Source organism: Mobula birostris, chromosome 6 (genome assembly GCF_030028105.1).
Source record: "Mobula birostris isolate sMobBir1 chromosome 6, sMobBir1.hap1, whole genome shotgun sequence".
Lineage (NCBI taxonomy): Eukaryota > Metazoa > Chordata > Chondrichthyes > Myliobatiformes > Myliobatidae > Mobula > Mobula birostris.
In genome coordinates this window covers 115,044,595-115,309,729 of record NC_092375.1, presented here as the reverse complement: position 1 = coordinate 115,309,729, position 265,135 = coordinate 115,044,595, and the positions used below count along the sequence as shown (strand labels likewise).

At 47.6% G+C, this 265,135-nt stretch overlaps 4 protein-coding genes across 5 annotated transcripts; 1 reads left to right on the top strand and 3 right to left on the bottom strand.

Annotated features, from left to right (window-relative positions):
• Nucleotides 1-31,628: 31,628 nt before the first annotated feature.
• LOC140199871 (G-protein coupled bile acid receptor 1-like) lies at nt 31,629-33,965 on the bottom strand. The gene has a single exon (XM_072262382.1). The coding sequence runs from the start codon at nt 33,576-33,578 to the stop codon at nt 32,457-32,459; it is 1,122 nt and encodes a 373-aa protein (XP_072118483.1). The 5' UTR covers nt 33,579-33,965; the 3' UTR covers nt 31,629-32,456.
• Nucleotides 33,966-64,221: 30,256 nt separating this feature from the next.
• On the bottom strand, nt 64,222-118,705 carry aamp (angio-associated, migratory cell protein). Its single transcript, XM_072261084.1, has 11 exons — nt 118,496-118,705; nt 116,770-116,892; nt 113,933-114,052; nt 111,095-111,234; nt 108,080-108,224; nt 107,231-107,314; nt 104,469-104,584; nt 96,500-96,612; nt 93,947-94,037; nt 92,020-92,174; nt 64,222-64,637 (listed from the first exon to the last, which is right to left on the bottom strand). Exons 1-11 carry the CDS (start codon nt 118,587-118,589, stop codon nt 64,562-64,564), a joined length of 1,257 nt encoding a protein of 418 aa, XP_072117185.1. The 5' UTR covers nt 118,590-118,705; the 3' UTR covers nt 64,222-64,561.
• A 206-nt stretch (nt 118,706-118,911) lies between these two features.
• Nucleotides 118,912-129,256, top strand: LOC140199287 (uncharacterized). The gene is made up of 3 exons (XM_072261085.1): nt 118,912-119,132; nt 123,175-123,412; nt 128,767-129,256. The coding sequence occupies exons 1-3, from the start codon at nt 119,096-119,098 to the stop codon at nt 128,951-128,953; spliced, it is 462 nt and encodes a 153-aa protein (XP_072117186.1). The 5' UTR covers nt 118,912-119,095; the 3' UTR covers nt 128,954-129,256.
• A 13,387-nt stretch (nt 129,257-142,643) lies between these two features.
• On the bottom strand, nt 142,644-240,212 carry LOC140199285 (protein lifeguard 3-like). 2 transcript variants are annotated; one of them, XM_072261082.1, is made up of 12 exons: nt 240,149-240,212; nt 197,348-197,657; nt 176,052-176,152; nt 175,082-175,146; nt 173,022-173,075; nt 168,074-168,124; nt 166,473-166,512; nt 165,097-165,134; nt 161,953-162,040; nt 158,062-158,157; nt 149,652-149,705; nt 142,644-147,553 (listed from the first exon to the last, which is right to left on the bottom strand). In XM_072261082.1, exons 2-12 carry the CDS (start codon nt 197,604-197,606, stop codon nt 147,410-147,412), a joined length of 990 nt encoding a protein of 329 aa, XP_072117183.1. In that variant the 5' UTR covers nt 197,607-197,657; nt 240,149-240,212; the 3' UTR covers nt 142,644-147,409. The 2 variants fall into 2 exon arrangements, with proteins under 2 accessions (XP_072117183.1, XP_072117184.1); XM_072261083.1 differs by having other exon boundaries at nt 197,357-197,657.
• Between the last annotated feature and the right edge of the window lie 24,923 nt (nt 240,213-265,135).

Below are 265,135 nucleotides of genomic sequence, written 5' to 3'. Positions count from 1 at the left end.
TGACATGTGACAGGAAATTTATTTTGCGGCAGCAGTACAACGCAAAGACATAAAATTACTATAAATTACAATAAAAATATAAATAAATATATAAAAAACAGTGCAAAAATAGAGAAAAATAGTGAGGTAGTGTTAACAGTTCAGAAATCTGATGGTGGAAGGGAAGAAGCTGTTCCTGAAACGTTGAGTGTGTGTCTTCAGGTTCCTGTACCTCCTCCCTGATCATAGCAATGAGAAGCGAGCATGAGCTGATTCTTTATGTCACTGAAGACTCTAGCAAAATTTTACAGGTGTACCACAGAGCGTATTCTGACTGGCTGCAGGAATTGTTCATTGGTTTACAAACTGTTCAGAAATCTGATGATGGAAGGGAAGAACATTCAGGGCTTTAAAGAAGGGAATCAAAATTTGATGCAAGATCAGTCAAGGCTGTTGGTCACACTGGCTTCGATAACTGAAAGTCTGTGACAAACCTCCACCCACATCCCTAGATACTACAGGGTCCTTTCTGTCTATTTACACATGAACAGCATAGATGTAACTATTAGAGAATCAGAATCAGGTTTAATGTCACTGGACTATGTCGTGAGATTTCTTGCTTTGCAGCAGCAGTACATTGTAATACATAATAATAAAAAAATTACAATAAGAAATTTATTGTAATTTAATTTAATTTAAACATTTTATATACTGTATATATAAAATGTTTAAATTAAATAAGTAGTGCAAAAGGAGAGCAAAAAAGAAAAAAATAGTGAGGTAATGTCCATTCAGAAATCTAATGGTGGTGGGGAAGAAGCTGTTCTTAAAATGCTGAGTTTGTGTCTTCAGACTCCTGTACCTCCTTCTTGATGGTAGCAATGAAAACAGGTCATGTCCCGGGTGATGAGTATCCTTAATGATGGATGCCACCTTTTTGAAGCACCACCTTTTGAAGATGTCCTCGACACTGGAGAGGTTAGTGCCCATGATGGAGCAAAGCAATAATTAGAGAGCTTTGATGCCCTCATCCAGCTCTGGAAGCCTTGTCAAATGAGATGAAGACTACAGTTGTCTATCAATGCACCAATGTGGGAAGGCCTCCACATTGTCTTGTGGTAGTGAAAAAGATTGCCAAGGAAGTCAATGGCAGGAGGGAGGCCAAGGACAGGGATGTTGTGTTGCAAAAGATTAATGGCCTAGCATGTATGGGTAAGCAAAAAATTCTCGAGGAACTCAGCAGCATCTATGGAGGGGAATAATTAATCGACGTTTCAGGTCAAAATCCTTCATTAGGACTGGAAAGGAACCGGGAAGAAGCCAGAATAACAATGCGAAGGGAGGGAGAGGGCAGGTGATAGGTGAGACTAGATGAGGAAGAAGGCGGGAGGGTTAATCGCCCCTAATACACCCATCCATCTTCCCCACCTCACCTGGATCCTCTCCTGACTTGCTGAGATCCTCATACATTTAGCAGGTGATGTAATTTGCAAGCATAGATAAACACTACAGAGCATAACTTTAAGGTGCAAAAGGGAAAGTTTAAAGGAGATATGTGGATGTCTGGAATGGTCTAACAAGCTGTTCCAACTCCTGTACTTGATACCTTGGTTTATGAAGGCCAATGTGCCAAAAGCTTTCTTTACAACCCTATCAACCTGTGATGCCACTTGCAATAAATCACAGGCCTGTATTCCCAGATCGCTTTGTTCTACCTCACTCCTCAGTGCCCTACCATTCACTGTGTAAGACCTACCCTGGTCGGTCCTCCTAAAGTGCAAAACCTCGCACTTGTCTGCATTAAATTCCATCTGCCATTTTCATCCCATTTTTCCAGCTGATCCAGTTCCCTCTTCAAACTATGCTAGCCTTCTTCACTGTTCACTGCGCTTCCCGCCTTGGTGTCATCCATAAGCTAGCTGATCCAGTTTACCAATATCATCACCCAGGTTGTTTATATAGAGAACAGACAACAAAAGAACCAGCACCAATCACTACTAGTCACGGGCCTCCAGTCAGAGAGGAAACCATCTACTACCACTCTCTAGCTGATAATCCAATTACTACCTCATCCTGAATGCCAAGTGATTGAACCTTCTTGCCCAGCTTCCCATATGGGGTCTTGTCAAAGGCCTTGCAAAAACCCATGTAGTTGTAGACAATGACCACTGCCTTGCCTTCATCAACTTTCCTGGTAACTTCCTTGAAAAACTTTGTAAGATTGGTTAGACATGACCTACTCTTCACAAAGCCATGTTGACTATCCCTAATCAGTCCCTGCCTATCTGACTACTTATATATCTGGTCCCTGAGAATTCATTCATTCATCACGTATCATATCAGGTGGGCAATCATGGTCTTGACCATGATTGTTCTTGACAAAATTTTCTACAGTAGTTTGCCATTGCCTTCTTCTGGACAGTGCCTTTACAAGATGGGTGACCCCAGCCATTATAAATACTTTTCAGACATCCTCTGTCTGGCATCAGTGGTCGACCAGAACTTGTGATATGCACCAGCTGCTCATACGACCATCCACCACACGCTCCCATGGCTTCATGTGACCCTGATCAGGGGGCAAAGCAGGTGCTACACCTTGCCCAAGGGTGACCTGTAGACTGGCAGAGGGAAGGAGCATCTTTCTCCTTCTAACACCACCCCCCACCGACCCTTAGAATACCTTCCAATAGTTTAACAATGTCAGACTCATCGGCTTATAATTTTGTGGTTTAAAGCCTTTCTTGAACAGTGGAGCAACATTAGCTGTCCTCCAGTCCTCCAGCACCTCACTCACGGCTAAGGACATTTTAAATACTTCTGCAATGACCAGTATACAAGAAGCAACAACAACAATTCTTTTTCCATCCCTACCCACCAACCACACACAGACGAGCCTCCGCTCCCAGAGAGGCCTCCTGAAACCATCTCTGCAAGACGTTTCTGCTTTTGGGGAGTTTCATAAATATTTAATTTCAACATTCCGAGTCTAATCTGATAACCACCCCTTGCTCCATAAAAGGTTTGAGTTCTGCTGTGTTGATCGATGATAGAGCGATTATGACCTATTTCCTGGAGGAACGCATCCCATACGCTTGATCCAAGATATGTTGATATCTAATAGCAATCCAGAGCAGTGGGATTTGTTTTTTCTACTTTCTAATGTTCCTCTTTTCTTACTGTCTAAGATAAACCACCACGGTGGCTAACAGCCTGCTGGCCATAGAACTCATAGAACAGTTCCGCAGATTACAGGCCCTTCCAGCCCAACGAGCCCAAAGTGCCCAATTACCCCTCATGTGATCAATCAACCTACTTGTTCTTTGGCATGTGGGAGGAAACCAGAGCACCTGGAGGAAACATGTTCGGTCACAGGGACATTGTACAAACTCGTGAGTGGCAGCAGTGGGAATTGAACCAGAGTCGCTGGCACTGCAGCAGCATCACGCCAACTGCCATGAAAAGGTACTCACAGATAATTGGAGGAGGGGGTAGGGCGGACGTGAGAGAAACACAATTGTGTACATGTTCTTGTAACCACAAAGTCCGCTCAGTGCTAATACTGCAAGTACCATGCCAAAGAGCAGAGAACATGAAACATTATAGCACAGTGGAGATCCTTCAGCCCAAAATGTTGTGCTGAAATTATAAGCTACTCCAAGAACAATCCAACCCTTCCCTCCCACACAGCGCTCCATTTTCCTATCATCCATGTGCCCATCTCAGAGTCTCTTAGATGTCCCGAATGTATCTGCCTCTGCCGCAACTCCTAGCAAAGTGTTCCATGCACCCACCACTCCATGTAAAAAAAACTACCTCTGATATCCTTCTATACTTTCCTCCAATCACATTAAAATTATGTCCTTTTGTATTAGCCATTTCTGCCCTGGGAAAAAGTCTCTAACTATCCACTCAATCTATATCTCTTATCATCTTATCAAAACACCTCTCACCCTCCTTCTCTCCGGAGAGAAAAGCCCTAGCTCACTCAAATTTTCCTCATAAAACATGCTCTCTAATCCAGACAGCATCCTGGCAAATTTCCAAAGGGGATTGCGGGGAGGGGGATGGTCCTAACCAGTACTAGAAAGGTATACCTAATAAACTGATCATTGAGTGTAGATCCATAGTTCCTTGAAGGTGGCATCACTGGTAGATACGGTCATAAAGAGAGCTTTTGGCACATTTGCCTTCATAAATCAAAGCACTGAGTACAGGTGTTGGAATGTTATGTTGAAATTGTATTAAACATTGATGTGGCCTAATTTGGAGTACTGTGTGCAGTTCTGGTCACCTATCTACAGAAAAGATGTCAATAAGATTGAAAGAGTGCAGAGAAAATTTACAAAGATGTTACCAGGACTTGTTACAGGGAAAGGTTGAATTATTCCCTAGAGCGTAGGAGAATGAGGGGAGGTTTGATAGAGGTATACGAAACTATGAGGGGTGTAGGTAGAGTAAATGCAAGCAGACTTTTTCCACTGAGCTTCGGTGAGTCTAGAACTAGATGATATACGTTAAGGGTGAAAGGTAAAATGTTTAAGGGAAACATGAGGGGGATTTTCTTCACTCTGAGGTTGGTGTGAGCGTGGAATGAACTGCCAGCAGAAGTCGTGGATGTCAGTTCAATTGTACCATTTAGGAGAAATTTATCAAAACTTAGTTATTTGTGAATACGCCGGATGCAGCAGTCAGACCAGAAGGATTTACAATTTTCAGAATGGACCGAGCTACTGACTCTGATAAGGCAAAAGGAGGTGGGTGTTTTACGGTCAATACTCCCATGTGGCGGTTATGTCAAATTTGAAACACATAACGATTAAGTATAGACCATTCTATTTGCCTTGGGAGTTCTCATCTGTGATCCTGACCACAGTTTATATACCACCGGCAGCAAACTAAAAGCAAGCACTTGCTATACTGCAGGATGTCTCTGCAGACAAGAAACAGATCATCATGACATATTTCAAATTATAGTCGGAGACTTCAACCAGGCCTGTGTGAAGAAAACCCTGCCCAGTTATCACCAGCATACAACCCATTGCACCAGAGGTCCCAACACACTAGACCACTGACAACACGCTGGAGGAACTCAGCAGGTCGGGCAGCATCCTTGGAAAAGATCAGCCGACGTTTTGGGCCGGAACCCTTCGTCAGGACTGTAGGGGGAAGGGGCAGAGGCTGCTGCCCGACCTTCTGAGTTCCTCCAGCGTGTTGTGAGTGTTGCTTTGATCCCAGCATCTGCAGATTATTTTGTGTTTACACTAGACCACTGCTACACCACGATAAGAATGCCCACCGTTCCTCACCCAGACTACATTTTAGTAAATTGGATCACTTGGCTGTTCTCCTCCTGCCTGCATTTAGCTTTTCACTCAATGTCAGCAACACCAAGGAACTGATCATCGACCAGGAGAGGAAATATAGAGGTCCATGAGCTAGTCTTAATCCGAGGATCCAGGTGGAGAGGGTCAGCAACTTTAAATTCCTGGGTGTTACTATTTCAGGGGACCTGTCCTGGACCCAGCACGTGAATGCAATCACAAAGAAAGCCCAGCAGTGCCTCCACTTCCTCAGGAGTCTGCGGAGATTCATCATGACATCAAAAACCTTGACAAACTTCTATAGATGTGTAGTGAGAGTGTACTGACTGGCTACATCATGGCTTGGTATGGAAAATCCTACAAAAGCTAGTGGATTCGGCCCAGTACATCACAGGTAAAACCCTCCCAACCATTGAGCACATCTACATGAAACGCTGTTGCAGGAAAGCAGCATCCATCATCAGAGATGCTCACCACCCAGGCCATGCTCTGTTCTCATTGCAGAAGTTACAAGAGCCTCAGGACTCTCACCACCAAGTTCAAGAACAATTATTACCCTCAACCATCAGGCTCTTGAACAAAAGGGGATAACTACACCCACTTGCCCATCCACTGAGATGTTCCCGCAACCAATGATCTCACTTTAAGGACTCTTAATCTTGCTATTTCATGTTCTCGTTATTTATTGCTATTTATTTATATTTGCACATGCATAGTTTGTTGTCTTCTGCACTCTAGTTGATCTTTCCTTGATTCTGTTATAGTTACTATTCATGGACTGTAGGCTTAATATCACTGAAATATGGTGTGAAATTTCACGGCAACAATAGAGAGCAAGATATAAAAATCTATAAGATCATAAAAGGTACAGTGAGCTGGTGCTCTTGGGTTCATAGACCATTCAGAAACCTGATGATGGAGGGTAAGAAGCTGTTCCTAAAACACCGAGTGTGTTTTTTCATGATCCTGTACCTCCTGACAGCATGTTCCGGATGGTATGGACACTGCCCTCTTGACCATCACCTCGATGGTGCGGAGAATGACCCATAACGGAGCTGGTTGAGTTTACAATTCTCAGCAGCTCTACCCTCTCTTCACTCATGACAGTGTGGCTAGGCACGGCTCAAATATCATCTATAAATTTGCCAATGACACAACTGCTGTTGGCAGAATCTCAGATGGTGACAAGGAGGTGATCAGGAGTGAGATAGATCAGCTGGCTGTGTGGTGTCACAACAACGTTGCACTCAACATCAGTAAGACCAGGGAATTGGTTGTGGACTTCTGGAAGGGGAGGTGGAGGGAACACGCAGCAAGGCATCAGCCGTGGAAATGGTGTGTGATTTCAAATTCTTCAGTGTCAACATCTCTGAAGATCTACCCTGGGCCAACATATTACTGCAATCACAACAGCTGCTATTTTTCATTAGGAGCTTGAGGATATTTGGTATGTCACCAAAAGTTCTAGTACATTTCTACAGATGTACATGGAGAGCATTCCAACTGGTTGCAACACCGTCTGGTATGAGGGGCCCACTGGACAGGATCAGAAAAAAGCTGCAGAGGGTTGCAGATTCAGCTGGCTCCCTCACGGGCACCAGCCTCCTCAGCATCAAGGACACCTTCAAAAGGTGATGCTTCAAAAACGTGACACCCATCATTAACAGCCCCCATCAACCAGGCATGCACTCTTCATAATACTGTACTAGCATCAGGGAGGAGGTACTGGAGCCTGAAGACTCACACACTCGTCTTAGGAACAGCTTCTTCCCCTCTGCCTTCAGATTTCCGAATGGACATGAACCCATGAACACCACCTCACTATTTTTGGCTTTCTTTTTACACAATTTACTTAATTTATTCTTATAACCATATAAACATATAACAATTACAGCATGGAAACAGGCCATCCCGGCCCTTCTAGTCCGTGCCGAATTCTTACTCTCACCTAGTCCCACCGACCTGCACTCAGCCCATAACCCTCCATTCCTTTCCTGTCCATATATCTATCCAATTTAACTTTAAATGACAACATCGAACCTGCCTCAACCACTTCTGCTGGAAGCTCGTTCCACACAGTCACCACTCTGAGCAAAGAAGTTCCCCCTCATGTTACCCCTAAACTTTTGCCCCCTAACTCTCAACTCATGTCCTCTTGTTTATATATTTACTGTATGTTTTTTTGTAAGTTAGAGTTCCTCTTTTGTATTGCACTGTACTGCTGCCACAAAACAACAAATTTCATAACATACGTCAGTGGTAATAAACCTGATTCTAACTCTTTTGCCCGTCTTGTGCATTGGGCTCTGACTGGTGAAGCAGCCGGTCAGAATGCTCTCCACAGTACATCTGTAGAAGTTTGCTAGAATCTTCAATGATGCCCCTCAATAATAAGCAAATGCTTTCAGAGGCTGGTCAAGAGACTTTGGCCTTGACCCTGCCTTGTGCAGCTGGATCCTGGACTTCCTGTCAGATCGTCAGCAGGTTGTAAGAGTGGGCTCCCTCACCTCCAACCCTCTGACTCTCAACACAGGAGCCCCTCAGGGCTGTGTACTGAGTCCCCTCCTTTACTCCGTTTACCCATGACTGTATCGCCACCCACAGCTCCAATTTGCTAATTAAATTTGCCGATGACACATTGATTGGCCTTATGTCAGACAATAACGAGGTGGCCTACAGGGAAGAAGTCATCACCCTGACACAGTGGTGTCAAGAAAACAACCTCTCCCTCAATGTCACAAAAACAAAGGAGCTGGTTGTGGATTACAGGAGGAATAGAGATAGGCTAACCCCTGTTGACATTAATGGATCTGGGGTTGAGAGAGGAAACAGCTTCAAGTTCCTCAGCATCCTCATCACCGAGGACCTCACATCGTAAGTATATACCAGCTGTGTGGTGAAAATGGCACAACAGCACCTCTTTCACCTCAGACGGTTGAGGAAGTTTGGTATGGGCCGCCAAATCCTAAGAACTTTCTACAGGGGCACAATTGAGAGCATCCTGACTGGCTGCATCACTGTCTGGTATAGGAACTGTACCTCCCTCAATCGCAGGACTCTGCAGAGAGTGGTGCGGACAGCCCAGCGCATCTGTAGTTGTGAACTTCCCACTATTCAGGACATTCGCAAGGACAGGTGTGTAAAAAGGGCCTGTAGTATCATTGGGGACCTGAGTCACCCCAACCACAAACTATTCCAGCTGCTACCATCCAGGAAGCAGTACTACAGCATAAAAGCCAGGACCAACAGACTCCAGGACAGCTTCTTCCACCAGGTCATCAGACTGATGAACTCATGCTGACTTGAGTGTACTCTCTATTACATTGACTGTTCTAATTATTATAAACTATTGTAAATTACTATGATTGCACATTGCACATTGAGATGGAGACGTAACGAAAAGATTTTATTCCATATGTATGTGAAGGATTTAAGAAATAAAATAAATTCAATTCAAATCTCCTCAAACTCCGAATGAAGTTGAGCTGCGGGTGTGTAATCTTTGTGATTCCATCATTCTGTTGGGCAAAGGATAGATAGTCTGAGATTTTCCAGTTTTAGGTAACCCATTTCCTTTAGTCCCGCCGTCTCCCCATCCTTCCCGCCATCCGCCCGGGCCGTCTCCCCATTCGTCCCGCCATCTGCCCGGGCCGTTTCCCCCTCCGTCCCACCGTCCGCCCGGGTCCTCACCCCTTCATCCCGCCGACCACCCGGGGAGTCTCCCCCTTCATCACACCGTCTCCCCCTCCTTCCCGCCGACCACCCAGGCATTCTCCCGCTCCGTCCTGCCGACCACCCGGGGTATCTGTCCCGCCATCCGCCCGGGCCATCTCCCCCTCCGTCCCACCGTCTGCCCGGGTCCTCACCCCTTCATCCCACCGAACACCCGGGGAGTCTCCCCCTTCATCCCGCCGTCTCCCCCTCCATCCAGCTGACCACCCGGGCTGTTTCCCCCTCCGTCCCGCCATCCACCAGGGCCGTCTCCCCCTTCGTCCAACCGTCCACCCGGGGTGTCTCCCCCTTCGTCCCGCCATCTCGCTGTCCACCCGGGCCGTCTCCGCCTCCATCCCTCTGTCTCCCCTTCCGTCCCGCCAAACACCCGGGCCGTCTCCCCCTCCGTCCTGCCGACCACCCGGGCCGTCTCCCCCTCCGTCCGGCCATCCACCCGGGCCGTCTCCCCCTGCATCCCGCCGTCTCCCCCTCCATCCCGCCATCCACCCGGGCCGTCCCCCGCTCCGTCCCGCCATCTCACCGTCCACCCGGGCCGTCTCCCACTTCGTCCCGCCGTCCACCCGGACCGTCTCCCCCTTTGTCCCACCATCCACCCGGGAAGTCTCCCCCTTCGTCCCACCATCCTGCTGTCCACCCAGGCCATCTCCCCCTCCGTCCCGCCATCCACCCGGGCCATTTCCCGCTCCGTCCCGCCGTCCAACCGGGCCGTCTCCCCCTCCGACCCACCATCCACCCGGGTCGTCTCCCCCTACGTCCCGCCGTCCACCCGGGCTGTCTCCCCCTTCGTCCCGCTGTCCACCCAGGGTATCTCCCCCGCTGTCCACCCGGGCCGTCTCCCCCTCCGTCCTGCCGTCCACCCGGGCCGTCTCCCCCTCCGTCCCGCCGTCCACCTGGGCCGTATCCCCTTCCGACCTGCCGTCCACGCGGGCAGTCTCCCCCTTCGTCCCGCCGTCCATGCGGGGTGTCTCCCCCTTCGTCGCGCCATCCCGCTGTCCACCCGGGTCGTCTCCCACTTCGTCCCGCCGTCCACCCGGGGGGTCTCCCCCTCCATCCCGCCTTACACCCAGGCCGTCTCCCCCTCCGTCCCACCGTCCACCCGGGCCGTCTCCCCCTCCATCCCGCCGTCCACCCGGGCCGTCTCCCCATCCGTCCGCTGTCCACCCGGGCCGTCTCCTCCTCCATCCCGCTGTCTCCCCCTCTGTCCCGCCGACCACCCGGGCCATCTCCCCCTCCGTCCTGCCGACCACCCAGGCCGTGTCCCCCTACGTCCCGCCATCCACCCGGGCCGTCTCCCCCTACGTCCCGCCATCCACCCGGGCCATCTCCCCCTCCGTCCCGCCATCTCGCCATCCACCCGGGCCGTCTCCCCCTCCATCCTACCGTCTCCACCCCATACCGCCGAACACCTGGGCCGTCTCCCCCTCCGTCCCGCCATCTCGCAGTCCAACCGGGCCGTCTCCCCCTTCATCCCGCCGTCCACCCGGGGTGTCTCCCCCTTCGTCCCACCGTCCCGACGTCCACTCGGGCTCTCTCCTGCTCCATCCCGCCGTCTCCCCCTCCATCCCGCCGTCCTCCCGTGCCGTCTCCCCCTCCGTCCCACCGTCCACCGGGGCCGTCTCCCCCTCCGTCCCACCGTCCACCGGGGTCATCTCCCCCTGCGTCCCGCCATCCACCCGGGGAGTCTCCCCCTCCATCCCACCGACCACCCGGGCATTCTCCCCTTTCGTCTGGCCATCCACCCAGGCCGTCTCCCCCTCCGTCCCGCCATCTCGCAGTCCACCCGGGCCGTCTCCCCCTTCGTCCCGCCGTCCGCCTGGGCCGTCTCCCCCTTGGTCCCACCGTCCACCCGGGTTGTCTCCCCCGTCGTCCCGCCATCCCGCGGTCCAGCCGGGTCGTCTCCCCCTTGATCCCGCCATCCACCCGGGGTGTCTCCCCCTCCGTCCCGCCGTCCACCCGGGCCGTCTCCCACTTCGTCCCGCTGTCCACCCGGGCCGTCTCCCCCTTTGTCCCACCGTCCACCCGGGGAGTCTCCCCCTTCGTCCCACCATCCCGCTGTCCACTCGGGCCATCTCTCCCTCCATCCCGCCGTCCACCCGGGTCTTCTCCCCCTCCATCCCGCCGTCCACCCGGGTCTTCTCCCCCTCCGACCCACCGTCCACCCGGGTCGTCTCCCCCTACGTCCCGCCGTCCACCCGGGCCATCTCCCCCTTCGCCCCGCCGTCCACCCGGGCCATCTCCCCCTTTGCCCCGCCGTCCACCCAGGGTATCTCCCCCGCCGTCCACCTGGGCCGTCTCCCCCTCTGTCCTGCTGTCCACCCGGGCAGTCTCCCCCTTCGTCTCGCCATCCACGCGGGCCGTCTCCCACTCCGTCCCGTCATCCACCCAGGCCATCTCACCCTTCGTCCCGCCGTCCACTCGGGCTGTCACCCCCCTCGTCCCGCCATCCCGCCGTCCAGCCGGGTCGTCTCTCCCTTGGTCCCGCCATCTCGCCGTCCACCTGGGCCGTCTCCGCCTCCATCCCTCTGTCTCCCCCTCCATCCCGCCAAACACCTGGGCCATCTCCCCCTCCGTCCCACCGTCCACCGGGGCCGTCTCCCCCTCCGTCCCACCATCCACCGGGGCCATCTCCCCCTGCGTCCCGCCGTCCACCCGGGGAGTCTCCCCCTCCATCCCACCGACCACCCGGGCATTCTCCCCCTTCGTCTGGCCATCCACCCAGGCCGTCTCCCCCTCCATCCCGCCATCCACCTGGGGAGTCTCCCTCTCCGTCCCGCCGTCCACCCGGGGAGTCTCCGTCTCCGTCCCGCCGTCCACCCGGGGAGTCTCCCCCTCCGTCCCAACGTCCACCCGGGGAGTCTCCCCCTCCATCCAGCCATTTCCCCCTCCATCCCACCGACCACCCGGGCATTCTCCCCCTTCGTCTGGCCATCCACCCAGGCCGTCTCCCCCTCCGTCCCGCCATCTCGCAGTCCACCCGGGCCGCCTCCCCCTTCGTCCCGCCGTCCACCTGAGCCGTCTCCCCCTTGGTCCCACCGTCCACCCGGGTTGTCTCCCCCCTCATCCTGCCATCCCGCCGTCCAGCCGGGTCGTCTCCCCCTTGATCCCGCCGTCCACCCGGGCCGTCTCCCCCTCCGTCCCACCGTCCACCCGGGTCTTCTCCCCCTCCGTCCCACCGTCCACCCGGGCCGTCTCCCCCTCTATCCCGCCATCCACCCGGGGTGTCTCCCCCTTCGTCCCACCGTCCCGCTGTCCACTCAGGCTGTCTCCCCCTTCGTCCCACCGTCCCGCCGTCCACCCGGGCCGTCTCCCCCTTCGTCCCACCGTCCACCCCGGGTGTCTCCCCCCTCGTCCCGCCATCTCGCCGTCCAGCCGGGCCTTCTCCGCCTCCATCCCTCTGTCTCCTCCTCCATCCCGCCAAACACCCGGGCCGTCTCCCCCTCCGTCCTGCCATCCACCCGGGCTGTCCCCCGCTCCGTCCCGTCATCTCACCGTCCACCCGGGCCGTCTCCCCCATCATCCCGCCGTCCACCCGGGCCGTCTCCCCCTTCGTCCCGCTGTCCAACCGGGCCGTCTCCCCCTTCGTCCCACCGTCCACCCGGGGTGTCTCCCGCTTCGTCCAAACGTCCCACCATCCACCACAGCCTTCTTCCCCTTCATCCCGCCGTCCACCCGGGCCGTCTCTCACTCCATCCCGTCGTCCACCCGGGGTGTCTCCCCCTCCGTCCCACCGTCCACCGGAGCCGTCTCCCCCTCCATCCCGCCATCCACCCGGGGAGTCTCCCTCTCCGTCCCGCCGTCCACCCGGGGAGTCTCCGTCTCCGTCCCGCCGTCCACCCGGGGAGTCTCCCCCTCCGTCCCAACGTCCACCCGGGGAGTCTCCCCCTCCATCCAGCCATTTCCCCCTCCATCCCACCGACCACCCGGGCATTCTCCCCCTTCGTCTCGCCATCCACCCGGGCCGTCTCCCACTCCGTCCCGCCATCTCGCAGTCCACCCGGGCCGTCTCCCCCTTCGTCCCGCCGTCCACCCGGGCTGTCTCCCCCTTGGTCCCACCGTCCACTCGGGTTGCCTCCCCCCTCGTCCCACCATCCCGCCGTCCAGCTGGGTCGTCTCCCCCTTGATCCCGCCGTCCACCCGGGGTGTCTCCCCCTCCGTCCCGCGGTCCACCTGGGCCATCTCCCCCTCCGTCTCGCCGTCCACCCGGGGTGTCTCCCCCTTCGTCTCACCATCCACCCGGGGTGTCTCCCCCTTCGTCCCACCGTCCCGCCGTCCACTCGGGCTGTCTCCCCCTCCGTCCCGCCATCTCGCCGTCCACCCGGGCCATCTCCCCCTCCATCTGGCCATCACCCCTCCGTCCCGCCAAACACCCGGGCCATCTCCCCCACCGTCCTGCCGACCACCCGGGCCGTCTCCCCCTCCATCCGCCATCTACCCGGGCCGTCTCCCACTCCGTCCTGCCATCTCACCGTCCACCCGGGCCGTCTCCCTCTTCTTCCCGCCATCCACCCAGGCCGTCTCCCCCTTCTTCCCGCCATCCACCCGGGCCGTCTCCCCCTACTTCTCACCATCCACTTGGGGTGTCTCCCCCTTCGTCCCTACTTCTCACCGTCCACCTGCGCCATCTCCCCCTCCGTCCCGCCATCCCGGTGTACACCCAGGGTGTCTCCCCCTCCATCCCGCCATCCACCCGGGGAGTCTCCCCCTCAGTCCCGCCGTCCACCCGGGCCGACTCCCCCTTCGTCCCGCCGTCCACCCGGGCCGTCTCCCCGTTCGTCCCGCCGTCCACCCGGGGTGTCTCCCCCTTCGTCCCACCGTCCCACCGTCCACTCGGGCTGTCTCCCCCTCCGTCCCGCCATCTCCCCCTCTGTCCCGCCATCCACCCGGGCTGTCTCCCCCTTCGTCCCGCCGTCCACCCTGGCCGTCTCTCCCTTCGTCCCACCGTCCACCCGGGGTGTCTCCCCCTTCATCCCACCGTCCACCCGGGCCGTACCCCCTTCGTCCCGCCGTCCACCCAGGCTGTCTCCCCCTTCGTCCCGCCGTCCACCCGGACCATCACCCCTTCGTCCCGCCGTCTACCCGGGGTGTCTCCCGCTTCATCCCACCGTCCCGCCATCCACTCGGGCTGTCTCCCTCTCCGTCCCACCATCTCCCCCGTCGTCCCGCCGAACACCCAGGCCGTCTCCCCCTCCGTCCTGCCGACCACCCGGGCTGTCACCCCCTCCGTCCCGCCATCCACCCGGGCTGTCTCCCCCTTCGTCCCACCATCCCGCCATCCACTCGGGCTGTCTCCCCCTCCGTCCTGCCATCTCCCCCTCCATCCCGACGAACACCCAGGCCGTCTCCCCCTCCGTCCTGCCGACCACCCGGGCCGTCACCCCCTCCGTCCCGCCATCCACCCGGGCTGTCTCCCCCTTCGTCCCGCCATCCACCCTGGCCGTCTCCCCCATCGTCCCACTGTCCACCCGGGGTGTCTCCCCCTTCATCCCACCGTCCCGCCGTCCACTCAGGCTGTCTCCCCCTCCGTCCCACCGTCCACCCAGGCCGTCTCTCCCTCCGTCCCGCCGTCCACCCGGGTCTTCTCCCCCTACGTCCCGCTGTCCACCCAGGGTGTCTCCCCATCCATCCCGCCGTCCACCCGGGGTGTCTCCCCCTCCGTCCCTCCGTCCACCCGGGCCGTCTCCCCCCCCCGACCCGCCGTCCACCAGGGCCGTCTCCCCCTCCGTCCCACCGTCCACTCGGGGTATCTCTCCCTCCGTCCCACCGTCCACCCGGGCTGTCTCCCCCTCCGTCCCACCGTCCACCTGGGCCGTCTCCCACTACGTCCCGCTGTCCACACGGGGTGTCTCCCCCTCCATCCCACCGTCCACACGGGGTGTCTCCCCCTCCGTCCCGCCGTCCACCCGGGCCGTCTCCCCTTCCGTCCCGCCGTCCACCCGGGCCGTCTCACACTCCGACCCGCCGTCCACCCGGGTTGACTCCCCCTCTGTCCCGCCCTCCACACGGGGTGTCTCCCCTTCCGTCCCACCGTCTACCCCTCCATTCCGCCGTCCACACGGGGTGTCTCCCCCTCCGTCCCGCCATCCACCCGGGGTGACTCCCTCTCCATCCCGCTGACAACCCGGGGTGTCTCCCCCTCCGTCCCACCCTCCACCCGGGCTGTCTCCCCCCTGACCCCCACCCAGGCCGTCTCTCCCTCCATCCCGCCGTCGACCCGGGCCGTCTCCCCCTCCGACTCGCCGTCCACCCGGGCCGTCTCCCCCTCCATCCCGCGGTCCACCCGGGCTGTCTCCCCCCCGACCTGCCGTCCACCCGGGCCGTCTCCCCCTCCATCCCGCAGTCCACACGGGGTGTCTCCCCCTCCCTCCACCCGGGACTTATCCCCCTCTGTCCCGCCGTCCACCCGGGCCGTCTCCCCTCCATCCCACCGTCCACCGGGGCCGTCTCACCCTCCGTCCCGCCATCCACCACAGCCGTCTCCCCCTCCGTCCCGCCATCCACCCGGGCAGTCTCCCCCTCCGTCCCGCCATCCATCCGGGCTGTCTCCTCCTCCGTCCCGCCATCCACCCAGGCCGTCTCTCCCTCCATCCCGCCGTCCATCCGGGTCTTCTCCCCCTCCGTCCCGCCGTCCCGCCGTCCACCCGGGGTGACTCCCTCTCCATCCCGCCGACAACCCGGGGTGTCTCCCCCTCCGTCCCGCCCTCCACCCGGGCCGTCTCCCCCCCGACCCCCACCCAGGCCGTCTCTCCCTCCATCCCGCCATCCACCCGGGTCTTCTCCCCCTCCGTCCCGCCGACCACCCAGGGTGTCTGCCCCTCCGTCCCGCCGTCCACCCGGGCCGTCTACCCCTCCATCCCGCGGTCCACCCGGGCCGTCTCCGCCCCGTCCTGCCGTCCACCCGGGCCATCTCCCCCTCCGTCCCGCAGTCCACACGGGGTGTTTCCCCCTCTGTCCACCCGGGACTTATCCCCCTCTGTCCCGCCGTCCACCCGGGCCGTCTCCCCTCCATCCCACCGTCCACCGGGGCCGTCTCACCCTCCGTCCCGCCATCCATCCGGGCTGTCTCCTCTTCCGTCCCGCCATCCATCCAGGCCGTCTCTCCCTCCATCCCGCCGTCCATCCGGGTTTTCTCCCCCTCCGTCCCGCTGTCCACCCGGGGTGACTCCCTCTCCATCCCGCCGACAACCCGGGGTGTCTCCCCCTCCGTCCCGCCCTCCACCCGGGCCGTATCCCCCCCGACCCCCACCCAGGCCGTCTCTCCCTCCGTCCCGCCATCCACCCGGGTCTTCTCCCCCTCCGTCCCGCCGACCACCCGGGGTGTCTACCCCTCCGTCCCGCCGTCCACCCGGGGTGACTCCCTCTCCATCCCGCCGACAACCCGGGGTGTCTCCCCCTCCGTCCCGCCCTCCACCCGGGCCGTATCTCCCCCGACCCCCACCCAGGCCGTCTCTCCCTCCGTCCCGCCATCCACCCGGGTCTTCTCCCCCTCCGACCCGCCGACCACCCGGGGTGTCTGCCCCTCCGTCCCGCCGTCCACCCGGGGTGTCTCGCCCTCCGTCCCGCCGTTGACCCGGGCCGTCTCCCCCTCCAACCTGCCATCCACCCAGGCCGTCTCCCCCTCCGTCCCACCGTCCCGCCATCCACCCGGGCCGTCTCCCCCTTCGTCCCGCTGTCCAACCGGGCCGTCTCCCCCTTCGTCCCACCGTCCACCCAGGGTGTCTCCCGCTTCGTCCAAACGTCCCGCCATCCACCACAGCCTTCTTCCCCTTCATCCCGCCGTCCACCCGGGCCGTCTCCCCCTTCCTCCCACCGTCCACCCGGGGTGTCTCCCCCTTCGTCCCACCGTCCCGCCGTCCACTCAGGCTGTCTCCTGCTCCGTCCCGCCATCCACCCGGGGTGTCTCCCCCTCCATCCCACCGACCACCCGGGCATTCTCCCCCTTCGTCCCGCCATCTCGCCGTCCACCCGGGCCGGCTCTCCTTCCATCCGCCATCTCCCCCTCAGTCCCGCCAAACACCCGGGCCGTCTCCCACTCCGTCCCACCGTCCACCGGGGTCATCTCCCCCTCCGTCCCGCCGTCCACCCGGGGTGTCTCCCCCTCCGTCCCGCCGTCCACCCGGGCCATCTCCCCCTCCGTCCCGCCGTCCACCCGGGGTGTCTCCCCCTTCATCCCGCCGTCCACCCGGGCCATCTCCCCCTCCGTCCCGCCGTCCACCCGGGGTGTCTCCCCCTTCATCCCACCGTCCCGCCGTCCACTCGGGCTGTCTCCCCCTCCATCCCGCCATCTCCCCCTCCTTCCCGCCAAACACCCGGGCCGTCTCCCCCTCCGTCTTGCCGACCACCCGGGCCGTCTCCCGCTCCGTCCTGCCATCTCACCGTCCACCCGGGCCGTCTCCCCCTTCTTCCCGCCATCCTCCTGGGCCGTCTCCCTCTACTTCTCACCGTCCACCCGGGGTGTCTCCCCCTTCGTCCCACCATCTCGCCGTCCACCCGGGCCATCTCACCCTCCATCCCGCCATCCACCCGCGCCGTCCCCCCCTCCGTCCCGCCATCCCGCCGTACACCCAGGTTGTCTCCCCCTCCATCCCGCCATCCTCCCGGGGAGTGTCCCCCTCCATCCCACCGTCCACCCGGGCCGTCTCCCCCTTCTTCCCGCCATCAACTAGGACCGCCTCCCCCTACTTCTCACCGTCCACCCGGGGTGTCTCCTCCTTCGCCCCACCATCTCGCCGTCCACCCGGGCCATCTCACCCTCCGTCCTGCCGTCCACCCGTGCCGTCTCCCCCTCCGTCCCGTCGTCCAACCCAGCCGTCTCCTCCTCCGTCCCGCCATCCACCCGCGCCGTCTCCCCCTCCGTCCCGCCATCCCGCCGTACACCCAGGGTGTCTCTCCCTCCATCCCGCCATCCTCCCAGGGAGTCACCCCCTCCGTCCCGCCGTCCACCCGGGCCATCTCCCCCTCCATCCTGCCGTCCACCCAAGCAGTCTCCCCCTCCGTCCCACAGTCCACCCGGGGAGTCTCCCCCTCCGTCCCGCCGTCGACCCGGGGTGTCTCCCCCTACGTCCCGCTGTCCACTCAGGGAGTCTCCCCCTCCATCCCGCCATCTCGCAGTCCACCCGGGCCGTCTCCCCCTTCGTCCCGCCGTCCGCCCGGGGTGTCTCCCCCTTCGTCCCACCCTCCTGCGTCCACTCGGGCTGTCTCCCCCTCCGTCCCGCCGTCTCCCACTCCGTCCCGCCATCTCGCCGTCCACCCGGGCCATCTCCCCCTCCATCCCGCCATCTCTCCCTCCGTCCCGCCGAACACCCAGGCCATCTCCCACTCCGTCCTGCCCACCACCCGGGCCGTCACCCCCTCCGTCCCGCCATCCACCCGGGCTGTCACCCCCTTCGTCCCGCCGCCCACCCATGCCATCTCCCTCTTCGACCCACCGTCCACCCGGGGTGTCTCCCCCTTCATCCCACCGTCCCGCCATCCACTCCGGCTGTCTCCCCCTCCGTCCCACCGTCCACCCAGGCCGTCTCTCCCTCCGTCCTGCCGTTCACCCGGGCCGTCTCCCCCTCCGTCCCGCCGTCCACCCGGGGTGTCTCACCCTCTGTCCCGCTGTCCACCCGGGGTGTCTCCCCCTCCGTCCCTCCGTCCACCCGGGCCGTCTCCCCCTCCGTCCCGCCGTCCACCCGGGGTGTCTCACCCTCTGTCCCGCCGTCCACCCGGGGTGTCTCACCCTCCGTCCCGCCGTCCACCCGGGGTGTCTCCCCCTCCGTCCCGCCGTCCACCCGGGGTGTCTCCCCCTCCGTCCCGCCGTCCACCCTGGCAGTCTACCCCTCCGTCCCGCCGTCCACCCGGGGTGTCTCCCCCTCCGTCCCGCCGTCCACCCTGGCAGTCTACCCCTCCGTCCCGCCGTCCACCCGGGGTGTCTCCCCCTCCATCCCGCCGTCCACCCGAGGTGTCTCCCCCTCAGTCCCGCCGTCAACTCGGGCTGTCTCCCCCTCCGTCCCGCCATCTCGCCACCCACCTGGGTCGTCTCCCCCTCCATCCGCCATCTCTCCCTCTGTCCCGCCAAACACCCGGGCCGTCTCCCCCTCCGTCCTGCCGACCACCCGGGCCGTCTCCCACTTCTTCCCACCATCCACCCGGGCCGTCTCCCCCTACTTCTCACCGTCCACCCGGGGTGTCTCCCCCTTCGTCCCACCATCTCGCCGTCCACCAGGGCCATCTCACCCTCCGTCCTGCTATCCACCCATGCCGTCTCCCCCTCCGGCCCGCCGACCTCCCCGGCCGTCTCCCCCTCCGTCCCGCCAACCACCCGGGGAGTCTCCCCCTCCGTCCCACCGTCCACCCGGGCCGTCTCCCCCTCCATCCCGCCGTCCACCCAAGCAGTCTCCCCCTCCGTCCCACGGTCCACCCGGGGTGTCTCCCCCGTCGTCCCGCCGTCCACCCGAGGTGTCTCCCCCAATATCCCGCCGTCCACTTGGACCGTATCCCCCTCCGTCCCGCCGTCCACCCGGGTCTTCTCCCCCTCCGTCCCGCCGTCCACCCGGGTCTTCTCCTGCTCCATCCCGCCGTCTCCCCCTCCATCCTGTTGTCCACCCGGGCCGTCTCCCCCTCCGTCCCACCGTCCACCGGGGCCGTCTCCCCCTCCATCCCGTCGTCCACCCGGGGAGCCTCCCCCTCCATCCCGCCGTCCACCCGGGGAGTCTCCCGCTCCGTCCCCACCGTCCACCCGGGGAGTCTCCCTCTCCATCCCGCCATCTCCCCCTCCATCCCACCAACCACCCGGGCATTCTCCCCCTTTGTCTCGCCATCCACCCGGGCCGTCTCCCACTCCGTCCCGCCGTCCACCCGGGGAGTCTCCCCCTCCATCCCACCGACCACCCGGGCATTCTCCCCCTTCGTCCCGCCATCTCGCCGTCCACCCGGGCCGTCTCTCCCTCCATCCGCCATCTGCCCCTTGGTCCGGCCAAACACCCGGGCCGTCTCCCACTCCGTCCTGCCATCCCACCGTACACCCAGGGTGTCTCCCCCTTCGTCCCGCCATACACTCGGGAACTCTCCTCCTCCGTCCCGCCGTCCACCCGGGCCGTCTCCCCCTCCATCCCGACATCCACCCGGGCATTCTCCCCCTTGGTCCCGCCATCTCGCCGTCCACCCGGGCCGTCTCTCCCTCCATCCGCCATCTCCCCCTTGGTCCGGCCAAACACCCGGGCCGTCTCCCACTCCATCCTGCCATCCCACCGTACACCCAGGGTGTCTCCCCCTTCGTCCCGCCATACACTCGGGAACTCTCCTCCTCCGTCCCGCCGTCCACCCGGGCCGTCTCCCCCTCCATCCCGACGTCCACCCGGGGAGCCTCCCCCTCCATCCCGCTGTCCACCCGGGGAGTCTCCCGCTCCATCCCCCCCGTCCACCCGGGGAGTCTCCCTCTCCATCCCGCCATCTCCCCCTCCATCCCACCAACCACCCGGGCATTCTCCCCCTTTGTCTCACCATCCACCCGGGCTGTCTCCCACTCCGTCCCGCCATCTCGCAGTCCACCCGGGCCGTCTCCCCCTTCATCCCGCCGTCCACCCGGGTGTCTCCCCCTCCGTCCCGCCGTCCACCCGGGCCGCCTCACCCCTGACCTGCCGTCCACCCGGGCCGTCTCCCCTCCATCCCACCGTCCACCCGGGCCGTCTCCCCTCCATCCCACCGTCTACCGGGGCCGTCTCCCCCTCCGTCCCGCCATCCACCCGGGCTGTCTCCCCCTCCGTCCCGCCGTCCACCCGGGGTGTCTCCTCCTCCATCCCGCCGTCCACCCGGGTGTCTCCCCCTCCGTCCCGCCGTCCACCCGGGCCGCCTCACCCCTGACCTGCCGTCCACCCGGGCCGTCTCCCCCTCCGTCCCGCAGTCCACCGGGGGTGTCTCCTGCCTCGTCCCGCCATCCCGCCGTCCACCCGGGCCATCTCCCCCTCCGTCCTGCCGTCCACCCGGGCCATCTCCCACTCCGTCCCGCCGTCCACCTGGGCCGAATCCCCTTCCGACCCGCCGTCCACCCGAACAGTCTCCCCCGTCGTCCCGCCGTCCACCCGAGGTGTATCCCCCTCCGTCCCGCCGTCCACTCGGGCCGTCTCCCCCTCCGTCCCGCCGTCCACCCGGGGTGTCTCCCCCTTCGTCCCACTGTCCTGCCGTCCACTCGGGCTGTCTCCCCCTCCGTCCCGCCATCTCGCCACCCACCCGGGCCGTCTCCCCCTCCATCCGCCATCTCCCCCTCCGTCCCGCCAAACACCCGGGTCGTCTCCCCCTCCGTCCTGCCGACCACCCGGGCCGTCTCCCCCTTCTTCCCACCGTCCACCCGGGCCGTCTCCCCATTCATCCCACCATCTCACCGTCCACCAGGGCCATCTCACCCTCCGTCCCGCCATCCCGCCGTACACCCAGGGTGTCTCCCCCTCCGTCCCACCATCCACCCGGGGAGTCTCCCCCTCCGTCCCACCATCCACCCGGGGAGTCTCCCCCTCCGTCCCGCCGTCCACCCCGGCCGTCTCCCCCTCTCTCCCGCCATCCACCCGCGCCATCTCCCCCTCCGTCCCGCCATCCCGCCGTACACCCAGGGTGTCTCCCCCTCCGTCCCACCATCCACCCGGGGAGTCTCCCCCTCCGTCCCACCATCCACCCGGGGAGTCTCCCCCTCCGTCCTGCCGTCCACCCGGGCCGTCTCCCTCTCCATCCCGCCGTCCACCCAAGCAGTCTCCCCCTCCGTCCCACGGTGCACCCGGGGTGTCTCCCCCTCTGTCCCGCCGTCGACCCAGGGTGTCTCCCCCGTCGTCCTGCCATCCACCCGAGGTGTCTCTCCCTCCGTCCCGCCGTCCACCTGGGCTGTCTCCCCCTCCGTCCCGCTGTCCACCCGGGTCTTCTCCCCCTACATCCCGCCGTCTCCCCCTCCATCCCGTCATCCACCCGGGTCGTCTCTCCCTCCGTCCCACCGTCCACCGGGGCCGTCTACCCCTCCATCCCGCCGTCCACCCAGGGAGTCTCCCCCTCCGTCCCGCCGTCCACCCGGGGAGTCTCCCCCTCTGTCCCGCCGTCCACCCGGGTCTTCTCCCCCTCCATCCCGCCGTCACCCCCTCCATCCCGTCGTCCACCCGGGTCGTCTCCCCCTCCATCCCACCGTCCACCGGGGCCGTCTACCCCTCCATCCCACCGTCCACCCGGGGAGTCTCCCCCTCTGTCCCGCCGTCCACCCGGGGAGTCTTCCCCTCCATCCTGCCATCTACTCCTCCATCCCACCGACCACCCGGGCATTCTCCCCCTTCGTCTCGCCATCCACCCGGGCCGTCTCCCACTCCGTCCCGCCATCTCGCAGTCCACCCGGGCCGTCTCCCCCTTCGTCCCGCCGTCCATGCGGGCCGTCTCCCCCTTCATCCCACCGTCCACCCGGGGTGTCTCCCCCTTCGTCCCACCGTCCCGCCGTCCACTCAGGCTGTCTCCTGCTCCGTCCCACCGTCCACCCAGGGTGTCTCCCCCTTTGTCCCAGCGTCCCGCCATCCACCCAGGACTTCTCCCCCTCCATCCCGCCGTCCTCCCAGGCCGTCTCCCCCTCCGTCCTACCGTCCACCAAGGCCATCTCCCCCTCCGTCCCGCCGTCCACCCGGGGAGTCTCCTCCTCCGTCCCACAGTCCACCCGGGGCATCTCCCCCTCCGTCCCGCCGTCGACCCGGGGTGTCCCCCCGTCGTCCCGCCATCCACCCGAGGTGTCTCCCCCTCCGTCCCGTCGTCCACCTGGACCGTATCTCCCTCCGTCCCACCGTCCACCCGGGTCTTCTCCTCCTCCATCCCACCAACTCCCACTCCATCCCGTCGTCCACCCGGGCCGTCTCCCCATCCGTCCCGCCATCTCCCCCTCCGTCCCGCCGAACACCCAGGCCGTCTCCCCCTCCGTCCTGCCGACCACCCGGGCTGTCACCACCTCCGTCCCGCCATCCACCCGGGCTGTCTCCCCCTTCATCCCGCCGTCCACCCTGGCCGTCTCCCCCTTCGTCCCACCGTCCACCCGGGATGTCTCCCCCTTCATCCCACCGACCCGCTGTCCACCCGGGCTGTCTCCCCCTCCGTCCTGACATCTCGCCATCCACCCGTGCCATCTCGCCCTCCGTTCCCCCGTCCACCCCGGCCGTTTCCCCCTCCATCCCGACATCCACCCGGGGAGTCTCCCCCTCCGTCCCGCCGTCCACCCGGGCCATCTCCCCCTCCATCCCGCCATCCACCCAAGCAGTCTCCCCCTCCGTCCCACGGTCCACCCAGGGTATCTCCCCCTCTGTCCCGCCATCGACCCGGGGTGTCTCCCCCGTCGTCCCGCCGTCCACCCCGGCCGTCTCCCCCTCTCTCCCACCATCCACCCGCGCCATCTCCCCCTCCGTCCCGCCATCCCGCCGTACACCCAGGGTGTCTCCCCCTCCGTCCCACCATCCACCCGGGGAGTCTCCCCCTCCGTCCTGCCGTCCACCCGGGCCGTCTCCCTCTCCATCCCGCCGTCCACCCAAGCAGTCTCCCCCTCCGTCCCACGGTGCACCCGGGGTGTCTCCCCCTCTGTCCCGCCGTCGACCCAGGGTGTCTCCCCCGTCGTCCTGCCATCCACCCGAGGTGTCTCTCCCTCCGTCCCGCCGTCCACCTGGGCTGTCTCCCCCTCCGTCCCGCTGTCCACCCGGGTCTTCTCCCCCTCCATCCCGCCGTCTCCCCCTCCATCCCGTCATCCACCCGGGTCGTCTCTCCCTCCGTCCCACCGTCCACCGGGGCCGTCTACCCCTCCATCCCGCCGTCCACCCAGGGAGTCTCCCCCTCTGTCCCGCCGTCCACCCGGGGAGTCTCCCCCTCTGTCCCGCCGTCCACCCGGGTCTTCTCCCCCTCCATCCCGCCGTCACCCCCTCCATCCCGTCGTCCACCCGGGTCGTCTCCCCCTCCATCCCACCGTCCACCGGGGCCGTCTACCCCTCCATCCCACCGTCCACCCGGGGAGTCTCCCCCTCTGTCCCGCCGTCCACCCGGGGAGTCTCCCCCTCCGTCCTGCCGTCCACCCGGGCCGTCTCCCTCTCCATCCCGCCGTCCACCCAAGCAGTCTCCCCCTCCGTCCCACGGTGCACCCGGGGTGTCTCCCCCTCTGTCCTGCCGTCGACCCAGGGTGTCTCCCCCGTCGTCCTGCCATCCACCCGAGGTGTCTCTCCCTCCGTCCCGCCGTCCACCTGGGCTGTCTCCCCCTCCGTCCCGCTGTCCACCCGGGTCTTCTCCCCCTCCATCCCGCCGTCTCCCCCTCCATCCCGTCATCCACCCGGGTCGTCTCTCCCTCCGTCCCACCGTCCACCGGGGCCGTCTACCCCTCCATCCCGCCGTCCACCCAGGGAGTCTCCCCCTCTGTCCCGCCGTCCACCCGGGGAGTCTCCCCCTCTGTCCCGCCGTCCACCCGGGTCTTCTCCCCCTCCATCCCGCCGTCACCACCTCCATCCCGTCGTCCACCCGGGTCGTCTCCCCCTCCATCCCGCCGTCCTCCCAGGCCGTCTCCCCCTCCGTCCTACCGTCCACCCGGGGAGTCTCCCACTCTGTCCCGCCGTCCACCCGGGGAGTCTCCCCCTCCATCCCACCGACCACCCGGGCATTCTCCCCCTTCGTCCCGCCATCTCGCCGTCCACCCGGGCCGTCTCTCCCTCCATCCGCCATCACCCCCTTGGTCCGGCCAAACACCCGGGCCATCTCCCACTCCGTCCTGCCATCCCACCGTACACCCAGGGTGCCTCCCCCTCCGTCCCGCCATACACCCGGGAAGTCTTCTCCTCCGTCCCGCCGTCCACCCGGGCCGTCTCCCCCTCCATCCCGACATCCACCCAAGCAGTCTCCCCCTCCGTCCCACAGTCCACCCGGGGCATCTCCCCCTCCGTCCCGCCGTCGACCCGGGGTGTCCCCCCGTCGTCCCGCCATCCACCCGAGGTGTCTCCCCCTCCGTCCCGTCGTCCACCTGGACCGTATCTCCCTCCGTCCCACCGTCCACCCGGGTCTTCTCCCCCTCCATCCCACCATCTCCCACTCCATCCCGTCGTCCACCCGGGCCGTCTCCCCATCCGTCCCGCCATCTCCCCCTCCGTCCCGCCGAACACCCAGGCCGTCTCCCCCTCCGTCCTGCCGACCACCCGGGCTGTCACCACCTCCGTCCCGCCATCCACCCGGGCTGTCTCCCCCTTCATCCCGCCGTCCACCCTGGCCGTCTCCCCCTTCGTCCCACCGTCCACCCGGGATGTCTCCCCCTTCATCCCACCGACCCGCTGTCCACCCGGGCTGTCTCCCCCTCCGTCCTGACATCTCGCCATCCACCCGTGCCATCTCGCCCTCCGTTCCCCCGTCCACCCCGGCCGTTTCCCCCTCCATCCCGACATCCACCCGGGGAGTCTCCCCCTCCGTCCCGCCGTCCACCCGGGCCATCTCCCCCTCCATCCCGCCATCCACCCAAGCAGTCTCCCCCTCCGTCCCACGGTCCACCCAGGGTATCTCCCCCTCCGTCCCACCATCGACCCGGGGTGTCTCCCCCGTCGTCCCGCCGTCCACCCCGGCCGTCTCCCCCTCTCTCCCACCATCCACCCGCGCCATCTCCCCCTCCGTCCCGCCATCCCGCCGTACACCCAGGGTGTCTCCCCCTCCGTCCCACCATCCACCCGGGGAGTCTCCCCCTCCGTCCTGCCGTCCACCCGGGCCGTCTCCCTCTCCATCCCGCCGTCCACCCAAGCAGTCTCCCCCTCCGTCCCACGGTGCACCCGGGGTGTCTCTCCCTCTGTCCCGCCGTCGACCCAGGGTGTCTCCCCCGTCGTCCTGCCATCCACCCGAGGTGTCTCTCCCTCCGTCCCGCCGTCCACCTGGGCTGTCTCCCCCTCCGTCCCGCTGTCCACCCGGGTCTTCTCCCCCTCCATCCCGCCGTCTCCCCCTCCATCCCGTCATCCACCCGGGTCGTCTCTCCCTCCGTCCCACCGTCCACCGGGGCCGTCTACCCCTCCATCCCGCCGTCCACCCAGGGAGTCTCCCCCTCTGTCCCGCCGTCCACCCGGGGAGTCTCCCCCTCTGTCCCGCCGTCCACCCGGGGAGTCTCCCCCTCTGTCCCGCCGTCCACCCGGGTCTTCTCCCCCTCCATCTCGCCGTCACCCCCTCCATCCCGTCGTCCACCCGGGTCGTCTCCCCCTCCATCCCACCGTCCACCGGGGCCGTCTACCCCTCCATCCCACCGTCCACCCGGGGAGTCTCCCCCTCTGTCCCGCCGTCCACCCGGGGAGTCTTCCCCTCCATCCTGCCATCTACTCCTCCATCCCACCGACCACCCGGGCATTCTCCCCCTTCGTCTCGCCATCCACCCGGGCCGTCTCCCCCTTCGTCCCGCCGTCCATGCGGGCCGTCTCCCCCTTCATCCCACCGTCCACCCGGGGTGTCTCCCCCTTCATCCCACCGTCCCGCCGTCCACTCAGGCTGTCTCCTGCTCCGTCCCACCGTCCACCCAGGGTGTCTCCCCCTTTGTCCCAGCGTCCCGCCATCCACCCAGGACTTCTCCCCCTCCATCCCGCCGTCTCCCCCTCCATCCCGCCGTCCTCCCGGGCCGTCTCCCCCTCCGTCCTATCGTCCACCAAGGCCATCTCCCCCTCCGTCCCGCCGTCCACCCGGGGAGTCTCCCCTCTGTCCCGCCGTCCACCTGGGGAGTCTCCCACTCTGTCCCGCCGTCCACCCGGGGAGTCTCCCCCTCCATCCCACCGACCACCCGGGCATTCTCCCCCTTCGTCCCGCCATCTCGCCGTCAACCCGGGCCGTCTCTCCCTCCATCCGCCATCTCCCCCTTGGTCCGGCCAAACACCCGGGCCGTCTCCCACTCCGTCCTGCCATCCCACCGTACACCCAGGGTGCCTTCCCCTCCGTCCCGCCATACACCCGGGAAGTCTCCTCCTCCGTCCCGCCGTCCACCCGGGCCATCTCCCCCTCCATCCCGCCATCCACCCAAGCAGTCTCCCCCTCCGTCCCACGGTCCACCCAGGGTATCTCCCCCTCCGTCCCGCCATCGACCCGGGGTGTCTCCCCCGTCGTCCCGCCGTCCACCCGAGGTGTCTCCCCCTCCGTCCCGCCGTCCACCGGGGGTGTCTCCTGACTCGTCCCGCCATCCCGCCGTCCACCCGGGCCATCTCACCCTCCGTCCTGCCGTCCACCCGTGCCGCTCTCCCTCCGTCCCGCCGTCCACCCCGGCCGTCTCCCCCTCTCTCCCGCCATCCACCCGTGTCATCTCCCCCTCCGTCCCGCCATCCACCCGGGCTGTCTCCCCCTTCGTCCCGTCGTCGACCCTGGCCGTCTCCCCCTTCGTCCCACTGTCCAGCCGGGGTGCCTCCCCCTTCGTCCCACCATCCCGCCGTCCACTCGGGCTGTCTCCCCCTCCGTCCCGCCATCTCGCCATCCACCCGGGCCGTCTCCCCCTCCATCCCGCCATCTCCCCCTCCGTCCCGCCATCTACCGGGGCTGTCTCCCGCTCTGTCCTGCCATCTCACCGTCCACCCAGGCCATCTCCCCCTTCTTCCCGCCGTCCACCCGGGCCGTCTCCCCCTACTTCTCACCGTCCACCCGGGGTGTCTCCCCCTTCGTCCCACCATCTCGCCGTCCACCTGGGCCATCTCACCCTCCGTCCTGCCGTCCACCCGTCCCGCCACCCCTCCGTCCCGACGTCCACCCCAGCCGTCTCTCCCTCCGTCCCGCTATCCCGCCGTACACCCAGGGTGTCTCCCCCTCCATCCCGCCATCCACCCGGGGAGTCTCCCCCTCCATCCCACCGTCCACCCAGGCCGTCTCCCCCTCCATCCCGCCATCTCCCACTCCATCCCGTCGTCTACCCGGGCCGTCTCCCCCTCCGTCCCGCCATCTCCCCCTCCGTCCCACCGAACACCCAGGCCGTCTCCCCCTCCGTCCTGCCGACCACCCGGGCTGTCACCACCTCCGTCCCGCCATCCACCCGGGCTGTCTCCCCCTTCATCCCGCCGTCCACCCTGGCCGTCTCCCCCTTCGTCCCACCGTCCACCCGGGCTGTCTCCCCCTCCATCCCGACATCTCGCCGTCCACCCGGGCCGTCTCCCCCTCCGTCCTGCCGACCACCCGGGCCGTCTCCCCCTTCTTCCCACCGTCCACCCGGGCCTTCTCCCTCTAATTCTCACCGTCCACCCGGGGCGTCTCCCCATTCATCCCACCATCTCACCGTCCACCAGGGCCATCTCACCCTCCGTCCCGCCATCCACCCGTGCCACTCCCCCTCCGTCCCGCCGTCCACCCCGGCCGTCTCCCCCTCTCTCCCGCCATCCACCCGCGCCATCTCCCCCTCCGTCCCGCCATCCCGCCGTACACCCAGGGTGTCTCCCCCTCCGTCCCACCATCCCGCCATCCACCCGGGCCGTCTCCCGCTCCGTCCCGCCATCTCACCGTCCACCCGGGCCGTCTCCCCCTCCGACCCGCCGTCCACCCAGGGAGTCTCCCCCTCCATCCCGCCGACCACCCGGACATTCTCCCCCTCCGTCCAGCCATCCACCCGGGCCATCTCCCCCTCTGTCCCGCCATCTCGCTGTCCACCCGGGCCGTCTCCCCCTCCATCCCACCGTTCACCCAGGCCGTCTCCCCCTCCGTCCTGCCGTCCACCTGGGCTGTCTCCCCCTCCGTCCCGCCGTCCACCTGGGCCGTCTCCCCTTCCGACCCACCGTCCACCCGGGCAGTCTCTGTCACGCCATCCACCCGGGCCGTCTTCCCCTCCGTCCCGCCGTCCACCCGGGCTGTTTCCCCCTCCGTCCCGCCGTCCACCCGCGCCGTCTCCCCCTCCGTCCCGCCGTCCACCTGGGCCATCTCCCCCTCTGTCCCGCCGTCCACCTGGGCTGTCCCCCCTTCCGACCCGCCGTCCACCCGGGCCATCTCCGTCACGCCGTCCACCCAGGCAGTGTCCCCCTTCGTCCCGCCGTCCACCCGCACCTTCTCCCCCTCCGTCCCGCCGTCCACCCGGGCCGCCTCCCCCTCCGTCCCGCCGTCCATCCGCACCATCTCCCCCTCCGTCCCGCCGTCCACCTGGGCCATCTCCCCCTCCGTCCCGCCGTCCACCTGGGCTGTCTCCCCTTCCGACCCACCGTCCACCCGGGCCATCTCCATCACGCCGTCCACCCAGGCAGTGTCCCCCTTCGTCCCGCCGTCCACCTGGGCCGTCTCCCCCTCCGTCCCACCGTCCACCCGGGCCATCTCCCCCTCCGTCCCACCGTCCACCCGGGGTATCTCCCCCTCCGTCCCGCCATCCACCCGGGCCATCTCCCCCTCCGTCCTGCCGTCCACCCGGGGTATCTCCCCTTCTGTCCCGCCGTCCACCCGGGCCGTCTCCCCCTCCGTCCCGCCGTCCACCCGGGGTATCTCCCCCTCCGTCCCGCCGTCCACCCCGGCCATCTCCCCCTCCGTCCTGCCGTCCACCCGGGGTATCTCCCCTTCTGTCCCACCGTCCACCCGGGCCATCTCCCCCTCCGTCTTGCCGTCCACCCTGGGTATCTCCCCCTCCGTCCTGCCGTCCACCCGGGCTATCTGCCCCTCCGTCCCGCCGTCCTCCCGGGCTATCTCTCCTGCCGTCCACCTGAGTCATCTCCCCCTCCGTCCCATCGTCCACCTGGGCCATCCCCCCCTCCATCCCGCCGTCCACCCGGCGTATCTCTCTCGCCGTCCACCCGGGGTATCTCTCCCGCCGTCCACTTTTCCCATCCCCTTCCCCCATAACCCAGACATATCACCCTCCATCCCCTGGTTCTTTCAGGGTAGAACACACATACCAATCCACCCGGGTTATTTCCCTCTTGCTTCACCTTTACTCCAACCCCCTCCCGACCCTCCCCACACCTGGCTCCATCTGCTCATCCCTCCAGCCATCACTTCTCTGTCCCCTGTCTCAACTCCACTCCCTCACTTCTTACACCATAAGACATAGGAGCAAAATTAGGCCATTTGACCCACTAAGTCCACTCTGCCATTCCATTATAGCGGATTCATTATCCCTGTCTATTCCATTCTCCTACCTTCTGCCTGTAACCTTTGGTACCCTTACTAATCAAGAACCTACCAACCTACACCACATATAACCAGTGACTTGGCCTCCACAGCTGCCTGCGGCAACAAATCCCACAAATTCTCCAACCTCTGTCTAAAGAAATTCCTCCTTATCTTTGTATTCTGAGGTTGCACCCTCTACACTCTCCCACTATTGGAAACATCCTCTCCACACCCACTCTGTCCAGGCCTTTCAATATTCGAGAGGTTTCTATGAGATCCCTCCTCGTTCTTCTAAACTCCAACATGTACAGGCCCAAAGCCATCAAATGCTCCTCATATGTTAACTCTTTCATCCCCAGGATAATTCTTGTGAACCTCCTCTGGACCTTCCCCTGTCACAATGTGCGCTGGCAATGTCAGAATCCTAGTGCGGAGGAAAGACAGACTTTGATGTAGAGACGGTGACCAAAGTTTATTCATAAAAATTCCAACGGAACATTGGCTGTCTACACCGTTAAGATGTATCGTTCTCGAAAATAGGACCCTGCAATTAGTGCTAATCGGGCTTCACTTAAATAATACAAGTAATATGGAATCCAAGAGTCTATCAAAATAAATTTAACAAGTTTAAACAGTAAGTACCAGGAGACTGCATTACAAAGAGCGAGTCCCTCAAGAAAAAAAAACAAGGAACTCTGAAGCAACAATTAACCAATTCATGTTCGCTCAATAATCTCAGAATCCAATGCTCTCCTTCTCCCCACACAAGACTGAAGAGCCGATTGTAACAATGCCAGCACATCCTTTTTGATAAGAGGCTGAAAACTGCTCAAAACGCCCCAACTGTGGCTTCTAAACCTTCACTCACACACCAGGGACAATTTACAGTGGCCAATTAACCCAACGACCAGCATATTGCTGGGATGTGTGAGGAAACCAGAGCACCCAGAGGAATATCACGCGGTCACAGTGCAAATTCCACACAGACAGCGCCCGAGGAAGGGATCGAACCCAAGTTATCAAAACTGTGGGGAAGAACTCTACTCATTGTGCTATCCTGGTTCTTCTTTGTCACAAGATATTTCAATAAGATCAAACAAGTAAGAAGTATAAATAGTTTTATTAAGTTATCAAAAAATGTATTCACCCCAGACACAGACTCAGTTGATTCCCAAACTCCTGGTTTTGACACCGGCACCCAGACCCTTGATTCCAATGCACTGTCCACAGGGGCAAGTTGAGAGAGTGACCTCCTGTCAAACTAGGAACAAAAACTAACCAGCTAGTCTGCCCCTGTACAATTCAGAACAGATTAAATCTCAATAAATAACATTTTCAAAAGAGAAATGAACAAATACATGTCCAGTAGCAGATACAGGAAATCTGAAACAGTAACAGACAAATTCAGCTGGTCAGTCAGCATCTGTGGAGAAGGAAACAGAGGCAACAGGGACCTGAAGGACAACGTCTTAGAATGATAAGTGTGGGAGCAGGCCTTTCACCCCCCCCCCCCCACTTGTCTATTCTGACTCTGTTGTGCAGTGAGCTGATACCGTCTCCATGCGTTTGGGCCGTAGACCTCTAAACTTCGTCTGAATATCGGGAATGAGTTGAGGCAGGTACATTAACAACTACTGGGACAGGTACTTGGTGCCTAGATTAGACAGTATGTCCCATGAGGATAGGTTGGATGAGCTAGGTTTTCCTCTCTGGTGTAGAGGTGGTGGGAAGGGACTTGACAGAGATGTACAAGATGATAAGAGGCATAGATGGAGTGGACAGCCAGAGACTCTTTTCCCCAGGATGGAAATTGCTGATATGAGGGGCTTAATTTTAAGGTGAAGGGAGGAAAGTATAGGTTGGACAGCTGAGGTAAATTTGTGTTTTTTTTACACAGAGTGTGTTGGTTGTGTGGAACACCCTGTTGCTGGTTGTGTGATGGCAGAAACATCAGGGACATTTAAAAGACCCCGTTGTACAACAGCAAAATGCTCCATAGAAGTATCTAGAGAACGTACACGCACATAATGCAGGAGGAACAAAGGAGGTCAGGCAGCATCTATGGGGGTAATAAAAAGTCGGCATTTCGGAGTGAGAACCTTCATCAGGGCTGGAAGGAAAGGGGGCCAGATGCCAAGCACAGCTAACCCCTGTGCTGTTGACCTGAAACGGGAACTCCCGTTCCCTTCGGGAGTTGAAACGATTGCACCAAAATTGTACAGTACACTGCAAGACCCCGCCAACGTGACTGACGGTGCCCCCGTCCTCTTGTGGCGGACGCCGGACAGAGAATCCCCCTGATCTTCTCGGCACCGTGGGATCCCAGGCGGGGCGGGTCGGGAACGGAGCGAGAGTGGGGGAGAGCGAAGTGAGGTTTTACCTGAGCTGCGGCCCTCACCCGACCCCTGTATGTGGGGCAGCGCTGCCCCCCGTCGGCCCGGCCGGGACTGGTGGGGGGCGTGAACCCCCGATTTGCTGTATGGGAAACGCCGCCAGGCCCTCGCCCAGCCGCCGTCGAGCCCGGGCGCAGACTTGGGTCCACACCCGGAGGTACTCCTTGTTACTGAGGGCCAGCGCGAAAGGGACGAGGGCGGCACTACTGATGCCCAGGCAGGACAGGATGATGTGAGTGCGGAGTCCCCCGTCCGGCAGCAGGAAGCGGGCGTGCAGATGGAAGATGTAGGGGAGCCAGCAGAGGAGGAAGATGAGGAGGAAGCCCGTGACGCTGCGGGCATACCTGAGATTGAGCCGGTGCTCCAACACCGACGCCGGGTCCCCTCCTCGCTCCTGGACGCACTCCATTCGGCTCGCACCTCCCTCCGTGCTCCCTGCTCCCCCCTTCTCGCTCCTGTCGCCTCGCACCGCCCTGCATTGCCTCTGAATGACCCGCATCTGCCTTCGGGCCAGGCGGAGGAGGCAAGCGCTCATGGTGCATGTGATTAGGATGGACGGCATCAGCAGACCGTAGACTTCCAGATAGATGTAGTCCTGCGTGAAGACGTAGCTGAAGTGGCAACAGCTGGGATCCTCCCGCTCCGGCCAGCAGTTCCAGCCCAGCAGCGGTAACGAGGCGAAGAGCAGGGGCAGCAGCCAGACGGCCAGAATGGCCGCGGGGGCGCGTCGCCGCAACCAGTCGCCATGCCGCAGCGGGCGCGCGATGTAGAGGTATCGGTCACCGTGCACGAGCACCAGGTTGGCGAGGAGGGAGAGCACGGTGAAATTGGGGAAAAGGTGGGCGAAGAAGCAGAGGAGAGGGGAGGCGAGCGGCCGCTCGGGGATCATAGTGGGCAGGGAGGGCAGAGCGATGCCGGTGCCCAGGTCGGAGAACGCCAGACTCAGGAAGAACCAGTTGGTGGTGGTGTGCAGCCCCCTGTTGGCGAGGATACCCACGATGATGAGGACGTTCCCGGCCACGATGAGGCCAGAAAGTGGCAGCGTCAGCCAGTGGATGAACCCCAGGTGCGAATTCGGGCAGTTTCCGGTGTGATTGGGGCAACCGTACCAGCTCTTGTTCATGGTTTCGCCCGGCAACCGGACCGGCGCTCTCCGAACGGCGGCGACACCGGCTCTCCACAACTGACCGAGTTCTGCGTCTCACGCCGCTCTTCCTCCCGTTCGCGGGCAGCTCGGGTGCAGCCCGAGTGTCTGAAGATCTTCCCCTCCGAGAGGTCGCAGTTCCTCTGCGTTCACCCTTCGCCCGGCGTAACACCAGCGTCCGTAAATCAGAAACCGGTGCTTGCCCGTCTCCCCGATCTGGGATTAGTCAGGGTCTAGTGAAAGGCTGCGTTCCCAAACTTCTGCCGCCGGTGGCCCAATGCGAAGTCATCACGACACGAAAAATAAAAGCACGCAAGAGATTCCAAATAAAGATTTCTCAGCTACTTCAGGTGTCGGTCCCGTTGAACATTCTTGGAACCCGTCCAGATGCAATAGCAGGAGGATGTGATGCTGAGGCTTTATAAGGCAAAGGCCCGACCGGACTTGCGAGCGGCTCGTGGGTCCCTTATGCTGGCATTGGAGAGGGTCCGGGGGGAGTTTACAACAATTATCCTGGGGATGGAGGGGTTAACGCTTGTCGGCTCTGAGCCCGTACTCGCTGGAGTTTAGAAGGAGGGATCTGATTGGTTGGGTGCGTGAAACGCGCTACCGGAGTGATGGTAAAGGCAGATTAGTAGGGACATTTAAAATGCTCTTAGATAGGCACATGGATGATAGAAAATGCAGGGCTCCGTGGGAGGGAAGGGTTAGATTGATCTTGGAGTGGGTTAACAGGTTGGCACAACATCATGGCTGAGGGACTTGTCCTGTGCTCTCTGTTCTTTGCTCTATGTTCTATGGTCTGATGGACTGGGGTGGGGTGGGCTGGGGGTGTATAATGGGATTAGTGTGACCTGGAGATGGTGGTCAATTTGGCCTCCATGCTGCACCATACTCTAACGCTCTCTGTAGCAGACCCGGGAACCAGTTGTTGCAAATTCTCTTCCTCCCCACAATTTGCCCTGCTCATGACCCATGGACATGGGAATGGGAGATGGCAGAGTTCAGTGACCAGTGCAAGAAGCCTCTCCTCCACTGACTGTGTGAAAGAAACAGATAATCAACGAGGGAGGAAAATGAGGAAATGAGAAACAACGGATAAATATAGAAAGACCACAAAAAACTGTATCAAAGTTCACAGACAACACACACAAAATGCTGGAGGAACTCAGCAGGCCAGGCAGCATCTATGGAAAAGAGTCGACTGTTTTTTTCCATTGATGCTGTCTGGACTGCTGAGATCCTCCAGCATTTTGTGTGTGTTGCTCAAGTTTCCAGCATCTGCAGATTTTCTCTTGTTTGTCAAAGTTCACAGAAGCCAGCCTCCCCTCCATGGGCTCTGTCTACACTTTTCACTGCCTTGGCAAAGCAGCAGGCATAATCAAAGACCTCACCCACCTCAGACATTCTCTTTAATCCCCCCCCCCATGGGGCAGAAGACATAAAAGCCTGAAACCACAAGGGCAGGCTCAAGGACAGCTTCTACCCCACTGTTATCAAACTATCGAATAGTTCTCTCCTGCGGTAAGATGGACACAACCTCACAATCTACCTCTTTATGAGCACGCACCTCACTGGCTGTCTGAGCTGTACTTCCTCTGCTGCTTGTCTGTTTAGAGAAACAGCACAGAACAGGCTCTTCCAGCCCAAAAAGCTGTACTGCCTAGCAACCCTAGCCTAATCACAACCTACTAAATCATACGCCTCTGGACTGTGGGAGGAAACCGGGATAAACCCACATGCTCACAGGCAGGACGTACAAACTTTCTTACAGACAGCGTCAGAATTTTCATTTGACACCGTGTTCGGCGCAGACCCTGTGGGCCAAAGGCCCTGTCCCTGTAATGTTCTACGCTCTCTGACTGCTAGATGTACAGAAATGGTGTCCAGTCATACAACAGGCCTTTCTGCCCACCTTAATGATGCTAGCCATCAGATACCCTGGTGGTTTATGAAATTTGTATGTCCATTGTTCATTAAACTAGCAGTGGAAATTAATAATATAATTATTATTAATACAACAGAATTATTCTTGCTAAGAAAATGGCTAATATGAGGTGGTATAATTTTAAATAGATTAGAGGAAAGCATGGGGGAATGTCAGAAGTTGTGAGGTGTGTGGAATGCCCTGCCAAGGTAGAGGCAGATACATTAGGGACATTTAAGAAACTCATAGATAGGCAGATGGATGATAGACAAATAGAACGTTATGTGGGAGGGAAGGTTGATACAATGCCATGGGCCAAAATGGCCTATAATGTGCTCTAGTGTTTTCCGCTCTTTTCTATAAACAGTCCATCTGACCCAGAGAAAAAAACAGATTTAGATCTTTCGTCTCTTGCCTGCACGTAGGAATTGTTCACATAAAGAGTCTGCAGATGCTGGATTCTGCAGCAACACACAATCTGCTGAAGGAACTGTGGGAGGGGGAGGAATTGTCAACGTTTTGGGTCAAGACCCTGCGTCAGGTCTCAGAGTGGGGAGGGGATAAAGAGGAGAGGGTGAGGGAAATGGTGATGCAGGATCCCGAGGTGATCAGTGGACTGAGGAGAGATGAAGAAGGTGGCCAATGGCGATGGAAAGGTCAAGAGAGGGTAGGGTAAGTGTAAACGGATCACCTTTCACCCCTCCTCAATCAACCAATCATCTTGGGCTCCTGTTTCACCCGTGTGCTCGTCTCTTTGTGCTGGAATTGGAATATTATTGTCACATGTGCTGAGGTACAAAGAAAACATTAGCTTTGTCATATGTACAGTGAAATGCATCATTTGTGTCAAATCAAACCAGCAAGTAGACCACATGCTTGAGCACCAACACAGCACGCCCACAACTTACAACTCTGATTGTACGTCTTTCAGATGAGGGAGGAAACCAGAGCACCTGGAGGAAATCCACGTGGTCACGGAGAAAACATACGGTCTCCTTACAGACCGAGGTGGGAGTCAACCCCTAATCCTACAGCTGGCTCTGTAACGCGGTTGCTTATCTTGCACACCGTTTGCACAGATCATTTCGTCACACAATACATTGAGCAGAACTAGGTAAAACAATAACAGGGTTCTGAATGAAGTGTTACAATTACAGAGAAAGTACAGTGCAGGTAGACAATCAGGTGCAAGGCCACGACTAGGTAGATTGTGAGGTCAAGAGATTTTATTTTCCCCACGAAAGAAATGTCTGTTAGGAGGGGCATAATTAAAGGAGATTGGAGGAAAGTGTAGGGGAAGCTCCTACTGACCCACTGAGAAAATGATGCCTCATACAACTTCATCAACTTCAGCTTGCTGTTTAACATGATCATCCCTCAGAGTCTGGACGGTAAACTCTCCTCGTTGGGACTCAACACCCCTCTCTGTAACTGGATCTTGGACTTCTTGACGGAAAGGCCCCAGTCGATCCAAATTGGCAGTGACATCTCGAGCTCCACCGCACTGAGCACTGGAAAACCTGCAGGGCTGTGTGCTGTTGACTCGTGAATGCACTGCCAGATCCGGCTCAAACTGCGCCATCACGTTCACTGACGATGCAACGCTGGTTGGCCTCATCGGCAACAATGATAAGTCAGCATACAGAGAGGAAGCAGAGATGCTTGTGAAATGGTGTGAGAGCAACAACCCGAGTCTCAACATGGACAAGACAAAAGAGATCATTGTGGACTTCTGGAAGGTGCAGGTTGACCACTCCCCATTGCACATCAACGGCTCTGTTGTGGAGAGAGTGAAAGCACGAGGTTCCTTGGTGTGCACATGATAGACTATCTAACCTGGACCTACTAGTCAAGAAGGCACAGCAGCATCTACTTTTTCCAGAGGAGGCTGAGGTGTGCAAGGCTCCCTGCCCCCATTCTAACAACTTCCTGCAGGAACACCATCGAGAGTGTCCTGTCTGTCTACGTCATTGTGTGGTACAGAAGCTACAAGGCTTCGGTCTATAAGACCTTCCAGAGGACAGTAAAATTGCTGAGAGGGTCACCAGGGTCTCTCGACCCCTATTTGTGACATTTACCGGACTGTTGCATCAAGTCACCTCTCATTCTCCTTTGTTACAGAGAGAATGCTCAACCCCTCAAAATTGTTATACATCTCTATTTTGTCAATTCTCAGTCTCCTTCACTCCAGGAAATACAGATCCATCCGATCTGATAGATTTATAGAGTCACAGAGCTTTACAGCCCAGAAACAAGCCCTTCGGCCCAACTAGTCCATGCTGAACTGCTATTCCTTTCGACTCCTCCCATCGTTGTACTTATTCAAACTTCTCTTAAACGTTGAAATCGAACCCACACCCACCATTTCCACTGGCGTCTCATTCTACACTCTCAACTTCCTCCATCTCTGGTGATGTTCAGGGCTTCCTACATTGTGACAGTAGCTCAGGTTTCACTACTGTCAGTAATGCAATTCAGAACATAGAACAGTACAGCACAGGAACAGGCCATTTGGCCCACAGTGTTGTACTGAACCAGCTAAAAAGACAATCAAAAGCACCCAAACACGAATCCCTCCTACTTACACAATGTCCATCTCCCTCCATTTTCCTTACATCCATGCGACTATCCAAACATCAATTAAAAGCTTCTAATGTATTTGCCTCTACCACGACACCAGGCAGCACATTCCAGGCATCTACCGCTCTCTGAGTTAAAAACTTAATCTCCACCCTCCACCTGCCTCCACACACCTTCAGTGCATGCCCTCTGGTATTAGACATTTCAACCCTGGTAAACAGATACCCTCTGTCCACTTTATTTATGCCTCACGTAATCTTGTAAACCTCCATCAGATCTCCCCTCAGCTTCCAGCGGTCCAGAGAGAAGAACCCATTTATTGAACCTCTCATGATAGTAAATCAGGCAGCATCCTGGTAAAGCTCTTCTGCACCCTCTCCAAAGAATCAACATCCTTCCTATAGTGCAGCCACTTTCAAGGAGCTATGAACTGTACACAATACTCCAGATGTGGCCTAACCGGAGTTTTATAAACTTACAACATAACCTCTTTTGAACTCAGTGCCTCAACACATGAAACCAAGCATTCCATAAGCCTTCTTAACCACCTGATCAACCTGTGTAGCCATTTTCATGGAGCTATGAACTTGGATCCCATGATCTCGCTGCTTAGCAACACTGTTGAGGATCTTGCCCTTAACCATCTACTGTCTCCTTGCATTTGTCCTACTGAGGTGCAACACCTCACATTTATCTGGGTTAAACTCCATCTGCCATCTCTCTGCCCATATCTGTAACTGATCTATATCGCGCTGTATTCTTTCCAGTCTTCTACACTATCCACAACTCCAGTAATCTTGGTATCATCTGCAAATTGACATTTTCATCCAGGTCATTTATGTACATCACAAAGAGCAGAGCCCCAGCACAGACTCTTGTGGAACACCACTAATTACAGACCTCCAGCTCGAATAAGTCCCTTCAACCACCACCCTCCGTCTTCTATATGCAAGCCAGTTCTGAATCCAAACAGCCAATTCACTGCAGACTCCATCCATTTTAATCTTCAGGATTAGCCTCCCACAAGGGGCTTTGTCAAACGTCTTACTGAAATCCATGTAGACAACATCCACTGCCCTACCTTCATCAATCTCTCTCATCACCTTGTCAAAAAACACAGTCAAGGTGGTAAGGCATGACCTGCCATGTACAAAGCCACACTGACTCTCCCTAATTCGGCCATGGGTTTCTAAATGCTCACATATCCTATCCCTAAGAATTTTCACTAGCAATTTTTGTACAACTGAAGTGAGACGCACTGGTCTACAGTTCCCAGGATTTTCCTTTGTTCCCTTCTTAAATAGAGGAACAACATTAACCACTCGCCAGTCCTCAGGGACCTCGCCTGTGACTAGAGAGAACACCCACGAAGATACTGATCAAGGGACCACCAATCTCATCTCTTGCCTCTTTCAGTAATCTGGGTAAATCCCATCAGGCCCTGGGGACTTATCCACCTTAATACTCATTAGGAGCCCAAAACTTCCTCCTCCTTGATCTCTAAAAGCCCTAACATAACTATACACTCAACACTGATCTCCTGGTCCAACATATCCTTTTCCTTGTTAAATACTGAAGCAAAGTACTCATTAAGTACCTCACTCACATTCTCCACATCCAAACAAATGTTCCCCCCTTCTTCCTTGAGTGGTCCCACCCTCTTGCTCTTGATGTATGTATAGCAGCGGTCCCCAACCACTGGGCCGCGAGGAAATGATATAATTTGGCGATAGGAGTCAGCTGCACCTTTCCTCATTCCCCGTCACGCCCACTGTTGAGCCATTACGCAAGCGAGGTCATTACCTGCACATCATCCATGTCAGCGCGGGAAGAATATCAACTCCTCGAGCTTGCAAATGACGGCGGGCTGGAAAGTTTGTTTGACATAACATCTCTGCCGGCATTCTGGATCAAAGTCAAGGCTAAATATCCTGAGATAGCCACGAAAGCACTGAAAACGTTGCTTCCATTTCCAACATATCTCTGCAATGAATGCAACGAAAACTAAACTGCAGAATAGACTGGACATAAGGAACCCCCGTCGAGTATCGCTGTCTCCCATCACCCCCCGATGGCACCGTCTTGTTGCAGGGAAACAAGCCCAGGGCTCCCACTGATTCAGCGATATTGGTGTGTTGCAATGATTTTATATGTTCATATGGGGAAAATATGTGCTGTGTGTTTAATATCCAAACGTTACTTAAAATGTTATGATGCTGTTGACTTGCTTATATAACCATATAACAATTACAGCTCGGAAACAGGCCATCTCTGCTCTTCTAGTCCATGCCGAAAGCTACTCTCACCTAGTCCCACCGACCTGCACTCAGCCCATAACCCTCCATTTCTTTCCTGTCCATATACCTATCCAATTTTTCTTTAAATGATAATATCGAACCCACCTCTGGCACTTCTACTGGAAGTCCGTTCAACACTTACTTCAAGCTCCCCTGTCCTCCCCTGATAATTGCCTTATCTCTATATTCATGCGAGGAAAATATGTGCTGTGTGTTTAATATTAAATTCGTTAGGTAAACCCTTTTAGAAACGAAATTGAGTGTATTAGCCACTTATCGCCTATATTCCGGTCGTGATTAACACCCCCCCCCCCCGCAACAGAATCGCCAAAAATGATATGTTGAAAAAATCGGAGCGTACACGCATGCGCACTAGTGCCCGGGCAAAGCTTCATGGTCATTGTAGTCTCTCAGTGTAAACAACGTATTTGGCTCTACCCTTGTCCGTTGGCAACCCCCCCCCCCCCCCACCGGGTCGGCCGGTCCGCAAGAATATTGTCAATATGAAACCGGTCCGCAGTGCAAAAAAGGTTGGGGATCCCTGATGTATAGAATGCCTCGGGTTTCACCTTAATCCTACCTGCCAAGGACTTTTCATGGACCCTCCTGACTTTCCTAAATCCCTTCTTTAGTTCTTTTCTGACTTCTTTATACTCTCATGTACTCTGTTTGATCCTGACTTTGAAAGCTTTACAATCTTTTCCCTTCTCTTCGTGACTAAATTCATCACCTCTCTGGACATCCAAGGTTCTCATATCTTTCCTTCCTTTTAAAGAGAACAGACCTTTTCTGTACTCAGTGCTATTGATCTTTAAACACCCTCCTCATGTCTGATGTGGACTTGTCAGATAAAAAGGTGCTCCCGACAAACCCTCTTTAGTTCCTGCCTAATGACCTCGTAATTTGCTGTACTCCAATTTGAGGCTCTCCCGCAAGGTCCATACATGTTGTTTTCTAGAATCTAGAAAGTTAAGGAGTGGAGGTTACTGTTCCCCAGGTCAGTAACTTGGCCAGGCTCTCTTCCCAACACCAGATCCAGTATGACCACTCCTCTTGTTAGATAGTCCGCATATCGATTTAAGAAACTTTCCTGGATACACTTAATAAATTCTGCCCCATCTAGACCCCTTACACTAAGAAAGTCCCAGTTTATATAGAGAAGTTGAAATCTTCCATGATAACCACTCTATTTTCACATATTTCCTTAATCTGATGTCCCGGTGGCTTTTGGGGGGTCTGCAGTACAATCCCATCATTGTGATTGCACCCTACCTACTCCAACCCAAATGGACTCAGTGTCTGACCCCTCCATAGTGCCTCCCGAGCGCAGCTATGATATAGTCCCTGATGAGATATGCAACTCTCCCCCAACCCCCACTTTTACCTCTTCTATCTTTTCTAAAACTTCACAAACCTGGTATGTTAATCACCCATTCCTGCCCCTCTCTCAGCCACATTTTAGTAATGGCCACAACATTGTATTTCCATGTACCGATCCATGCTCTGATCATTACCCTTACTCATAATACTCCTAGCATTAAAATACACACATTTCAAACTATCCAACCCATCGTACCTGTTATTTCAATTTTGCCCTTCAATACTTTCCCTTCCAGTCTAGTCCTTCACTTACTGACCTGGTGCTCTGGTTCCCAGCCCCTGCGAAACTAGTTTAAACTCTTCCTGAGCAGCATTTGCAAACCTCCCAGCCAGGATATTGATTCCCCTCCAGTTCAGATGCAACCTGTCCCTCATCCCCAGAAAAGGTTCCAATGATCCAAGAACTTGAAAGCGTGCCTCTGCTCCATCTCCTCAGCCACTCCTACCTGCATTAGCCGTTGGCACTGGGAGTAATCCCAAAATTACTATCTTGGAGGTCCTTCTCTTCAGGCTCTTTCCTAACTCTGGGACCTCTTTCCCTTTTCTGCCAATGTCACTGGTGCCAATATTCACCACAACCTCTGGCTGGTCACCCTCCTCCTTGAGAATATCTTGCAGCCGCTCTGATACTTCCTGGACCCTAGCACCCAGGAGGCAACGCACCATACTGGTGTATCTTTTGTGGCCACAGAATCTCCTTTCTGTCTCCTATCAAGCTCCCTATAACTACCACACTGTCTGACTTTACTCTTCCCTGCCGAGCCTCAGAGCTGGCCACAGTGCCACCAGCCTGGCTGCTGCTGCCACAATCTGATGGGTCAATCCACCCCACCCCACCCTCCCCAGTGGTATCCAAAGAGGTTTTCTTGATGCTGAGGGGAATGGCCACAGGGGAAACCCTGCTCCGACTTCCTAATCCCCTTTCCTCTCCTGATGGTCACCATCTACTGTCTGAAGCCTGTACCCTGGTTGGGACCACCTTTCAGAAGTCTCGCCTATAATGTCTTCAGCCTCCCAAATGATCCTGAGTACATTCAACACCAGCTCCAACTGCTTGGCACTGTCAGTCAGCTGCCGACGTTGGGTGCGTTTCCCGCAGATGCATTCATCAGTGAAACCCTCAGCTATCCTAAATTCCCACCCCTGACAAGAGGAGCATTCCATCCTGACTACTCTGTACTAAAAAAAAAAGCTTACTTCTTCTTAACTTCTTCTTAACTTTGCCAAAGCCCTACACTCCGACAATGGCCGCTCTGCTTGAGCCTACCCTCCTTTTATTTGCAACTGGGTTTAGGCCTCTGGTGCCAGCACTTTCTGCACCTGCGCAGCCCAAACAGATTGTCCTTGCCCACATCTTCCCCCTTTATCCTCTCTCTCCCGACTTCCACAGGGTTCTGACACCGATACTCACACTCCCAGTCCCTGAGCTACCGATTTACCTGAGTCTGTTCTTTTTATATTCATACAACAAACCTTTGGTAGGACACTGACACAGACCTTCCACACCTGTGCAGCCAAAAAGGCCTGCCTTGCCTGAATCTGCTCCATTGACACTCTCTCTTCCAATTTCTGCAAGGCCTGGCTGCATTCACTCATACTCCCCGCACCTGAGACTCAGGAATACTGTTACACACAGATGTAGCGGATTCTTCAATGCTTTTTCCATTACAGTTTTGTTTTACTAGTCAAGGTTGTTAGCCCTGAGCTGAACCCTTTAAACTGGAGAACCAGTGGACCACTCTTAGACTGGTCTCTACCCTTTGACTCATTTGTCATGGGTGACCCTACAAAGAGCCAAAGCATAAAGCCCTGACTCCAGTCAACACAGCTCTCCGGGTCATTGAGGCACACAAGCCTCCAAACCCTGCAACAAGATTGTGGTCCTCTTGGAGGATAATTTTCTATACCTCTATCAAATCTCCCTCATTCTCTTTCACTCCAGGTGAAAAAACAGTCCTCACCTGTTCAACCTTTCATTATAACTCAGGTCCTCAAGTCTTGGCAACATCCTTGTACATTTTCTCTGTACTCTTTCAATCTTATTGATATATTTCCTGTGGGTAGGTGGTCAGAACTGCACACAGTACTCCAGATTCGGCCTCACCAGCTTCAACGTATCATAGAACCATAGAACACTACAGCACAGAAAGCAGGCCATTCAGCCCTTCTAGTCTGTGCTGAAACTTTATTCCGTTTGTCCCATTGACCTGCACCCAGTCCATAAACCTCCAGACCTCTCCTATCCACGTATCTATCCAATTTATTCTTAAAACTTAAGAGTGAGCCCGCATTTACCATGTCAGATGGCAGCTCATTCCATACTCCCACCACTCTCCGAGTGAAGAAGTTCCCCCTAAAAGGGTTCTAAGACTAAACCTAGTAACTATCGGCCTGTGAGTTTGACGTCAGTGGTGAGTAAATTGATGTAAAGTATTCTTAGAGATGGTATATATAATTATCTGGATAGACGGGGTCTGATGAGGAACAGTCAACATGGATTTGTGCGTGGAAAGTCATGTTTGACAAATCTTATTGCATTTTTTGAAAAGGTTACTAGGAAAGTTGACAAGAGTAAAGTGGTGGATGTTGTCTATATGGACTTCAGTGAGGCCTTTGACAAGGTTCCACATGGAAGGTTGGTTAAGAAGGTTCAATCGTTAGGTATTAATATTGAAGTAGTAAAATGGATTCAGCAGTAGCTGGATGGGAGACGCCAGAGAGTAGTGGTGGATAACTGTTTGTCAGATTGGAGGCCGGTAACTAGTGGTGTGCCTCAGGGATCCGTCTGGATGATGGGGTGGTAAATTGGATTAGTAAGTATGCAGATGATACTAAGATAGGTGGAGTTGTGGATAATGAAGTAGGTTTTCAAAGCTTGCAGAGAGATTTAGGCCAGTTAGAAGAGCGGGCTGAAAGATGGCAGATGGAGTTTAATGCTGATAAATGTGAGGTGCTACATTTTGGTAGGACTAATCAAAATAGGACATACATGGTAAATGGTAGAGCATTGAAGAATGCAGTAGAACAGAGGGATCTAGGAATAATGGTGCATAGTTCCCTGAAGGTGGAATCTCATGTGGATAGGGCGGTGAAGAAAGCTTTTGGTATGCTGGCCTTTATAAATCAAAGCATTGAGTATAGGAGTTGGGATGTAATGTTGAAATTGTACAAGGCATTGGTGAGGCCAAATTTGGAGTATTGTGTACAGTTTTGGTCACCGAATTATAGGAAAGATGTCAACAAAATAGAGAGAGTACAGAGAAGATTTACTAGAATGTTACCTGGGTTTCATCGCCTAAGTTACAGAGAAAGGTTGAACAAGTTGGGTGTTTATTCTTTGAAGCGTAGAAGGTTGAGGGGGGACTTGATAGAGGTATTTAAAATTATGAGGGGGATAGATGGAGTTAACATGGATAGGCTTTTTCCATTGAGAGTAGGGGAGATTCAAACAAGAGGACATGAGTTGAGAGTTAAAGGGCAAAAGTTTAGGGGTAACATGAAGGGAACTTGTTTACTCAGAGAGTGGTAGCTATGTGGAACGAGTTTCCAGCAGAAGTGGTTGAGGCAGGTTCGATGTCATTTAAAGTTAAATTGGACAGCTATATGGACAGGAAAGGAATGGAGGGTTATGGACTGAGTGCAGGTCGGTGGGACTAGGTGAGAGTAAGAGTTCGACATGGACTAGAAGGGCCGAGATGGCCTGTTTCCATGCTGTAATTGTTATATGGTTATATAAACCTTTCCCCTTTCACCCTAAAGCCATGTCCTCTCGTATTTATCTCTCCTAATCTAAGTGGAAAGAGCCTACTCACATTTACTCTGTCTACACCCCTCATTATTTTGTAAATCTCTATCAAATCCCCCCTCATTCTTCTACGCTCCAAGGAATAAAGTCCTAACCTGTTCAATCTCTCCCCGTAACTCAACTCCTGAAGACCCGGCAACATCCTAGTAAATCTTCTCTGCACTCTTTCAATCTTACTGATATCCTTCCTATAGTTAGGTGACCAGAACTGCACACAATACTCCAATTTGGCCTCACCAATGTCTTATACAACCTCATCATAACATCCCAACTCCTATACTCAATACTTTGATTTATGAATGCCAGGATGCCAAAAGCCTTCTTTACAACTCTGTCTACCCGTGACGCCACTTTCAGGGAATTATGTATCTGAACTCACAGATCTCTTTGTTCTTCTGCATTTCTCAGTGCCCTACCATTTACTGTGTATGTCCTACCTTGATTTGTCCTTCCAAAATGCAACACCTCACACTTGTCTGCATTAAATTCCATCTGCCATTTTCTGGCCCATTTTTCCAGTTGGTCCAGATCCCTCTGTAACCTTTGAAAGCCTTCCTTACTGTCCACAACGCCTCCAATCTTAGTGTCACCAGCAAACTTGCTGATCCAATTTATCACATTATTATCTAGATCATTGATATAGACAACAAACAACAATGGTCCTAGCACAGATCCCGGATGAACACCACTAGTCACAGGCCTCCAGTCTGATAAGCAGTCATCCACTACCACTCTCTGTCTTCTCCCACACAGCCAATTTCGAATCCAGTTTACAACCTCTCCATGGATACCTAGTGTCTGAACCTTCTGAGCTAACCTCCCATGTGGGACCTTGTCAAAGGCCTTACTAAAGTCCATGTAGACAACATTCACAGTCTTTCCTTCATCTACTTTCTTGGTAACCTCCTCGAAAAACTCTATAAGATTCGTTAAACACGATCTACCACGCACAAAGCCATGCTGACTTTCCTTAATCAGCCCTTGGCTGTCCAAATACTTGTATATCGAATCTCTCAGAACATCTTCCAATAATTTACCTACTACTGATGTCAGGCTCACCAGCTTGTAATTACCTGGTTTACTTTTGGAGCCTTTTTTAAACAACGGAACAACATGAGCTACCCTCCAATCCCCCGGCACCGCACCAGTGGCTAAGGACATTCTACCAGGGCCCCTGCAATTTCTACACTAGTCTCTCTCAAGGTCCGAGGAAATATCATGTCAGGCCCGGGGGATTTATCTACCTTTATTCACTGTAAGGCAGCAAGCACCTCCTCCTCTTTAATCTCTATATGTTCCATGACACTACTGCTTGTTTGCCTCCCTTCCATATATGCTATGCCAGTTTCCTGAGTAAATACTAATGCAAAAAAACTGTTTAAGATCTCTCCCATCTCGTGAGGCTCCACACATAGACGACCACTCTGATCTTCTAGGGGACCAATTTTGTCCCTTACTACCCTTTTACTCTTAATAAACATGTAGAAACCCTTCAGGTTTACCTTCACGTTACCTGCCAAAGCAACCTCATGTCTTCTTTTTGCCTTCCTGATTTCCTTCTTTAGTATTTTCTTACATTTTCTATACTCTTCAAGTACCTCATTTGTTCTTTGTTGCCTATACCTGCTATACACCTTAATCTTTTTCTTAACCAGTTCGCCAATATCCCTTGAAGATCAAGGTTCCCTATGCCTGTTAGCTTTGCCTTTAATCCTGGCAGGAACATGCAAACTCCAGTATTCAATATCTTTATTTATGAAGGCCAATGTTTCAAAAGCTTTCTTTGCAACGCTGTCTACCTGAGACACCACTTTCAAGGAATTATGGATCTATATTCCCAGATCCCTTTGTTTTATCACACTCTTTAATGTTCCACCATTCACTGTACAAACTATTCTAGCTTGTCCTCCCAAAGTGCAACACCCAACACTTGTCTGCATTAAATTCCATCGGGCATTTTACCAGCTGGTCCCGATCCCATTTCAAGCTTTCATTCTTCCTTATTATTCACTACACCGCACATCTTGGTATCATCCGCACATTACCATCCTTACAAGAGACAGGTGGAGTCAGTGGGTTTTGTAAATTGGTAAATTGGTTTATTATTGTCACCGAGATACAGTGAAGAACTTGACTTGCATGCTGTTCATACATAATATTTCATTACACAGTTCATTGAGGTAGTACAGGTAAAGCAACAACAGAATGCAGGATGAAGTGCAACAGTTACAGACATTTTCAACCTCTATTTGATATGGTCAGAAGTTCCCATTTGCTTCAAAAGGGCAACAGTGCACAAGAAGAGCCATGTGAGCTGACTTAATGACTGTCGTCCAGCAGCACTCACGTCTACAGAGATGAAATGCTTTGAGAGGTTGGTCATGACTAGAATCAACACCTGTCTCAGCAAGGACTTGGACCCGCTGTAATTTGTCTATCCCTACAATAGGTCTATGGCAGACATGATCTTATTGGCTCTTCACATGGCCTTGGGCCACCTGGACCATACAAATACCTATGTCAGGATGCTGTTTATTGACTACAGCTCAGTGTTTTACACCCTTATTCCTACATTTCTGTTAGAAAAGCTACAGAACCTGGGCCTCTGTACCTCCCTCTGCAACCGGATCCTCGACTTCCTAAATGGAAGACTGCAATCTGTGCTGATTGGAAATAACATCTCCACCTCACTGACAATCAACACTGGGACACCTCAGCGGTGTGTGCTTAGCCCACTGCTCTACTTCCCGTGCACCCATGACTGTGTGGCTGGGTATAGCTCAGATGTCGTCTATAAACTTGCTGATGACACAACCATTGCTGGCAGAATTTCAGATGGTGATGAGAAGACATACAGGAGGGAGATATGCCAGTTAGTTGAGTGGCGTGGCAGCAACAACCTTGCACTCAATGTTAGTAATACAAAAGAGCAGATTGTGGACTTCAGGAAGGGTAAGATGAGGAAACACACACCAGTCCTCATAGAGGGATCAGAAGTGGAGAGAGTGAGCAGTTTCAAGTTCCCAGTGTTAATATCTCTGAGGACCTAACTGGTCCTAACATATCGATGTAGTTATAAAGAAGGCAAGACAGTGGCTATATTTCATTAAAAGTTTGAGGAGATTTGGTATGTCATCTAAAACATTCGCAAATTTCTACAGCTGTACCATGGAGAGCATTCTAACTGGCTGCGTCGCTATCTGGTATGGGGGTGGGGAGGGGGGCCACTGTGCAGGATCGAAATAAGTGGCAGAAAGTTTTAAAATTAGTCAGTTCCATCATGGGCACCAGCCTCCGTAGTATCCAAGACGTCTTCAAGGAGCGATGCCTCAAAAAGGTAGTGTCCGTCATTAAGGACCCCCACCACACAGGACATGTTACCATCAGGAAGGAGGCAGGGAAGTCACACGCAAATGTTCCCACAACCTCTATACAGAAGGAAGCATACGCTCAGCGATTCAGGAACAACTTCTTCCCCTCTGCCGTCCAATTTCTGAATAGACTTTGAACCGATGAATATCACCTTACTACCTTTTTAAAATTTCTGTTCTTGCACTACCTACTTAACTATTTTATATATTATATATAAAAACATACACTTACTGTAAATCACAGCTTTTTCCTCTATTATCATGTATTTCATTGTACTGCTGCCGCAAAGTTAACAAATTTCACAACATATGCTGGTGGTTTTGAACCAGATTCTAATTCTGAGAAAGTGCAATGCAGGGAGACAATAATGTGCCAGATCATAAAAAGGTAGACTGTGAGGTCAAGAGTCCATCTTATCATAGTAGGGAACCACTCAATAGTCTTACAACAGCGGGGTAGAGCCTGGCCATACCTGCCTTCAGACTTTTGTATCTTTTACCTGATGGGAGAGGGGAGAACAGGGAATGTTCAGGGTGGGTGGGGCCTTTGATTATGTTGGCTGTTTTACTGAGGTAGCAAGAAGTGTAGACAGAGGCTATGGAGGGAAGTCTGCTTCCTGTGGTCTGCTGAGATATATCTGCAGCTCTCTGCTGTTTCTTGTGGTCACCGGCAGTTGCCATACCAAGCCATGGATTTTAGCACATCACTTATAAAGGACGAGGCTGTTACTTGTCTCACCAATGGTTTAGTGAGTCTGCTACTGGAACTGTAGATTGAATTCTGTTACTATGACGATGACTGTTGTGTCTGTGCACAGCTTCATATGTATCAAATAAAAGCACTCACACAGGAGATAAAGCTTGCACAGTTCTGCAATGTATTCAGAAAGGTTTTCATCTTTTGACTGTTTCCTTTAGTAAAACCAAAAAAAATCCTCAGCCATTACCAGTGGTTTAGTGCTCAAGTGAGTTTGTAAAATGGTAACAATTTCGTCATTGGTTTTGCCGAGGTCACTAAGTTGCGTAAGAGATTGTACGTTCTTGGGCCCATTCAGCTAAGTAGTGTAGGCCTTCATTTGCTTCTCCACGTTGTTCACATTACAATACAGTTCCACCCTCTCCATATCAGACTACCAGCCAATAGTACAGGACAGAGGGTCTAGTGAGATGGAGGAACTGAGGGACATAGGGAAGTGGTGTTAGGTAAATTGAAGGGATTAAAGGCAGATAAATCCCCAGGGCCAGATGGTCTGCATCCCAGAGTGCTTAAGGAAGTAGCCCAAGAAATAGTGGATGCATTAGTGATAATTTTTCAAAACTCTTTAGATTGTGGACTAGTTCCTGAGGATTGGAGGGTGGCTAATGTAACCCCACTTTTTAAAAAAGGAGGGAGAGAGAAACCGGGGAACTATAGACCGGTTAGCCTGACGTTGGTGGTGGGGAAAATGCTAGAGTCAGTTATCAAAGATGTGATAACAGCACACTGGGAAAGTGGTGAAATCATCAGACAAAGTCAGCATGGATTTGTGAAAGGAAAATCATGTCTGACGAATCTCATAGAATTTTTTGAAGATGTAACTAGTAGCGTGGATAGGGGAGAACCAGTGGATGTGGTATATTTGGATTTTCAAAAGGCTTTTGACAAGGTCCCACACAGGAGATTAGTGTGCAAACTTAAAGCACATGGTATTGGGGGTAAGGTATTGATGTGCATAGAGAATTGGTTGGCAGACAGGAAGCAAAGTCTGGGAATAAACGGGACCTTTTCAGAATGGCAGGCGGTGACTAGTGGGGTACCGCAAGGCTCAGTGCTGGGACCCCAGTTGTTTACAATATATATTAATGACTTAGATGAGGGAATTAAATGCAGCATCTCCAAGTTTGCGGATGACATGAAGCTGGCGGCAGTGTTAGCTGTGAGGAGGATGCTAAGAGGATGCAGGGTGACTTGGATAGGTTAGGTGAGTGGGTAAATTCATGGCAGATGCAATTTAATGCGGATAAATGTGAGATTATCCACTTTGGTGGCAAAAACAGGAAAACAGATTATTATCTGAATGGTGGCTGATTAGGAAAAGGGGAGGTGCAACGAGACCTGGGTGTCATTATACACCAGTCATTGAAAGTGGCCATACAGGTACAGCAGGCAGTGAAAAAGGTGAATGGTATGCTGGCATTCATAGCAAGAGGATTCGAGTACAGGAGCAGGGAGGTACTACTGCAGTTGTACAAGGCCTTGGTGAGACCACACCTGGAGTATTGTGTGCAGTTTTGGTCCCCTAATCTGAGGAAAGACATACTTGCCATAGAGGGATTGCAAAGAAGGTTCACCAGATAGATTCCTGGGATGGCAGGACTTTCATATGACGAAAGATTCGATCAACTAGGCTTATACTATTGGAATTTAGAAGATTGAGGAGGGATCTTATTGAAATGTATAAAATCCTAAAGGGATTGGACAGGCTAGATGCAGGAAGATTGTTCCCGATGTTGGGGAAGTCCAGAACAAGGGGTCACAGTTTGAGGATAAAGGGGAAGCCTTTTAGGACCGAGATTAGGAAAAACTTCTTCACACAGAGAGTGGTGAATCTGTGGAATTCTCTGCCACAGGAAACAGTTGAGGCCAGTTCATTGGCTATACTTAAGAGGGAGTTAGGTATGGCCCTTGTGGTTAAAGGGATCAGGGGGTATGGAGGGAAGGCAGGTACAGGGTTCTGAGTTGGATGATCAGCCAAGATCATACTGAATGGCGGTGCAGGCTCAAAGGGCCGAATGGCCTACTCCTGCACCTATTTTCTATGTTTCTATGTTTCATTAGCATTATCAAATTCGTCAACTTTCCCGACTGAAGCCATTGCCACGTTATTTTCACTTTAAGTTCAGCACGTCTTTCACTGTTACGCACATGTCTTTCAGCTTTCTCATGCTGTTTAACCCTTACTGTTTCATTTCGTAACTCGGTGCAGTTAGTGATATTTTCTGACATTCGGGTTTGTACTTGTCACCAATTTGTGTCTGAGCACAAGCATATATATATTAAATAAAAGCACGATGGCTCTAACTGGTGTATTCCATTGCAGCGAGAGAGAGAAAGCAATGCACTTGCGTAGATAACAGCCCATGCACAGACAATTAATCAATACGTACTGCTGGGGGCGGGGGGGGGGGGTCATTGCTCTCTAAAAGAAATAGATCCATACATTGCAATGACGTTGTCCAGAGGCAGGAAAGGATGTGAACCGTCATCTGGGCCTTAAAAAGAAATGGTCTGGAGGCTTCAGGTGTCCTGGATGTAATGGACCCAATGTCCTTCTGCAAAAATCGACAAAGGACGTGTAATAGAATATAGGGAAGGGTGGGGGTGACATACGGCCAGGGGTTTGATGCATCGGGGTGGCAGGTGGAGAAACCAGCGATGGGGCATTGCTGCAGGGGGCTGTGATTCAGTCAGCTCCATCACTAGCACAAGCCTTCCCACCATAGAGAACATCCTCTAAAGGCGATGGCTCAAGAAGGCAGCCTCACCATATAGAACATGCCCTTTTCTCATTACTACCATCAGGGAGGAGATACAGGAGCCTGAAAACACAATTCAGGAAAAGCTTCTTCCCCTCCGTCGTCAGATTTCTGAATGGACAATGAACCCATGAACACTACCTCACTATTTTACTCTTTTTTCACCATTTATTTAAATATTCTTACTGTAATGTATAGTAAGTTCTATGTACTGCAGCGTACTGCTTCTGCAAAATGACAAATTTGGTGATAATAAATCCGATTTTGATTCTGTTCTGACTTGATAAACCCAGGATAGGAGCGAACTGTCAGGGTAGGGCAGCTCAGGAGTGGAGCTCCTGTGGGAGACGGGGAGGTAGGCGCTGGTCTGGTCACAATCCCACGGCCTCCAGTCACTTACAGAGCCGGCAATGGCATCTGGTTTAACTCACTGTCACAAATCTCTGGCGAGATATCCGGTGAGGACTGACGTGAGTAGGAGCAACAGCATTATCAGCCGCCCATCCCCAAGCACGTCACAACCCATGATTCAGAGTCGAATTCACGAAAGGTTATGGGGAGAAGACAGCAGAATGGGGTTGAGAGGGTTAACAGATCAGCCATGAAGGAATGGTGGCACACACTCGATGGGCCAAATGGCCTAATTCTGCTCTTATAGGTCACATGAGTGTAACTGGGCAGCATGGTTTCATTGGTCCAGATGGGCCTGTACCGTGCTGTATCTCTAAGTTAAATTAAATAGAATTAAGTTATTCAGCCCTCTGGGTCTGCTCAAGCTTTCTATCATGACTGATTTATTAACCCCCTCAATCCCATTCTCCTGCCTTCTCCCCGTAACCTTTGACACCTTTACTAATTAAGAACCTATCAACCTTCTCTTTAAATATACCCAATGACTTGGCCTCCACAGCTGTCTGTGGCAATGAATTTCAGTCAGTTTGGAATGGCAATATCTCCTCCTGCGTCTCCATCAGCACAGGTCATCACAAGGCTGTGTGATTAGCCCCCTGCTCTACTCACTTTACACATGTGACTGTGAGGCTAAACACAGCCCCAATGCCATATTCAAGTTTGCTGATGAGGCCACTATCATATAGGCTGAATCAAAGGTGGAGATGAATCAGCCTATGGCAGGGAGATTGAAAATCTGGCCGAGTGGTGGTGCCAAGGCGACAACCTCTTTCTCAATGTCAGCAGGACCAAGGAATTGATTATGACTTCAGGGGATGGAAACCAGAGGTCCATGAGCTAGACCTCATTGGGGGATCAGAGGTGGAGAGGGTCAGCAACTTTAAATTGTTCGGTGTTATTATTTTGGAGGACTTGTCCCAGGCCCAGCATGCGTGCAATTAGGAAGAAAGCACTGCAGCACATTTACTTCCATAAGAATTTGTGAAGGTTTAGCATGACACCTAAAATTTTGACGAACCTTTATAGATGTGTGGTGGAGAGTATAGTGACTGTCTGCATCACAGCCTGGTATGGAAACACTAATGCCCTTGAATGGAAAATCCTACAAGAAGTAGTGGATACAGCCCAGTCAATCAGTATTGAACATGTTGTCACAGGAAACTAGCATCCATCATCAGGGACTCTCACCACACTGGACATGCTCTCTTCTCACTGCTGCCATCAGGAAGAAAGTACAGGAGCCTCAGGACTCACACCAGCAGGTTCAGGAATAGTTATTACCCCTCAACTATCAGGCTCTTGAACCAAACGGGACAACTTCACTAACCCAATCATTGAAATGTTCCCACAACCTATGGACTTAATTTCAAAAACTTTATCTTTCTCTTTGTATTTGCGTTTCTGTCTTTTGCACACTGGTTGATATGGTATGGTCGTTCACTGATTCTTTTATGGTTAATACTCTAATATTGAGTATGCCTGAAAGAAAATGAATCTCAGGGTTGTATATGGTGACACAGATGTTCTTTGATAACAAATTTACTTTGACTTTGACTTTTGAATTCCACGGATTCACTATCCTCTGGCTAAAGAGATTTCTTTTCACCTCTGTTCTAATGGGACAGATCTTTATTCTGAGGCTGTGTATCTCCGCTCTGGAAACCTGGGTTTAATCTCAACCTCCAGAGCTGTTCCATGTTCTCTCTGTCACCATGTGGGCTCCCCCCAGGTCAAACACAGAAACATTGAACATCTCAGCACAGGAACAGGCCCCTCACCCCAGCCAAAGTAAACTACCTCAATTGTAAGAACAAACTAAAAAAAAACACACAGCTTTTGAAATAACAGGCAGGGAAGAAGAGGAGAATGGTGTTGAGAGGGAAAGTAAATTGGCTATGATTGAGAGACAAAGCAGACCCAATGGGCTGAATGGCCTAATTTCTCTCCTGTGTCTTATGGTAATTGTTATACTTGACTCTGAGCCGGTCAGAGTGAGGACTTATTTATTATTTATCTGGAGATACAACACAGAACAGGTCCTTTCAGCCCAACAAGCCATACCACCCAGTAACCCCTCTGTTTAATCTAATCACAGAACTATTTACAATGACCAGTTAACCTACTAACCTGATGTGTTAAACATTGAGATAAGTTTTATTTCTCAAGTGCACATTGGAACATCTAAACACACAGTGAAATGCAGCCCTTGTGACAACTCAGATCAGCGAGGGTTCTGCTGCAAGCAAGCATCACCACATTTCCAGTGCCAACATAGCATGGGCATTACTAACCCTAACCTGTACGTCTTTGGAATAAGGGAGGAAACCCTTACACTCATGGGAAAGACCTACAAGCTTCTTACAGAGGATGCCAGAACTGAAATCTGAACTCTGATGCCCCGAGCTGTAATACTGTTGCACTAACTGCTACACTATCGTCTCTAATAATACTCTTCAGAAGCTCCAAGCAGAGCACACATAGCCACCACTGCAGGTCAAACAGACAGGGCACCAAGACAACCTGTTCATCATTCTCAGGGATTCCTCACCATAGACACCAGACACGTCCTTGTGCTTACCTCCAAGAAAATATATGTAGATTATTTTGACTTACTCTCATTGTATACATTATATATTGATAAATTGTTGTAATTTATCACAAGAACATATATCATTACAGGTTCTTTGGTCCATGATGATGTGATGATCTTTTAACCTACTCAAGGTCAATCTAACACTTCCCTCCTACATACCCCTCCGTTTTTCTATCACCTATGTGCCCATCTAAGAGTTTCTTAAATGTCCCTAATATATCTATCAAAATGCTCCTAATGTAGCTATCTCTACTACCAACCCTGGCAGCACATTCCATGCACCCAACACTCTGTGAAAAAAGACATCTTGATATTCCTCCTATTCTTTCCTTCCAACACCTTAACACTATGCCCCCTTATGTTAGCAATTTCTATGCTGGGAAAAAGTCTCTAGCTGTCCACTCGATATAAGCTTCTCATCAACTTGTACACCTCTATTAAGTCACCTCTCATCCTCCTTCACTCAAAAGAGAAAAGCCCCAGCTCACTCAACCTGTCCTCATAAAACATGCTTTCCAATCCAGGCAGTATCCTGGTAAATCTCCTCCACACTCTCTCTAAAGCGTCCACATCCTTTCTATAATGAGGTGACCCGAAATGAACACAATATTCCAAGTCTGGTCTAATCAGAGTTTTATATAGCTAAAACTTTACCTCACATAAAGTTACGGATATCTAAGTGGCCGATTTCCCAAAGACTCAGAAAGTTCTTCAAGTTGTTTCTTCATGTGTCAACTTTTGGGACAGTTTGACCCCCACGGGAGACCAGAAACAAATAACAATGTGCAATGTCAGATGGCCATTTCAGCAGCCACTAACAGAAGAACATAAGGAATAGAGTATGCAGTCGCTCAGACAGAAGGTATAAACACCTGAAAGAATGTTCCACCAGGCTCAAGGGCACCTTTCACCCTGCTGAATAATGAATGATCCCCCAATCTCACAATCTACCTCTTTCTGGCCGTGGACATTATAGTCTAACTACACTGCACTTTCTCTGCAATACTTTATTCTGCATTGTTAGTGTTTTACCTTATTCTACCTCAATGCACTGTGTAGTGGTCTGATCTGTATGAGCAGTATGCAAGACAAACTTTTCATTGTATCATGGTACATTCTCTCTTCTCTCTTTCTCCATCAGACAGAAGGTACAAAACCCTGAAAGTACATCCCACCAAGCTCAAGAACAGCTTCTACCCCACTGATATCAGACTATTCAACAGTTTCCTAGTACAGAAAGACCTCACAATCTACTTTGTTCTGGCCTTGCCCCTTATTGTCTCCCTGCACTACACGTTTCCTGTAACAATTTATTTTGCAGTTTATTATTGTTTTCTTCTGGGCAGATGGGGCTCATCGGCCATAGTCAGCAGCTTATCTATCAGAAGGTAAGCTCTGATCTCAAACCACCAATACCTTGTGGATCTATCCACTTCAGGAGTAAATCCCGAGGAAAAATCTGGAGCTGGATTCCCTAAGGCAGCCCTATGATTACTATATTCCAGAGGATTAGAAAATTACAAATGTCACTCCACTCTTTAAGAAGGGAGGGAGGCAGAACAAAGGAAATTATAGGCCAGTTAGCCTGACCTCAGTGGTTGGGAAGATGTTGGGAGTCCATTGTTAAGGATGAGGTTTCAGGGTATTTGGAGGCACATAATAAAGTAGGCCAACATCAGCATGGTTTCCTTAAAGGGAAATCTTGCCTGACAAACCTGTTAGAATTCTTTGAGGAAACAACAGGCAGGATAGACAAAATAAGAGTCAGTGGATGTTGTTTACTTGGATTTTCAGAAGGTCTTTAACAAGGTGCCGCACAAGAAGCTGCTTAACAAGATAAGAACCGATGGCATTACAGGAAAGATATTAGCATGGATAAAGCAGTGGCTGACTGGCAGGAGGCAGAGTGGGAATAAAGTGGCCTATTGTGGTTGGTTACCAGTGACTAGTGGTACTCTGCAGGGACTGGTGTTGGGACCGCTTCTTTTCACATTATATGTCAACAATTTGGATAACAGAATTGATAGCCTTGTGGCCAAGTTTGCAGACAATACAAAGATAGGTGGAGGGGCAGGTAATGTTGAGGAAGAAGAGAGTAAACAGAAGGATTTAGACAAATTTGGAGAATGGTCAAAGAAGTGGCAGATGGAACATAGTGTAGGGAAGTGTATTGTCATGCCCTTCAGTAGAAGGAATAAAGGTATGGACTATTTTCCAAACGGAGAAAATTCAGTGCAAAGTGACTTGGGGGACATTGTGCTGTCTTTAAAGAGATTGAACCCTCGCAAGGCAGAAGGTCCCAATGGAGTACCTGGTAAGGCTCCGAAAACCTGTGCCAACCAACTAGCGGGAGTATTCAAGGACATTTTCAACCTCTCACTGCTACGGGCAGAAGTTCCCACTTGCTTCAAAAAGTCATCAATTATACCAGTGCCAAAGAAGAATAATGTGGGCTGCCATAATGATTATCGCCCGGTAGCACTCACATCAACAATGATGAAATGCTTTGAGAGGCTGGTTATGACTAGACTGAACTCCTGCATCAGCAAGGACCTGGACCCACTGCAATTTGCCTATCGCCACAATAGGTCAACAGCAGACGCAATCTCCATGGCTCTTCATACAACTTTAGACCACCTGGACAACACAAACACCTACGTCAGGATGCTGCTCATCGACTATAGCTCAGCATTTAATACCATCATTCCCACAATCCTGATTCAGAAGTTGGCAGAACCTGGCCTCTGTGCCTCCCTCTGTAATTGGATCCTCGACTTTCTAACCTGAAGACCAGTCTGTGCGGATTGGTGATAACATATCCTCCTCGCTGACGATTAACACTGGCACACCTCAGGGGTGTGTGCTTTGCCCACTGCTCTACTCTCTGTATACACATCACTGTGTGGCTAGGCATAGCTCAAATACCATCTACAAATTTGCTGATGATACAACCATTGTTGGTAGATTCTCAGGTGGTGACGAGAGGGCGTACAGGAGTGAGATATGCCAACTAGTGGAATGGTGCCGCAGCAACAACCTGGCACTCAACGTCAGTAAGCCGAAAGAGCTGATTGTGGACTTCAGGAAGGGCAAGACGAAGGAACACATACCAATCCTCATAGAGGGATCAGAAGTGGAGAGAATGAGCAGTTTCAAGTTCCTGGGTGTCAAGATCTCTGAGGATCTTACCTGGTCCCAACACAATGATATAGTCATAAAAAAGGAAAGACAGCAGCTATACTTTATTAGGAGTTTGAAGCGATTTGGCATGTCAACAAATACACTCAAAAACTTCTGTAGTTGTACTGTGGAGAGCGTTCTGACAGGCTGCATCACTGTCTGGTATGGGGGGGCTACTGCACAGGACCGAAAGAAGCTGCAAAAGGTTATAAATCTAATCAGCTCCATCTCGGTACTAGCCTACAAAGTACCCAGGACATCTTTAGGGAGTGATGTCTCAGAAAGGCAGCATCTGTTATTAAAGACCTCCATGGCCTTTCCTTACTGTTACCATCAGGTAGGAGATACAGAAGCCTGAAGGCACACACTCAGCGATTCAGGAACAGCTTCTTCCCCCCCTGCCATCCGATTCCTGAATGGACTTTGAAGCTTTGGACACTACCTCACTTTTTTAATATACAAATTTGTTTTTGCACATTTTTAATAATCTATTCAATATACATAAATTACTTATTTATTATGTTTTATTTTATTTATTATTATTTTTCTCTCTCTCTGCTAGATTATGTATTGCATTGAACTGCTGCTGCTAAGTTGACAAATTTCACATCACATGCCGGTGATAATAAACCTGATTGATTCCCTAAAGGTTATCTTGCAGGTTGAATTAGTGGTGAGGAAGGCAAATGCAATGTTAGCATTTATTTTGAGAGGACTAGGATCTAAGAGCAAGGATTTGATTCAGAGGCTTTATAAGGCTTTGTCATATTACGGAGTACTGTGAGCAGTTTTGGGCTTCTTAGCTAAAAAGAATTGCTGGCATTGGAGAGGTTCCAGAGTAGATTCATGAGAATGATTCTGGGAATGAAAGGGATTACGCACGAGGAGTGTTTGATGGCTCTGGCTAGTACTTACGGGTTTAGAAGAATGAGGGGCAACCTTATTGAAACTTATCAAATGTTGAAAGACTTAGATGTTTCCTATAGTGGGGGATTCTGGGACCAGAGGGCACATTCTCACAATAGAGGGATGTCCATTCAGAACAGAGATGAGGAAATATTCCTTCAGCTAGAGGGTGGTGAATCTGTGGAATTCATTGCCACAGACACCTGTGGAGGCCAACTCACTGGGTATATTTAAAGCAGAAGTTGATAGGTTCTTAATTAGTCAGGGTGACACAGGTTATGGGGAGAGGGCAGGAGAACGAGGCTGAGAGGGATAATAAATCAGCCATGATGGAATGGCAGAACAGACTTGACAGCCCATGTGGCCTAATTCTGCTCATTTGTCTTATGATCTTATGGTAACTCATGTGATGCTGCTGGTACTAAACTGTATCCGTCTCTGTTGTTGCTTTGGATTCATCAGCTGTGTGGAGAGGGGGAGCCTGCTACATGGGCAACAGCTTGCTCTCCATATCCTACTGCCCCAGCTTGTATATCAACTTTGACCGCTAGGACCCAACATCCATGGTTGACCCCAAGCAATGGACTGCCTGAGTGCATATTGTTTTCCTTTGTACTACCTCAATGCACCGTGTAATGAATTGATCTGTACAGACAGTTTGCAAGACAAGTTTTTCACTATACCTTGGTACATGCTCTCTAAATCAGCGTGTTGTCTGGATTAGAGGGCGTGACTTATGAGCATTAGGTTGAGCGAGCTAGGGCTTTTCACTTTGGAAGGGAGGATGACAGGTGACTTGCTAAGAGGTGTACAAGATAGAAACATAGAAAAAACTACAGCACAATACAGGCCCTTCAGCCCACAATGCTGTGCCAAACACGTACTTACTTTAGAAATTACCAAGGGTTACCCATAGCCCTCTATTTTACCAAGCTCCATGTACCTATCCAGGAGTCTCTTAAAAGACCCTATCGTATCCGCCTCCACCACCATCACCAGCGGCCTATTCCATGCACTCACTGCTCTATGCGTAAAAAACTTACCCCGACATCTCCTCTGTACCTGCTTCCAAGCACCTTAAAACTGTGCCCTCTTGTGTTAGCCAAGATGGTGAGGTGATTGAAGGAAAGTATGGGGGGCTGTCAGAGATGAATTCCACCCCCCCACCCCCGCCCCACACCGAGTGGTGGATACATGAGAAATGTACTGCCAGGGGCAGTGGTAGAGACAGATACATTAGGTGCATTAAAGAAACTCTTAGATAGACATGTGGACGATAGCAAAATAGAGGGCTATTTAAGAGGGAGAGTTAATAGAGCTCAGAGTAGGTTAAAAAGTCAGTACATTGTAGTACTGTGCTGTGATGTTCTATTCTTTATGTGACAATGAAAAACCAATTCCGTTTCTGAGCCTTCTCTGGCATGACTGATCTGAATCAGAACACGTCTCCTGTGCCCATTCCCCACAGCCCTCAAAGGCCTGATCACTCACAGATTTAGACACTTTATCTCTAAATACTCAAATGATCCAGCCCTTACAACCCTAGGGTGAAGAATTCCATACATCCACATGTACTTCTGGGGTTCTGGGGCAGCTCACTCACCTTTGGGTTCCACTGGACACTCAGCTCTCACCTGTGGCTCCAAGTAGCTGTTTGCCAGTGACAGCGGCCACAACCCAGTATACTGCTTCGACAGGCAGGTTCAACCAGGTGAGGGTAGCCGGTCGCCCTCACATCCCAGTGAGACAGGGTCATGCCTGTCTTAGCATGTGAAGTCAGCTCTGATGGACTGGGCAGGTGAGATCCAACAGCCAGGAAGGTGATGCTGCAAAGCTTCATGGAAAGCAAAGGACATGACATGGCACAGGAGACATGGTCATCCACTGCAACCAAGCAAGACACCAGCTGGGATGACTACTCGTCCCACTGGACCTGGACTTCCAAGGTTAGAGAGTGAAACTGCACCAGTGAAACGGCCTTTCCACTTTAAAAACTCTTGCACACAGGTTTCAAATCTGTCGTCATCGAATTCAACAGACAGCCACCATTTCAAACTTAGAACAAGACTCTCAAAATGCTGGAGAAGCTCAGCAGATCAGTCAACATTTACGAGGGAAATAAATGTTTGAAATTTCTGGTGGACACCCTTCATCCACATACATCCACATGGATGGAAAGCATGGCATGGAAAGCATGCAGGAAGAAGCCATAATAAAATGGGGGAGCAGTACAGGCTGGCAGGTGAGGGGGGAGTTTGATTGGTTGGGGAGGGGGTATGAAATAAGAAGCTGGGAAATGATAGGTGGAAGAATCTGATAGAAGAGGACAGGCAGCCACGGGGGAAAGGGAACCAGAGGGAAGTGATGAGCAGTGAGGAGGAGTGAGAGGATAGCTCGGGGGAGGGGCGGCTTTGGGGATAAGCTCCCACTACCTATTAAATGCTCCCAGTGGCATGCATCTCAAATAGCCTCTGACAACCAAGTCCAGCTCCTGGCCTTTGCGTCTGGCTCAGCTACTAAGCCTGGCAAAACCATTTCTACTGACAGGAGATGGGGCAAAGGTAGGTTACTGGCATCTTAAAACCAGTCACTTCAGGCAGATGGGGCTCGTCAGCCATGTTTGGCAGCTCATCTGGAAGAAAAACTCTAAAGCCTCTGCTGCCTTGAGGTAATACACCACTTCCACTGACAGCTCGTTCCACACTCTCACCACCCTCTGAGTGAAGGGAAACCCCCCCACCCCCATCCCAGCTTTGCACTCAAGCCTTTGATTTATGAAGGACAATGTCATTCCAAATAGCACTAGAAACATAGAAAACATACAGCACAATACAGGCCTTTCAGCCCACAAAGCTGTGCCAAACATGTCCCTACTTTAGAACTACCTAGGCTTTACCCACAGCCCTCTATTTTTCTAAGCTCCATGTAGCCATCCAGGAGTCTCTTAAAAGACCCTATCGTTTCCACCTCCACCACCATTGCCGGCAGCCCATTCCACGCATTCACCACTCTCTGCATAAAAAACTTACCCGACATCTCCTCTGTACCTCCTTCCAAGCATTCCGATACTGGTTTACTTCACTTTGTTTTTAAGATGTTGCACAGGACAATAACCAATTTTCCAATGAACACAGTAAGTTGCAAGAAGTCTAGGCCAGGGATTGGAGCCTGGCAGCCCAAAGGCAGGCTGTCCTGCGACTGGAGGCCTGTCTGTCTGTGTGAGGGGGCGGGTGGAAGGGAGGGAGGTAAAGGGTTTGTGTTGGTGTTGTTCTGCTCAGGCATGCTGTGTTGGTGCCAGAATGTGTGGCAACATTTGCGGGCTGCCCCCAGTACATCCCTGGGTGTGTTGGTTGTCAATGCAAACACGTTTCACTGTACAGTATGTCTAAATGTATATGTGACAAAAGATGAATCTCTGTACAAGAGGCACAGATCAAGTGGACAGCCAGAGACATTTTCCCCCAGGACAGAAATAGCCAATAACAAGGGGGCATAATTTTAAGGTGAATGGAGGAAAAGTACGGAGGGGATATCAGAAGTAAGTGTTTTTCTTGCACAAAGTTGTGAGCACGTGGAACGTTCTGCCAGGGGTTATGGTATAGGCAGATACATTAGAAACGTTTAAGAGATTCTTAGATAGACTTATGGATGATAGAAAAACGGAGAGCTACACGCAGGGAAGAATTAGATTAATCTTAGAGTAAGTTAAAAACTCAGCCCAACAGTGTGGGGTCGAAGAGATTCTACTTTGCTGTGAAGTCCTATGAAGCTGAATTACAACCAGGCAAGTTTAAAAGGAGGACTGGTCGAGAGGCTGGTGAGTGGATAGAGGGGGTAGCAAGCATCACCTGACAAGTCAGCCACTGAATCTTTGGGATTTCAACATGGTTGAATCACAGATCACTGGATCTTTACTGACCAAAGCAAATATAAAATCTTCTTGACAATATTACAGACAAATGCATCTCGTTATAACTTGGCTAAATCACTCATAAAATACTGATTTTTTTAGAGACACAGCAAGGTAACAGGCCTTGTGGCCCAACGAGCCCATGCCAACAGCACAGGTAAGATATAGAGCCAAGCTCACTGCACGCTGCCTTATCAAACATTCCTCAGTGGAAGTCCCTTTATGAGATTCTCCTTCCCATGTACATCAGGGACCTGGGGTGAAAGGCTGCTGCAAAGAGTGATGTCCTGTAACAAATGTATTAGTTTGTACACGGATCTCCCAGCTGCAGGTCACTTCTGTGGAAGAGACCATGTACCACATGTACATGGAGTATTTGGGTTGCAGCCCCTATTCACATACCCGGGGGGGGGGGGGGTGCACTACTCAGCTTCTGGTTGGATTTCACCTGCGGTCATCTAGTATGGAGGGGGGCCTAGATGTCAAAGTAAGGTTACCTATTGGTGGGTCCTGGAAGTGTGTAGCAGAGGGTTCTGCCCGGGAGGACTGCTGGCAATGGCACAAGCATATGTCTGTGCCCAGGTAACCATGGAGAGGGATCACACAGTGACCACAGTAGCACTGATGCATTCCGGGACTGACGGGTGCTGCAGGGGATAAATGCTTGATGGGGAAGGGGAATATTTTCATTAAGTTTGTATTAATGATTGTGTTAGTCACTCTAAATATCTCTGTGTTTGGCATAGTATTGTAGAATATAATTTGTAATAAACATAGATTTGTAACATGGTCAGCTACAATGCAAGTTAAGCGGCAGTAATTGTCCCTTCAAACTCTCATTTACATCAAGCAGTGTTGGGAACCCCAGCCTCAACGGTACAAAATGAACTTGCACACCAGTACCCCTCAGCTGCTCGCCAAACCTGGTTTCTGTCATGCCATCTTCCTTTTGGAAATAAAAAGCAAAGGTTTTATTTTTCCTTTTATAAAAGTCAGTCAGAAAAGATAGTGCCCTTTGTCACATTTCAGGCTGTTAGGTGTGTAACAGCCGACTCTGAGATGGAGCTTAAAGACGAGGAAGCCCGTCTACCGATCCGGCCACTGGAGGTAAAACACTTTCGCTGTCCGGTCCCCTGAAGCGCTGACAACCACTGATGCCTCCCTGTCGGAGTTAAAACAAAAATGAAAGTTAGAGGAGGAGGGTGGGGCATTTGGTATACAACTTGACGAAGCGGGTAGTGAGACTATGAGGAAGGACAAGTAATGATAGGGCAAATTTGCAGTCAGTGAGATGAGAGTGTGACAAGAGCCAAAATTTAAAAAGAGCGATGAACACAGAACTGAAGATGTCGTATTTGAATGCACGTAGTATACAGAATAAGGTAGATGAGCATGTAACTCAGTTAGAGATTGGCAGGTATGATGCTGTGGGCTTCTGTGAGTCATGGTTGAAAGAAGATTATAGCTGGGAGCTTAACATCCAAGGATACACATTGTATCGAAAGGACAAGCATGTAGGCAGAGAGGGTCTGGTGGCTCTGTTAGCAAAAAAATCAAATCAAATCCTTAGAGAGGTGACACAGGAATGAAGGATGCAGAATCCTAGTAGGTAAAGTTAAGGAACTGTAATGTTATAAAGACCCTGATGGGAGTCATATGCAGGCCTTCCAACAGTGGACAGAATGTGGGCTACAAATTACGACAGGAGATAGAAAAGGCGTTAAATAAAGGGAATGTTGCGATAATCACAGAGGATTTCAATATGCAGATAGATTGGGAAAATAAGGTTGGTGTTGGATCCCAAGAGAGGGAATTTGTAGAATGCCCACAAGATGGCTTTCCGAGCAGTTCACGGTTGAACCCAAGGGAACGGTAATTCTGGATTGGATGTTGTGTAATGAACCAAATTTGATTCGGGAGCTCAAGGTAAAGGAACCCTAAGGAAGTAGTAATAATAATATGATAGAATTCAGTCTGCAGTCTGAGAAGCCGAAGCTAAAACTGGATGTATCAGTATTATAGTGAGGTAGTTGGAGGCACGACATAATAGGCCAAAGTTAGCATGGTTTCCTTCAGGAGAAATCTTGCCTGACAAATCTATTAGAATTCCTTGAGGAAATAAAAGGCAGGATAGATAAAGGTGAATCAATGGATATTGTTCACTTGGATTTTCAGAAGGTCTTCGATAAGGTGCTGCTTAACAAGTTAAGAGCCTATTGTATTACAGGAAGTGTACTAGCATGGTTAGAAGATTGCCTGACTGGCAGAAGGCAGAGAATGGGAATAGAAGGGTCCTTTACTGGTTGGCTGCCACCTGCGGTGTGCCACAGGTTCGGTGTGGGGATTGCTTCTTTTCATGTTATATGTCAATGATTTGGCTGAAGGAGTTGATAGCTTTGTGGCCAGGTTTGCAAGCGATATGAGGATAGGTGGAGGGGCAGGTAGTATTGCAGGAGTTAGGCAGAGGAGATGAATGAACAAGTAAGTGGCAGATGGAAAAAAAAGTGTAGGGAAGAGCATGGTGGTGCACTTTGCCAGAACGAATAAAGGTGTGGACCATTTTCTAAATGGGGATTTAATTCAAAAATCAGAGGTGCAAAGGGACTTGAGAGTCCTTGTGCAGGATTCCCTATATGTTTATTTGCAGACTGAGTCGATGGTAAGGAAGACAAGTGCAATGTTAACATTCATTTCGAAAGGATTAATATACAAAAGGAAAGATATAATGCTGAAGCTCTCTAAGCCAGTGGTGAGGCCTCACTTGGGAGTATTGGGAGCAGTTCAAGGATTCAAGGATTCATCTTTGATTCTGGATGAGTATGCTGCAGTTGTTACTGACTTCATTAAAACCTGTGTGGATGAGTGTGTGCCTACAAAGACTTACTGTACATTCCCAAACCAAAAGCTGTGGATGAACCTGGAGGTATGTCATCTGCTGAAAGCTAGATCTGTGGCATTCAAGTCTGGCAACCCAGGCCTGTACCAGAAAATCAGGTATGATTTGTGGAGGGCTATTTCAAGAGCGAAGGGACAATTTCAAACGAGGTTGGAGGCGACATCAGATGCACGGCAACTCTGGCAGAGACTGCAAGACATTACTTCCGACAAAGTGAAACCCAATAGTATGAATGGCAGCGATGCTTCACTACAAGATGAACTCAACGCCTTCTATGCACGCTTTGAAAGGGAGAACACTATGACAGCTGTGAAGATCCCTGCTGCACCTGATAACCCTGTGATCTCTGTCTCAGAGGCCGATGTTAGGCTGTCTTTAAAGAGGGCAAACCCTCGCAACGCAGAAGGTCCCGATGGAGTACCTGGCAAGGCTCTGAAAACCTGTGCCAACCAACTAGCAGGAGTATTCAAGGACATTTTCAACCTTTCACTGATACGGGCGGAAGCTCCCACTTGCTTTAAAAAGGCAACAGTTATACCAGTGCCAAAGAAGAATAATATGGGCTGCCTTAACGACTATCACTCAGTAGCACTCACATCGACAGCGATGAAATGCTTTGAGTGGTTGGTTATGACTAGACTGAACTCCTGCCTCAGCAAGAACCGGGACCCACTGCAATTTGCCTGTTGTCACAATAGGTCAACGGCAGACGCAATCTCCATGGCTCTTCACACAGCTTTAGGCCACCTGGACAACACAAACACCTATGTCAGGATGCTGTTCATCGACTACAGCTCAGTATTTAATACCATCATTCCCACAATCCTGATTCAGAAGTTGCAGAACCTGGGCCTCTGTACCTCCCTCTGTAATTGGACCTTCAACTTCCTAACCGGAAGACCACTATCTGTGCGGATTGGTGATAACATATCCTCCTCGCTGACGATCAACACTGGCACACCTCAGGGGTGTGTGCTTAGCCCACTGCTCTACTCTCCATATAAACATGACTGTGTGGCTAGGCATAGCTCAAATACCATCTATAAATTTGCTGACGACACAGCCATTGTTGGTAGAATCTCAGGTGGTGACGAGAGGCCGTACAGGAGTGAGATATGCCAACTAGTGGAATGGTGCCGCAGCAACAACCTGGCACTCAACGTCAGTAAGATGAAGGAACGCATACCAATCCTCATAGAGGGATCAGAAGTGGACAGAGTGAGCTGCTTCAAGTTCCTGAGTGTCAAAATCTCTGTGGATCTAACCTGGACTCAGCATATTGATGTAGTCATAAAGAAGGCAAGACAGCGGCTATACTTTATTAGGAGTTTGAAGCGATTTGGCATGTCAACAAATACACTCAAAACCTCTATAGTTGCACTGTGGAGACCATTCTGACAGGCTGCATCACTGTCAGGTATGGAGGGGCTACTGCACAGGACCGAAAAAAGCAGCAGAAGGTTTAAATCTAGTCAGCTCCAACTTGATACTACCCGACAAAGTACCCACGACATCTTTAAGAAGCGGTGTCTCAGAAAGGCAGCGTCCATTATTAAAGACCTCCAACACCCAGGGCATGCACTTTTCTCACTGTTTCCATCAGGTAGGAGATACAGAAGCCTGAAGGCACACACTCAGTGATTCAGGAACAGCTTCTTCCCCCCTGCCATCCGATTCCTAAATGGACTTTGAAGCTTTGGACACAACCTCACTTTTTTAATATACAGTATTTCTGTTTTTATCTCCTGGGTATGAGGATAAACTACGTGCAGCTGTGGAGCATTTGCTTTGGGTAATGAGGTTACCATTAACCACAGCTACCTCCAGGTCACCCTTAGGCAAGGTGTAGCACCTGTTAGCCTCCCTACTTGGGTTACAGTGAAGCCACGGAATGCAGGTGCTGGATAAAGCAGAAGGCAAGTTGTGAGTAACACAATCAATGGTTCCTGCTCCTCTTTTCTTTTTAAATCTTTTTAATTTTTCAAAATTATAAAGTCAATAACAAAGTTGGTACAAAGAGATTGAGTTCCTGCTTCTCAGACGCTGAACAGTAGATCCTTTTAATAGGACAATGGTCAGGGTCACCTGTCTTGTAAAGACACTGCATTGGAAGCAAGCAAGGGGAAGCTACTTCTTGTATTTTATCCCTAGTACAACCATGGTTAATACACACACAAATGTAAAAGACAACAGCGTAAATGGCAGCCCACTTCTAAATAGTGTAGACACCTCACTCGGTACGGGATATCATGTAAACAGACAGGTGAACCTGGATCGTCATACCACTACTGTCTGCAAGAACAACAGACAGCGAATTACCACTTGGAATGTTCAAACCCTGCACCAAGCTGGGAAGATAGAAAACGTAAAATTAGAAACGAAGAGGCTAGAAGTCAGCATCCTCGGCCTAAGTGAAATAAGATGGAAAGGCACTGGAGTATTCCAATCAGACGACTACAGGATGATATACTCTGGTGGAGATAAACATGAAAAGGGTGTTGTGATCATCTCAGACAAAGAAACATCCAAGAGCCTGCTGTATACTGGCATATCTCAGACAGAATGATGCTAATCAAACCAAAAAGACAACAAAACAACATCTCTATCATCCAAGTATATGCACCCACAATGGCAAGCTCAGAGGAAGAAATTGATGCCTTCTACCACTCCCTAGACAAAGCACTAGAAGAATGCAAATCACAAGAAGCCAACATAGTCATGAGCGACTTCAATGCAAAAGTTGGAGAGGGAAGAGAAGACCATATTGTTGGAAACCAGGGATTGGGAGAAAGAAATGAAAGAGGAATAAAGCTTTTATCATGGTGTAAAACAAACAATCAGATAATCACCAAGAAGGAAATGGACATGGAGAAGCCCAGATGGGAACAACAAAAATCAAATTGACTACATAACAATCAAATAACAGATTCAAAAACTCGATAACTCAATCTAAAAGCTACCCTGGAGCAGACTGCAAAATGAAAATAAAGATGAGAAAATTGAAGAAACCAAAAAGATCAGAACCACTGGATTATCAACAACTACAAAACAACCCTCATCTGAAAACAGAATACACAATCAAGGTGAAAAACTGTTTTCAATTGCTGCAGGGTGAAGGAGGCAAATCTTCCTGGGACATACTGAAGGAATCCATGGTTGTAGCTGCAAAAGAAACCATCCCACGAAAAGAACGGAAAACTAAGAAGAAATGGATAACTGAAGGTATAATACAATTGATACAACAGAAACAGACCATCAAACCAAGAGACAGCGAAGAATACAAAAAACTTGATAAGACAATAAAAAGAAAATGCAGAGAAGCTAAAGACAGGTGGCTAAATGAGAAATGCTCAGAGATAGAAATGCTACAAACCCACAACCCTGGAACAAAGTTGATGCACAATAAGATTAAAGAACTAACGGGGAAATTACTTTGCTCAACAAGTGGATACATCAAGGCAGAAGATGGCAGCTTAATTATGAACAAAGAAGAAATCCTAAACAGATGGACAGAATATATAAAAGAACTTTTTGAAGACCAAAGAGGAGAAAAACCGAACATAAAGAAGAATCTTGAAGGACCTAGCATTCTAAAATCAGAAATTTGAGTGGCCATAAATAAAACAAAACATATCAGAGCAACTGGTCCAGACAACATCGCTGTTGAAATGATACTGGCCTTAGAAGATTTTGGAATAGAGAAAATAACAGAAATAGCAAATGAAATCTATGATCATGGGGAGATACCTGATGATTTAAGTAAATCAGTGTTCATCACACTTCCAAAGAAAGAGGGAGCAACAGAATGTGAGTTACATCGTACAGTAAGCCTGATGAGCCACGTGGCAAAAATTATTCTCAGAGTAATCATGATGAGAGCAAAACGCGTATAAAACCAGAAATCAGTAAGGAACAATGCGGCTTTGTGGAAAACACTGGAACCAGAAATGCAATTTTCATGCTACGTATGATCTGTGAACGAGCCATCCAGGTACAAAAAGACATCTACCTATGTTCCATCGACTATACAAAAGCTTTTGACACTGTCAGACAGCAAGATCTTCTGGAAATGCTTCAAGATCTTGACATAGATGGGAAAGATATACGTTTCTTAAGAAACTTATACTGGGACCAAACAGCATCCATCAGAATAGAAAGAGGTGAGTGAGTATGTGAATATCATGAGAGGAGTCAGACAAAGTTGGGTCTTTTTGCCAGACTTATTCAACCTGTGTAGTGAAAATATCTTGAGAAGTATCAAAGACATCAAAAGATTCGCAATTGGAGGCCATAATATAAATAATATCAGATATGCTGATGACATCGTACTATTAGCTGACTCAGAAACAAAACTTCAAGAGCTACTCACTATAGTGGCAGCAGAAAGTAATCGCAGAGGCCTCTCAATCAACACCAAAAAGACAGAAAGCCTGGCCATCTCCGGAAAGACAAACATCCCACAATGCGTGATCAAGATCAGAAATACAAACATCAAACAAGTCAACAAATTCAAATATCTTGGCAGCCTAATAACAAGTAATGGCAGATGCAACACAGATATCAAATACAGAATAGTAATGGTGAAAGAAGCTTTCCAAAAAATGAAGACCATATTAACAGACAGAAAGATGAGTATGTACACTAAAAACAGAATACTGCAGTGCTACATTGATTCTATCCTGACTTATGGAAGTGAATGCTGGACCATTTCTCCAGCAATGGAAAAGAGACTAGAAGCAGCTGAATTATGGTTCTGCAGGAGAATGTAAAAATATCATGGACCACACACACATCAAATGAAGAAGTTCTCAGAAGAGCCCAAACAGTTCGATCACTCATACCAACAATAAGAGAAAGACAACTCAGATTCCTGGGGCATATCATACGGAAAGATGAACTAGAAAAACTCATACTCTCTGGAAAGACTGAGGGGAGCAAACCTAGAGGAGGACCTTGGCTTATGTACATCAAAAGCCTAGCCAGGTGGCTACACATCGAGGAAATGGAAATCATCCAAAGAACGAGGGATAGATCTGTATGGAAAACCATGGTCACCAAAATCTGCATCGGATATGGTACCTAGACAGACAGACAGACATTTGCACATTTTTAAAAATAATCTATTCAATATACATAAATTACTTATTTATTATGTTTTATTTAATTTATTATTTTTTTCTCTGCTAGATTATGTATTTCATTGAACTGCTGCTGCTAAGTTAACAAATTTCACCTCACATGCCAGTGATAATAAACCTGATTCTAATTCTTTGTTTTGGGCCCCATATCGAAGAAAAGATGTGCTGGCATTGAAGAGGGTCATGAGGAAGTTCACAAGAATGATCTCAGGAGTGAAAAGGCTAACCTATGAGAAGTATTTGATGGCTCTGGGCCTGTACTCGCTGGAGGGAGGTGTGGATCTCATTGAAACCTATCGAATATTGAGAAGTGTAAACAGAGTGAATCTGGAAAGGATGTTTCCTATAGTAGGTGTGTCTAGGACCAGAAGGCACAGCCTCAGAACTGAGGGACATCCATTTAGAACCAAGATGAGGAAGAATTTCTTTAGTCAGACACTGGTGAATCTGTGAAGACAGATGAGCAGCCCGGTTCATTTGAGCAAATTTAAGATGGAGGTTGATAGGTTCCTGATTAATTAGGGCATCAAAGGGTACAGAAGGCAGGATAATGGGCTTGAGAGGGATAATAAATCAACCATGATGGAATGACAGGATGTTGGCAGGACTACAGGGCCTGTGCCCATCTATTCACCCCTCCATCTATCTGTCCAGAGATACAGCACGGTAACAGGGTCTTCCAACCCAATGAACCCCCACCACCCAATTACACGCATCTGACCAATTAACCTACTGACCCATACGTCTTTGGAATGTAGGAGGAAACTGAAGAAAGCTCACAGTCTCGGGCAAAACATCCAAACTTCTTACATACAGCAGCAGATTTGAACCCCGTACACTGGTGCTCAGAGTCGTCCCAAACGGAGAGGTTTATTCTTTGGAGTGTAGGATAACGAGGGGGCAATGTTTAAAAATGAACTAAAGAAATAAATTTATTTAGAAATATAGCAAGGAACAGGCCTTTCCGCACCAAACACCGAACCCACTTATTTAACCCTAGCCTAATCACAGGAGAACGTCTAATGACCAATTAACCCATCAAATAGTGCATCTTTGCTCTATGGGAGGAAACTGGAGCCCCCAGAAGAAACCCACGGGTTCATTGGAGGAATGTACAAACTTCTTACAGAAGACATTGGAAGTGAACTCTGAACTTTGATGCCCAAGCAGTAATTGCGCTAAGCTGCTATGCCGCCGTGACGCCCCATTCACCTTATCAATGAGAGGCATTGATAAGGTGGATGGTAACAGTCTTTGTCCCAGTGTAGGACAGTCCAAAATTAGGGTGCATAGATTAAGGTAAGAGGAGAAAGGTATTAAAAAGGACATGAGAGACAACATTTCCACACAGAGGGTGGTGAATATATGGAACAAGTTGCCAGAGAAAGTGGTTGAGGCAGGTACAGTGGCATGCAAAAGTTTGGGCACCCCGGTCAAAATTTCTGCTACTATGAGTAGCTAAGCAAGTAAAAGATTAACTGATTTCCAAAAGGCATAAGGTTAAAGATGACACATTTCTTTAATATTTTAAGGAAGAAAACATTTTTATTTCCATCTTTTACAGTTTCAAAATAACAAAAAAGGAAAAGGGGCTGAAGCAAAGGTTTGGGCACCCTGCGTGGCAGTACTTAGTAACACCCCCTTTGGCAAGTATCACAGCTTGGAAACCATTTTTGTAGCCAGCTAAGTCTTTCAATTCTTGTTTGGGGGATTTTTGCCCATTCTTCCTTACAAAAGGCTTCTAGTTCTGTGAGATTCTTGGGCTGTCTTGCATGCACTGCCCTTTTGAGGTCTGTCCACAGATTCTCAATGATGTTTAGGTCAGGGGACTGTGAGGGCCATGGCAAAACCTTCAGCTTGTGCCTCTTGAGGTAGTCCATTGTGGATTTTGAGGTGTGTTTAAGTTCATTATCCTGTTGTAGAAGCCATCCTCTTTTCATCTTTGGCTTTTTTACAGAGGGTGTGATGTTTGCTTCCAGAATTTGCTGATATTTAATTGAATTCATTCCCTCTACCAGTAAATGTTCCCCTTGCCACTGGGTGCAACACAAACCCAAAGCATGATCGATCCACCCCTGTGCTTAACAGTTGGAGAGGGGTTCTTTTCATGAAATTCTGCACCCTTTTTTCTCCATATATACCTTTGCTCATTGCGGCAAAAAAGTTCTATTTTAACTTCATCAGTCCACAGGACTTGTTTCCAAAATGCATCAGACTTGTTTAGATGTTCCTTTGAACCTTTTGAGTATAACAGTATCAATGAAGAAGCTTTGAAGAAATACATGGAGAAGTGAGGCTTAGAGGGATATGGGCCAAATGCAGGGAACTGGGAATACCTGGGTTGGCATGGCCTGGTTGGGCTGAAGGGTGTATATCCATGCTGTATTGATCTTTGACACTATGAGAATTTGGGAAATGGGAAAATAAACTGAAATCCAACACCACAACTGGACAAACTACCAGGGAATAGAAAGGGATTGACAGGAAGCAAAGTGGTGGGTGAGAGTACAATGTGGGAAAAGTATAAGGGACCCACACTGAATCACAGTCAGTTTGGAATGGTTCTGAAGCAACGAGGGGCCAAAGGTTGTGGGACAGAGCTAACCACTAAAAGCTCATGGATACATATGGGTGTATTAGGAAGTCTGATGGAATGTTGGTCTTTAGCTCATCTGATCTGGAACAGGAAAGTGCAGAAAGGATATTTCAGCTGTACACAGCCTTTCCAGCTCATGGAGCCACGCTGCCCAGTAACCCACCTATTTAAACCTAAACTAATCACCGAACTACTTACAATGGCCAATTAACCTACATTTTTGGACTGTGAACAGAAACCAGAGCACCCAGAGGAAACCCAAGTGACCAACGGAAGAACATACAAACTTCTTACAGACAGCAATGGAATTGAACTCCAATACCCCTAGCTATAATAACATTGGGGAGGGAGGAGGGTGGGAAACAAAGCCACCAAATTTGTCTGCGGCCTCCAAGAGAAAGATCAAGAGGCAGGCAAGGGTACCAAAAGAAAGTCGTCACAATTTAAAAATTAGCCTTGTCACATGTACATTGAAACCATAGAGTGAAATACGTCAATGACCAATACTGTCCAAGGATGTGCTGAGGGCCGCTCGCAAACGTCACCACACTTCTGGTACCAACAGAGTATGCCCATTTCTGACCCATATGTCTTTGGAATATGTGTAGGGAGGGGGCGGCGTTGAAATAAGAGCACAAAAATAAAACCCACGTGGTCACAGGGAAAACATAAAAACTCCTTACAGATAGGAGGAGATACTGACCCCTGATCTTCCAGTTGCTGGACCTGTAAAGCGTTAGGCTGACTGCTAAGGTACCATGCCACCTTACATTCTATATGAAGTAACTGCCTTTGGTTCTGGGCATCCACGGGGGGGGGGGGAGGGAAGGGGGTTGCAGGGCAAAACAAAGATCAAGAGATGGGCCAGAGTGTTAAAAGCAAGTGAGTAGCGGATTAGCCGTGATTTAATAAACAAGCAAGATGGTTTCAAGGTTTGCAAGATCTCATCATGTTTATGTTTCACTTGGCGTCTCCCTCATCTTTACATCACAGGTAGTGGGTGAATGTGAACAAGAATCGAATTATAGAACTACAGCACAGAAACATCTCATTCTGCTCATCAGATCTGTACCAAACTATTAACTGCTTAGTCCCATTGACCATAACTCTCTGTACCTGTCCAAATTTAACAAATGTTGCTATTGAACCCACATACCCCACTTCCACTGGCAATTTGCTCCACACTCTCACCACCTTGTCATTAGGAGGTAGTGACCATAATATGATAAATTTTAATCTACAATTTGAGAGGGAGAAGGGAAACTCGGAAGTGTCAGTATTACAGTTGAACAAAGGGAACTATGGTGCTATGAGGGAGTAGCTGGCCAAAGTTCAATGGAACAATACCCTAGCAGGGATGACAGTGGAACAGCAACGGCAAGTGCTTCTGGGAATAATGCGGAAGGTGCAGGATCAGTTCATTCCAAAGAGGAAGAAAGATCCTAAGGGGAGTAAAAGGAGGCCGTGGCTGACAAGGGAAGTAATGGACAGTATAAAAATAAAAGAGAAGAAGTATAACGTAGCAAAGACGAGTGGGAAGCTGGAGGATTGGGAAACTTTTAAAGAGCAACAGAAGGTAACTAAAAAGGCAATATGCGGAGAAAAAATGAGGTATGAAGGTAAACTAGCCAAGAATATAAAGGAGGATAGTAAAAGCTTCTTTAGGTATGCGAAAAGGAAAAAAATAGTTAAGACCAAAATTGGGCCCTTGAAGACAGAAACGGGTGAATTTATTATGGGGAACAAGCAAATGGCAGACGAGTTGAACAGGTACTTTGGATCTGTCTTCACTAGGGAAGACACAAACAATCTCCCAGATATAATAGTGGCCAAAGGACCTAAGGTAATGGATGAACTGAAGGAAATTTATATTAGGCAGGAAATGGTGTTGGATAGACTGTTGGATCTGAAGGCTGATAAGTCCCTGGGACCTGATGGTCTGCATCCCAGGGTACTTAAGGAGGTGGCTTTAGAAATCGTGGACGCATTGGTAATCATTTTCCAATGTTCTATAGATTCAGGATCAGTTCCTGTGGATTGGAGGGTGGCTAATGTAGTCCCTCTCTTCAAGAAGGGAGGAAGAGAGAAAACAGGGAATTATAGACCGGTTTGCCTGACGTCAGTGGTGAGAAAGATGCTGGAGTCAATTATAAAAGATGAAATTACGACACATCTGGATAGCAGTAACAGGATTGGTCCGAGTCAGCATGGATTTACAAAGGGCGAATCGTGCTTGACTAATCTGGAATTTTTTGAGGATGTACTATGAAAATGGACAAGGGAGAGCCAGTGAATGTAGTGTACCTGGACTTTCAGAAAGCCTTTGATAAAGTCCCACATAGGAGATTGGTGAGCAAAATTAGGGCACATGGTATTGGGGGCAGAGTACTGACATGGATTGAAAATTGGCTGGCTGACAGAAAACAAAGAGTAACGATTAACGGGTCCCTTTCGGAATGGCAGGCGGTGACCAGTGGGGTACTGCAGGGTTCAGTGCTGGGACCGCAGCTGTTTACAATATATATTAATAATTTAGATGAGGGAATTAAAAGTAACATTAGCAGATTTGCCGATGACACAAAGCTGGGTGGCAGTGTGAAATGTGAGGAGGATGTTATGAGAATGCAGGGTGACTTGGACAGGCTGGGTGATTGGGCAGATGCATGGCAGATGCAGTTTAATGTGGATAAATGTGAGGTTATCCACTTTGGTGGTAAGAACAGGAAGGCAGATTATTATCTAAATGGAGTCAAGTTAGGAAAAGGGGAAGTACAACGAGATCTAGGTGTTCCTGTACATTAGTCACTGAAAGCAAGCATGCAAGTACAGCAGGCAGTGAAGAAAGCTAATGGCATGCTGTCCTTCATAACAAGGGGAATTGAGTATAACAGCAAAGAGGTCCTTCTGCAGCTGTACAGGGCCCTGGTGAGACCACACCTGGAGTATTGTGTGCAGTTGTGGTCTCCAAATTTGAAGAAGGACATTCTTGCTATGGAGGGAGTGCAGCGTAGGTTCACAAGGTTAATTCCTGGGATGGCGGGACTGTCATATGTCGAAAGACTGGAGCGACTGGGCTTGTATACTCTGGAATTTAGAAGGCTGAGAGGGGATCTTATTGAAACATATAAGATTATTAAGGGATTGGACACGTTGGAGGCAGGAAGCATGTTCCCACTGATGGGTGAGTCCAGAACCAGAGGCCACAGTTTAAGAATAAGGGGTAGACCATTTAGAATGGAGTTGAGGAAAAACTTTTTCACCCAGAGAGTGGTGGATATATGGAATGCTCTGCCCCAGAAGGCTGTGGAGGCCAAGTCTCTGGATGCTTTCAAGAAAGAGATGGATAGAGCTCTTAAAGATAGCAGAATCACAGGTTATGGGGATAAGGCAGGAACTGGATACTGATTGTGGATGATCAGCCATGATGACAGTGAATGGCAGTGCTGGCTCGAAGGGCCGAATGGCTTACTCCTGCACCTATTATCTATTGTCTGTTGATGTTTCCCTCACACTGCCCTTAAATATTTCACCTCTCACCCTTAACCCATAACCTCTAGTTCTAATCTCACTCAACCTCAGCAGAAAAAAAAACTGTTTGCATTTACCCTATCTGCACCCCTTTAAATGTGTATACCTCTCTCTCTGCACAGTAGCATAGTGAATACTGTATCACTTTACAGCATCAGTTGTAAGATTGGGGTGCAATTCCCACCAGTGTCTGTAAAGTTCAAAGTTCAAGGTTGAAAAGCAAATTTATTATTAAACTACATGTACGTCATCATATACAACCCCGAGAATCATTTTCTTGCAGGCATTCAGATTAAATACAAGAAAGACCACACCCAACGGGACAAACAACAAATATGAAAAATACTAGAAACTACAAATAAAAGAAAAATAATAATAATAAAAAATAAATAGGCAATAACTATTGAGAATGTGAGATGAAGAGTCCTTGAAAGTGAGTCTGCTGTACCTTCTCCCTGAGGACAGCAACAAGAAGAGAGCGTGGCTTGGATGTGGGGTCCTCGATGATGAGTGCTCTGTGTGGATGTGCTCAACAGTGGGGAGGGCTTTACCCATGATGGACTGTGGTATATTCATTGTTCTTTTGTAAACTTTTCCATACAAAGGCATTGGTGCTTCCGTACAAGGCTGTGATACAACCAGTCAATATACTCTCCACCACCACACATCTCTAAATGTTTGTCAGAATTTTAGATGACATGCCAAATCTACGCAAACCTCTAAGGAAGTTGAGGAACTGCCGTACTTTCTCTGTAATGTCACTTTCATGTTGGATCTAGGACAGATCCTCTGAAATGATAACACCAAGGAATTTTAAATTGCTGACACTCTCCATCTCCGATTCCCCAATGAGGACTGACTTTTGGACCTCCAGTTTCCTCCTCCTGAAGTCAATCATCTCCTTGGTCTTGCTGACATTGAGTGAGAGGTTAGGTGTTATGACACCACTCTAGCAGATTTTAAATCTCCCTCCTATATGCAATTCATCACCATCTTTGATTCAGCTAATGACAGTGGTGTCATCAACAAACTAGTGAGTACAGCAGGGGCTAAGCACACAACCTTGAGGTGCACCTGTGCTGATGGAGATTGTGGAGATGTTGTGCCAACCAGAACTGACTGGGGTCTGCAAGTGGGGAGATCGAGGATCCAGTTACACAAGGAGGTATTGAGGCCTAGATCTTGAAGCTTATTGATTAGTTTTGAGGGGATAGTATTTAATGCCGAGGCTTCAATATAGCATCTGCTATGGAGCTGTTGTGACGGTAGACAAACTGGAGTGGATCCAGGTCACTCCTCAGGCAGGAATTGATATGTTTCATCACCAACCTCTCAAAGCACTTCATCACAGTGCTACTGGACAATCATCATTGAGGCAGGTTACCAAGATTTTCATCAGCAGTGGTATAATTGAAGCCTGCTTGAAGCAGATGGGTACCTCAGATCGCCAAAGCACAAGGTTTAAGATATCAGTGAACAATCCAGCCAGTTGATCAGTCTTTAGTACTCCGACAGGGACCCCTTCTGGGCTGGAGACTTTCCATGGGTTCACCCATCTGAAGAACGATCTCACATCAACCTTAGAGACTGAAACCACAGGGTCTTCGAGGTGTGGAAGTTCTTTAAGCAAGCCTTAAAGGAATTGAACTCATCAGGGAGCAAAGCCTTTTTCACATCTATATCGCTTGGTTTCACTTTGTATGGGGTGATCACTTTCCAGTTCTGCCACAGCTTTGAGCATCCTTCAGTGGTTCAAGTTTGGTCTGAAATTACCACTTTGCTCTCAAGTTTGTACTTTCTCCCCGTGACCACGTGGGTTTCCTCCCACATTCCAAAGATGTATGGGTTAGGGTTAAAAAGTTGTGGACATGCCTCGTGGGTGTACAAAGCATGGCAACACTCATCGCCTGCCACCCACCCTCCCCAGCCAGCAATGTGCATTATTTGTTTACCTTTTCTATTATTTGCATGATTTAATCTCCACCCGCCCCCCCCCCAACACATTAGATGTTTGACAGTCTTTGTGTGGGGTTTTTCATGGAGTCTATTGTGTTTCCTTGTATTGTGGCACTCTGCAAGAAAATCGCAAGTTTGTACATGGTATACATACTTTGATAACAATTGTACTTTGAGAAACTTAGTGAGAGTGTATTCCATTGGAAAACCTTTCCAAGAGAAGCAAGGCTGGATGAGCACATGGTTGAAGAATCGGAGAACAGCAGAGGTCAGAAGGGGAGCGGTAAGAGACGGACTCACTGAATTCCTGAAGAGAAGATTTAAACTTCCTTACTCTGACTCTTTGACCACGTGCTCATCCAGACTCACTACAACTTTCAGCTTGTACTCTCTCCCCTCCCCTTACCTTCTTATTCTAGCCCCTACTCCCTTCCTTTCCAGTCCTGACAAAGGGTCTCAGTCTGTAATGTCAACTATTATTCCTCTCCATAGATGCTGCCTGACCTGCTGAGTACTTCCAGCATCGGCAGGATCTCTTGTGCTTATCATGTATCTCTCCAAGTGTCTTTTAAAAGTTGTTATAGATGCTGCCTTAACCACTACGCCTGGTTGCTACACTACCCTTTGTGTAAACAGCACCACACACAAAATGCTGGAGGAACTCTGCAAGCCAGGGACCATCTACTGGGGTGTGGGGGAGGATTAGCGGCATTTCAGGCCAAGATCCTCCATCAGGACTGGAAAAGAAGGGAGAAGAAGCCAGAATGGGAATGCTGGGAGAGGCCAAGGACAAGCTGGAAAATGACAGGTAAGACCAGGTGAGGGGGTGAAGTAAGAGCAGCAGGTGATAAGTGGAAGAGGTAAAGAGCTGAAGAAGAAGTAATCTGATAGGAGAGGAGAGTAGGTCATGCGAAAAAGGGAAGGAGGACGGGCACCAGGGGGAAGTGTTGGGCACCAGAGGGAAGTGTTGGGCAGGAAAGGGGAAAAGAAGGGGTGAGAGGGGAGCCAGAATGAGGAATGGAAAAAAGAGATAAAGGGGTGGGTGAAGAAATGACCAGAAATTAGATAAATCGATGTTCATGCCATTTGGTTGGAATATGAGGTGCTGCTTCTCCAACCTGAGAGTGGCCTCATCATGGCAGTAGAGGAGGCCACGGACAGTCAAGTGGAATAGGAATGGGAATGGGAAATAGAATTAAAAGGGAGAGGGGAAGATGGGTGGGTGGCTGAGGTGATAAGTGAGACCAGAAGAGGGGAAGGTGCGTGGGTTGTTTTATATCTTTTGTATAAAGCAAGCTGCCAGAGGAAGTGACTGAGTCAGGTACAACAGTATTTAAAAAACAATTGCGTAGGTACACAGAGGGTGGGGTTTGGTGGGATATTGGCCAAACACAGCAAATTGGGATTAGTTGTGTGGCACCACTGTCAGCATGGACTAGCTGGGTCAAAGGGTCTATATCTATGCTGTAGTGCTCTATGACTGAGGTCAGTCCTCTGGAATATAAACAGAAAATGCCAGAAACACTCAGCAAATCCGGCAACATCTGTGCAACTTCAAAAGTTAATGTTTCACTTTTAAGGTCCTCTTTACTCCTGCTCTTGAATTGAGCTGTAAAATTGTTACTTTTTTTCTTATAATTTAATGTTTCTATGCTTGCTTCTATTTTTATACATTCACCTATATACAGTGAATTTTCCAGTAATTACAGTACACTTGCATCTATTTACTAGAAACTTTTTAGTTTCGGTAGCAGGTATCACAATACTTGAATTTTATTAGATAACAGTTATCAATGAAATTTCTGTTATCCTTAGTCTGGTATGAGAAGTCCGTGACTACTTTTTAGTTGGCTCTTTCTTTGCTTTTGCATTAAGTTATAAGCCTCATTCTTGGCTTCCGAAGAATCTTTGGATTGCAAAAACATTGCTGAGTGCTCCCAGAAATGAGTTTCCAGCATCTGCAGTGTTTAATTTTCAAACTTTCGGTGGAGTTTTGTCAATGCAAGTTCCAAAGGCATTATCTCTTTAACTTCATAATCATTGCTATGCAGCAAAATAAACTCTTGACGTCACAAAATTCTTGGGCAACGTCACTCAGTGGGACATAAAAGTTGAGACAACTTTTTCCAGTGAAAGACATGAAGCAGTCATGCTTACTAATAAAATGCTTCAAATGAATCATGCTCAGTAAAAGCCACAAGCAGGAAAAGCAGAAGAATATTGACGTGAAAAATTTCTCAATCCGCAAATGCATCCTGATCTGCTGAGTGTTACTCAGCATCCAACCTTACTTAGAAGGGTTCATAAATATTTCAATACAATTATAACACACAGTTGAGCAAGTTGTGGATTTTCTGGCTGAGCAAGCTAGGGGCTTTCTCTTTGGAACAAAGGAGAATGAGAGGTGACTTGACAGAGACTTTTGTCTCTACTTTTTGACTCTACTTTTCGTGATTTTTATTAACGACCTGGATGTGGGGGTAGAAGGGTGGGTTGGCAAGTTTGCAGACGACACAAAGGTTGGTGGTGTTGTAGATAGTGTAGAGGATTGTCAAAGATTGCAGAGAGACATTGATAGGATGCAGAAGTGGGCTGAGAAGTGACAGATGGAGTTCAACCCGGAGAAGTGTGAGGTGGTACACTTTGGAAGGACAAACTCCAAGGCAGAGTACAAAGTAAATGGCAGGATACCTGGTAGTGTGGAGGAGCAGAGGGATCTGTGGGTACATGTCCACAGATCCCCGAAAGTTGCCTCACAGGTGGATAGGGTAGTTAAGAAAGCTTATGGGGTGTTAGCTTTCATAAGTCGAGGGTTAGAGTTTAGGAGTCGCAATGAATAAAACTCTGGTTAGGCCACACTTGGAGTATTGTGTCCAGTTCTGGTTGCCTCACTATAGGAAGGATGTGGAAGCATTGGAAAGGGTAAAGAGGAGATTTACCAGGATGCTGCCTGGTTTAGAGAGTATACATTATGATCAGAGATTAAGGGAGCTAGGGCTTTACTCTTTGGAGAGAAGGAGGATGAGGGGAGACATGATAGAGGTGTATAAGATAATAAGAGGAACAGATAGAGTGGATAGACAGCACCTCTTCCCCAGGGCACCACTGCTCAATACAAGAGGACATGGCTTTAATGTAAGGGGTGGGAAGTTCAAGGGGGATATTAGAGGAAGGTTTTTTACTCAAGAGAGTGGTTGGTGCGTGGAATGCACTGCCTGAGTCAGTGGTGGAGGCAGATACACTAGTGAAGTTTAAGAGGCTACTAGACAGGTATATGGAGGAATTTAAGGTGGGGGGTTATGTGGGAGGCAGGGTTTGAGGGTCGGCACAGCATTGTGGGCCAAAGGGCCTGTACTGTGCTGTACTATTCTATGTTCTATAGATCTACAAGTTGATAAGAGGCATAGAACGAGTGGACAGCCTGAGACATTTTTGCAGGATGGAAATACATAATATGAAGGGGCATAATTTTAAGGTAACTGGAGAAAAGTATAGAGGGAATATTAGTGGTGAGTTGTTTTTATTTTTAGAGAGTAGTAGGAATGTACAATACCCTGATGGAGGTGGTGGTAAAGGCAGATACATTAGGGACATTTAAGAGACTCTTAGATAGGTGCATGGATGTAGAAAAATGGAGGATTATGTAGGAGGGCAGGGTTAGATTGACCTTAGAATATGTTAAAAAGTCAGCACAACATCATGGGCTGAAGGGCCTGTAATGTGTTGTACCGTTCTATGTTCTGTTTTGGGTTTTGAAAATCAGGGAACTGGATACTCAGCTTCTTCATTGTCATACCTCAATTAGCCAGAAATGCGAACATTTCCTCCTTTCTTACCATTAACACAAGTGCACCTCCAGGTTGCATGCTTAACCTCCTGCTCTATTCTCTATACACCCATGACTGTGTGGCTAAGCGTTGCTCTGATGCAATCTTCAAGTTCAATGTCGATATTACTGTTGTTGACGAATCACTGGTGGCAATGACCCAGTTTACCAGAGCAAGAAAGGCACATGGATGGCAGAAAACTGGAGGGCTATGTGGGAGAAAATGGTTAGATTGATCTTCGAGTAGCTTGAAAAGTTGGTACAGCTTTCCTGCGCTATGCAGTGGTGGTGGCGGAGGCTAGTGGGGATAAGCTCCCACTACCTATTAAGTGCTCCCAATCGCATGTATCTCAGGTAGCCTCAAACAATCAAGTTCAGTTTCTAACCTTCATGCGTGTCTTAGCTAGTAAGGCCGATGGAACCGTTGCTATTGATGGGCAGCTCACAGTGGAGAAGAAAGCTCAGATCTCATACCTCCACTGCCTTACATCTATACCTACTCATGGGGGAGACTTTGGGAGGAAACCCTGAGGGAAAAAAATCTAGAGCTGGAGTCCAAAGGCAGTCACTGAGTTCAACGCTGACTGCCAGCTCCTGTGACAGTGCTGGTGCCAACCTATATCAATCTCTGTTATCCCTTTGGATTCATAAGCTGTGTGGAAAGAGGCAGTCTGCCGCATGGGCAACAGTTTGCTCTCCATATCAACCTGCCCCGCTGCTCAGGTAGGATGCAACATCCACGGTTGACCCTGACCAGCAGAGGGACTCAAATTACTGGGTATTAACATATTAGATGACCTATCCTGAGCCCTGTGAAGAGACACAAACATAAAGAGAGCATGCCAGGATCTTTCTTAGGTTGAGGAGGTTCAGCTTGTCACTGAACACTAACCAACTTCATTATATGTACTGCTGTAGGTATCCTGACTGGTTGCATCATGGTCTGGTAGAGCAATTCGAGTGCACAGGAATGTAAGAAACTGCAGAATAGTGGATTCAACCCAATATCTCACAGGCACATCCCTCCTCACCATGGGATAGTACCTACGGAAGCTCCTGGGAAGGCAACATCCCCACCATCTCTCACAGTTCCCAGAAGCCTAAAATCCCACACCACCAGGTTCGGAATCAGCTACTTCCCTTCAACCGTTTGGTTCATGTACCAACTAGCAAAACCCCATCACTACAGTTTAACAACGCTGATCACTTCCACTAAGATTGACCCCCCCGCCATTTGTGCTTTTTCATATAAAAATTGCGTACAACTATTTTACTATATAAACTATTTTACTTGTTTACTCTATGCTTTCATTCTGAATGCTACTTATCTGATGCTCTGTGCCTGGGATGTTGCTGCAAATAAGGTTTTCTTTGAACCTGTGCACTCACAGACTTGTGCATCTGACAATAAACTTGACTTTAACTTTGATAGAGAAGGTTTAGGAATATCAAGAAAATGTCAAAGTACCTTAAAAGTTGTTAATGTACCTGTCTTAACAACTTCCTCTAGAAGTTCCTTCCATGTTGAGAACTCATCGTCACAATGCATCTGAAACTCGGCAATCTCACCCAACCTCATCAACCAAACAGACAGTATTGGGGATGCATAAGTTAGCAACCAGGGTGCCCAACAGTCCCCCTTGACTTGTGGCACGGAACGAGTTAGAACGCCCTCTCAACTTTCTCTACAGATTTACAGAAAACAGGTTGTGCAACGGTACCGCGCTGGCCAGAACCAAACAATGAAATAGAACCATTGAACCTGCCAACCCGAGGATTCCTCGAGGTGTTGAAAGTGACCTCGGCTTCATAAGTGCAGTCAAGAACCATCTTTGAGGGTTATGAGACCATACGTGATTGGTCAATCCACTAACCGGAACAGTATAAAGGTAGCTTGCTGAACACCAGCTCTGTCCCGACTAACATTCAGATTCCAATCTGAATCCTTGACAACGTAATTTGCTCCGTTGTGATCATCATCATCTTTGCCTTTGTGTGCTGCTACCATTGTTCCATTTGTGTCAACTCGCTGCCATCGTCAACATCTGACAGGCATTCCCAGTTTGTGTTTTTATTTTAATTTAGCCCTGTTAATGATGGATAAATACGTATGGCGCAATCTCTATGAGTCTGAAGGTGGTGAGGCCTTGAATTCTAATCCCGCTAAGAAACAGAAACTACAGGAAGTGCGTCAATAGAATGTTACATACCTGGAGTACGGTTTTATTCCGTTCCCATCAGATCAGCGACACCCCATGCGTCTAATTTGTAATACTTTACTGTCTAATGAAACCATCAAGATTGCAGGAACACTTCCGTAAAAGCACCCTGAAAAGGCTACTTATGGTATACTCAGTTCCAGGAGATGAAAGAAGCATTTGAAAAGCGTTGCACACTCGAGTCATTTGCCAAGAAAGCTAAGAAAAAAATTACCATTATAGTGATCTCATTGCTTCTTATAACATTTCTAAAATGATGGCAAAGTGTGGAAAACCTTATACAGTTGGTAAAAGAGTAATAATCCCTGCTGTATCAGAAGTGCTCACCACTGTTCCCAAAATAGATACCAGTATTTTGAGTAGTAACTCTGTAGCTCATCATATTAACGAAATAAGTGAAGACATTGAGTATCAACATGCACAGAGCTACAAAAAACAGAATTTGAGATACAACTGGATGAGCCAACTGTTCGAGACAGAGGCATTGCTAATGCCATATGTACGGTTTATCAAAGATGGAAAAGTTTATGAAGAGATACTCTTTCGTAAAAAGTTAAAAACAAATACAAACGTTTGTATTAATGGAGAATCAATCTACAACAAACTCAAATTGCATATTGAGGATAAAAGCATTCCAATCAGGAACATGATTTCTTGTGCAACAGATGGAGCATCCTACATGACAGGTCACCATGCTGGTTTAATGGCATTTATGAAAAAAGAAATTCCGGGTCTGTTCACAATCCATTGTGTAATTCATCATCAACACCTTCCAGTCAAAAACCTCAGCCATCAACCTTTTTCAAGCATGACTTTTTCAAGCTATCAACAAAATTAAAGCTCATCCATTAAATACAGGTGTCCCCCGCTTTTCGAACATTCGCTTTACAAAACCTCACTGTTACGAAAGACCTACATTAGTACCCTGTTTTCGCTAACAGAAGGTGTTTTCACTGTTACGAAAAAAGCAGCGCGCGAAAAAAATCCCCGCGCGCCCCGAGCAGCCACTCTCCCCCAGATTCGGAACAGCATTCTCGCCGGCATTGCTTAAACACGTGCTTGTGAGCAGCCGTTTGCAAGATGAGTTCTAAGGTATCAGAAAAGCCTAAAAGAGCTCGTAAGGGTGTTACACTTAGCGTAAAACTAGACATAATTAAGCATTTTGATCGTGGTGAATGAAGTAAGTACAAAGTGAGTTTGGCTTGTGGAAGCTGATGAAGGTGATGTTGAAGAGGTTTTGGCATCCCATGACCAAGAACTGATAGATGAAGAGCTGATGCAACTGGAAGAGGAAAGGATAACAATCGAAACCGAATGAGTAATGATAAAGTACGACTTTAATTTTGAAAGGGTACGTAGGTTTAGGGCATGGTTTGAGTGCTTACAAAGAACTGTATGATAGAAAAATGCGTGAGGCTCAGCAGTCAAGCAAGCCTTCCACATCAGCCACAGCAGACGACGAACCTCGACCTTCAACATCGAGGCGGGCAGTCATAGGAGAAGATGAGCTGCCTGCTCTAATGGAAACAGACGATGATGAGATGACACTCAGTGTCCCACCACCCTGACCCCCAGGCCGCGGACAGATACCGATTCACGGAGAATGCAGCGGTAGCCGGGAGACACACAGCACATCTTTAAGAAAAAAGCCGAAATAAACAAGCTAATTAATTACGTGCCGGAAGGCACCTAATTAACTAGGTTGTTTATTTCAGCTTTTTTCTTAAGGATGTGCTGGGTGCATCCTGGCTACCGCTGGATCCCTGCATGCTTTGCGGCAATGTATCAGTCAGCAGCCTGGAGGGTGGGGGCCACTGCACCACCCAAACTCCGACGACTCAACCTAACACACCATCATCAGTGTGCTCAGCACTGAACCAATTCCGATAAGTGATACTACACTGTACATACATTATTTCTACTTTATATCGGCTGTGTATTTTTACGTGTTATTTGGTATGATTTGGCAGCTTCATAGATTCAAGGTTATTGGAGAGTGCTTGCGTGAGATTTGCTGCCGATAGAGCTTGCGCATGTTTCTGCCAAGAGCGCTTGCGTGAGATTTTCGCTACGGAGAACAGTTCAGGCAATGATTGTGGGAAAGTATTTCTACTTTATATAAGCTGTGTATTTATCATATCATTCCTGCTTTTACTATATGTTAATATTATTTTAGGTTTTATGTGTTATTTGGCATGATTTGGTAGGTTATTTTTGGGTCTCTGAACACTCACAAAATTTTCCCATATAAATAAATGGTAATTGCTTCTTCGCTTTACGACATTCCAGCTTACAAACCATTTCATAGGAACGCTCTACCTTCGGATGGCGGGGGAAACCTGTAGTATAATATTTCATCAGTTATGCCAAGATAATCATGAAGAGTTTGAATGCTTGCTTCTTAACACTGAAGTGCATTGGCTGTCAAAAGGCTGCTGCTTAAAACGTTTCTTTGATCTTTTTGACACTGTGGTTGAATTTTTGCTGCAAGTCAATAAGAGTTTGGGAAACAAGAATGAACCTCTATATGAAGCTGTGGCATACCTAGCCGAACTGTATAATAAAATGAACATTCTAAATATGAAACTGCTGGGTGGTAATTTCAATTTAATCCAGGCAAAAAGTGTGGTGTCCACTTTTATCAGAAAATTGGAAATATAAGCATAATATTGGGAGAAGAATGTTCTCACAGTTCCCCGCATGGCAACTATGGCACTCTCTTTCACAGATGGTGATTCGCAAGAGTACTGCTTACACCTGCAGTCACTGAAGAAGGATTTTCAGAATCGTTTCAAGGATTTGAACGATCTGGAAATTCCAGACTGGGTAATTAACGTAAGTTCCGGTGTATAAGCCGACCCAGAGCATAAGCCAATCCCCCAGTTTCAAGGTTAAAAAAGTGACTTTTTTCATGTTACCTTTGTATAAGCCGACCCCTTTTGTAAAGGTTTTTGATTTAACCCAAAAAGATTACAAGATCTTACATGCCAGTACTCAGCTTTGCCGGATCCGGAATCTGGAAATTTTGTGAACCAGTACCTGATAAGAAAATAGGCCTACACATTATAGAGCGTTATGAGCGAATTCTTAATAAATATATCAGGGAGGTAAGTTTTGGATTAGGTTCCCAATGGTAAAGAATCCTCTGAAATATAATCCCCGTGAAACCATTTAGCACCCATCATAATCTCGTTAAAACATAACACGGGGTGGTGGGATCAGTACGTGTACTCAGCATTGAGTTTGCGACCACCATGTACAAAAGATTAAAACAAATGTGATATGATGCTGGCTTCAAGCTGAAGGCTGTTGATTTTGCTAAAGGAATGAATAATTCTGCAGCTGCTAAGAAGTTTAGTGTAAACAAGAAACAAGTGAGAGAGTGGAGAAAGGCAGAGGACACGCTGAGGGAAATGCCAAAGACAAAATGTGCAAACTATGGGAGAACATGTCAGTGGCCAGAACTGGAAGAAAACGTTTTAGAGTGGGTGAATCGCCAGTGATCATCTGGATACATTGTTACCAGAAAAATGATTCGAGTTCAAGCATTGAAATGGGCCGAAAAACACCCTGAGGTCAGCGAAAATTTCAAAGCTACGTGATTATGAACAGATGTGATTTTGTGTTGAGATAAAAAAACAAAGATTGCTCAGAAGTTGCCAAGCGACCTTGAGAATAAGATTACGGCCTTCCAATCGTTTGTAATCAAGTATCGAAAGGCACATTCTTACCCACTCTCACTGACTGGTAACATGGACAAGATACCAATATTCTTTGATTTTGCTGGCAACCACACTGTCAATCAGAAGGGGGAGAAAACAGTCCTTGTCAAAACAACTGGACACGAGAAGCAACATTTTACTGTTGTGTTAACGTGTATGGTTGATGGGACCAAACTACCACCAATGGTGATTTCTAAAAGGAAAACATTCCCAAAGAAAGAAAAATTCCCGTGGGGTGTTGTTGTTTACATTCAAGAACACGGCTGAATGGACGAAGCAGATTGCTTGAAGTTGGTTAAAGAGGTGTGGCGTCGACGTCCCGAGGGCTTCAGGAAGGAAAAGTTGCTACTTGTCTGGGACATGTTCAAAGCGCACTTGTCAGGTGAGACAAAAGCAGCATTGAAAGCTGAAAATACGGACATTGCAGTCATCCCCACTGGTTTGACGTCCGTGCTCCAGCCACTAGATGTGAGTTTAAACAAACCACTCAAAGAATTCATGCATCGACAGTGGAACAAATGGATGATATCTGGAAATCAGTCATTCACTCCAGCGGGAAATATGAGGGCCACATCTCTAGCTACAGTTTGCGAGTGGGTAGTGCAATCGTGGGAGGAAATGAAGGCCGAGTGCATTGTGAAGGCCTTCAAGAAGTGCAGCATCAGCAATGCTTTGGATGGCACTGAAGATCATTTGCTTTGGGAAGAAGACGATGGAGATTTGGCATCCCGTAAAGCTGCAAATGACGGTGTTGAAGCAGAAATTGACAATCCTTATGGCCACTGCCGAAGAATGGGATGCGATTTTTGGAGAGTCAGATAATGAAGAGTGTAAGCGTTCCAAGCTCTGAACATTTGATGACAACAGTGTGTACAAGTAAATTGAGAAACAGAATGTGTTTTGTAGATATTTTCTTTTGTGTAGATTTCATAAGTGTTTGTATTTTCTTTTGTATTTGACTCAAAAACAGCCAATAAATACGACCTGTCTTCCGTGTATTCGTTTTTCCAAAGTTGGCACCCTCTGTATAAGCCGACCCCCTAATCTTAGGACAAAAAATTTAGGGCCAAATTCTCCACTTATACACCGGAATTTACGGTAACCCATTTCTCTGCCAGGTGGAACAACAGGAAGCGAGCTTGCAAGAAGTTGTTACTGGAATTCAGAATGATGGAGCAGAAAAATGCATTTCAAAAATGTCAACTTTATGTGGTTACACTGTTATAAAATTTCCTGGCCTTTGGAGAACAGCCAAACTGCTCTCCATTACATTTCCATCCTTCTATCTTGTTGAAAGAGGCTTCAGTGCAGTGAACCAAATACTCACAAAACAGAAACTACTTGTACATCGTTATACATGGGGACTTGAGGCTTTTGCCTTCACAACTTAAACCAGATATTTCAACTCTTGCTGAAAACCATCAAGCTCAAGGATCACATTGATATCGAAGCTGCTGCACAGTGCACAGGTAGTGTGTAAGCTAGGTTTAAAGATAAAAATTTAAAACAGAATTTTACTCATGTTAGCATATGGTAGACATGTTTTTACACTAGAGGGGCATCAGAAAGTATATTGTGCCTAAGAAGAGTATTGGCAAGTATGAAGATGCTTTAGAGGGGGTGTTGGCAAGTATGAAGGTGCTTTAAAGGGGGTGTTGGCAAGTATGAGGGTGCTTTAGAGGGGGTGTCGGGCTAAAAGAGGTTGGGAAACACTGTATTAGATCTTTCCCTTCTCACTCCAAAGCTATGCCCTTTAGCTCTTAATTCCATAATTCTGGGGAAATGTTAGTGCATATTCACCCTATCCATGCCCCTTATGATTTTATACACCTCTTGAATATCATCTCTCAGTCCTCCAAGTTAGAGTCACAGAGGACTATGCACAGAAACAGGCCCTTCAGCCCATCTAGTCCCCGATGAACTGATATTTTGCCTTGTCCCATAGACATGTACATGGACTATAGAACTCCATACCCTCCTATCCGTGTATCTATCCAAACTCCTTTTAAATGTTGAAATTGACCCACATTCACCACTTCTGCTGGCAGCTCGTTCCATACTTGTACCACCTTCTGAGTGAAAAAGACCCCCTCCAGTTCTTGAGGTCTAGCTCTGATCTGTGACCCAACTTCAGTAGAAAAATGATTGCATTTACCCTATCCATACCCCTCAAAATTTTGTATGCTTCTATTGAATTTCCCCTCATTCTCCTGTGCTTTATGGAATACAGTCTTAACCTATTCAACCTTTCCCTGTAACTTAGGCTCTCAACATCCTTGTAAATTTTCTCTATACTCTTTTCAATCTTATTGATATCTTTCTCATAGGTAGGTGCCAGATCTGCACGTAACACTTTAAACTTAGCCTCTTGTACAACTTCTCCTGTACTCAAAACTTTGATTTACGAAAGCCAATGTGCCTACCGCTACAGTACCCATGACGCCACATTCAAGGAATTACAGATCTGTATTTCCAAGTTCCACTGGATGAAGTCCTAGCCTTCAACAAGCCAAAATTTTCCCTCAGTTCAACTGAAGTAGCAGCCCCCAGTCTCTAGTCCAGCTCAAGAATCACTGCCACATTTCAGTATGTGTGCACATGTTGGGGAGTGTAAATGCTATGTCTTGGTGGTGAGAAGATGAAGCGGAGACAGATTCACTCACTTGTTCACCACAAAGTCCAGGATTTCTGCCGCGTGCCCACAGCATTCATTTTCCATCCTTCCCGATCGGGCGTCCCAGATGCGCACAGCCCCGTCGAGGCTTCCCGTATATATAATTGGTGAGTGCTCCTCCCACAGCAACTGGACAATGCCGGCCTAAAGGATGGGAGAACTGGTCAGTGAGCCTGCACCTCAAGTCCTGGGTCAGATGGAACACTTCAGACACTGATGAATCTTAAAACACAACAGATACTGAAGATACTGGAAATCCACAGTGACCCACACAGAATGTTGGAGGAACTCAGCAGGTCAGACAGCATCTATGAAAGGGGAAAAATAAGTTGAGCTTTTGGGCCAAGACCCTTCATCAGGATCTTGTTGGATAGTGAAAAAGGATCTAGTGCTTTCCAGGCGTATATGACAAATAAACTCTTCTCAGGCTCCAGGCAGAAACAGGTATCAATCATAACCAAGGTTACAATGACAAGTTTCATCCCTGATGAAGATGAGAAGAGTGTTTATTCATCTTGTTGGATAGTGTTAATGGCTATAAAACAAAGGCTGGCAGATGACAGGATTCGGAGGAACAGAGAGATCTTGGGGTCCACGTCCATTGATCCCTCAAAGTTGCCAAACAAATTGATTAAGAAGGTGTATGGTGTGTTGGCATTCATTAGTTGGGGAACAGAGTCCAAGGGTTGCGATCTAATGTTGCAGCTCTACAAAACTCTGGTTAGACTACACTTGGAATATTGTATTCATTTCTGGTCCCATCATTATAGGAAGTATGTGAAAGATTTAGAGAGGGTGCAGAGGAGATTTACCAGGATGCTGCCTGGATTAGAGAGCATGTCTTATAAAGATAGGTTGACCGAGCTAGGGCTGTTCTCTTTGGAGCAAAGGAGGACAAAAGGTGACTTAATAGAGGTGTACAAGATGATAAGAGTGATAGATTAAGTGGATAGCCAGAGTGTTTTATCCCCTTCCAGGACTTTAATAGCTAATAGCAGGGAGCAAAATTTTAAGGTGATTGGAGAAAATGGTAGGAGTCTTAGAACACTACAACACAGAAACAGGCCCTTTGGCCCATGTAGTCCACGCCCAACTATTACTCTGTAGGAGGTATGTCAGAGGTAAGATTTTACACAGAGTGGTAGATGTGTGGGACGCACTGCTGCTACGTGTGGAGGTGTGGTGCTAGAAGCCATTTAAGAAATTCTTAGACAGGCACATGATGAAAGAAGAATGGAGGGCTATGTGGGAGAGAAGGGTCAGATTGATATTAGAGTAAGTTAAAAGGTTGGCACCACATTGTGCGCCAGTTAGGTAGGTAGGCAGCTGTGGATCCCAGGGGATCATGGGTTTGCACTTCTGGTGGACTGTGTCCTCCCCAGGGCGCAAGCCTGGGTGGGAAGATTTGAAGAACTGGCTGTTGCCTATGCAATGGGTTCCCCCTCTCCACGTCACTGATGTAGTCCAAGGGAAGGGCTAGCGCCGATACAGCTTGGCTCCAATGTTATCGCAGAGGCTGCCAGAGTGAAGTTTTAAACAACATCAAGCTGCCTTAGGGAACCCAGCTCCAGATTTCTTCCTCGGGGTTTACTTCCGAAGCCTTTCCCATGGATGGGTATGGCCGCAAGGCAGCGGAGGTTTAAAATCAGAGTTTTCCTTCTCCTACGCAAGCTGCCGTCCAAGGCTGACGAGCCCCACCTGCCCAAAGGTGGGCCAAAAGGGTCTGTGATCTATTCTATGTCTCATGCAGCCCCTTAATCTCTGATGTTCCAGAGAAATACTTCCTCTAGAAGTAATTAAGGGTGTTTCTCCAGTGTCCCACAGCTGAAGTGTACACAGAAGAGTCCCCACTCACGTACACGAAACGCTCACCCAGAATGGAAAGGGCAGACACAGTGTCTGAAGAACTCGTTTACCTGAAGCTGCCATTTGTGTCGAAGTGTCTGTGACGGAACATCCCAGATCCCAATGGTACCGTCCAGATAGCCAACGGCGATTAATGGAAGCCTGTGGGAGCCAAACAAAGATAACTAAAGTTGAAGAAAGATTCTAATGTTGATTTAAAATAGAATTTTAAGTGGGCATCACTAGCAAGCTCAGCATGCTTCACCTGTCCTTGAATCGCCTGGAGAAGACAGTGGTGATCTGCCTTCTGGAATCATTGCACACAGAGAGAAGTTACTCATTATTCACCCCACTACCACCACTGCCATTGGGGAGTACATTCTGCATTCCGTCACCGCGATACCCTGAGGTGAGTGAGCATAGTGCAGCACAGTCCAGGCCTTCTGGCCCATGATGTTGTGCCGACTTACTAACCTACTCTAAGATCAATCCAACCCTTCCCTCCTACAAAGTTCTCTATTTTTCTATCATCCATGTGCCTACTTAAGAGTCTCTTAAACATCCCCAATGTATCTGCCTTTACCACCACCCCTGACAGCACGTTCCATGCTCCCACCATTCTCTGTGTAAAAAAAAAACTTAACCCCTTCCCCATACTTTCCTCCAGTCACCTTAAAATTATGCCCCCCCCTTCATATTAACCCTGGAGAAAAGCCTCTGCTGTCCACTCTATTTATGGCTCTTATCATCTTGCACACCTCTATTAATTTACCTCTCAACATCTTTTACTCCAAAGAGAAAAGTCTTAGTTCGCTCAACATATCCTCAACATGTATAGAGGTACACAGAAAAAATGTTTTTCCTGATCCCCATGCAGAACATTTCACCATATCACTGCATTGAGGTAGAAGGGAAAACAGTAACAGAATGCAAAGGAAAGTGTTAGTTACAGAGAAAATATTGTGCCAACAGTCAGTAAGGTGCAAGGCCATAAATGAGGTAGATTATGAGGTCAAGAATCCATCCTCTCATACTACAGGACCATTCAATATTTCCCTGCAGTCCTTGAGCCTAATGGCTTTTGTATCTTCTGCCCAATGGGAGGGGGAGAAGAGGCATGTTCGGGATGGCTGAGGTCTTTGATTTTGCTGGCTGCTTTACCAAGGCTGTGAGAAGTATAGACAGAGTCCGCAGAGGGGAGGCTGGTGTCAGTGAATGATTATAAATACAATATTCAGAGCCTTGAGCTGAAACATCAGTCATCCTGTTGCCTTCACAGATGCAGCTCGGCCCGCAATTAGATCTTCATATAATAAGTTGACAGCTCCAGGAGCACGAATGAGATGGTCTGGGATGATAAGTTTCCCTGGGCCTCCAGCAATTATAGAGGCAACTGCAAAGATTAGCCAGCTCTGCTCTTTTGGTTAATAAAGCTTCAAAAAGGCGATGCCTCAAGAATGCGGCATCCATCATTAAGGACCCTCACTATCCGGGACTTGCCCTCTTCTCATTACTACCATAAGGGAGGACAGTACAGGAGCCTGAAGAGACACTCTCTCAACATTTTAGCAACAGCTTCTTCCCCTCCACCATCAGATTTCTCAATGGTCTGTGAACACTACTACATTTTTTTCATTCTCTTTTTGTACCTTTTTTTAAAATATTTCTTTTTGTAATTTATAGGATGCTTTATGTACTGCACTGTACTGCTGCCACAAAACAATAGTATCACGTCAGTGATAATAAACCTGATTCCAAAGTCTGTTCCAAAAAAGGAGTGCCGATTTGTCTGTGAAAGGGTTAATTGTGTTTTCTGCTCAGTAAATAGTAGGCTGAGTAATGTCCTATTGTATATACAGCGGTCAATTTATCTCCTGTGTGAATGGCTGGTCTGTCTACTATAAAACAAGTTTGAGATGTACAGGCTTGGCTTGGGAAACTGTTGGGCAAGGCAGAGAAGTGATTGATTTTCCCAATCTTTCACAGTTGTTTTAGACGTTCCATCATCCTCCATCTATGGTGCTAAGTTTGAAAGCTGGAGGCCGAGAAATGGAATTCCACTGTGGAAAGCTCTGAAGGTGAATTCCATATATTGTATCATCTACAGTCTTATATACTGCTGCTGCAAAACAACAAATTTCACAACATAATAAATCTATTTTTGATTCACCTGATGAACCAGTAGTGAGAAAGAGCATTAAGGATGCAGAAGGATCTCAGGGTCCAAGTTCATAGCCCCCTGAAAGTGGCTACAGGTTGATAGAGTGATTAGGAAGGCATATAGCAGGAGAATGGGGTTGAGAGGAATAATAAATCAGCCATGATGGAATGGTGGAGCAGACTTGATGGGCTGAATGGCCTAATTCTACTCCTTTGCCTTATGCCTTATTAACCATGTCTTAAGAAAGCAGAGTCATAGTGAATGATTCACATCATTATTGGGCAAGGCAGAAAGTGACTGATTTTCCCAAACTTCCAGTTGTTCCAGAAGTCCCACCATCCTCCATCAGTTCAGTTATTCTCTTGGTTGCCATGGGCCCTTTTCTCCATGCTGCACAGAGACCCTAATCCTGTTGGAATACTGAGGACAAAGGACAATCATTAATACAGAACATGTGACTTACACATTACAGAATCCCACAGACTCCACAGAATTGGAGTTACTTTCTGCTTCCTCCATTTGTCCTTTCTCTACGTGATCACTTGCGCTGTTTGGAACTGAAAAGACACCAACCACCTGTGGAAGACACAATGAGATGGTGACCACCAAGTTAAAAATAAAAGTATGTACAGTGGCATGCACAAATTTGGGCACCCCAGTCAAAATTTCTGTTACTGTGAATAGCTAAGCAAGTAAAAGATGAACTGATTTCCAAAAGGCATACAGTTGAAGATGATATTTCTTTAATATTTTAAGAAAACTTCTTTATTTCCATCTTTTACAGTTTCAAAATAACAAAAAAGGAAAAGGGCCCATAGCAAAAGTTTGGGCACCCTGCACGGCAGTACTTAGTAACACCTCCTTTGGCAAGTATCACAGCTTGTAAACACTTCCTGTAGCTAGCTAAGAGTCTTTCAATTCTTGTTTGGGGGATTTTCACCCATTCTTCCTTGCAAACGGCTTCTAGTTCTGTGAGATTCTTGGGCCGTCTTGCATGCACTGCTCTTTTAGATTAGACTAGATTAGATTATGAGGACACGCAGCCCTCTTTTATTGTCATTTAGTAATGCATGCATTAAGAAATGATACAATATTCCTCCGGTGTGATAACACAGGGCAGACCAAGACTGAAAAGCTAACAAAAACCACATAATTATAACATATAGATACAACAGTGCAACAATATCATAACTTGATGAAGAACAGGCCATGGCACAGTAAAAAAGTTCAAAGTCTCTCGAAAGTCCCACATCTCACGCAGACGGGAGAAGGAAGAAAACTCACCCCGCCATGCCCGACCACAGTCCAACTCTGAGTCATCCAAAAACTTCGAGCTCTGATCAGCCCTCCGACACCGAGTACTGAGCACCATCTCTATCCGAACGCTTCGACCTCAGCCTCGGTCACAAGCAGCAGGCAAAGGCGGGGATTTTGGGGCCTTCCCTCCGGAGATTCTCGATCGCACAGTAGCAACGGCAGTGAACTAGGCATTTCAGAAATTTCTCCAGATGTTCCTCTGCTTCTCACGCCTGTCTTCATCAAATCAGAATTGTCCACAGCCTCTACTTAACAGATACGATATCATTTCACCGGAGAGCTGCGCGCACTGCGTCGTGCTGCCATCTTCTCCTCCCGCCTCTTTTGAGGTATATCCACAGACTCTCGATGATGTTTAGGTCGGGGGGCTGTGAGGGCCATGGCAAAACCTTCAGCTTGCGCCTCTTGAGGTAGTCCACTATGGATTCTGAGGTGTGTTTAGGATCATTATTCTGTTGTAGAAGCCATCCTCTTGTCATCCTCGGCTTTTTTTTTTTACAGACAGTGTGATGCGTGCCTCCAGAATTTGCTGGTATTTAATTGAATTCATTCTTCCCTCTACCAGTAAATGTTCTCCTTGCCACTGGCTGCAACACAAGCCCAAAGCATGATCGATCCACCCCCGTGCTTAACAGTTGGAGAGGTGTTCTTTTCATGAAATTCTGCACCCTTTTTTCTCCAAACATACCTTTGCTCATTGCAGCCAAAAAGTTCTATTCTAACTTCATCAGTCCACAGGACTTGTTTCCAAAATGCATCAGGCTTGTTTAGATGTTCCTTTGAACTTTTTGAATAGAACTTTTTGGCCGCAATGCCACTGTATATGTTACCATATGCTACCTTGAGATTAGTTTCCTTGCAGGCAATTACAGGAAAATAAAGAAATACAATAGAATTTATGAAACATTAGCTGTAAATAAGACTGATAACAACCAATGCACAAAACAAGACAAAGTGAGCAAATAATTTTTAAAAAATGTAAATAACTAAGTTATAGAGCCATTAGTCCTTAGTGATTCTATAGGTTGTGGAGTCAGTTCAGCATTGAGGTGAGTGAAGTTATCCACACTGGTTCAGGAGCCTGATGGTTGTAGGGATGTAGGTATTGTAACTGCAATGCAAGACAGCGAGATGAACAAGTCACTCCTGCTTTTCTCCAGCAGCATTTCACGTCCTTGGGGCATTCCAAAGGCAGTTTACGGCAAATACAATACAGCTCTATAAAACCCTGGTGAGATCACACTTGGAATATTGTGCTCAGTCTGGTCTGAGGCCCACCACGTTCCCAGAGACCCGCGGCCTGCTACCGTGCCTGAGAGCTTGGAGTCGCGGCCCATTCCGACCAGCACCTCTCCAGAGCAGACGACCACACAGAAGTGACGTCGGAGACCTCAAGGTGCTCCAGACGCTTCCCCGGAATGACCACCGTAAAGCCCCGTTGGTGGACATCCACAGCTGCCAGAAGTGAGGCCTCTGTCACTGACCTCGGAAATCAAGCCCGAGGCTCGGCTGGAGCAGAGGCCTCCGCAACCGTGACTCAGCTCATGGATTTGTTTCAGCCAGGAGCCCGGCCCTCCGGGATTAAGTGTCGGCTTCAGGGCCCGACTCAATCAACAGCCCGGGCCCCCAGCAGCTGGAAGTGGGAGCGGAGCCTCCCCCGTCACTCGACGCAACCCGCCGATCGATCCCCGTGGGATGCGTCCACCAACCTCAAAGAGCTGACAACAACACACTGCATTGACAGAAACCTGGAAAGATGCACTATTTATTGAGGAAGCATGGGAAAAGAGCTGGGCTGCTGGTCAGATTGAAGCTGAGGGGCTTCAGGGCCCCTATGCCACCATCCTACTAGCTAATGTGCAAGCCATAGAGAACAAGGTGGATGATCTTAAAGGGAGACTCACCTACTGCAGGGAGATGCAGAACTGCTGTGTATTGTTTCACCGAGACCTGGCTCTCCCCTGCCACCCCCGACTGTGCCATCCAATCGGAGAGATTTGCGATCCATCCGATGGACATCACTGTGCCTTCGGGCAAGACGAGGGGAGGTGGTGTCTGCCTACTGATCAACACTGCGTGGTGCTCGGACACAGTGGCACTGACAAGTTCCTGCAGCCGGGACCTGGAACAGCTGTCGGTGAAGTGTCGTCCCTACTATCTGCCACGGGAATTCATCTCAGTCATACTGATAGCGTCTACATTCCCCCCCAGACGGACGTGGAGTGTGCTCTGTACATGCTGTATGCCAACATCAGTGAACTTGAGGCCAGGTATCCGGAGGCTTTGCTCATCACAGCCGGGGACTTTAACCAGGCCAACCTCAGAAAGGCGCAGCCAAAGTTATACCAACATGTCTCCTGCCCCACTAGAGGTCCGAATATACTTGACCACTGCTACACAGCAGTCAAGGATGCCTACCGTCCTGTCCCACGACCTCACTTCGGAAAATCGGACCATCAGGCCGTACTCCTCCTCCTCCCGGCTGACAAACAGAAACTGAAGCGGGAGGTCATGGTGTCAAAAGTAGTGCCGCGTTGGACAGAGGAAACGGATGAGGTCCTCTGTGACTGCTTTGAATCGATGGACTGGTTAGTATTCAACGACTCAGCAGCTAACCTCCATGAGTATGTCTCAGCTGTCATGGACTTTATTTGGAAATGAACAGAGGACTGTATGTCTCACAAGATGATCCGGGTATTCCCTAACTGGAAACCTTGGATGAATTATGAGGTCAAGTCCCTTTTGAAGGCTAGAACTGCGGCTTTTAGGTCCGGGGATAACAGTCGCTACACGGAATCCAGGCGTGAGCTCTGGAAAGCCACTAAGGGCACCAAGAGGCAATATCGAGCCAAGTTGGAAGCCCAGGCTAACCAAAGGGATGCCAGTAGACTATGGCAGGGTCTAAATGAGATTGCTGGGCGCAAAGAAAAGGCTGGGAATATCAATAACTGTGGCGCTTCTCTTCCTGACAAACTTAACGTATTCTACGCAAGATTTGAAAAGAAGAGGAGCGTCCCACTCCCTCCAGATGAACCGGACCTGGTGGCATCGAGATTCATCGTCACCAAGGGGGACGTTAGAAGGGCCTTCCTGAAGATAAATCCAAGGAAGGCGACGGGCTCAGATGGCGTCCCGGGACGGGTTCTCCGGGCCTGTGCAAGCGAGCTAGCTGGAGTGTTTGCTGACATCTTCAACTGCTCTTTGCTTCAGTCTAAGATCCCCTCATGTTTTAAGAAGGCAACAATAATCCCGTTGCCGAAGAAGAGCAAGGTGGCATGCCTGAATGACTATCGACCTGTGGCTCTGCCAGCAATTGCTATGAAGGGCTTCGAGCGATTGGTTATGGCACACATCAACCACAGCCTACCAGTCAACCTCGACGCTTTGCAATTCGCCTACCGGAGCAACAGGTCAACGGCAGATGCCATTTCTTTAGCCCTACATCCCTCCTTAGAACACCTGGAGAATAAAGACAAATATGTAAGGCTCCTTTTCATTGACTACAGCTCTGCCTTTAATACAATCATTCCAAATAAACTGATTCCTAAGCTCTGGAACCTGGGCCTTAGCACTCAGATCTGCAGCTGGATCTTCAACTTCCTCACAGACAGGACCCAGGCTGTAAAAATAGGGGACAAGCTCTCCTCTACAATCACTCTGAGCACCGGTGCCCCACAAGGCTGTGTACTCAGCCCCCTGCTGTACTCACTGTACACCCATGATTGTGCAGCCAAGTTTCCATCAAACTCAATATATAAGTTTGCTGATGACAGAACAATTGTAGGCCGTATCTCGGGTAATGATGAGTTTGAGTACAGAGAGGAAATTAGGAACCTGGTGGCATGGTGCGAAGACAATAACCTATCCCTCAATGTCAGCAAGACGAAGGAATTGGTTGTTGACTTCAGAAGGAGTAGCGGACCACACAACCCCATTTACATCGGTGGTGCGCAAGTGGAACAGGTCAAAAGCTTTAAGTTCCTCGGGGTCAATATCACAAATGACCTGACTTGGTCCAACCAAGCAGAGTTCACTGCCAAGAAGGCCCACCAGCGCCTTTACTTCCTGAGAAAACGAAAGAAATTTGGCCTGTCCCCTAAAACCTTCACTAATTTTTATAGATGCACCATAGAAAGCGTTCTTCTAGGGTGCATCACAACCTGGTATGGAAGTTGTCCTGTCCAAGACCGGAAGAAGCTGCAGAAGATCATGAACACAGCACAGCACATCACACCACACAAACTAATCTTCCGTCCTTGGACTCACTTTACACAGCACGCTGTCGGAGCAGTGCTGCCAGGATAATCAAAGACATGACCCACCCAGCCAACACACTTTTCGTCCCTCTTCCCTCCGGGAGAAGTCTCAGGAGCTTGAAGACTCGTACGGCCAGATTTGGGAACAGCTTCTTTCCAACTGTGATAAGACTGCTGAATGGATCCTGACCCGGATCTGGGCCGTACCCTCCAAATATTCGGATGTGCCTCTCAATTTTTTTTGCACTACCTTACTTTCCCTTTTCTAATTTCTATTTATGATTTATAATTTAAATTTTTAATATTTACTATTGATTTGTACTCCAGGGAGCGCAAAGCGCAGAATCAAGTATCACTGTGATGATTGTACGTTCTAGTATCAATTGTTTGGCAACCATATCGTGTAAAGTATAAAGTATAAAGTGTGCCAAATTTTCCACACTATCTTTACAGCACAACTCGTAGAGTTGTGAGATGGTGAGGGCAGTGCAACTAACAATGCTTATAAAACTTGTACAGTGATTGGATCTTAATCATGAAGGCTACTTGTTCCATGAGGAGTTTACCACCCCCCCCCCCCATCAATTAAATACTGTGTCTGTGTCTCCTGACTGACGCTGGGGTCAATGTGCTGTACTGTTTGTTCCATGTTCTAAGCTCAATGCATTAATCAGCAGCCAGTGCCATCTGCTGGTTTCATTCATGTAGTACTTCCTGGACACTAAAGAGCAACTCCTACTGGGCTCAGCTGGTCTGTGTCCATGTTTGGGGTTCAGGTGCTCGTCTGGGTCTCCCTTCCACCATCCGAGATACTTACCCAGGCAGCAGCATGCGCAGGGCCCTTAGCACTGTCAATGATCCGCCCCATCCATCTAACAATCTCCGACTCCCTGCCATCAGGCAGGAGGGAGTGAAGCATTAGGACAAGACCCTCAGGCCATGAGCCTACTGAACTCCCTACCACCACCCACGGTCTCATCACTGATGAAGCGCCAGTAGTGTTATACTGTTTACTTTTTAAACTTGTGCCATAAAAGTACTTTATTTGTAATCTGGTTGTGTGTGTAAAATATGTACTGTGTTGTGCACCTAGGTCCAGAGGAACGTTGTTTTGTTTGGCGGTGTCTATGTGTACACAATAAACTGAACTTGAACATCTCATCTTCACTTATAACCTCTATTATTCTATTCAGTTCTCCCTCGCATTCAACCAACTTCACTTCAGATCCAACTTTGCTGATCATCTTAGAGATTCGCTTTACTTGTCACATTACATCAAAACATCCAGTGAAATGCATTGTTCGAGCCAATGACCAGCACGGTTTGAGGATTGTGCTGGGCAGCCTGCAAGTACCATCATGCTCTGTACACCAAAATAGCATCCCCACAACTTACTAACCTGAGCCTAGCACATCCTCTTCTCATTGCTACAATCAAGGAAGAGGTACAGGAGCCTGAAGACACACACTCAATGTTTCAGGAACAGTTTCTACCCCTCCACCATCAGATTACTGAACAGACAATGACCCCACGTACACTACCTCATGAAACCCACGTGGCCATGGAAAAAACGTGCCAACACCTTACAGATAGTGGCAGGAACTGAACCCCAACCTTACACAATACTCCAAATTCAGCCTCTCCAACATCCTATACAACTTCAACCTAACACCCCAGCTCCTGTACTTGTACAGATGGGATGCTAATCAAAGTTTTTCATTGTACCTTGCTAAATATGACAATAATAAACAAATTTTCATCCCCACCACTCTCTGATCAAGAAGTTTCATTGATTTCATTCAATGTTATAGTTAGGATCCCCAGGAATGAAATTCCCTAAAGATAAAACAGTTTCAGTTTAACTATCTTATCAAACCCATTTATACATTTTAAGGACATCCTTCACATCTTCAACTCTGCCATATGTCCCAAGCCCGGCTGTAAAAGGAGGATTGTTGGGCTTGGGGCCAGCAACTCCATCCTTTAAAAACTCAGAGCTACAGAAATGCCAACAGAAGCTCCAAAGATCTCATCCCTGGGGGATCTTTATTGATGGGCTACACCCAGGGACAATTGGAACGACTGGCCCAGGACAGAGGACTCTGGCGAGCTGCTGTCGGCCACCTATGCCCCAAGAGAGGTGATGGGTTTAGAGAAAGTAAAGAATTATGCCTTCATTCTACCCAAGTATAAACACCCTTATTAAAATCACGGAACTATGTCATAAAGGAGAACATTCTGTCCTCTGGGATTTTCTGCCTCTTTGAAAAAATACTCTCCAATTTAGTCACAGAACATAGAACAGAATAGCACAGTACAGGTCCTTCAGCCAACAATATTGTGCTGACCTTTTAACTTACTTTGACCTTTGAACCTACTCCAAGATCCATCTTCATCCCTCCTACAAATCCCTCCATTTTTCTATCACTCATGTGCCTATCTATATGCTCTTAAATGATCCGAACTCATCTCCCTCCACCACCATTCCTGGCAGGATACTTCCACATACCCATCACTCTGTGTAAAAACAACTTACCTCTGACACTCCCCCCATACTTTACACCAATCAGCTTATAATTATGTCCCCTTGTATTAGCCATTGACTGGGAAAAAAGTCTATGACCATCCATTCGATCTATACCTCAATTGATGTTGTACAACTCTATCAAATCACCTCTCATCCTCCACTCCAAAGAAAAAAGCCCTTTCGTATCTGCAACTACTAGCCCCTGGCAGGGTGCTCCATGCACCCACAACTCTATGTAAAGAACTTACCTCTGACATGCTCTCTAAACTTCCCTCCAATCACCTTAAAATTACGCCTATCATATCAGTAAGTTTTCAGATTGGCAGGATTACCTTTCCCGTGAGGGGGTTGAGGAGTTTGGCGGTACAGTCGACAGAGCCTGTCAACACCAGGCTCCCACTGTCATTGGCACCGATGCAGGTCAGAGGCCCCTGGTGACTGTCCTGACCTAGAAACAGAGGACGAGTATGAGAAACATGGTTCACACAGACAACTGATTGCCGGAGGCCAACGTGAACAGCATCTCCACCACGATAAAGCAGCAGCAACTGTGATGGACAGGTCATGTCAATTGGATACCTAACTCTCCAAGCAAATCTTTTTCTCCCAGTTGAAGGAAGGTGAGCAAGTTCCTAGCGGGCAAAGGAAACGCTTCAAAGATAACATAAAAATCAGCCTGAAGAAATTCAACATTACATCTAAAAGCTGGGAAGTCAATGCACTCAACAGATACACCTGGAAGAAATCTGTTTAGGAGGGATCTGTCCCACATGAGAATGACCTCTGCCGTGCTGAAGAGAACAAGCGGCAGCTGCAGAAGGAAATATGAGAAACCACAAAAACCAACCATTAACCACAGCCACCACTTACTCATATTCACACCGCACCAGAACACGTGGATCCCACATCGGCCTCTACGGCCCCCCCGTCCCCCGAGGACCCACCAATCGAAAATCCCTTAGAAAAGCATCAGACTTGACTCGAGTGATCACATTACCACTACATACAACTGACTGGCACGTGTGCCCAAGGAGTGAAGCACAGGAACAGGAGAGGGTAAAAGAATGGAAAAATCTCAGAATACAATTAGACACTTACAGCCTCCAAACTTTCAGTTTGGTGAACGTATCTGTGAAGTTTTCGTGACCCTCCCGCTCCAACACTAATGCTCACCAGTCTGTGCAGATCAATAATAACATCTCCTCCTTGCTAACAATCAACACAGGGGCACCTCAAGGACAGATGCTCTACTATCACTACACCCATGACTGTTGCAGGCACAGGTCAAACGCCATCTATAAATTCACCATTGACACAAATGTTATTGGTAGAATCGCAGATAGTGACAAGGAGTGAGACAGATTGGCTGGTTGAGTGGTGCTGGAACAATGTTGCATTCAGCATCAGAAAGACCAAGAAAATGATTCTGGACTTCAGGAAGGGGAAATCAGGACACACCAGTCCAGAACAAAGGGTCAGTGATGGAAAGGCTGAGCAGCTTCAAGTACCTGGAAGATCTATCCTGGGCTCAACATATTGATGCAGTTACGAAGAAGGCACACCAGCCACTATTCAATAGGAGCTTGGGGAGATTTGTTGAGTCACCGAAGAATAGCAAAATTCCACAGATGTATGTGGAGAGTGTTCTGACTGGATGCATCACCACATGGTAGGGGCGGGTACTAAAGCACAGGATTGGGAAAAGCTGCAGAAGGTTGTAGGCTAAACCATCGCCACCACAGGCACTAGCCGCCCCACCACTGAGGACATCTCCAAAAGGCGTGAAGGATCCCCACCACCTAAGACATACCCTCTTCTCATTACTATAATCAGGGAGAAGGTACAGGAACCAGAAGGTGCACACTCAACATTTTAAGGTAACAAACACAAAATGCCAGCGTCTACAAAATTTCATGTTTCTGCTCAATGTTTTAGGAAGGTCTGTGAACCCAGGGTGGACACGGACATGGACAATATTTTGCAATTTTTGCACTATTTATTCTATATATTTTTATTGTAACTGACAGTATTTTATGTATCAAACTATACTGCTATACCTTATTGCTAATACACCTGATTGTTACAGAAATACAAAAATATCAGCATACAATTAGAGACCTCTAGGATTAGCTTGCCTGAACCTTCCCTTCAAATGCTGTCTCTTACCCAACGCTCCCCACTTCTTCATTACTACTCCCCCACTGTGAACACAAAATGCTGGAAGAACTGCTGATCAGATTCAGATTTATTTATCAGCCAAGAGTCAGAGGCTGTGGTTTTTGTTATACAAGGGGGTTGATGCAGAATGGGGCAGGGATTTGTAATGTGACTGAAATGTATGTCTGCTTGATACAATATTACATCAAAGTCATCATTAAAATTTTCCCACAACCTATGGACTCATTTTCAAAGACTCATCTCATGTTCTCAATATTTATTGCTTAATTATTTATTATTATTATTTCCTCCTTTTTGTATTTGCAATTAGTTGTCTTTTGCACACTGGTCGAACGCCCAGGTGGGTCTGGTTTTTCATTGATTCTATTGTGGTTATTATTCTATAATGGATTTATTGAGTATGCCTGCAAGAAAATGAATCTCAGGATTCTATATGGTGACATAAATGTACTTTCATAATAAATTTACTTTGAACTTTGATCAAAGCAGTATATTTCTCTTAAAAGCTAACAAATAAATCTAATTAATTCTAATGAAAGGCCTTAAAGCAATAAGTGCTTTAGTTTACAGTTGTTCACAGTGAGGCACCTCAAATGGTGGGAAGGAACTTCCTACCACCCACTCATGCCTCAAATAGTCAGACTCCTCCAATTCCTATTTAGCAATGGGATCTGTTCCTTCCAACTCACATCAAGCTGGTGAATCCCTCCTCTCCTTCCATCTCCTAACTATGGGACCCTTCCCCAGTGATACCGAAGGCTAAAAACACAACTACATCCAAATAAGACACTGTCGTCTTCGAGGTCAGAAAAGACAGGATAGCAATTCCTGTTCAATCCCAATCCAGGGAGGTACAGAGGGAGACATTAGATTCAGAACTTATTATCCATCGGTGAGCTTGCTTCTACTGCGTTACCTTTGAAAACGTGGAGTGGTGTGCCTTGCTTCAAATCCCAAACCTTCACCGTTCCATCTTCATAACCAACAACCGCTCGTTTACCTGTAGGTACAGTGTGAGGTTACACAAAGGATAGGACAAGTAAAATTTAGTTACCCACTGTGTGTGAATCTGCCACCATCTGCTAGAATCCCAACTAAAGCACATACAGATAGGACACAGGAGACAGGTGCTCCCGGTGTGGCCTCCTGTATATCGGTGAGAACCGACATAGATTGGGAGACCACTTCACGAGCACCTATGATCCGTCCACCAGAAAAAGTGGGATCTCCCAGTGGCCACCCATTTTAATATCACTTCCCATTCTGATACGTCAGTCCATGGCCTCCGCTACTGTTGCGTTGAGGCCACACGCAGGTTGGAGGAACAACACGTTATATACTGTCTGGGTAGCCTCCAACCCGATGGCATGAACATCTATTTCTCAAACTTCACCATCCTCCATTCCCTTTGCCCTCTCTCACCACATCTCCTTGCCAGCCCATCCTGTCCTTCTGGTGCTCCTCCTGCCTTTTCTCTCTTCCAGGGCCTCCTGCCTACTCCTTCTCCAGCCCTGTGTCACTTTCACCAATCAACTTCCCAGCTCTTAATTTCACTCCTCTCCCCTCCCGGTTTCACCTATCACTTTGTGGTTCTCTCTCCCTTCCCCCACCTTTTAACTCTACTCTTCATCTTTTTCTCTACAGTCCTGCTGAAGGGTCTTGGCCCGAAACATCGACTGTACTCTTTTCCATAGATGCTGCCTGGCCTGCTGAGTTCCTCCAGCATTTTGTGTGCGTTGCACCCTCCCTTCTCCCGCGTTCTCACCATCAGCAAGGATCTTGCCGCAGGTTGCTTGGCAGCCAGTGCCAGGCAAGGTTTTGCATTCTCCACTGGGAATCTTCCACAGCCAGCAGCTCCCCTCATCCGTGCCAGCCAGCAGCACATGGGCACAGGGATGCCAGGCAACCCACTAGGAAAGAAAGAAAGAAAACAGCAAGGGTCATGGGTCTAGAGAATCTTTTGTACACTGATAAGCACAAAATAAACCCAAAGAAAAATGTGTCCAACTCAAAGTTCAAATCAAATGTATTATCAAAGTACATATAGTACTATGCAAAATTCTTGTACTATGCAAACACATATAGATAGATAGAGAGAGCTAGGGCCCCTAAAGCTTTTGCACAGTACAATATTTGTAAATGTGGAGCGGAGAACAAGCTTGTAAATCTGGTGGGAGCAAAGGGTTGGGAATGGTGAAGGTTGTGAGACAGGTGGCAGAGAAGGAGTGGCAGGGGTGGGGGAGTGGCACAGGTGCAGACACACCCAGCCCTGAGGCACAAGGCAAGGTCATTTGACCCCAAATAATTGGTTTATTGATAGTTACAGAAGGACTCTATCATGCTTCCCACTCCCTCCCCTCCCCTTCCCTTTTTCCCTACCATGATTCCCCTCTCCCTGCCTCCTTCCCACTCTCCTTCCACAGCAGAGACCTAAGTTGTCTAAGACTTTTGCACAGCACTGTATATATCACCATATTCAACCCTGAGATTCATTTTCTTGTGGGCATTCACAATAAATACAAAGTAACACAATAGAATCAATTAAAAACTGTGCACAAGACAGACAATCAATGTGCAAATAGCAACAAACTACAAATACAAAAAGAACAAAATAATAACAATAATAAGAATAATACTTAGATTACACTGCCTAGGACAGAAGGGGGAAAGAGGAATAACAGACATAAAAAATCTACACGACAGTCAGATAAAACTTCTAAGGATACACTTACATCAACGAAAACAGGAATCAAGCATATGCAATTCTGAAAAGAAGTACGCACCACTAAACTCAAATTAGAGCACAACCGAGAAAAATGAAGACATTATCACTATAGAACAAAGAGTTAACTGATGGAAGAGCATGACCCTCCACGGAAGACATCCCCATGATCTGAGCAGACTAGATGTTGACAAGGAATCGTTGAACGCCTGGCTCAGAGATGGAGACCTCTACTCAGAAACAGAAGGGTTCCTTGTGGCAATACAGGACCAGGTGGTTAACACAACAAATTAGCACATCTTACAAAGACAGGCTGAGCACGCTGGGACTTTTCTTTTTGGAGTGAAGGAGGATGAGAGTCAACCTGATAGGAAATATAGTTTTAAGGTGAATACAGGAGAGTATAGAAGGGATTTTTAAAAAAATAACACAGAGATCTTAAAAGGATATCTTAAATTGAATTTTGCAACTGTATTTAAATCAGACAGACACAGGGTCATTGGAGGCAAAGTAGTAGTGAGGTCATGGACGATATACAGATTATCGATGAAGAGGTGTTTGCTGTCTTAGGGTGGATAAATCACCAGCACTGAAAAGGTGTTCCTCAGACCCCGTGGCAGGCATGTGCAGAACCCTAGCAGAGGTATTTAAAAGGGATGAGCTGCAGGAGGATTGAGAATAACTAACATTGTTCTGTTGTTTAAGAAAGGCTCTTAAGAATAAACCACTCAATGAACCTGATATCACAGTGGCTAAGCTATTAGAAGATACTCTAAGGAAATAAATATTTAAGTCTTTGGATAGACAGAGACTGATTAGCGATAGTCAACATAGCTTTGTGAGTATCAGGGTGAAAGAGTGCAGAGAAAATTTACAAGGATAATGCCAAGACTTGAGGAACGGTATTAAAGGAAAAGGCTGAATAGGTTAGAATTTTATTCCTTAGAAAGTTGAAGAATGAAAAGATAGTTGATAGGGGTATATAAAATTAAGAATGGTATAGATAGGGTAAATGGAAGCAAGCTTTTTTTCCACTGAGGTTGTGTAAGACTCGAACTAGAAGTCATGGGTTAAGGGGAACATGAGGGGAAACTTCTTCAATCACAGACTGGTGAGAGTGTGGATCCAGCTGCAAGTGAAAGTGGTGAATGTGGGTTTGATTTCAACACAAGAGAAATTTGAATAGGTACATGGATGGAGCAGTACGGAGGACTATGGTCTGGGTGCAGGTTGATGAGACTCAGAAGGTTAATAGTTCAGCACAGACTAGAAGGGCTGTAGTGTATTGTGACTCTATGACCCTAGTGGTCAGTGCATGGAATTTCCTGTCAGGAAGGGTGTTAGATACAGTTACAGTACATTAGGGATATTTAAGAAACTCTTGAGATAGGCACGTGGATGATTGAAAAATGGAGGGCTACATAAGACAGAAGGGTTAGATGAATCTTCGATTAAAGGTTGGTGCAGCAGTGTAGGCCAAAGTCCAGTACAACTGTATAGCATTGAAGTTCCATACTGATGGGTATGGGTATGTAATTATACATTTACATACCCATACCCATCAGTATGGAACTTCAATGCTATACAGTTGTAGATCAACCCCACCAGTACTGTACCAAAGGACCATACAGAAGAACCCATTTCAGACCTGCGCTGTAACTCTATGTTATACCTTGACAGACCTTTGCCAATACTGTACCCCTGTAAATACAGTGTTAGACCTTTGCCCAGTATGAATGCTATACAGTGACAGACTTGTATGTACCTACACAATACACAGCATTTCCAGATGCTGGAAATCTTGAGCAATACACACAAAATGCTGGAGGAACAAGCAAGTCAGACAGCACTCATGAAGAGGAACAAACTGTGAGTGTTTCAGGCCAAGACCCTTCATCAGGTCTGAAATGTTGACTGTTTATTCTCTCCCATACATACTGCCCGATTCGCTGCCCTCCGCCAGCATTTTGTGTGCACAGTAACAAGCTGTATGCCCAAGCACTGCTCTCCAATTGCTCTTTTGACAGCTTTAAATTAGGTACTGTGGGCATTAGGTACCTGCAGGTCGCCTACTTCAAATGACCAAATTTCCTCCTTGGTTTCGACTTTCCAGACTTTGATTAAGCCGCTCATGTCTCCCGTTACAAGCAGAGCCGAATCGTAACTGAAGGAGGCGGAGATGACAGAATCATTGTGGCCTATGTGAGAGATGAAATCCAAATCAACAAATAACACACCAAACAACTGCTGTTACACAGAAATCTCAGCACCACCCATAATGCTGATCCATTTTAATCCCACCTGCCTTCACGTAGCTACACAACAGTGTAGTACAGTCGGCCCTTCTTATCTGCGAGTTCCGCATGCGCGAATTCAACCGACCGCGAATCGAGAAAACCCGCAAGTGCTCTTCCAGCACTTGTTGTTCGAACATGTACAGACTTTTTTTCCTTGCCATTACTCTCTAAACAATGCAGTATAACAACTATTTTACCTAGCATTTACACTGTATTAGGTATTATAAGTAATCTAGAGATGATTTAAAGTATACGGGAGGATGTGCGTAGGTTATCGTGGATTGGGATCGGAAAAAAACCGGAAGTAAGTGGGAACAGGTACATCCGGTATTATTTACCGTCAGTTAGTCAAACATTTGTCTTAGTATATAGTATATATTTTACCTTACTATGCATATAAAACATGTAAGAAACGTATGTTTCAGCACCGGGCTCGGGAACGGAAATTCCCGAGTTCAATCCAGTGATAGACCGCTCCTGAGTGCACTGTCCATCCCTGCTGGGTTGATGTGGAGGATCAAAAACCCAAAACCCCAAAACCCAGTAATTAAACCACTGCGTTGCTTAGTAATAATTGTAGCTTTCATCGGGGCACGGATTTTCTCACTTTATCCTTTAAAATTGTTCCGATCGTTGACCGACTGTAGCCTAACGCTTTTCCAAAGACCGATGGCGTTTCACCTCTTTTCAATCGCTTTATTATTTCCATTTTATTTTAAATCGCGATTGTGATTATTTTCATGAACAGAAGCACTGCAGATTCAGAGCTCTACCGCCGGGTCCTAATGTCCACCGCACTGAGACAGGTTAAGTAAGGTCTGGGGTTCCGCTGGGTCCTAAGATCCACCGTATTGAGACAGGTTGAATAAGGGACTTGAGTATCCGCGTTGTTTGGTATCCGCAAGGGGTCCCAGAATCAATCCCTCGCGGATAAGGAGGGCCGACTGTAGTTTGTACATTGCATTACAGTGACAGCCAGCGATCATTGATCCAGGTTCAAATTCCACCACTATCAGTAAAGAGGTTTTACATTCTCCCCATGACTATGTGGGATTGCTCCCACATTCAATAGACGTATGCATTAGGGTAAGTGAGTTGTGGGAACGCTGTTGGCGCCGGAAACATAGCAACACTTGCGGGCTGCCCAGCACAATTCTCACTGATTTGATTTGAAACAAACGTCACAGTTCACTGTATGTTTTGATGTACACGTGACAAATAAAGCAGTACAGTACAACACATTTTAAAAAGTTACCATAGGTACAAAAAGATATATATATATATATATATATATATATATATATATATATATATATAATAAATAAGTATGGCAAAAAGAAAGCAAAGTAGTGAGGTACTGTTCATGGGTTCATGGACGATTCAGAAATCAGATGGTGGAGGGGAAAAAGCTGCTCCTAAAACACAAGTACGTGCCTTCAGGCTCCTGTACCTTCTCCCTGATGGCAGTAATAAGAAGATTAAGAGGAGGTAGAAAGGCTTGTCAAATGGTGTGAGCACTACATGTTGAGTCTCCATAAAGAGATGATTGTTGACTTCAGGAAGGCGCAGGTCAACTTTTCTTTGTACATCAAAGGCTCTGCTGTGCAGAGTGAAGAACATAAAGTTCCTTGGTGTGCATTCAACGGATGATCTCACCTGGACCCAGAACAAGTCTTCATTAGTCAAGGCATCTACACTTTGAGAAGATTGAGGAATTCCAGCTCCCTGCCCCCATTCTAAAAACTTTCTACAGGACATTGACAGTGTCCTGACTGGCTGCATTATTTTGTAATTCAGAAGTTGTAAGGCAAGACACTACAGAGGATAGTATAAACCGAGAGTACCACCAGGGTCTCCCTCACCTCTATTTGTGACATTTACCGGAAACATTGTATACAATGGGCCCAAAACGTTCTTAAGGATCCTTACCACCCATTTCACAATCTCTCTGACCCACTACCATCAGAAGGAGATACAGGAGCATCAGGACTAGGACTGCCAGACTGGGTAACAGCTTCTTCCCTCAGAATGCCCTGTCACCAATGAGGTTTCATCACGAGGACAGTGAGCTGTTTACCTGTGCTGCAAACTACATGCACTTTGAATTACACTTTATTGACTTGCTTGTGATATTTTGTTTTATGTGCTGTGTGTGACATATGCTTTGTGGGCGCAAGCGGCAGAGAGGAACGTTGTTTTGTTTGGTTGTATATATGTACTGTCAAATAACTTGAACTTGAGGATGGTGAAAGTACTTCAGGACAGTTGCCACCTTCTTGAAGTACTGCACTTTGAAGATTTCCTGGATGGTGAGGAGGATAGTGCTTATGATGGAGCTGGCTGAGTTTACAACCTTCTGCAACTTTTTCCAATCCTGTGCATTTGCCCCTGTATACCAGATAGTGATGCAACCAGTTAAGAATGTTCTCCACTGTTCATCTACATAAATTTGTTAGAGTCTTTAGTGATAAAACTTACCTTGCAAATCACCTTAAACTTTCCTCTCATTTTAAACCTTCCCTGTGGTACTTGAGATTTCCCACCCTAGTAATGAAATTATCAAACTGCAATCTGGCTATTAACTCAGTGAGCCTGTTACCTGTACACACCAACAGCACTTCACCATCACTCACTCTCCACACGTAGGCCATATCGTCTTCGCCACCAGACACGGCCAGCGTGTTGGTCTTGGGGTCCAAACTCAAGCAGAATACAGCCTCTGAAAAGAACAATGGCTACATTAGGCTTACCATGAATCACGGAGTTTTAGAGACTATGTGCTATTGAAACTCAGAAAGCTGTTGTCCTTTACAGTTCAAAAGGGGGGAAATGGTGGACATTTCAGCAGTGCAAGGGTTAAAATAGTGTGCGAACAGAACAGAGCATGGACACTTCGTACAGCTTTTGAGTTACCTGCTTAAGAGACACGGCATGGAATGAGGCCCTTTGTACCTCGCCACCCAGCTACCCACTGATTTAATCCCAGACTAACCATGGAACAATTTACAATAAACAGTACGTTTGGAAACTGAAGCACCTGGAGAAAACCCACACACACACGGGAAGGAACGCACAAACTAGCTTAGAGGACACTGAAATTGAAGTCAGACACACAAGCTGTAAAAGAGTCACGGCAACTGCTACACTACACGGTGCCCCGTAAATACCACCAACTGTAAAGCAGAAGGAGGAGGCCATCTGGCCCATCGTGCTATGTGTTCCCATTATGTGGTCTCCCCTACTCTCACACCATTACAGCAGTGTCTCTGATTTCTATGTGTTGAAGTTCCACAAGGCAACAGTCCAGATAAGCTGACAGAGACAGCGTGCAGACATAGTGCAGTCACCTAGTCTGAACAGACCTTGGAAGCTTAACTCCCCTTTGTACAGATTTTCTGTTCAAGCCTTAGAACCAAGGTCACCAGGCATACTAAGACAAAATAAAGATGCAAACAAAGAATTCTACGAATACACACTACTGGACAGTTATTTTACTAATTCTCGCATATTATTGGCCTTTAGCTCATAGGTATAATTGGTTAACACCGAAAACACATATTCTGAATCATATTCAAATATGCAAATGACAGGTTTGAGAATGCCGCAAGTTTCTAATGGATCAAAATTTGCATACAACCGGTCAATTTCTGTATACAAATGGCATTTCTTTGTTCATACTTTAAAACAGATAGGACCCATGCTTGTCTCCTTGTGCACAAGTAAATAAGTGTGATTGAGGAATGAGTGCAATTGTTCAGAGTCCAGAATGATGCTATGGAAACCGCTTCCCCACCGACTGCTGCATGATCCTCACTTAGTTTAAATGTGCGTCTAGACAATGTTAGGGAAACACCCTTAAACCGAATCAGAGGATCCTAAAAATAGTGAATAGATTCAGATTCATTTATTTGTCATGCGTACATCAAAGATACAGTGAAGTACATTGCTTGTGTTAACAACCAACAAACCTAAGGATATACTAGGGATAGCTCGCAAGTGTCGCCAACACAGCATGCCCACTATTGGATTAGACTGTTTAAATGTCACTGTCTTTACAGTTTAACAATTTATACCTGCTAGTATTTTTACAATACTTATATACATGAACTGTTCAGTATGTTTCATTTTATTTATATATATTTCTCTCTCTCTCTCTCACACACACACACACACACACACACACACACACACACACGTAGCTGAGTTATTCTGGCTCAGTACTTCCGTTCCATTAGTTTTTTTTATGTTTTGGAGTTACAAAACATTACAAGGTGATTATATAAAAATTAAAAGCAAGCATATAAAAATTAACTACAAGATGAATAATAATTCCACACCCTAATCTAGAAGGAAACAAAGTTAGGAGGCCTTAGATAGTAGGAAATCTTTCCCCAAAACAAAAACATTAAAAACCTGTTGACATAATTTTAGGATAAGGAGAAAGGGATTCGAGGGTAGAGTTTTGCGCCCAGAGGGCAATCCATGCCTGAAACACATTGCCTGAGGGGGTGATGGGGACAGAGGAACTCTCATGGCATGCAGGTATCTAGATTAACCCTTAAAATGGCAAGCCAGTAGTTTATAGAAAAGTAGGATTAGTATAGGTAGGTACTTGATAGCTAGCATGGACTGGATTGACTAAATGGATTGCATCTTTGCTTGTGATTCTTAACTTTATCAACCAAGGGTTGAAGAGACAAATAGTCCTCGGCACAATGGCCAATGAAATTTGTGTCTTATCTCCACTGCTTATTTATTTTATGTATCTAGATACAGCGTTGAACAGGTCCTTCAGGCACAACGAGTGCGCCACCTATTTAACCCCAGCCTAATCAAAGGATAAGTTACAATGACTAATTAACCTACTAACCCGTACATCTCTGACTGAGAGGAAACCAGAGCACCCGGAGGAAACCCACACGGTCACGAGAATGTACAGACACCTTCTGGACAGTGCTGGAATTGAACTCTAAACTCCAATCTTATCTGGGGCACCACAGTTGCACAGCAGCTAGTGCAATGCGTTACAGCACTAGCATTCAAGGAATCAATTCCTGCTGCTATCTATAAGAAGTGTGTATGCTCTCCTTATGACTGTGTGCGTTTTCTCCTACATTCCAAAGACGTACTGGTTAAGGTTAGTATGCTCTGTTGGCACTGGAAGAGTAGCAACACTTGCAGGCTGTCCCCAGCACACCTACAGACTGACGCAAACAATGCATTTCACTGTATGGCTCGATGTTTCATCGTTCATATGAGAAATAAAGGTAAAAGACAAAGGTACGAATTAGCTTTAACAAAGGGGAGGTCACTTATGCTCTACCATCCTCAAACCTGTTTTGAAGCAATTCCGCGCACACAATTATTCTCAGCCCACAAACTACCCTCCCCAGTGAAGGGAGGAATTGAGTAAGCCTCGTAAAGTTGTTCAATTACTTGTGTGTCTGGTGAACGTGAGATCGCTGTCATCCTGGACCAACTCCATGCTCTCATTGTCCTCGTCCTCTGTCTCCCACCCGGCATCATCTTCTGCTTCCTCCACCTCATCAACGCAGTCACCTGTGGAAGTGGATACATTTAAACATCAGCCTGAGTTATTTCACCTTTCCACAGCCTTCCTGTATACCATCGCATCAAATCAGCCCGCACCAATCCTGTGAACCCCTGCATATATACAAGGCCAAACTCAGAGACACAAGAGACGTTGCAGATGCTGGAAATCTGAAGCAACACACACACACACACACACAAATGCTGGTGGAACTCAGGTGGGGAATAAAGAATCGATGCTTCAGGCTGAGACTCCTCATTGGGACTCCATATCATGAGTCTCGGTCTGAGATGTCAACAGATGCTGCCTGACTAGCTGAATTCCTCTAGTATTTTGTGTATGTTATTCCCCAATAAGAAACACCTCTCAGCATCTACCTTATCATTCTTGCTCAAAACTATACCCCTTTCAACAGGATAAGACTTCAAAGGAGTTTGAGTAGATTTGATATATCACCAAAGACTCTGACAAATTTCTACAGATGCACAGTGGAGAGAATTCTGATTGGTTGCATCACTGTCTGCTCTGGAGGCTCCAGTGCACAGGAACAAAAGAAGCTGCAGAGTGTTCAAAGTAAAGTTATTATCAATGTACGTATATATCACCATATACTGTCTTGAGATCCATTTTCTTGCAGGCATTCACAGTAGAAAAAATGAAATACGATAGAGTTTTACAAAAAGAGACAAGGTCTGACAACCAATGCGCAAAAGGCAAAACTGTGCAATTAAAAAGTAAAACTGAGCCCTTGAAAATGAGTCTCTGGAATCTGTACAGAGCTGTGGTGATTGACGTTACCCACGTCTGTTCAGGAGCCTCTATGGTTGCAGAGACTGGAGCACCCAGAGGGAACCCCGCACAGTCACCGGGAGAACAAACTCTTTACAGACAGCGCTGGAATTGAACCGGTGTCACTGGCTCTGTAATAGTGCTACACTAACCACTATACCACTGTGCGACCCATTTATCATTATTATAGTGAAATAATGTTAGCGTAACATTATTACAGCTCAGACCCTCAGGGGAGCTCAGAGTTCAATTCTAAAGACATCTCAAAGAAATCTGTACGTTCTCCCCATGAAATGCGTGGGTTTTCTCTGGGTGATCCAGTTCCCTCCAACGATCTAAAGACTAACAGTTACTGACGGTTAACTGGCCTTCATCCACTGCTCTCTGTAGGCTTTTCCTTTCTTGGGCATTGGTGTGGCCATACCAGGCCACGATGTAACTAGTGAGGGTGCTCCCCACTGTGCATCTATAGAAGCATGTCAAAGTTTTGGTGGGCTTATTGAATCTGCACAAGCTTCTAAGCAAGTAGGGGTGCTGTCACTCCTCCTTTGCAATGGCACGTACGTGCTGGCCGTAGGATCTCCTGATATTTTGTGTGTTTTGCTTGGCTTTCCAGCGTCTGCAGGTTTTCCCGTCTTTCTCCTCACCCTCACCCTCCTCCCGGCCCCTCACACCCCTCATCTCAGGCATCAGCACCTCCTCAGCCCACCATGACCTCTCACATCCCTCATGACCGGCTCCTTAACCCCATGAACCCTCACCCCATCTCCAAGCCAGCCACCGACAGCCGGATCACTCACACCCCTCATCCTCTGGCCTTACCTGCCGCCCCTTCACCTTCGTTCAGCTCGATCACCTCCACAATCTCCTCGCCGTCGTGCAGCTCCACGTGGGAACCCGGATCCTCTTCCGTCATCTTCACCGGTTTATACTAACTAGTGAGTTAACTAACAGGCAAAGTAACACCGACCCGGAGCTTCACGCCTGCCAGGAGCCAGGCCAAAGACCGACCCACTCTGAGGAGGCGCGGCATGTAAACGTATGAATGACAGCGGGAGTGGCCAATAACAGATGGGCATCGGGATGACGTCACGTGGGACAGCCAATTACTATCGGGGAAGGCGGTTGGTCATTGCACGTTGCCCTTTGACAAGGCGCTTGGGATCTTGGAGGATCAAGTTGTTATCGGTTGGAAAATCCTCTTCCAGCAGATTCCTGTCCCGTAGACGCTGTGCCTCATCCCCTTCCTGCATTAGCGCCTATCTCTCTGAAGTAAGGTCCGAGAAACGGCAGTAGGGCCCGCTTTAAACTTGTGTTTACTCCCGAGAAAGACTACCATGACCATGAAGCCTTGCGCGGGCGGGTGGGCGCGCATGCGTTTGCGTGCCGGGGCGAGGCACGCCGGGATCGAAGAGGAGCAGGATGGCGGTGGGCTGGAGGAGCGGCTCGTTGGCGAGAGGTAAACTCTAGGTCGTTCACCGCGGGAGGAACTCAGCCGGCTAGGCAGAAAAATGGTCGAGGTTTTGGGCTGAGTGCCTGCAGTGGCACTGAGTGTAGAGAAGGAGATGACCGAGGGCTGGCAAGCAATGCCAGCTCAAGTTAAGTCTATTGCCAAATAGATTATTGACATTCAGGATTGTTTAATGTCATTTCCAGTATGCAAGTGTAAAGGAGAATGAAATAATTGTTACTCCTGATCCGAAGCTGTACAGAAAAATCAGAGTAGGATCAAGAACCTAATAATGAAAAAAATACATATATGGCTTACATACATAGATCTATTGCATGTCTCTTATGTCCAGGAGTGTCTGTACATGAGGTGACTCTGACAGGAAATGATAAAGTACTAATAGTTGGGGTAGTGGAGGGGTGGGTTAGTGAGTGGAGGTGTTGATCAGCCTCACTTCTTGGGGAAAGTCTCTGTTTTCGAGTCTGCTGGTCCCGACGTGGATGCTGCGTAGCCTCCTTCCCGATGGGAGTGAGACAAACAGTCCATGAGCAGATGGTGGGATCCTTCATGATGTTACTGGCCCTTTTCCAGCACCTTGCTCTGTATATTCCCTTGATGGGCTGGCGATGCCTTGGGCAGTTTTGACTACCTATTGTAGAGCTTCCTGCCTCCTGCAGTGCATTTTCCGTACCGAGCAGTAATGCTGCTTGCTGGGATGCTCAGTACTTCATACCTGCAGAATGATGTGGGTGTAGATATGCAAAGTCCAGCTCTCTTCAGCCTCCTCAGTAGAGGCATCGGTGAGCTTTCTTGACTGTGTAGAATGAGCTCTGGTACCATGAGCGGTTGTCTGAGATGTGCACTCCCAGGAGTCTGAAAATGCTTGCAGCTTCCACTGCTATGCTGCCAATGTAAAGGGAGGTGCGAGTGCTGCGAATTCTGAAGTCGATAAGACCATAAGACATAGGAGCATTCAATAGTTTCAATGAGATCCCCCCCCCTCCCAATTCTTCTAAACTCTAAACTCCAGCAAGTACAGGGCCAGAGCCACCAGACACTCTTGTTAACCTTTCAATTCCCGGGATCATTCTTGTGAAAATAATTGTTGTGATGCGTCCAGTGTGGATTAGTGCTGGTCGCGCTGACTTCCAGCCTCCACTGCTGGCTAGCAGTCTTGCAAAAAGGAGAGCTGAATGTGTAAGCTTCTCCCTGCCAGTACACAGCCAGCAGCAAGCCTCATGTAGTGCCGCCTCGCTGGCGACACACGGAAATTGACCTCCTTTCGGACTCAGGCTGAACTGCAGGGGACGGGGAGGGGGTCTGGCCCCTGCACACGTAGCACGCAGGCGCACCTGTGTGTGAATGGAGACCCAGGTCCCCCAGCCGTGGGTCAATAGCCCCAATGCTTTGTGGGCAGCCTCGAGAGAGATGTGGATTGTGAGCGTGGTTACAGTGAAGGGTGGCTTCAGCGCTTCAAGCAGTGACATGCCGTAAAAAATTGTACAGTGTGTGATGAAAAATGGTCAGCAGACAAAATTGCTGGCGAGTTCGCTAAGTTAGTTTCTGATGAAAAGTAAATTTAAAATTTAAGGATGAAACTGCCTTGTATTGGCCTATTAACCTGATTTTTAAAATATGGAATACAATACTGCCGCACTTTATAAAATGCCAATCTACTATAGCCAAAATCATCCTTTTCTCTTTGGAGGGAAGGAGAATGAGAGGTGACTTGATAGATCAGGCATAGACTGAGTGGATAGCCAGAGATTTCTTCCTGTAGCAGCAATGGGTCCCGTGGCAGCAGGGGACATAATTTTAAGGTGACTGGAGGAAAGTTTCGGGCCAGGGATGGTGGCAGAGGGAGACACAGTAGGGACATTTAAGAAAGTCTTGTGTATGAACATGGATTATAGAAAAAATGGAGGGTGATGTAGGAGGAAAGGATTAGATTTATCTTGGAGTAGGTTTAAAGGTCAACACAACATATTGGGCCGAATAGCCTGTACTGTGCTGTTATATTATAGAGTCACGGAACAGTACAGCACAGATAGAGGCCCTTTTTATTGAAGTGCAATCGTGAACAATAGCCCGAACAGAATGCTGATCAAGTCAACTGGCTCCCAAAGAGAACTCTGATAGGCCAATCAGATGGTTCACTGCTGCTCAGCGATAGAACAGGCACAAGGGTCGCCAGCCCCCGTACCCCAGAAACACACCTGAGCAGAGCAGCAGAGCTATGTGCTATGCATGACCTGATCTGAAAGCATCATGTTGACTCATAACAGATCGTGTTCACAGTGGAACAGCTTAGTCAAGGATGGGGTGATCAGCACTGATGGACAAATTACACCTCCACTACCCCTTTGGACCAGTGAGTCCTCACCGACCATGGTGTCCACCCAGCTTGTCTCAATTTCCTGTGTTTGACCCATTTCCCTCTGCCCTGCCCCTGTCTGAACCTATCCAAGTGTCTCTCAAATGACACCATTGGTCTCTTTTCAACCCCTTCATCCAGCAAGTCTTTCCGTAAACTCACCATTGTGGGCATGTTATGTTGGCGCCAGAAATATGTGGCGATACTTACTGATTGCCCCCAGCTCATCCATGGGTTGTGTTAGTTGGTAACAAAGTGACACATTTCACGGTATGTTTCCATGTGCTGTACTGTGGTGAATAAGTAAATCTGAATCTTTTGCGTGGGAATTAAGACCCTGATTTCAGATGGAACGGTCACTTCCAGTGATCATAGGGGGCACCACGGTAGCGTAGCGGTCAGTGCAGCGCTATTACAGGTGGTGTCACTCTGCTTTTCGGAGTCAATTCCAGCACTGTTCTGTAAGGAGTCTCTGCATGCGCTCCCCATGGAATTCATGGGTTTTCCCCCAATGCTCCGGTTTCCTCCCACTGACCAAAGGCGTACTGGGTAGGTTATTTGGTCATTGTAAATTGACCCATGCTTGGATCGGGATTTATCAGGGTTGTGGGGTTGCTGGGGCAACCTGGCCAGAAGGGCCTATTCCATGCTGTATCTCGAAATACAGGGGTCCCCAACCTTTTTTGTACCACGAACTGGTTTAATATTGACAATATTCTTGAGGACCGGCCAATTGGTGGGTGGGTGTTAATCACGACCGGAATATAGGTGATAAGTCAACTAGGTCACTATAAGTGACTAATACACTCAATTTCGTTTCTAAAAGGGTTTATCTAACAAATTTAATATTAACATACTGTGCATATTTTCCCCGTATGAACATATAAAAGCATTGCAACACACCAATATCGCTGAATCAGTGGGAGCCCTGGACTTGTTTTCCTGCAACAAGACGGTGCCATCGAGGGGTGATGGGAGACAGCGTTACTCGAAGGGGGTTCCTTTATTCTGCAATTTAGTTTTCGTTGTATTCATTGCAGAGATATGTTGGAAATGGAAGCAACGTTTTCAGTGCTTTCCTGACTATCTCAGGATATTCAGCCTGACTTTAATCCAGAATGCTGGCAGAGATGTTATGTCAAACATACTTTTCAGCCCGCCATCATTTGCAAGCTCGAGGAGTTGATCTTCTTCCCGCGTTGACATGGATAACGCGCGGGTAATGACCTCACGTGCGTTCAAATTCCAACAGTGGTCATGACAGGGAATGAGGAAAGGTGCAGCTAACTCATATCGTTTCGTACCGCCAAATCATATCATTTCCTTGCGGCCCAGTACTGGTCCATAGCCCGGTGGTTGGGGACCACTGTCTAAATACATAAATAAGACATTCTGCCATAAGAAAGTGCTGGAGGAACTCAGCAGGTCAGGCGGCATCTGTGGAAGGTAAACAGTTGATATTTCAGACCAAGACCCTTCTTCAAGACTCCTGTCCAAGTCCAAGCCTTGGCCCCAAACATTAACTGTTTATTCCTCTCCATAGACGCTGACTGACCTGCTGAGTTCCTCCACCATCTGTGAACTGTGTGTTAGTCTGAATTTCCACCATCTGCAGAATCTCTTGTGTTTATGAAATTGAACCATGGTTTGACCTCTTATTCCTTGCCTCCTTCACAGGCTGTTGGTCTTTCTGCTTGCTCCAGAGCCCTGCCACTGCCTCAAGCATAGTCCCGCAGGCCCGCAGTCACCTGGCAACAGGACCGCAGCCACGCAGCGCCAAACCTATCCACTGTCACTGTGGCAACAGGCCAGCACTGCGAGCAGAGCAGCATCCCGGAGGGCCAGAGTGCAGGCGCCCAGAATACATCCCACAGCGCAAAGCCAAGAATCCGATGGGAAAGATTGGGCTGGCCTGGTGAGGTTGGGAGGGGTGTGGGTCAGTAGCTGGGTGTGGGGGGGGCGGGGAGGCATCGGTTATCATGGAAGAGTACAGCACAGGAAGAGGCCCTTCAGCCCACAGTGTTGTGCCGAACCAAGTATATTAATATTCAAACACCAAGTACATTAATATTCAAATGGCCAACTAATCTAAATCCCTTATGCCGACACAATGTCCATCTCCTTCCATTTTCCTCCCTTTCATGTGTCTATGTATCTAGAAGTCTCTTAAATGTCCCTACATTATCTGCCTCTACCACCACCCAGGCAGTCTATACCACTCTCTGTGTAAAAACTTGCCCCTCACATCTCCTTTGAAACGATACCTTCTCACCTTAAGTGCATGCCCTCTGGTATTAGACATTTCAACCCTTGGAGAAAGATACTGTCCGTGTACTCTATCATAATCTTATGAACCTCTATCAGATCTCCCCTCTGCCTCCACCTCTCCAACCCATTCGCCCAACTGTTTGTTATAGCACATGCTCTCTAATCCAAGCAGCATCCTGGTAAACTAGTTCTGCAAACCTCTTCGGTTCTTTGCCTTTGTTCTCCCTTCCCCCGGGTTCCTTTCTAGTACACTGGAAATGCTGGTGATTGTGAGGGTCTCACGTTACAGTCACTCTGACCGAGCCAGCATGTCTTATGGGAGATTGCCTGTTGAAAATTTACTATCAAAGTACATGTATGTACATACTAGCCTAGTATATAAGAGCGTATTTTTTCAGCAATATTATGAAGAACCCCACCCATCCTGCTGATGGACTGTTCGTTCTTCCACTCCCATCGGGGGGAGGCAATAGACAATAGGTGCAGAAGTAGACCATTCGGCCCTTCGAGCCTGCACCGCCATCCTGAGATCATGGCTGATCATCTACTATCAATACCCGGTTCCTGCTTTGTCCCCATAACCCTTGATTCCCCTATCCATAAGATACCTATCTGGCTCCTTCTTGAAAGCATCCAGAGAATTGGCCTACACTGCCTTCTGAGGCAGCGCGTTCCACACCTCCACAACTCTCTGGGAGAAGAAGTCCTCCTCAACTCTGTCCTAAATGACCTACCCCTTATTCTTAAACCATGCCCTCTGGTACTGGACTCTCCCAGCATCTGGAACATATTTCCTGCCTCTATCTTGTCCAATCCCTTAATAATCTTATATGTCTCAATCAGATCCCCCCTCAATCTCCTTAATTCCAGCGTGTACAAGCCCAGTCTCTCTAACCTCTCTGCGTAAAACAGTCCGGACATCCCAGGAATTAACCTAGTGAACCTACGCTGCACCTCCTCCACAGCCAGGATGTCTTTCCTTAACCCTAGAGACCAAAACTGCACACAATACTCCAGGTGTGGTCTCACCAGGGCCCTGTACAAATGCAAAAGGATTTCCTTGCTCTTGTACTCAATTCCCTTTGTAATAAAGGCCAACATTCCATTAGCCTTCTTCACTGCCTGCTGCACTTGCTCATTCACCTTCAGAGACTGATGAACAAGTACTCCTAGATCTCTTTGTATTTCTCCCTTACCTAACTCCACACCGTTCAGATAATAATCTGCCTTCCTGTTCTTGCTCCCAAAGTGAATAACCTCACACTTATTCACATTAAACGCCATCTGCCAAGTTTCTGCCCACTCACCCAGCCTATCCAACTCACCTTGAATTCTCCTAACATCCTCATCACATGTCACACTGCCACCCAGCTTAGTATCATCAGCAAACTTGCTGATGTTATTCACAATGCCTTCCTCTAAATCATTGACGTAAATCGTAAACAGCTGTGGTCCCAATACCGAGCCCTGTGGCACCCCACTAGTCACCACCTGCCATTCCGAGAAACACCCAATCACTGCTACCCTTTGCTTTCTATCTGCCAACCAGTTTTCTATCCATGTCAATATCCTCCCCCCAATGCCATGAGCTCTAATTTTACCCACCAATCTCCTATGTGGTACCTTATCGAATGCCTGTAGCGTCCACTCCGGGACCACCAGACTCAAAAACAATTACTTTCCCCAAACCATCAAGCTGATCAATGTCTCCACCACTACTTTATCATTTCCTGTCAGAGTTACCTTACGTACAGAGACTCCTGTTCCTAGCGTCACTTCATGTACGTACAATCGGTCTATGTATACAAGCTAATCTTAAATACTTACTATGTTCTTTATGGATGTTGTATTTTTAATATGCTGCGTCAGATCTGAGATAACAATCATTTCCTTCTCCTTTACCTTGTGTACTGCCGAATGACAATAAATAATCTTGAATGACAAACAACCAATGTGCAAATAAAAAATAATACTGAGAATATGAGTTGTGAAGAGTCTGAAAGTGAACCCTTAGGTCAGAATCTGTTCAGAGTCGGCCATAAGACACATGAGCAGAGTGAGGCCATTCAGCCCATCAAGTCTGCTCCACCATACCATCATGACTGATCTATTATCCCTCTCAACCACATTTTCCCTGTAACCTTTCACATCCTGACAAATCAAGAGCCTATCAACCTCTATATACCCAGTGACTTGGCCTCCACAGCCATCTATCCCAATGAATTCCTTGACTTACCACCTTCGGGCTAAAGAAAATCTTCCTCATCTCTGTTCTAAATGGACATTCCTCTATTCTAAGGCTGTGTCCTCTGGTCCTGGGTGTCCCCATTATAGGGAACATCCTCTAACCATCCACTATATCTAGGCTTTTCAATACTCCATAGGTTTCAATAAGATCCCCTCTCATTCTTATAAACTCCAGTGAGTACAGGCCTTGAGCTATTACATACTCTTCCTGTGATAACCCTTTCATTCCTGGAATCATTCTCATGGAATCTCCTCTGGGCCCTCTCCAATACCAGCACATTTTTTCTTAGATAAGGGCCCAAAACTGCTCACCATACTCCCTAGTGTGGTCTCACCAATGCCATATAAAGCCTCAGTATCACATCCTTGCTTCTATATTCCAGTCCTCTCAAAATGAATGCTAATGTTGCATTTGTCTTCCTTACCATTGATACAACCCGCAAATTAACCTGCAGGGAATCCTGCATGAGGACTACGAAGTCTATGTGCACGTCTGATTTTTGAATTTTCTCCCCATTTAGAAAATAATTTACGCCTTTATTCCTTCTACCAAAGTGCATGACCATACATGTCCTCCTACACCTGTCCCTACACCTCATCTCTTGCCACCATTCAGGGCCCCAAACAGTCCTTCCAGGTGAGGCAACACTTCACTTGTGAGTCTGTTGGGGTCATCTGTTGCATCCGGTGCTCCCGGTGCGGCCTCCTCTACATCGGTGAAACCCGACGCAGACTGGGGGACCGCTTCATCGAGCACCTCCGCTCCGTCCGCCACAACAGACAGGATCTCCCGGTTGCCACCCACTTCAACTCTGCTTCCCATTCCCATTCAGATATGTCCATACATGGCCTCCTCTACTGCCATGATGAGGCTAAGCTCAGGTTGGAGGAGCAACAACTCATATACCGTCTAGGTAGTCTCTAGCCCCTTGGTATGAACATAGAATTCTCCAACTTCCGGTAATTCCCTCCCCCTCCCTTTCTCTATCCCTATGTCACTCTGCCCCCTCCCCCAGCTGCCTATCACCTCCCTCATGGTTCCGCCTCCTTCTACTACCCATTGTGTTTTCCCCTATTCCTTCTTCAGCTTTCCTGCCTATCACCTCCCTGCTCCCCCTCCCCTACCCCTTTATCTTTCCCCTTACTGGTTTTCCACCTGGAACCTACCAGCCTTCTCCTTCCCACCCTCCCCCCACCTTCTTTATAGGGCCTCTGCCCCTTCCCTCTACAGTCCTGTCGAAGAGTTCCGGCCCGAAACGTCAACTGATCTTTTCCACGGATGCTGCCCGACCTGCTGAGTTCCTCCAGCGTGTTGTGAGTGTTGCTTTGACCCCAGCATCTGCAGATTATTTTGTGTTTACGTGTCCTCGCCACCGTTGAAGACATCTTCAAAAAGTGGCATTCATCATTAGGGACTCCCACGACCCAAGACGTGCTCTATTCACATTACTGCCGTCAGGGAGGAGAGACAGTTCAAGGTTATTGTTATTCAACCGTATACGGGTAACCTCCAAATGAAATAGCATTCCTCCAGAGTAGGATATAACTCACACACACAATGTAGTGTTACCACAAATAAATTAACTTAATAAAATAAATTCCAGAAGATTGACGTTTACCATGACGTGCATTTATGACACCAAGTTAAAAAGTACACAGTATAATGCTTCTGGTTCTTCATCCGTCAAGAGATCTGTGTGGTGGCAGGGAGCCAAGTAGTCTCACGGCCTGAGGAAAGAAGCTGTTTCCCATCCTAACAGTCCTTTCCCTAATACTACAATACCTCCTGCCTGTTGGGAGGGAGGGTGAAAAGAGATTGTTGGATGGATGTGAATGATCCTTTACAATGCTAAGGGCCCTATGTACGCCACTCTCCTGATAAATGTCTCAGATGGGTGGGAGAGAGCTCTCGATGATCCTCTCAGCAATCGGCACAATCCTCTGGAGGGTCTTGCGGTTGAAGGTACACACTCAATATTTCAGTCTCAGCTTCTTCCCCTCCACGATCCGATTTCCCAGAGGTCGGTGAACCCATGAAAACTATGTCATTGCTTTTGCTGTCTTTTTGCACTACTTATTTATTTAGGTATATATTTCTTACTGTAATTTATAGCACATTTTATGTATTACACTGTAATACAGAAAGAATAGATAGAAGAATGAGAGGGGATCTTACTGAAACATACTTGCTGCTGCAAAATAACAAATTTCACAACATATGTCAATGATGATAAACCTGATTCGCATTTTGATTCTGAAGTTATCCATGCCAGTTCAGGAGCCTGATAGTTGAGGAGTAATAGCTATTTCTTGTTAATGGGGAGGGTTGTGCCCATGATGGAGCTGGCTGAGCCGACACCCTCTGCAGTCTCTTGTAATCCTGGGCTTTGGAGCTTCCCTGTCAGTCTACATACCAAATCTCCATTTGGCCCATTGAGTGCTCTGTCATCCCATCATGGCTGGTTTATTATTCCTCTCAACCCCATTCTCCTGCCTTCTCCCCATAACTTTTGATGCCCTCAAACTCCTAATGAAATTTAGGTGTTGGCATGCCTTCTTCATGATTGCATCAATAGGTTGGGCCCAGGGCAGATGCTCAGAGACTTTGATGCAGTGATTGGGCTGTATTGTCAAGGGGCCAGTCTCTGACATGTAGACAGGGCTGTCCCCCTTTCGCATTGTTTTATTCTGTTAGTATTTTACTTCCTGGCTCTGCCGATGATAGTCATCCCCTTTCACTTTGCTTTGTTGCAGGCTAATTGGTCTCCCATCTGGGATCATCACCTTCCTCCTTGCGAAGCGAGAGGTGGACAAGAACCGGCTGAAACAGCTTAAGGTTAGGCAGCGGATGAAGAGTGCCAATGAGGGCGATTATCAAAGTGATCGTTACAGGCGAGATGTAGAGGAGAATGAGACCAGAGCTGTGAGCAGGTCAACGTGATGGGGGTGGAACCCCTGACATCTTGGTCACCACTTCCCTCCAATGGCTTGGCCAATCTGGCTCTGCCTTTGTCTCCCTCTAATCTCAGGTCCAGTCTCCGGATGACACAGGATCAATGGAGGTGAATGGACAGTTGCCGTTTCAGCCCAAGACCCTTCACCTGGACTCCTCAAAGTTCAAAGTAAATTTATTACACAAATACTTATATGTCACCTTGAGAAAAACTATACTTAACAAAAATTGATAAAAATCCAATGTGGAAAAGAGGACAAATTGTGAAAATAATAAAGTAAATAAATAATACTGAGTTCTAGAGTTCTTGAAAGAGAGTCCATAGGCTGTGGAATCCATTGAGTGAAATTATCCACACTGGTTCGGGAGCCTGATGGTGTAAGGTAGTAACTGCTTCTGAACTGATGGTCTGGGACCCAAGGCTTGTGTACCTGCTGCCCAATGGTAGTAGGGAGAAAACAGCATGGCCTGGATGGGGGTCCTTGATATGGATCTGCTTTCTTGTGGCAGCGCTGCTTGTAAATGTGCTCCGTGCTGGGGAGGACTTTATCCGTGATGGACTGAGCTACATCCACTACGTTCTGTAGGCTTTTCCGTTCCTGGGCATTGGTGTTTCCATATATGGCAATGATGCAACTAACCAGGATACTCTCCTCTGTGCATCTATAGAAGTTTGTCAAAGTTTTAGATGACGTGCCAAATCTACGCAAACTCCTAAGAAAGTAGACGTGCTGTTGTGCCTTCTTTGTGATGGTATTTATGTGCTGGTCCCATGACAGATCCTCTGACATGGTGACACCAAGGAATTTAAAATTATTGACCCTCTCCACTTCCGATACACTAACAACCCCCGGTTTCTTGTAATTGATAATTATCTCTGGTTTTGCTGACATTGAGTGAGAGGATGTTGTGGCAAGACTCAGATGGATCTTCAGCCTTTCTTGTATATGCTGATGCTGAACCTTTGATTTGGCCAACAGCAGTGGTGTTGTCAGCAAACTTAAACATGACATTGGAGTTGTACTTAGCCACACAATCGTAGGTGTAAGGCGAGTAGAGCAGGGGGATAGGAACAGAGCCTTGTGAAGCACATGTGCTGATCTGGAAGGGTCTCAACCCAAAACATCTAAAGATTAAAAATTAACTTTATTTGTCACATGTATATCAAAACACACAGAGAAATGTATAATTTGTGTCAACGACTAACACATGGACATGCTGGGGCAACCTGCGAGTGTCACCATGCTTCTGGCACCAACGTCGCATGTCAGCAACTTACTAACCCTAACCCGTACATCTTTGGAGTGGTGGAGTAAACCAGAGTACCTGGAAGAAACCCGCGTGGTCCTGAAGAGAACGTGCAACCCCCTTAGAGACAGTGGCAGGAACGGAACCCCAATTGATGGCTTTGTAAAGTGTTAGGTTAACCACTATGCTACCATGCCATCCTCATCAACTGTCTGTTGCCCTCTCACAGAGTGAGAATATGTTGGAATGGGAGGTTGGGGCCAAGGAGCAAAAGTTTGCCTCCCTGTGCACAGAACATAGATCAGTACAGCACAGGAACAGGTCCTTTGGCCCACAGTGTTGTGCTGACCCTAACCCTAACCCTAATGGCTAACTAACCTAATCCATTCTGACTACTCAATGATCATATCCTTCCGTTTTCCTGACATTTGTGTAAGAACATAAGAAATAGGAGCAGGAGTAGGCCATTTGGCCCATCGAGCCTGCTCTGCCGTCCAATAAGATCATGTCTGATCTGGCCATAGACTATCTAAACATCTCTTAAAAGTCTAATGTATCTGCCTCTACCAGCACCCCAGACAGTGCATTCCAGGCACCCACCACTCTCTGAGTAAAAAACTTTGCCCTCACATCTCCTTTGAAAGTACCCCCTCTCACTTTAAATGAGGTGTTATTAGACATTTGAAATCACTGACATCAGAGCATCTGTATTATTGTATAGCTCCAGAAGCTATCAATTATACCATGCTTGTTAGTCACGGAGTACTACAGCACAGAAACAGGCAGTTTGGCTCATCTAATCTGTGCTGGACTGTTATTCTGCTGAGACCCGCTGACCCACACCTAACCCTCCATACCCCTCCCATCCATGTATCCATCCAAACTTCTCTTATATGTTGAAATAAACCCACATCCATCATTTCCAGTGGCAAATCGCACCACCCTCTGCGAGAAGTTTCCCCTCACGTTCCCCTTAAGTATATCTCCTTTCACCCTTAACTCTAGTTCTAGTCTCACCCGACCTCAGCCTGCTTGCATTTACCTTAGCTATACTCCTCCCCTCATAAGACCATAAGACAAAGGAGCAGAAGTTGGCCATTCGGCCCATTGAGTCTGCTCCACCATTTTATCATGAGCTGATCCATTCTCCCATTTAGTCCCACTCCCCCGCCTTCTCACCATAACCTTTGATGCCCTGGCTACTCAGATACCTATCAATCTCTGCCTTAAATACACCCAATGACTTGGCCTCCACTGCCGCCCGTGGCAACAAATTCCATAGATTCACCACCCTCTGACTAAAAAAATTTCTTCGCATTTCTGTTCTGAATGGGCGCCCTTCAATCCTTAAGTCATGCCCTCTCATACTAGACTCCTCCATCATGGGGAAACGACTTTGCCACATCCACTCTGTCCATACCTTTCAACATTTTTCCGGCTTGTCCAGATCCTGCTGCAAGCCTTTGATGGCTTTGATAGACATATACACAAGTATGACTATAATTAAAATTTGACACAATTCTTACAAAAGTTTACCTTGTTGGTTTTGGGTCACCATTTTTCCATGAGTACTTACATTGCAACTCAACTGAAGAAGTTTACCCACGCTGGATTAACAGTTTTTCTACTTCTTTACCTTCGGGGAACTGTGCCTGGAAAGTTATATTTGCAAGTACACCACAGCAAACTGCCAGTAATTTGTTGATTCTCAATGCAGCGGAGTACATTGCACAACTTTATTCAACTATTCTTTAAGAGAAAGATATGGGGGTATGAACTACTTTGGGATTGATGCAGGGCCGTGGAGCAAGAAGACTTGTTTTAGACTCATGCTGGGTTGCTGTTGTAATTTCTTCATGTATTTTTATTTAGATATACAGTACAGAGCAGGCCCTTCAGCCTATCGAGGCATGTCATCCAGCACCCTCCACTTGTTTCAACCCGAGCCTAATCACGGGACAATTTACAATGACCAATTAACCTACTAACCGGTACTCCTTTGGACTGTCGGGGGAAACTGTAGCATTTGGAGGAAGCCCATGGGCACAGGGGAAGAAAATACCTGCTTACAGAAGACACCAGAATTGAACTCCAAACTCCAACACCCTGAGCTGTGACGATGGTCATGACTGGAATCAACTCTTGTCTCAGTAAGGACCCAGACCCACTGCAATTTGCCTATTGCCATAATAGGTCAACAGTGGATGCGATCTCAATGGCTCTTCACATGGCCTTGGATCACCTGGACAATACAAACACCTATGTGGAGATGCTGCTCATTGACTATAGCTCAGCATTTAACACTAGCATCCTCAGGGATGTGTGCTTAGCATACTTCTCTCTCTCTCACTCTCTCTCTCTCCCTCTCTCTTTCTCTCCCCCCCCCACCCCCCCCATGACTGTGTGCCTAGGCTTAGCTCAAATGCCATCTATAAATTTGCTGCTGATAGAACCATTGTTGGCAGAATCTCAGATGGAGATGAGAGGGCGTACAGGAGCAAGATATACCAGCTAGTTGAGTGGTGTCACAGCAACAACCTTGCACTCAGTGTCAGTAAGACCAAAGAGCTGACTGTGGACTTCAGAAAGTGTAAGATGAGGGAACACAAACCAATCCTCACTGAGGGAACAGAAGTGGAGAAAGTGAGCAATTTCATGTTCCTGGGTGTCAATTTCTCTGAGGATCTAACCTGGTCCCAACATCTCAACAAGGCTATAAAGAAGGTGAGACTGCAGCTATATTTCATCAGGAGTTTGGGGAGATTTGGTTTATCATCTAAAACACTCAAAAACTTCTACAAATGTACCATGGAGAGCATTCTGTCTGGCTACATCACCATCTGGTATTTGGGGGTGGAGGGGGGAACTCCTGCACAGGATCAAAGTAAACTGCAGAGAGAGGTAAAATTCCATCATGGGTACTAGCCTCTTTGGTATCCAAGACATTTTCAAGGATGGTGTCTCAGAAAGGCAGTGTCCATTATTAAGGACCCCCACCACCATTCAGGGCATGCCCTCTTCTCATTGTTACCATCAGAAAGGAGGGACAGAAGCCTTAAGGTACACTCTCTGCAATTCAGCCATCTGAATTCTAAATGGACATGGAACCTGTGAACACTATTGTTTTTATTTCTGTCTTCGCACTACTTATTTTAACTAATATACATTACAGGGCTTACTGTAATTCAGTTTTTTTTTTTGTTTTTTCTACATTTATCATGTATTGCATTGTACTGCTGCTACAAAGTTAACAAATTTGACATATGCTGGTGATATTAAACCTGATTCTGATTCTGTAATAGCGTTGTGCTAGCTGCTACACTACTGTAAATAACTGCCTCGGACAATTAACTGAATGGCTTGCAGTGTAAATTTCGCTTCGAGTCCTAATGAAGGGTGTCGGCCCAAAACATTGACTCTTTATTCCTTTTCATAGATGCTGCCCGACCTGCTGCGTTCCTCAAATATTTTGTGTGTGTTACTTTGCTTCAATAGATATCTCCACACGTTGAAGATTTTGACACTCTTACTGACCAGCAGAGGGCAGCACTGCACTATAGAGTCAAACTTGAAAATTATAAGCCCTATTTGTCACATGTTCACTGAAACATACGGTGAAATGTGTTGTCTGCATCAATGGCCAACAGAGACCGAGGATGTACTGGGGCAGCCTGCAAGTGTTGCCATACTTGCTTGTGCCAGCGCTCCAGGTGCATGGAGTGGTGGGATTTAGAGGTATATGGGCTGAACACAGGAAATTGGCACTAGGTGGGAGGACTCAGTTGGCAGCATGGACTAGATGGGCCGAAGGGCCTATATCTCTGCTGTATTCTCTATGACCCCAAACACTGACAATTCCTTTCCTCCTACTGACCTGCATGTTTTTCCAGCAGATTGTTTGGAACAGGGCTGGGGACTAGGATCTGGGTTCAATTCCCATTTCTGACTGTAAGGAGTTTGCACACTCTCCCCATGACTGCATAGGTTTCCTCCAGGTGCTCCAGTTTCCTCCCACGTTCCAAAACATATGGATTAGGGCTATTGAGTTGTGGGCATACTATGTAGGCACCGGAAGTATGGCGACACTTGCGGACGGTGTTGATCAGTGACACAAATGACGCATTTCACTGTACGTTTGGCAAATAAAGCTGATTTTATCTTTCAGCTAAGGCCCTCCATTGGTCAGGGTCAACTACAGATGTAGCTTCCTAGCTGTCTACATGATACGCAAGCCAGGGCAGTATAATATAGCAAACAAGCAGTTGCCCATACAGTGGGCACCCCCTTCTCGAGGCAGCTGATAAATCCAAAGGAATGGCAGAGACTGATACAGTTTGGCACCAGTGGTGTCGCAGAAGTTGCCAGTCAGTGTTGAACTCAACATAGAATTGCTTAGATAATCCACCTCCAGATTTTTCCTCAGGGTTTACTCATGAAGCCTTCCCCATGAGTGGGTATAGCCTCATGGCAGTGGAGATTTGAGATCAGAGTTTTCCTTCTCTTGGGTGAGCTGCCATCTACGGCTAACAAGCTCCATCCTTAGAAACAACTGGTTCTAAGGCATAAGTAACCCACCTTTGCCTCTTCACCTGTCAGTAGAAATGGTTCCACAGGGCTTAGTAGCTAAGCCACTGTGAAAGCTTGGAGCTGGACTTGGTTGTCAGAGGCTATATGAGATGCACATCATTGGGAGCTCGGCCTGAAGTGTCGACTGTACCTCTTCCTAGAGATGCTGCCTGGCCTGCTGCGTTCACCAGCAACTTTGATGTGTGTTGCTTGAATCTCCAGCATCTGCAGAATTCCTGTTGTTCAATGGTATAGGGCACAGTTTTGGGCCAAGACCCGTCATCAGGACTAAAAAAGAAGAGTAAGAGTTAGAAGGTGATCAGATGGGGACACTGGTAGAGATGAGAGCAGAACAGCGATGGTGGAGTTTCTGGGAGTAATTCACAAGGCACAAGATAGATATATCCCAAAGAAGTATTCTAAAGGAAGGAGGAGGCAACTGTGGCTGACAAGGAAAGTCAAAGGCAGCATGAAAGAGGGCAAATAATATAGAAAAAATTAATGGGAAGCTGGAGGATTGGGAAGCTTTTAAAAACCAAACTAAGGCAACTAAAACAAGCAATAAGGGGAGAAAAGATGAAGAATTAAGGTAACATAGATAATAATGTAATAGAGGAAACCAGAAGTTTTTTTTCAGATACATAAAGAGTACAAGGGAGGCAACGTTGGATATCGGACTGCTGGAAAATGACGCTGGCGAGGTAGTAATGGGGAATAAAGAAATGGCAGGCAAACCTAAGAAGTATTTTGCAGCAGCTTTCGCTGTAGGAAACACCAGCTAGAATGCCAGAATTTCAGGAGTGTTGGGGAGCAGAAGTGATTGTAGTTGCTATTACCAAGAAGAAGGTGCTTGGGAAGCTGAAAGGCCTGAAGGTAGATAAGGCACAAGAACCAGGTGGACTACACCCCAGGGTCCTGAAAGAGGTAGCTTAAGAGATTGTGGAAGCACTAGTCATAATCTTTCAAGAATTGTTAGATTCTGGAATGGTTCCAGAGGACCAGAAATTAACAAATGTCGCTCTTTAAGCAGGAAGGGAGTCAAAAGACAGGTAATTATAGGCCAGTTAGTCTGACTTCAGCGGTTGGTAAGATGTTAGAGTTCCATATTAACATTGAGGTTTCAGGGTACTTGGAGTCAAACGCCTGACAAATCTGTTGGAATTCTTTGAGGAAATATCAGGCAGGATAGCTAAAGGAGAATCAGTGGATATTGTTTACTTGGATTTTCAGATGGCCTTTGACAAGGTGTATTCTTGAGGCTGCTAAGAAGATAAGAACCCATAATATTGCACAAAAGATGCTTGCGTGGATAAAAGATTGGCTGACTGGTCGGAGACAGGGTGGGAATAAAGGGTGCCTTTTCTGGCTGGCTGCCAATGACGAGTCGTGTCAGGTTTGGGACCACTTCTTTTCACAATATATGTCAACAATTTGGAACTAATTGCATTGTGGCCAAGTTTGCGAAAAAAATAAAAAGATAGGTGGAGGGGCAGGTGGTGTTGAGGAAGCAGGGATTCTGCTGAAGGACTTGGATAGATTAGGAGCATGGGAAACGAGGTAGCAGTTGGAAATAATGTGTGGGGAAGTGTATGGCATGCACTTTGGTAGAAGGAATAAAGGTGTAGACTGTTTTCTAAACAGGAAGAAAACTCAGAAAGCATAGGTGCAAAGGAATTTGGAAGCATTCTCTGAAGGTTAACCTGTAGATAGAATTGGTGATAAGGAAGGCAAATGCAAGGTTACCATTTCTTTCAAGAGGACTGGAATATTGTAACCAGGTGACTGTTGAATGTCATTTTTTATTGTTAAAGTGCACTTATGTATTCAGCCTGGTAATGCTGACAGCTGCCTGTGTCTTTAAGAGAAAACAGTGATGTCATTATGCACGTGTGGAGTAGAAAGAAGAGTTACAATGTTCTAGAATGACGTCGAATGATAGTCGTATGGTGAGGAAAGGTGAATAATATTTGATAATATCTATGTAAATTTGTTTATACTTGTTTGTAAGTCTGGCTGCCTGGCTGACTTTTCTCTTTGGAGTGAAGGAGGATGAGACGTGATTTGATCGAGCTGCATAAGATGATAAGAGAGTTAATGGAGTGGAAAGCCAGGGGCTTTCCGAATCAGAATCAGAATCAGGTTTATTATCACCGGCATGTGATGTGAAACTTGTTAACTTAGCAGCAGCAGTTCAATGCAATACATAATATAGAAGAAAAAAATAATAATAAATAAATCAATTACAGTATACATATATTGAATAGATTAAAAATCGTGCAAAAAAACAGAAAAATACATATTTAAAAAGTGAGGTAGTGTTCACGGGTTCAATGTTCATCAGATAGCAGAGGGAAGAAGCTGTTCCTGAATCGCTGAGTGTGTGCCTTCAGGCTTCTGTATCTCCTACCTGATGGTAACAGTGAGAAAAGGGCATGTCCTGAGTGCTGGAGGTCCTTAATAATGGATACTGCCTTTTACAACTGTGGTAAACCATGTATATATGTTGTAACTCGGTTACCTGTCTGGACACACCCCTCTGCTGATTGCCCCTGTGGCTCCTCCCACAGATTCCTGTATAAAGGTGTTCACCTTGCCCCTCCCCCTCAGTCCGGGGACAGACACTCACTGTGGAGGTCGTATTGTACAGCGAATAAAAGCCTTTCAGTATTTTACCAAACCTCAGTCTTTTGGAGTAATTGAAGGTGCTTCAACAACCCTCTGCAGCTTCTTTCAATCCCGTGCAGTAGCCCCCCACCCCCCCATACCAGACAGCGATTCAGCCTGTCAGAATGCTTTCCACGGTACAACTATAGAAGTTTTTCAGTGTATTTATTGACATACCAAATCTCTTCAAACTCCTAATGAAATGTAGTCGCTGTCTTGCCATCTTTATAACTGCATCGATAGGTTGGGACCAGGTTAGGTCCTCACAGATCTTGACACCCAGGAACGTGAAACTGCTCACTCACTCCATTTCTGTTCTCCCTAAGAGGATTGGTACGTGTTCCTTCGTCTTACCCTTCCTGAGGTCCACAGTCAGCTCTTTCAGCTTACTGACGTTAAGTACAAGGTTGTAGCTGTGACAACACTCCACTAGTTGGTATATCTTGATCTTGTACGCCCTCTCGTCTCCATCTGAGATTCTACCAACAATGGTTGTATCATCAGCAAGTTTAAAGAAGGTATTTGAGCTATGCCTAGCCACACAGTCATTGGTATATAGAGAGTAGAACAGTGGGCTAAGCACACACACCTGAAGTACACCAGTGTTGATCGTCAGCGAGGAGGAGATGTTATCACCAATCCATATAGATTGTGGTCTTCTGGTTAGGAAGTCAAGGATCCAATTGCAGAGAGAAGTACAGAAGCCCAGGTTCTGTGTAACTTTTCAATCAGGATTATGGGAGTAATGGTATTAAATGTTGAGCTATAATTCGATGAATAGCATCCTGACATACGTGTTTGTGTTGTCCAGGTGGTCTAACGTTGTGTGAAGAGCTATTGAGATTGCATCTGCCATTGACCTAATGTGACGATAGGCAAATTGCAATGGGTCCAGGTCCTTGCTGATGCAGGGGTTTAGTCTAGTCATGACCAACCTCTCAAAGCATTTCATCACTGTAGATGTGAGTGCTACCGGGCGATAGTCAGTCAGGCAGCTCACATTATTCTTCTTAGGCACTGGTATAATTGTTACCTTTTTGAAGCAATTGGAACTTCCACTCGTAGCAGTGAGAGGTTGAAACTGTCCTTGAATACTCCCGCCATTTGGTTGGCACAGGTTTTCAGAGCCTTACCGGGTACTCCATCGGGACCTTCCACCTTGTGAGGGTTCACTCAGCCTGAGATCGGATCCAAGACACACATCACAGGGTCATCGGGTACAGCAGCGATCTTCACAGCTGTAGTTATACTCTCACTTTCAAAACGGGTATAGAAGGTGTTGAGTTCATCTGGTAGTGAAGCATCGTTGTCATTCATGCTATTGGGTTTCACTTTGCAGGAAGTAATGTCTTGCAAGCCCCACCAGAGTTGTCGTACATCGGATGTCGCCTCCAACCTCCAACGAAATTGTCTCTTCTGCCCTGAAATAGCACTCCGAAAATCATACCTGGTTTTCTGGTACAGACCTGGGTCACCAGACTTGAATGCCACAGATGATGTACCAGGGCAGAAATAATTAATATGAGGGGGTGTAATTTTAAGGTGGTTGGAAGAAAGTATGGGGGGGGGGGGAATGGAACGTCGGAATTAGGATTTCCACATAGAGAGTGGTTGAAGCAGATACATTAGGGACATTTAGGAAACTCTTACATGGATGTAAGTAAAATGGAAGGTTATGTGGGAGAGAAGAGTTAGATTGATCTGAAGTAGATTTCAAGGCTGGCAAATCACTGTGGGCCAAGGAGCCTGTACTGTGCTTTAATAGAAACATAGAAACATGGAAAAACTACACCACAATACAGGCCCTTCAATCTACAATGCTGTGCCGAACATGTACTTACTTCAGAAATTTCCTAGAGTTATCCATAGCCCTCTATTTTACTAACCTCCATTTACCCATCCAGGAGTCTCTTAAAAGGCCCTATCATATCAACCTCCACCTCCGTCACCGGCAGCCCATTCCACACACTCACCACTCTCTGTGTAAAAAACTTACCCCTGACATCTCCTCTATACTTACTTCCAAGCACCTTAAAACAATGCCCTCTCGTTTAGCCAATTCAGCCCTGGGAAAAAGCTGCAGACTATCCACACAATCAATGCCTCTCATCATACTGTACACCTCTATCAGGTCACCTCTCATCCTCCATCGCTCCAAGGAGAAAAGGTCAAGTTCACTCAACCTATTCTCATAAGGTGTAAACACAAAATAATCTGCAGATGCTGGGGTCAAAGCAACACTCACAACACGCTGGAGGAACTCAGCAGGTTGGGCAGCATCCGTGGAAAAGATCAGTCGACATTACGGGCCGGACCCCTTCTTCAGGACTGTAGAGGAGAGGACCATAACCCTAACCGTAACCCTAACCATAGCCCCGGCCCTAGTCCTAGACCTAGCCCTAACCCTACACCTACCACTAGCCCTATCCCTACCCCTAACCCAGCACTAACCCTAGCCCTAACCCTAACCCTAGCCCAGCTCTAACCCTAGCCTTAGCCCTAGCCCAATCCCTAACCCTGACCCTAGCCCTAACCCTACCACTAGCCCTACCCCTAGCCCAGCCCTAACCCTAGCCCTAGCCGTAACCCTAACACTACCACTAGCCCTAGCCCTACCCCTAACCCTAAACTCTAGGCACATCCTGATTATCCCTGGACACACCCCCACAAACTTTATGCACACCCCGATTATGCCTGGCCACACCCCCACAAACCAGATTATCTTTGTCAGGAGGGGCAAGAACCAAGAAAGGCAAATGTTGGACATGGTTAGTGAAGGCGTGGGCCAGATCAAAGTGGCAGGGTTGCGTGAAATTGAATCTCAAGAGATAAGATCAAAGAGCACAAGAGGGCTGGTTTGCCCACTGCCCGCATACTCTCAACCCTAACCAAGGTGGGGGAAAGAGAAAGCTGGTAGGTTCCAGGTGAAAAACCGGTAAGAGGAAAGATAAAGGGGTGGGGGAGGGGAGGCAGGGAGGTGATAGGCAGGAAAACTGAAGAGGGAATAGGGGAAAACACAATGGGTAGTAGAAAGAGGTGGAACCATGAGGGAGGTGATAGGCAGCTGGGGGAGGGGGCAGAGTGACATAGGCATAGGGGAAGGGAGGTGGAGGGAATTACCGTAAGTTGGAGAATTCTATGTTCATACCAAGGGGCTGGAGGCTACCCAGACCGTTTATGAGATGTTGCTCCTCCAACCTGAGTTTAGCCTCATCATGGCAGTAGAGGAGGCCATGTATGGACATATCTGAATGGGAGTGGGAAGCAGAGTTGAAGTGGGTGGCTACTGGGAGATCCTGTCTGTTTTGGCGGACGGAGTGGAGGTGCTCCTTTTGGCATGCATTTTCTATCTCCCATTGTAATTTGTAGGCTCCTGTTTGGGGGTCTGTATACAACTCCCATCAGGGTCTTTTTACCCTTGCAGTTCCTTGGCTTTATCCACAATGATTCAACACCTTCTGACCTTATGTCACCTCTAATGGTTTGATTTCATTTTTCACCAGAGTAACACTAAGCCCCCCCCCCCACCATCTTGCCTATCTTTTTGATGCAATGTGTATCCTTAGACATTAAGCTCCCAGTTATAATCTTTCAGATACAATACTTCAGTCCTGTATTCTCCCTTTTCAATTTTGGCGCACCATACTCAACCTTTTGATTCCTAACGTTGTCTGATGTCTCACCAACATCTGCTTCCACTAACTGTTCTGCCGCTCTGGTTCCCATCCTCCTACAACTCTAGTTTAAACTCCACTGTGCAGCATTAACAAATCTTCCCACTAGGATATTAGTCCCCCTCCAGTTCAGGTGCAAACTATCCCTTCTGTACAGGTCCCATCTTCCATGAAAGGGACCCCAATGATCCAAAATTTTATGTCCTCCCTCCTACACCAACTCCTTAGGCATGTATTGTATTAAATTGTATAGTCTTCCTAGTTCCGGCCTCACGAGCATGACATGAGTAGCAATCCTGAGATCACAACTCAGCCGGGAACCTCATTCTCGCCCACAGAACGAATATCCATTCCCCTAACAAATTCCCCGTCACCACAGTGTGCCTCTTCTTCCCCCTTCCCCTCTGAGTCAGAGAGTCACTCAGTGCCAGACACCCAACCACTGTGACTTTCCTCTGTCAGGTCATCCTGCCCGACAGTATCCAGCTTTGTTGCAGCTTGTGTTGTTCTGCTGAACATGATGGGGCATGAAATGCTGGCACCGCAATGTGTGGTGACACTTGTGGGCTGCCCCCAGCATACCCTTGGGTTGTGTTGGTTGTTAACGCAAAACCCGCATTTCACTTTATACTTTGACGTACGTGTGAAAAATAAATGAACCTGCATCTGAATCTGGTTAACATATAGAAAGGGAATGAACAGATCACCAAACAGGCAGCCTGGAATTAATGGGGAAACAAACAAACACCACCATAACCTGCACTTCTGAGTTGGCCGAGGAGACGGAATGTAACATCTACGAGTTCACTAATGATTCAAATCTCCGTGGGAAAGTGATGCAGTTGTAGAGTGTCTTCATGAGGATATGAACAAATTGAGTGCAGTAGACCACAAAGATGAAAAGATACACATTTTGATTAACTGTCTCAACCTGAAACGTTGAATATTTATTCCTCTCTGTAGATGCTGCCTGACCTGCTCAGTTCCTCAAGCATCCCTGTTCTAAAGGGATCCCCTTCTCTTCTGAGGCTATGGCCCTGGTCTTAGACTCCCCGTCTATAGGAAACATCCTTTCCCACATCCACTCCATCTAGCCCCTCCTAGATTTGGAAGGTTTCACTGAGATCACATACCCAAATATCTTCTCAGTGCTCCTGTGAAATACCTCTATGTATTGTAATGCTTCAGTATGAGCAAATTTCAACATATCCATGACAACCTGTAAATACCACGGGCAGCATGTTAGCGTAATGCTTTACGGCGCCAACAATCTTGATTGGGGTTCAATTCCCACTTGTCTGTTAGGAGCTTCCCATATTCACACGGGTTTCCCCCCGGGTCTTCCAGCTTCTCCCACATTCCAAAGACGTACGGATCAGGGTCAGTAAATTGTGGACTTGGTGTGCTGGTGCCAGAAGCATGGTGATACTTGCAGGCTGCCCCCAGCACATCCTGTGTTGGTCGTTGATGCTAAATGTTGCATTCACTATATGTTGTAATGTGTTTGTGACAAATAAATCTAGTCATTATCAATAATATTTTAATACAATATTATACAGATTTCCAGCACTTTAAGCAGACTTGTAACTGGTAAATAAGGTTAAAAAAAAAAGCAGTAGCAATCTATGCTTGCAGTAACCTTGATGATGCTCTTCCTCCCATCATAAGGTGAAAATGAGGAAAACAAAGTGATAGTTACACAATGTCCAATTCCAGTCACAACACTGGGCAGCACAGCCAAATGAAACACTGCCTCACAGCGTGAGAGGCACGGGTGCAATCAACATTTGCAGTAAGCTTGACGATGATCTTCCTTCCATCGTAATGTCAAAAGTAGGATGGTTAAAAACTGTCAAGTAGGTTCTCTCTCTCCCCGATTTGTGACATTTATCAGGTGTGTTTTATATGAAGGACCCAAAGCATTGTTGAGGATTCCTACCACCCATTCCACAATCTCTTTGACCCACTACCATCTGGAAGGAGGTACAGGAGCATCACGACTAGGACTGCCAGACTGGGTAACAGCTTCTTCCCCCAGGCTGTAAGACTGATCAATGCTCTGCCAGCACCGAGGTCTCGTCACTGAGGACGGTGAGCTGTTTACTGTTCACTGTACTGTTTGCTTGTGCCATGCACCACATTTTGAATTATATTTTATGAACTTATTTATGGTAATATTTTGTCCTATGTGCTATGTGTGAGTGCACCATGGTCTGGAGGAATGTTGTTTCGTTTGGTTGTACATACGTTCAGTCAGATGACAATAAATTTAAATGTACCTGTGGTTATACAGTGTCTGATTCCAGTCAAACAGATGGAAGAACTATTACCTCACAGCGCTAGAGACACGTGTTCAACCCTGACCCTGGGTACTGTTTGTGTAGAGTTTGTACCTTCTCCCTATAACCACATGGGTTTCCTCCAGATGCTCCAATTTCCTCCAATTATTTTTATTTTGAAATACAGTACCACAGCCGGCCCTTCTAGCCCAACAAGCTTGTGCAGCCCAATTACATTCATAAGACATAGGAGCAGAATTAGATAAGTTGGCCTATCAAGTCTGTTCTATCATTCAATCATGGCTGACTTATTTTCCTTTTCATCCCCATTCTCATGCCTTCTCCCTGTATCCTTTGGTGCCCTGACAAATCAAGAACCTACTAACCCCCTCTTTATACCCACATACGTGGGCTCCACAGGCGCTGGTGGCAACAAATTCCACAGATACACCACGTTCTAGCTAAAGAAATCCCTCATCTCTGTTCTAAAGGGACGTCCTTGTATTCTGAAGCTGTGCAACCTGGTCCTCGATTCCCCCACTAAAGGAAACATCCTCCTCACGTGCATTCTATCTAGGTTTTTCAATATTAAATAGGTTTCAATGAGACTCCCCCTCATTCTTCTGAGCTCCAGCGAGTGCCGTCCCAGAGTCATAAACCATTCCTCATATGTTAACCCTTTCATTCCCAGGATCATTCTAGTGAACCTCTCTGAACCTTCTCCAATGCCAGCACATCTTTCTTCAGCACAAAACTGCTCAAAATACTCCAACAACACACACAAAATGCTGGTGGAACGCAGCAGGCCAGACAGCACCTATAGGAAGAAGTACAGTCAGCGTTTCGGGTTGAGACCCTTCGTCAGGATGAACAGAAAAAAGAGATAGTAAGAGATTTGAAAGTGGGAGGGGGAGATCCGAAATGATAGGAGAAGACGGGGGGGGGGGGGGGGGAATGAAGCCAAGAGCTGGACAGTTGATTGGCAAAAGGGATACAAGGCCGGAGAAGGAGTATCATCATGGGACAGTAGGCCTTGGAAGAAAGAAAGGGGGAGGGGAGCACCAGAGGCAGATGGAGAACAGGCAAGGAGTTATTGTATTGTAAGAGGGAGAGGGAGAAAAAAATAAATAAGAGATGAGTTAAGAAGGGAAGGAGGGGCATTAACCTAAGTTAGAGAAGTCAATGTTCATGCCATCAGGTTTGGAGGCTACCCAGACGGAATATAAGGAGTTGTTCCTCCAACCTGAGTGTGGCTTCATCTTGACAGTAGAGGAGGCAGTGGATAGACATATCAGAATGGGAATGGGACGTGGAATTAAAATGTGTGGCCACTGGGAGATCCTGCTTTCTCTGGTGGACAGAAAATAGGTGTTCAGAGAAACGATCTCCCAGTCTGCGTCGGGTCTCGCCAATATATAGAAGGCCACATCGGGAGCACCGGACGCAGTATATCACCCCAGCCGACTCACAGGTGAAGTGTCGCCTCACCTGGAAGGACTGTCTGGGGCTCTGAATGGTAGTGAGGGAGGAAGTGTAAGGGCAGGCGTAGCACCCGTTCTGCTTACAAGGACAAGTGCCAGGAGGGAGATCACTGGGAAGGGATGGGGGGACCAATGGACTAGGGAGTCACATCGGGAGCGATCCCTGGGAAAGCAGAAAGTGGGGGGGGGGGGGAGGGAAAGATGTGCTTGGTGGTGGGATCCCATTGTAGATGGCAGAAGTTATGGAGAATTATATGTTGGACACGGAGGCCGGTGGGGTGGTAGGTGAGGACAAGGGGAACCCTATTCCTAGCAGGGTGGCGGGAGGATGGGGTGAGAGCAGATGTGCGTGAAATAGGAGAGATACGTTTGAGGGCAGAGTTGACGGTGGAAGAAGGGAAGCCCCTTTCTTTAAAAAAGGAAGATATATCTCCTTCATCCTGGAATGAAAAGCTTCATTCTCCAAGTGCAGTGTTAAAAATGCCTTATAAAGCCTCAGTATTACATCCTTGCATGGGGGAGCTAGGGAGGGAGAGGAAGATTGGAATCTCCCTTGGCTTGCATCAGAATAATCCACTTGCTCTCCAGCTCATCAGGATAACAAGTGTCGGGCATAAAGGAGACTCTCTGCTCCAGAAATGGTTGACTGTAAGAATACTTGGAAGTGTGTAAGGTGAGTAGAAGAACATTTAGAGGTGACGTCGGAAGAACATCCACTGTGATTAAGTGCTTTGAGAGATTGGTCATGAAGCATACTAAGTCCTGCCTAAGGAGCAACTTGCATCCATTCCAATTTGCCTACCGTCACAGTAGACCAACAGCAGATGCCATTCATTGACTCTTCGCTGAACCCTGCACATCTGGACAGGTAAGATGCACACATCAGATGCTCTTCATAGACTGCAACACCATCATCCCCTCAAAACTAATCAATAAGCTCCAAGACTTTGGCCTCATGCAATTGGATTCTCAATTTCCTCACTTGCAGACTCCAGTCAGTTCAGATTGTCAATGACATCCCCACGATCTCCATCAGCACAGGTGCCCCACAAGGCCGTGTGTGCTCAGCCTCCAGCTCCAATGGCTTGACAGTTATGGCTCGGAGGCTAAGCACAGCTCCAAAGCCATCGTTAAGTTTGTTTACAGTGTCACTGATGTTGCTGTCTTTGGCCGAATCAAAGGCGATGATAAATCAGCACAGAGGAAGGAGACCGAAAGTCTGGCTGATTGGTGCCACAGTAACCACCTCTCACTCAATGTCAGCAAAACCTGATCACTGACCTCAGGAGGAGGAAACCGGAAATTCACGGGCCAGTCCTCATCAGGGGATTGGAGGTGGACGGGGTCAGAAACTGTAAATTCCTTGGCGTTATCATTTTGTATTTGCACAGATTGTCCTCTTTTCCACATTGGATGTTTGTCCATCTTTGCTTGTGGGAGGTTCTTAAAATTTATTTCCATTTATTAACTTAGAGATACAGAGCGAAACAGGCCTTTCGGCCCAATGAGCCACACTACCCAGCAACCCACCTATTTAACCCTCGCCTTATCACAGGAACATTTACAGTGACCTACTAACCAGTACTTCTTTAGAACTTGGGAGGAAACTAGAGCACCCAAAGGAACGCACAAACATTGGAATTGAACCCCAAACATTGATGCCCTGAGCTGTGATAGCATTGTGCCGACAGCTACACAACAGTATTTTTATTGATTGTATTGTGTTTCTTTGTATCTACTATGAATGCCCATAAGAAAATGAATCTCTGGGTAGTATGTGGTGACATATCTGTACTTTCATAATAAATAAATTTACTGTACTTTTAAGTTTTGGGTGAGTGGCATTTGTTGCCAGGGTAGGGGTAGTGGTAGTGGTAGAAGCTGATACAACAGGGACATTGAAGAGATTCAGGCACATGAATAAAAGAGAAAGGGAGGTTATGGCGCTGTGTAGGAGGGAAAGGTTAGATTGATTATGGAGTATGTTTGTTTATTAATTGACTGATTGATAGAATAAATGGATCAACATGCTGATTCACCAAGCAACCCACTTATTTAACCCTAGCCTAATCACAGGACAATTTACACTGACCAATTAACCTACTAACCGGTACATCATTGGACTGTGGGAGGAAACCAGAGCACCCGGAGGAGACACAGGTCAGCACAAGTTTGAAGGGCCCGTACTGCACGGTACAATTCTACGTTCCGTGTTTTGGGTCAGAACTGGAAGGGCTAGTCTAAAGTAAATGAACCAGACTGAGCCTGTAGTGGAACCCACTGCCCTGAAACATTCGCTCTCTTTCCTTCTTCACAGAGGCTGTCCAGCCATCTGAGTGTTTCCGAAACCTTCTGCTATTTACAACATTGGAGGGCAAGTGGGTGAGAGGGACATCCTTCCCATGACACTGGGAACTCCAGCAATAGGACCAATAGCCTAAGCTAACCTGAGATGCAGTGGACTATTTTACACAAGGGAGAGGTGGAGAGAGTCCGAGAAAGAGGGTTGGGTCACAGCCTCTCCCTCTGCCATTATCTGGAGCCAAACAGCTGAAGAAGGTAGATGAAGATGTTCACAATGTCTGTGTAGAGCCTCAGAGCACCGTAGACATACTCCTCTGGACTGATAGAGTGTCGTCTGTTCCCCAGGATCAGCTGGGTGTCAAATGCCAAGAACTACAAGAGAGGAAGGGGGAGAGAGAGGCAATTAATGAGGGGCCAGTGGTGGGAGGGAGAGGCGGAGGTGAGGGAATGGGAACGAGGAGAAGCAAAAGGGCAGAAATGGCCAATATGAAGGGGCATAATTTTAAGGTAACTGGAGGAGAATATGGGGGGATTTTTAAAATTTTATTTATTTGGAGATACAGCCCTTGCAGACCCTTCCGGCCCTACAGGCTGTATCGCCCAGCATCCCACCTATTTAACCCTAGCCTAATTTTGGGACAATTTACAGTGACTAATTAACCTACCAACTAGTACGTCTTCCAGCTGGGAGGAAATCCAAGCACCCGGAGGAAACCCACGCACACACGTGAAGGATCATACCAACTTGCCAGAACTGAACTCCAAACTCCGATGCCCCGAGCTGTAGCGCTATGCTCTCCATGGGATGTCAGAAGCAGTTTTTTTTTTAAATACACAGAGTAGTGGGAGCTTTATTCTGTGTCCAATCCATGATGTCATGGGAATTATGAAGGGACGGTGTGCAAAAAGGTTAACTCTGTGTCCAAACAAAGCTGTCCCTAACCCGAGAGTGTGCAATGGGATGGTGCACAGGGAGCTTTACTCTGCTTCTGTAGGGAACACCATTCCAGGGGTGGTGGTACAGGCACATACATTAGGACACTTAAGATAGGCACACAGATGATAGAAAAATGGGAGGGAAGGGTTAGATTGATCTTGGAGTAGGTCAAGTGATCAGCAAAATCTTCACAGGCCAGAGGGCCTGTACTGAACTGTACTTTTCTATGTTCCATAAAAGGTGGGGGAGGGGGGTGTGGAGAAGAGAGGAGGATAGAGAAGGGACGAGAGCAGAGGGGAGAGAGAAAAAAATGAAGACAAGGAAGAGGCCCAATGTCTGTGAATCTGAGTGTCCGGGGCGAAGGACTAGAGGCCCAGAGGTGGCCTGTCGCGGGGTTGGAGGCCTGTGTGAGTGAGTGAGTGTTAGTTAATGGGTGAGGGGAGGTAGGAGGGTGAAAAAGGGGCTCATTTTCTTGTCGTCTTTTTTTGATCTGTTGTTGCTCGTGTTATTTTGCTGAACGTTGCGGGCACGTGATGTTGGTGCGGGAATGTGTGGTGACACTCGCCAGCTGCCCCCAGCACGTTCTAGGGCGTGTTGGTTGTAAACATAAACAATGTATTCCAGATGTACGCGTGATAAGTAAAGGAATCGGAGTCGGCATCTGAATGGAGGGAAGGGGCAGACGTTTCGAAGGGCCATGTTGGTTGACATTGAAAGGCAGTGTTCACAAACCCTTCCCTTTGGGAAATAGGCGCAGAGTGTTGAGAGGGAACCGAGTCTAGGGGTCATTGCACCTGACGAGTCAGTCCACAGGGCAACTGTGTAGCCAAGACCTCATGGCTGCTCTGGGGCTTGGTGACACCATTCTGGGAATGTTCAGGAGTATCGACGTCCATTGCGTTAGATCAGGCTAAAATGGTGTAGAGGAAGGTTTAGTCTGTACCGAGTGGTCCTTGCACTGGGGGTGTGTGATGGGAAATGGCAGACAGAGTTTTCTCTGTATCTGTCTCGTCCTGCACTGTTCTGGCGTGTGCTAGGAACTTTATTCTATCTTTAACCCATGGTGTCATGGGATTGTACGAAGAGAGAGTGTATCAGGAGCTGTACTCTGTGTCTAACACAAGCAGTCCCTGCCCCGGGAGTGTAGGCGGAACTTCATTCCTGTGTCTGGCCACCAGGGTGTGTGATGGGATGGTGTGGAGGGAGCTTCACTCTGTGTCTGACCCTGGGAGTGTGTGATGGGACAGTGTAGAGGGAGCTTCACTCTGTGTCTGACCCTGGGAGTGTGTGATGGGACAGTGTAGAGGGAGCTTCACTCTGTGTCGGACCCCAGGAGTGAGTGATGGGACGGCGTAGAGGGAGCTTCACTCTGTGTCGGACCCCAGGAGTATGTGAGCAGGTGGTGCGGAGGGAACATCACTGTGTCGGGCCCCAGGAGTGAGTGATGGGATAGTGCGGAGGGAACATCACTGTGTGTCAGACCCTGGAGTGAAAGTCAGGGGTAAGACTCAATGACAAGCCGGCATCACTCACCAGGGTGAAGACGATGGCAGCGATTGCAGCGTACACTGTGTGGAGCCATGGAATCTGCAGAAACCCAGAACAAGCAGGTTATTCCAATGTTCAATATTAAACGGTAGCAGTCACAAACCACAGCCTCTCACTCAGGAAGGGCAACAGGGACAAGAGAGCACCACCACCTACAGACTGCCTTCCTGACTCCGTTTCTTCATCATCGTCGGGTCACAGCCAGGGGCAGCACTCCCCATCAGCACCACAGGAACACCTTCACTGGAAGAATCACAGTGCTTCAACATCAGGTCCCAGAGAGTTAGGTGACTGTTCACCAGAGCACCACTACTGAGTCTCAGCTGACCTCAGGGGTGCACGAGAATGATCCCAGAAATGAAAGGGTTAATGTATGAGGGGTAATTGATGGCTCTGGGCCTGTACTCGCTGGAGTTTAGAAAGATGAGGGGAATTTCATTGAAATGTACTGAATGTTGAAAGGACTAGATAGAGTCAATGTGGAGAAGAAGTTTCTTGTCCTGGAAGTGTCTAGGACTGGAGGGCACTGCCTCAGAATAGAAGGACGTACGTTTCCAACAGAGATAGTTAAAGGCCTGTATTCATTGCCACAGACTGCTTGGAAGCCCAGTCACTGGATATACAGTACTTAAAGTAGAAGTTGATAGTAAGGGAGTCAAAGTTTACAAAGAGAAGGCAGAAGAACGTTATTGAGCGGGATAATAAATCAGCATGATTGAAAGTGGGGGCAGACTCAAATGGCCTAATTCTGCTCTTGTGACTTATGGTCTTATAGACTGTCCATGATCTACATTAACAATCTGGAAGAGAGGACCAAGTGTACTATATCTAAGTTTGCTGATGACACTAAACTGAGTGGAAAAGCAAACTGTGCAGAAGATACAGAGAGCCTGCAGAGAGATATATAGATAGGTTAAGTGAGTGGGCAGGGTCTGGCAGATGGAGTACAACATTGGTAAATGCGAGGTCATCCACTTTGGAAGGTTTTGGAGGTGGTGCAGAGGAGGGTCACCAGGTTGATTCCAGAGATTTGGGGGGGGGGGGGGGTTGGGTTAGACTATGAGGAGAGACTGAGTCACCTGGGACTGTACTCACTGGAATTCAGAAGGATGAGAGGAGATCTTATAGAAATGTATAAAATCATGAAAGGGATAGATAAAATAGAGGCAGGAAAGTTGTTTCCACTAGTAGGTGAGACTAGAACTAGGGGACATAGCCTCAACATTCGGGGGAGTAGACTTCAGACAGAGATGAGCAGAAACTGCTTTTCCCAGAGAGTGGTGAATCTATGGAATTCTTGACCCAATGAAGCAGTGGAGGCTACCTCAGTAGATACATTTAAGACAAGGTTGGATAGATTTTTGCACAGTAGGGGAATTAAGGGTTATGGGGAAAAGGCAGGGAGGTGGAGATGAGTCCATGGCCAGATCAGCCATGATCTTATTGAATGGTGGAGCAGGCTCGATGGGCCAGATGGCCTACTCCTGCTCCCATTTCTTATGTTCATATGGAGATCCATAAATCCTTGAAGGTGTCGTCACAGGTAGATAGATAATAAACAGAAGCTTTTGGAACACTGGTCTTCATAAGTCAAAGTACTGAATACAGGAGCTGGGATTGAGTTCTAGAAGACATTGGTGAGGACTAATTCAGAGTATTTGTGTGCAGTTCTGGTCACCTACCTGCAGGAAGATTGAAAGAGTGCAGTAAATTTACAAGGATGTTGCCAGCTCTTGAAGAACTGAGTTATAGAGAAACACTGAATAGGTTAGGTCTTTATTCCCTGGTGTGTATGAAAATGAGGAGAGATTTGACAGAGGTATACAAATTGCGAGGGGTATAGATAGGGTAAATGGAAGCAGGCTTTTTCCACTGAGGATAGAACTAGAGGTCAAAAGTTAAGGGTAAAAGGTGAAATATTTCAGGGGAACCTCTTTCCTTGGAGCATGGAATGAACTGGCATTGGAGGTGGCAGAAGCAGGTTCAATTTCAACATTTAAGAGAAGTTTGCATGGGTACATGAATGGGAAGGGTTGGAAGGCTATTGCTCCAGGTACCAGTCAATGGAGCTGGGCAGAATAACTGCTCACATGGACTAGATGGCTGAAGGTGCTCTTTCTGTGCTGTAGTACTATGATTCTATAATCCTTATCTCCTTTCAGGACTTGATAGTGAATTCATCAATTTCAGATAACCAGCCTTTCCTATTTGTGACAGAATCTGCCAGTTCTGATCAAAGATGATCCCCATTAACATTAACACTAGGAATTCTGCAGATGCTGGAAATTCAAGGAACACACATCAAAGTTGCTGGTGAACGCAGGAGGCCAGGCAGCATCTCTAGGAAGAGGTACAGTCGACATTTCAGGCCGAGACAAAGGCTGGAGACAAAACTGGAGACGCTCACAGTTACCTTGACTACTTTCACAAGACCATAAGACATAGGAGCAGAATTAGGCCATTGGGCCCATTGAGTCTGCTCTGCCATTTCATCATGGCAGATCCAATTTTCCTCTCAGACGCTATCTCTGCCTTTTCCCCGTATCCCTTCATACCCTGATGAATCAAGAATCTTATCAACCTCTGCCTTAAATATACATAAATACTTGGCCTCCATAACCACCTGTGGCAAAGGATTCCACAGATGCATCATTCTCTGGCTAAAGAAATTCCTCCTCACCTCCATTCTAAAAGGACAGCCCTGTATTCTGAGGCTGTGTCCTCTGGTCTTAGACTCTCCCACCTAGGAAACATCTTCTCCACTCTATCAAAGCCTTTCACCATTCAAATAGATTTCAATGAGGTCACCCCTCATTCTTCTGAATTCTAGTGGATACAGGCCCAGAGCCATCAAACGCTCTTCAGATGACAAGCCATTCGATCCTGGAATCATTTTCATGAACCTCCTTTGAACCCTCGCCAGTTTCAACACATCCTTTCTAAGATAAGGGACCCAAACCTACTCACAATACTCCAAGTGAGGCCTCATCAATGTTTTATAACATTCCAACATTACATCCTTGCTTTTATATTCTAGTCCTCTTGAATTGAATGCCACTTGCCTTCCTCACCACAGACTCAACCCGCACATTAACCTTTAGAGAATCCTGCACAAGGACTCCCAAGTTCCTTTGCACCTCAATTGTTTGTACTTTCCCTTCATTTAGAAAATAGTCAACCCTTACATTACTTTTACCAAAGTGCATGACCATTCACTTCCTGATGTTGCATTTAACCTACCATTTCTTTACCTATTATCCTAACCTGTCTAAGTTCTTCTGTAGCCTCTCTACTTCCTCAAAACTACCTGCCCCTCCACCTATCTTGATATTGGCTGCAAACTTTGCAAGAAAGCCATCAATTCCATCATCCAAATCATCGACATATAATGTAAAAGTAATCAGACCCCTGTGGAACACCATTAGTGACTGGCAGCCAGCCTCTCTTTGCCTCCTGCCAATCAGCCACTGCTTTATCTATGGGCTCGCAGCTTGCTAAGCTGCCTCATGTGTGACACTTTGTCAAGGGCCTTCTGAATATCCAAGTACACAACATCCTTTGTCTATCCTGCTTGTTATTTCATCAAAGAATTCCAACAGATTTGGCAGGCAAGATTTTCCCTCAAAACCATGCTGAGTAAGGCCCATTTTATCATGTGCCTCCAAGTACCCTGAGACCTCAGCCTTAATAAGAAAACTATAACATCTTCCCATCCATTGAGGGCAGGCTAATTGGTCCATAGTCTCCTTTCCTCTGCTTCTTGAAGAGTGCAGTGACATCTGCAATTTTTCAGTCTGCCAGAACTATTCCAAATCTAGTGATTCTTGAAAGATCATAACTAATGCCTCCAGGATCTCCTCAGCCACCTCTTTCAGATCTCTGGGCTGTACACCATCTGGTACAGATGACTTATCTATCTTTAGACCATTTCAGTTTCCCAAGAACCTTCTCTCCTGGTATGGTAACTTCATGAACTCTGACACCTGGAACTTCCACCATATTGCTAGTGTCTTCCAAAGTGAAGACTGAAGCAAAATACTTACTCAGTTTGTCTGCCACTTCCTGGTCCCCCAGTACTATCTCTCCAGCATCATTTTCTAGAGGTCCAATATTAACTCTTGCCTCTCTTTTACATTTTATGTATCTGAAGAAACTTTTGGTATCCTCTTTAATATTATTGGCTAGCTTACTTTTGTATTCCATCTTTACCTTCTTAATGACCTTTTTAGTTACGTTCTGTTCATTTTGAAAAGCTTCCCAATCCTCTATAGCTTCCCACTAATTTTTGCTCTATTATATGCCCTCTCTTTGGCTTTTATGTTGGCTTTGACTTCTCTTGTTATCCAGTTGTGTCATCTTTCCTTTACAATCCTTCCTCCTCTTTGAGATGTATATATCCTGTGCCTTCCAAATTGCTTCCAGAAATTCCAGCTATTGCTGATCTGCTGTTATCCCTGCCAGTTTTCTTTTCCAATCAATTCTGGCCAACTTCTCTCTCATGCCTGTGTACTCCCTTTAGTCCACTGTAACACTGATATATGTGACTTTAGCCTCTTCTTAAATTTCGGGGTGAATTCCATCATATTACGATCATGTGCTCCAAAGACTTTTTGTTTCCTTAAACTCTCTAATCTGGTTCATTGCACAACACCCAATCCAGAACAGCTGATCCCCTTGAGGGCTCCCACAAGCTGTTCTAAAAAGCCATCTCATAGGCACTCTAGAAATTTACTCTCCTGGAATCCAGCACCAACGTGATTTTCCCAATCTAAAGTCCCCCATGACTATTTAATATTGCCCTTTTAGCATGCATTTTCTGTCTCCCATTGTAATTTGTAGACCACATCCTTACTGCTGTTTAGGGGTCTGTATATAACTCCCATCAGGGTCTTTTTACCCTTGCAGTTCCTTAGCTTTAGCCACAATGATTCAACAGCTTCCGACCCTCTGTCACCTCTTTCTAATGATTTGATTTCATTTTTTTTTTTAAACCAACAGAGTTACACCACCCCCTCTGCCTTCCTGCCTACCTTTTCGATACAACTTGTATCCTTGGACATTAAGCTGCTGCCTATAATCTTTCAGCCATGATTCAATGATGCCTACAACATCATACCTGCTAATCTGCAACTGTGCTGCAAGTTCATCTACCTTATTCCGTATACTGTGCACAGACACAATCCCCTTCAGTCCTGTATTCAGCCTTAATGATCTTGTCCACATTTTATGTTGCAACTCATCCTGTTGACTGCAATTTTGCCCTGTCAACAGCATCTCCTCACTGTACATTCCCTCTGTTTGTAAACCAGCTACCTCATCTTCAGCACTATCATCCACCTTTCCTACGGTACTTCTTGCATTGGAATATACACAGCTCAGGACGCTAGTCACGCCATGCTCAACCTTTTGATTACTAACTCTGTCTGAGGTCTTACCAACATCTGCCTCCACAGTCTCCCCACTAACCGTTCTGGCACTCTGCTTCCCATCCCCTAGCAGCTCTAGTTTAAACCCCACTGTGCAGAACTAACAAACCTTCCCTCTAGGATATTAGTCCTCCTCCAGTTCAAGTGCAAACTGTCCCTTCTGTACTACAGGTCCCACCTTCCCTGGAAGAGAGCCCAACGATCCAAAATCTTATGCTCTCCCTCCTACACCAACTCCTTAGCCACGTATTAAACTGTATAATCTTCCTGGTTCTAGCCTCACTACTACATGGCATAGTAGCAATCCTGAGATCACAACCCTGGAGGCCCAGCCCTTTAACTTAGCATTTAACTCCCTGAACTCCAATGCAGAACCTCGTCACTCATCCTACCCACATCATTGGTACCTACGTGGGCCACGACTTCTGGCTCTTCACACTCCCACTTAAGATTGCCAAGGACTCGATCCAAGATATCCCGGACCCTAGCACCCGGAAGGCAACAGACTATTTGGGAATCTTGTTCTTGCCAGAAAACCTCCTGTCTGTTTCCTAACAAATCCCCTATCACCACAGTGTGCCTCTTCTCCCCACTGAGTCACAGAGGCAGACTCAGTGTCAGAGACCTAACCCCTGTGACTTTCCTGTTAGGTCATCACAGCTCCCCACCCCCCGATAGTATATAAAGTGATATTCCTGTTGTTGAGGGGGGTGGCCACAGGGGTACTCTGCACTGGCTCATTAACCTCTTTCCCCTTCCTGACTGTTACCCAGTTTCCTGTGTCCTGCACCTTGGGTGTAACTACCTCTCTGCATGTCCTATCTATCAACCCCTCAGCCTCCTGAATGATTCAGAAATTATCCAATTCCAGCTCCAACTCCTTAAAGCGGATTGTTAGAAACTGCAGCTGGATGCACTTCTCGTAGTTGTAGTTGTCAGGGTCACTGGAGGTCTCCCTGCCTTCCCACATCCTGCAAGAGGAGCATTCAAATATCCTGCCTGGATTCTCTACTGTCCTAGCTGAAAAGATATAAAGAAGGAAAAAAGCACTTGAGATTTTCTTTCAACACACATCAAAGTTGCTGGTGAACGCAGCAGGCCAGGCAGCATCTGTAGGAAGAGGTGCAGTCGACGTTTCAGGCCGAGACCCTTCGGTCCTGACGAAGGGTCTCGGCCTGAAACGTCGACTGCACCTCTTCCTACAGATGCTGCCTGGCCTGCTGCATTCACCAGCAACTTTGATGTGTGTTGCTTGAATTTCCAGCATCTGCAGAATTCCTGTTGTTTGAGATTTTCTTTCCTTTGCTTTCTCTGAGTGAAGACTTCCTTGGCTGAAGCCTCGAAGAGCTAAAGCTCAAGATCACCACTCTGACTATGTCCACACAGAGTATGGCTGCTGTGCTTGCCCCTGGCTTCCTTTAATTGCATTGCTCTTACTAATCAACCCCAAACGCCGACTGGTCACTGGTCAAGGCTCTTTCTCGCTCCCGCAATGTGCTGCAGCCTTTTATCCTCGGGGAGTGGACCTGGTTGAAGACCACTCCTCCAAACTTCTGATGTCTTGAAGGGCCACTGGCCGAAGCCCTTCTTCCCACCCTGTCACTTGTAAAGCTACCATTCCCCTTTCTCAATTTGTTTGTCTCCACTGCATCTGTTCCCAGGATGACGCTTTTCTTCCAGGAACATTAGAGGTGTCCTCCTTCTTCAGTGAATGGAGTTTCCCTTTCTCCACCATCGATACTGCCCTTACCCTCATCTCTTCCACCCTCACCACATCTTACACTTGTCCTCACTCTCTGCAACTTCCACCATCTTCAATAGAATTACAACACGAAATACATTTTTCCCTTCCCCTCTTTTTCACTTTCGTTAGCAATCGCTGTCTACATGACCCCCTTATCCACGTCATTTCCCACTGATCTTCCTCCAGGCACTTTTTCTTTTAAGTGGGAGAAGTGCTATGCCTCCTCTCTCACCACCATCCAGGGCCTCACACTGCCCTGCCAGGTGAGGGTCATCTACTGTACTCCGAGCTTCCAGTGTGGTCTCCTCTACATCGGTGAGACCCGACGTACACAGAGGGACTGCTTTGTCAAGAACATTTGCTCTTAATTCATCTTCCCATTCCTATTCTGCAACATTGGTCTGCGAATCTCTCTACTGCTACAAAGAGACCACACTCAGGTTGGAGAAGTAACACCTCATATTTCGTCTGGTACCCTCCAATCTGACCACATGAGCATTGATTGCTCAAACTTACGGTAATCCCACCCCCCACTTCCTCTCTTCATTATTCTGGTTCTTCTCTTACCCCTTCTGTTCTTCTCGCCTACCCATCATCTCTCCCGGTGCCCTTCCTCCTTCCCTTTCTTCCCCTCTGCCATCAGATTTCTGAATGGAGAATGAACCCACAAACACCACCTCACTATTTTTGTTCTCTTTTTGCACTAATTTCATGCTTTTTTATATATTTTTATTAGATTTATGTATTGCACTGTACTGCTGCTGCAAAAGAACAAATTTCACGACATATATCAATGATTTGAGGGCACAGCCTCACAATAGAAGGATGTCCCTTTAGAACAGAAGTGAGGAGGAATTTTTTTTTAGTCAGGTGGAATTTCATTATCACAGCCAGTTGTGGGGCCAAGTCACCGGCTATATTTAAAGCAGAGGTTGATAGGTTCTTGATCAGTGAGGATGTCAAAGATTATGGATAGAAGGCAGGAAAAATGGGGTTGAGAGGGATGATAAATCAGCCATGACAGAGCAGACTCAATGGGCCAAATGGCCTAATTTTGCTCCTATGTCTTCTGATTTTATTCTGATTCAGGATTCTCTACCCAAGAGCAGAGTCTTGAGGGATCTCTGAGACCGTTACCCTCCTCCTCCCTTGCCTGCACCATGTCCACGTAAAATCAAGGCCCCACCCACTTCTCCCTCGACACTGCTCCCGCATTCTCACGCACATATTTGAACGACAGGATGATGGTGACCACGATCCCAGAGACAAACAGGCCAATTCCGAGAGCACAGAACAAACCCCCACACGATGTGAAATCCACCTGTAATGGAATGGCCACAATTAAAGTTCAAAGTAAATTTATTACCAAAGTACAAGTCACCATATACTGTACTATACAGAGATAATTTTCGAGCAGGCATTCACAATAGATACAAAGAAATACAATAGAATCAGTGAAAAACTACACACAAAGCCAAAACACAATGTGCAAGTGGCAAACTATGCAAATACAATAATAATAATAATAATAATGATAACATGACTTATAGAGTCCCTTGGGAAAATAGCTGCTTCTAGAAAGAATCTTTTGGAAAAGGCAGCTTGCTGGGTCTGTAAATCACAGCGACGATCTTCCTGCCCACTTCTTTGTCCTGAAGTGGTGGTAGACTACGCCTGCACTTTTCCACTAACCTGACAGTGTTAAATCACCATCTTGTTATTCAAAGTTCAAAGTAAATTTATTATCAAAGTACGTATCTATTACTATAAACAATCCTGAGCTTCATTTTCTTGTGGGCAGTCACAGTGAAAAAAGAAAACAAGTTAAAATCAAAGAAAAACTACACACAAAGACTGGCAAACAAATGTGCAAAAGGAAGATAAACTGTGTTAATACAAATATATTTGAGACCATGAGTTGCAGAGTACTTGAAAGTGAATCTATAGATTGTGGAGTCAGCTCAAAATTGTGGTGAGTGAAGTTAGAAAGATAGAAAACCTACAGTACAATACAGGCCCTTCGGCCCAGAATGCTGTGCCGAACAGGTCCTTACCTGAGAAATTACCCATGGTTACCCATAGTCTTTTTATTTTTCTAAGCTCCCTGTACCTGTCCAGGAGTCTCTGAAAAGACCCTATGGTATCTGCCTTCACCACTGTCGCTGGCAGCCCCTTCCATGTGCTCACTACTCTCTGTGTAAAAAACTTACCCCTGATATCTCCTCTGTACCTACTTCCAAGCACTTTAAAACTATGCCCTCTCGTGCTAGCCATCTCAGCCCTGGGCAAAAGCCTCTGATTATCCAAACAATCAATGCGTCTCATCATCTTATACACCTCTATCAGGTCACCTCTCATCTTCCGTCGCTCCAAGGAGAAAAGGCCAAGTTCACTCAACCTATTCTCATAAGGCATGCTCCCCAATCCAGGCAATATCCTTGTAAATCTCCTCTGACCCCTTTCTATGGATTCCACATCCTTCCTGTAGTGAGGCGACCAGAATTGAGCACAGTACTCCAATTGGGGTCTGACCAGGCATACATATAGCTGCAACATTACCTCCCGGCTCCTAAACTCAAACCCACAATTGATGAAGGCCAATGCACCACATTCCTTCTTAACCACAGAGTCAACCTGCGCAGCAGCTTTGAGTGTCCTATACACTTCGACCCCAAGATCCCTCTGATCCTCCACACTGCCAAGAATCTTATCATTAATACTATATTCTGCCATCATATTTGACCTACCAAAATGAACCACCTCACACTTATCTAGGTTGAACTCTATCAGCCACTTCTCAGCCCAGTTTTGCATCCTAAAAATGTCCTGCTGTAACCTCTGACAGCCCTCGACATTATCGACAACACCCCAAACATTTGTGTCATCGGCAAATTTACCCTCCTTCCACTTCCTCATCCAGGTCATTTAGAAAAATCACGAAGAATAGGGGTACCAGAATTGATCTCTGAGGCACACCACTGGTCACCAACCTCCATGCAGAATATGACCAGTCTACAATCACTCTTTGCCTTCTGTGGGCAAGCCAATTCTGGATCCACAAAGCAAGGTCCCCTTGGATCCCATGCCTCCTTACTTTCTCAACAAGCCTTGCATGGGGTACATTATCAAATGCCTTGCTGAAATCCATATACACTATATCTACTGCTCTACCTTCATCAATGTGTTTAGTCACATCCTCAAAAAATTCAATCAGTCTCATAGGACACGACCTGCCTTTGACAAAGCCATGCTGACTATTCCTAATCATATTATGCCTCTCCGAATGTTCATAAATCCTGCCTCTCAGGATCTTCTCCAACAACTTACCAACCACTGAAGTAAGACTCACTGGTCTATATATTTTATCTCTACTCCCTTTCTTGAATAAGGGAACAACATCTGCAACCCTCCTATCTGCTGGAACCTCTCCCGTCCCCATTGATATTGCAAAGATCATCGCCAGAGGCTCAGTAATCTCCTCCTTCACCTCCCACAGTAGCCTGGGGTACATCTCGTCCAATCCCGGTGACTTATCCAACTTGATGCTTTCCAAAAACTCCAGCACATCCTCTTCCTTAATATCAAGCTTTTCAGTCCACTGTAAGTCATCCCTACAATCACCAAGATCCTTTTCCGTAGTGAATACTGAAGCAAAGTATTCATTAAATACCTTTGCTATTTCCTCCGGTTCCATACACACTTTTCCACTGTCACACTTGATTGGTCTTATTCTCTCACGTTTTATCCTCTTGCTCGTCACAGACTTGTAAAATGGGGTTTTCCTGAATCCTGCCCGTATAAGGTCCGCCAAGGACTCCTCATGGCCCCTTCTGGCTCTCCTAATTTCATTCTTAAGCTCCTTCCTGCTAGCCTTATAATCTTCTAGATCTCTATCATTACCTAGTGTTTTGAACCTTATGTAAGCTTTTCTTTTCTTCTTGACGAGATTTACAACAGCCTTTGTACACCACAGTTCCTGTACCCTACCATCCTTTCCCTGTCTCATTGGAACGTACCTATGCAGAACCCCACACAAATATCCCCTGAACATTTGCCACATTTATTCTGTACATTTCCCTGAGAACATCTGTTTCCAATTTATGCTTCCAAGTTCCTGCCTGATAGCCACATACTTCCACTTACTCCAATTAAATGTTTTCCTAACTTGTCTGTTCCTATCCCTCTCCAATGCTATGGTAAAGGAGATAGAATTGTGATCACTATCTCCAAAATGCTCTCCCACTGAGAGACCTGACACCTGACCAGTTTCATTTCCCAATACCAGATCAAGTACAGTCTCTCCTCTTGTAGGCTTATCTACAAGATATCTACATACTCCTGAACACACCTAACAAACTCCACCCCATCTAAACCCCTCACTCTAGGGACATGCCAATCAATATTTGGGAAATTAAAATCTCCCACCACCACATGTGTGTGGGCATGTGGCCAAGTGGTTAAGGTATTGGACTAGCTACCTGAAGGTCGTGAGTTCAAGCCGCAGCCGAGGGAACGTGTTGTGTCCCTGAGCAAGACACTTAATCACACATTGCTCTGCGACGACACTGGTGCCAAGCTGTATGGGTCCTAATGCCCTTCCCTTGGACAACATTGGTGTCGTGGAGAGGGGAGACTTGCAGCATGGGCAACTGCCGGTCTTGCATACAACCTTGCCCAGGCTTGTGCCCTGGAGAGTGAAGACTTTCCAGGCGCAGATCCATGGTCTCGCAAGACTAACGGATGCCTTTATTACCACAACAACCCTGTTAATATTACACTTTTACAGAATCTGTCTCCCTATCTGCTCCTCGAGGTCCCTGTTACTATTAGGTGGTCTATAAAAAACACCCAGTAGAGTTATTGACCCCTTCTTGTTCCTAATTTCCACCCACAGAGACTCCGTAGACAATCCCTCCATGACTTCCTTTTCTGCAGCCGTGACACTATCTCTGATCAACAGGAGCCTGATGGTTCAAGGGTAATAACTGTTCCTGAACCTGATGTTGTGGCACCTAAGGCTCCTGTACCTATATCTCCTGTCGATGGTCGTAGTGAGTAGAGAGCATGGCTTTCAAGCTCACCCTCACGCGACAGCCTCTCCCTCAACCACTCTCACCTTTGTCTGGAAGCAGAATACAGTGACTCCCAGACACACCAGGCCGGTGATTCCGAAGCAGAGGAAGACAGACCTAGTGTTGTAGAAGCTGAAAAAAATAAATCAGAATCAGGTTTATTATCACCGACATGTGATGTTAAATTTGTTAACTTAGCAGCAGCAGCAGCTCAATACAATACATAATATAGAAAAAACACAATGTAAAATAATAAGTAAGTCAATTACAGTATACATATATTGAATAGATTAAAATTCATGCAGAAAACAGAAATACTACATATTTTAAAAAGTGAGGTAGTATTCAAGGGTTCAATGTCCATTTAGGAATCAGATGGCAAAGGGGAAGAAGCTGTTCCTGAATCATTGAGTGTGTGGCTTCAGGCTTCTGTACCTCCTACCTGATGGTAACAGTGAGAAAAGGGCATGCCCTGAGTGCTGGAGGTCCTTGATAATGGATGCTGCCTTTCTGAGACACTGCTCCTTGAGGATGTCCTCGGTGCTGCTTCTTTTTTTTAAACAAAGAACCACAGACATTACCCACCCTCAACCATGGCAACAAGAGGCGCAGAGGAGATTCACCGAGTTGATACCGGACACGAGGGGGTTGGCTTATGAGGAGAGATCGAGTCACCTGGGAATATACTCACTGGAACTCAGAAGACTGAGAGAGGATATTGTAGCAACATGTAAAATTATATAAGGGATGGATAAGATAGAGGCAGGAAAGTTGTTTCCATTGGTAGATGAGCCTAAAATTAGGGAAAATAGCCATAGATTGAGGATGCCCGGGATCTAGAACATAGAATTGTACAGCACAGTGAAGGCCTTTTGGCCCATAATCTTCTACAGACCTTTAAACCTACTCCACGATCAGTCTAACCCTTCCCTCCCACATAACCCTCCAGTTTTCTTTCATCCATGTGTCCCTGAGAGCTTCTTGCATGTCCCCAATGTATCTGAATCCACCACTGGCAGTGCGTTCCTCACCCACCACTCTCTGTGTAAAGAAACCTACCTCTAATATCCCTCCCCAATACATTTCTCCAATCACCTTAAATTTATGCCCTCTTGTATTAGCCATTTCTACCCTGGGTAGAAGTCTCTGGCTGTCCAGTCTATCTAACCCTCATCTTGTACATCTCTATCAAGTCACCCCTCTTCACTCCAAAGAGAAGAGCCCTGATTCACTCAACCTATCTTCATAAGACATGGTTTATAACCCCGGCAGCATCAAGGTAAATCTCCTCTGCGCCCCCTCTGAAAGGAAGATGATAGTTAACTCATCCACTGCAGAGTTGAGGGCACAGCTCAGCACATCATGGAAACCTGCCTTCCCTCCATGAACTCTGTCCACACTTCCCAACACCTCAGTAAAAAGAGTTGCTGATGTTTCATGATGAGTGTTACTCCCCACAGAATGAGGATGGGAGGAAATGGAGACAGAAACCCTGGCGATATGGGTTATGGCAACAACCTTTCCCTCAGCGTTAGCAAAACAAAAGAGCTGGCCATTGGCTTCAGAAGGTGGGTGGTGCACATACAGCAACGGTGTTGAGGCTGAGGGGGTTGAGGGACCACCCTGTCCTAGTCTAACCATGTAGATGCCACAGCCAAGAAAGCTCACCAACAAACTCCACTTTCCCAGGCAGCTAAGAAATTAGTGATGATCCTGTTGACCGTTACCAATGTTTAGATCGGGGCACCACAGAAAGCATCACAGCTTGATACGGCAACTACTCTGTCCAAGACCACAAGATACTGCAGAGAGTTGTGGACACAGCTCAGCACATCAAGGACACTAGCCCCACCTCCACAGACTCTGTCTGTACTCTCACTGCTTTGGTTAAAGCAGCCAGCGTAATCAAATACCCCATTTACCCCGGACATTCTCCCTTTCCCCCTCTGCCATCGGGCAGAAGATACAAAAGCCTGAAAGCACGTCCCACCAGGCTCAAGGACAGATTCTGCTCACCTGTTAGAATAGTCAGATGGACTTCAGCCATTACAATCTACTTCCTTATGAGCTTACCCCTCGCCGTCCACCCGCACTGCACTTTCTTTGTAACTGTAACACTTCCATTCTGCATTGTTTACCCTTGTTCTACCTCAACACACAGTGTAATGATTTGATCCTATCACTCCATCTCTCAGCTCAACCACCCCACCCTTCACCAAAACCACCCTAAAGGGACACATGATTGGGGTAACACGTTGCATGGATTACAAATTGGTTCTTGGACAGAATGCTCAGGAGTAGGAATAAGCAGATCCTACTTAGATTGCCATGCCGTGACCACAAGACAGGAGCAGAATTAGGCCATTCAGCCCATTGAATCTGCTCCACCATTCCATCATGGCTGATTTATTATCTCTCTCAACCCATTCTCCTGCCTTCTCTCCACAACTTTTGACATCTTTACTAATCAAGAACCTGTCAACCTCTGCTTTAAATATATCCAATGACTTCACCTCCGCAGCTGCCCAAGGCAATGAATTCACCACATCTAGTTAAAGAAATCCCTCCTCATCTCTGTTCAAAAGGGTCATCTTTGTATTCTGAGACTGTGGCCTATGATCCGAGACTCTCCCACTATTGGAAACATCCTCTCCAGTTCCATTCTACCTAGGCCTTTCAAAGTTTGATGGGTTTCAGAGAGATCCCCCCTCAGCCTCCTAAGCCCCAGTGAGTACAGGCCCTGAGGCATCTAATGCTCTCAGGGGTTAGATTAGATTAGGTTTATTTATCGCATGTGCAAACATTGAAACATATATTGATTTGCATCAATAACCCAGTCGTTTGGACTGTGGGAGGAAATCGGAGAACCTGGGGGAAACCCAGGTGGTCATGGGGAGAACGTACAAACTCCTTACAGACAGCGGTGGAAATTGAATCCTGATCGCCGGCCCCCAGCAGTGTAACAGTTACGCTAACCATTACACCACCATGGTAGGTTAACACCGCAGGGTAACATGTGTAGCTACAACCCACCTACTCACAGAACATATCAATGCCATATTTCTAAGTTGATCTAAGATACTGAACCAGCAGCTGTTTCACATAATTCCTCTGCATGTATCCCCTTGACCTCCCCCCATCCAACTGGCTAGAATACAGCAGGGTCAGAATTCCCACAATGTGCATACCTGGCAATCATCCCGGTCATATATGACATGGCCAATGTCTGCAGAAAAGAAAAAAAAATCACATCACCGAGCAGTTAGGGAGTCAGGCAATTATCTCTCTTGGAACATAGAGCAATACAGCACTAACTAATTAAATGCTTAACCAAACTAATTCCTACTACTTCTATAATGACTATATTCTCTGCACATTCCCCTGACTATCTAAGAGCCTCTTAGATGCCGCTGTCGTATCTGCTTCACCTCCTGCGTGGCAGCACATTCCAGGTACACACCATTCTGTGTAGAAAATGGGCCTGCACATCTCCTTTGAACTTATCCCCTCTCACCTTAAAGGGATGACCTCCGATACTGGGCATTTCAATCCTGGGGAGAAAAAAGATACTGGCTGCCTAATCTATCTACGCCTCTCATTACTTTAAAAACCTCTATCAGATCTCACCTCAGCCTCTGTCACTCCAGAGAAAACAGCCCAAGTTTGTCCAAACTTTTGTTATGACACATGCCCTCTAATCCAGGCAGTATCCTGGTGAACTTCTTCTGCACCCTCTCAGAAGCCCCCACACCCTTCCTGTAATTGGGGTGACCAGAACTGTCGGTGGTACTCCAATTGATTTACTTCCGGCTGAAGATGGTGAAACTGAACGCACGTGGCAGCTCACTGGGAGTTCAAAAGGCGAGAAGTTCGACTAAAAACGTTACTAATCGCACCTTTTATGAAGTTAATAGTGGTAAATTATCGCCACAAACAAAGAAGAGGCGTGCCAAGGCGAGGCGAATTCGAGGGATGAACCGTGCTGGTGCGTTGCAGAATCAACGCAGGTGGAGTGAGCCATTCGGAGAGGATAAGCTGAGGCAGAGGAGTTCCGATCCCGTACATCTGCCCTGGGTGCGAGATTGGATCGCTCAGGGATCTGAACCGATTTGGAGAGTCGCTGGGTGGCAAGTTCTGGGCCCATAACCCTCACTGCAGCAGTGCCCTGGTCCTATGTGGTATGATACACTGTTTGGAACACTTAAACAATGCACTGGAAAGACAGGGCCTCGGGAACAGACAACGTTCACTCCAGACAAGAGTTGGGCATGGAGTTAACAACCCCATCCCATAAAAACCCAGAGCTACGGCAATGCCAACAGAAGTTCCAAAGACCTCATCCAGGGGAGAGGAAGGATCTTGAACATGGACTACACCTGGGGACAACTTGAAAGACCGGCCCAGGTCAGAGGACTCTGGCAAGCTGGTACCCGGCATCTTCACTTGCCAGGCAGGTTGGACTAGTGACCTGAGCTGGTCTATGATCAGTCTCTCAGCAAGATTTTGGAAGTGGAAGGCTGGTTTAACAAAAGAAAAGCAGTCAATAAATTCAAGGAATACTTACAAATACAGCCAGAAGGATCACATTCCAGGGAAACTTCCTCCTATGTGAGAAAAAAAAAACAGGAAACAGGATGTTTCAATGAGCTAGCATTGGGACATTGGGCTGAAGGGTCAAGGCTCTATGCTGTGGGGTTCTATATGGTGCTGAGTAGTCCAACCTCTGGGAGATACAGGCATATGCTGGGGGAAGAGTACAATTCCCTGGCACCAATACAGAGCTTTCACTGCTGAGATCAAGGTTAATAGAATGTAGAGCAGTACAGCCCCACCCCCCCCCCCTTTTGGCCCACAATGATATGCCAAACTCCTAACCTACTTTAAGATCAATCTAATGCTTCCCTTCCAAATAGCCCACCATTTTCTGTCGTCCATGTGAATATCCAAGAGTCTCTTAAATGTCCCTAATGTATCTGCCTCTACCTCCACCCCTGGTAGGGTGTCCCACACACCCGCCACTTTCTGCATTTAACAAAAAATGTATGGCTAACATCTCCCTTATATTTTCCTTCAATCACTTTAAAATTATGCTCTTTCATATTAGCTTTGCTGCTCTGGGAAAAAGTCTCTGGCTGTCCACTCCTTCTATGCCTCTTATTATCTTGTACACCTCTATCAAGTCGCCTCTCATCCTTCTTTGCTCCAAAGTGAAAAGCCCAAGCTCACTCAACCTATCTTCATAAGACACGCTCTCTAATCCAGGCTGCAACCTGGTAGTTCTCCTCTGTATCCTCTTTAAAGCTTCCACATCCTTCCTATAATGAAGTGACCAGAACGGAACACAATACTTCAAATGTGATCTAACCAGGGTTTTATAAACACTTGAAGTGCTAAGTTTTGGGAAGTCAACATGAATGTTAAGGCCCAGGTGAGTGTTCTGGATCTGAGGGAGCTAGGAATACAAGTGAAAGTGACGTCACAGGTAGACAGGGTGACGTTTGGAATGTTGGCCTTCATCAGGCAGGTACATTGAAGTTGAAAGTGGAAGACAGGGTCATTCATAAAGAGTGCTTTTGGCACAGTGGTCTCCATAAATCAAAGTACTAAGTTGGGAGTTGGGATGTTATGTTTAAGTTTTATAGGAAGTTGGTGAGACCTAATTTAGAGTGTTGTATGCAGTTCCGGTCACCTATCCACAGGAAAGACATCAATAAGACTGAAAGAATACAGAGAAAATTTACAAGGACGTTGCCGGGACTTGATGACCTGAGTTATAGGGAAAGGTTGAATAGGTTAGAACTTTATTCCCTGGAGCGTAGGAGAATGAGGAGAGATATGACAGAGGTACACAAAATTACGAGGGGTATAGGTCGGATAAATGCTAATAGGCTTTTTCCCTCTGAGGTTGGATTTGGAGAGGAACATGAATGGGAAAGCATTCGAGTGTTACAGTCCAAACGTGGCCAATGGAACTAGTTTGGTGTGGACACCTGGGTCACCATGGGTGAGTTGGGCTGCAGGGCCTGTTTCTGTGTTATGTGACTATAACTCTAAATATTCCTCAAAGTATGTTTGCATTGTGAGTCTGAGCCGCATCAGGTACCAAGACCTTCCTACGTCAGAGTCTCAGGGGGTGGGTGGAGATCTGGGTTGGAAGAGACTCACCTGGGCCCCTCACAGCAGACCAGGACAATGTAGACCACAAAGAACACGGCACTGCAGAACAAAAACATCGTGAGAACCCATTCAGTGTCCCCAGACTCCCGACATTGCTCTCAGTCACAATCACCCCCATCTCACAAACTTTACGTCAAGGTTGAGAAAGAGGCACTGTTGGAGCTTCTGAACAACGTCAGGATGGACCAGAAAAGCTCACCAGTGCCTCTACTTTCTGAGGAGGCTGAAGAGAGCTGGACTTTGCACATCCATACTCCCGTCATCCTACAGACGTGCAGTAGAGAGCATCCCAACAACCTGTATGGAAACTGCACTGTGGCAAACAGGAAGGCTCGACAAGGGTGAGTCAAACCTGCCCAATGCATCACCCATACTAGCCTACCCACCGTCAAGGAAAGGGGCTCAGTAACATCCAGAACGACCCCACCCCCCTGCTCCTGGACTGTCTGTCTGGGGGACTACATCGCATCCAAGCCAGGACCAACAGCCCAAAAAAACATTTACATTCCCCAAGCAGTAAGGCTGATCCACACCTCTACTCACTAATTCCACCCTCCACACCCCCAACTGCCGCTACTTTATCATTTCCTGTCAGAGTCATCCTATGTACAGACATTCCTGTGCCTACTGTCACTTTACAGACATACAATCAATGTATTTATATTTATTGTGTTTTTGGTGCTGCACTGGATCGAGAGTAACAATGATTTCATCTCCTTTACACTTGTGAACTGGAAATGACATTAAACAATCTTAAACTTAAACTTAGATAAGACGCCGGGGCTGAATGGGATATTACCCAGGTTACTGGGGGAAGTGGGGGAGGAGACTGTGGGGCTTTGATGACAACCTTTGGCCACAGGATTAGTTGTGGTACAGGCTGATACAATAGGGACACTTGGGTAGGCACGTGGATGTAAGACAAATGGATGATTATAAGCTGTATAGATGGGAAAGGTTGGATTTATTTTGGAGAAGGCTTATCTTGGTCAGCATAACATCATAGGCTGAAGAGTCTGTACTTTGCTGTGCTGTTCTATGTCCCTCCCATTATTTTATTAGCCTTTATAAGGTCCCCCCCTCCCCCCTCCCCCCGTGTCTAACATTCCAGAGAAAACAACTGAAAATTATCCTGGGAATGAAAGGGTTAACATATGAGCAGCGTTTGATGCCCCTGGGCCTGTACTCCATAAGACTATAAGACAAAGGAGCAGAAATCGGCCATTCAGCCCATCGAGTCTGCTCCGCCATTTTATCATGAGCTGATCCATTCTCCCATTTAGTCCCACTCCCCCGCCATCTCAACATAACCTTTGATGCCCTGGCTACTCAGATACCTATCAATCTCTGCCTTAAATACACTCAATGACTTGGCCTCCACTGCTGCCCATGGCAACAAATTCCATAGATTCACCACCCTCTGACTAAAAAAATTTCTTCGCATTTCTGTTCTGAATGGGCGCCCTTCAATCCTTAAGTCATGCCCTCTCGTACTAGACTCCTCCATCATGGGGAAACAACTTTGCCACATCCACCCTGTCCATGCCTTTCAACATTTGAAATGTTTCTATGAGGTCTCCCCTCATTCTTCTAAACTCCAAGGAATACAGTCCAAGAGCGGACAAACGTTCCTCATATGTTAACCCTCTCATTCCCGGAATCATTCTAGTGAATCTTCTCTGTACCCTCTCTAATGTCAGCACAAACTTTCTTAAATAAGGAGACCAAAACTGCCCACAGTACTCCAAGTGAGGTCTCACCAGCGCCTTATAGAGCCTCAACATCACATCCCTGCTCCTATACTCTATTCCTCTAGAAATGAATGCCAGCATTGCATTCACCTTCTTCACCACCGACTCAACCTGGAGATTAACTTTAAGGGTATCCTGTACGAGGACTCCCAAGTCCCGTTGCATCTCAGAACTTTGAATTCTTTCCCTATTTAAATAATAGTCTGCCCGTTTATTTTTTTCTGCCAAAGTGCATAACCATACACTTTCCAACATTGTACTTCATTTGCCACTTCTCTGCCCATTCTTCCAATCTATCCAAGTCTCTCTGCAGACTCTCCGTTTCCTCAGCACTACCGGCCCCTCCACCTATCTTCGTATCGTCAGCAAACTTAGCCACAAAGCCATCTATTCCATAATCCAAATCGTTGATGTACAATGTAAAAAGAAGCGGCCCCAACACTGATCCCTGTGGAACACCACTGGTAACCGGCTGCCAACCAGAATAGGATCCCTTTATTCCCACTCTCTGTTTCCTGCCAATCAGCCAACGCTCTATCCACGTATGTAACTTTCTCGTAATTCCATGGGCTCTTATCTTGTTAAGTAGCCTCATGTGTGGCACCTTGTCAAAGGCCTTCAGAAAATCCAAATATACAACATCCACTGCATCTCCCTTGTCTAGCCTACTGGTAATTTCCTCAAAAAATTGTAATAGGTTTGTCAGGCAGGATTTTCCTTTAAGGAATCTATGCTGAGTTCTGCCTATCTTGTCATATGCCTCCAGGTACTCTGTAACCTCACCCTTGACAATCGACTCCAACAACTTCCCAACCACCGATGTCAAGCTAACAGGTCCATAGTTTCCTTTTTGCTTCCTTGCCCCCTTCTTAAATAGCAGAGTGACATTTGCAATCTTCCAGTCCTCCGGAACCATGCCAGAATCTATCAACTTTTGAAAGGTCATCACTAATGCCTCCGCAATCTCCACAGCTACTTCCTTCAGAACACACGGGTGCATTCCACCTGGTCCAGGAGATTTATCTACCTTTAGACTATTCAGCTTCCTGAGTACTTTCTCTGTCGTAATTGTGACTGCGCACACTTCTCTTCCCTGCCACCCTTGAGTGTCCTGTATACTGCTGATGTCTTTCTCAGTGAAGACTGATGCAAAATACTCGTTCAGTTCCTCTGCCATCTCCTTATCTCCCATTACAATTTCTCCCGCATCATTTTCTATCAGTCCTATATCTACTCTCACCTGTCTTTTACTCTTTATATACTTGAAAAAGCTTTTAGTATCCTCTTTGATATTATTTGCTAGCTTTCATAGTTAATCTTCTCCCTCTTAATGACCTTCTTGGTTTCCTTTTGTAAGGTTTTTAAAACTTCCCAATCCTCTGTCTTCCCACTAATTTTTGCTTCCTTGTATGCCCTCTCCTTTGCTTTAACTTTGGCTTTGACTTCTCGTCAACCACGGTTGCATCCTTTTTCCACTCGAAAATTTCTTCTTTTTTGGAATATACCTGTCTTGCACCTTCCTCATTTCTCGCATAAACTCCAGCCACTGCTGCTCTGCCGTCTTTCCTGCCAGTGTCCCTTTCCAGTCAACTTCGGCCAGTTCCTCTCTCATGCCACTGTAGTTTCCTTTACTCCACTGAAACACCGACACATCAGATTTCAGCTTCTCTTTTTCAAATTTCACAGTGAACTCAATCATGTTATGATCACTGCCTAAGGGTTCCTTCACCTCAATCTCTCCAATCACCTCCGGTTCATTACACAATACCCAATCCAGTACAGCCGATCCCCTAGTGGGCTCAACAACAAGCTGTTCCAAAAAGCCATCTCGCAGACATTCTGCAAATTGTCTCTCTTGAGATCCAGTGATGACCTGATTTTCCCAATCCACTCGCATGTTAAAATCCCCCACAATTATCATAACACTGCCCTTCTGACAAGCCTTTTCTATTTCCTGTTGTAATTTGTAGTCCACATCACTGCAGCTGTTTGGAGGCCTATAAATAACTGCCATCAGGGTCCTTTTACCCCTGCTATTCCTTAGCTCAACCCATAAAGATTCTGCACCTTCCGATCCTTTATCACCTCTTTCTAACGATTTAATATCATTTCTTACCAATAAAGCCACGCCTCCCCCTCTGCCTACCTTCCCATCCTTCCGATACACCGTGTATCCTTGGACGCTCAGCTCCCAGAGACATGCATCCTTTAGCCAGGTCTCAGTGATGGCCACAATATCATACCTGCCAATCTGTATCTGTACGACAAGATCATCCACCTTATTCCTTATGCTGCATGCAATTAAGTACAACACCTTAAGACCAGTATTTGATACTTTTCGCTTTGATTTCACTGCAACTTTATTGCACTGCAACTCATCCCAATGGCTACAAATTTGCCCCATCACCTGCCTGGCTTTCCAGACATCTTTACTGCTCACTATCTTAGATTTATTTCTGTTTTCCCCTTCCTCCGCTCTATCATTCCACTGGAGTCCATAAGAATGAGATGAATGAGAGGGGATCAGATTGGTGGGTGCAGGAACCTTATCGAATATTGAAAGGCCTGGATGGAGTGGATGCGGAGAGGATGTTTCCGATAGTGGGTGAGTCCAGGCTCAGAGCCATCAAAAGCTCATCACACATTAACCCTTTCATTCTCAGGATCGTTCTCATGAACCTCCTCTGGATCTTCTCCAATGCCAGCACATCCTTTCTTAGACATGGGGCCCAAAAATTATCTAAGTCATCAACTTAATCTGAATCATTTATATATCTCACAAACAACAGACTACAGAGAGTGGGAGAGAGAGCTACAAGAGCCAAGATTAGGAATGCTGACAGGGTGGACGCTCTGATTTGCTGATGAGATCTGAGCTAGTAGCCTCCAAGGATCTTTAATACATCTGATCGGGAATTCAGGAGAAACTTCCATCCCCAGCTCACCCCTGGGAAATGGGGAGCTCGCTCCCACTGGGAACAATGGCCGAGCTATTGGATAAACACCAGGGCTGAAGGAGATGCTGATGGCAGAAGTGAGGATGTTAAGTAGGTGTGAGGAGGTTGGTGAGAAGGGAGTAGATGGACTGAATGGCCAGCTTCTAGACGGCTGCGTGTGTGTAACCTCGCTGTAGCTGAGGCCACGTTGGGCTGTGTTGCAATGGATTCTGCAGTTCTGCTACTTACTACGCTGCCCAGTAGATGGCCGAGTTTTTCTGAACGAAGTTTTGGACAGTTTCACTGTTGGAGAATAAAGAGGCATAAGAAAACAGAGATAACAGATGCACAGCTTATAAACGCACCCTCGCAGGCGTGGGGAGGGGGAGGGTGGCTACGGCACACCTCCAGATTACAACCCCTCCCCTGTACCCTTTCCAAAACCCTCTTCGTTTTACATCGCAGGACCGAGCCTTACATGTAACGGACGAGCAAGGCAAAGACCGGGACCACGTTTTAGAGGCTTTGGGACTGCCTGCGTCGAGTGCAGACCGGAAGGGTGTTTTACAAACCTTGGCATTCTGATTTGAAGAGAAGACTAGCTTTACTTATTGGGCACATGTACATTGAAACATAGTGAAACATGTCAATGGCCAAAAGTCCGTGGCAGCCCGCCAGCGTCACTCAATATTTACCTGTTTTTATCAGATTGTTTGTGTGTTTTTATTTTTGTTGTGATTTTTATGCTGCATCAGATCCGGTACAACAATCATTTTGTTCTCCTTTACACTTGTGTACTAGAAAGAAATGTTGAATCTTGAAAATTGTCGCCATGCAACATAGAACAACTTGCTAACCCGAACCTGGATGTTTTTGGAATCTGGGAGGAAAGCCACAGGGTCGTGGGAAGATCATACAAACTCCTTACACACAGCAATAGGAATTGAACCCAAGCTGTTGAGTGTTGGCGCTGTAAAACGCTGCACTAGCCGTTAGGCTACCGTGCTGCCCATACAGACCGCAGGACTGTGCTCTACAAGCATTGGGACAGAGTTTCTAGGGCACACAGACCGGACCGCATTTTCCAGGCATTGGGACTGTCTGTGTCAAGTACGGACTGGGAGCGTATTTTACAAACCTTGGCACGGTGATGTGTCCGTAACAGAGACCCAGACCGCGTATTACACGTATTGAGATTGCGTTCAGCAGGGTGGCACGGTGAAGTAGCAGTCAGCATAACACTTTATAGCACAGGTGACCCTGGTTCAATTCCCACTGCTGTCTGTACGGTTAGGGTTAGTAAGTTGTGGGCATGCTATATTGACATTGGAAGCATGCAGACACTTGCCGGCTGCCCCCAGTACATTTTCAAACTGTGTCAGCGTTGACACAAACAATACATTTCACTGCTTGTTTCAATCTACATGTGTCAAATAAAATTCATCTTAAATATTTCAGAGCTTAGGTTTTTCAACGCTGGAGGATGTCACATATTCACCAGGTCACAATCGCCAGTTATCTGTGATCCACAGCAGACAGGATTTCCTGGTGCCCAAACATTTCAATTTTACTAAGTATTTTCATTCTGACATGTTGATCAACAGCCTCCTCTGCTGCCATAACAGGCTGCTCTCACGTTGGAGGAGCAACACCTCATATTTCCCCTGGGTAGACTCCAACCTGATGGCATGAACATTGATTTCTCCAATTTCTGGTCATTTCACTCCTCTTCTCCTTCTCTCTTTTCCATTCCCCATTCTGGCTGTCCTCTTATCCCTTCCCCTCCTCTCACCTGCCCATCACCACCCTTTGGTGTCCATCCTCCTTCCCTCTCTCCCATGGTCCAGTCTCCTCTATCACATTCCTTCTTCTTCAGCCCTTCACCTCTTCCACCAATCACCTCTCAGCTTCTCATGTTACACCCCTCCCCCACCCATCCACTAGCCCCCTCACCTGGTCTCACCTATCACCTTCCAGCTTTTACTCCACCTTCTTTTCTGGCTTTCCCCCTCCTTTCCAGTCCTGACAAAGGGCCTCAATCCGAAACAGTGGCTGTTCATTCCCCTCCATAGCTGCTGCCTGACCTGCTGAGTTCCTCCAGCACTTTGTGTGTGTTGCTCCAATGAAATTGATTCTCCCAGCCAGTCCTGAGGAAGAGGGGAGGGAAGGAGGGTTGGGTAGGTGATTCTCCCTCAGCCAAACAACTCTGAGGAGGCATCACCCATCCTTGCAGGATCACGTTTGTGGAATCGTGGTGTCTGTGGGATGGGTCACTGGGGAGGTTCAGGACGGCCGAGGTAACGTCTCACCTGAACGTGAAGACAGCCACAATCCCAAAGGTGACAAACAGTTGGGCTGTGAGGATCAAGTACACCTAGTGTGGAGGAGAGGGTGAGAGGGAGGTGGGAGAGGGTGAGAGGGAGGTGGGAGAGGGTGAGAGGAGGGTGGGAGAGGGTGAGAGGAGGGTGGGAGAGGGTGAGAGGGAGGTGGGAGAGGGTGAGAAGGAGGTGGGAGAGGGTGAGAAGGAGGTGGGAGGGGGGAGGCGGGAGGGGGGAGGCGAGGGGGGGGCGAGAGGGGGGGCGAGAGGGGGGGGCGAGAGGGGGGGGCGAGAGGGGGGGAGAGGGGGGGGCGAGGGGGGCGAGGGGGGGCGAGGGGGGGCGGCGAGAGGGGGGGAGGCGAGAGGGGGGGAGGCGAGAGGGGGGGAGGCGAGAGGGGGGGAGGCGAGAGGGGAGGCGAGAGGGGGGGAGGCGAGAGGGGAGGCGAGAGGGGAGGCGAGAGGGGAGGCGAGAGGGGAGGCGAGAGGGGAGGCGAGAGGGGAGGCGAGAGGGGAGGAGGCGAGAGGGGAGGCGAGAGGGGAGGAGGCGAGAGGGGAGGCGAGAGGGGTTAGCAGGAAGGTGATATAGGGAAAGCGATGGAGGGCAAGGGTGGGATATAGAAGAGAGGGAATGGATGATTGTGGGAGGTGAGTGAGAGGGAGAGAGAGAGTGAAGAGCAAGATAGAGAGAGACAGGGTTGTGAGCCGGAGGAAGAGGTCACGGGAGGGGAGGGGTGGAGGAAGGTGAGTGATTGGGTGAGGGGGTGTTGGAGGTGGGGGGGGGGACAGGTGGAAGGAAGGGAAGTCATTGACATTAGTAGGGTTACAGTGTCCATCACACATCAACGATCCAATCATCTCACCACCCCACCTCCCAGTCCCCATTCGTTGGGTGGCAGGGAGCTCCACCATTTCCATGGCAACGCCCGCCTGGCATCCCCACCCGCTGCCTGGCCTGTTCTCACCTTGCGGATAAAGGCGTGTCGAACCTTGCGGTCGTCCCAGGAGCTGGCGGTGAAGCCCTCGTTACCCTCCTCAGGGTTGGATGTGGAGCTCCCATAAGGTCCTGGAACAGGGAGAGGTGAGTGAGAGTCAGTGCTGTACCCACAAACCACCCCTCTCCAGCACCACCCACACCCACCAATCCAACCAACCGTAAACACACCCATCTCTAACGGCAAGAAACTACGTAGTCAAGTTCATCTTATTGTACAAGGAACTGCAGAGAGTTCTGCACACAGCTCAGCATATCACAGAAACCAGCCTCCCCTCCATGGACTCTGCACTTCTCACTGCCTCAGCAAAACAGTCAGCAAAATCAAAGACCCCTCCCACCTCACTCATTTTCTTTTCTCCCCCATCCCCCATCCAATTGGGCAGAAGATACAAAAGCCTGAAAGCATGTACCACCAGGCTCAAGGACAGATTCTACCCCGTGGTTATCAGACTGTGGAAGTGACTTCTTGTACAATAAGGTGGAAACTTGGCCTCACAATCTACCTCGTTATGATCACGCACTTTAACATTTACCTGCACTGCACCTTTTTCACAGGCTTTTACACTTTATTCTGCATTGTTATTTAAAATTAAGTTTTTTTGTCGCACATACATCTATACAGACAGTGAAATGGTATAAAAGATGGCGCCAGTAACTGGCGACTTAGCGTGTGCTCTCCTGAGCAAACTGCCCTCTCCACTATCCAATACCCAAGAAACCCTTCTAAACCTCCAATTTAGAAAGATAAAGATTAACAACACCCTGGTGAAGCTGGAGACCACCGCACCAGAACTGCTTCTTAAACTCCGGACCGCACCTGGACCCGACCAACGAGGCCCACCACGTTCCCAGAGACTCACGGTCTGCTACTGTGCCGGAGCACTTGGAGACACGGCCCATTCCGACCAGCACCTCTCCGGAGCAGACGACCACACAGAAGTGACTGCGGAAACCTCAAGTTGCCCCAGACGCTTCCCCGGAGCGACCACCGTAAAGCCCCGTTGGTGGCCATCCACAGCTGCCGGAAGTGAGGCATCCGCCGCCGACCTCGGAAATCGAGCCCGAGGTTTGACTGGAGCGGAGGCCTCCGCAACCGTGACTCGGTCTACGGACTTGTTTCAACCAGGAGCCCGGCCCTCCGGGATTAAGTGTTGGCTTTGGGGCCCGACCCAATCAACAGCCCGGGTCCCCGGCAGCTGAAGTGGCAGCGGAGCCTCCCTCGTTACTCGGCCCGACCTGGAGCACCCAACGACGATGCGACCCGCCAACATCAAAGAGCTGTCAACAACACACTGCATCGATGGAGAACTGGAAAGATGCACTACTTACCGAGGAAGCGTGGGAAAAGAGCTGGGCTGCTGGTCAGATTGAAGCTGAGGGGCTTCAGGGCCCCTATGCCCACCATCCTACTAGCTAATGTGCAAGCCATAGAGAACAAGGTGGATGATCTTAAAGGGAGACTCACCTACTGCAGGGAGATGCAGAACTGCTGTGTATTGTTTCACTGAGACCTGGCTCTCCCCTGCCACCCCCGACTGTGCCATCCGACCGCAGGGATTTTCGATCCATCCGATGGACATCACTGTGCCTTCGGGCAAGACGAGGGGAGGTGGTGTCTGCCTACTGATCAACACTGCGTGGTGCTTGGACACAGTGGCACTGACAAGCTCCTGCAGCCGGGACCTGGAACAGCTGTCGGTGAAGTGTCGTCCCTACTATCTGCCACGGGAATTCATCTCAGTCATACTGATAGCGTCTACATTCCCCCCCAGACGGACGTGGAGTGTGCTCTGTACATGCTGTATGCCAACATCAGTGAACTTGAGACCAGGTATCCGGAGGCTTTGCTCATTACAGCCGGGGACTTTAACCAGGCCAACCTCAGAAAGGCGCTGCCAAAGTTATACCAACATGTCTCCTGCCCCACTAGAGGTCCGAATATACTTGACCACTGCTACACAGCAGTCAAGGGTGCCTACCGTTCCGTCCCACGAACTCACTTCGGAAAATCAGACCATCAGGCCATACTCCTCCTCCCGGCTGACAAACAGAAACTGAAGCGGGAGGTCACGATGTCAAAAGTAGTGTCGCGTTGGACGGAGTAAAAGGATGAGGTCCTCCGTGACTGCTTTGAATCGATGGACTGGTTAGTATTCAAGGACTCGGCAGCTAACCTAGATGAGTATGCCTCAGCTGTCACGGACTTTATTTGGAAATGCACAGAGGACTGTGTGTCTCGCAAGACGATCTGGATATTCCCTAACCGGAAACCTTGGATGAATTATGAGGTCAAGTCCCTTTTAAAGGCTAGAGCTGCGGCTTTTAGGTCCGGGGATACCAGTCGCTACTAGTCACTACACAGAATCCATGCGTGAACTCTAGAAAGCCATTAAGGGCACCAAGAGGCAATATCGAGCCAAGTTGGAAGCCCAGGCTAACCAAAGGGATGCCAGTAGACTATGGCAGGGTCTAAATGAGATCGCTGGGCGCAAAGGAAAGGCTGGGAATATCAATAACTGTGACACTTCTCTTCCTGACGAACTTAACGTATTCTACGCAAGATTCGAACAGAAGAGGAGCATCCCACTCCCTCCGGATGAACCGGACCTGGTGGCATTGAGATTCATCATCACCAAGGAGGGCGTTAGAAGGGCGCTCCTGAAGATAAATCCAAGGGAGGCGACGGGCTCAGATGGCATCCCGGGACGGGTTCTCCGGGCCTGTGCAAGCGAGCTAGCTGGAGTGTTTGCTGACATCTTCAGCTGCTCCTTGCTTCAGTCTAAGATCCCCTCATGTTTTAAGAAGGCAACGACAATCCCAGTGCCGAAGAGGAGCAAGGTGGCATGCCTGAATGACTATCGACCTGTGGCTCTGACATCAATTGCTATGAAGTGCATCGAGAGATTGGTTATGGCACACATCAACCACAGCCTACCAGTCAACCTCGACGCTTTGCAATTCGCCTACCGGAGCAACAGGTCAACGGCAGATGCCGTCTCTCTGGCCCTACATTCCTCCTTAGAACACCTGGAGAATAAAGATGCATATGTAAGGCTCCTTTTCATTGACTACAGCTCTGCTTTTAATACCATCGTTCCAAATAAACTGATTCCTAAGCTCCGGAACCTGGGCCTTAGCACTCAGATCTGCAGCTGGATCTTCAACTTCCTCACAGACAGGACCCAGGCTGTAAAAATAGGAGACAAGCTCTCCTCTACAATCACTCTGAGCACCGGTGCCCCACAAGGCTGTGTACTCAGCCCCCTGCTGTACTCACTGTACACCCATGATTGTGTAGCCAAGTTTCCATCAAACTCAATATATAAGTTTGCTGATGACACAACAATTGTAGGCCATATCTCGGGTAATGGTGAGTTTGAGTACAGAGAGGAAATTAAGAACCTGGTGGCATGGTGCGAAGACAATAACCTATCCCTCAATGTCAGCAAGACGAAGGAATTGGTTGTTGACTTCAGAAGGGGTAGCGGACCACACAACCCCATTTACATCGGTGGTGCGCAAGTAGAACAGGTCAAAAGCTTTTAGTTCCTCGGGGTCAATATCACAAATGACCTGACTTGGTCCAACCAAGCAGAGTTCACTGCCTAGAAGGCCCACCAGTGCCTTTACTTCCTGAGAAAACTAAAGAAATTTGGCCTGTCCCCTAAAACCCTCACTAATTTTTATAGATGCACCGTAGAAAGCATTCTTCTAGGGTGTATCACAACCTGGTATGGAAGCTGTCCTGTTCAAGACCGAAAGAAGCTGCAGAAGATCGTGAACACGGCACAGCACATCACATAAACCAATCTGCCGTCCGTGGACTCACTTTACACCGCACGCTGTCGGAGGAGTGCTGCCAGGATAATTAAGGACACGACCCACCCAGCCAACACACTTTTGAAGGGCTCAGGAGCTTGAAGACTCGTATGGCCAGATTTGGGAACAGCTTCTTTCCAACTGTGATAAGACTGCTGATGGATCCTGACCCGGATCTGGGCCGTACCCTCCAAATATCCGGACCTGCCTCTCGGTTTTTTTTTTTGCACAACCTTACTTCCCATTTTTCTATTTTCTATTTATGATTTATAATTTAAATTTTTAATATTTACTAATTTTAACTATTTTTAATATCGTTAATATTTAATATGTGAAGCAGGGAATGCGAAGTGGAGAATCAAATATCGCTGTGATGATTGTACGTTCTAGTACCAATTGTTTGCCGACAATAAAGTATAAAGTATAAGATGTATAATTTGGGACAACACAAAAAAACACAGCCCGAGGATGTGCTGGGGGCAGCATACAAGTGTTGCCACACTTCTGGGCACTTCCTTGAGGATACCGTGCATGTTGATAAGGCTGCAGAAATATGACGTGAAGGTGATCTACACACCGAAAAAATATACGTTTGCTGTTAATGTGTTGTCTCGAGCAGTCATCAAGAAAGAAAACAGTGACTAAGAGATTAATGCAATATACAGGCCTATGTTGAAATCTTTGTCGCCTCCATTCCAGGATTTCCAATAGACCAGAGAAGATTCGGACAGCCATGGGGACAGATGAAACAATGAAAGTACTCAAACAGACAATACAGAAAGGATGGCTAGCAACTGAGAACAACCAGAGTGTATTCAAGATCACAGGGCATGCAGAGCTGAACTGTCAGTAGTGGAAGACATGGTCTTCAGAGCGAATGGGTTTGCAATTCCAGAGTCGCTATGCAAGGAAATGCTCCAGAAGACACGTGAAGGGCATCTTGGTGAAAAAAGTTTAAACAAGGAACTTGTGAAGTGATGTAATGGCCAAAAATAAACCAAGACATCAGCCAGACCACTGCTTCACATGAGATATTTCTTACCTACAGACCAAAGCAGCAAGCAGAATCATTTACACCACATCCTGTACCAAACAGGGTGTACTTCAGAGTTGGAATGAATTTGTTTAAATGTAATGGGAAGAGTTGTATTGTTATAACAGACTACTTTTCCAAATAATATACCCAGAGGTCACAACACTGCAATCAACATAAAGCAAAGCAGTCATCACCCTCCTGAAAGCTGTGTTTGTGAGGTATGGAGGTTCCGTGTGAGGTGGTATCAGGCAATGGTCCACAATTGTCGTGTTGTAAATTTGAACCCTCTACAAATGATTGGGGTTTCTACATAAAGAGCAACTTCAAGCCAACATCCACTCAAAATCTAATGGCCTAACAGAGAGTTTGGTCAAGGTAATGAAGGGTCTCATGAAGAAAGTGCCAGATGGAAGAGAAGATTTCCACAGAAGTCTGATGATTTATAGAAGTATACCACTGCAGAATGGCCTTTCACCAGCCCAAATGCTGATGGGTCGACTCAAACACACTAAGCTTCCAGTGCACAAAAGCCTATTGACACCTAAAGCAGCACACAAGGTCAAATTGGCGAAAGTAAAGGGAAAGAGAAACAAAAGGCAGTATCACAACATGACTGCAAAAACCCTCCCAGTCTTGGAGCCTGGAGATCAAGTATGAATGCGAGATCACGATTCTGGCTCATGGTCCATGCAAGGATATAAGCAAGAGGAAGCTGCTCCACATTCCTACCAGATCCAGATGGAACAAGGAACACCTCTGAGAAGGAACACGTGGATCTATGATCACAAGCTTCAATCCATAGCTATGACACGTCACCTGTCAGTACACCAAAGGGGCCAGCAGATGTGAAAAACAAACCTGCTCAGAAGTCTCAAAAACATTAACACAGCAAGTGAAAGCAATATACCTGTGAAGAAACACAGCAGACCGAAAAGGACCATCAACCCACCTCAGAGACTGATTAAGAGTTGCCGAGTGAACAAGGGTCAGTATTTGCTCATCACATTTGAAGTTATATCTTTGTTGGAAGGCATTGTTTCTTGCAGGTTTATGAGGCCATAGTATTGTGTTTACTTTAAAGGGGGAGGATGTATTATTATGTGTGAATAAAGAACTTCAGGCCCCAGTGGGCAAGCGGGGCTGTTCACCCGGAACTGGAAGTGACGTTAGTGAACAGGGCACAAATGTGCTTGGGTGGACTGAAGGTCTCGAGTAAAATGTGGGTGAGCTGAAGACAATCTTAAATAAAGCAGTTCTAGTGCTTTTACCCTTGCAAGTTGTCTTTATTAAGAACATAACACCTCCCACATGACCCTCTACTTTTCTTTCATCCATGTGTCTACCTAAGAGTTTACATGTACCGTATGTATCTGCCTCTACCACCACTCTTGGCAGCGCGTACCACACATCCACCACTCTCTATGTAAAAAAAGTTACTTCTGACATCCCCCCTATACTTTCCTCCAATCACCTTAAAATATGCTCCCTTGTATTAGCCATTTCTGACCTGGGAAAAAGTCTCTATCATCATGTCACCTCTATTAAGTCGTCTCTCATTCTCCTTTGCTTGAGGGGAAATACCCCAGTTCATTCAACCTATCCTCATAAGACATGATCTCCGATCCAGGCAACATCCAGGTAAAACTCCACTGCACCCCTAACAGGGTCATAGATAGACTGAACATGTACGGTCTTTTTCGCAAGGCCGGAAATCAAGAACTAGAGGGCACAGGTTTAAAGTCAGAGGGAAGAGATTTAATTGGAACCCGAGGAGTATCTTTTTCACCCAGAGGGGGTTCAAGATATGGAACAAGCTGCCAGAGGAAGTGGAAGTGAAAGCTTTGAATATTTTACATTGGCAAGTCAAATTTCAGATGATATTCGTTCCAACTTTTCTGACTGTGATGGGTGCAAGAACATTTAATTTATTACATAGTCGAGTGCAACCTGCTAAACTTGGCGATAAGCCTTGTGAGGACATAGTTTAAGTCTTAAAGAACCATTATTCACCTAAACCTTTGATTATTGTTGAGAGGTTTGGATTTCATAGACTTTGTGGTGGTGCTGAAGGAAATGTCTGAACACTGTGATTCTGGGCATTCGCCGAATGACACATTACGTGATAGACTTGTATGTGGTCTACGTAATGAGGCAGTTCAGAATTGTTTCCTTACAGCAGACTAACATTACAGACGGCAATTGAGATTAGTACATCAATGGAGATGGCAGGTAAAGATGCACAGCTGTTAAACGCATCTTCGACAGTTCATAAAATTTCCCCTGACTTTAAGAATAAGACACCTATTGGCAATGTGTTACCGTTGTGGCAAAGCTGAGCATTCAGCAAAAGAATGCTGGTATAAGGACTTAGATTGGCGAAGCTGTGGCAGGGAAGGACATAGTGAATGGGCCTGTAAAAGTAAAAAAAAATTATCAACCAAAAACCATGTAATAAAGAAAAATTACTTTTGGAAAAACAAAAAGAAACACATAAACAAGATGGAGCATACGGGGGATGGACTGAGAGACTCTCACTCTGTGGTTGGAGAAGCTTTGCGTGTTTTATCTGTTTCAGGACACAAAGATGGCTATTGGGTGACCCCACCGTTGGACGGAGCCACAGTGATGATGCAGGCGGACACAGGGGGCTGCAGTATTGCTGGTTTCAGAGACAGCTTACAAGGAGAAATTGCAGCTTCTCACCCCAGAAGGGGCAAGGTTGACTTTAAAAGACTTACACTGGTGAGGTTTTTCCAGTGAGGGCAGTAGTGCACATTACTGTGGAGACTAACAAACAGAGAAAGACACTTCCACTGTACATTGTTAAAGGTAGTTATCCAGCACTTCTGGAGCAGCTCAAACCCAACTGGCACCAAGTGAACTTGACTGGTGGGAGCACTGGTCCACAACAGGTATTGAAGAAACATGCAGAAGCATTCAACGGAGAACTGGCAGTATGAAAGGAATCACTGTTAAGCCCGACACAACACCCAAGTGCCTGCAGGCAAGACATATTCCATACACCCTCAAACCAAAGGTAGAGGCTGAGTTGGAAAGACTGGTTCAGAGTGAGGTGTTATAACCAGTATGTGTATGTAAATGGGCATCTCCAGTGGCTCCTGTCCTAAAAAGGATGGGTCTTTAAGGCTTACTGGAGACTCCAAGGTGACCATTAACCCAGTTCTTATGGCTGAACAATATCCGCTTCCCCTCACTGATGACCTTTTTGCAGTATTGGCCAGAGGGTGGACATTTAGCAAGATGGACTTGTGTCAAGTATACTTGCAGATGCATGTGGAGTCAAAGTCCCAGGAACTGTTAACCACAGTGACTCACAAAGGAAGGTTCAGGTATTGAAGGCTTCTGTTTGGCATCCCCTCGGCTCCTGCACTTTTTCTGCAAGCAATGGACCAGATCCTGAGCGGGTTGACGGGGGTGCAATGGACCAGATCCTGAGCAGGTTGACAGGGGTACAATGGACCAGATCCTGAGCGGATTGACGGGGGTACAATGAACCAGATCCTGAGCGGGTTGACGGGGTGCAATGGACCAGATCCTGAGCGGGTTGACGGGGTACAATGGACCAGATCCTGAGCGGGTTGACGGGGTGCAATGGACCAGATCCTGAGCAGGTTGACGGGGGTACAATGGACCAGATCCTGAGCGGATTGACGGGGGTACAATGAACCAGATCCTGAGCAGGTTGACAGGGGGTGCAATGGACCAGATCCTGAGCGGATTGACGGGGGTACAATGGACCAGATCCTGAGCGGGTTGACGGGGGTACAATGGACCAGATCCTGAGCGGGTTGACGGGGGATACAATGGACCAGATCCTGAGCAGGTTGACGGGGTACAATGGACCAGATCCTGAGCAGGTTGACGGGATACAATGGACCAGATCCTGAGCGGGTTGACGGGGGTACAATGGACCAGATCCTGAGCGGGTTGACGGGGATACAATGGACCAGATCCTGAGCGGATTGACGGGGGTACAATGGACCAGATCCTGAGCGGGTTGACGGGGGTACAATGGACCAGATCCTGAGCGGATTGACGGGGGTACAATGGACCAGATCCTGAGCAGGTTGACAGGGGGTACAATGGACCAGATCCTGAGCGGGTTGACGGGGGTACAATGGACCAGATCCTGAGCGGGTTGACGGGGGTACAATGGACCAGATCCTGAGCAGGTTGATGGGGGTGCAATGGACCAGATCCTGAGCGGTTTGATGGGGTGCAATGGACCAGATCCTGAGCGGGTTGATGGGGTACAATGGACCAGATCCTGAGCGGGTTGACGGGGTACAATGGACCAGATCCTGAGTGGGTTGACGGGGTACAATGGACCAGATCCTGAGCGGGTTGATGGGGGTACAATGGACCAGATCCTGAGCAGGTTGACAGGGGGTACAATGGACCAGATCCTGAGCGGGTTGACGGGGTACAATGGACCAGATCCTGAGCGGGTTGACGGGGGTACAATGGACCAGATCCTGAGCAGGTTGACAGGGTACAATGGACCAGATCCTGAGCGGGTTGACGGGGGTGCAATGGACCAGATCCTGAGCGGGTTGACGGGGGTACAATGGACCAGATCCTGAGCAGGTTGACGGGATACAATGGACCAGATCCTGAGTGGGTTGACGGGGATACAATGGACCAGATCCTGAGCGGGTTGACAGGGTACAATGGACCAGATCCTGAGCAGGTTGATGGGGGTACAATGGACCAGATCCTGAGTGGGTTGACGGGGGTACAATGGACCAGATCCTGAGCAGGTTGACAGGGGGTACAATGGACCAGATCCTGAGCGGGTTGACGGGGTGCAATGGACCAGATCCTGAGCGGGTTGACGGGGTACAATGGACCAGATCCTGAGCGGGTTGACGGGGGTACAATGGACCAGATCCTGAGCGGGTTGACGGGGTACAATGGACCAGATCCTGAGCGGGTTGACGGGGTACAATGGACCAGATCCTGAGCGGGTTGACGGGGTGCAATGGACCAGATCCTGAGCGGGTTGACAGGGGTACAATGGACCAGATCCTCAGCGGGTTGACGGGGTGCAATGGACCAGATCCTGAGCGGGTTGACGGGGTACAATGGAGCAGATCCTGAGCGGGTTGACGGGGGTACAATGGACCAGATCCTGAGCGGGTTGACGGGTGTACAATGGACCAGATCCTGAGCGGGTTGACGGGTGTACAATGGACCAGATCCTGAGCAGGTTGACAGGGTACAATGGACCAGATCCTGAGCGGGTTGACGTGGGTACAATGGACTAGATCCTGAGCAGGTTGACAGGGGGTACAATGGACCAGATCCTGAGTGGGTTGACGGGGGTACAATGAACCAGATCCTGAGCGGGTTGACGGGGGTACAATGGACTAGATCCTGAGCAGGTTGACGGGTGTACAATGGACCAGATCCTGAGCAGGTTGACAGGGTACAATGGACCAGATCCTGAGCGGGTTGATGGGGTACAATGGACCAGATCCTGAGCAGGTTGACAGGGTACAATGGACCAGATCCTGAGCGGTTTGATGGGGTACAATGGACCAGATCCTGAGCGGGTTGACGTGGGTACAATGGACCAGATCCTGAGCGGGTTGACAGGGATACAATGGACCAGATCCTGAGCGGGTTGACGGGGGTGCAATGGACCAGATCCTGAGCAGGTTGACGGGGGTACAATGGACCAGATCCTGAGCAGGTTGATGGGGGTACAATGGACCAGATCCTGAGCGGGTTGACGGGGATACAATGGACCAGATCCTGAGCAGGTTGACGGGGTACAATGGACCAGATTCTCAGCGGGTTGATGGGGTACAATGGACCAGATCCTGAGCAGGTTGACGGGGGTACAATGGACCAGATCCTGAGCGGATTGACGGGGGTACAATGGACCAGATCCTGAGCAGGTTGACGGGGGTACAATGGACCAGATCCTGAGCGGGTTGACAGGGGTGCAATGGACCAGATCCTGAGCGGGTTGACGGGGTACAATGGACCAGATCCTGAGCGGGTTGACGGGGTACAATGGACCAGATCCTGAGCGGGCCGGTTGACGGGGTACAATGGACCAGATCCTGAGCAGGTTGATGGGGGTACAATGGACCAGATCCTGAGCGGGTTGACGGGGGTACAATGGACCAGATCCTGAGCAGGTTGATGGGGGTACAATGGACCAGATCCTGAGCAGGTTGACGGGGTACAATGGACCAGATCCTGAGCGGGTTGACGGGGGTACAATGGACCAGATCCTGAGCGGGTTGACGGGGTGCAATGGACCAGATCCTGAGCGGGTTGACGGGGGGTACAATGGACCAGATCCTGAGCGGGTTGACGGGGGGTACAATGGACCAGATCCTGAGTGGGTTGACGGGGTGCAATGGACCAGATCCTGGGCGGGTTGACGGGGTACAATGGACCAGATCCTGAGCAGGTTGATGGGGGTACAATGGACCAGATCCTGAGCGGGTTGACAGGGTACAATGGACCAGATCCTGAGCGGGTTGACAGGGTACAATGGACCAGATCCTGAGTGGGTTGACGGGGTGCAATGGACCAGATCCTGAGCGGGTTGACGGGGGGTACAATGGACCAGATCCTGAGCGGGCCGGTTGACGGGGGTACAATGGACCAGATCCTGAGTGGGTTGATGGGGGTACAATGGACCAGATCCTGAGCGGGTTGACAGGGTACAATGGACCAGATCCTGAGTGGGTTGACGGGGGTACAATGGACCAGATCCTGAGCAGGTTGACAGGGTGCAATGGACCAGATCCTGAGCGGGTTGACAGGGTACAATGGACCAGATCCTGAGCAGGTTGACGGGGGTACAATGGACCAGATCCTGAGCGGGTTGATGGGGTACAATGGACCAGATCCTGAGTGGGTTGATGGGGTGCAATGGACCAGATCCTGAGTGGGTTGACGGGGGTGCAATGGACCAGATCCTGAGTGGGTTGACGGGGTACAATGGACCAGATCCTGAGTGGGTTGACAGGGTACAATGGACCAGATCCTGAGCGGGTTGACGGGGGTACAATGGACCAGATCCTGAGTGGGTTGACGGGGTACAATGGACCAGATCCTGAGCGGGTTGACGGGGGTACAATGGACCAGATCCTGAGTGGGTTGACGGGGGTACAATGGACCAGATCCTGAGCGGGTTGACGGGGGTACAATGGACCAGATCCTGAGCAGGTTGACGTGGGTACAATGGACCAGATCCTGAGCGGGTTGATGGGGGTACAATGGACCAGATCCTGAGCGGGTTGATGGGGGTACAATGGACCAGATCCTGAGTGGGTTGACGGGGGTACAATGGACTAGATCCTGAGCAGGTTGATGGGGTACAATGGACCAGATCCTGAGCAGGTTGACGGGGGTACAATGGACTAGATCCTGAGCAGGTTGACGGGGTACAATGGACCAGATCCTGAGTGGGTTGACGGGGGTACAATGGACCAGATCCTGAGCAGGTTGACGGGGGTACAATGGACCAGATCCTGAGCAGGTTGACGGGGGTACAATGGACCAGATCCTGAGCAGGTTGACGGGGTGCAATGGACCAGATCCTGAGCAGGTTGACGGGGTGCAATGGACCAGATCCTGAGCAGGTTGACGGGGGTGCAATGGACCAGATCCTGAGCGGGTTGACGGGGTGCGATGGACCAGATCCTGAGCGAGTTGACGGGGTGCAATGGACCAGATCCTGAGCGGGTTGACGGGGTGCAATGGACCAGATCCTGAGCAGGTTGACAGGGTACAATGGACCAGATCCTGAGCAGGTTGACGGGGTGCAATGGACCAGATCCTGAGCAGGTTGACGGGGTGCAATGGACCAGATCCTGAGCAGGTTGACGGGATACAATGGACCAGATCCTGAGCGGGTTGACGGGGGTACAATGGACCAGATCCTGAGTGGGTTGACGGGGGTACAATGGACCAGATCCTGAGCGGGTTGACGGGGGTACAATGGACCAGATCCTGAGTGGGTTGACGGGGGTACAATGGACCAGATCCTGAGTGGGTTGACAGGGTACAATGGACCAGATCCTGAGCAGGTTGATGGGGGTACAATGGACCAGATCCTGAGCAGGTTGACGGGGGTACAATGGACCAGATCCTGAGCAGGTTGACAGGGTACAATGGACCAGATCCTGAGCGGGTTGACGGGATACAATGGACCAGATCCTGAGCGGGTTGATGGGGTACAATGGACCAGATCCTGAGTGGGTTGACGGGGTACAATGGACCAGATCCTGAGCGGGTTGACGGAGGTGTGATGGACCAGATCCTGAGCAGGTTGACGGGGTACAATGGACCAGATCCTGAGCGGGTTGACGGGGGTGCAATGGACCAGATCCTGAGCGGGTTGACGGGGGTACAATGGACCAGATCCTGAGTGGGTTGACGGGGGTACAATAGAGCAGATCCTGAGCAGGTTGACAGGGGGTACAATGGACCAGATCCTGAGTGGGTTGACGGGGGTACAATGGACCAGATCCTGAGCAGGTTGACGGGGGTGCAATGGACCAGATCCTGAGCAGGTTGACGGGGTGCGATGGACCAGATCCTGAGCGGGTTGACGGGGGATACAATGGACCAGATCTTGAGCGGGTTGATGGGGGATACAATGGACCAGATCTTGAGCGGGTTGACGGGGGTACAATGGACCAGATCCTGAGTGGGTTGACGGGGGTACAATGGACCAGATCCTGAGCGGGTTGACGGGGGTACAATGGACCAGATCCTGAGCAGGTTGACAGGGTACAATGGACCAGATCCTGAGCGGGTTGATGGGGTACAATGGACCAGATCCTGAGTGGGTTGACGGGGTACAATGGACCAGATCCTGAGCGGGTTGACGGAGGTGTGATGGACCAGATCCTGAGCAGGTTGACGGGGTACAATGGACCAGATCCTGAGCGGGTTGACGGGGGATACAATGGACCAGATCCTGAGCGGGTTGACGGGGGTACAATGGACCAGATCCTGAGCGGGTTGACGGGGGTGCAATGGACCAGATCCTGAGCGGGTTGACGGGGGTACAATGGACCAGATCCTGAGTGGGTTGACGGGGGTACAATAGAGCAGATCCTGAGCAGGTTGACAGGGGGTACAATGGACCAGATCCTGAGTGGGTTGACGGGGGTGCAATGGACCAGATCCTGAGCAGGTTGACGGGGTGCGATGGACCAGATCCTGAGCGGGTTGACGGGGGATACAATGGACCAGATCTTGAGCGGGTTGATGGGGGATACAATGGACCAGATCTTGAGCGGGTTGACGGGGGTACAATGGACCAGATCCTGAGTGGGTTGACGGGGGTACAATGGACCAGATCCTGAGCGGGTTGACGGGGGTACAATGGACCAGATCCTGAGTGGGTTGACGGGGGTACAATGGACCAGATCCTGAGTGGGTTGACGGGGTACAATGGACCAGATCCTGAGTGGGTTGACGGGGTGCAATGGACCAGATCCTGAGCGGGTTGACGGGGTGCAATGGACCAGATCCTGAGTGGGTTGATGGGGGTGCGATGGACCAGATCCTGAGCAGGTTGACAGGGGGTGCAATGGACCAGATCCTGAGTGGATTGACGGGGGTACAATGGACCAGATCCTGAGTGGGTTGACGGGGGATACAATGGACCAGATCCTGAGCGGATTGACGGGGGTACAATACTATTTAAATGACTGACTCATTACTGGGAAAAATAAGCATGAGCTGCTACAATACTTGGATGCTGCACCACAGAGTTTCACGGAAAATGGACTAAATGTCCAGAAGGACAAGTGTGAATTTCTTCAACCTTTGCCTGAATATTTGGGCCATATGACCAACAACTCAGGGCTTCACAAGACACCAAAAGTGAATGCAAGTCAATTAAAATCTTTCTTAAGACCACTAACATACTAAGTTTGTTCCTAACATGCTTGCATGCTGAAACCACTTCATGAGCTTTTAAGTAAGTCAACACGCTGACAGTGGACAGCTCACTGCGAGGAGGCTTTTAAATATGCCAAAACACCTTTGTCACAGTCTGAAGGACTCACACACTTCAACCCATCACTGCCAATACAGCTGGGCTGCCATGCATCACCCTACGGTGTGGGGGCAGTATCTCACATATCATGCCGCCAGGTGAAGAGCATCCAATCGTTTTCACATCAAGGACATTAAGTAAGCAGAAAGCCTCTATGCCCAGATTGAGGGGAAGCACTCTTTGGAGTTAAGAAATTCCATCAATTCCTCTTTGGTTGACAGTTTTCACTACTGACAGATCATGGCCCTTGGCATCAATTTTTGGTCCATATACAGGCATTCCTTCCCTGGCTGCTAGTGGAATGAAAATGTCTCTGTTTCTATTTGCACATCAGTACAACGTAAAGCACAGGAGAACCGAGATCAGTCGAGTGCTGACGGACCATCCAGACTTCCCTCAGTTGTTACAGCTCCAGAGCTATCCCCAAATGAGATTGTTACTTCAAGGAAGTATCTACAGCTCCAATAACTGCAGCACACGTACTGATCCTGTTCTAACTAACGTGGTGGACACAGTAACTCATGAATGGAAAGGAGAGCTCACAGTCCAAGCGGGATGTTTACTATGGGGATACTGTGTTGTCGTTCCTCCACCATTTAGAAAGCAAGTGCCTGACAAGCTACACGCAGGACACAGTGGCTCCCGGAGGCCATGAGTAGATGAAACCATTGAAGAGGACAAAGCACGCCCACTTCGTCAGTGAGTGAGAAATGTTCCTCATCTTGCTCCTTTGCATCCATGGGAATGGTCTGAAGAACCATGGCAGGGGATTCACATAGATCTTGCAGGAGCTGTAGAAGGCCTCATGTCCTTGGTTACAGTGGACACACACAGCAAATGGCCTGGGGTTGCCACCATGGAGCACTACATCTGGAAAATGCATGGAGCAGCTACATTCTATCTTTAGATGTTTTGGGCTTCCAGTGACCATTCCTGTTTGAAGAGTTCCAGGCATTTATGGAAGCAAACGGTATTCAGCACATCAAGCCGGCACTATATCATCCCTCCACTAATCCCTCTTGCTGAACGATTTTACAAACAGTGAAACAAATCCTCAGGACTTCAGTGGGAAGTGGATCCGTCAACCAGCACCTTAGCACTTGCCTGCTGACAAATCGCAACACACCACACACCACCACCAAAACGGCTCCAGCCACTGCACCGATGAAAAGACAGCTTTGCACCGGCTTCACCTGCTTGTACCCCCAAACACAAAAACAGATCAGAATCAGATTTCATATGGTGTGTCAAGGCTGACCTGGACGGGAAAGCCAATTTCTCGGAGCAAATAGCTTTCACCACATTGCATCCAGATATAATCGTATGGTCTGACAGCAGTAGAGAAGTGGTTATTGGTGAACTCACAGTCCCCTGGGAAGACAATATCGATGAAGCCCATGAGCACAAGTTAACCAAGTATGCAGAATTAAGATCAGAGTGCAGAGACAGAGGGTGGAAGGTCTCATGCTATCCATTCGAAGTAGGCTGCTGTGGGTTTATTGCATTCACTCTCCAGAAGTGGCTGAGTGACCTTGGCTTCACTAGAAGAGAGATCAAGTCAACTAGCAGGGCTGTAGCTGAGGCAGCAGAGAAAGGATCAGCATGGGTGTGGACCAAGTATGTCCAGAGGGCAGATAGTCAGACAGCGTATACATATCTTGCAAACCCTTCAGTAGTTGCATAGACACCTGAAGAGCAGACTATCTGTTGGATGGAAGTGACCAACAACTCTGATAGAGGCAGATGCCAAGTTTTTAAGCTCACCAGAGGGAAGTGGTGCTTTAGCACTGCCGGCCCACCACCTCGAGGGAGTCTTGATCATAAGCGGGTCGAAACTCCAGAAGACAGGTGGCAGATCAACTGATGATCCCACTGGTGATAGCACAGGACAGTTAACATCTAAGTCCACGTGTATTTTCAATTCTTTTTAATTGGCATATGTCCTGAAATTTGTTAACTTTGCAGCAGTAATACAATGCAATACATAATAAAAGAGATAAAGAAACTGAACTAAAGTGCACATATTTTAAATAGTTAAATTAAAGTAGTTAAAAAAGGTGTGGTAGGGTTTCCTTTGCTTTTTGCTTGTTTACTGTACATACATTCATTTGACTTTCATTATGTTGTTATAAGAAAGAAAAGAAAAAAGAAGCATTGTACTTTAGGACATCGTCAGTTGTGGTTAAGCTGATGTTGCTTCACAATGAAAACATTTGAAAACAAATAAAATGGGAAGAGGTGAGATAGTGTTCAAGAGTTCAATGTTCATTCAGAAATCAGGTGGGCAGATGAGGGAGGAAGCTGTTCCTGCATCACTGAGTTTGTATCTTCAGGCTTCTGTACCTCCTTCCTGACGGTAGCGATGAGAACAAGGCATGTCCTGGGTGATGGGGGTCCTTAACAACGAACGCCACCTTTTTGAGGTATCGCTCCTTGAAGATGTCTTGGATACCATGGAGGCTGGTTGCCATGATGGAGTTGTGCTAAGTGAACAGAGAACCCTCACACAGAGACGAGCCAAGGCGAAGTGCAGAGGTTTCACAGCAGGAGAGAGAGTACTCGCCCAAAACTTCATCTCTAAAACAAAGTGGATACCTGCGATGGTGGTGGCACAAACTGGTCCGTGTCGTATACAGTGGAAACGAGTAACAACAACATCTGAAGAAGGCATGGTGATCAGCTGTTGCCCACTTCTGAGGCTATTAAAAACCAACACAAGCTCACCAATCCAGATCCAGTTGTAGAAATGGGACAGGACTCTGGGCCAAAAACTGCAGAATCTTCATTAAGATCGAATGACACAGCCAGTGCTCCCCCATCCCGTGGTTCTGAGGCGGCCCCTACTGACAATGTAGTAGCCAGGCCAAGATCTATACATACACCGCCAAGAGATAAAAGGACTTTGGCATCATCCCCAGATCGCTGTACCCTCACAGGAACAGGCAGCCTCCAGACAGATTGAATCGCTGGTTTAGTGACCAACCCTAAGCACATGGGGCAGAATAATCTCCAGGGTTATGTCTGGGAATAGAGGCAGTCTATCCTCTCTCCCTAGTTTAAAAAAAAATGTTTTTAGTTTTTCTCCACTGAATGCTAAGAGTTCAGCAGCTTGTCTGTGTATGGGAAAGGAAAGAAACCTTTACAATGGGGGGGGGGGAATACATCATGTATTCATGTAGATTTTGACCCTTAGGGAATGCTGTTGAACTTCCCTGTGTGTTACATACTGAACGTAACGTGAGAGAGCATTGGGGTAAAAGACTAACAAGCAGAATAAACAGCTACACGTTTGTTTCTTACCTCTCCATCTCTCGTGTGTGTTATTCACGAGCAGCCGGACTCCCAGTACCACAAACAGAACAGTGACTTAGACAGGTACATGGACAGGAAAGATACAGGGGGATGTGGGTCAAATACTGGCAAATGGGACGAGCTTGGTGGACACCGCAGTCAGCATGGAAGACAAACAAGAGAAAATCTGCAGATGCTGGAAGTGCGAGCGACATACACAAAATGCTGGAGGAACTCAGCAGGCCAGGCAGCCGATGTGTCCATCCGTGGCCTCTACCACTTTCAAGATGAGGTCATACTTAGTTTGGAGGAACGACACCTTATATTCCATTTGGGTAGCCTCCAACCTGATGGCGTGAACATCGAATTCTCAAACTTCCAGTAATGCCTCCACCCGCACCCCACCCCCTTCACCATTTCCCATCCCCTTTCCCTCTCTCATGTTAACTTCTTGCCTGCCCATCGCCTCCCTCTGGTGCTCCTCCCCCCACTCTTCCATGGTCTTCTGTCTCTTTCACCAATCAACTCCCTAGCTCCACACATCCTGACGAAGGGTCTCGGCCCGAAACGTCGACTGTACCTCTTCCTAGAGATGCTGCCTGGCCTGCTGCGTTCACCAGCAACTTTGATATGTGCTTCAACTTCCAGCATCTGCAGAATTCCTCGTGTTTACGTTTTTAACTTCCCAGCTCTTTGCTTCATCCCCTCCCCCTTCACCTATCACCTGGTGTCCCTCTCTCCCCTCCCTCCACCTTTCAAATCTACTCCACTGCCTTTTTTCTCCAGTCCTGCTGAAGGGTTTCAGCCCAAAACGTCAACTGTATTTTTTCCATTGATGCTGCCTAGCCTGCTGAGTTCCTTCAGCATCGTGAGTGAGAGAGAGAGTGAGAGTGAGAGAGTGAGAGAGTGAGAGAGTGAGAGAGTGAGAGAGTGAGAGAGTGAGAGAGTGAGAGAGTGAGAGAGTGAGAGAGAGAGAGAGAGAGAGAGAGTGAGAGAGAGTGAGAGAGAGAGTGAGAGAGAGAGTGAGAGAGAGAGTGAGAGAGAGAGTGAGAGAGAGAGTGAGAGAGAGAGTGAGAGAGAGAGTGAGAGAGAGAGTGAGAGAGTGTGAGAGAGTGAGAGAGTGAGAGAGAGAGTGAGAGAGTGAGAGAGAGAGAGAGAGAGTGAGAGAGTGAGTGAGAGAGTGAGAGAGTGAGAGAGTGAGAGAGTGAGAGAGTGAGAGAGTGAGAGAGTGAGAGAGTGAGAGAGTGAGAGAGTGAGAGAGTGAGAGAGAGAGAGAGAGAGAGAGAGAGAGAGAGAGTGAGAGAGTGAGAGAGTGAGAGAGTGAGAGAGTGAGTGAAAGAGAGAGTGAGAGAACGCGTGCGCGCATGGAAGAGACGGGCCGAAGTGCCGGCTTCCATTCAAATAGAATGAAAGTGCCTGACACATTACATCTGCTGCTCCCACCCCAGACAATGCCTTTCTTGTACTATTTTGAGACTTCATGAATCATAGGTGTGTCACTCTCTGGGGATATGTTGTCAAACAGGGCCTGGCCAGGCCTCTGCCCCGTGGCCAACTGGTGCTGAACACTTTTCCACTTTCATTTCTCCTCTTAGAGACGTCCCTCAACAGATTCTTCATCCAAACATAGGAGATTCCCGACGTCAGAAGATAAATACTGGAGCTCATGGGAAAGACCGGTGGTGGTGGTGGGGGGGAGGGGGGGGAGGGGGGGGGGAGGACACGGACAAAGCAAAGCAAAGGGGAAAGAAGTTTGGGAGCAGAAACCCAGGAAAGCGGGGAGAGTGAAAATAGGAGGTGGGAGAAGAGAGAGTGACAGAGAGACAGAGAGAGGGGGAGACGGGCAGAGAGTCACGGGGGAGGAGACGAAGAGAGGGGGGGGGAGAGAGAAGGAGAGAGGGGGAGAGGGAGAGGAGAGGGAGAGGGAAAGGGGGAGGGGGAGGGGGAGGGGGAGGGGGAGGGGGAGGGGGAGGGGGGGGGAGGGGGGAGGGGGAGGGGGGAGGGGGAGGGGGGAGGGGGGAGGGGGGAGGGGGGAGGGGGGAGGGGGGAGGGGGGGAGGGGGGGAGGGGGGGGAGGGGGGGGGAGAGGGGGGAGAGGGGGGAGGGGGGGGAGGGGGGGGGAGGGGGGGGAGGGGGGGAGAGGGGGGAGAGGGGGGAGAGGGGGGAGAGGGGAGAGGGGGGGGGAGAGGGGAGGGGGGAGAGGGGGGAGGGGGGGAGGGGGGGAGAGGGGGAGAGGGGGAGAGGGGGAGAGGGGGAGAGGGGGAGAGGGGGAGAGGGGGAGAGGGGGAGAGGGGGGAGAGGGGGAGAGGGGGAGAGGGGAGAGGGGGGAGAGGGGGAGAGGGGAGAGAGGGGGAGAGAGGGGGGAGAGGGGGGAGAGGGGGAGAGGGGAGAGGGGGGGGGAGAGGGGAGAGGGGGGAGAGGGGGGAGAGGGGGGAGAGGGAGGGGGGAGAGAGGGAGGGGGGAGAGAGACAGAGATGTCAGGATATCCATCAGGGTGTTAACCTTTATATAGAGTTTGGGGAGGAACATCTCAAGACAGAGACTCACAAGAGATCACAGGTGCTGAAATCTGGAGCTGAAGTCAAACTGCGAGAGGAACCCAGTGAATGAAGCAGCTTTTGTGCGTGGGGTGATATCCTGATGTTTAGGGTTGAGATGCTGAATCGGGACTGAGGTGGAGAGGGAAGGTGGCCCGGGTACAGAGGAGGGGGTGAACAATGGAGTGGTGAGGGGTGACGGGCAGAAAGGGGAAGGGGAGGAGTAGACCGAACGATGATGGCCGATAGAGCCGGAGTGGAGAAGGCAGGGTGAATGTGGAGACTGATAAGCAGAAGAACACAGGAAGGTGACAATGGGGATCATTAGGGGAATAGTGTAGGGCAGAAGGGACCAAATGAGGGAGCGTGTATGGTGTGTGAAACACCAAATGGGATACCTCCCTACCACCGACCTTACCCCAACCCACCCACTCTCACCACACTCAGGGTCGGCTCTCGTAGTCCCATCTGCCCCTGTAACAGGGAACTGCCCGACAGAACCCTCCCATCCTCAGCACTCACCCGAGTTACCTCCAGGCCACGTCGGATTCAGAGGGAGAGTTGGCATCATCGGGGGGCCCAATGGGAGGTCCTGGCTGGGGGAAGCTCGATGGGTAGCCCGCGTTCCGGCGGGGGGGTATGGGAGGCTCTCCCCAGGAGGGTAGGCAGGCCCGTAATTGGGTGGGTAGGGTCTGGACGCAGGGTACCCTGCCCCGTGTGGAGGAGGATACAAGGGGTCGACTGATTCCTCATAGGAGGGCGGAGCGCTCGGGGTAGTCATCCTGTTCCCAACTCTCTTCGATTCCTGGTCCCGACGTCAAACAGCAACACCCTGGAAAACAGGAATTAGAGCACACAGAGGTGAAAGTGAACTCAGGTAGCCGGGAGCGGGTCGAGATAGCTCAGCCGGTTGAGTGGTGTCGCAGCAACAACCTGGCACTCAACGACAGTAGGACCATGGAGCTGATTGTGTGTGGACTTCAGGAAGGGGAAACTGAGGAGACCAGCAGTGAGCAGTTTCAAGTTCCTGGGTGTCACTATCTCAGCCCAATATATTGATGCAATTACAAAGAATTAAGTCAGTGGCCATACTTTGTTAGGAGTTTGAGGAGATTTCATAAATTTCTACAGACGTACCGTGGAGAGGCATTCTAAACTGGTTACATCACCATCTAGTATGGAGGGGCCACTGCACAGGATCAGAAAAAGCTGCAGAAAGTTGCAAACTCAGCCAGCACCATCATGGGCACCAGACTCCCCAGCATCCAGGACACCTTGAAGAGGCCATGCCTCAAGAAGGTGGCATCCATCATTAAGGACCCTCACCACCCAGGACATGCCCTCTTCTCATTGCCACCATCAGGGAGAAGGTACAAGAGCCTGAAGACACACACTCAACGTTTTAGGAACAGCTTCTTCCAGTCTCTCATCAGATTTCTGAATGGTCCATCAACCCATGAACACTGCCTCATCCTTTTTTTTTGCACTATTTATTATTTTTGTAATTTATTGTAGTTTTATGCATCGTATTGCACTGCTGAAGCAAAACAGAAGTCTCACAACTTATGTCAGAGATAGTAATCTTGAACACAAGGGATCCTGCAGGTGCTGGAAGTCCAGTGTAATACACACAAAATGCTGGAGGAACTCAGCAGGTCAGTCAGCATCTATGGATAACTAACATTTTGGGCCAAGAATGGTTTATTCCCCTCCATAGATGTTGCCTGACTTGCTGAGTTCCTCCAGTATTTTGTGTATCTTAGTATTTGTGGTTCTCCCAGACTTCTTCCCTTTTTCTGTCCAGTCCTGATGAAGGGTCTTGGCCTGAAACACTGACTGTTTATTCCTCTCCACAGATGCTGCCTGACCTCATAATTATCCCGATTCAGATCTTCTGCCGCGTGGGAACTCAGTTCCAAATTGCATACCATTCAGGTAACAGGAGACAGGGACAGAACTCGGTGTAACCCTGGGGACAACCAGAAACTTAAAAAGCCCAGAAGAGGGAAAAATTTTTAGAGGGGGAACTGGCGAAGTGGGATTATTCGGTGAACCTTCCCACAGGCTAAGGGAGTCACAGGTTCCACAGCTGTAAATAAATGTTTCCATCAGAGAAACGGGAGGGGATACAGCTATTCCAGTGTTGGGAGGAAGGCAGGAGGGAGGGGATGGCAGGGAGAGGGAGGGGGAGGGAGAGGGAGAGAGGGAGAGGGGGAGAGGGGAGGAGTGGGGAGAGGGGAGGAGTGGGGAGAGGGGGGAGGGGGAGGGGGAGGGGGAGGGGGAGGGGGAGGGGGAGGGGGAGGGGGAGGGGGAGGGGGGAGGGGGGAGGGGGGGAGGGGGAGGGGGAGGGGGGAGGGGGGAGGGGGGAGGGGGGAGGGGGGAGGGGGAGGGGGGAGGGGGAGGGGGAGGGGGAGGGGGAGGGGGAGGGGGGAGGGGGGAGGGGGGAGGGGGAGGGGGAGGGGGGAGTGGGGGAGGGGGGAGTGGGGAGGGGGAGGGGGAGGGGGGGAGAGGAGAGGGGGAGGGGAGAGAGAACGAAAAATAAGAGTGTTGTTGATTGGCAGCAACTCCAGCCACCTTGTTCTGATCAGTAAAGCGGTCAGGGTTGTTTATTTGAATCAGACTCAGAAAGTGACTCAAGCAGACGTCAACACGAGTGGAGAATCTGGGCTCTGTGCCTTCCAGACTTGCGTTAACACCCTCACTCACCCACCCACCACAGGAGGACTGCCAATGAAGAATTTCCAACCACGTGACATTACATCAAGTCTACACTGTGGAATCAGGCTGTTCAGCCCTATCCGCTGTTAGCAGAGGCTGGACAAGCTCGGGTAACAGACAAAATGTTGGAGAGACTCAACAGGTCTGGCATCACCTATAGAGGGGAATAATCACAAGAGATTCTGCAGATGCTGGAATCCAAAGCAACACACACAAATTGCTGGAGGAACTCAGCAGGTCAGGCAGCGTCTATGGAGGGAGTTGGGACAGCCGATGCTTCAGGCCAGACCTTCCTCAGGACAAACTTGGGGCTGTTTTGTCAGGAGCAGTGAGCAGCCAGAGATCACTGAACACATTTACAAAGCTAACAGAACATAGTGAATATAGGGGTTTAGGCAGAAGGTTAAACACAACATCTCAAGGGCTGTAATCTCTGGATTACCGGCAACCTAGCTTCAGGACAAATGTAGGAAAACTTAAGTATATTGACTGTTACGTAAAGGATCCCACCCATCCCACTCGTGGACAGTGTGTCCCACTCCCCTAAGGGAAGAGCAACTCAGCATCCAAGCCAGGACCACTGGGCTCAAAAACAGTTACTTCCTCCAAGCTATCAGGCTGATCAGCACCTTCGCACCGCACCATCTCTCCATCCACATCACCTCGCGCCACTTCCTTACAGTACGCATACAATCAGTTCTTTGTACATTGCATTTTATAGGACTGCTTCTATATGAATAATTATGTTTTTACTGGGTTCTTCATGCTTATTGTTTTTATGTTGCACCTGATCTGGAGTAACAAACATCTGTTTCCCTATCTGCTCCTTATTACACCTTTCCAGGAGCAGATAGGGAAACAGATCCTGGAAAGGTGTAATAATAACAGAGTTGTCGTGATGGGATATTTTTAATTTTCCAAATATCGATTGGCATCTCCCTAGAGCATGGGGTTTAGATGGGGTGGAGTTTGTTCGGTGTGTTCAGGAAGGTTTCTTGACACAATATGCTTACAAGAGGGGAGACTGTACTTGGTTTGGTATTGGGAAATGACCTGGTCAGGCGCCAGATCTCTCAGTGGGAGAGCATTTTGGAGATAGTGATCATAATTCTATCTCCTTTACAATAGCATCGGAGAAAGATAGGAACAGACAAGTTAGAAAAGTGTTTAATTGGGGTAAGGGGAATTATGAGGCCATCAGGCAGGAAATTGGAAGCTGAAATTGGGAACAGATGTTCTCAGGGAAAAGTACGGAAGAAATGTGGCAAATGTCCAGGGGATATTTGTGTGAAGTTCTGCCTTGGTATGTTCCAATGAGACAGGGAAGTTACAGTAGGGTACAGGAACCGTGGTATACAAAGGTCATAATAAATCAAGTCAAGAAGAAAGAAAAGCTTACAAGAGGTTCAGAGAGCTAGGTAATGTTAGGGATCTAGAAGATTATAAGGCTAACAGGAAGGAGTTTAAGAAGGAAATTAGGAGAGCCAGAAGGGGCCATGAGAAGGCCTTGGCGGGCAGGATTAAGGAAAACCCCAAGGCATTCTACAAGTATGTGAAGACAAGAGGACAAGACGTGGAAGAATAGGATCAATCAAGTGTGACGTATCAAGGGTGGGAATAAAGGAATCTTACTCTGATTGGTTGCAGGTTACTAGTGGTGTTCCGCAGGGGTCGGTGTTGGGGCCATTTCTTTTTACAATGCATATCAATGATTTAGATTATGGATTAAGTGGTTTTGTGGCTAAATTTGTGGATGACACCAAGATACGTGGAGGAGCAGGAAGTGTTGAAGAAACGGCAAGGTTGGTCAGTTTAGGAGAGTGGGCAAAGAAATGGCAGATGAGATACAATGTTGAGAAATGTACGGTTGTACATGTTGGAAGAAGAAATAATTGGACAGATTATTATTTGGATGGGGAGAAAATTCAAAAATCAGAACTGCAAAGGACTTGGGGGTCCTCGTGCAGGATACCCTAAAGGTTAACCACCAAGTTGGATTGGCAGTAAGGAAAACGAATGCTATGTTGGCATTCATTTCAAGAGGAATAGTGTATAAGAGTAAGGAGGTGTTGATGAGGCTCTATGGGGCATTAGTGAGACTGCATTTGGAATACTGTGTGCAGTTTTGGTTCCCCTATCTTAGAAGGGATGTTCTGATGTTGGAGAGAGTTCAGAGAAGATTTACGAGGATGATTCCTGGAATGCAGGGCTAACATATGAGGAGTGTTTATCGGCTCTTGGACTGTATTCATTAGAGTATAGAAGAATGAGAGGGAATCTCATAGAAACATTTCGAATGTTGGAAGGGTTGAACAGAATAGATGTGGAAAAGACCGTTTCCCTTGGTGGGTGAGTCCAGGACAAGAGGCCACAGTCTTAGAATTAGAGGGTACCCATTTAAAACAGAGATGAGAAGAATTTTTTTTTAGCCAGAGGACCGTGGATTTATGGAATTTGTTGCCACATACAGCTGTGGAGGCCTGATCATTGAGGGTGTTTAAGGAGGAGATTGATAGGTATCTAATTAGTCAGGGTATCAAGGGATATGGGGAAAAAGCCGGAAATTGGAGCTAGATGGGAGAATAGTTTAGCTCATGGTGAAATGGTGGAGCAGACTCGATAGGCCGAACGGCCTACTTCTGCTCCTCTTGTCTTGTGATCTTGTGACAGTGGGAAAGTGTGTATGGAACCAGAGGAAATAGCAGAGGTACTTAATAAATACTTTACTTCAGTATTCACTATGGAAAAGGATCTTGGTGATTGTAGAGATGACTTGCAGCAGACTGAAAAGCTTGAGCATGTAGATATTAGAAAGAGGGACATGCTGGAGCTTTTGGGAAAGCGTCAAGTTGGATGAGTCACCGGGACCGGGATGAGATGTACCCCAGGCTACTGTCGGAGGCGAGGGAGGAGATTGCTGAGCCTCTGGCAATGATCTTTGTATCATCAATGGGGACAGGAGAGGTTCTGGAGGATTGGAGGGTTGCGGATGTTGTTCGTTTATTCAAGAAAGGGAGTTGAGATAGCTCAGGAAATTATAGACCAGTGAGTCTTACTTCAGTGGTTGGTAAGTTGATGGAGAAGATCTTGAGAGGCAGGATTTATGAACATTTGGAGGGGTATAATATGATTAGGAATAGTCAGCATGGCTTTTGTCAAAGGCAGGTCGTGCCTTACGAGCCTGATTGAATTTTTGAAGATGTGACTAAACACATTGATGAAGGTAGAGCAGTAGATGTAGTGTATATGGATTTCAGCAAGGCATTTGACAAGGTACCCCATGCAAGGCTTATTGAGAAAGTGAGGCGGCATGGGATCCAAGGGGACATTGTTTTGTGGATCCAGAACTGGCTTGCCCACAGAAGGCAAAGAGTGGCTGTAGACTGGTCATATTCTGTATGGAGGTCGGTGACCAGTGGTGTGCCTCAGGGATCTGTTCTAGGACCCTTACTCTTCATGATTTTTATAAATGACCTGGATGAGGAAGTGGAGGGATGGGTTAGTAAGTTTGCTGATGACACAAAGGTTGGGGGTGTTGTGGTTAGTGTGAAGGGCTGTCAGAGGTTACAGCAGGATATTGACAGAATGCAAAACTGGGCTGAGAAGTGGCAGACGGAGTTCAACCCAGAGAAGTGTGAAGTGGCTCATTCTGGTAGGTCAAATATGATGGCAGAATATAGTATTAATGGTCAGACTCTTGGCAGTGTGGAGGATCAGAGGGATCTTGAGGTCCAAGTCCATAGGATGTTTAAAGCAGCTGAGCAGGTTGACTCTGTGGTTAAGAAGGCATATGGTGTATTGGCCTTCATCAATCGTGGAACTGAATTTAGGAGCCGAGAGGTAAAGTTGCAGCTATATAGGTCCCTGGTCAGACCCCACTTGGAGTACTGTGCTCAGTTCTGGTCGCCTCACTACAGGAAGGATGTGGAAGCCATAGAAAGGGTGCAGAGGAGATTTACAAGAATGTTGCCTGGATTGGGGAGCATGCCTTATGAGAATAGGTTGAGTGAACTTGGCCTTTTTTCCTTGGAGCGGCGGAGGATGAGAGGTGACCTGATACAGGTGTATAAGATGATGAGAGACATTGATCGTGTGGATAGTCAGAGGCTTTTTCCCAGGGCTGAAATGGTTGCCATAAGAGGACACAGGTTTAAGGTGCTGGGGAGTAGGTACAGAGGAGACGTCAGGGGTAAGTTTTTTTTATGCAGACAGTGGTGAGTGCGTGGAATGGGCTGCCGGCAACAGTGGTGGAGGCGGATATGATAAGGTCTTTTAAGAGACTTTTGGATAGGTACGTGGAGCTTAGAAAAATAGAGGGCTATGGGTGAGCCTAAGGTAGGGACATGTTCGGCACAATTTTGTGGGCCGAAGGGCCTGTATTGTGCTGTAGGTTTTCTATGTTTCTATTTTGCTTTCCTTTACACTCATATACTGAAGAATGACAATAAACACTGCTGAATCTTGACCTCACAATCTACTCTGTTATGACCTTGCAGCTTATTGTCTGCCTGCACATTCTCTGTAACTCTTTATTCTGTACTCAATTATTGTTTTAAAGTTCAAAAGTTCAAAGTAAAATTTATTATCAGAGTAAATAAATAAATAGCAATAGTTAACGAGAGCGTGAAACAACAAGATAAAGAGTCCTTAAAGTGAGATCATTGGTTGTGGGAATATCTCAATAGATGAGTGTAGTTATCCTCTTTTGTTCAAGAGTTTGATTGGTGAGGGGTAGTAACTGTTCTTGAACCTGGTGGTGTGAGTCCTGGGGCTCTTGTACCTTTCTACCTGACGGCAGCAGTGAGAAAAGAGCATGGTCTGGGTGGTGAGGATCTCTGATGATGGATGCTGATTTTCCACGACAGTGTTTCTTGTAGATGTGCTCAATGGTTGGGAGGGTGTTACCCATGATGTACTGGGCTGAATCCACTGTCTTTTGTAGGATTTTCCACACAAAGGCATTGGTGTTCCCATACCAGGCCATAATGCAGCCAGTCAATACACTTTCCAACACACATCTATAGAAGTTTGTCAAGGCTTTTGGCGGCATGGCATATCTCCGCAGACCCCTCAGGAAGCAGAGGCACTGTCGTGCTTTCTTTGCAATAACATTTATATAATGGGTCCAGGACAGGTCCTCTAAGATAGTGACACCCAGGACCTGGACCATAGCCCTCGATAGCCCTCCCAGTCAAACCTCTCCTAAACGACGCAATTGAACCCACATCCAACACTTTTGTTGGCAGCTCCTTCCACACTCTCACCAACCACTGAAGTTCCCCTTCAGGTTCCTCTTAAACATTTCACCTTACACCCTTAACCCATGACCTCTAGTTCTAGTCTCATCCACCCTCAGTGGAAAAAGTCTGCCTGCATTTACCCCCTTATAACCTTGTATACCTCTATCAAATCTCCCCTCAATCTCTTACGCTCCAGGGAATAAAGTTCAAACCTATTCAAACCATCCCCTATAACTCAGGTCCTCAAGTCCCAGCAACATTCATGTAAATTTTTTCCGTACTCTTTCAATCTTCCTGCAGGTAGGTGACCAGTACTGGACACAGTACTCCAAATTAGGCCTCAGCAACAAATTATACAAATTCACCATAACATCCCAATTCCTGTAATCAATACTGATTTATAAAGGCCAATGTGCCAAAAGCTCTCGTTACGACTCTATACCCATGAAGCCACTTTCTAGGAATTATAGATTTGCATTCCCAGATCCCTGAAGTATTCCCTGATTCTGAAAGCGTTCTAAAGAGAGGATGAAGAAACTGTAGCTGACTAGGGAAGTCAAAGACGTCGTAAAAGCAAGGGACCAGAATTGCTTACAATACTCCAAATTACTGCTGAGTTCCTCCAGCATTTTATGCAATGTTCTTTCTCCAGAGATGCTGCCTGACCTTCTGAGTGTTTCCAGCATTTTCTGAGCTTCCTTTACCGACCTCCTTTGAGCAAGATAATATGCAAAGGAGCTTGAAGAGTAAAGTGTTTTGTATCCAAAAACAAGTCTCTATTTAACTATTTATGTGACTTCTAAAACTAATTCATCATATTAGAGGGTGTGAATACTTATGCAATCAATTATTTTCTGTTTTATATTTATAATTAATTTAAATAACTTTGTAGAGATCGGTTTTCACTTTGACACAAAAGTGTATTTTTTGGTTGATCAGTGTCAAAAAAAAAAGGCCAAGTTAAATCTACTGTGATTCAATGTTATAAAACATGAAAAATTCCGAGGGAGTTGAATACTTTTAATGGGCACTGTGTCTAGAACTCCACTTCTGCCACATTGGACACTTACCAATATATTTACTGAAAGAATCGCTCTGCGACAGTTACCATAGCATCTGTCATGCACCTAGCCCTGACACAACTAGAAAACAAGGACCAGAAGACCATAAGATATAGGAGAAGAATTAGGCCAATTGGCCCATTGAGTCTGCTCCACCATTTCATCATGGCTGATTCAATTTTCCTCTCAGCCCCAATCTCCTGCCTTCTCCTCGTATCCCTTCATGCCCTGACCAATCAAGAATCTATCAACCTCTGCCTTAAATATACAAAAAGGCTTGGCCTTCACAGCTACCTGTGACAAATAATTGCACAGATTCACTACTCTCTAGCTAAAGAAATTCCTCATCTCTGCTCTAAAAGGACTCCCCTCTATTCTGAAGCTGTGTCCACTGGACTCAGACTCTCCCACCATAGGAAACATCCTCTCCACATCCCCTCTATTTCTTCATTCTCCATTTGAAAGATTTCAATGAGGTCACCCCTCATTCTTCTGAATTCTAGTGAATACAGGCTCAGAGCCATCAAACGCTCTACATATGACAAGTCATTCAATCCTGGAATCATTTTCATGAACCTCCTTTGAACCCTCTCCGGTGTCAGCACATCCTTTCTAAGTAAAGGGCCCAAACACATTCACAATACTCCAAGTGAGGCCTCACCAGTGCTTTATAAAGTCTCAACATTACATTCTGGCTTTTATATTCTAGTCCTCTTGAAATAAATGCTAGCATTACATTTGCCTTTTTAACCACTGACTCAACTTGTAAATTAATCTTTAGGGAAACCCGCACAATGACTGACCAAGTCCCTTTGCACCTCAAGTTTTTTGTATTTTCTCTCCATTTAGAAAGTAGTCACACCTTTCACTTCTTCTAAAAGTAAGACAAAGGGGATGTTTATCGGCTTCAGGAGAACTTGCACCACTCACACCCCTCTTTACATCAGTAGCACAGCAGTGGAAATTGCAAGTAGTTTCAAACTCCCGGGAGTGCACACCTCACACAACCTCTCATGCCCCCGGAACACATCGTACCTAATCAAGAAAGCTTACCAGCACCTCTACTTCCAGAGCAGGCTGAAGAGAGTTGGACTATGCATAACTACGTATACTCAGGCCATTCTGCACGTAGTAGAGAGCATCCTAACGCACAGCATCACTGCATGGTACAATTAACGGCGGGAGGAGAGAGAGCAGCGCGCCGCGCGTGTGCAGCCCTCCGGTGAAAATGATATCGTACCCGTTAAATAAGGGCCGTGGACAATTCTGATTTGATGGAGAATGGACGTGAAAGCACAGAGGAACGTCTGGAGAAATGTCTGAAACGCCCATTCACTGCTGTTGTTACTAAGCGATCGAGAATCCTCCGGAGGGTAGGCCTCAAAATCCCCGGCCTTGCCTGCTTTTGGCGACCTAGGAGAAGGTCGAATCGTTCAGACAGAGATGGCGCTCAGTACTCAGTGTCGGAGGGCTGATCAGAGCTCAAAGTTTTCGGATCAGTCAGAGTCGGACTGTGGCCGGGCATGGCAGGGAGAGTTTTTCTTCCTTCTCCCGTCTGCGTGCGATGTGGGACTTTCGAGAGACTTTGAACTTTTTTACTGTGCCATGGCCTGTTCTTCAAGTTACGGTATTGTTGCACTATTGTAACTATATGTTATAATTATGTGGTTTTGTTAGTTTTTTCAGTCTTGGTCTGTCCTGTGCTTTGTGATATCACACTGGAGGAAATACTGTATCATTTCTTAAATGCATGCATTACTAAATGACAATAAAAGAGGACTGCGTGTCTTCATAATCTACAGGAACTGCACTGGGACAATGTCTAACAGTCACACATATGCACGCAACTGATGCTAGTTAGAAACTGTTCAGCAACAATCTTTTGTCCCAATTATGTGGCATAGTGTCCCAAATAAATGAAAGGAATCCCTGCTATTTACTTGATAAGTTTCTGTTCTTTAAGAGCTGTCCCAAATAACTGATGTCCCAATTACCCGGAATCCACTGTGTTGTCCACATTCCTGGCATTTTTATCACAGTTGGATCACTCCAGCCCACCGGGTCCTTCCTCCCTCTGGTAAACTTTCTCGCTCTCACCTCATTTTAACTCATTGGCACTATTTAATTATTTAGTTAAATTTGTTATGCCTTTACTGTACTGCTGCCACAAAACAACAAATTGCACAGCTTTTCAACCAATTTCTGATTCTGATCACTCCAAGGTGGCTCGATAGTGTCATGGTTAGTGAAGCACTTTGCAACGCCAGCTGCGCGATCATGGCTTGATTTCCTCTGCCCAGCCTGACCTCGAGTTGGAAGACCATCCGTGTGAATGTGGGTGGGAGGATGGGAGAGACGAAAAGGGCTTGATTTGCTCCGTGTTGCTCTACCCCATGTTGTGGAGATGCTGTATTGGTGCAGAAACGTGAGGCAACACATCCTGGGCACCAGCCTCCCCGATATCGAGGACATCTTCAAAAGGCAATGCCTGAAAAGGGCTGTATCCATCATTAAGGACCCCCATCACCCAGGACATGCCCTCTTCTCATTACTACCATCAGGGAGGAGGTACAGGAGCCTGAAGACACACATTCAATGTTTCAGGCACAGCTTCTTCCCCTCCGCCATCAAATTCCTGAATGGACAATGTACCCATGTACAATACCTCACTATTTTAATTTTTTAGCTCTCTTTTTGTACTACTTACTTAATTTAATTTTATATATATTCTTGTTGTAATTTATAGCTTTTTGTATTATGTTTTGCAATTAACCATGTAACAATTATAGCACAGAAACAGGCCACCTTGGCACAGACTAGAAGAGCTGAGATGGCTTGTTTCCGTGCTGTAATTGTTATATGGTTAGTGTAATAGAAACATAGAAACATAGAAAATAGGTGCAGGAGTAGGCCATTCAGCCCTTTGAGCCTGCACCGCCATTTATTATGATCATGGCAGATCATCCAACTCAGAACCCTGCACCAGCCTTCCCTCCATACCCCCTGATCCCCTTAGCCACAAGGGCCATATCTAACTCCCTCTTAAATATAGCCAATGAACCGGCCTCAACTGTTTCCTGTGGCAGAGAATTCCACAGATTCACCACTCTCTGTGTGAAGAAGTTTTTCCTAATCTCGTTCCTAAAAGGCTTCCCCTTTATCCTCAAACTGTGACCCCTCGTTCTGGACTTCCCCAACATCGGGAACAATCTTCCTGCATCTAGCCTGTCCAATCCCTTTAGGATTTTATACGTTTCAATCAGATCCCCCCTCAATCTTCTAAATTCCAACGAGTACAAGCCCAGTTCATCCAGTCTTTCTTCATATGAAAGTTCTGCCATCCCAGGAATCAATCTGCTGAACCTTCTTTGTACTCCCTCTATGGCAAGGGTGTCTTTCCTCAGATTAGGGGACCAAAACTGCACACAATACTCCAGGTGTGGTCTCACCAAGGCCTTGTACAACTGCAGTAGTACCTCCCTGCTCCTGTACTCAAATCCTCTCGCTATAAATGCCAGCATAACATTCGCCTTTTTCACCGCCTGCTGCACCTGCATGCCCACTTTCAATGACTGGTGTATAATGACACCCAGGTCTCGTCGCACCTCCCCTTTTCCTAATCGGCCACCATTCAGATAATAATCCGTTTTCCTATTTTTGCTACCAAAGTGGATAACTTCACATTTATCCACATTAAATTGCATCTGCCATGAATTTGCCCACTCACCCAACCTATCCAAGTCACTCTGCATCCTCTTAGCATCCTCCTCACAGCTAACACTGCCACCCAGCTTCGTGTCATCCGCAAACTTGGAGATGCTGCATTTAATTCCCTCATCCAAGTCATTAATATATATTGTAAACAACTGGGGTCCCAGCACTGAGCCTTGCAGTACCCCACTAGTCACCGCCTGCCATTCTGAAAAGGTCCCGTTTATTCCCACTCTTTGCTTCCTGTCTGCTAACCAATTCTCCATCCACATCAATACCTTACCCCCAATACCATGTGCTTTAAGTTTGCACACTAATCTCCTGTGTGGGACCTTGTCAAAAGCCTTTTGAAAATCCAAATATACCACATCCACTGGTTCTCCCCTATCCACTCTACTAGTTACATCCTCAAAAAATTCAATGTGATTCGTCAGACATGATTTTCCTTTCACAAATCCATGTTGACTTTGTCCGATGATTTCACCGCTTTCCAAATGTGCTGTTATCACATCTTTGATAACTGACTCCAGCAGTTTCCCCACCACCGACGTTAGGCTAACCAGTCTATAATTCCCCAGTTTCTCTCTCCCTCCTTTTTTAAAAAGTGGGGTTACATTAGCCACCCTCCAATCCTCAGGAACTAGTCCAGAATCTAACGAGTTTTGAACAACAAAACTCCGCAGAACAACAAACTACACCACATGTGCCAGTAATACTAAACCCGCTTCTGATTCTCTTGCAGGCCCTCCTAGTACATCATTAGATGCGTTGTTTGTTAATACAAACAACGTATTTCACTGTGTTTCGATGTACCTGTGATATATAAATAAATCTAAATCACTGTAGGCCTGATAGATTATTTATTTCAAAAATGGCAAGCAGCTTGATGGCAGGAAGCAGAGGGTGATGATTGAAGGCCCTTTCTTGGACTGGACGTCTGTGACTAGTAGGGTGCTGGGTCCATTGTTGTTTGTCACCAAAGTTAAGCAAGCTAGGATTTCCCTCTTTGGAGTGAAGGAGAATGAGAAATGACTTGATGGAGATATACAAAATGATAAGAGGCATAGATTGAGCGGACTGCAAGAGATTTTTCTCAGGGCAGAAATAGCTATTAGGATAGAGCATCATCTTAAGGTGATTGCGGGAAGTTTGGGGGAAAGTATGGGGGGGGGTGTCAGAAGTAGGTTATTTTATACATTGAGTGGTAGGTGTGTGGAATGCACTGCCAGGTGTGGTGGCAGAAGCAGATGCATAACAGAAATTTAACAGACCCTTAGATTGGCACATGGATGATAGAGAAATGGAAGGCTAAGTGGGCGGGGGGGAGGGTTAGGTTGATCTTTGAGTAGACCTTGTACTGTTCTATGCTCTAAGAATGTACAAGGCATATTTAGTGAGTTTGCAAATGGCACAAAATAGGAGGTAGAGTGGACAATAGAATGGCAAATGGAATTAAATTTGGATAAGTGCAAGGTGTTGCATTTTGGGAAGTCATATCAAGGTTGGACCTTCCCTGTGAATGGCAGGGCTGTGGGGAGTGTTGAATAATGGGACCCAGGTGTACCTGAAAGTGGAGTCACAGGTAGTCAAGGTAGTGACAAAGGCTTTTCGTCAAGGTGGTGACAAAGGCTTTTTGGCACACTGGCCTTCATCAGTCAGGACATTAGGTGTAAAAGCTGGGATGACATGGTGCAGTTGTACAGGACACTGGTGAGGCCACTCATGGAGTATTGACTCACTTCAGCTTTGATCACTCTGCTACAGGAAAGATGTTATTAAACTCGAAAGAGCAGAAAAGATTTGCAAAAAAGATTTGTCAGGACTTGAGGGACTAAGTTTACAGGGGTAGTTTGAACAAGCTTGGACTTTATTCTGTGAAGTGTCGGAGAATGGGTTGTATTCCATGTACACAGATGCACAAAATAATGAGGGGCATACGTACAGTGAATGTGCAAAGTCTTTTCCCCCAGGTTGGGGATCAAGAACTAAAGAGCATAGCTTTGAGTACATCTACATGAAACATTGCCGTAGAAAAGCAGTGTCCATCATCAAAGATCCTCACCACCCAGGCCATGCTCTTTTCCTGCAGCTACCATCAGGTAGAAGGTACAGGAGCCTCAGGACTCGCACCACCAGGTTCAAGAACATTTACTATCCGCCAACCATCAGGCTCTTGAACAAAATAACTACACTCATTCTGTTTCTGCTGCTCCCAGAATCAATGGTCTCACTCTTTATCTTGTCATTTCATGCTCTCGCTATTTATTTATACTTACATTCGCACAGTTTGTTGTTCATTGATCCCGTTTATAGTCACTGTTCTATAGATGTGCTGAGTATGCCCAAGGGAAAAAGAATCTCAGGGTTGGATGTGGTGACATGTTTGTACTCTGATAGTTTACTTTGCTCTTTGCATTTGTACTTTAAGGTGAGGGGGAAATATTTAATAGAAACCTAAGAGGCATTTTTTTAAACAAAGCTGGCCAGAGGGCCCTGCCTCAGTATAGGGGGACATCTATTTAGAACAGGGATGAGAAGGAACTTTTTCATCAGAAGGTGGTGAATCTGTGGAGTTCATTGCCGCAGACGGCTGTGGAGGCCAAATCATTGGGTATATTTAAAGCGGGGTTGATAGATTAGTTAGGACATCAAAGGTTATGGGGAGAAGGCTGGAGAATGGGGTTGAGAGGAATAATAAATCAGCCATGATGGAATGGTGGAGCAGACTCAATGGGCTGAATGGCCTAATTCTGCTTCTCTGCCTTATGACTGTGTAATGAGCTGCCAGAGGAAGTGGTTGAGGCAGGTATAATAACAACATTTAAAACACAGTTGGATTGGTACATGAATTGGAATGGTTTAAAAGAATATGGGTGAAATGTGGCAAATGGGACTAAGTTGGATAGGGCATTTGGGCAGCAGGAACCTATTGGGCTGAAGGGCCTGTTTCCAACTTGTATAACTCTATGGCAAGCTTGGAAGGGATAGGAAGACGATTTTCCTATCACTACCTGCATTGGACTTTTGAGTGCATAGATGGAGGACAGAAAGGGTTTAAGGACAAGTTCTAGATTATCAGTGGTAGGTTCAAAATATAATCCTGAAGGGCCAATGAAGGACTGTGTAATTCAGAGTCAGGCTGGTGGGGAAGGAGTGACATGAATTTCACCAACCTGATACTGGTCTGAAAGGGTTAAATGATCAGGGTGACTCACTTGGGTTTGTTACGAATTTAATACTTCAATAAAATATCTGAGTAATATTCTAAACATATGGCCTGATTAAGCATTTTGTTGTTTACAGAATTCATCATGGGTAATATGTAAAAGTATGTGAATGGCATCGTTATTATGTCACCGTGTCATATGCGCCTGCCTCGTTAAAAGTAAAAATGAAGTTTACACGTACATCTTGGGCTGCCTTGGTTTTCTTTAAATTAGTTATTTGTTTTGGAGTTACGAAACATAAGAGGGTTTTCTTGAGGAATTCACAGGAGATCAGGGCAGTGTGACCAGGCCACTGCTGCCCGCAGCAGAATGTTTCGGTTCCAGAGATACAGGATGACTATGTTTGTTCTGTGTGTTCAAACTGAAGCAGGAGAGAATGACGTGTGAGCTCAAAAGAAACACGCGCTGGGTATGACTCAGGTCACCACCACACAAGCAGTTTCAGTTCCAGTGTGGGAAAACAGTAACACTCTGCCTGTAAGTCTGTTACTCTAACAAATTTTGAGGATAACTCCATCATAACGGACCCCAGTTGCAAAAGGAGGAGGGTTGGACATGGGGCTAGCAACCCGATCCTGTAAAAACCCAATACTACAGGAATGCCAACAGAAGCTCTAAAGACCTCATCCCTGGGAGAGGAAGGATTCACCAAGAAGGTGGGCTACACCTGAAAAAAACTTGAAGGACAGGCCTCAAAGCTAATCAGTAAGCTGCAGGACCTTGGCTTCAGTACATCCTTGTGCAATTGGATCCTGGATTTCCTCACTTGCAGACCACAGGCAGTTCAGATTGGCAACATCTCCTCCACAATTTCATCGGCACAGGTGCACCGCAAGGATGTGTGCTTAGCCCCCCTGCTCTACCTGCTTTACAATTATGATTGCGTGACTAAGCACAGCTCCAATTCAAGTTTGCTGATGACACCACTGTGTCAGGCTGAATCAAGGGTGGTGATGAATCAGCATACAGGAAGGAGACTGAAAATCTGGCTGAGTGGTGCCATAACAATAACCTCCTACTAATGTCAGTAAGACCGAGGAGCTGATTATTGACTGCAGGAGAAGGAAACCAAGGGTCCACAAGCCAGTCCTCTTTGGAGGACTGGAGGTGGGGAGAGTCAGCAACTTTAAATTCCCCGGTGTTATCATTTTGAAGGCCACGCCCTGGGTCCAGCATGCAAGTGCAATTACAAAGAAAGCATGGCAGTGCTCCTACTTCCTTAGGAGTTTGCAAAGATTCAGAATGACATCTAAAAGTTTGGCAAACTTCTATAAATGTGTGGTGGAGAGTATATTGACTGGCCGCATTACAGCCTGGTATGGAAACACCAATGCCCTTGAATGGAAAATCCAACTAAATTGCCGCACGAAACATTAAGAACCTCAGATATGCAGATGACACTACTCTAATGGCTGAAAGTGAGGAGGATCTGAGGAAGCTTCTAATCAAAGTGAAAGAAGTGCAAAACCTGGCTTGTTGCTCAAGATTAAGAAAACCAAGATTATGTCGACCAGCCCTACTAACTCCGTGGTAATAAATGGAAAGGAAGTGGAAGCAGTGACAGATTTTGTCTTCCTTGGTCCAAAGATTTCTATACATGGTAACTGCAGCCACAAAATTAAACAGCGCTTACTTCCCTTCTGGGTAGGGCAACAATGGCAAATTTAGATAAAATACTGAGGAGCAGAGACATAACATTGTCTATGGAGATCCATATAGTCAAATCTATGGCATTTCCCATTGGGAAATATGGCTGCAAGATGGACTAATTAGGAAGACTGAATACAAAAGATTCAATGTCTTTGAACTTGGATGCTGGAGCAAAGTGTTCAGACTTCATTGGGCAGCAAGATCCAACAAGTCAATACTTGAAGAAATGCAGCCAGACTGCTCACTATGGCTTGATTATGAGACAAAAGCTCAAATAATTTGGCCACATCATGAGAAGACAGGATTCCTGGAGAAGACTCTCAAGTTAGGTAAAACACAAGGTAAAAGAAGGAAAGGATGACAGAGGCTACAATGGACAGATAATATTACATTCACAATAAACACAAGAAACATAATAGATTCAATAAAACACTGCACCCAACAGGATGGATGAACAATTAATGTGCAAAAGACAAACTATGCAAAATATAAAAGGAAAAAAAGAAATAATAATAATAATGATAAATAAATAAGCAATAAATATCAAGAACATGAAGAGTCCTTGAAAGTGAGTCCATAGGTTGTGGGAACAGTTCAGAGATGGGGCGAGTGAAGTTGAGTGAAGTTATCCTCTCTGGTTCAAGAGCCTGATGGTTGAGCAGTAATTGTTCCTGTACCTGGTGGTGTGGGTCCTGATGCTCCTGTACCTACTTCCTGATGGCAGTAAGGAGACAGAAACATTACCTTGCAGGTGGGCGGCGGGGCTGGGGGGGGGGGGGGGGGGGGAGGGGTGTGGTATGAAGATGGGTGGTATCGGTATTGGCTTCTTATTACCACAGGTTTAAAATAAGCGGGAAAAAAATTTTAAATAGACCCGAGAGGCAACTTCTTCACACAGAGATAAAGGCGAGTGTTATTAGTCACACGTACATCAAAACATAGAGTGAAATGTGCCCTTTGTGTCAACAGCCAACACAGTCCGAATGTGTATTGGGGGCAGCCCGCAAGTGTTGCCGTGCTTCCAGTGCCAACACAGCATGCCCACAACTCACTAATATTAACCCACACGTCTTTGGAATGCAGGAGGAAACTGGAGCACGTGGCGCAAACACACGAGGTCACGGGGAGAACGAGTATATGCCTCACAAACAGCAGCGGGAATTGAACCCTGATCATTGATCACTGGTGCTGTGCAGAGTCATGGAGCACTACAGTACGGAAGCAGGCCCTTTGGCCCATCTAGACTGTGCTGAACTTTTAATCTGCCTAGTGCCATGGACATATACCTGGACCACAGCCCTTCATACACCTCCCACCCACATTTCTATCCAAATGGCATACTAACTACTACACCACTGTGCGGCCCCACAGAGGTTGCCTGCAAATGGAATGAGCTGCCAGAAGAACTGGTTCAGGCAGGCACGTTAACAACATTTTAAAGGCACTCGGACGGGTACAGCCCAGTTCATCACGGGTAAAAACATCCCCACCATTGAGCACATCTACAAAGAGTACCGTCGTAGGAAAGCAGCATCCATCACCATCAAGGATCCCCGACACTTGGGCTCTCTTCTCACTGTTGCCTTTGGGAAGAGGGTACAGAAGCCACAGGACTCACGCCACCAACTTCAGGAGTAATTATTACCCCTGACCCATCAGGCTCTTGAACTAGAGGGAATAACTTCACTCACCTCAACCATGAACTGATTCCACAACCTATAGACTCAATTTCAAGGACACTACAACTCAAGTTCTTGATGTATAGTGCTTATTTATTTATTATTTTTCCCCTTTTTGTGTGTTACAGTTTGTTGTCTTTTGCACACTGGTTGCTAGTCCATTTTGTTGTGTGCTATCTTTCACTAATTTTATCATGTTACTGTGAATGCCTGTAAGAAAATGAATCCCAGGGTTATATATGGTGACAGATATGTACTTTGATAATAAATTTACGTTGACATGGATATGAAAGGTTTAAAGTGATATACACTAAATGTAGGCAAAAAGCCTCATCGATGTCTTATATAACTGTATCATAGCTTCCCAACTTCTGTACTCCAATCCTCAGATAGTAAGAAGGTAGTAAGACACACAACTGCTGGAGGAACTCAGCAGGTCAGGCAGCATCTATGAAAAGGAATAAACAATCAACGTTTCGGGCCAAGACTCATGATCAGGTCCAGCCCAGAATGTCAACTGTTGATGCTGCCTGACCAGCTGAGTTCCTCCAGCATTTTGTGTGTGTTACACTAGATTTCTAGCATCTGCAGAATCTCTTATGTCCACAATGTGCAGAATGTAGTGTTGCAGTTACCAAGAAAGCAAAGGCAGGCAAGCAGATAATGTAGAAGGGGCCACAACTGAGAGGTCAAGAGTTCATCCCTCAGCACATGAGGCAGAATGGACGATGAGGATATAGGCTGATGGGGTTGTTGTCGGATTGTAGGTTTGGGGAAGGAGAATCAATGGTATTATTTTACCTGTTGGGTGTTCTAGCTGGTTGCTATGGTAGCAAGACTTAATTGACCTAGGGACTCTAGGACACCATAGTTCACAATCCTATGCTGTGATTTAAAAGGTTGTTTAAAGTTCAGAGTAAATTTATTGTCGAAGTATGTACATGCACGTCACCATTTACTACCCTGAGATTCATTTTCTTGCAGGTATTCACAGTAGAGCAGAGAAGTACAATAGAGTCAATGAAAAACCACACAGAAACAAAAACTGGCAACCAACGTGCACAAGAAGTTAAACTGTGAAAATACAAATAAAATTGCAAATGCAAGCAAAATAAATAAATAAATAATACTGAGAACACGAGTTGTCAAAGTACATATGTGTCACCATATACAATTCTGAGATTCATTTTCTAGCAAGCATTTACAGGAAGATAATGAAATAGAATAAAATTTATGAAAAGCTATACATAAAAAGAGACTGGCAAACAACTAATGTACAAAGTGTCCATGTACCCCGTGACAGGTTTAAGAACCAGCAGAAATGCAAAACACTTTGGAGTCCAGTATTGCTATTAACTAATGGTATTATTAGTAATTACGCAATACAGTAATATAAATGCTAATATATCGAACAGGTTAGCAATGATTATATATAAGTAAGTGGGAAATATATGAAAACCAAGCTTCTTGAAGTCTAGGGGTAAATAGACAGTCTTACGATGATGAGTAAGGTTCAGTTCGTGGTATTGAGTTGAGTAGTGATGGAGAGAGAGGGAGAGGGAGAGATTTGAGTCTTCAGGTGAGCTGACGCCGTCGATCTTCCCGTTGTCCTCCGAAATCCTTTAGAAGTCACCGACAGTGACCACAACAAAGGGGATCGTTCCTCTGTGGTGGAGTTATCAACCCAGGCGAGAGTTGGACACACGAATAATTCCCCACCGGTCACACCCTTTTCACACTGCGAGAGCCACTGATCGATCCGCCTGATCGATCCTCCAAAACCCACCTTTTCTGTGGGTACAACGAAGCTCATTCAGTATCCAAAACCTGTCTCCCCAGGTGTAACAGCTGACCTTCTATTTATCTCACCGTGCTGAACACCAGCTGTCCATCAAGCAGCTCCTCCCTTCTCTCTAAGAACTTGGAAGCTGCTAGTGTCCTTGTAGAAAGTATAAACAAACTGTGAGCTGTCTTCACCTCTCTCTCTCTCTGTCTTTCTCTCTCTTTTAACAAGGTGTCTGTGTTGAACAACTCTCTCTTTTCAAAAGCACAGTTCATAGCGGTAATTCAGGACCCCGTCACAAAAGTAAGACAAATTGTGCAAAGAATAAGAAAAATAACACTGAGAACATGAGTTATAGAGTCTTTGAAAGTGAGTCTGTAGGTTGTGGAATCAGCTCAGAGTTGAGGTAAGTGAAGTTATCCACGCTGGTTCAGGAGCCTGATGGTTGAAGGGCAATAACTGTTCCCAAACCTGGTGGGGTCCTGTACTTCTTGCCCGATAGTAGTAGCAAGAAGAGAGCTTGACCTGGGAGGGTTTTTCCTGTGATGGACTGGGCTGCATTCACTATTTTCTGTAGAATTTCTGTTCATGGGCATTAGTGTTTCTATACCAGCCTGTGATGCAATCAGTCAGGATACTCTCTACTGTGCATCTATAAAAGTTCGTCAAAGTTTTTGGTAATGTGCCAAATCTATGCAGGCTTCTCAGAAAAGAGAGACACTGTTGTCCTTTCTTTGTGATGAGACTTAGGTGCTGGTCCCAGCACAGATAATCTACTGGCCGGGGGGGGGAAATTACCTTGTGAGCACTGGAATCTCACAGCTGGAAGTACATGTATCTCACATGTCCTGGGGAATGCATAAATGTGCCTGTCTGAGAATTACACAATAGTTTCAACTCTCCTTGAATCTTGAAACTGTCAATCAAATCACCACCATACTTTGTAAATTCTCAGGAATAAAGCACTGTGTTCTAATTCTTGGAGCCGAGAATCATGCTGGAAGATCTTCAAGGACAAATTCTGGCCCCCCCCCCCCCCCACTCCTACAGTGGTTCCCAGAACTGCTGGCAGTATTCCAGGCTCCAAGAGTAATAGAGAACCACAGTGCAGAAACAGGCCCATCAGCCCATCGAGTCCCCACCAAACCGTTATTGTGTCTGATCCCGTGGACCTGCCCCTAGACCATAGCCCTCTGTACCTCTCCTATCCATGTATCCATCCAAACTTCTCTTAAATGTAGAAATCAAACCCACCACTTCCACTGGAAGTTCATTCCACGCTCTCACCATCCTCTGAGTGAAGAAGTTCTCCCTCAGGTTCCCCTTTAATCTTTCACCCATAACCCATGATCTCTAGTTCTAGTTTCTCCCAACCTCAGAGGAAAAAGTCTGCTTGCATTTACCTATCTATGTCCCTCAGAATGAAATCTCCTCTCATTCTCCTGCTCTCCTGGTCTCCTAACCTATTCAATCTTTCCCTATAACTCAGGTCCTCAAGTCCTGGCAACACCCTTGTAAATTTTCTCCACACTCTTCCAATCTTATTGATATCTTTCCTGTAGGCAGGTGACCAGAATGGCACACAATACTGTAAATTTGGCCTCATAATGTCTTATACAACTTCAAAATAACATTCCAACTCCTGTACTCAATGCTTTGATTTGTGAAGTATAACATACCAAAGCCCTGCTTAACCTTTTGGAATGGATGGATTGAGATGATGCAGTGTCCATCTCAACCTGGATGGAAGGTCAAAGGCAGAAGGGTCAGAGTAGGCTTGGGCAGGGGGCATAATTAGAGAAGGAAGACCTTCAGCCCTCCAAACTTTTTCTGTCATTTGGTCTGTTCCTGGTTGGTTTCTATCTTTGCCCCTGCTGCTTATCAGTGCCAGAATCCTCAGGCCCCCAGCAAACACAATGCAGGTTCTGATTTATTTATCACATGCACATTGAAACATACAGTGAAATGCGTCATTTGCATTAACTTTCAAACTGACCAACGCACCTAAAAATGTGTAGGAGTAGCCCGCAAGTGTTGCCACGTATTCTGGTGCCAAGCAAGAATGCAACAATTTCAGTTTGAACATCTCCAGCTGCACCCTTGAAACTTTAACATAAGCATTGATCACTACAGCACAGTACAGGCCAGGCCATTTGGCCCACAATATTGTGCTAGCCTCTTAACCTACTCCAAGTTCAATCCAACCTTTCCTTCCTACATAGCTCTTCATCATTCTGTCATCCGTGCTTATCAGAGGGTTTCTTAAATGTCCCTCAAGTGTGTAAGTGCAGAGAGGGATGAGCAAATCTTTTGCAAAAGGACAGAGAAACCAGGCTAGTCGACAATTTAGTTCAAAGGTACAACTCAATGCACAGAAATAAAAATGCATCTCTCTCTCTACATCTATCCTTCCCTGCCTCTATCTTTCTTTCTCCTTCCCTGTGACTGTCTCTCTGTTCCCATCTCTCTTTTTCCCCACCTCTCCTTCTCTTTCTCCCTCCCATGCGACTTCCTCTCCATTCCTCTCTCCCTTACCACCTCTTCCTCCTCCTCACCTACCTCTATTTCCTTCACTCACCCTCTTCCCTCACCCTTCCCATCCTACCCTTCTCTTCCCACCTCTATTCCCTTCCCTCTCTCTCTCAACCCTCTCTATGAATCCCTGAGCTGTACCATTGTCACGGTAACCACTGGTCTCTAGTCCCTACCGCTCACACTCTTCAGGACTCTCAGCATTAATACACTTCTATCAAATCATTCCTCGGCCTTCCCTTCAATAGAGAAAACACTCTCTATTCTTCAATAGAGAAAAATTAAACTAAATCCTTTCAGCTTGCACAGGATTCATATCCCTCCATTCACTGCAAAGCCTAAAAGCCTCCAGAACGCCTCTAACATACTTGCTTCCACCACCGTCACTAACAGGCATTCCAGACACAACCACTCGGTGTGTAAAACAAATTGCCTCACATTCATCTCTCCTTTAAACCTTCCCTCTCTCACCTCAAGTAATACCCTCTCAAGATGCTTCTAAGGGAAAAAAAGATCCTGGCTGTCTACCCAATTCAAGCCTCTCATAATTTTATTAACTTATGTCAGGTCTGTCTACAGTGTGTCATCAAAGTTCTGTGCTTCTGCCGATAACATCCTGAGCAGCATCTGTCACATTAACCACTTCCTGCAGCTGCCCTCTATTATCAATGCTTTGCGCACCCACGCCCATACGTTCCTCTGCTCCTCAGGCTCTTCCAAACACATCCTTTCTCCTACTTCTCTAACTTTGTCCCCCCTCCCACTTCTCTCTTCTTCCATTCCCCATTCTGGTTCAACTCTTATCTCCTCTTCTCACCCGCCCATCACCTCCCTCTTGTGTCCCTCCTCCTTCCTTTTCTCCCACTGTCCACTCTCCTGTCCTATCAGATTCCTTCTTCAGCCCTTTACCTCTTCCTTCTATCACCTCCCAGCTTCTCACCATCCCCCCTCCCCCACCCACTTATCGTATCCTCCCCCTCACCTATCACCTGACAACTTGGACTCATCCCCTACCCCCATGCTTATTCCGGCTTCTTCCCCTTAACTTCAAACAAAACATTAAACTAATCCAAAGGGAGATACGGCAGTCTGAAATGCGGGCTTAACTTTGTGTTTACTTTAAGCGAGGCGCGCATGCATCACATGGTGGCATGATGATGTATGCAATTTATGTATTCATACATACAGCCTGTAAAACACTAAATGAACAAGAATACTTAATCGACCAATACATATTACTCAAATATTACTGAACTATTAAACACACAACACTCCTCCCTGCTTAGCTATAAACTCCAACTCAATATAGAATACATCAGTAAACACAGCATAGTAAATTTTAAATTGTCCCGTTCAGGACGGAAGATCTAATTGCTGTGGAGGATTTCTTACTCTTGTGAGATAACACCTTTCCTGACAAGGGGGATCCCTCTGCTTGGCAGGTGAGACTTGTGGCTGTGAAACAATCTCCGGTTCTGGGGCCTCCTCCAGAGTGCTTGTAGGAGTTGACTCTGGGTCTGCAGGAAGTGGTTCCGACAGCAGTAGCCACCTTTTTTCTTCCTTTCTCTCTTCTAGTTTGTGCACCTTGATCTTTGGAAAGTGCATTTAGTTCACTGGAGTATTGCACTTGAAGTTCATGCAATAACCTTAATGCACACAGAATAGATTCTGGTTCTTTATAAACACAAAGCTGAACGGTTGCAAATTTCCTGAAGCTCCTTGAACTCTCTTCTAGCTTAAAACCAAGCCACATTTCGCAAGCAACTGCCTGATTAACATCAGAAGCTTGCTCAGTTAAGTTGCCCGCAAAACATGAGTAGTCAGGCCACTGCTTTCATCACTCATGATTCCTCTGAGCAGCATGATCCTTCCTTGGTCCATATGCTTTCCAAGCAGAGGCAGAGGGTGACCACAAGACCTGCTTGTCCTCTGTTGGCAAGGGTTCATGGTGTTCGGCATGGGGACAGTTGTGGCATCATTCAGTTCCTTTCCTTATTCATTTTCAGTTGACCTTATTGTAGGGGATGTGGTATGCAAGTGGTGGACAGATCTCCAATGAACTTGTAGTCGTCTCAGCCAATCACTTCCCCACAATGCCCCTCCTGTTTTTAATCACATACAAGCTCAATGTAGCTTGTTGGTTGTTGTATTTCATTTGTATGACTGTCACTCCACAGGAGTTATCTTTTCTTCACTACACGTTCTTAGCCGGATATCTACAGGCTTTAGTTTAGGATCCTTGAAATGCCTCTCAAACTCATTTTGAGGAATGACTGAAACAGCTGAGCCAGTGTCTATATCCATTTGAATTAATTGGCCATTCATTTCTGGTGTAAGCCATATTGCTCGTCTATTGTTAGTTTTCACACTGTAAATCCTGGGGGAACCCAGCGTCACTCTCGTCAGTATCAAATTTTTCATCAACATCAGATCAGTGCTCGTTCTGAAACTGCAACTTGGCTTTTTATCTTTTTCTCTTCTCTGTGTAGTCTATTTCTTTTTGTCTGCCCGACACACCCTTTGTACTATAAGTGGCCAACTTTGTTGCATTTTCTGCGAGTTTCACCTTTAAACCTGCATTTCTTTGGCGTATGTGAGCCCCTGCCACAATGGCAACACAATTTGTTCGACCTAGCCGGTTTCTGTTTCGACATTGCAATTTTGTTCATATTCACTTTCACTCGTGATTGCAACGCAATTGCATCTCTATGGTTTTTAAGATGCCACAAGCTAAATGATCTCTTTGTATATCGTTAAGCCCATGAGCAAACTGATAATGCTCAGACAATCTCTTCAATTCAGCGACATATGCTGAAATGGACTCCCCTTCTTTTTGATTCCACTTATAAAACTAAGTGTTCTGTAATCAAAAATGGCTTTGATTCTAATTGTTTCTGCATTACTTTGTCAATATCAGCAAATCTCAATTCTGCTGGTTTGGTTGGAGCAGTTAAACTTCAAAGCAAACTGTATGTCTTTAAACTCAATGCACTTCTCTTTGGCTACTTCATTTGCTTCAAAATATCATTGAATTAGCTCAGTATACATATTCCAGTTATCTTTTGTGCAATCAAACATGTCGATTTTTCTGACATTGCAAGCCATTTCAGCTCCTTTTTATGACTATCACCCGGCACTCACTCTTTATGAACCCATTAATTCTTACTTTTTCTGATTTTTTTTTAAACTTGATCGTGTTCCCTTCTGAAGAGCATGTGCTGCACTGCTTTTTTTTTAACTCAACCACCTCTGTATGCTCCGCACTACTTTGTAACTCGACCGCCTCTCATATATGTACCTATCCAAACATCTCTCAAATGGTACAATTGAACCCTCATTGTGTCATTGAGCATTAGAGCACAGAAACAGGCCACCTAGTCCATGCCAAACTGTTCAACTTCAAACTCAAGTTTACTGTCATCTGACTGTACATATACAACCAAAAGAAACAATGTTCCTCTGGGTCACTGTGCACCAAAACATATATCACACACAGCAAATGTAACAAAATATTACCTGCCTTGTCCCATCAACCCACACCTGGACCATAGCCCTCTACCCGACTCTTATCCATGATCTTATCCAAACTTCTCTGAAAGTTGAAATCAAATCCACATCCACCACTTCCACTAGAAGCTTGTTCCACACTCTCATCACCCTCTGAGTGAAGATGTTTCAACTCAGGCTCCCCTTAAATATTTCACCTTTCAACCTTAACCATGACCCGTGTCCTCTAGTTTCAATCACACCCAATTTCTACGGGAAAAACTCTGCTCACATTTATCCTATCTATATCCCTCATAATTTTGTATACCTCTATCAAATCTCCCCTTATTTTCCTGTCTTCCAGGGAATAAAGTTCTAAATTCAGGGCTTCAAGCCCTCACAACATCCTTGTAAATTTTCAAGGTACTCTATTAGCCACATGGCTGCCTGTTCTATCAGCCTGTTTACTCGAGGCTACAGTACATCACCATTCACTTCACGGTTGAAAATTCTGCCAAGTTTTGAGCCATTTTTCAACATAAGGGTTAAAGGTTAGCTTTATTTGTCACACATAGTGAAATGTGTCGTTTGTGTCAAATCACTTAACAAGGATTGTGCTGGACAGCCCGCAGGTGTCACCACGCTTCTGGCACCAACATAACATACCCACAACTAACCCGAAATTGCCCGGCTTTGTAACGTGGGAGGAAACCAGAGCACCTGGAGGAAACCCACAGGGTCACGATTAGAATGTATAAACTTCTTACAGCCAGCAGTGGAAAATTGGACCCCAATCCTACAGCTGGCGTTATAAAGCACTACGGTAACCACTACACCACTGTCACCCCTTGCTTTTCCTTCCACCAGCTCACATTTCCAGACTGAACCACAGAGAGTCACAGAGCACTAGAGCAAAATTAGAAATCGTAGCCTTCACTTCCAAATCTAGGTCATTAATGCAGTCAAAAAGCAAAAATCACCTCATCGCCAAACCTGCGGTATGACATTATTTATGGCATCTTTCAAAGCACTATTCGCCATGCTCCTCTGTTATCTGTTGCTTAATCAACCTCCTACCCATGGCAACAATGCTCCGTTTATTCATCACCTTCCAATTTTGCTGAGAAACTTGTTAGGAAAAGTTTAAAGACAATAGACAATAGGTGCAGGTGTAGGCCATTCGGCTCTTCGAGCCAGCACCGCCATTCACCGTGATCATGGCTGATCATCCAGAATCAGTACCCCGTACCTGCCTTCTCCCCATATCCCTCGACTCCGCTATCTTTAAGAGCTCTAACTCTTTCTTGAAAGAATCCAGAGAATTTGCCTCCACTGCCTTCTGGGGCAGAGCATTCCATAGATCCACAACCCTCTGTGTGGAAAAAGTTTTTCCTCAACTCCGTTCTAAATGGCCTACCCCTTATACTTAAACTGTGGCCTCTGGTTCTGGACTCACCCATCAGCGGGAACATGCTTTCTGCCTCCAGCGTGTCCAATCCCTTAATAATCTTATATGTTTCAATCAGATCCACTCTCATCCTTCTAAATTCCAGTGTATACAAGCCCAGTCGCTCCAACCTTTCAACATATGACAGTCCCGCCATCCCTGGAATTAACCCAGTGAACCTACGCTGCACTCCCTCCATAGCAAGAATGTCCTTCCTCAAAGTTGGAGACCAAAAATGCACACAATAATCCAGATGGGATCTCACCAGGGCCCTGTACAACTGCAGAAGGACCTCTTTGCTCCTATACTCAACTCCCCTTGTTATGAAGTTCAACATGCCATTAGCTTTCTTAACTGCCTGCTGTACTTGTATACTTACTTTCAGTGACTGATGAACAAGGACACCCAGATCTCGCTGTACTTCCCCTTTTCCTAACTTGATACCATTCAGATAGTAATCTGCCTTCCTGTTCTTGTCACCAAAGTGGATAACCTCACATTTATCCACATTAAACTGCATCTGCCATGCATTTGCCCACTCACCCAAACTGTCCAAGTCACCCTGTATTTTCATAACATCTTCCTCACATTTCACACTACCACCCAGCTTTCTGTCATCTACAAATTTGCTAATGTTACTTTTAATCCCTTCATCTAAATCATTAACGTATATTGTAAATAGCTGCGGTCCCAGCACCGAGCCTTGTGGTACCCCACTAGTCACCACCTGCCATTCTGAAAGGGACTCGTTAATCCCTACTCTTTGTTTCCTGTCTGCCAACCAATTTTCTATCCATGTCAGTACCCTACCCCCAATACCATGAGCTCTAATTTTGCCCACTAACTTCCTATCTGGGACCTTATCAAAGGCTTTCTGAAAGTCCAGGTACACTATATCCACTGGCTTTCCCATGTCCATTTTCATAGTTACATCCTCAAAAAATTCCAGAAGATTAGTCAAGCATGACTTCCCCTTCGTAAGTCCATGCTGACTCGGACCTATCCTGTTACTGCTATCCAAATATGTCGCTATTACATCTTTTATCATTGATTCCAGCATCTTCCCCACCACTGATGTCAGACTAACTGGTCTATAATTGCCTGTTTTCTCTCTCCCCCTCCTTTCTTAAAAAAGTGGGATAACATTAGCTACCCTCCAATCCACAGGAACTGTTCCTGCATCTATAGAACATTGGAAAATAATTACCAATGCAACCACGATTTCTAGAGCCACCTCCTTAAGTACCCTGGGGTGCAGACCATCAGGCCCTGGGGATTTATCAGCCTTCAGTCCCATCAGTCTATCCAACACCATTTTCTGCCTAATGTGAATTTCCTTCAGTTCCTCCATTACTCTAGGTCCTCTGGCCACTGTTACATCTGAGAGATTGTTTGCGTCTTCCCTAGTGAAGATAGATCCAAAGTACCTGTTCAGCTCGTCTGCCATTTCCTTGTTTCCCATAATAATTTCACCTGTTTCTGTCTTCAAGGGCCCAACTTTGGTCTTAACTTTTTTTTCCTCTTCACATACCTAAAGAAGCTTTTACTATCCTCCTTTATATTCTTGGCTAGCTTACCTTTGTACCTCATCTTTTCCCCCCGTATTGCCTTTTTAGTTATCTTCTGTTGCTCCTTAAAAGTCTCCCAATCCTCTGGCTTCCCACTCATCCTTGCTATGTTATACTTCCTCTCTTATTTTTATACTGTCCTTGACTCATGATTTAACTTGCACCCTATATCCAGGCTACTGTTTGGGGGCCTGTAGATAACTCCCATTAGGGTCTTTTTGCCCTTACAGTTTCTCGGTTCTATCCATACTGACTCTACATCTCCTGATTCTATGTCACCCCTCGCAAGTGACTGAATTTCATTCCTCACCCACAGAGCCACCCCACCCCCTCTGCCAATCTGTCTGTCCTTTCGACAGGATGTATTACCCTGAATATTCATTTCCCAGCCCTGGTTCTCTTGCAGCCACGTCTCTGTTATTCCCACAACATCATACTTGCCAATTTCCAATTGAGCCTCAAGCTCATCCACTTTATTTCTTATACTCAGTGCATTCATATATAATGCTTTTAATCCATTTAAAGTAATACTTTTACTCCCCTCACCTTTCACATCGATTCCTATTGCACTTGGCCATACTCTCCAATCCCTCCCTGAGCTTTCTGCCCTGTTAATTGTTGTCTTTCTTAACTTTTCTTATTCTCTCTTTCGCCTTAACTCCATCCTTATATTTCCAGTTCGTCCCCTCCCACCTCCCACTACTTAGTTTAAACACACCCGTGTAGCAGTGGCAAACCTGCCTGCCAGAATGCTGGTCCCCCGTCTGTTAAGATGCAACCCGTCCCTTCTGTACAATTCATCCTTTCCCCAAAACAGATCCCAGTGGTCCAAGAATCTAAATCCCTGCTCCCTGCACCAGCTCCTCAGCCACACACTCAGATCCCCTATCTCCCTGTTCCTGTCCTCACCAGCACAAGGAACTGGAAGCAAACCAGAGATAACCACCCTGGAGGTCCTGCTTATCAGCCTTCTTCCGAGTTCTCTGAAGTCACGCTGCAGAATTTCTTTCCTCATCCTCCCGACGTCATTTGTGCTGACATGCACCACCACCTCCGGCTGTTCACCTTCACTCTTGAGGATGCCCTGCAATCCCTCCGTGACGTCCTGGATCCTGGTACCAGGGAGGCAACACACCATCCTTAAATCCCACTTGTTGCCACAGAAACCCCTTTCTGTACCTCTCCCTACTACCACGCCTCTGCCTGACTTCTGTCTCCTCGGCTTTGTTTCAGTGCCAATTTTTGACTCGCAGACCTGTCCGCCTCTCAGACTGGCACTGTCTTCTGTCCCGACAGCTTCCAAGAGGGTGAACCTGTTATCAAGAAGTACATCCCCCAGGGTCTCCTGTACTCCAAGCATCCATCCCTTCCTCATCGTCACCCCACCCCTTCTCTCTTCCGGTATCTTCGGTGTAACGATCTCGTTGTTGGTCCTGTCGAGAAAACTCTCAGTTTCCCGGATGAACTGGGAAAGACATATGAATACAACTAGTTTACGTGGCTATCTTTTGCCAGCACGGACCAGTTGGGCAGAACAGCTTGTACCTTTGTTGCGTGGCACTATAATTTCGTTAAAAGGTTCGTCACACTAACTTGACTGAGAAGCTTGTTAGGGGCACTGTCGCAGGAAAGCAGCACCCATTATCACGGACCCCACCGTCCAGGCCATAATTTCTTCTCATTGCTGCCATCAGTTAGAAGGTACAGGAGCCTCAGGACCCACACCACCCAGTTCAGGAACAGTTATTACCCCTCAACCATCAGGTGAAAGGTACAGGAGCCTCAGGATCCACACCACCCAGTTCAGGAGCAGTTATTACCCCTCAACCATCAGGGATAAGGTACAGGAGCCTCAGGATCCACACCACCAGGTTCAGGAACAGTTATTACCCCTCAACCATCAGGTGAAAGGTACAGGAGCCTCAGGACCCACACCACCAGGTTCAGGAACAGTTATTACCCCTCAACCATCAGGTGAAAGGTACAGGAGCCTCAGGACCCACACCACCAGGTTCAGGAACAGTTATTACCCCTCAACCATCAGGTGAAAGGTACAGGAGCCTCAGGACCCACACCACCAGGTTCAGGAACAGTTATTACCCCTCAACCATCAGGGATAAGGTACAGGAGCCTCAGGATCCACACCACCAGGTTCAGGAACAGTTATTACCCCTCAACCATCAGGTGAAAGGTACAGGAGCCTCAGGTCCCACACCACCAGGTTCAGGAACCCCTCAACCATCAGACTCTTGAACCAGAGGGGACAGCTTCACTCAACCCAACACTGATCTGTTCCCATAACTTTCAAGGAATTTTCATTGTAGATTCTCAATATTATTTATTTATTATTTTGTTTTCTCCTCTCTTTTTTGTAATTGCACAGCGTGTTGTCTTTTGATATGAATTGTTTGCCCATCTTGTTAAGTGTTGTCTTTCTTTGAGATGCTGCCTGACATGCAGCGTTCTTCCTGCATCTTGTGTGTGTTGCTTGGATTTCTAGCATCGGCAGATTTTCTTGTCCATTATCTTTGGCCCACAATGTGGTAGCGACCTTTTAACCTACTCCAAGATTAATCTAACCTTTCCCTCCCACAGAGCCCTCCATTCTTCTATCAGCCTGAGTCTTCTAAATGTCCTAACATATCTGCCTCTACCATCATCCCTGGCAGAGCATTCCACGCACCCATGTTCTCTGTAAATAAAACCACCTCTGACACCCACGCTATACTTTCCTTTCATCACTTTAAAATTATGCAATCTTGTATTAAGCATTTCCTGGAAAATATTCTCTGGCTGTCCACTCTATGTATGCCTCTTCTAACTTTGTACACCCCTATCAAGTCACCTCTCATCCTCCTTCACGCCTAAGAGAAAAGCCCTAGTTAGCTCGACCTTTCCTTATCAGACACGCTCTCTAATCCAGGCAGTATCCTAGTAAATCTCCTCTGCACCCTCTGTAAAACTTCCACATCCTTCTTATAATAAAGCGACCAGCCTGAGCACAACACTGTAAGTGTGAAACAAATTGCCCGAGGAAATGGTGGGGGGGTGGGTAACAACTCGATTTAAAAATTAATTTGGACTAGTACATGGAAAGGTAAGGTTCAGAGGCATATGGGTCAAGTGTAGGCAGATGGAAGCAACACACAGGATGGTCAGCATGGATGAGCTGGATTGAAGACCTTGTTTCCCTGCAGATGTATCCGGTGTACACAGTGCACTGCCGGATGCAACCGGACCTCTGATACCTTACCAAAATCAAACTAAAGATGAGAAATTTACGCACACCAAGATTCCACATCTAAGAGATAAGATGAGGGATCAGAACACGGAGGTACTTCAAACAAAGGTATGTTACTTGCAGCTTATCAGAATGCTATCTAGGTCTTGCTGTGTGTCTCCATAAAGTACCTGAGATAAGAACAGATGTATGGTTATAGAACATAGAGCAATCCAGGTTCTTCAGCTCACGATGTTGCGCCGACCTTTTAACCCACTCTAAGATCAATCTAACCCTTCCTTCTCACATAGCCCCCATTTTTCTACCATCCATGTGCCTATCTAAGAGTCTCTTAAACATCCCCAATGTATCTGCCTCCACCACCCCTGACAGGGCATTCCACAAACCCATCACTCGCCGTGTAAAAAAAAAACTACCTCTGAAATCCCCTCTATACTTTGCTTAATTCCTATTAAAACTATGTCCATATTAGCCATTTCTGACCTGGGGAGAAGGTGCTGGCTGTCCACTCTTATGTATGCCCCTCACCATCTTGTACACCTCTAAAATATCACCTCTCAAAATACGTAAATGGATGGGAAAGGTCAGAGAATCAGAATCAGGTTTATTATCACTGGCATGCGTCATGAAATTTGTTAACTTAACAGCAGCAGTTCAACATAATAAAGAAAGGGAAAAAAATTAAATAGAAAAAGTAAATCAATTACAGTATATGAATATTGAACAGATAAAAAATAATGCAAAAACAGAAATAATATATACTTTTAAAAAGTGAGGTAGTATTAATAGATTGAATGTCCATTTAGGAATCGGATGGCAGCAGGGAAGAAGCTATTCCTGAATAGCCAAGTGTGTGCCTTCAGGATCCTGTACCTCCTACCTGATGGTAACAATGAGAAGAGGGCATGTCCTGGTGATAGGGGTCCTTCACAAGGGATGCTGCCTTTCTGAGTCACCACTTCTCGAAGATGTCTTGGATACTACAGAAGCAAGTACCCAAAATGGAGCTGACAAATTTTACAATTTTCTGCAGCTTCTTTCAATCCTGTGCAGTAGCTTCCCTGCGCTCCCCCCCCCCCCCGCATACCAGAGAGTGATGCAGCCAGTCAGAATGCTCTCTATGGTACATCTACAGAAGTTTACAAGTGTTTTAATTGACAAACTGAATCTCTTCAAACTCCTAATGAAATATAGCTGCGATCTTGCCTTCTGTATAGCTGGGACCAGGTTAGATTCTCAGAGATCTTGACACCCAGGAACTTGAAATTGCTCACTCTCTCCACTTTTGATCCCTCTACGAAGATTGGTTCACATTTCCTCATCTTACCCTTCCTGAAGTCCGCAATCAGCTCTTTCATCTTACTGACATTGACTGCCAGGTTGTTGCTACGACACTACTCCACTAGCTGGCATATCTCCTTCCTGCACACCCTCTCGTCACCATCTGAGATTCTACCGACAATGTTTGTATCATCAGCAAATTTATAGATGGTATTTGAGCTATGCCTAGCCGCACAATCATGGGTATAGAGGAAATAGAGCAGTGGGCTAAGCACACATCCCTGAGGTGCACCAGTGTTGATCGACAGTGAAGAGGAGACATTGTCACCAATCCGTACAGACTGTGGTCTTCAGATTAGGAAGTCGAGGATCCAATTGCAGAGGGAGGTACAGAGGCCCAGGTTCTGTAACTTCTCAATCACAATTGTGGAATGATGGTGTTAAATGCTGAGCTGTAGTAAATGAACAGCATCCTGACATAGGCATGTAACCCTTGGTTTGCTAGCTGCTGAAACTAGGGAATGATAGCCCCCAGCCTAGCCAAACTTACGAAATCTCGTTTGGGTGGATGCTGTGCGATGCATCCCGTTATAAATCAGTACGACGACATAACAAACAATACACAATATGCGATTAAGCGATTGAACTTTATAATTCTTAATTTGACTATATGGTTAGTAAAGAAACCAAAGAAAGAAAAGGGCTCATTCTCATGAAACCAGTCTAACGCGCAAACGTTGGAGCTCACAGTGTCGTCCATGTGTTCCCGTCATCCTCCCCCGAGCATAGCCGACCCTCGGACCCTCGTTCCTCAGTCCACTCCGTCCAGCTGTCTACCAACTCCTCCCATTAGCATCCTCTCTCTTCATTGCTCCCTGACAGAAGACCGCAAAATCCCTCTCCCAGTCGCACAAGAAAGAACATCCCGCTCATTGGCTAACATGCCCCATTATCTCTAGTCATAAGGCAAACATTGCTGCTACAGAGAAACCATTACTTTGGCCTTAGCAGTGAAATCTTACAGAGTGTTACAGGTGTTTGTATTGTCCAGGTAGTCTAAGGCCATATGAAGACCCATTGAGATTGTGTCTGTTGGAGACCCATTGTGGCAATGGGTCCAGGTCCTTGCTGAGACAGGAGTTCATTCTGGCCATGACCAACCTCTCAAAGCATTTCATCACCATAGATGTGAGTGCTACTGGATGATAGTCATTAAGGTAGCTCACACTACTCTTCTTGGGCACTGGTATAATTGTTGCCTTTTTGAAGTAGGTAGGAACTTCCAACTGTAGCAGTGAGAGGTTGAAAATGTCCTTGAATACTCCTGCCAGTTGGTTGGCACAACCTCACCAGCTACTCCATCGGGGCCTTCCGCCTTGTGAAGGTTTACCCTCCTTAAAGATAAGCCTGACATCGGCCTCTGAGACAGAGATCACAGGGTCACCAGGTGCAGCAGGGATCTTCACAACTATAGTTATTTTCTCCCTTTCAAAACAGGCATAGAAGGCGGTGAGTTCATCTGGTAGTGAAGCATCGCAGCCATTCATGCTATTGGGTTTCTCTTTGTAGGCAGTAATGTCCTGCAAACCCCACCAGAGCTGATGTGCATCTGAAGTCATCTCCAACTTCACTCAGAATTATCTCTCTGCTCTTGAAATAGCCCACCGCAAGTCATACCTGATTTTCTTGTAGAGATGCAAACATGAGGAAATCTGCAGATGCTGGAATTTCAAGCAACACACATAAAAATTGCTGGTGAATGCAGCAGGCCAGGCAGCATCTATAGGAAGGGGTACAGTCGACGTTTCGGGCCTTCTTTCAGTTAGCCCTGACAATGGGTCTCGGCACAAACCGTCGACTGTACCTCTTCCTATAGACGCTGCCCGGCCTGCTGCGTTCACCAGCAACTTTTATGTGTGTTGCCTTCTTGTAGAGACCTGGGTTTCCAGACTTAAATGCCATGGATCAAGCCCTCAGCAGACAATGTAATTCCTGGTTCATCTACGGCTTTTGGTTTGGGAATGTACAGTGTTTTCGTAGGTACACACTCATCCACACAGGTTTTAAAGAAGTCGGTAACAACTGCATCACACTCAGAGATTCAAAGATGAATCCCTGAATACAATCCAGTCCACCAATTCTAAATGGTCCCGTGCTTTCCTTGTCCATACCTTCTTGGTACTCACTACTGGTACTTCAGTCTCAAAGAGCAGAAATACAGCTGGCACTTAATTGCGAGATATTTCAGGTTTGGGGAGCAGGCTTCGGACAACATTGATATATTTGTAAACCAGGAGGAGTTGATCATGAGAGATGGGACAAACACGGGAAAATGGGACTAGCTCAGGAAGGCATCTATGTCAGCATAGACAAGTTGGGCTGGAGGACGTGCCTTTGTGTTGTATTATTCTACAACTCTCTGCTGCCTTTGGTTTGTTTTTCACCAATGCACACAAAGTGCTGGAGGAACTCAGCAGATCAGGCAGCATCTACAGAGAGGAATAAGCACTTCAGTCCGAGTGTTTTCGAGTTCAGAGTAAATCTATTATCAGTGTATGTATACAGTAGCTATAAAAAGTATTCACCCCAGTTTGAAGTCTTCATGTTTTATTGTTTACAACACTGAATCACGGTAGATTTAATTTGGCTTTTCTTGACACTGATAAACAGAAAAACACTCTTTTGTGTCAAAATGAAAACAGATCTCTACAAAGTGATTCAATGTTGTAAAACAATAAAACATGAAAATTTCCAAGAGGGGTGAATACTTCTTATGGGCACTGTATGTCACCATATACTAGACTGAGATTCACTTTCTTGCAGAAATTCACAGTGAAATAAATACAAAACAATGAAAACTACTTACAAATGAAAACTGACAAACAACCAATGTGCAAAAGAAGAGAAAGAATGCAGAAACATAAAAAACTAACAAATACTGAGAACATGAGTTGTAGAGACCATGAACATGAATCCGTAGGTTGTGGAATTAATTCAGTTGAGATGAGTGCATTCAAGAGCCTTTATGATTTATGTTTATGTGTTTACAGACAGGGTGAGTTGAATTAAGTGTCATAGAATTATAGATTTGTAGAGCACTACCGCACAGAAACAGGCCTTTTGACCCACCACTAGGAGTTTGAAGAGATTTGGTACGTCAACAAATACACTCAAAAACTTCTACCGATGTACCTTCGAGAGCATTCTGACAGGCTGTATCTGTGTCTGGTATGGGGGCAGGGGGAGGGGCGGCTACTGCACAGGACCGAAAGAAGCTGCAGAGGGTTGTAAATTAATTTGTCGGCTCCATCTTGGGTACTAGCCTACAAAGTACGCAGGACATCTTCAAGAAGCATTGTCTCAGAAAGGCAGCGTCCATTATTAAGGACCTCTAGCACCCAGGGCATGCCCTTTTCTCACTGTTACCATCAGGTAGGAGATACAGAAGCCTGAAGGCACACACTCAGCAATTCCAGAACAGCTTCTTCCCCTTTGCCATCCGGTTCCTAAATGGACATTGAACCCTTGTACACTTACTTCACTTTTTTTAATATATATTATTGCTGTTTTTTGCATGATCTTTAATCTATTCAATATACTTATACTGTAATTGATTTACTTTTTTATTACTAATTTTTTTTCTCTTCTTCTACATTTATGTATTGCATTGAACTGCTGCTAAGTTAACGTTTTCACGACACATGCCAGTGAAAATAAACCTGATTCTGATTCCATGCCAAACTATTAATTTGCCTGGTCCCGTTGACATCTATCTGCACCAACCTTCTCTTAAATATTGAAATCAAACCCACATCACCACTTCCACTAAAGACACATTTCACACTCTCACCACTCTGTGAAGAAATTGTCCCTCGGGTTCCCCTGAAATATTTGACCCTTATTTCACCCTTAAGCCATGACATCTAGTGATAATCTCACCCAACCTCAAAGGAAAAAGTCTGTTTGCATTTACCCTATCTATAGCTCTCATAATTTTGTATACCATAATTTTAATAAATCTCTCCTCATTCTCCTACACTGTGTGTAATTGAATGTTAAACCACAGAGAAACATTCCCCACTCCCTAGTGCTCTGCCACCACCCCAGTAAGCAAAGAGCACCAGTGACATCTCATCTCACATCCCATCCAGCCCTGTTAATTAACCTGCGTTAGGTTCCGCGAGCTTACAGGGCAGCTGCTCTACCCGAGACCACAGGAAGCTACAGAGAGTTGTGGACACAGCTCAGCATGTCACAGTAGCCAGCCTCCCCTCCATGGACACTGTCTACACTTCTCACTGCCTCAGTATAGCAGCCTGCAAAATCAAAACCTCACCCACCCCAGACATTCTCTCTTCTCCCACTGGGAAGAAGATCCAAAAGTACATACCACCAGGCTCAAGGACAGCTTCTCTCCTGTTGTTATGACTATTGGTTTGTTATTACAATTGATAGACATACAAAGACACAATGAAAAGCTTGTCTTGCATACTCTTCATACAGATCAATTCATTGCACAGTGCATTGAGGTAGTACAGGTTCACAATCCTTTATCCAAAATCCTTGGGGCCAGTTGCATTTTGGAGTTCAGAATTTTTCGGATTTCAGATCACACCCCCCCCCCCCCACCGGATACCAAAAAAAAACACATGCTGTATGCTCAGGTCCCTTATTTAACCTGTCTCAGTGCGGTGGACTTTAGGACCCGGCGGCGCACCAACCCTACACACATCCTCCCGTATACTTTAAATCATCTGTAGATAATTGTTATACTGTATTATTTAGGGAATCATGACAAGAAAAAACATTCAATAACACATAAAAATATACAGCATCAAACGAACCAAATCAAACACATGGTAAGTGACTTATTGGAATGAATGTAGAACGTCACTGTAAACCTTCAGTAACTTGTCTTTCTGTTTATTTAAATCATATACATTGGTAGTTCCGACTCTATTTTCTTCAGTAAGGCGCCGCACAGACACACCACGATCAAGCTTCTGCAATAACTCCACTTTGTGTTATTGATAATGATAGATGCTTTCTTCTCTTTTTCTCATTGTTACCCATAGGGGTATCTGCAGCTCCTTTTGACATTTTCACAGTAAAATTAAACACAAAGTCAACAGTGAACACAAAATATCAGCAAACAACAAATGCACGTGTAACCAGTACGAGCGCTGAGCCACAACTGACGTCTGGTGACCTCTACTAGTGCTGCCACGTCACACCTGAGTGACGTCAGCTGTTGGCGAAAAAAACTTCGGTTTTCGGAGCTTTTTGGATTTCAGAATTTTGGATAAAGGAATGTGCACCTATACAAGGTAAAACAATAACTGAATGCAAAGTAAAGTGTTACAGTTGCGAAGTGCAGTGCAGGTAATCAATAAAGTACAATATCATAATGAGGTAGATTGAGAGCCTATCGTACAAGAGGTCAGTTCAAGCGTCTGATACAGTGGGATAACAGCCATCCTCGAGCCTGGTGGTACATGCTTTCAGGCTTTTAAACCTTTTACCTGGTGGCAGGAGAGTACAGGGAATATCCATCGTGGGTGGGGTCTTTGATTATGCTGGTTGCTTTACTGAGGCTGTAAGGTGTTGACAGGGTCCATGGACTCTGGTTTACTGTGTCCATAACTGAGCTGCATCTGCAGGTTCTTGCGGTCACATGCAGTACAACACATTGGACTCTTGACCTCATAATCTACCTCATTATGACCTTGCACCTCATTGTTTACCTAAAGGGCACTTTCTCTGCAATTTTATTCCACATTGTGTCATTGTTTTACCTTGTTCTACCTCAATACACTGTGTAATGATCTGATCTGTATGGACAGACACAGACATCCAAGACTAGTATCTCGGTACACATAACAATAATAAACCAATTTACCAGGACGCTGCCTGCATAAGAGAGCACATAGGTTTAGCAAGCTCGGGCTTTTCTCTTTGGAGCAAAGGATGACGAGAAGTGACTTGATAGAGGTTTACAATATGACAAGACAGTATATCATAAAATGGATAGCCAGGGGCTTTTTCGCAAGGTGGAAATAGCTAATACAAGAGGGCATAATTTTATATTATTTGAAGGAAAGTGTAGGGGGATATCAAAGGTAGTTTTTTTTTGTAAACACAGAGAGTGGTGCGTGGAATGTCCTGCCAGGCATGGTGGTAGAGGCAGGTGCATTAGGAGATTTAAGAGACTCTTAGATAAGCACATGGATGAAAGAAAATGGAGGGACATGTGGGAGGGAAAGTCAGATTTATCTTGAAGTAGGTTAAAAAGTCAGCTCAACATTGTGGGCCGAAGGGCCTGTGCTGTGTTGTCCTGGCCTATACCAGTTTTTCCAATCTCTCTGTGCTCCCTAATTTAACCAGTTTCTGCAGCTCCTCCTCAATCTCAGTTGGCTTCCCCCTTTACTGGGAAAAGTCTGTTTGTGTTTGTGCTGAGTGCCTTTGGCTCTGCTCGAAATGTACAATTCAAGGAAGGGAAACAGGGTTAAGATTTCAGGTTCATGACCCTTGTCAGAACAGGGAGTCTCAAAGTTGAAACATTGACCACACTTCTCTCTTCACAGGTGCTGACTGACCTGCTGAGTGTTTCCAGCAATATTTTTACTTAAAATTACTAATTTTTGTGTTCTATTTCATATAGATTCCTTGAATCACAGAGTTATAGAGACTACAGCACAGAAACAGGCCTTAGAATATTGCCAACAACAGGAATTCTGCAGATGCTGGAAATTCAAGCAACACACATCAAAGTTGCTGGTGAATGCAGCAGGCCAGGCAGCATCTCTAGGAAGAGGTACAGTCAACGTTTCAGGCCGAGACCCTTTGTCGGGACTAACTGAAGGAAGAGCTAGTAAGAGATTTGAAAGTGGGAGGGGAAGGGAGAAATCCAAAATGATAGGAGAAGACAGGAGGGGGAGGGATGGAGCCAAGAGCTGGACAGGTGATTGGCAAAAGGGATACGAGAGGATCATCGGACAGGAGGTCCGGGAAGAAAGACAAGGGGGGGGAACCCAGAGAATGGGCAAGGGGTATATCCAGAGGGACAGAGGGAGAAAAAGGAGAGTGAGAGAAAGAATGTGTGTATAAAAATAAATAACAGATGGGGTACGAGGAGGAGGTGGGGCATTAGCAGAAGTTAGATAAGTCGATGTTCATGCCATCAGGTTGGAGGTTACCCAGAATATTGCCAGCCTGGTCTTCCGCCTAGTTCCATTGACCCGCACCTGGACCATAGCCCTCCATATTTTTGTATCCATGTACCTACCCAAACTTCTCTTCAATGTTGTAAATAAAATAAAGGCATCCATTAGTCTTGCAAGACCATGGATCTGTGCCTGGAAAGTCTTCACTCTCCAGGGCGCAGGCCTGGGCAAGGTTGTAATGAAGACCAGCAGTTGTCCATGCTGCAAGTCTCCCCTCTCCACGACACCAATGTGGTCCAAGGGAAGGGCATGTATAGGTGTGATTAAGTGCCTTGCTCAAGGACACAACACGTTCCCTCGGCCGGGGCTTGAACTCACGACCATTCAGGTGGCTAGTCCAATGCCTTAACCACTTGGCCACCTGCCCACATTCAATGTTGTAATCGTATCCTTATCCACTACTTCTGCTGGCAGCTCGTTCCACACTCTCTATCAACCCCCAGCACCCATTTTCAGCTGGGTGGACTGGAGCAGTAAACAAGGTGGCTTGCTCAAGGACACAACAGGTTGCCTTGGCTGGGGCTCAAACTCATGACCTTCAGATCTCTAGTCCAATGCCCTAACCGTGGCCACCCCATCTATACCTCTATCAAGTCTCCCATCATTCTCCTACACTCCAGGGAATGACATCCCAACCTGTTCAACTTTTCCCCATAACTCAGGTCCTCAAGTGCTGGCAACATCCTTGTAAATTTTCTCTGTACTCTTTCAATCTTACTGATACCTTTCCTGTAGGTAGGCGACCAGAACTACAAACAACACTTCAAATTTAGCCTCACCCAAGTCTTACACAACTTCAACTCCCGAATTCAACTTTGCAGCCTTAGATATGCCCGCCCATGTCCTACACACTTACAATTCCTAAATTTTACAAAACAGTTTTTCATTCGGATTTACGCGGCCAGCTCATCTTTTCCCCTGCTCCCCCGTTTTAACTTCTGGCTCTGGACGGGATGGGCGGTTCCCGCACCGATGGGTCGATCTCTCCCTGGAGGTTTTGTCTGGAAGTTTAATCGTTTCCTGTGACGTTTCTGTCCACAAACTCGCTCTTCACAGCCACCCTCGCTTCAGGGTGGACTAATGTAATTTCCAGTACACAAGTGTAAAGGAGAACGAAATAATTGTTATTCCGGGCCCCATACAGCGCAAAAAAGTAAGATTAAAAAAAACAATAACAAAAAACAGTAAATATAAATACATAAGATAGCTTATATACATGGATTGATTGTATGTTCATAAAGTGACGCTAGACACATGATAGTCTATACATAAGGTGTCTGACAGTAAATAATAAAGTAGTGCTGGTGGAATTTGGGAATTCAGGTAAAATTTGAGTAAAATCTCTGCTTCATTTCTGCCCATTCCTTCACAACCATACATGGGGCGAGTCTTTGCCACGCTCACGCCGGTTAGCAGGGTTGGGAAGACTCCCAGCCCAAAGTTCGCCACAACTTTTGAAAAGTTTGGGAGACTTACCCTAGGAGCGCCTGCTGGGCGATGCTTCGTCCTCGGTTCTTTGGGCTGGGACCGAAGAGCGAGCAAGAGGGAGGAGACAACGAGGGCAGGGCGGGGACGCACACTGAGACGACCCGCTAGTCACCTCACTCCCTCTGGCGGTGGCAGTCACATCCCGAACGCTAACGACTTCTCGTTCTGCGGGTGGGACCACACACAAACACTTGGAATACAGTGTGCTTTTACTGGTCAGAATTCTTACCACGCACATATGAAAATGGAGCTTGTCGCTTTACGCAAAGATATAAAATTACTGTTGATTACAATAATAAAGAAACTGTACCGAGGTGGAATAATCAGGTAGTGTTCATGGCTTCATAGAGTATTGTTGGTAGTCCGTGCTATGACAGGAGACCTGTGCGGGAGAGTTTTTAAAGTGGAAAAGGTATTGCATTCGGGCAGTTGCACTCACTCGACCTCGGAAATCCGGGTTCAATGGTACGAGTAATCGTTACAAACTGAGGTCTCCATTTGTTGCAGAGTACGACCAGACTCCCTTCTGTGCCATGACATGCCCTTCGCTCCGCTCCGCTCCAAGCATTGCAGATCCGCCTTGTCGCCCGTTGGATTCCACTGTCGATCTCATCCGCCCGGTCCGCCGGAGCTGGCTTCACCTGCCAGGACACGTCTGTACTGTAGCTCGCCCAGGGTATGTGAGGCCCACCGGCCACCCTCATCTGGTTTAGCCTGCCTGTCGAAGCGGTGTACATACTGCCACATGCAAACAGCTACTTGGAGCCGTAGGTGAGAGCTAAGTGTCCGGTGGGGCTCAAAGATGAACGACCTGCCCTAGAATGGACTCGACAACCCTTTCGCTGGAGGCGCTACCCCTCCCTGGACACCCCGTACACCCTATAGAGTAGCACAGTAGAGAAACAGACTCTTCGTCGATAACACTTGGTGCTGAGCCCCCGTCAACACCTGGCTGCTGGAGAGTCCGGGAAGGGAAACTCGGTTAAGAATTCAGGCCCACGACCCTTGACCCTGCTTCTCTCTCCACAGATACTGCCTGACCCGCTGAGTGTTTCCAACACCATTTTTTTTAATTTAAAGATTACCATCATATTCTGTTTAATTTCAGACCTGGGTACAATTCCCACCACTGCCTGTAAGGAGTTTGCACATTCACCCCATGACGTGTGGGTTTCCTCCGGGTGCTCTGGTTTCCTCCCACATCCCAAAGACATACGGGTTAGGGCTAGGGAGTCGTGGACATGACGTACGGGTTAGGGCTAGGGAGTCGTGGACAAGCTTTGTTCGTGCTGGAAACATGGCAACGTTTGCAGGCTGCCCCCAGTACATCTGTGTTGATTGTTGATGCAAATGTCGCGTTTCACTGTATATGTTACAAATAAAGCTGACCTTTAATCCCCTTTATCTTCAAAATAGGGTCTGAATGAATGATATCATGTGACTGATTTTCAGTAAACGTTGATCTTCAAATGTAGAAAATTGGTTTATTATTGTCACAGGTACTGAGGTGGAGGGAAAAATTAGCATACAGATCACTTAATAGCATCAGTAAATTGAGACAGCACCAGGAAAACAATGGCAGAGTGAAGAATAAAGTGTTACAGTATTTTTAAACGCAAACAACAGGAATTCTGCAGATGCTGGAAATTCAAGCAACACACGTCAAAGTTGCTGGTGAACGCAGCAGGCCAGGCAGCATCTCTAGGAAGAGGTGCAGTTCACGTTTCAGGCCGAGACCCTTCGTCCGAGGGTCTCAGCCTGAAATGTCGACTGCACCTCTTCCTAGAGATGCTGCCTGGCCTGCTGCGTTCACCAGCAACTTTGATGTGTGTTGTTACAGTATTTTCTCAATCTTGCATCAATGTTGTGTATTTATCGATTATTTTTGCATGCCTATTGCCTTGCAAGTTGACAGGGTGGTTAAAATGGCATATGGTGCGTTGGCCTTCATTAGTTGTTGGACTGAGCTGCAAGGTTATGTCGCAGCTCTGCAAAACTTTGGTGAGACCACACAGAGTATTGTGTTCAGTTCTGCTTGCCTCATAATAGGAAGAGGTGGGAGCTGCAGAGAGGGTGGAGAGATTTACCAGGATGCTGCCTGGATTAGAATGTCTTATCAGGAAAGGTTAAGCGAGCTGTGGATTTTCTCTTTGCAGCAAAGGAGGTGAGAGGCGACTTGATAGAGGTGTGCAGAATGATAAGAGGCATAGAAGGTTTCCAGCTGTTCACACTGAAGAGTTTATGAAAGGTTCAAAAAACTAGGGATAGAGATCTAGAAAATTATAAGGCTAGCAGGAAGGAGTTTAAGAACGAAATTAGGAGAGCCAGAAGGGGCCATGAGAGGGCCTTGGCAAGCAGGAATAAGGAAAACCCCAAGGCATTCTACAAGTATGTGAAGAGTAAGAGGATATGATGTGAGAGAATAGGACCAATCAAGTGTGACAGTGAAAAAATGTGTATTGAACCGGACGAGATAGCAGAGGGACTTAATGAATACTTTGGTTCAGTATTCACTACGGAAAAGGACCTTGAGAATTGTAGGGATGACTTACAGCATACTGAAAACCTTGAGCATATAGACATTAAGAAAGAAGATGTGCTGGTTTGTTGCCTCCCGGATGCCAGGGTCAAGGATGTCTCTGATCGCTTGCATGAGATTCTGAAGTGGGAGGGTGATCAGCCAGATGCCGTGGTGCACATTGGTACCAATGACATACCAAGGAAGAGTGAGGAGGTCCTGGAGAGTGAGTATAGAGAGCTTGGTAGGAAGTTGAAAAGCAGGACCTCGAGGGTGGTAATCTCAGGATTGCTACCTGTGCTACGTGCCAGTGAGGGTAAGAATAGGATGCTCTAGAGGATGAACAAGCGGAGAACCTGATCATTAAATCTGCACATGATACCACAGTGGTGGGGCTCATCAGCAAAAATGATGAAAGTATGTACAGGGAGGAGGTCAAACACCTAGAGAGCTGGTGCAGGGATAATAACTTGATGTCACCAAAACCGAGGAGATGACCGTCGATTTCAGACGGTCTCAGCCTGAGCGCACACCCCTCAGTATCAGCGGCTCCACAGTGGAGAGAGTGGAAAACATCAAGTTCCTTGGGGTGCAGATCTCGGACAATCTCACCTGGTCCAGGAACACCACTGGGATTGTGAAACGGGCCCAGCAGAAATTGCACTTTCTGAGGAAGCTTAAGCAAGCATCACCCCCCCACTAACATCTTAACTACATTCTACAGAGGCATGGTTGAGAGTGTGCTGACCTTTGCATCACAACCTGGTACTCCAGCTGCAGTGCTGTCGGCAAAAAAGCCTTGCAGAGGGTGGTTATGGGAGCAGAGAAGGTTATTGGGATCTCTCTACCTTCTGTCCAAGACCTCTTTCAGAGTCGATGCCTCCAGAAGACACGGTACATCATTAAAGACCCCTCACACCCTCTCCACGAACTGTTTGTTCTTCTGCCATCAGGCAAATGTTACAGGAGCATCAAAACTAAAACCACAAGGCTACTAAACAGCTTCCTCCCACAGGCAGTCAGACTGCTAAATAGCTGCTCCACCTGACTCTGCTTTGGACACTTTTAACTTGCACTGGACCCTTATAACTGATTTTAACTGACATGCGGCTGTTGTGTTTTACTATTTATTGTTATGTTTATTATTTAGTGTTGCGTTTGTTATGTTATAATTGCACTGCCCTTGAGAAACACTGTCTCATTCTGCCCTGCAGAGCTGATGTATGGTTAGAATGACAATAAAGTTTTTTGAATCTTTGAGGTGGCTAAGGAACTGGTGTAGGGGGCAGGGTTTCAGATTTCAGGATCATTGGGACCTCTTCTGGGGCAGGTGGGACCTGTACAAGAGAGACGGGTTACATTTGAACTACAAGGGGAGCAATATCCTATCAGGGAGGTTTGTTAGTGCTATTGGGGAGGCTTTAAACTAGATTTGCAGTGGAATGGGAACCAGAGTGCCAGAGCTGACAGTGGGGCTGGGGTGAAAATAAATGATGTTAAAAGTTCAAGCAAAGCCGCAAATAGAAAGGTTGTGAGTGGTGGTAAAAATCTTCTGAGGTGTATATATTTAAATGCTAGGAGTACTGCGGGGAAGGCAGATGAGTTGAGGGCATGGATTGACGCGTGGAATTATGACATTATAGCAATTAGTGAAACTTGGCTACAGGAGGGGCAGGACTGGCAGCTTAATATTCCAGGGTTCCAATGTTTCAGATATGATAGAGGCAGAGGAATGAAAGATGGGGGGGTGGGGGGTGGTAGCATTGCTTGTCAGGGAAAATGTTACAGCAGTGCTCAGGCAGGACAGATTAGAGGTCTTGTCTACTGAGTCCTTATGGGTGGAGCTGAGAAACAGGAAAGGTATGGTCACATTAGTGGGGTTGTATTATGGACTACCCAATAGTCAACGAGAACTGGAAGAGCAAATCTGCAGAGAGATAGCAGACAACTACAGGAAACAAAGTTGTGGTGGTAGGGGATTTTAATTTTCCACATATTGATTGGGACTCCCATTCTGTTAGGGGTCTAGATGGGTTAGAGTTTGTAAAATGTGTTCAGGAAAGTTTTCTAAATCAATATATAGAGGTACCAACTAGAGGGGATGCAATATTAGATCTCCTATTAGGAAACGAGTTAGGACAAGTGACAGAAGTGTGTGTAGGAGAGCACTTTGGTTCCAGTGATCATAACACCATTAATTTCAGCTTGATCATGGATAAAGATAGATCTGGTCCTAGGGTTGAGGTTCTAAACTGGAAGAAGGCCAAATTTGAAGAAATGAGAAAGGCTCTAAAAAGCGTGGGTTGGGACAGGTTTTTCTCTGGCAAGGAAGTGATTGGTAAGTGGGAAGCCTTCAAAGGAGAAATTTTGAGAGCGCAGAGCTTGTATGTTCCTGTCAGGATTAAAGGCAAAATGAATAGGAATAAGAATCCTTGGTTCTCAAGGGATATTGCAACTCTGATAAAGAAGAAGAGAGAGTTGTATGACATGTATAGGAAACAGGAAGTAAATAAGGTGCTTGAGTATAAAAAGTGCAAGAAAATACTTAAGAAGAAAATCAGGAGGGCTAAAAGAAGACATGAGGTTGCCTTGGCAGTCAAAGTGAAGGATAATCCAAAGAGCTTTTACAGGTATATTAAGAGTAAAAGGGTTGTAAGAGATAAAATTGGGAATCTTAAAGATCAGAGTGGTCGGCTATGTGCGGAACCAAAAGAAAAGGGGGAGATCTTAAATGGGTTTTTTGAGTCTGTATTTACTAAGGAACCTGGCATGAAGTCTATGGAATTAAGGGAAACAAGTAATGAGATCATGGAAACTGTACAGATTGAAAAGGAGGAGGTGCTTGCTATCTTGAGGCAAAAGTGGATAAATCCCCAGGACCTGACAGGGTATTCCCTCGGACCTTGAAGGAGACTAGTGTTGAAATTGCAGGGGCCCTGGCAGATATATTTAAAATGTCGGTGTCTACGGGTGAGGTGCTGGAGGATTGAAGAATGGCTCATGTTGTTCCGTTGTTTAAAAGAGGATCAAAAAGTAATCCAGGAAATTATAGGCCAGTAAGTTTGACGTCAGTAGTGGGTAAGTTATTGGAGGGAGTACTAAGAGACAGACTCTACAAGCATTTGGATAGACAGGGACTTATTAGGGAGAGTCAACATGGCTTTGTGCGTGGTAGGTCATGTTTGACCAATCTATTGGAGTTTTTCCAGGAGGTTGCCAGGAAAGTGGATGAAGGGAAAGCAGTAGATGTTGTCTACATGGACTTCAGTAAGGCCTTTGACAAGGTCCTGCATGGGAGGTTAGTTAGGAAAATTCAGTCGCTAGGTATACATGGAGAGGTGGTAAATTGGATTAGACATTGGCTCAATGGAAGAAGCCAAAGAGTGGTAGTAGAGGATTGTTTCTCAGAGTGGAGGCCTGTGACTAGTGGTGTGCCACAGGGATCAGTGCTGGGTCCATTGTTATGATGATGATTATGAAGACACGCAGTCCTCCTTTATTGTCATTTAGTAATGCATGCATTAAGAAATGATACATTATTTCCTCCGGCGTGATATCACAAAACACAGGACAAACCAAGACTGAAAACAAAACCACATAATTATACATATAGTTACAACAGTGCAACAATACCATAACTTGATGAAGAAGTCCGTGAGCACAGTAAAGTTCAAAGTTTCTCAAATGTCCCACATCTCACATAGACGGGAGAAGGAAGAAAAACTCTCCCTGCCATGCCGACCACAATCCAACTCTGAGTCATCTGAAAACTTCGAGCTCTGATCAGCTGTCCGACACTGAGTACTGAGTGCCATCCCTGTCCGAACGATTTGACCTCCTTCTTGGTCACCAAAAGCAGGCAAGGCCGGGGATTTTGAGGCCTACCCTTCGAAAGATTCACAACCATACAGTAACGACAGCAGCGAACAGGCATTTCAGAAATTTCTCCAGATGTTCCTCTGTTATTTGTCATCTATATCAGTGATCTGCATGATAATGTGGTAAATTGGATCAGCAAATTTGCTGATAATACAAAGATTGGAGGTGTAGTGGACAGTGAGGAAGGTTTTCAAAGCTTGCAGAGGGATTTGGACCAGCTGGAAAAATGGGCTGAAAAATGGCAGATGGAGCTTAATACAGACAAGTGTGAGGTATTGCACTTTGGAAGGACAAACCAAGGTAGAACATACAGGGTAAATGGTAAGGCATTGAGGAGTGCAGTAGAACAGAGGGATCTGGGAATACAGATACAAAATTCCCGAAGAGTGGCGTCACAGGTAGATAGGGTCGTAAAGAGAGCTTTTGGTACATTGGCCTTTATTAATCAAAGTGTTGAGTATAAGAGCTGGAATGTTATGATGAGGTTGTATAAGGCATTGGTGAGGCCGAATCTGGAGTATTGTGTTCAGTTTTGGTCACCAAATTACAGGAAGGATATAAATAAGGTTGAAAGAGTGCAGAGAAGGTTTACAAGGATGTTGCCGGGACTTGAGAAACTCAGTTACAGTGAAAGGTTGACTAGGTTAGGACTTTATTCCCTGGAGCATAGAAGAATGAGGGGAGATTTGATAGAGATATATAAAATTATGAAGGGTATAGATAGAGTGAATGCAAGCAGGCTTTTTCCACTGAGGCAAGGGGAGAAAAAAACCAGAGGACATGGGTTAAGGGTGAAGGGGGAAAAGTTTAAAGGGAACTTTGAGGGGAGGCTTCTTCACACAGAGAGTGGTGGGAGTGTGGAATGAGCTGCCAGACGAGGTGGTAAATGTGGGTTCTTTTTTAACATTTAAGAATAAATTGGACAGATACATGGATGGAAGGTGTATGGAGGGATATGGTCTGTGTGCAGGTCAGTGGGACTAGGCAGAAAATGGTTCGGCACAGCCAAGAAGGGCCAAAAGGCCTGTTTCTGTTCTGTAGTTTTTCTATGGTTTCTATGGTGCTTTTGGAAAGCTTCAAACTGGATAAGTCACCGGGACCGAACGAGATATACCCCAGGCTACTGTGGGAGGCAAGGGAGGAGATTGCTGAGCCTCTGGCAATGATCATTGCATCATCAATGGGGATGGAGGAGGTTCCGGAGGATGGGAGGGTTGCAGATGTTGTTCCCTTATTCAAGAAAGGGAGTAGAGATAGCCGAGGAATTTATAGACCAGTGAGTCTTACTTCAGTGGTTGGTAAGTTGATGGAGAAGATCCTGAGATGCAGGATTTATGAACATTTGGAGAGGCGTAATATGATTAGGAATAGTCAGCAGGGCTTTGTCAAAGGCAGGTTGTGTCTTATGAGGCTGATTGAATTTTTTGAGGATGTGACTAAACACATTTGTGAAGGTAGAGTAGTAGATGTAGTGTATATGGATTTCAGCAAGGCATTTGATAAGATACCCCATGCAAGGCTTATTAAGAAAGTAAGGAGGCATGGGATCCAAGGGGACCTTGCTTTGTGGATCCAGAATTGGTTTGCCCACAAAAGGCAAAGAGTGATTGTAGACGGGTCATATTCTGCATGGAGGTCAGTGACCAGTGGTGTGCCTCAGGGATCTGTTCTGGGACCCCTTCTCTTCGTGATGTTTATAAATGACCTGGATGAGGAAGTGGGGGGATGGGTTAGTAAATTTGCTAATGACACAAAGGCTGGGGGTGTTGTGGATAGTGTGGAGGGCTGTCAGAGGTTATAGCGGGACATTGACAGGATGCAAAACTGGGCTGAGAAGTGGCAGATGAGGTTCAACCCAGTTAAGTGTGAGATGGTTCATTTTAGTAGGTCAAATATGATGGCAGAATATAGTATTAATGGTAAGACTCTTGGCAGTGTGGAGGATCAGAGGGATCATGGGGTCTGAGTCCATAGGATACTCAAAGCTGCTGCGCAGGTTGACTCTGTGGTTAAGAAGGCATTTGGTGTATTGGCCTTCATAAACTGTGGCTTTGAGTTTAAGAGCCGAGAGGTAATGTTGAAGCTATATAGGACCCTGGTCAGACCCCACTTGGAGTACTGTGCTCAGTTCTGGTCACCTCACTACAGGAAGGATGTGGAAACTATAGAAAGGGTGCAGAAGATATTTACAAGGATGTTGCCTGGATTGGGGAGCATGCCTTACGAGAATAGGTTGAATGAACTTGGCCTTTTCTCCTTGGAGCGATGGAGGATGAGAGGTGACCTGATAGAAGTGTATAAGATGATGAGAGGCATTGATCTTATGGATAGTCAGAGGCTTTTTCCCAAGGATGAAATGGCTAACACGAGAGGACACAGTTTTAAAGTGCTTGGAGGTAGGTACAGAGGAGATGTCAGGGGTAAGTTTTTTACGCAGAGAATGGTGAGTGCGTGGAATGGGCTGCCAGCAATGGTGGTGGGGGCAGATACAATAGGGTCTTTCAAGGAACTCTTGGTGCTTAGAAAAATAGAGGGCTATGGGTAACCCTAGGTAATTTCTAAGGTAAGGACATGTTTGGCACAGCATTGTGGGCCGAAGGGCCTGTATTGTGCCGTGGGTTTTCTATGTTTCCATGTTTCATTCTACTTCCCAGGGCAGGAATGGCTAATACAAGGGGTCATAATTTTAAGGTGTTTGGAAGAAAGTAAAAGGGGATGTCAGAGGTAGGAGTTTTTTTTATACAGAGGGTGGTGGGTGTGTAGGATGCACTGCGAGGATGGTGGTAGAGGCAGATACATTACAGACATTTAAGAGGCTCTTAGATTGGTACATGGATGATATAAAAATGAAGGGTTACATAGGAGGGAAGGGTTAGATTGAACTTACAGTAGACTAAAAGATCGGCACTGCAAGACCCTTAACAGTGTTGATGAGCAGAGGGATCTTGGAGTCTAAGTTCATAACTCTCTGAAGGAGGGTTGCACAGGTTGATGGGGTGGTTCAGAAGGTATTTGGCATGCTTGGCTTTATTAGTTGAAGCATTGCAAAAAGATCCTGGTAGAAGTTTTATACAGACCCCCAAACAGTAGGAAGGATGTGGTCTACAAATTACAATGGGAGATAGAAAATGCATGACAAAAGGGCCATGTTAATAGTCATGGGGGATTTCAATATTCAGGTATACTACAGCCTACTTTATCATGTGCCTCCAAGTACCCTGAAACCACATCCTTAACTAACAATTCCAACATTTTCCAGTCCACTGAGGTCAGACTAACTGGCCTATAATTCTGTTCTGCCTCTCTCCCTTCTCGAAGGGTGGAGTGATACTTGCAATTTTCCAGTCTTCTGGAAACATTTCAGAATCCTGTGGTTCTTGAAAGATCATTACTAATGCCTCCGTGATCTCTTCAGCCACCTCTTTCAGAACCCTGGGGTGTACACCACCTGGTCCAGGTGATTATCTCCCTTCAGACCTTTCAATTCCCCAAGAACTTTCTCTCTAGTAATAGCAACTTCACACACTTCTGACCCCTGACACTCTGGAACTTCCACCATGCTGCTAGTATCTTCCACAGTGAAGACTGATGCAAAATACTTATTCAGTTCATCCAACACTCTGTCCACCATTGCTACCTCTCCAACATCTTTTTTACAGTGATCCATAGGGGCAAGTGATCATAATATGATCGAATTCACCCTGAAATTTGAGAGGGAGAAGCTAAAGTCAGATGTATCGGTACTACAGTGAAGTAAAGGGAATTGTAACGGCATGAGAAAAGAGCTGGCCAGAATTGATTGGAAAAGAACACTGGCAGAGATGACAGCAGAGCAGCAATGGCTGGAATTACTGGAAGCAATTCAGAAGGTACAGGGTATAAAAAGGAAGTAATATTCTAAAGGCAAGGTGGCACAACTGTAGCTAACGAGAAGTCAAAACCAATATAAAAGCCAAAGAGAGGGCAAAAATTAGTGGAAAGTTAAAGGGTTAGAAAATTTTTAAAAACCAACAGAAGGCAACTTAAAAGTCATTAAGAAGAAAAAGTTGGAATATGAAGGTAAGCTAACCAATAATATTAAAGGGGCGACCAAAAGTTTCTTCAGATACGTAAAGAGTAAAGGAGAGGCTAGAGTGGATACTGGACCACTGGAAAATAATGCTAGAGAGGTAGCAGTGGGAAACAGAGAACTAGCAGGTCAACTGAACAAGGAATTTGCATCAGCTTTCACTGTGGAAGACACTAGCAGTATGCCAGAAGTTCAAAAGTGTCAGGGACAGAAGTGTGTGAAGTTACCATTGCTAGGGAGAAGGTTCTTGTCATGGTCCGGTCCGAAATCCGCATTCCGGTTCACGGTCCGGTGTGCAGACTCCAGACTCCGGGTCTTCCGGCTGTCCCTTGTTTCGGTTGGACTTAACCATTAGCACCTGATGCTTATCTTGGGTCTGGGAATATAAATGGCCCTGGGATTGAGTGTGGTTGCTGGGTTGTCTTGTCAGTCTCCCCTTGGAGCAACCCACTGGTGTAAGGCTAGCATATTCATCAAGATGTGGATTTGGCTGTTCTGTAGCCCGCCAAGGTTACCGGCCGCCTCAAGTCTTGGAGCCACCCCGGACCCAGCTCCCTTCCTGTCCCTTGCCTCTGTTGGGTAAGCCAGGCCATTTGCCATTACCCTGCGGTTGGTTCTGTCCCTTCCTGTCCCTTGCCTCTGTCAGGTAAGCCAGGCTGTTTGCCGTTACCCTGCAGTTGGGTCTATCCCTCTCTGTCCTTGCCTCCGTGGGGTGGAGTTCCGCAACCTGCCCAGGAGTTGCCTCGAAGTACCCTTGCCCCGTCTAGCCTCCAAGAACCTGAGCCTCGTCACATCTTCGCCTGGTCTCCAAGAACCCGAGCCTCGTCACATCTTCGCCTGGCCTCCAAGAACCCGAGCCTCGTCACATCTTCGCCTGGCCTCCAAGAACCCGAGCCTCGTCACATCTTCGCCTGGCCTCCAAGAACCCGAGCCTCGTCACATCTTCACCTGGCCTCCAAGAACCCGAGCCTCGTCACATCTTCGCCTGGCCTCCAAGAACCCGAGCCTCGTCACATCTTCGCCTGGCCTCCAAGAACCCGAGCCTCGTCACATCTTCGCCTGGCCTCCAAGAACCCGAGCCTCGTCACATCTTCGCCTGGCCTCCAAGAACCCGAGCCTCGTCACATCTTCGCCTGGCCTCCAAGAACCCGAGCCTCGTCACATCTTCGCCTGGCCTCCAAGAACCCGAGCCTCGTCACATCTTCGCCTGGCCTCCAAGAACCCGAGCCTCGTCACATCTTCGCCTGGTCTCCAAGAACCCAAGCCTCATCACGTCTTCGCCTAGTTTTGGGGTCCGAGCCCAAGTCAAGACCCAGGTTCTGGGTCCCTGTCCAGTCCCTGGCTTGGAGTCCATGCCCAGGCTCCTTGTTCCCAGTCCCTCGTCCTGGTCCTGCTTCCCTAGCCTAGTCTGTGTTCCTGTCCCTACTCCTAGTCTGCATCCTATCCTGTCCCGTCATTTAGTTTTGTCCGTTCCTGTTCCTAGTACTTAAGTGTCTGTATCTTGCATTTGGTTCTATTCCCAGCACCCACCTTATAACAGTTCTTGGGAAACTGAAAGCTTTGAAGGTAGATAAGTCACCTGGACCAGCTGGTGTACATGCCAGGGTGTGAAAGAGGTGGCTGAAGAGATTGTGGAGGCATTAGAAATGATCTGTCAAGATCATGGCATAGATCCAGAAGAATGGAAAATTGCAAATATCACTCCACTCTTCAAGAAAGAAGAGACAGGCAGAAGAAAGGAAATTATAGGCCAGTTAGTCTGTTGTCTCCCTCCTTTCTTAAAGAGTGGAGTGACATTTGCAATTTTCCAGTCCTCTGGAATCATGCCAGAGTCCAATGATCCCTGAAGGATCATTACTAATGCCTCCACAATCTCTACTGTTACCTCTTTCAGCACCCTAGGGTGCAGTTAATCTGGTCCGGATGACTTATGCACCTTTAGGTCTTTCAGCTTTTTGAGCACCTTTTCTTTTGTGATATTAACTGCACTCACTTCTCTTCCCCTGCACCCTTCAACACCTGACACCCTGCTAGTGTCTTCCACAGTGAAAACTGATGCAAAATACTCATTTAGTTTGTCTGTCATCTCCTCATCTCCTGTTATTATTTCTCTGGCCTAATTTTCTAGTGGTCCTAAATCCACTCTCATCTCTTTTATTTTCTATATACTTGAAAATGTTTTTTCTATCCACTTGGATATTGTTTGCTAACTTGCTTTCATATTTCATCTTTTCCCTCCTGATGATTCTTTTAGTTGCTTTCTGTAGGTTTTTAAAAGTTTCCCAATCCTCCATCTTCCCACTATTTTTTGCTTTGTTGTGTGCCCTCTCTTGATTTTACATTAGCTTTGGCTTTCTTTGTCAGCCACGGTTGTACTATTTTGCCATTTGAGTTTTTTTGATTTTGAAATACATCTAGCCTGCATCTTCCTAATTTTACCCAAAAACTCAAGCCGTTGCTGTTCTGCTGTCATTCCTGCCAGCATCTTCTTCCTACTTACTTTGGCCAACTCCTCTTTCATACCACTTCAATTTCTTTTACTCCACTGAAATACTGCTACAGCAGAGTTTGCTTTCTCCTGATCAAATTTCAAGTTGAACTCAATCATATTGTGATCACTGTCTTCTAAGGGTTCCTTTACCTTATACTCCCTATTCACCTCTGGTTCATTACGTTGCCCTTTTGACATGCCTTTTCTACTGCCCGTTGTAATCTGTAGTCCATATCCCAGCTACTGTCCGGAGGCCCGTGTATAACTGCCCTTGCAGTTTCTTAACTCAACCCACAAGGATTCAACATCTTCTGACCCTATGTCACATCTTTCTAATGATTTGATGCCATTCTTTACCAGCTCAGCCACACCATTCCCTCTGCCCATCTTCCTATCCCTCCGATACAATGTGTAACCTTGGACATTCAGCTCCCATCTACAACCATCCTTCAGCTACGATTCAACGATGGTCACATCATACCTGACAATCTGTAAAAGTGCAACAAGATCATCCACCTTATTTCTTATACTCCGTGCATTGATATGTAACACTTTGAGTACTGTATTTGCTACCCTTTTTGATTCTGCATCCCTAATGCAGTGATACTCACCCTGCTGGTTGCAATTTTGCCCTTCCCGACAGTCTAATTGCATGCTAACTTTGCTTTTTTACAACCTGCCCCATCCTGAGTCCTTCACTTCAGTTCCTATCCCCCTCCCAAATTAGTTTAAACCCTTCCTAATAGCTCTAACAAACCTGCCCACGAGGATATTGATCCCCTCTCAGGTTCAGGTGCAACCAGTCCCTTTTGTACAGGTCATACTTCGTCCAGAAGAGATCCCAATGATCCAAGAACCTGGAGCCTTGCCTGCTGCACCAGCTTCTCAGCCACACATTTATCTGCCAAATCATCCTGTTTCTACCCTCCCTGGCACATGGCACAGGTCGCAATCCATAAATTACTACTCTGGAGGTCCTGCTTCTCAGCTTTCTGCCTAGTTCTCTCTCTTCAGAACCCCTTTGCTTTTCCTTCCTCTGTCATTGGTATAAATATATACCAAGACATCTGGCTGCTCTCCCTCCCCCTCCAAAATGCCGTGGATGTGATCCGAGATATCCCTGACCCTGGCACCTGGAAAGCAACATACCATCCAGGTGTCCCGTTCATCTCCACATAATCTCCTGTCTGTTCCTCTGACTATTGAGTCCCCTGTCACTACTGCTCTTCCCTTCTCTCTCTTTCCCTTTTGCACCACAGACCCATGCTCAGTGCCCGTAACCTGTTCTCCCCAGCATTCCCCAGAAGCTCATCTCCCACAACAATATCCAAAATGGTACACTTATTATTGAGGGGAATGGCCACAGGGGTGCTCTGCGCTAACCACCTACCCACCGTCCCATTCCTTCTCCTGACAGTCACCCAACTACCCACCTCCTGCAGCTTGGGGGTTACTACATCCCTTTTACTCCGATTGATGATCTCTTCACTCTTCCGTAGAAGCCGAGGGTCCTGCTGCTCCACATCCCTAACACGGTCTTCAAGGAGCTGCAGTTAGATCACTTCACGCAGATGTAGTTCCCTGGAGACTCTGGATCTCCCGGGGCTCCCACATCCGGCATGAAGAACACACAAAGTCTATTTAAAATACACCCAAGTACTCCCTAACACAGTAAGAAAAAAGGGAAACTTAACAGAAACTTACCCGGACAACCTACTCAGAGCCAGAGCTGCTTCCAAGCCGAAGCCTCCTTTGAGCCAAAGCCTGACACTCCCACTCTCACCTCTGGCCCACTCCCAACAATGGCCTCGCCTTCTGTACTTTTATTCACTCCTCTCTGTACTGCCCCCGCCACTGATTTGGGCTACAGATTGACACCAAATTCCCATGAAACTCTGCTTTTAAATGAGCACTGCCAACCTGCAAGAAATCTCCTTGCTGTGCGTTGCTCCCTCCACTGATTGGCCTGCCAGAATGAGTCATTTAGATAGACACATGAGTGAGGAAAATTGATATGGACATTGTGTAGGCCAAGGGTTTGTTTAGTTGGCCATTTGATTAACTTAATTGGTTAGGCACAGCATTATGGGCTGAAGGGCCTGTTTCTTTGCTGTATGATTCAAATTCTGTGTAAGTTATGTACAATTTAGATTCATTACATTTGTGTTAACTTGTGTTTGTCCTTATCTTGTAATGTATTGAGCTGCCACAGTAAAAAAAAACAATTTCTACGCCACTTATACATTAGTAAATTGGTTTATTATTGTCACATTTACCGAGGTACAGTGAAAAACTTAGTTTTGCATGCCATCTGCACGGACCATTTCATTGCCTCAGTATATTGAGGTAGTACAAGGGAAAACATAACAGAATGCAGAATAAAGTGTTCCAGTTACAGAGAAAATGCAGTGCAGATAGATGATAAGGTGCAAGGCCATATTGAGTAGATTGTGAGATCCAAGATCCATTGTATCATATTAGAAACTGTTCTATAGTCTTATAGCAACGGGATTGAAGCTGTCCTTGAGCCTGGTAGTATGTGATTTCAGGTTTCTGTATCTTTGTTCGATGGGGGGGTGGGGGGGGGTGGGGGGATGGGAGAAGAGAGATTGTCCAGAGGAGCTGGGATCTTTGATTATGTTTGCTGCTTTACTGAGGCAGAAAGAAGTACAGATTCCACAGATCTTGGGATTATTCAGTGCCACATGCTGACAAAAGGTGCAGGAAAACTGTGGCTCATGTTGTGGACAACCAGCTCTTGTTATAATTGTCCTCTGCCTACCTAATCATCAGTTTTGGTCACCAGTAATCACAGGCTGTGAATCTGTGATCTGCACTGACAGTTGTGGAAGAATCCCCCTCAGCCCACCCATCCACCCCAACGGAGTGGACTGCTCGGTAGCTTGTCAGTTAGTGTAATGCTTCACAGTGCCAGCGATCAGGTTCAGTACCCACCAATGCAGATAAGGAATTTGTACGCTCTCTCAGTAACTGTGTAGGTTTCCTCCGGGTACTTCAGTTCCCTCCCATATTCCAAAGACATAGAGGTTAGGGTTAGTAAGTTGTGGGTATGCTATGTTAGCATAGTATATAGGAGCAGGATTAGGCCATTTGGCCCATCGAGTCTGCTCCACCATTTCATCGTGGCTGATTCAATTTTCCTCTCAGCCCCAATTTCCTGCCTTCTTCCCGTATCCCTTCATGGCTTGAATATACCCAGTGACTTGGCCTCCACAGCTGCCCGAGGGCAATGAATTTCACAGATTCACCACCCTCTGGCTATAGAAAATTTCTCCTTATCTCCATTCTAAAAGGACAATCCTGTATTCTGGGTAGTGTCCTCTGGTCTTAGACTCCCCCACCATAAGAAACATTCTCTCCACATCCGCTCTATCAAGGCTTTTCAACGTTCAATAGGTTTCAATTAGGTCACCCCTCATTCTTCTGAATTCCCTTCCAGTCAGTGGAGGCCCAGAGCCATCAAAACGCTCCTCATATAGCAAGCCTTTCAACCCTGGAATCATTTTCGTGAATCTCCTTTGAACCCGCTCCCATGTCAGCACATCTTTTCTAAGACAAAGGGCCTAAAACTTCTCACATTACTCATCAGTACTATATAAAGCCTTAGACTGTGTTGGTCGTAGATTTGAAAGATACATTTCATTGTACATTTCAATGAGCATGTGACAAATAAAGCTAATCTTCTTCATCAGTACTCCACCCATCTGTTACACGATAGACCTGTCCCTATTAGTAAGGTACAGTGCTGGATGCCTCATTACAGGAAGCATGTCACTTATTCTTGGAAGGTACAGCAGATTCTGCAATGTTGGAAATATCTTCTCACCCCTTTCTTTCTCCTCTTCCAACCTCATGGGACATTACCTCCCTCCAGTTTCCACCTCCTTCCCTTTACTCCTGTCATAATCCTATCAGATTCGTCCTCCTTCAGTCCTCTACCTCTTCCATCTATCACAAGCCAGCTTCTACACTCACCCCACCCAATTCTTCTTCTGACTTCTGCCTTCTTGATTTTAGCACTTACATGTGTAAATCCATTAATTCAACTTAACTTTCTAATCACTACTTGGTATCACAACACCATGACCACTTTGCACTACAATACACTTACTTTGATCTTATTGTGTTCTTTTACAAAGTGTGTACAATTACTTGTACAAAGTGTATATGTTTGTGTTTTTTCTTCTTACAGTTGTGTAACTGATGCTATAAGCCTGTGATGCTGCTGCAAGTGAGGTTTTCATTGCACCTGCTTCATGGCTTAGTATGGGAACTGCTCTGCCTGTGACCACAAAAGACTGCGGGGAACTGTGGCAAAACTCAGCACATGGACTCTGTCTACACCTCCCACTGCCTCGATAAAGCAGCCAGCATAATTGAGGGCCCTACCCACCTGGCTATTCTCTCTTCTTCCCTCTCCCATCAGGTAAGAGATACAAATGCCTGAAAGCAGGCTCGAGGACAGCTTCTACCCCTCTCTTATAGGACTATTCAATTGTTTTCCCTCATAAAATAAGATGGTCTCTTGGGCTCACAATCTACTTTGTGATCATAATCTTGCACCTTATTGTTTACTGGCACTGCACTCTTTTGGGAAGCTTGTACTGTATTCTGCATTCTGTTACAGTTTCCTCTTGTTCCACCTCAATGTACTGTGTAATGAATTGATTGATAGGAACATGCAAGACAAACTTTTCACTGCACGTGTCAGTACATGTGCAAGTGACAATTAAACTTTCCAAAGATGCTGAGTTCATCCAGTATCTGTGTTTGTAACATTTGCACATTTCCCATTAGACATGCACATACGAATAAGACCATAAGACATAGGAGCAAAAATAGACCATTTGGCCCATCTAGTCTGCTCCACCGTTCAATTGTGGCTCTTTTACTCCATTCTCCCCTTAATCCTTAACCTCCTTACCAATCGATCTCTACCTTAAATACACCCAATGACTTGGCCTCCACAGCCGTCTGTGGCACTGAATCCCATAGATGCACCACTCTCTGGCTAAAAGCAATTCCTCCTCATTTCTATTCTAAAGGGATGTCTTCTATTTTGAGTCTGTGTCCTCTGGTCTTAGACTCTCCCAGAATTGCAAATATTCTTTCCATGTCCACTCTATCTAGGCCTTTCATATTTGATAGGTTTCAATAAAATTCCCCTTAGTCTTCTAAACTCTGGCGAGTACAGGCCCAGAACTATCAAACGCTCCTCATACATCAACCCTTTCATTCCTGGCATAATTCTTGTGAACCTCTGGACCCAAACCTGATCACAATACTTCAAGTTTGGTCTGACCAGTGCCTTATAAAGCCTCAACATTGCACCCTTGCTTGTATATTCTAGTCCTCTTGAAATGAATGCTGATATTGCATTTGCCTTCCTTACCATAAACTCAACCTGAAAGCTATCCTTTAAGGCAGGGGTCCCCAACCTTTTTCGCACCGCGGACTAGTTTAGTATTGACAATATTCTTGCCGACTGGCCGACGGGATGGGGGGGGGGGTCAAGTTCAACGGTGCGTGACAGGGAATGAGGAAAGGTGCAGCTGACTCATATCGTTTCATATAGCCAAATCATATCGTTTCCTTGCAGCCCGGTAGCACATGCTTTGCGGCCCAGTGGTTGGAGACCACTGCGGGAATCCTGCACGAAGACTCTCAAGTCCCTTAGAACTTCTGATTTTTGAATTTTCTCTCCATATAGAAAATAGTCAATGTCTTTATTCTTTCTACCGAAGTGCATGACCATACGCTTCCCTACTATACAGGTGTCACTGAATCATAGCTCAAAGAAGATTATAGCTGGGACCTTAATGTCCAATGATACACACTGTATCAAAAGGAGAGGCAGGCAGAGGGGGTGGGGTGGCTCTGTTGGAAAAACTGAAATCAAATCATTAGATAGATGTAACATGGGCTTGGAAGGTGTTGAATCATTGTGGGTAGAGTTAAGGAACTGCAAGGGTAAAAAGACCCTGATGGGAGTTGTATACTGACCCCCAAACAGTAGTAAGGATGTGGTCTATGAATTAAAATGATAGAAAATGCAAGCCAAAATGGCAATGTTACAATAGTCATGGGGTATTTCAATACGTGGGTAGATTGGGAAAATCAGGTTGGCGCTGGACCCCAAGAGGGGTAGATTGTGGTCCAGCTATTCCAGACTGGGTGTTGTGCTATGAACCAGAAATGATTAGAGAGCTAAAGGTAAAAGAACCCTTGGAAAAAAGTGGTCATATTATGTTCAAATTCACCCTGAAATTTGAGAAGGAGAAGCTAAAGTCAGATATATCAATATTACAGTGGAGTAAAGGGAATTATGGATGCAACAGAGAGGTGCGGGCCAAAATAAACTGGAAAAGAACACTGGCAGGGATGATGGCAAAGAAGTTATGGCTGAAATTTCTGAAAGCAATTCAGAAGGCACAGGATATATATATCCCAAAAAGATAGTCAAAGCCAACATAAAAGCCAAAGAGAGGTTATATAATAGATCAAAATTAGTGGTATGTTAGAGGATTGGGAAGCTTTTAATTATCAACAGAAGGCAAATAATAGAGTGAAAAAATAGGATATGAAAGTAAGTTCGTCAATAATATTAAAGAGGACACCAAAAGTTTCTTCAGACACAAAGTGTAAAAGAAAGTGAGAGTGGATACTGTAAAAAAGATGTTGGAGAGGTAGTAATGGCGGACAAGGGAATGATGGATGAGCTGAATAAGTCTTCACTGTGGAAGACACTAGCACTATGATGGAAGTTCCAGAGTGTCAGGGGTCAGAAGTGTGTGAAGTTGCCATTACTAGGCAGAAGGTTCTTGGGAAATTGAAAGGTCTGCAGGTAGATAATCACCTGGACCAGGTGGTGTACACCCCAGGGTTCTGAAAGAGGTGGCTGAAGAGATCACGGAGGCATTAGTAATGATCTTTCAAGAATCACTAGATTCTGAAATGGTTCTGGAAGACTGGAAAATTGCAAATGTCACTCCACTCTTCAAGAAGGGAGAGAGGCAGAACAGAATTATAGGTCAGTTATTCTGACGGCAGTGGATTGGAAAATGTTGGAATTGTTAGTTAAGGGTGTGGCTTCAGGGTACTTGGAGGCACATGATAAAATAGGCCATTGTCAACATAGTTTCCTCAAAGGAAAATCTTGCCAGACAAATCTGTTGGAATTATTTGAAGAAATAACAAGAAGGATAGATAAAGGAGAATTGGTTGATGTTGTGTTCTTGAATTTTTATAAGTCCTTTGACATAGTGCCACACGAGGCTGCTTAACAAGGTAAGTGCCCAGGAAGGATTCCAGCATGGACAAAGCAGTGGCTGGTTGGCAGGAGGCAGAGACAGAGATTAGTAGGAACCTTTTCTGTCACATACTTAAATTTGGCAGTGCAGCAGATATGGCAATTGCACTCCATGAATATGCATGTGTCAGCTAACTATTATTTCATTGTGATGATATTTAACTCCATTCATCAAGTCGTAATGCTTGTTGATACTTGAGCAAAACACAGCAACGTTTTGCTGCTGCTTGCATTCGGCCTCGCTTGAGAAATTGGACTGTCGAGTCAACTGACTCTGAAGACTAGCAGTATTCATTTTATATTTAGTTAATCCTTTTCACCACAGTATTGGCTTCATTTTCCATTTAATCATTTTAGTTAACAACCCTGTTTGGCTTAGCATTTTATTGTTTTCTTTTCCCTCTAACTCTTTTCGCATTAAAGTCTGTGAACTATCGACCCACTTCAGTGTCTCTTGCTCCGCACTTGGGCCATATCCGGACATAGTAATGTTTTCTGATTGACTGCCAGTGACTAGTGGTGTTCCACAGGGTTTTGTGTTGGGACCACTTCTTTTTATGTTATATGTCAATGACTTGGACGATGGAATATTTCACTTTTTGGTAAAGTTTGCAGATGAGATGAAGAAAGGTGGAGGGGCAGGTAGTTTTGAGTTAGTAGAGAGGCTACAGAAGGACTTAGAAGGATTAGGAGAATGGGCAAAGTAATGGCATATGGAATACACCATCAGGAAGTGTATGGTCATGCACTTTGGTAGAAGAAATAAAAAGGTAGATCATTTCAAGCAGATTAGAATATAAAAGCAAGGATGTAATGCTGAGGCTTTATAAAGCACAGGCGAGGTCTCACTTGGGAGTATTGTGAGCAGTTTTGGGTCCGTTATCTTAGAAAGGATGTGTTGACACTGCAGGGGGTTCAAAGGAAATTCATGAAAATTGATTCCAGGATTGAAAGGCTTATCATGTGAAGAGTGTTTGATGGCTCCGGGCCTGTATTCACTAGAATACAGAAGAATGAAATGTGATCTAATTATGAACTATTGAATAGTTTAAGGACTTGATAGAGTGGAGGTGGAGAGGATGTTTCCTATGGTGGGAAAGTCTAGGACCAGAAGACGCAATCTCAAAATGGAGGGAGTCCATTTAGAACAGAGATGAGGAGGAATTTCTTCAGCCAGAGAGTGGTAAATCTGTGGAATTCATTGCCACAGGAAGTTGTGGAGGCCAAGTCTTCACAAGTATTTAAGATAGAGTTTGACAGATTCTTGATTGGTCAAGGCATGAATGGATACAGGGAAAAGGCAGGAGATTGGGGCTGAGAGGAATAGTGGATCAGCCATGATGAAATGGCGGAGCAGACTTCATGGGCCAACTCTGCACCTAGATCTTATGGTATTCCATCTTCCACTTTGCCAATGCTCCAAATCTGTCTAAATCCTTCTGCATACTCTCTGCTTTCTCACCACTACCTGATCACCCATCTATCTTTGTATCATCCGCAAAAGGGCTTATTTTGCTGTTATTGTTCTGCTGGATATTGCAGGCATGCTATGTTGGCAACACTTGCCAGGTGTCCCCAGCACATCCTTGGGTATGACGGCTGTTGATGCAAATGATAAATAAGTGAAATGAATGAATGAAGACGACGAGAAGCAAGCAGGCCCTGATAGAGTGAGGCAGTACTGTAATGTGGGAGTCTCTTCCCCACTTCCCCAAGACTCTAAAAGACATACTGGATATAAAGGAGGAAAAACAGGAAATACCTCTTTGTTTGTCTGACGGCATCTCTGGAGAGAGAAAACAAAAACACAAGAGAATCTGCAGATGCTGGAAATCCAGAGTAACACACTCAAAATACTGGAGGATCTCAGCAGGTCAGGAAGAACAATGGGAAGTAGTAAAGAGTTGACGTTTCAGACGCTGATGAAGTCTTGGCCTGAAACATCAACTATTTATTCCTCTCCATAGATGCAGACCGTCCTGCTGAGTTCCTCCAGCATTTTATCTGTGGTGAGAGAAAGTAAACTTTCCTGGTTTCTTTGGTTAACGTGGTTCTCCTGTCTGTTACTGCTTCACCTGTTGTACATAGTATTTGTTTTTAATCATGTAAACAAAGTAACTTCAATGTTTCTGCCGCTGGGGCTTTCAATCATTTAGGACACACCTTTCACAAACCTTCACCATGCTGTGAACCACACCCCTTTGATCATTCAGTCACTCTTAAGGCACAATATTTCTTACAGACTGGACTGTGGAGGCTTTTGCAGTGTTCCTCTCCAATACATTAAGCACTGTGAGAGATTGTTTGTATTTGGTCACTATGTAGTGAGCCAGTTGAAGGAACAGGTTTGACAATCAGATCATCAAGTGTCGCAGCAGTTACCTCACACAGGATAATAAACCACCACCAGCCAGAAATCATAATCAGGTTTATTATCGCTGACATACCATATGTTGTGAAATTTGTTGTTTTGCAGCAGTACAGTGAGTTGAAATAAATATTGCAAAAGAGGAACAGTGAGGTAGTGTTCATGGACTGTTCAGAAATCTGACGGCAAAGGGGACGAAGCTGTTCCTAAAACACTGAGTGTGTGTCTTGAAGCCCCTGTACCACCTCCCTCATGGTAGTAATGAGAAGAGGGGCACGTCCCAGATGGTGAGGGTCCTTAATATTGGATGCTGCCTTCTTTATTCACCTTGTCTTGAAGATGACTTGATGGTGGGGAGACTAGTGCCTGTGATGGAGCCGTCAACAACCTCTGCAGCCTCTTGTGATCCTGAGAATTAATAGCCTCTATACCAGGCTGCGATGCAACCAGTCAGAATACTCTCCACAATACAACTATAAAATTTTATCAGAGAGTGTTTGATGGGTCTGGACCTGTACTCCCTGTAGTTGAGTAGAATGAGAGGGGATGTCATTAAAACCTATCACATATTGAAAGGCCTAGATAGAGTGGATGTGTAGAGACTGTATCCTATAGTGGGAGAATCCAGGACCAGAGGGCACAGCCTCAGAATAGAAGGACGTCCATTTAGAACAGAGATGAGAAGGAATTTCTTTAGCCAGAGGGTGATGAATCTGTAGAATTCATTGCCACAGACAGCAGTGAAGGCCAAGTGATTGGGTATACTTAAAGAAGAGATTGATTATTAAGGATGTCAAAGGTTACAGGGAGAAGACAGGAGAATGGGGTTGAAAGGGATAATAAATCAGCCATGGTGGAATGGCAAGGCAGACTCAATGGGCTGAATGGCCTCAATCTGCTCCTAAATCTCATGGTTTCTAATGAATCAGAGCCACTGGTGTGTCTTTTCCTTGATCGCCTCAGTATGTTGGACCCAAGATAGATCCACTGAGATGTTGACACCCAGAAACTTGAATCTGCTCACCCTTTCCACCGCGGACCCCTCGATAAGGACTGATGTGCGTTCCCTCAAATTCTTCTTCCCTTAAGTCCACAATCAGTTCCTTGGTCATTGTTTAATGCACTAAATAAACACCATGGTAGTCTTGTTTATTTGTAATGTGTGTCAAGAACAAAAAATTGAATTCCCACTCACAATCTCATCCCTTTGCACACTAGCCACAGTGTGGCCCAGTCTGAAACAGTTGCAATCTCCCCCCATTGCATGCCATCACACTTGTGTACACCAGCAACATTTTGGCATCCTGTTGCTCACCAGTTTTGGACACCCTTGCACATCAACATCACTCTTGCACACTCACCCAGCTCACACTCCCAGTCCCTTGCCTGCTCATTCTACTTGCATCTGCTGCTCCTTACACTGGACCCAGTTACACCCCCATCCCTTTGAACACTGACACGGTTCATACACGTAAACCATGCACAGTAACTAGGCTCACACCCCCAGCTCCTTGCACACTGACTTCAATCACACAACAGCCTCCTGCACGTTCATCTGCCTCAAACACCCCAGCTCCAGGACACTGAAATCGTTCCACTCCCAGCTCTTTGCACACATAACCAGCTCACACTCCCACACCCTTGCACACCGACTTTGTTTACAATCAGGTTTAATATCACTAGCAAATACCGTGAAATTTGTTGTTTTGTGGCAGCAGTATAGGCTTAAATTCTATAAATAAAGCAAAAAGAGAAGAAAAAATTATTGAGGTCGTGTTCTCGGGTTGTCTATTGAGAAATTTGATGGTGGGGGGGTGAATCTGTTCCTAAAACACTAATTGTGTGTCTTTAGGCTCCTGTACCTTCTCCTTGATAGTAGCAATGAGAAGAGAGTATTTCCTGGATGATGCGAGTCCTTAATGATGGATGTGTCTTTTTGAGGCATCGCCTTTTGAAGGTATGCTGAATAGTGGGAAGGCTAGTGCCCACTGTGGTGCTGGCTGAGTTTACAACTTTCTGCAGCCTTTTCCAATGCTGTGCAGTGGCCCTTCCATATCAGATGGTGTTGCAACCAGTTGGAATGCTCCCCATGGAACATCTATAGAATTATGTGATTCTCATTGGTGACACACCAAATCTCCTCAAACGCCTCATGAAACATAACAGCTGTTGTGCCTTATTTGTAATTAGATCAATATGTTGGATCTTCAAAGATGTTGACACCCAGGAACTTGAAACTGCTCACTCTTTGATCCCCACAAGGAGGACTGATGTGCGTCCCCTCAACTTCCCCTTCCTGAAGTCCACAATCAATCCCTTG

Bases quoted from the DNA above. Each gene is read 5' to 3' on its own strand.
- LOC140199285 (XM_072261082.1), bottom strand. From the start codon at position 197,606: ATGACTACCCCGAGCGCTCCGCCCTCCTATGAGGAATCAGTCGACCCC. The intron at 168,125-173,021 runs GTAAGTAGCAGA...TTTGTTCTGCAG, and splicing joins GCCATCTACTGGGCAGCGTA to TGCCGTGTTCTTTGTGGTCT. The intron at 166,513-168,073 runs GTGAGTCTCTTC...TTTCTCACATAG, and splicing joins GTCTGCTGTGAGGGGCCCAG to GAGGAAGTTTCCCTGGAATG.
- LOC140199871 (XM_072262382.1), bottom strand. From the start codon at position 33,578: ATGAACAAGAGCTGGTACGGTTGCCCCAATCACACCGGAAACTGCCCG.
- aamp (XM_072261084.1), bottom strand. From the start codon at position 118,589: ATGACGGAAGAGGATCCGGGTTCCCACGTGGAGCTGCACGACGGCGAG. The intron at 94,038-96,499 runs GTAAGTCACATG...TGGCTCCCACAG, and splicing joins TCTGTGGGATTCTGTAATGT to GCTTCCATTAATCGCCGTTG. The intron at 64,638-92,019 runs GTGAGTGAATCT...TAACTCCGACAG, and splicing joins CTGGACTTTGTGGTGAACAA to GGAGGCATCAGTGGTTGTCA.
- LOC140199287 (XM_072261085.1), top strand. From the start codon at position 119,096: ATGGCGGTGGGCTGGAGGAGCGGCTCGTTGGCGAGAG. The intron at 119,133-123,174 runs GTAAACTCTAGG...CCTCCTTCACAG, and splicing joins GAGCGGCTCGTTGGCGAGAG to GCTGTTGGTCTTTCTGCTTG. The intron at 123,413-128,766 runs GTGAGGTTGGGA...GCTTTGTTGCAG, and splicing joins GGAAAGATTGGGCTGGCCTG to GCTAATTGGTCTCCCATCTG.